Source organism: Myotis nattereri (genome assembly GCF_964212035.1).
Source record: "Myotis nattereri genome assembly, chromosome: 16".
NCBI lineage: Eukaryota > Metazoa > Chordata > Mammalia > Chiroptera > Vespertilionidae > Myotis > Myotis nattereri.
Genome location: NC_138091.1, coordinates 18,303,998 through 18,531,065, shown reverse-complemented (window position 1 = coordinate 18,531,065; position 227,068 = coordinate 18,303,998). Strand labels below are relative to the sequence as shown.

General features: G+C 49.4%; 4 protein-coding genes across 6 annotated transcripts; 3 read left to right on the top strand and 1 right to left on the bottom strand.

The window, feature by feature from the left end:
* Positions 1-2,797: 2,797 nt before the first annotated feature.
* CYB5D2 (cytochrome b5 domain containing 2) lies at positions 2,798-15,536 on the bottom strand. The gene is made up of 4 exons (XM_081110639.1): positions 15,227-15,536; positions 10,083-10,223; positions 6,108-6,294; positions 2,798-3,984 (listed from the first exon to the last, which is right to left on the bottom strand). Exons 1-4 carry the CDS (start codon positions 15,474-15,476, stop codon positions 3,768-3,770), a joined length of 795 nt encoding a protein of 264 aa, XP_080966765.1. The 5' UTR covers positions 15,477-15,536; the 3' UTR covers positions 2,798-3,767.
* Positions 15,537-15,928: 392 nt separating this feature from the next.
* ZZEF1 (zinc finger ZZ-type and EF-hand domain containing 1) lies at positions 15,929-135,827 on the top strand. Its single transcript, XM_081110635.1, has 55 exons — positions 15,929-16,353; positions 32,461-32,605; positions 36,591-36,785; positions 39,291-39,462; positions 40,396-40,595; positions 45,058-45,268; positions 46,046-46,162; positions 47,275-47,453; positions 49,299-49,397; positions 56,310-56,401; positions 58,990-59,138; positions 63,430-63,541; positions 64,926-65,141; positions 67,064-67,164; positions 67,757-67,926; positions 68,735-68,868; positions 70,296-70,366; positions 71,553-71,667; positions 72,493-72,652; positions 73,904-74,025; positions 74,105-74,227; positions 75,478-75,644; positions 75,723-75,804; positions 77,891-78,092; positions 79,009-79,157; positions 80,828-81,068; positions 83,939-84,018; positions 86,535-86,628; positions 87,829-88,300; positions 88,968-89,132; positions 92,925-93,044; positions 93,951-94,112; positions 95,650-95,779; positions 97,569-97,707; positions 99,253-99,418; positions 100,031-100,293; positions 101,387-101,556; positions 104,680-104,812; positions 106,431-106,570; positions 107,354-107,634; positions 109,784-109,958; positions 110,495-110,627; positions 115,136-115,332; positions 117,051-117,170; positions 118,775-118,966; positions 119,803-119,903; positions 121,180-121,315; positions 121,416-121,775; positions 123,789-123,932; positions 125,409-125,577; positions 125,733-125,831; positions 126,213-126,378; positions 130,719-130,872; positions 131,447-131,518; positions 133,365-135,827. Exons 1-55 carry the CDS (start codon positions 16,000-16,002, stop codon positions 133,443-133,445), a joined length of 8,892 nt encoding a protein of 2,963 aa, XP_080966761.1. The 5' UTR covers positions 15,929-15,999; the 3' UTR covers positions 133,446-135,827.
* Positions 135,828-170,196: 34,369 nt separating this feature from the next.
* ATP2A3 (ATPase sarcoplasmic/endoplasmic reticulum Ca2+ transporting 3) lies at positions 170,197-205,228 on the top strand. The gene is made up of 21 exons (XM_081110270.1): positions 170,197-170,448; positions 180,163-180,180; positions 180,480-180,562; positions 182,019-182,123; positions 182,291-182,429; positions 182,711-182,791; positions 182,880-182,965; positions 184,935-185,399; positions 187,033-187,121; positions 187,207-187,309; positions 188,499-188,630; positions 188,987-189,112; positions 190,141-190,359; positions 190,470-190,805; positions 193,030-193,250; positions 194,125-194,327; positions 194,901-194,986; positions 199,651-199,784; positions 200,124-200,241; positions 200,743-200,854; positions 203,445-205,228. The coding sequence occupies exons 1-21, from the start codon at positions 170,331-170,333 to the stop codon at positions 203,462-203,464; spliced, it is 2,994 nt and encodes a 997-aa protein (XP_080966396.1). The 5' UTR covers positions 170,197-170,330; the 3' UTR covers positions 203,465-205,228.
* A 4,118-nt stretch (positions 205,229-209,346) lies between these two features.
* P2RX1 (purinergic receptor P2X 1) lies at positions 209,347-226,555 on the top strand. Of its 3 annotated transcripts, XM_081110627.1 has the most exons (13): positions 209,347-209,641; positions 211,136-211,489; positions 220,978-221,125; positions 221,407-221,478; positions 221,908-221,977; positions 222,215-222,311; positions 222,597-222,677; positions 222,901-223,042; positions 223,674-223,801; positions 224,248-224,338; positions 224,764-224,829; positions 225,165-225,266; positions 225,379-226,555. In XM_081110627.1, the coding sequence occupies exons 2-13, from the start codon at positions 211,353-211,355 to the stop codon at positions 225,442-225,444; spliced, it is 1,200 nt and encodes a 399-aa protein (XP_080966753.1). In that variant the 5' UTR covers positions 209,347-209,641; positions 211,136-211,352; the 3' UTR covers positions 225,445-226,555. The 3 variants fall into 3 exon arrangements, with proteins under 3 accessions (XP_080966753.1, XP_080966752.1, XP_080966754.1); XM_081110626.1 differs by lacking the exon at positions 209,347-209,641 and having other exon boundaries at positions 211,047-211,489; positions 222,901-223,054; positions 225,379-226,554; XM_081110628.1 differs by lacking the exons at positions 209,347-209,641; positions 224,764-224,829 and having other exon boundaries at positions 211,047-211,489; positions 225,379-226,554.
* Positions 226,556-227,068: the final 513 nt, after the last annotated feature.

Genomic DNA, 227,068 nt, shown 5'->3' with positions numbered 1-227,068 from the left:
AAAGGCTGGGCTCTTCACTCTTAACTTTGTGTTTATAGAAAACTGGAATCTCAATTCAAAGGCAGATACTACATTTCCTTCAGCATGTTGGGGGCAGTTGCCCCACCTGTGCTTTAACACTGCCCAGTGGCAGAGGGAGCGACTTGGTAAAACACTCATGGGCTCTGCCACCCCATGACTGCTGTAACTGTTAGCAGGTGGGGGCAGATGGATGCCCCTTTTCTGGTCCATAATGAGGCCCTCTCTGGGCTGGCCTAGAGGTTAAATGAGAACAGGTAAAGTTTCCTGCCCAGCATAGTTGCCCAACGTGTATTAGTTTTCTTCTCCATCTCCCTCTGCCAGCAGGTCTTAATTGCCTGAGCTGAACTTTCTGTGGCTTTCATCTGAGGGACTCCTTCCTCCTCCCTAAGTTTGCCCGGGACCACCTCTCTGGAGAGAGAAGGGAGAGGCATTTCCAGTAACCACCCGCCTCCCATAGCTAAGCCCTTCGGACCATTAAAATGACAGCCTGCTCTTGCTGAATCCTTTGAAGGTCCATCCCCCCCACCCTCTCACCCCCCCACACACTATCCCTATATTTCTACCATACTGTAAGCTCCTTGAGGCCAGGAACCTGGCTTTCCTCCCATCCTCCACTCCCTGGCACAGGGGTGTTTGGCAAATATTTGTTGAATGACTTAAGGACAACCAGCGCAGTGGCAGTGACTAGTTCCCAGTTAGCTTGGAGTTCAGATTCCTCAGGGGCTGAATGGGATGCAGAGCAAGGAAGGTCCTAACCTCAGCTCTCTGCTCCTGCTCCAGGGAGGGCAGTGACATGCCAAACTGCGGGAGTGAAAACAGCAGTCAGGACGAGAACCCTGAGTCCGAGGCTCAGCTCGACTTTGTGCCCTTAGGAAGTTTTTGGTCCTTAGCTGCCTCCTCTCCAGAACGAGCTAATGGCACACATACCACGTGCTCCAGGAACTGTGGCTATAGGGGTACCGAACCCAGTAGCCTTGGTCCCTGTTCTCAGCCTGCAGTTCAGAGTGAGAGGCTGATAGGAAATCATGGTTACAGAACAGATTTGTTATCTGAGAAGTGAGCACATGGGACCTGTGTTGTGGGAACAGGTGCACCTAAATCCAACTGGTGGGCCAAGGGTTGATGAAGGCACCCAAGAGGTGCTGTTGAGCTGTATTTTTAAGAGATAAGGGACAAATTGAGCGGAGGAAGAGGTATTCCAGGTGGAAGGCATTGTGGGCACATGCAGCAAGTGGAGGACGTAGGGTGTGGGGAGAGGCTGGGGGAGAAGATGAAGACTGGATGCCAGAAAGGAGTTGTTGAGGTGCCTATAGAATTGCTCGGAAAGGCATCTGGACTAGATCCAAGGCGTGAGAAGAGCTCGTGGGAAGGGGTTCATGGAGAGGCAGCTTTTAAGGAATGGGGCCATGGGACGGAGCAACACTGGAGTTACCTGCTGTTGATCAGGGAAGGGCAGGAGCCAGGCGAATGGGGGCCGAGGAGCGAAGACAGTGAGTACCTGCAGCTTTTTCAGAGGCTTATCTATGGCAGGAATAGATAAGGGCCACAGAAGAGTGCGCTCTTCCGGCCTTAGGCAGGGAGAGGTTAAAGGTACAGGAAGGGCAGGTGAGGAAGATCCTGGGGTGGGAAAATGAGTCAAGAGCAGAGTCCGGTGTAAGGAGCAGGTGTGGCCACAAGGGCAGTGAACCATGAGACTGCCCTTGTAGGGGAGGCAGCCTCCATTTTCTAGGCAGTGAATCTGGAAAGCTATTTAGTGAGATTAATTATAAACGAAAGAAAGGAAGAATAGAGGATGTTTAAAATAAGAGTTGAATCCAGCTGATGTGGCTCAGTGGTTGACCCATGAACTAAGAGGTCACTAGTTCAATTCCTGGTCGGGGCACATGCCCAGGTTTCAGACTCAATCCCCCATAGGGGGCGTGCAGGAGGCAGCTATCAATGTTAATTTCTCATTGATGTTTCTATCTCTATCTCTCTCCCTCTCAAATCAATTTAAACATATTTAAAAAAAAAAAAAGAGTTGAGGGGGTTGGGAAAGGAGTGGAGGTGAAGGCTCGGATGAGGAGAAACCATGTCTAATAGCACCAGGCTTTATTGCCTTATCTAGGAGGTAGAAACACTCCTTGCCCCTGTCTACTCAACAAGAATCCAGGAGTAATGGGTATGAACTATGTCAAGTGTAGATTACAGTGACCTTGGACACAACCTGTGGAGAGGGCTACAGCGTTTGGATAGGTTCAAGCCTGGGACTAATGAGAGGGCACGATCCTCTCTTGGCTTTGCCACATGCAAGTCCCAGCACAATTATAGCCAAAGGCTATAGTTGTAAGCTTGAACCTATGGTCCGAACCTGTGGTCCCACGTGGCTAAGTGATATTGAGTAGATTCGAAACCCACAAGAATGTTGTAACCACGCCCTTACTTTGCCTCAAGGAAACTGTCTATAAAATAAAGACTCTGTTTGCAGGGCGTGGTGCTCTCTCTCCATCAGAGAGGGCAGCGCCCCACCCAGACCCAGCTTTCTTCTCTTGTCTGTCTTTTCCTAATCCTTCACCGCCCCCTTAGACTCACCAAATCTGGCCGTGCTGGCGTGGCACACAACCCACTGGAAGAGCTGCGAGCCCGGATAGCAGCAAATTGAGGCTGTTTGTATTGGCATTTGCAGCCTTGCCCAAACGCTGATGTGCTAGCCCGTTATCTTGTTAGAGCTCTGAAACTACCTTTCGCCAAAAACGCAGAATTCTCCCTTTGAAAACACATCACACCTTAAGTTTTTGAAATAGAAACAAATCCTTGCTTTAAATTTAAAGAGGCATCTGGATTTGCTGCATCTATATAAGCAAAAGCTTTTCCAATTTCCAGAATTAGTCTACTCTTTTTTATTGTCACCTCTGACTGTATTGGCCCAGCTCATATCAACTCAATGCAGCTTTTGGTTGTAAATTAGGGAAGACTCATATATAAGAAAGGTTACAACCCTAGCTGATTTGGCTCAGTAGATAGAGCATTGGCCTGTGGACCAAAGGGTCCTGGGTTCGATTCCGGTCAAGGCATGTATCTTCGTTGCAGGCTCCTTCACAGTCAGGGCTCATGCAGAAACCAGTCGATGTGTTTCTCTCACATCGATGTTTCTCTCTTTCCCTCTTGCTTCTACTCTCCCTAAAAATATCCTCGGTTGAGTATTAACAAAAAAGGAAAAAAAAAAGGTTATAAAAGTCGGCTAACAAGTTTAGCCATCGGGGATGGAAGAGAGTATGTTGATGCCGTTTTTTTTGTTGTTTATTTATTTATTCATTCATTTTTGGTCTTTTCTGGATGTATCCTCGTTTCTGAGTTGTAAGAGAGTGATGCAGTCCCTTTTTTGCCAGTGCCCCTGACGAGGCCAGCAGCCGATCTGGCAGCCTGGGAGTCCATGGGAAGGATTGGAGCTTACAGCCCGTTGCTTGTCTGTCCAGTTAGTTTTGAGTTGGTCATATTTGTGTTCATTAACATTCGAGGGCTCTGAAGGAGGATGGCAAGTAGATCTGAGGGAACGGTGGCAAAAACGGGCTGACCAGTACTAGGCGAGTTGCCGACCTCTGGCCTCGGTCACCAGAATGGTGAGCCGCTGGTGAGGGTCATGGGCCACGTTTGCAGAGGCCAGAGTCCTTCCAGGCCCCCTTGTTCGATGTCAGGAGCCATCCTAGTGCACATGAGTCAGGGCTCATTAGGCTTCTCTGTGGGTTATCAACAGGCAGGGCACCAGCTTAGAGTGGGAAAGAGCATGTAATGGCCAGAGGTGGGCAGCCTGTATATTCCTCCAAGTTGGGGTGGTCCAAGTCCCCACGATCTCTGTGTGTAGGGTTGTCCGGTGCTGGGTCACTAGGGGGACCGGTTGTTCTCACACACACACAGTGGGGCTCCTTGGCACCTGGCTTGTACAGCTTCCTGGGGACACCAGTCCAGTCTCTGCTCACGCCTCCACTGAAGATAGAAGGAGAGGGACTTAGAAGCGTGAACTAGTGAGTCTGTCGGGGTGGGGGTGGGGGTGAGGTTGGGGGTCGGGGAGGAGGAAGCAGTGAGTCATCTTGATGTTTTCCCAAGGCGGAGGTCTGCAGTGTTCAGCCCCTGAACCTTGTTCTCTCTCCTAACTTTCGCCAGCTTCCCCTGCCCAGGGCATCCTCCTGGCACTGCTCCCTGGCCCTGCCCCACCCTGTGCCTTCCTGGGAGGTAGCACTCCCTGCTTTGGCAGCAACACCAGTGAAAGGCTTTCTCCCACTGGCCTGTGAGCTTCTCAAAAGCAGTATCTGGCTCTGATTCTCTCTTCCCTTCCCACTCCTTCCTAGTGCCTTGATCTTAGGGTCTTAGGCACTTGGGTAGGGTGGACAACTGAGGCAACAACACAAGGCCTGGTGGTCAGCCTTCTCTGAGAGGCCATTTCCTGACCCTTGCCCAGGTGCAGTCCTTGATGTCACCTGGTCCAACATAGCTGAGCAACCTCCTGTCCTGGGCAAGAGGGAACCCACCTCATCTTAGGGTCCTGAGTACAGCCTCCCATGGACTCACAAGACTTGCAGAGAAAAATGAGATTTTTGGAATTGATGCCCATGTAGGTTCAAGTGCCTGGGACCAGAATCACTTGCTGTCAGAGAAACTGCTGCCCAGTTAACTTACCCAAGAGCAAGGCCGTCAGGGAAGGGCACTGAAACACCACCTCCTTCCTTCTAACCATCCATCCCATCGCAGTGACCCGTGCTCCACACCCAGTCCCTCCTCAGGACTCGCTACTCCCAGTCTCCAGGGAGGTATACACACGCGGAAAACAATGCATTGGGTTGGAGCTCAGGGATGGGGCCAAGCTCCTTGGAGTTGGTCTGGAAGAGCTTTGTGGGGCAGGCAGAGCCTACGCAACTCAGGGAAGTAAGAGGGCGTTACACAAAGACAAGGCTGTGAGGACGGAGAGGGAGGCAGGTTCTCCAAGGGAGCAAAGTCAAGCACCAATGCACTCAAGCCTCCACCTGCATTCAGGCTTGTGTGCCCGCAAGGCCCACCTTTGTTCCAGTTCCTCTCCCCAAAGCGAGGGCCCCCCTTTCTGGAGACATGATAACCCTGGACGGGCTGCCTCTGCAAAACTGGTGGCTGGGAGAGAAGAGGCGTTCCTTCCTGCTGCTCTGAATTACGGTGGTGGGAACGTGCTGTTCATGGTGGCTGGGCCTGGAGAAAGCTGCTGGCTTTGACACAAGGAATCAGCCTCAAGGAGAGCAAAGAGGTGTGCTTTTCCCCATAGAAGAGAGTGGATCTACACACGGAGCACTCAAGGCGAGTGGCCGTTCTTGCAGAAGCCACAGCAGGTCTCCCTGACCCTCAGTGACCTGGGCTCTTACTTTGAGGCCCTCGAGGCTGGGCGTTTGTCTAGTTCTGTCTCCTTGTCCCCTTATCAGAGCTAAAAGGAGATTTGAGGGACCTGAACTGTATTTAAATCCAGGCTGGCCTGATCATTAAAGCAGGAAAACAGTATTTTTTTCTCTAGTTTCCCCAAACCAACCTGGAATATCCCCTGTGGCATCTATTCTAATCTGGCTCACTTCAATTCTTACAGGCAAGGACTTCTCATCTAGCGTACCTCCTGGAATTCCTCAGAATTTGCAGTTCTTAAGACGGCACCTCAGGGCATCAACGCAAGTGGTTATGTCCACCTTATCCCTCCATAAGGCAGGAATGATTTGTGCTGACAAATAGGAAATAAAGGCCCCTGGATGGATGAACAGGCCAAAGCAAGAAAACAGTGCTTGTGGCTTCTCATTCCCTGCCAGGGGTTCTTCAGCAGGGTCTTTGGGTAATTAAAAAAAGAAAAAAAAAGATGGCCAGATCTCAATCCTAATATTCTCATCCAGTTGCCTGCAGTGAGGCCCCACCATTGGTAATTTTTTAAAGTTGCCCAGAAGATTCTAACATGTAGTCAAAGTTGAGAATCACTATCCCAGGGCACATGTATTTTGAAAAAGTTCCCCTGGGTTAACAATCAACTTACAGCCTCCCTGAACCACGGGATGAGCTAGGAGTTGGGTTTGGGAGCAGCAGAGGCAGCAGAAGGGAAGCCTGCTTACCTCGTTTGGGAACACCAGAACCTGCTGCCCCTGGCTGCGCTCCACTCGCTGTTGCATGGTGGAAACTTCTTCTTCTCTTTCAGTTCCTGTTTGTCTGCCTCCAAGCCTTTGGTGATCATGGCTTCTACCTGGGTTAGTGCCGAGGTGGGGAGCCCATCCTTTCCATAGAACCTTCCAATCACCCTTCCTGTAGTGATAGGAGAGCTGCTGTCAGAACCGGCGGGGTGGGGGGGGCGGGGGGAGGCAGGAGGAGATGCTTGGCTTCTCCTGCAGTTGTAATACTGCCCAGCTTCCCAGGGCATCTGGGGCCAGGGCTCTACTGGAGCCTGCTGGCTGCTTATTTCTTAAGAACTCATATTGAAGGACTTGGGCACCTTCTATCCCAACGTTTCAACATCGTACAAGACTCCAGGTAGAAGCATCCCTTTTGTACTTGTAGAGTCTTCTGAGGAAATAATAAAACGTCTCACTTCCAGACATTAGTCCCCTGAGAGTGGAACCATGTGATTCATTTTCAATGCTCCACAGTGCCTGAGGCAAACAGTAGGTGTTCAATAAATGTCTGACAAATAAATGGCCTTCTGTGTAACATTTTTGTGGCTTAATTCTTCCCAAAATTGAATTATTTTATATATAACTATAAATAAATTACTTATTAAGCAATTACTTAGTGGCAAGTGCTATGCTAAGCACATAACTACTATTTTCTTAATCCTCATAACCCTATGAGAAAGTAATCATTGTTCCCCTATTCACAGGAGAGATGGGGGAGGGGGGTGTCTATGAAACTAGTGAGTGGTTCTGAGCCCGCACATGCTCTCTCTTCCCTGCGCTGCCCCCCTCCCCCCCCCCCCCCCCGTTCTCTTATTGCTCAGTCCTATGGACATATTGGGTAGAAATTGGTTTTAGTTTAAAATCCATGCCAGAATTTGTAATGGTCTAAGCCAGGGGTGGGCAAACTACGGCCCGTTTGAAATGAATAAAACTTAAAAAAAAAAAAGACCGTACCCTTTTATGTAATGATGTCTACTTTGAATTTATATTAGTTCACACAAACACTCCATCCATGCTTTTGTCCCGGCCCTCCGGTCCAGTTTAAGAGCCCATTGTGGCCCTCGAGTCAAAAAGTTTGCCCACCCTGGTCTAAGCTATGGCAGCAGCCAGCAAGTGGTCGGAGAGCCTGCAGGCTAAAGCTACAAAGGACTCAGGTCTCCTCAGGGGGCAGGAACTTTCATCTTCAAGTCCTGAGTGTAAGTGGCCATCACAGGGCAAGAGAAGCAGCAGAAAGCACTTCTAGAAGGTTTGACCAGGGAGGATGAGGTAGCTGTGTATACTTGCCCAGCTGTGTCTGTCCAACCTCTCCAGGCCCTGAGTACTTAGATCCCAGAGCCACTTACATAGAGTGTTCCCAAGATTCAGTTCTTCCTCTCAGGTTCAGCTCCCCATCGGGACTTTTCCAGTTGTATTTATATCACTTTTGGCTTTTGTTATTTGGATTAGGAGCCTTGGGTCTCTCTGATACCCCCACCTTTATATCTAAATGCATGCTTCCATGTGCTTATGTCCAATCCATTAGCGACTCCCTAATTCTGTCCTTTTCCATTTCTACTGCTACCACCCTAATCCAAACTCTGGATTACAATAGCCTCCCAACTGGTGTGTCTCCCTTAGCTCATCCCTTCCCAAAATTCTTTCTCCACAAAGCAGCTAGGTGAGCATTTGAAAAAATGATTATCATGTCACCTCCATGCTAAGTTTAAACCCTGCAATGGTTTCCTAAAACACGTGGATAAAGTACAAACTTCTTACCAAAGCCTCCAACACTCTATAAGCATCTGGCTTCCCTTTGCCTTCTGAGCCTCTTCTCAAGCTGTGCCTCCCTCATTTCCTGCCGGCTCGTGCCACTGGCCTCCTGCCTAGTCCTTGACCATGTTTAGCTGCCTCGACCTCAGCCTGAAAGGCTCTGTCCAGATCTCAGCATGGCTGCTCCTTCCCGCCTTCCAGGTCTCAGCTTATCTGTCATCTCCTCTAAGAGGCCTCCCTGACCTTCTTCTCTAAAGGGGCCACACCCTCCCAAACCTGCACTGCATTAGCCTTTTAGTTTATTCACAGCCCTATCTGGACTTGCTTGATCTGCTTACTTATGATCTATCTCTTCCCACCATGAAGCCCCAGCACTCAAAACAGCTCAGCACAGAGCTTTCATTTTACATGCTTGTCGATTAAATGAAGGGTACGGGGCCCTAGTCCCAGGCCTGCAGTCTGTAGTTGGCCTGGCACAAGAATTTCTCCTATTGAAGGTCTCCATGCATGGTGACAGGCTATCTTGTGGCTTTTAGGCATGAGACCCAAAGAGAGGGCAGCAGTAGTGGGAGAGGCAATAGAGAGAGTTGGAGTAGCTGCCTCATGAGAATGGTGGTCACCACTGGCTGGGTCTCTAAGCCAGTGCTATATCCAGAAAACAACAAGACATCTCATTTTCCCTGGAGGCTTGGCCATGTGGCTGCCAACATGGCTTTCTGGTTGTCTCCCCCTCACTGTGCACCCATATGTACACATTCACCCTCGGATGTGTCCTGAGGGTTTCTGATGCCCTGTAAGAGCCTAACACAACCCGCTCCCATAGAGTGAGCTAACAGAGGCAGGCACTGCACTCAGCTCATCCCTGGTCCCCACGAGGACCAGCACCAGAGCTTATGCATAGTAGATATTCAAACATATCCCGACTTAACGAAAACCCTTCTGAAGCCTTTCCAACCATATGACCCCCACCCTCCTCACATACATCAACACTCTTCAAATAAGACTAGTTCACTCATCTCACCAAACACCAGTATGACACATTCGGTCTGGCATCCTTTGCCCACTCACAGGACTCCACCCTTACTCTTCTGTGTTGAATTTTCTTTTCCTTATTAACCCAGTAATGTTTCAGCCTTGGTTCAGCAACCTCGTGGGAAAAGGGAGAACCAAGCCTTTGGAAGGGCAGATGGATAGAGGCCAGCTCCTTCCATGGCCGACATGCTGTGGTCTAAGGGATGAACTGGGGCAGCCTGGGTGAAAACAGAAGGGGTGCTACAGGCTGGGATGACGAAGGCCAACAGTGGTGGGTGTGGAGGAGGGTGGGGATGAAAACAAAACCTTGGAAGTTACTAAAAAAGCCTTGGCAAGTTGGATGTGCAGGGAGCCGAGGAGTTAGTAAAAATGGCAAGGTCTTCAGAAAAGGTAACCCAAGTAGTAACGAAAGAAGCATCACTCAGAGGCCTGGGGGGTGGAGGAGGAACTTCCCATGTAGACCTGTTCCAAAGGTGAAAGGACATTGATGTTCCTCAGGAAGTCAGCTGGGTCCAAGTGGGGCTCCCGTGAGAGGCTGGGGTTGCAATCGATGGGAAAAAGGGGCTCCAACCACCCCAGTTTCTGTGACTAAGATTTCTCTAGGTGTCTTCCCATTTAAAAGGCGAATTCCCTCCTGCCTCACCAGTCAGCAGCAAGGGCTTTAACACATGTTTGATTGGCATAACTTCCCCCCGGGACACAATTCATTAAGGATGGACATAGGTTGTCGTCTCTCTCCTTAGAGGACAAAGCAAAAGGATATCTGTCAAAACTGCACACGAACTTGGGCTTCAAGCCTTCCTGCCTGCTGAAGCCAGATGCCCGGAACGCCGCGAGACAAGAAAGCTGCCCTCCTGGAGCTGGCTGGTTAAGCGTGGTGCAGGCCACTGGCTTAGAGGCAACAGAGGCCAAAGCAAATGGGCAGGCAATACTTCCCCAAGATTAAAAGTGAGGGACCAGGTGCCCCAGCCATTTCCTTCTGGGGCTCACGGCCACACTACCAACTATAGTTTAAGGTGAAAAATCCATAGGTATTTTTCAGATTTTAACCTTGAGTCCAAGCCCCAAAGAATTCTAGCCCGTTAAAAAATTGCAAGAAAAAGAAATGAAATCTTTGGAAATGGCCTGTGGAATACCTACCAACAAATTCGTAATTCTTCTCATAGAATGATAGCCAATTTTGAAGTGTCAGCATCTCAGAAAATGACAAGTCAGATACATCATCCACAAGGCCTGCTTCAGAGTAGTCCCCAGTCACAAACGCTCTGGATGCGTCTCGGCCTGCAGCAGAGATGTTTCCAGTCGGTTAACTTATAAGTCGCTGACGTCGTACCAACTCAAGAATCTATTTCCTGAGAAACATCTGAAAACCCCACTGTCCACCCCCAAATATAATCCCCCTCCTCTGTCACAGATGCTCGTGGACCTTGGACACACAGTTTGGCATTTATCACATTCTTTCATCTACTTTCAGCAACATTCAGTACAGCTGACATGTCCCTCGGCTCCCATGATACTATGCTCTGGTTTTCCTCCTACCTCTCTGGCGCATTTTCTACCAGCCTCTGAGATCAATCATTGTCCACCTCCTCTACTCCATCCACACCCTCCACTTGACAATCTCATCCACTCCCGCGTTTTCAAATACCACCTCTAAACCAAAAACTGCTAAATGTGTATCTTTAGCTCAGACTTCTCGAGCTCCAGACCTATATATTCTATTGTCGACTCAGCATCCCTTACATGTCATCACAAGTTCAAAATGTTCACACTCAACTAATGGTCATTAGCACCCCAGCCCTAGGAAAATGCATCTGTTCTAGTATTCCCATCTCAGTAAATATCAACCAGTTGCTCAATCCAGAAATGCAGTCCTTGACATCTCCTTCATCCCTCACATCCTATCAGTCCCCAAATTCCATAACCTAAATAGTTCTTATATCTACCTTTCTCCATCTCCCACTAAGCAAGCCCAGGCTGTCATCATTTTTCATCTGAACTACAATAAACCCCTAGCAGTTCTTTATACAGTCATTCTTTCCCTACTGATCGATTTTTCATACAATACTTAGATTATTTTAAACACAAATTGATCAAGTCATTCTCTTGCTTAAAAATTCTCAGTGACTTCCTTCTGCTCTATGATATCAAAATTCCCTAACATGCCATTCAGAACTCTGCACCAGCTGCCACCAACCTTGCCTTCCCTCTGTGCTCCCTGGCCTCTGGTCACAGCAGTGTGTGTTCCCTTTCACACTCATCACAAAAATAATTCATTAATTATGTGACAACTACTGAATTTTTGTCTTTTCTACCTGTCAGCAAATTTTATAAGAGAAACACGAAACTCCTTTAGTATTGATTACTCAGTGTCTGGTAGTGTCTGTTCTTTAGTACATTCTCAATAAGTATTGACTGAATGAAACCCAATTGATTTTCAGAAAGACTGTCAAGGCAATTCCAACAGGGAAAGAATAGTCTTTTCAATAAGCGGTGCTTGAACAACTGAATAGCCACATGCAAAAGAATGAAATTAGATCCTTATACCATATGTAAAATGAACTCAAAATAGATCAATGAGCTGAATATATGAACTAAAAACTATAAAATTCTTAGAAGAAAACATAGGTGAAAGTCTTTGTGACCTTGGATTTAGCAACAGCTTCTCAGGACACCAAAAGCACAAGCAACCAAAGAAAAAAATTAGTTGAACTTGATCAAAATTAAAAATTTTTGTGCTTTAAAGGACACTATCAAGAAAGTGAAAAGAGCCCTGACCAAGAGCCCTAATGAGTGTGGCTCAGTAGCTTGTGCGTTGTCCTGTGCACCGCAAGGTCACTGGTTCGATTCCTGACTGTGGGTTCTGTCTTAGTTAAGGTACCTGGGATGCTCAAGGGAGAAGGCAACCACTTGATGTTTCTCTCTTCCCTCTCCCTTCTCCTCTCTCTAAAATCAATTAAAAATATTTTAAAAAATATCAAGTTACGAAAAAAAAAAAAGGTAAAAAGACAACCTACAGAATGGGAGAAAATACATGGTGTCCCCCAAAAGTGTATAACACTTTTTTTTCTGATAGCTCAATTGATGTTTCTTTTCAGATTTAACCCATTGGAATGAATAACTATTCAAAGTGTGTATACATTTTTTTGTATATTTGCAAATCATTTATCAGCATCCAGTATATATAAAGAATTCTCACAACTCAAAAAGGCAACCCAGTTAAAAAATGGACAAAGAGGGGCGTGGGGGGAGGAAAAAAAAATGGACAAAGAACTTGAATAGATATTTCTCCAGGGAGGATATACAAATGATCAACAAGCAAATTAGTTATTAGGGAAATTCAAATAATCAAAACCACAATGAGACAGCACTTTCAACCCACTAAAATGACTATAATAAAAAGGACAACCATTCAGTGAGGAAGTGGAGAAACTGAAACTCTAATACACTGATGGGAATGCACAATAGTGCAGCCACTTTAGAAAACAAGTTGGAAGTTTCTCAAAAAGTTAAACACAGAGGAGCCTGCAGGAGGCAGCAGATTAATGATTCCCTCATCATTGATGTTCACTTTCTCCCTCTCCCTCCTTCTCTCTGAAATCAATAAAAACATATTTCTTTGAAAAAATATTATTTAAATAGAGTTACCTGGCAATTCTACACTCAAGAGAACTGAAAACATGCCTACAAAAAAGCTTGCACATGAATGTTTTAGCAGCATTATTCATAATAGGTAAAAGTGAAAACAACCCAATTTCCAACAAATGATGAATAAACAAAAGTGGTATATCTATACAATGGAATATTATCCTATATAATAATCCTATATAATAAAAGGCTATATGCAAATTGACCAAACAGTAGAACAACCAGTCGCTATGATGTGCACTGACCACCAGGGGTCAGACGCTCAATGCAGGAGCTGCCCCCTGGTGGTCAGTGTGCTCCCACAGGGGGAGTGCTGCTCAGCCAGAAGCCCTGAGCCAGGCTCACGGCTGGCGACTGCAGCAGTGGTGGTGGGGGGAGCTTCTCCCACATCTGTGGCAGCACTAAGGGATGTCTGACTGACGGCTTAGGAGTGGGCCTAAGCTGTCAGTCAGACATCCCCTGAAGGCTCCCGGACTGTGAAAGCGCACAGGGACCCCCCCTCCCCCCGCCCAGTGCACGAATTTCATGCAACAGGCCTCTAGTTTGACCATAAAGAGGAATGGAACTCTAGCAGGTTTGGCTCTGTAGATACAGTGTTGGCCTGCGGACGGAATGGTCAATTCCAGCCAAGGGCATGTACCTCGGTTTCAGGCTCCTCCCTGGCCCTGGCCCTGGTAGGAGGCAACCAATCAACGTGTTTCTTTCACATTGATATTTCTCACTGTCTTTCCCTCTAAAAATCATTGGAAAAATATCCTTGGTGAGAGGGGGAAAAAAAAGGAATGGAGTACTGGTACATACTAATATACCACGGACGAACCTTGGAAACATTGTGTTAAGTGAAAGAAGCCAGTCACAAAAGCCACATATATGATTCCATTTATATGAAATGCCCAGACAGAAAGTGGATAGTGGTTGTCGAGGGTTGGGGGATGGAAGGAAATGGGGAGTGACTGCTAATGGATGTGGGGTTTTTTTTGTAGGGGGTTCGATAAAAATGTTCTGGAATTAGCAATGTCTGCACAACTTTCTGACTATATTAGAAACCACTGAATTATTCATGTTAAAGGGGGTAGATTTCATAGTGTATGAATTATATCAATAAAAGGTAATAAAAAGATTGACTGAACAAATGAATAGACGAACCTAATCTGCTTCTCTTCTAGCCTGTGTGGGCAGTGGGGAGCATGTTGTAATCTTTGGCACAGGCAGGCTACACGTTAGTGGTCAATAAATGGACGCTGAATGAATAATGGCACCAAGGAACTCTGTAGACAGCAGAGCACACTGCAGAACAAACACCACCCCAGAAGCGGAGGGTTTTATGCTCACACTTGTGGATGTAGCCATGACAGCTGCTTCAGGGTGGGGCAGGATAGTGCACCCAAAAGTGCCCTCTCCTCGCAGGTAAACTAAAACCCCCGACTCCCGTCCCAGCTCCACTTCCCCTGTTCAACTGGTTGAGGAGCTTGGCAACACCAACTGAGCTTGATTCCCTTTATATGCTTCCTCTGCCTCCTAAGTTCTCCCTAGAAACAGGGAAGTGGCTTGTATTTAAGTACCAGAGGCAGCTTCCCAATTTCCCTAAGATAATGAAACAAGTGGAAAAATGCTCATTTAATATCAGCCTAGTCACCGGCCTTAAGCTTGCTCTGCATTTTTTTTCCCCCTCTTTAAACCTGAGAGGTGGTCATTCCTCGGGGCTGGTACGGCAACATCTAAAAGTAATAAGCTGGTGGTTTTCGTCTCAGTGGTTCTCAACCTTGGCTGCACGTTAGAATCACCTGGGAATCTTTTTTAAAAGCCTGATTTCTGGGCCTCATCCTCCGGAAATTCTGTGTCTTTGTTATGGGGTGGGGCCACAACATGAGTAACAAAGAAACAGAATTTCCAGAGGATGAGTGAGGCCCAGAAATCAGGATTTTAAAAAGATTCCCAGGTGATTCTAATGGGCAGCCCAGGTTGAGAACCACTGATCTAAGTCCTGTTAGCTGTGAGGGCTTTCGGCAAATCACATCCTTTAATGCCCTCAGCTGTGAAACGGGGTCAGGAGAGCAAACTTAAACCGACACGTGCTCTTGGAGGCGTAACCCAGCACCGCTGTGAGCACTGAAGGGCTGCAAAGGGCGGCCGGGCTCCTGCCCAGCGCTCTAACCTCAGAGCCTTCTTTAAGGCAGGCAGACGAGTGCATCTGTGCCGGAAGCAAGACCTGCTCACACCAAATGCACTACTTTTAGGGGAAAGGTGGATCCGGGGGAATTGAAGAGACGATTGGCATCAGCAGGGTCTCCTTCATCTCTGCGCCCCGAGAGCCACGCAGTGTGGCACAAAGCAGGTGCCCCTCGGGGCTTCTGCCGGTGGGTAATGGGTAACCAACAAAAGGCAGGAGGCGCGCTTCTCCCCGTAAGTCAGGAAGAAGGACATGGAGAAGAGAGGCCGCTAACTGCTGGCCAGAGTCACGCCGAGTCAGCGAGATTAGGAGGGCCGAGCGGCAGAGCCCGGCCCCCACGCTGGCCTGATGAATACGGGGAGGAAAACAGCAGATGAATGAATGAATGAATGAATGAATGAATGCCGCACCGGCGGCTACCCGCCTGCGTCCGAGCACGAGAGGGCACGAGCCGCCGCGCTGGTACCTGCGAAGCCGCTATAGGGAGCCCCAGGCTCGTAATGCCTGCGGCCGGAGGACACGTCGTAGACTCGGCCGAGCAGCGCCAGGTAGAGGCCGGGCTCCCCGGGGCGGCCGCGGTGGCGGGCCAGCTCCCCGGGTGTGAAGAGGCGACAGCCAGCGCGGGGACCCCACCAGCCCGCCAGCCGCGCTGCCACCGCCGCGGCCGCCGCCGCGGCCAGGCCCAGGAGGAGCCCGCGCCCGCCCGGCCGCGGCATCGACGGCCGCCTCTCCGCCCACAAGGAAGATGGCGGAGACGCTGGTCGTGACGTCACCGGCGTCACACTCTCTCCTGTCCTCCCGGCACGGAGAGGACGCGGAGGACTGAATGGGATCAAGTCCAGGTAAAGCTCACTTCCTGGCTCCTACTCTTTCTCGTGCCTTTTCAGGAACTGAGCAGCGAAAGGGCCTTCTGGGCCTGCCGGCTGTCCGCCCCTAACAAAGACAGTGACCACCGAGGCCAGGGGACGGCGCAGCGCGACAGCAGCGCCCGCTCGTCACTCGCAGTCCCGCCCTTTGCCGACACTGTCCTCCGCGGCTGTCGCACGACAGCGGGTCGAGACCACTTGACGGCGCCTTAGCGACAGCAGTCCTCGCTTGACGGCGAGGAAGCCGGAAGCCACCGCTGCCGCCGTCGTCCCCTCCCCGTCCCCGCCCGCCGGGTACTGTCTGAGGTTGACAGGTCGAGGCGGGGCGGCGGCGGCGGCGGCGACAGAGCCGGGTGCCCGGGACGGAGACCCCATGGGGAACGCTCCGAGTCACAGCAGTGAAGACGAAGCGGCAGCCGCCGGGGGCGAGGGCTGGGGCCCGCACCAGGACTGGGCCACGGACCCCGGCATGGCCCCCGGCCCAGGCCCTGCCGCCCCGGCGCTGCCGCCGGCCCCGGCGCTGCTGGAGCCGGCCCGGCTGCGAGAGGCGGCGGCTGCGCTGCGGCCCTCGCCGCCCTGCGAGTCCCTGGTGTCCAGGCACCACGGCGCGCTGCTGCGCTGGCTGGAGGAGCGGCTGGGCCGCGGCGAGGAGTCCGTCACCCTGGAGCAGTTCCGGGAGCTGCTGGAGGCTCGCGGCGCCGGCTGCTCGGGCGAGCAGTTCGAGGAGGTCAGGGCTGCCTGGGGCGGCGGGGCGGGGGCCAGGCGGTCGCCCGCCAGGGCGAGAAGGGGTGGGGCGGTGGCGGTGGAGGGGCCGGGTAGAGCCCGCAGCGTCCGGGAATGGCAGCAGGGGGGCGCCGGGACGTGCGTGGGGTGCTTCCAGTCTGTTCGCGACCAGAGGCGGCTACAAATTGCTTTAACTTTTCATAGAAATGTGGAAAGCCTAGACTAGACCTTGCTCTGAAAAACGGAATGAGACCAGATGTTCTAATGCCGACGTTTGTGCAGTTGCCGGACGCTGGATCCACCGCGCCCTGGAGCTTCCTTATCGGGCTCCAGAATAGCTTGCGGGAAGGGAGGCGTAGTGATCCAGGGAGTGCCGGCGACACCATTGTTTTTTTATTGGCCAGGGGGGCTGTACCGAGCACCTTTCGAATCCAGTGTGGGCGCCTAACGAATGTGGGAGGAGAAGAACAGAATTTGGAAGAACACATTCTAAAAGCCATTCTCATCAGGCAAAAAAACCAGCTTTTCCAAGTACACATTTGATTTCAGATCTCTGAAGAACCATATTTTTAGACTAATTTAAACCTTCATCGAGCCTAAAACAGGCAGATACCAGATTTCCCGTGAATACTTGTAATTATAGTTTTTGGCATAATTACCAATGTCACCTCTATTAAATTATTAACAGCCAGTCGATATGGCAACAAAATATTTTCCTTGGAAAGGACCTAAGGAATTATGTGTACTGAACACTTCATTTTAGAGTTAAGAAGAGAACTTGGATTGTTACTAAAAGAGATCTGACCCAGGGTCACCCAGTAAATCATTGGCAGAACTGAAGACTGCTACTCATAGCTCCTGATTTTTGTTGGTCTTTTCGCCATTACCTCCTTCTTGGGACTCTATTTTATTTAACTCCACAGTGTTATAACAAAAAGGTGCTTCATTTTTGAAATAAATAAGCCATGTAGGCTGTCAGTGAAGTAAGTGTGAGTACCTAAAGCAGTAAATTGACAGCTACTTGTAATGCCATAAAAAAGTGATCCAGAGGCTTGTAAACTATTTTAAGAATGTTTTCCTGTACCTGGCCAGACTCAGATAATATGGTTTGTATGTGTTTTTTTTTTTTAAATATTTTCCTTTAAAAAAGACTTGTAAGTCATCCCAACTCTTGAAAATGTTGGTCATATTAGTGAGTGAGGGTTTTCTTTTCTTTTTTTCAATTACAGGTAACATTCAGTGTTATATTGTATTAGTTTCAGGTGTACAGCTAGTGGTTAGATAGTCTTACAGTTTACAAAGCATTTTGATATTTCAAGTATCTTCTTGGCACCATACATAATTATTGCAATGTTACTGACTATATTCCCTATGCTATTCTGTAACTACCAATTTGTACTTAATCTCTTCGCCTTTTTCACTCAGTCCTCCAACCCACCTTCCCTCTGGCAACCATCAGTCTGTTCTCTATCTGTGAGTCTGTTTCAGTTTTGTTTGTTCATTTATTCTGTTCTTTAGGCTTCACATATAAGTAATATTACATGGTGTTTGTCTTTCTCTAACTTATTTCACTTAGTATAATGCCCTCCAGGTACATCCACGCTGTCACAAATGGTAAGATTTCATTCTTTTTTATGGTCAAGGAATATTTCATTGTATATAGTATCACAGCTCTTTTATCCACTAGTCTATTGATGGGCACTTGGGTTGCTCCCATATCTTGGCTATTATAAATAATGCTGCAGTTGAACATAGGGTTGCATATATTCTTTCGAATTAGTATTTTGGATTTCTTTGGATGTATACCCAAAAGTGCAATTGCTGGATCATAAGGCAGTTTCATTTTTTAATTTTTTTTCTTAAAATATATTTTTTTATTGATTTCAGAGAGGAAGGGAGGGGGAGAGAGAGAGACATCAATGATGAGAATCATTGATCGGCTGCCTCCTGCACACCCCCTACTGGGGATGGAGCCCGCAATCTCAGCATGTGCTCTTGACCAGAATCAAACCTGGGACCCTTCAGTTTGCAGCCGATGTTCCATCTACTGAGCCAAACTGGCTAGGGCTCATTTTTAATTTTTTGAGGAACTTCTGTACTGTTTTCCATAGTGGCTGCACCAATCTGCGTTCCCACCAACAGTGCACAAGGGTTCCCTTTTCTCCACATCCTTGCCAACACTTGTTATTTGTTGATTTATTGATGGTAGCCATTCTGACAGATGTGAAGAGATACCTCATTGTGGTTTTAATTTGCATTTCTCTGATGATTAGTGACATTGAGCATCTTTTCATATGTCTATTGGCCTTCTGTCTGTCCTCTTTGGAGAAGTGTCTATTCAGGTCCTCTGCCCATTTCTTAATGGGGTTGTTTGTTTTGGTGTTGAGTTGTAGGAGTTCTTTATAAATTTTGGATATATATATATTCCCTTATCAGATATATCATTGTTGAATATCTTTGTCTTTTTGTTTTGTTGCTGGTTTCCTGTATTGTGTGAAAACTTTTTAGTTTGATGTACTCCCATTTGCTTATTTTTTCCCTTGTCTGAGGGAATACATTAGAAAAAAATATTGGTAAGAGAAAGGCGTGGGTTTACTTTTGAACTCTCTGCTTTGTTCTGTTAATCTGTGTGTCTGTTTTTATGCTAGTACCAGGATGTTTTCATTACTATAACCTTGTAATATAGTTTGACATCAGATAGCATGATACTTTCAACTTTGTTCTTCTTAAAATTACTGTTCCATTTTTTTTTTAAATTCCAAGAATATCCATAATTCTTTCCACTCTAGTCCTAGGTACATTATAAGAAAGTGAAAGCGTGCAAGAAAGAGCTGTGTGGATCTGTTGAAGGAGTTGACACATTTCAGAATTATCCAAGAGAAAGAGTAGAGAAATAGTGTTTACATTGTGAGATTGTTAGACAGAAATAGAACTACAGGTGAAGTTTACAGGAGTCCTGTAATGTAAGGCCAGGAAGTACTCAGGGTGTGGTCCAGAAATTATACAAGGACTATGACATTATTCATTTGTTTATTGAACAAATTTTTTTTTAATATATTTTATTGATTTTTTACAGAGAGGAAGGGAGAGAGATAGAGAGCCAGAAACATCGATGAGAGAGAAACATCGATCAGCTACCTCCTGCACATCTCCCACTGGGGATGTGCCCGCAACCCAGGCACATGCCCTTGACCGGAATCGAACCCGGGACCCTTCAGTCCACAGGCCGACGCTCTATCCACTGAGCCAAACCGGTTTCGGCTATTGAACAAATTTTTGTTGGGCATGTACTGAGTGCCAAACACTTGGATGACAGTGGGCAAAGCAGATATTTGTCCTTAAAGAGTATGTAATACTGAAAGAGATTCACATTAACCCAGCAATTATAGGCATGGTGAGGATTACCCAAGAGAAGGTGTAAGGGAAAGATAGCAAGAATATTTAACCTCATCTAGAGAGTCAGGGAAGACTTACCTGAGAGAGTAACATTTCAGCTCAGATTTAAAGGATGAAAGCAGATGGCACAGAAGGTGTTAGCAGTGTTCCAGGCAGAGGGAATCACATGCATGACTCCAGAGTCCAGAGAATGGAGAATATGGCAGAATGGTATCATATATTAGGGTTATATTAGGGTTAGGTAAAACTGCCTCAAGGGACAGAAAACCCAGTGCAACAGTACTTTAAACAGTAAACAGCCGTGGGCAAACTACGGCCCGCAGGCCGGATCCTGCCGTTTGAAATGAATAAAACTAAAAAAAAAAAAAAAAGACCATGCCCTTTTATGTAATGATGTTTACTTTGAATTTATATTAGTTCACACAAACACTCCATTCATGCTTTTGTTCCGGCCCTCCGGTCCAGTTTAAGAACCCATTGTGGCCCTCCAGTCAAAAATTTTGCCCACCCCTGGTAAAGAAGCTTCTTATGTAAAAGTCCAGGTTTGGCAGTTTCACAGCTAGTGGAACTGGCTCTGTCCATCTTGTGCTGTCATCCTCCACCAGACACTTTCTACCTAGTGATCCAAATGACTCCTTCAGCTTTTAGTTTCCACATTCCAACCAGCAGGAAAGGGAAAGGGCCATACTTCTTCTCTTAAGGGCATGGCTCATATCCCATTGACCCAAATCCAGCCACCTAGTTGCAAGGGAGGCTGGGAAAGATCCTTATTCCTTTCCCACATATTCAGCTAAAACTCAGAATTGAATTACTGAGGAAGAAAATAGGTATTGGGTTATAATAGCAGTCTTTTATTCATGTGGCTAGATCCGTGGTCGGCAAACTGCGGCTCGCGAGCCACATGCGGCTCTTTGGCCCCTTGAGTGTGGCTCTTCCTAAGCCTTAGGAGTACCCTAATTAAGTTTAATAACAATGTATCTACCTATATAGTTTAAGTTTAAAAAATTTGGCTCTCAAAAGAAATTTCAGTCTTTGTACTGTTGATATTTTGCTCTGTTGACTAATGAGTTTGCCGACCACTGGGCTAGATCATAGAATGCAGCAGGAGGAGAACAAGGTTAGAGAAGTAGGCAGGGACCAGATTGTGGGAGTTTTTTGCATCCTTGTTAAATAGGAGTTTAGAAACAGGGGAGTTTTAAATAAAGTGCTATGCTAGTTGTGGGTGCCTTGTGGGAGAACCAGAGTGGGGTCAGAGTGGACCCAAGCAGAAGAGTTAGGAGGCGATTATGGCAGATTTGGGTGGGAGAGTTGCGGCCTAGGTTGTTACTACAGTTTCATGACTCTCTCTGGTTAGCACTGGTTATTTGAAGAGAGTGGTTCTGACTCAAAGTGAAGGCATAGCCAAAGTTTAAACACTTAATGATTGGGTCCTGGCCGGGTGGCTCAGCCTGTTGGAGCGTCGTCTCCATGCACTAAAAGGTTGTGGGTTCGATTCCCAATCAGAGCACACACTTAGGTTGCAGGTTCAATTCCTGGTCAGGGTGCATAGGGGAGGCAACCGATATTGATGTCTCTCTCTCTCCCTCTCCCTCCCTCCCTTCCTCTCTTTCTAGAAGCAATAAAACATAGCTTCCAGTGAGGATTAAAATTATTAATAATAATAATAATACCTAATGATTGGGATCATCTCATTGTGGTTGGTTGTCCTGTCTATAAATAAGGGAGTATTATATTAGTAATATAAAAATAAGTAAATATAAGCCATGCATTTGATTCTCTGCTTTAAAAATAAGTCTGTCTTTTGACTTGATTAAGTACACATTTCTGTGTCTTAGTTAATTCCGCAAGTAAGCTTATGAAAATGTATTGTGATATTTTAATAAAAGTTTAAAGATTTTTGTGAAATAATAAAATATCTTTATAGTAGCAAGTAAAATGATGAATTATTTCTCTTCATTCAATTTATAAGAGCTAGCACCATAGAGCAGGTTATCATTGGTTACATTATTTACTATTAAATAGCTAAAAGTTTCCAAGGTTTACATGTTGGTGTTTTTTCTTGGCTACCAATTTGCATTGCTCTCCATGTCCACACAGCTGTCTTGCCTTCATGTTTCTGACCATAATTGCTTAAGGTGGTGTCCTAAAGGAGTTGCTGTATGGCCCAGAGTCTGAGATGTTATCATTTTATAGTACAACACACCTTTCTTTTCTCATGGTGGGTGTGGTCCATGGAGAAATACTCTGGTTTGCTCACAGGAAGCAATATTTAATTGACTCATATGTAGAAGAGAAATAGAGTTAAAATTAAATTCTTATTTGACATCAGAGATTAGAGATTAGATATTTGTGCTCTTAATATTATATGCTTCCAGAAAATCATGTAGAGCGGAAAAAAGTGCTCAACACAGGCTGATAGCAGATGGCTTTAATTAAAGTAGGAATTTAATATGAATAGGTCTTATTTTATTAATTTGTCATATTAGTTTTGGTGCTTACTTTGTGAAATTCATTGGATTGTAAACCCTGATGGAAGGACCATTTTTATTCATTTATTGTCTTAGCACAGTCCTGGTGCATAGCCAGCACTCAGTAAGTGTTTCCACCCATAGTGCCCTCAGTTTCATTTAAGAGATTGAATATGGTTCAGTCTTCATCTTCAAACTTGTATTTTATATTCAATCTGCAAACTTTTTTTTTTTTATCTTTAAATTCTTTATTGGTTAAGGTATTATAAATGTGTCCTCATCCCCCCCATTAACTCCCATCTTCCCTCCCCCCCCCCCGCCCCCACTCATGCTCTCATCCCCCTGTTGTTCATGTCCATTGGTTTGGCTTATATGCACGCATACAAGTCCTTTGGTTGCTCTCTTCTCCTTACCCCCACTCTCCCCTACTTTCCCTCTGGGGATTAATAGTCTGATCGCTGTTTCTCTGTCTTGGGATCTGTCCCTGTTCATCAGTCTATGTTTTTCTCTATATTCCACAAATGAGTGAGATCATGTGGTATTTGTCTTTCTCTGACTGGCTTATTTCATTTAGCATAATGCTCTCTAGGTCCATCCATGCTGTTGCAAATGGCAAGAGTTCCTTCTTTTTTACAGCAGCATAGTATTCCATTGTGTAGATGTACCAGTTTTTTAATCCACTCATCTGCTGATGGGCACTTAGGCTGTTTCCAAATCTTAGCTATGGTGAATTGTGCTGCCATGAACATAGGGGTGCATATATCCTTTCTGATTGGTGTTTCTGGCTTCTTGGGATATACTCCTAGAAATGGGATCCCTGGGTCAAATGGGAGTTCCATTTTTAGTTTTTTGAGGAAGCTCCATACTGTTCTCCACAGTGGCTGCACCAGTCTGCATTCCCACCAGCAGTGCAGAAGGGTTCCTTTTTCTCCACATCCTCTCCAGCACTTGTTGTTTGTTGATTTGTTGATAATAGCCATTCTGACAGGTGTGAGATGATACCGCATTGTCGTTTTGATTTGCATCTCTCGTATAATTAGTGACTTTGAGCATGTTTCATATGTCTTTCCGACTTCTGTATGTCCTCTTTCAAAAAGTGTCTATCTAGGTCCGTTGCCCATTTTTTGATTGGATTGTTTATCTTCCTGTTGTTAAGTTTCATGAGTTACCTGTAAATGTTGGAGATTAAACCCTTATCGGTGATATCATTGGCAAATATGTTCTCCCATGTAGTGGGTTTTCTTGTTGTTTTGTTGTTGGTTTCCTTTGCTGTGCAAAAGCTTTTTATTTTGATGTAGTCCCATTTGTTTATTTTCTCTTTAGTTTCCATTGCTCTAGGACCATTATCAGAGAAGAAATTCCTTTGGCATATGTTCAATCTGCAACCTTTTAATTAGATATTTCTTGCCCTGGCTGGTGTTGCTCAGTGGTTGTAGTGTAGGCCCACAAATGGATGGGTTGCAGGTTCAGTCCCCCACCCCAGTCAGGGGGCGTGCAGGAGGCAACCAATCGATGTGTCTCTCTCCTCTCTCTCTCTCTCTCTCCACCCCACCCCCATTTCTCTCTCCCCCCTTTCCTCCTCCTCTCTCCCTCCCTCTCGCTTTCTCTTTCTCTCCCTCCCTTTCACTTTCTCTAAAAATCAATGGAAAAAATATTCTCGGGTGAGGATTAACAATAATAATAATAAAAAAAAGAGGCCGGTTGCATAGCCTAGTGGTTGAGTGTCAACTTATGAACCAGGAGGTCACAGTTTGATTCCAGGTTATGGCACGTGCCCGGTTGTAGGCTCGATCCCCAGTGTGGGGTGTGCAGGAGGCAGTAAGTTCAATGATCCTATCTCATCATTGGTGTTTCTCCCCCTTTTATTGAAATCAATAAAAATATATTTTTAAAAAAGATATTTCTTGATCTTGGAGGAAACAGATATTAGTGAAAAATTTAAAAGGCTCTTAGTCACTATTGGGTTTAGAGGAAATTTGGAGAACAATATTATTTTGGTGTTACCATGTTGGAAGTATTAATCAACTAATTTAAAATGGCTCTGAGCCCCAGAACTATGCAAATATAATACAGTTGTAATTCTCTACCCCTTCAAGATACAGAGTGTGAGAGACGTGTATATGTACCATAAAGATGAAGCAGGCTACAAGCATGGCTTATTCTCAGCTCGCAGCCCACGGGGGCTCCCCACTTCCTGAGGGATCCTCTGAATGAGAGGGAGCCCACAGGCTGGCCTATTCCTCTGTCTGACCTCATCTATCTCTGTCTCCTGCACAAGTCCTGTGCTCTAGCCAGTGGGATACCTTCCTTGTCCTGTGTGTGGACCTTGCTTTTCTTAGTTCTTCAAGATTCCCTGTCTTAGTACTGTCACCTGACCAGGACCAAGCCTTTCTTGTGGCAGGATTCAGATGGCTTCTGTATAATGGTGTTTCCAGCCCCACCCTTTAGGCTTTTTGTTTTCTCTTCTGTACAGGTCACTTGGCACTTAGAGCACACTGTCTGGTTGTCTGGTCCTGTTCTGCAGTGAGGCTGTGAGTCCCCCCTAGCCAGGAGCCTGTAATATCCAATACACAGGAAATCTTCAGTGAGTGATGGCCATTACGGGTGATGCGGCAGTTTAGAAGAGAAAGATCTTGGGTGATTTTGGCTCTGAGTGCTTTGCTGTGAGGAGGATGATGGTATTGGCTTCTTGTGGAGCAATTCATGATCCAAGAGAGCTGTGGAGGAAAGGTCATATCTCTTTTGCCTTTACATGATTTCCAAAATGCCACTTCATCATGTACTCTCTTGCTTTAGAAACTTCAGTGTCAAATGTTGGTCTTACATTTAAGTCTTTCCATGCTTATCTCCCAGTACTCTTTTTTTTTTTTTTTTTTTTTTTTACGCTTCACGAATTTGCGTGTCATTCTTTCCCAGTACTCTTTAAGCATCTAGGTCCATTCACTGCTTCCCATACACGTGGGCATTTTGTCCTTTGCTCTCTTTCTCTTCCCTTTTGTCCATCCTAAGCCCTTTCCACTTTCAAGCACTATAGAGAAGCCCTGGCCGAATAGCTCAGTTGGTTAGACGTCATCCCTATGTACTAAGGTTGTGGGTTTGATCGTGGTCAGCAAACATACAAGAATCAACCAGTGAATGCATAGATAAGTGGAACAACAAAATCGATGTCACTCTCTGTGTGTCTCTGTCTCTGTCTCTCTCTTTCTCTCTCTCAAATAAATTAGCTTTAGCTGGCGTGGCTCAGTGGATAGAACGTCGGCCTGCAGACTGAAGAGTCCTGGGTTCGATCCCAGTCAAGGGCACATGCATGGGTTGCAGGCTTGACCCCCAGTAGGAGGCATGCAGCAGGCAGCCAATCAGTGATTCTCTCTCATCATTGATGTTTCTATCTCTCTCTACCTCCCCCTTCCTCTCTGAAATAAATAAAAACATATTTTAAAATCCTATATAATAAAAGGGTAATATGCAAATTGACCCTAACAGCAGAATGACTGGTCACTATGACACACACTGACCACTAGCTCAATGCAAGAGCTACCCCCTGGTGGTCAGTACATTCCCACAGGGGGAGCTATGCTCAGCCACAAGCCAGGCTGATGGCTGCCAGTATAGCAGTGATGGTGGGAGCCTCTCCCGCCTCCTCAGCAGTGCTAAGGATGTCCGACTGCAGCTTAGGCCTGCTCCCCACTGGCAAGTGGACATCCCCCGAGGCTGCCAGGCTGCCAGAGGGATGTATGACTGCCAGCTTAGGCCCAATCCCCCAGGGAGCGGGCCTAGGCCAGGAGGTGGTCATCCCCCGAGGGGTCCCAGACTGAGAGAGGGCACAGGCCGGGCTGAGGGATCCCCCCCTCCCCCCGCCCCAGTGCACAAATTTTTGTGCACCGGGCCTCTAGTAAATAAATAAGCAAACAAACAAATAAGCTAAAACAATGTTTTAAAAAAAGGATCACAGAGAAGCATTTAATAGTAGACTGGAGTTTGGGAAAGACTTCACCAAACCAAAGCTTGAGAGGCTGGAAGAATTTTCCAGGCAAAGGAAGAAAGGTACAGCATGTGCTGTACCTTCTTAGGTGAGAGAGAACATGGTAGATCGAGGGGATGATACTTGTTTGGCACCTAATCTAGAGTCTGAGTTGGCTGGGACCTTAGTAACCATTGCATGCAACCTGTCTCCCTTCTCCCATAAAGGGATTCCCTTCTGTGATATCCTGGACACCTGTAGTTAGCCTATTAATGGTATCAGCGATTTTGCTGCTTTATAAATCTACCTATTTTACTGTTCTTTAGACTGAGCTTGAGAATCGGGCCCTGGAGTCAACCTGCTTGTGGACAAATCCTAGTTCCACCCTCAAGCCATGTGACCTGGATTGACTTACATGACCACTTTGTGTTTCAGTTGCCTCACCCATAAAACGAGCATAATAATACTATCTTCCTTACCTAGTTGATGTGAGGATTATGAATTAGTTCATGTGAAGCACCTAGAACAGTGCCTGGCACATGCTTAATGCTCAATAAATGTTGCTGTTAGTAGTGTTATTTTTCTCTATTTTTGTTTTACACCAGATTGTTTACTCCTTCTATGTGAGAGTCCTTTTAGTATTTCACTTAGACATGGGATGTGAGACAGATGAGTGAACTAGACCTTATATGGATAGTGGTCCTCTCAGTCAATAAGTAGCAGAACCAGATCCAGGTCTTTGGACTTCTGATGGAGCGTGTTTCTCCCAAGTTGAACTAGCGTGCAACCTATGCCCACTGCATTGCATTCTGCTGGTCTGGGCACACATTTCTGGTCTGTGATGATTTTGGCACATTCTCATGTATGTACCATGGTCTTGATCTCAGTAGTGGTCAAGGAGGTTCAATAGGAATGGCCTATGTCCTGTCTCATGCTGCCCTCAGACCAAGGCAAATGGATGCAAATCTGCAGTCAGCCAGCCCACTCTTCCATCTCTTCTCTACAGAGCAGTAACGGCCTTCACAACAGCTCCATGCGGTTTACTAGGCAGAGTCTTCTTTGCTAAGCCTTTGGATCCTCACGATAAGCCATGAAGAAAGGTTGGGTGGAAAGAGGAATTGAGATTTAGAGAGGCCCAGGGTCTTGTCCCAGGTCTCAGAGTAAGCAGTAAATCTGACATCATACTCTAATCCAGATTTCCTTTTAGTGTGACTGTGTTTATATTCTTTATGAGTTTTTAGGTTTAGGTTATATCCATTTTATTCCCACTGTAGACTATGAGACTTTAGTTGTCTTTCACCTTCCTGTCCTTGTCCATACCTGCACATCTCTTGTCCTCCCTTGTTTCAGTTTTTTTAGATCACTCTTGATATGTTCATTATTATAGAAATTTTATTCATAGCTTGGCTGTGTAGTATTCCATGGTTACGTTTCCTTTATTATACATTTTCTTTGGAGTTAACCATTAAATTGGTACTTTCCTTTTACTTAATATTTTTGTCTTTTACCATTAATTTAACCCCAGATTTTCTAAATCTCTTCTCACACAAACATTCAATATGTTCAGTTACATGGGTATTCTATCAGTTCATGTTCTCAAAGCCTGTTTCCTAGTGCCTTCTGATCTGCTTCTGTCTACTGGTAAACTTGGTATTCTCTACGTCTTCTGTGCAGGTAGCATCTTAGAATCTCCATTATCTGGGGATTCATTTTCTCTTGGTCGGATCCCATTCTTCCTCTTTCTTGGTGTATTCCTTCAAATGGCCATATCCTCGTCTAGTAGCTTTCTGAACAAGGGAGTGTTAAGTAGTTCGTTTTTGTGTAGGAATGCTTTTATTCTCTTGCACAGTTGATGGTATTGGGCTGAGTATGACTTCTGGGTTAGGAGAGTCCCTGAGAATGTTGAAGGTCCTGCTCCCCTTGCCTTCTGGCTTCCAGTGTAACTGCTGAATCAGTCCCATTCTGATTCTTAGCCTTTCACTTGGAACTGCATCTTCTCCTGAAGGTAGGGACTTCTCTTTCCTCTCAGTGTTGTGAAATTTCATTATGATGTGCTTTAATCTGTTGTGCAGGGTATTCAGCCTCTTTAGTCTCAGAACTCTTGTCCCTTGTATGGGGAAATTATCTTTTTAAAAAAATTTTATTTATTTATTTTTTTTCGCCGTAACCGGTTTGGCTCAGTGGATAGAGCATCGGCCTGCGGACTGAAGGGTCCCAGGTTCGATTCCGGTCAAGGGCATGTACCTTGGTTGCAGGCACATCCCCAGTAGGAGGTGTGCAGGAGGCAGCTGATCGATGTTTCTCTCTCGTCGATGTTTCTAACTCTCTATCTTTCTCCCTTCCTCTCTGTAAAAAATCAATAAAAATATATTTAAAAATAAATAAATAAATAAATAAAAATTAAAAAAAAATTTTTTTAATATATATTTTATTGAGTTTTTACAGAGAGGAAGGGAGAGAGATAGAGAGTTAGAAACATCGACGAGAGAGAAACATCGATCAGCTGCCTCCTGCACATCTCCTACTGGGGATGTGCCTGCAATCCAGGTACATGCCCTTGACCGGAATCGAACCTGGGACCCTTCAGTCCGCAGGCCGACGCTCTATCCACTGAGCCAAACCGGTTTCGGCGGGAAATTATCTTGAACCATAACAATTGTGATTTCCTCCTCTCTGTTTTCTGTGTACCCTTTTTCTGGAGCTCATTATTTGGATGTTGGATGTCCTGGATTGATTTTTCTTCTTTTCTTTTTCAGTTTCCATCATTTTGTCTTTTCTATCTACTTTTGGGGCACTTTAGATAACTCTGTCTTCCAGCCTAATAAGTATTGTCTTCCAAAATCTGTCAATATTTTTATTTTGCCTTGATATTTTAATTTTCAAGAGCTTTAAAATTTTTCTGGATAGCCTGTTTTTAATATTAGTATTTTGTTATTTCATGGTTGTAATATCCTTTTTTATTAGTGGTTGTGGTGGCTACACAGAATATACTAAAACTCACTGTAGTAAACCTTAATAAAGCTGGCATTAAAAATATCTTTTAAAATATTTCTCTGAAGATATTGATAATCCGTTTCTTCTCCTTGAATAGTCCTTTCTTTCTCCAAGTTGTTTTTTCTGTTTCATATTAATCATTTCCTCAAATGTCTAGTGGTCCTGGGCTGTCTACTCATTTAAAAGTGGGGGACTAAAGGTACCCCATGCTCCTCTCAGAATGGCACAAACAGAGCCACTCTGCTCCACTGCGGGATTGCCCCTCCACCATCCGAGGAGTTCACTGCAACCTACACACATGCAGAACACCTACGTGGCCTCACCCCTGGTTTCTGATGGAAAAATGGATGGATGGTGCCCCTAAGGAGCCTGACAGGTTCATAGGCCAGACGAGGGGTGGGTAATCTGCTGTTTGCAAGCTTGCTCTATGAGTATTTTAAGAGTTGATTTGAGCTAAAATGACAACATATGCCAGAGAGCAAGACCTCAAATGAACTCCCCCAAATAGCTATTTTAAAATGCAGAAACCTGGCAGACATTATCTTAACCAAGTCATTAAAAGTAACTTCAATGGTAATGGAACAAATCAACTCCTGATACTATGTACCAAGAAGATCACAGGGTCACTTCTGTGGTACTCCTGCTAAGAATGCATAACCTGAATCTAATCATGAGGAAGCATCATATAGCCCAAGTTGAGAAATGCTCTACAAAACAACTGGCCTGTAACTCTCTTCCTTTTGGTGTGTAGCTTCCAAACTAACTCAGGCTCTTTGATTTGGTCTAATCAGAAAAGAATAGGATATCTTCTGTCCTTTAGAACATTATACCTAGACTAGAGGCCCGGTGCATGACATTCGCGCACTGGGGGATGTGGGTCCCTCAGCCCGACCTGCACCCTCTCCAATCTGGGAGCCCTCAGGGGAGCCCTCTCCAATCTGGGAGTTTCTGTCTGTCTTTGCAATCATATGAGCGAATTGTCTGAGACCCCAACTCAGTTTGGTTTGTTGCTCACAGAATAATAGAGGCAATTTTTTTCTTTGCTTCATTGGTGGAGATTTCCTGGAACTTTTAGGATATCTTCCCTTCAATTTTTCCTAGACACTCTGATTTTACTTATGTCTCTCACCTTTGCTTTCCCTCCATCCCCCACCACAACAGTAACTTGCTCCAGGCTCACTTTGTTCTAGTGTCTAGGACAGTGATGGCGAACCTATGACACGCGTGTCAGAGGTGACACACGAACTCATTTTTTTGGTTGATTTCTCTTTGTTAAATGGCATTTAAATATATAAAATAAATATAAAAAATGTAAGTCTTTGTTTTACTATGGTTGCAAATATCAAAAAATTTCTATATGTGACACGGCACCAGAGTTAAGTTAGGGTTGTTCAAAATGCTGACACGCCGAGCTCAAAGGTTCGCCATCACTGGTCTAGGAGATCCATCTGCCACCAGAACTACTATTCCCAGAATTCCTGGTGCTCCCTGCGCTCTTGGTTTTCCCTTCCTGCTCTGTCTCTGTCCCACGGCCTCCCACTCTGCCAAGTCCTCCAAGCCGCCAGCTCTCCCGCTCTGCTCTCCGCCTGGCGCCTGTGCATGCAAATTAACCTGCCATCTTTGTCAAGTTAATTTGCATACCCACGCCTGATGGGCTGGTGAGGGTAGCAGAGGGATGGTCAATTTACATGTTTCTCTTTTATTATATAGGATTAGTAAAGTCTTTAACCCTACTAACTTTTTGAGTAGAGGCAAAAAGAATGCCGAGAACCTTCTCACATGTTGCTTCCAATCTCTGTCCCCCATCCTGCATTTATGTCCTTGGTTTTTGGACCCCAATTCAAGGGGTTGTACATGTCCCTATTACACATTGCATTGTTCAGAGGTCTGTGATGGAATAGGGGTATTTGTATTAGTTTGAAACCTCAGTAGGACATTTTCATATTTCATGAAGGAGAAAAATAAGGAAAAGGAGCAGGAGTTTTAAGGAAGAGAGGGGATTGTTTAGAAAAGAGGGTAGGACACTCCTGAAGTATTTCCTGGTGAGGGATGTCTGTGAGTGAGTGTATGAGCAGAAGGAAAGAAGCCACTGATGAGGGAGGATTTGAGATCTGGGAATAGGGGCAGTTACCAAATGAGGAAAGTCTTATAGGATATAAGAGGGAATGGGGTCAGAAGCAGTGGAGGGGGTAACATTGTAGACTAGACAGGAGAAGGGAAACACTTGCAATGCTGCTGTGCTTTCACTATTGGCTCTATTCACCTGTTACTTAATCCAGGCAGCAGCCTGTGAGTTTGGTGATATTTCAGATCAAGAAGCTGAGGCTTATGGAGGCAAAGAAATATGTATAAAGTCACATAGCCACGTAGTGACAGAGCAGGATTCAAACCAAATCCCATGCTGTACTCAGTTCCTCAGATAGCCCTAACGTGGGTAAAGAGCAAGTTAGATTATGGCTAAAGGTCCGTGAAAACAGGACTGTGAAGTAGATATATCAGAAGAGTGTTTAGAACGAAAGGTCCTTGCCCTAACTGGTTTGGCTCAGTGGATAGAGCGTCGGCCTGTGGACTGAAAGGTCCCAGGTACGATTCCAGTCAAGGGCAGGTACCTTGGTTGCGGGCACATCTCCAGTAGGAGGTGTGCAGGAGGCAGCTGATGAGTGTTTCTCTCCCATCAGTGTTTCTAACTCTATCCCTCTCCCTTCCTCTTGGTAGAAAATCAATAAAATATATTTTAAAAAATAAGTAAATAAAAAAAATAAAAGCAAAGGCCCAGCTTAGCTGAGGTGTTACTCTAAGCCAATTCTTTCTCATTCTAGCTTTGTATTTAGCACTTTGTAACCAGGTGAAAAATTTTGTATTGGTTGCTTTCTTCTGAAATTATTTGGGAGTACTCTCTTGAAATAGAGATGAGATGATAAAATTGTATATAAATGTAGTAATACTTATACACATGTATCTGCAAAGCACAGTGAATTACTGCCTGAATTTATTTGTTCTTTGAATGACATATATGGAATTGCCCCACAACAACAACAACAAAAATGATTGGCCTTAAGAATTGTAGGACCTAGCGGGTAGTTCAGTTAGTTAGAACATCGTCTCGAAATACCAAGATTATGGGTTCAATCTCTGGTCAGGGCACATATAAGAAGCAACCAACGAATGCATAAATAAGTGGAACAACAAATTGATGTTTCTCAAATCAATAAAAATTTTTAAAAAATTTGTTTAAAATTTTTTTTTCTTTTCAAAATTTGGAGCTTGATTTTCTTGCATCTCTTTTTTGTAGGCCTTTGCCCAATTTGATGCTGAAGGTGATGGGACAGTTGATGCTGAGAGCATGTTGGAGGCCCTCAAGAATTCCAGTGGAGCTAATCTTCAGGGAGAGCTGAGTCACATCATCAGACAACTTCAAGCTTGTTCTCTTGTTCCAGGTATAAGGCCTTCATCTGAGTGCTTAATGCTAAAGGCCACTCTCTCTGAGCCAAAATGAACTTTGCAGTATTATGGGTTGTAATTAGGCAAGCTTGTGGGCACTGTGAAATAAAGGTACTTCATAAGGCATATGATCTGAACTAATTCTGTTCAATGTAATCATTTCTTTGGTCCCCCAGTACAGTGATGGTTGAGCAGTTCTACCATTTTTATGAGCCTCTGTCATGAGACTACCGCTGTTAGTGGGTCTTTTTATTTCACTCTGTTGAAGCCTTTCCTGGTCCCTATTGTACTTTCTCCTGGCATCCTGCATTTCTTTTTTGCAACATCGTAGCATTGTGATTAGCTAAGTAATTACTTATTTGTTAAATGCCTATCTTCGCTCTTATACTGTGAGCTCTGTGAGGGTAGGGACCTTTTATTTCTGCTGTGTCCTCACATTTGGTACATAATTTGGCACATGGTAGGCACTCAGTGTTTTTTTTTAGAAAGCTTTCACCCTGAACTTTAAGTAAGAATAAAAATAGCTTGAAATTAAGCAATATTTTTTCTACATTGTACATATGGAAAACTTTGGTTTTGTATGGTTTCTTTTGAGGGCTCAGAAGACAGAATCATCATAATAAAATTACCTTTTTCCCCCCAGTGAGAAAACAAATTTGAAAGGGGGAAAAAAAAACTAGACACACCATCTTTTTAGGCTCTGATTATCTTACCTAAGTTTTCCTGCTTTGTGCCGTATAGAGCCAAGCTAGGGCATACGTAATTATAAATCTGATTGCCCTTGACCTCTGGCTTACTGCTGATGATGTATTAAGCAAAGGAAGGGTGGTTTCTGTATTCCACCAAAGAATGCATATTTCCATTCTTCCTTAAATTGTCTTTAATTATATAATTTTTATAAAATTTAATTGTATAATTTTTATAGGAAGCCTTACATATTAACTTTTTCCTACTCTCATGGCAATTAAAATTATGTTTTGAGTTATATTTAGCTACCTTATATCTTGGCATTTACATATTACTCACACTTTTGTGTTACTAGCTTGTGACAGCATCAGGAACTTCATTTGAACACCCCAAAGAGATATTTTGGGAGGAGAGGGAAGGAAGGAGAGACCAGGGAACCCACCAACAGATGACGCTTTGTGTACTTTGCTCTAAGGTGACTGTGGGTAGAGGGGAGATTAGGTTAGAAAAATTGGGGCTCCAGATCCAAGGCTTAGGACTTTCTACTCACAATGTTCTGTCAGTACCCAACTTAAAAGAATTGTTTTATCGCCGAAACCGGTTTGGCTTAGTGGATGGAGCGTCGGCCTGCGGACTGAAGAGTCCCGGGTTCGATTCCGGTCAAGGGCATGTACCTGGGTTGCGCGCACATCCCCAGTAGGAGATGTGCAGGAGGCAGCTGATCGATGTTTCTCTCTCATCGATGTTTCTAACTCTCTATCTCTCTCCCTTTCTCTCTGTAAAGAATCAATAAAATATATTAAAAAAAAAAAAAGAATTGTTTTATCACAATCTTGGACAAACCTTAGTAAGCTGAGTCACCTCTTTGGTAGGATTTCAGTTTCCTAGTCTCTTTTTCAAATCCAGACTGAAACTTGTTCCTTTTGTATCTCATTGTACTGGTGCTTAGATTTTTTTTTTTTAATATGTTTTGCCCTAACTGGTTTGGCTCAGTGGATAGAGCGTTGGCCTGCAGACTGAAGGGTCCCAGGTTCGATTCTGGTCAAGGGCATGTACCTTGGTTGCAGGCACATCCCCAGTAGGGGGTGTGCAGGAGGCAGCTGATCGATGTTTCTAGCTCTTTTTCCCTCTCCCTTCCTCTCTGTAAAAAAGTCAATAAAATATATTTAAAAATATGTTTTTATTGATTTTCAGTCAAAGAGGAAGGGAGAGGGAGAGAGAGAGAGAGAAACATCAATTGGCTTCTTCCCAATGCCCCCTACTAGGGATTGAGCCTGCAAGCAGGACATGTGCCCTGACCTGGAATCCAACAGGGCCTCTGGTGCACAGGACGATGCTCAACTAACTGAGCCACACCAGCCAGGGGAGTGCTTAGAATTTAAACGAGAAACAGCATCTTTACTGAATCGATTGCTTGTTCCAACATATGAAAAAATATTTCTCATTACAAGAATCAGTCTGTTTTTTCTCATGGGTTCTGGGAAATCAGTGCGGCATCAGCAGGATCATAATGTGAGGTTTGGGCATGACTGTGGGAATCTGCTAAGGAAAGGAAACTGTAAAAGGAGGGCAAGGGGTGGCATGGACTCTGAGTCTTGCTTGGGAGGTCAAACCGGTGTCTTCAGGGTTGTGCAGGGGCATAATCAAAAGGAGCTGCTTCAAGTGCAAAATTTCTCCTCAGCCTCATGTTTCATCCACTCTAACATACCTGTTTGTTTCACACTTAAAAACAATTTCTCCTACAGGCTTCTGGAGTTTTGCTCTGGATGTTGCTTACCTGGGTGTGTTTAGTTGGTGGAAGCTCATTAAGTGATACAATTATAGGTACTTTTTGCTATGTATGTTATGATTTACTAGAAAATAAAAAAAGAAAAGAAAACTCCTCCGATCTACAAGTGTATCTGAGCTCCAGGCAAAGCTGTCATGTTTATCGTCTCTTCACTTGGCCCTAACATTCTTTTGGTTTCTGGGCACCTCAGTTCAAGGCATCTTATTGTAGGTTATGGGGAATCAAGAAAGGCTTTTAAACAGGAGTAGACATGGTCTGTTTTGTGTTTTTATATGATTACTTGGATTAATGTCAGACAAAGGGTGGTGAAAGGAGCTGCTTAGAAAATCTGGGCAGGTGTATGAACGGGAGATGTTTAGGTCAGAGCCTGTACAGTGGCCAGAGGGAAGGACTGATGGCGGAGCGTCCAGAGGAGTCACATGGGAAAGAGAAAACTGTAATGGTGGAAGGAGCACTGGGGACAGTGTAAAGGGGTATTCCCAGTGCTACCCTTTTTTGTTGTCTTGGTGTCACCTGAACCTCGTTGTCCTCAGTTGCATAACAAGGATACCAGTGATTTTGGTGTCCTCCTATCCCTCCCCCAACCTCCTGTGAGGACCGAGTGAGATAATGTTTGTGGAAGTACCTGATAAATTATAAAATGCCATCAGAAATTGTGGTCAGAGTAGTGGTTGTATTATTACCATTGTCTTATTTAGCTTAGTATTAAAGCTGTTATACTTTTGCTCACTAATGCAGTAAGCTACTCCTGGCCCATATTCTATATGCAAAACTTTTAAAAATTTCTAGTTAGTATTTAACTACTTATAATTTTTTGAAGTTTGGGTTGAAACAAATAATCATTATTCTTCTAAAATTCTATTAAACTCAAATGAAATTAATTTTTAAATTGAGATTACCATTGGTTTATTTCTTAAAAACTTGTTCAGATTTTTAAATGATTAAAGCTAAAAATATCAGTGAATTTTGTTGTTGTTAATCCTTACCTGAGGATATTCTTTCCACTAATTATTAGAGAGACTGGAAGAGAGGGAGGGAGGAAGGGAGAGGGAAACATCAATGGGAGAGATACACAACAATTGGTTGCCTCCTGCATGTGCCCTAGTGCGGGGATGGAACCTGCAACTTGGCTAAGCCACACCTGCAAGGGCTCAATGAAGATTCTTTTTTTTAAAATATATTTTATTGATTTTTTTTTACAGAGAGGAAGGGAGAGAGATAGAGAGCTAGAAACATCGATGAGAGAGAAACATCGATCAGCTGCCTCCTGCACATCTCCCACTGGGGATGTGCCCGCAACCCAGGCACATGCCCCCGACTGGAATCGAACCTGGGACCCTTCAGTCCGCAGGCTGACGCTCTATCCACTGAGCCAAACCGGTTTTGGCAAAGATTCTTAATGGCTGCTTTTAATTCAGCCATTTTAGATAGGCCACCAGGCAGGGGATGTGGAAACTATTGTGGTGGGTTCCTGAAAATACTAAAGATGGATTTTGTTTGTTTAGGTTTCATAGACATTTTTTCGGAGTCCAAGGAAGGCCTGGGCGTTCACTCGTCAATGATCCTGCGCTTTTTGCATCGCAATCGGCTCTCTAGTATGGTCATCCCCTACCCCATGTTGGACCACTGCAATAACATGTGTACCATGAGGGCTTCTGTTCTGAAGGAGTCTCTGGATGAACTGGTACAAAAAGAAAAAGGTACATGTGGGTGTGAATGGGGTGTCCTGAAAATTCTATCATCCTTTCTTTCAAATGTAGTATTTAGTAACAGATGAGCCACCCCTTCTCCCTGCCGTTATTTGTTAAAATGTCATAGTGACCAGTTTGTCACATAAGAATGTCATCTGCTCACTCTTTCTTCCTTTTCCCTCCCCTTCTCCCTTCCTCCCCTCCCTCCCTTCCTTCCTCCCTCTTTTCCTCCCTCCCTTCTTTCCTTCCTTCCTTTTTAACACACTGGTTTCTTATCATTCAGGCATCTGCTCAGATGGGACTTCATGGAGCCCTTTCCTCATCTTCTGGTCACTGTTACTTTTGCAGGTCTAGTGGTCTGAAGGGCACTTAACATCATCTGAAGTTTTAGCATTATTATTTACTTGCAGTTTGTCTTGTTCACTTCATTACCCATGGCACCGGAACTGTGCTTGCCACTTAATTGCTACTCTAGGAGTAGCTGTTGAATAAATGAGGGAAGCCACTATAGACTCACTTAGTGATGGCAACAAAAGTTGATAATGTGAATAGACAGGTCTGTGGAACTTGATAGAGTTTAGTACATGTGGGAATGTAGTACCAGATATACTAGTAGTCAGTATTACAGATCAGGTGGCAAGATGAATGACTCAACATGTGGGGTTAGGACAGCCGTGGGCAAACTACGGCCTGCGGGCCGGATCCAGCCCGTTTGAAATGAATAAAACTAAAAAAAAAAAAAAAAAAAGACCGTACCCTTTTATGTAATGATGTTTACTTTGAATTTATATTAGTTCACACAAACACTCCATCCATGCTTTTGTCCCGGCCCTCCGGTCCAGTTTAAGAACCCATTGTGGCCCTCGAGTCAAAAAGTTTGCCCACCCCTGGGTTAGGACAACTGGTTAGCTACTGGAGAAAAAATAAAACTAGAATCTTAACATATTTTATTCACTAAATTTCAGATGGATAAAAAAATTCAACTAAAAAGAAAACTTTAAAAGTATTAGAAGGAAATAGTTCCAATTTATAAAAACCCTGACATGGAAAACCCTTTCTAAGCAGTGCAGGAAACTCAGAAACTACAAAATAAAAGATTAATAAATTAGACTAAATGCAAATTTAAATTTCTGTATGGCAAAAAATGTAAGCAGAGTGAAAAGACAAATGACATTCTAGGGCACAAGAATATTATGATGGGACGGGGGTGGGCTGGGAGAGGTCAATGGGGAGAAAAGGAGATATATGTAATACTTTCAACAATAAATAATAAAAAAAAGAAGAATATATGACAGTTTCAATTTTTTACTAACACTGATCTTGGGCAATTACTTAACTCTTTGGGCCTTAGTTTCCTCATCTCCAAAATGGATTAATACATAAAACATGTATGGAAGAGTACCCAGCTCACAGTATACATTCAGTGTATGTCATCTATATGTATGTGTATATATACATTATATAATCTATGTGAAATAATGTAAATTGATAAGAAGACTTATGACCCAGTAGAAAATAGATAAGGGTAGGACCAGCTCATACTCAGAAAAACAAATGTCCTACAAACAAGTAGCTTAAAAAGTTTCACTCATAATTAAAGAAATGTAAATTAAATTATAAAATACCATTTTCTTCTCTTGGCATGGTTTTGCAAATACATCACTGATTTAAGTATTGTGCTATAATGAGCTGATGGAGCGGTCCTTGGCCAATTTCTGATTTGTATGGGTTCTTTGGAAGGAGATTTTAAGGAACTTTTTTTTTTCTAGGGCCAAATGCCAAGCATATTTCTATTAGATTTCCCCTCCCAGTGTTCAGCTTTTTATTGCACGTGTCACAAAAGAGTTTTAGTCAGAAAGACCAAAGCCCATGTCATCATCACACTCCTCATATTCTTCTTTCTTTGCCTCCACTTTCTTCTCCTCAGCTGAGGCAGCAGTGGTGGAGGAGCAGGCCCCCACACTGCACATGAGGCTCCCGGAGTTGACATTGGTCAGAGCCTTTGCAAACAAGCCTGGTCAGAAAGGTTCAACATTTACATCGTCACCTCATCATGATGCAGGATGAGGGCAGAGTAGAAGCTGGCGAGCTCTGACGGGGAGGCCATGGTGTGGGCAAGTGTTGGGCGAGCGCTGGATGAAGTGAGGGCCTCACCCCAACTTGGCCTTAACTCCCTCGGAAGGACCAAGCACATACTGGCAGCTGGGGAAAGGGGCTGGGTATTTTAAATGATTCCTTCTGCCCTAGCCAGTTTGGCTCAGTGGATAGGGCATCGGCCTGCAGACTGAAGGATCCCAAGTTCGATTCTGGCCAAGGGCACATGCCCAGGCTGCGGGCTCAATCCCCAGGAGGCAGCCGGTCAATGATTCTCTCTCATCATTGATGTTTCTATTTCTCTTCCTCTTCCTTCCTCTCTGAAATCAATAAGGATATATATATTTTAAATGATTCCTCCTTTTTCCCCCTGCCTTTGTGAAAGAGATGTCATATGATAAAATCTGGTTTTTCTTGCAGAAAGCCCTGGAGATCTAACTGGAAGCCCAGAGATGGATAAGCTCAAGTCAATAGCAAAGTGCTATGCTTATATAGAAACATCCTCCAACCCTACAGACATTGATAAGATGACAAATGGAGAAACATCATCTTACTGGCAGTCAGATGGCAGTGCCCGCTCACACTGGATTCGGTGGGTGTTATGATACCAATTTTTGAGTGAAAGTTCAAGAAAATTACCTGCTTTCTTTCTCTTATCCCATCAGTGCATTAAAACATTTTTTTAATTTTAAAATATTTTCTACTTAATTGCCTTGTGTTTTTCTTATTGTGATTATTTATGAAGGTGCTTTAAGAATCAAGTAAAAGCATCAGGTAATATGTAACTTGGTTCACATGGTCATAAACATAATTTCTTTGCTTGATATTTTAAGGGAGAAAATAGCATTTGACTAATATTTTATGATACTGATTTTAGATTTTTTTCACTACTTTCTCAGGAAAATGGTATAATGGGCACGTACTTTTCTTATATCAGATGTGATTTTACTTTTTAAGATTTTTTTTCTGAACATTAAAAACAATTAGTATCAACTGAGTTGGCTAGTTTAGAAGAGGAAGAGGGTAGTCAGGAATCCCAGAGTGAAATTGATATTTCTAGAAGTTCTGAAGCTGCTATGTAAATTTTCATCTATCCCTTCAGAGAATGGGCTAATTTCAGTTGGTGGAAATATAAATAATTATCATGTCTTGTCATAGAGGGTACATATGATCTTTAGCCATCTAATGTGTAGATGAGGACATACGCTTAGTTCTTTGGATACAGTTTAGAATTTGCTTCTTGCCAGGTAAAAGGATTTTATCAGAATGTTTATATTGTATTTTCCTGCCTGTACTAATAGCTTAAAAGGAAATATAAGGTTAATCTTGAATATAAATAAATTCTAGAGATTTGGGAAAGCCATAAGAACTTCGAAACTAATAGCCAGCATTTCAAGTAAGTTGGTTTTAGGAAAATCAGTCTTTGGGAATTTCAAATATACGGTCTTGGAGATGAGACTTGTGAAACCTGCCAATTCTTGACTTACGTAAACATTTGTTATTTCTGTTCTCCATTTTTTTCCAGTTTAAAAATGAAGCCAGACGTGGTACTTAGGCACCTATCCATTGCAGTGGCTTCCACTGACCAGAGCTACATGCCGCAGCAGGTGACAGTAGCAGTGGGAAGGAATGCCAGCGATCTTCAGGAAGTCCGTGACGTGCACATTCCCAGCAATGTCACTGGCTACGTGACACTGCTGGAAAATGCTAACATCAGTCAGCTCTGTGAGTGAACCAAGAAGCATCTTGCCCTTCTAACTAAGGGGATTGGGAAGGAGGAAGTACAGTGGGGCCTTGACTTACGAGTTTAATTTGTACTGTGACGGAGCTCGTAACTCAAATTACTCGTATGTCAAATCAAAAAGTGAACGAGTGAGACACGTGATGCTGGGCTGATGTTGTGGCGTTCACTGTGACATTCGGTGTGCCAACTAGCAGTGGGGTATCTGAAGCTGGCTCGTAACCCGAATTTTAGCTCACAACTCAAGGCCGAGAGACGGCTCGTATCTCGAAAAACTCGTTAGTCGGGACACTTGTAAGTCAAGGCCCCACTGTAATCTTTTTTAGCACAAAGACCTCTGAGGTGGCAAAGCTTTTAGTTTTTCTTTGAAGATTTGATATGCTTCTCATGATGCACAAGAAATGATTTCACCTGTTTAGTGTTTTTAAAAGTATAGAAAAGAGGTAAAACCGTTTTAATTTTTATTTATTTGAGAGAGAGCAGAGAGAGGAGAGAGAGAAAAAGAGAAGGAGGAGAAGGGGGAGAGAGAGAGAGAGATTGGTTGCCTCCCATACTCTTCCCGATCGGGGAGTGAACCTGCAGCCTAGGAATGTGCCCTGACTGGGAATCAAATCCACATCCTTTCCATGTGTGGCATGATGCTCTAACCCAGTGGTTGGCAAACTGCAGCTCGCGAGCCACACGCGGCTCTTTGGCCTCTTGAGTGTGGCTCTTCCTAAGCCTTAGGAGTACCCTAATCCTATCTAATAAAAGAGAAACATGGTAATTAGCGTATGACCGCTACCCTTCCCATTGGCTAATCAGGGCAATATGCAACTTAACTGCCAGCCAAGATGGCGGCTGGCAACCAGGCAGCTTGAAAACTAACATGAGCCTTGCTTGCTTCAGTGACGGAGGACTCCAATGTTCCCCGCCTGCCTCTGCAGGCCTCTGAGCTGCAACTCTAAGCAACTGTGTTACAAATATAGAAGCTAAACAAAACCCCGGAAATCTGCTTTAGTCCACTGGGCTTCAGCCAGCAGGATTGCAACATTGTTTCAAATACAGAAGGTAAACAAAGGCCAGAAACCTGCTTTCAGCAGCGGAGGCCTAAGAGCTGGAGCAGAGCCTCAAAGCTAAAGCTGGCCCAGAATAAAAAAAAGAAAGAAAAAAAGGAGCGGTTGGAAGCTTCAGTCACCCGCCAGCCTGAAAACAGCCCTCAGCCCCTCACCCAGACTGGCCAGGCACCCCAGTGGGGACCCCCACCCTGAAGGGTATGTGACCAGCTGCAAACAGCCATCATCCCCTCACCCAGGCTGGCCAGGCAACCCAGTGGGGACCCCCACCCTGATCCAGGACACCCTTCAGGGCAAACCAGCCGGCACCCACCCGTGCACCAGGCCTCTATCCTATATAGTAAAAGGGTAATATGCCTCCCAGCACCGGGATCAGTGGAGCCGCGAGGCCTCCTGGCACTGGGATCAGTGTGACGGGACAGCGCCCAAACCCCCTGATCGCCCTGCAGCTCTGTGTGTGACAGGAGGCAGGGCCACAACCTCCCTATCCGCCCTGCTCTGTTCGTGAAAGGGGAAGGCGCCCCAACCCCCTGATCGCCCTGCGGCTCTGTGTGTGACAGGGTACGGCACCCCAACCCCCTGATCGGCCCTGCTCTGTGTGTGACAGGGGGCAGTGCCCCAACCCCCTGATTGGCCCTGCTCTGTGTGTGACGGGGTAGAGCCATAACCTCCCCATCGGCCCTGCCCTGAGTGTGAGAGTGGCGGCGCCCCAACCCCCTGATCGGCCCTGCTCTGTGGGTGATAGAGGGAGGCGCCCCAACCCCCACCCCATGGGCCCTGCTCTGTGTGTGATGGGGTAGAGCCATAACCTCTCCATCGGCCCTTCCCTGAGTGTGACAGTGGCGGCGCCCCAACCCCCTGATCCGCCCTGCTCTTTGTGTGACAGGGCGGTGCCCCAACTCCCCTATCGGCCCTACTCTGAGTGACAGGGGCGAGCTCCTCAACCATCTGATCGGCCCTGCTCTGTGCGTGACAGGGGGGAGCTCCCCAACCCCCTGATTGGCCCTGCTCTGTGCGTGACAGGGGGTGGCGCCGCAACCTCCCCATCGACCCTGCCTTGAGTGTGACAGGGGGCGGTGCCCCAACCCCCCAATCGGCGGCCCTACCCTGAGCATGACTGAGGGTGGCATTGCAACCTTCCAATCCACCCTGCTCTGTGTGTGACAGGGGGCGGCGCCCCAACTCCCCAATCGGCCCTGCTCTGAGCCCGACCAGGGACTGCACCTAGGGATTGGGCCTGCTCTCTGCCACCCAGGAGCAGGCCTAAGCCAACAGGTCGTTATCTCCCGAGGGGTCCCAGACTGCGAGAGGGCACAGGGACAGTCCCTCTCTCCCCCCCGAGTGCACAAATTTTTGTGCACTGGGCCTCTAGTTAATAACAATGTACCTACCTATATAGTTTAAGTTTACAAAATTTGGCTCTCAAAAGAAATTTCAATTGTTGTACTGTTGATATTTGGCTCTGTTGACTAATGAGTTTGCCAACCACTGCTCTAACCAACTGAGCCACCCAGCCAGGGCAGTAGAGCCTTATTTATTTATGTATTCACTATTTTAAAAATATATATTTTTATTGATTTCAGAGAAGAAGGGAGAGGGAGAGGGAGAGAGAAACATCAATGATGCTAGAGAATTATCAATCAGCTGCCTCCTGCATGCCCCCTACTGGGGATCGAGCCCACAACCCGGGCATGTGCCCTTGACCAGAATCGAACCTGGGACTCTTCAGCCCACCACCAATGCTCTATCCACTGAGCAAAACCAGCTAAGGCTAAATAAAGCCTTTCTAAATTAAAAATATTTTATTCTTGTTTTCTTACTGAAAATTAGAAAAATATAGATAAACAAAAATTACTCAAAATCACATTACCCACGCCCTAGCTGGTTTGTCTCAGTGGATAGAGAGTTGGCCTGCGGACTGAAGGGTCCCAGGTTCGATTCCCATCAAGGGCATATACCTTGGTTGCGGGCACATCCTCAGTAGGGAGTGTGCAGGAGGCAACTGAATTGATGTTTCTCTCTCATCAATGTTTCTAGCTCTCTACCCCTCTCCCTTTCTCTCTGTAAAAAATCAATAAAATATATTTTTTAAAAAATCCCATTACCCGGGGATATTATCACTGTGAATTCATTGATGTGGATCCTTTCAGACCTTTTCTTGTATTTGTGTATGATGTGTGTATATGTACACACACATTTAAAAAAAAAAAAGGTTGTGTACATATATTTACATCTGTCTCTACATGTCTTTTAACAAAAATAGTGACATTCTGTACTTGCTTTTTGTAATTTTTTAACATGTCATATCATATAGTCATGCATTCCTTTAGTGTTGTACAAATATGCCTTAATTTTAACCTCCTCTCTTATTCTTGGACATTTAGGTTGTTTCCATTTTTGTACTCTTAAAATCTTGCTTCACATATAGCATTTTGGAAATAATAACAATTCTGTGATTTCTTTCCAGGCAACTGGAATGCTTCATGTTTTGTCTCATTTCTTCTAAAGCTTTCCTGGGCCAAAAGAAGTGTTCTTACTTTGCCCAAAGGAACTGAGGCCTGGGGCGGTAGGGTCTTTGCATCTCACCGTGAGGCAAAGAAGTAGTTACCCTTGTGGAGTAGAAGCTTCCTGTCTTACACTGTGGTCGTCTTTTCTCTAAGTTGTGTCCTTTTTAACTCTGACCTTCTCCTCTCCAACCCAAATAAGCAATTTAATGACAGCTCTTAAAAGTGGGTCATGCCTATGTCATTTGTTTGGACCTGATTATTAAAAATAAATTCTTACAACTGCTATGACCTAGCTACTGCTTTATAACTAAATCCAAATTTCAGAACTCTAGAAAAAAATTCTATAAATTTTCTTACTATGTATTTAATCAGGATTTTTAAAACGCTGTTTGTGTTAATTTTTAGGACTCAAAAATTCCAATGAAGCTTTGTGATGAAAAGATTTAAGCCCCCTTTAATTTTTTTTAATCCTCACCTGAGGATGTTTTTATTGATTTTTAGAGAGAAGGGAAGGGAAAGAAACATCGATGTGAAAGATAAGTATCGATCAGTTGCCTCCTGTATGCATCCTGACTGGGGATCAGACCCCCAACCTTTTTGGTGTACAGGACGATGCGCCAACCAACTGAGCAACCCAGCCAGGGCAGGCCATTCTTAATCTTATACATTATTCCTATGATTCCTTAGATTGGTCAATGCTTTTTTGACAAGTTTATTATATACTAGCTCATTGTATACATTATTTATTTCTGGCATCAAGGTGTAGCTTCAGAATTTTATATTTGAAATATGAATACTGTTTTGCTGTTTTTTTAGTTGGGAACCTAGCTTTGCTGAACTTAAGAAGCTAATCCAATACTAAATTTGTTGTTTGTACTTGACAGATGTTCAGATTAACATAAAGCGTTGTCTTAGTGATGGCTGTGACACTAGAATTCATGGTCTGAGGGCTGTTGGCTTTCAGAGAGTTAAGAAGTCTGGGGTGTCAGTCTCAGATGCCTCTGCAATATGGTATTGGTCCCTGCTGACATCTCTGGTGACGGCTTCCATGGAGACAAATCCAGCCTTTGTCCAGACCGTTCTGCGCAATACTCAGTAAGTTACTCTCTCTGCTTTCTAGTTACTTCAGGGTATACTCGTTCTTCTCTAACCCATTAGGGACTGTCACTGAGCAACCGTTGATCATTGATCATGGAGACTTAGTCAGCAGCTCAGCCCCAGATGCCCTGTTGTTTCCTGTTTATGCCTGCAACTCCAGTCCTGTGAAGCAATCACACATGCCATTCCTGTTATCCTTTGGGTAACAGTTGCTCACATTTATATAGCACTTTATGTTGATAAAGCACTTTCAGATGCTGTATAGTATTACAGACATATTATGAAATGTATCTGTAAAAATTATCCCCATTTTATAGATAAGGATATTGTGATCTTCCTTGAGTACATGACCAGGCAGTGATGGATCAATTTGAATCTAGGTCTTTGGACTCCAGGTTCCAAGGGGGGCCCTTTTCACTAATGAATGAAATCTTTTCAAGACCACTATACTTATTTATATTTAAATGTAGAGCACCTTTGAAAATCTTCTTTTTAAAAACTGCTAGAGCAAAAAGACCCAGTAATAACATATAAGGCAAAACAACCAGCTTCAGGAGCAATGAAGTATTAGTATTGTATGTATGGAAAGAAACCTTTTTAACTACTTAGCACCATGATTGGGGAAAAAAGGGGATGTATATTGTGTACCATGTTCTGTTTGTTTATAAGGGACTTATCGAGACAAGCTTTCTGATGATTTCTTTTTTGTCTGATACACTGTTAAATTTATTTTTTTGCCTGGGTTTGTCCTGATTTTACATTTTACCCTTCTAGGAAGGCACTGCAGCACATGCCTCCACTGTCCCTTTCACCGGGATCTACGGATGGCTCAACTTTCCTGTCTCCCAACGTTCTGGAGGAAGTGGACAGCTTCCTCATAAGGATAACTAGGTAAAGTCAAGGTTGATGGGGTGGGATTTGTGGGAAATAGAAGGTATATATGCTTGTTAAATTTCTAAAAATGTATAAGATCTGCATTAAAAATGTTTCCTTTTTGGTATAAATTCCATTATCTGGCAGTATCACCTGACCTTAGGAATTGGGGGTAAAGAGGGAGTAGTCCTCTGATTCAGCTAGAACAGATGTCCCAAAGTACAAAGTACAAAACTTCTCAGTTCATGTACATCCCCAGCCTGTGGCCTTACTCAGAACTGCTTACTCTATGCACAGATCTAAGAAGCCTGACTGTCTATAAAACTGGGAAAGGGCACCTTGATAGTGGGGATCACTTAGGGTAGGAACATTTAGCTCTGGTATAGTGACATTACTATATTAGAAAAAAACCCAGGCCCTGGGCCATCTGGATAGTTTGTAAAGTTTCATGGTCATGTGTTTGAAAAAGGCAAAATAATGTGATGTGCAGTTGATCCAAAATATGTTTTTGGTGCTTGAAGAAATAAACCCTTACCTCTCTTGCCAAGCCAAATAATTACCTAAGCCTTTGTTTTTAAAAATATGGTTTTATTGATTTCAGAGCAAGGAAGGGAGAGGGAGAGAGAGATAGAAACATCAATGATGAAAGGGAATCATTGATCAACTGCCTCCTGCATGCCCCACACTGGGGACTGAGCCTGCAACCTGGGCTTGTGTCCTGACCGGGAATCGAACCATGACCTCCAGGTTCATAGGTCAATGCTCAATCACTAAGCCACACCGTCTGGGCTACCCAAGCCTTCTTAATAGCAGAGGCTTATTGCAGTTGCTTATTTATGTTTGATTTATTTATTTTTGATTTGTAAAGTTTGACTTGTTAAAATTGATATTAGTATTATTTAATGTTTACAGATTAAGGTTACAGAAGTGAGGATTTAATTATCTGATTCTCTGGATTGGTTTAGTTTTTCTTTCGTTTATCTTAAGGATTTTGAAAAAGTATTTCTGGTAAACGTATTGGAAGCACATGGCAGGTTGACTTTACTTCAGGTGAAATTCACATGGGGTTTGAGCTTACTTGGATTTTCTCATGTTGTTAAGAAGTGAAGTGTTTTGCTCTTTGTTTATAGCTGCTGTTCTACCCCAGAGGTGGAGCTGACTCTACTGGCTTTTGCACTAGCAAGAGGAAGTGTTGCTAAAGTGCTGAACTCTCTGTGTACTGTCACAGACCACCTGGACACACACTATGATGCCTCATCCCTCATCTCATCCATGGCATCAGTCAGGCAGAACCTACTCCTTAAATATGGTAAGGAGTGCCATAGGCATGATGGACAAGTCATAAAACCATTATCCATGTGGGAATTTCTGGCATATTCTTATCTTTTTGGGTAGTTTGTACACTGAGTTGTTGTAGATATACCACAATTCCTGGATGAATATACCCTCTTTCACTGGGGTTGGGAGGAAGAAGGGGGATGTTGGCTTATTGATGGCAGCATCAACAGAAGAGGATCTGAGTGTTCACTAGGCTGTACTTCCAGGATGTACTGGCCTAATCACTCAGGCTTGGTAGCCATTTGGTCATAGCCATCTTTGGTGAAGTACAGGGGTGTCTCATTGTGTAGGCCAAGAGGGTTGGGAAGTTTGAGTACCTCTCACCTGCAAGAGGGAGGGAACTAGCCCTGACACAATGCAAAGGATCCTTGTCTTAGAATGCATCCCTATGATAGCTGATTGGAGGGCATATATGGACATACGTGCATGCCTGCCACCGCTTTCCCCTCCTGGGCAATTCATCTTACACTTTCTATTTGCCCAGGATGGGGCCTCCTAATCCTTCTCAACAGGGAAGCCCATACAGCTACTCCCAAATGACTACAGTTGGCATGTGAGGAACAACTTACTTGCCGTTCAGCCTCTTGTGTTAAAGTTTCTGTCCACGAAGTACAGATTGGATCCCATCCTCTTTAGTAATAGAGGCATTATTATGATATATCCGCTATGGTATTTGTACCTTTGCCTTAATATCAGTTAATTTATTTTATGTTTAGTTTTTGAAGTCAGACAATTGATGTCTTATAAATTCAAGTCTTCTCCTAAATTTGGAAAGGTCATTTTTTGGAGGGGTGTAGCAGTATGGCTAGATGGGAGGGATACATAGTGTCTGGAATATACTGCTTATATTCAGATAAGCAGTCATTTGGGCAGGGAGCACTGGATAGGGAGGACTACTCGGGGGGAGGGCGGGGAATGTTCGTTATTGGTAATGTTCTAATTCTGGATTGGGTTAGAGGTTTATGGGTATTCATTATATTATTAAAACAAAGGAAAAAAGGAAAGTTTTCAGATCATCATAGCAAATGTTGATTTTTACAATTCTTAGAACTTTAAAAGTTTGTCTGGAGGTGTTTTAAAGTAATAAGACTCAAACCCCTAAGACATTATTTATATTTTTAAATGCAATCACAATAAAAATTAATTGTTGGCTCCAAAATAGTATTTTGGGAATGTTCCCACCTCCAAATATATTGAATCTATGGTATTAATCTCTATCTTACAGTTTGCTTTGTTTCTGATTAGTGGTTATTCTAGAGAGCTCTTCTTAAATTCACTGAGGGAGATAAGTTGTATTTTGTCTTCTAGGAAAGCACAGAAGATAGTGTCAACTGTTGTCTAATATTACTTCTCTGTTTTAGCTTTTATTTTTTAAAAAAATTTATTTTTATTGATTTCAGAGAAGAGGGAAGAGGGAGAAAGAGACAGAAACATCCACGATGAGAGAGAATCATGGATCGGCTGCCTCCCGCAAGTCTCCCACTGGGGATCGAGCCCACAACCCGGGCATGTGCCCTTGACTGGAATTGAACCTGGGACCTTTCCGTTCACAGGCTGATGCTCTATCCACTGAGCCAAACCGGCTAGGGCTGTTTTAACTTTTAAATGGGTAAATTTTTAGTCAGCAATCTGGGTGGCCACAGGGACTCCCTTTCTCCCCTGGTGGGGATTCAGGCGATTCAGCGGCCTGTGGTGTGCCAGTTAGTCTCCTGCATACGTCCCCTTTCTAGGGGACATATTTAAAAAATCTATTTTAAATAGCTTTCATTTCCTCATAGCGCTGGCTTAATGCACTCTCTCTCTTCCCTGTGATCAGGTAAGCCTCTCCAGTTGACTTTGCAGGCCTGTGATGTCAAAGGAAAAGAAGAGAAGTCGGGACCTGAAAACCTCCTTGTTGAACCATGGACGAGGGATGGTGAGTGTGGATCTGTTTCCAGTGAATGAAAAGAACCACAGTGAGCTCACTAGACAGCTTTGTGAAATCGCACGCTGGACTGAGATTTTCAGGACACGCAGTCATCACATCACGTTGCCCTTCAGATTGACAGTGGTCCCAGAACCATTGGTGTGGTTTCTTTTTTTTTTTTTTTTAATATTTTTTATTGATTAAGATATTACATATGTGTACCCTCTACCCCCCCTCTCCCCGCTCACCCCCTCACCCCCCCGTTGTCCGTGTCCATTGGTTAGGCCTATATGCTTGCATATAAGTCCTTTGGTTGATCTTTCCCCCTTGCCCCCACCCTCCCCTACCTTCCCTCCAAGGCCCGACAGTCCAATCAATGCCTCTCCGTCTCTGGATCAGTCCTTGTTCATCAGTTTATGTTGTTCATTATATTCCACAAATAAGTGAGATCTTGTGGTATTTATCCGCTCTCCAGTTCCATCCATGCTGTGGCAAATGGTAAGAGTTCCTTTTTCTTCTTCCTCTTCTTAAAGAATACCTTTCAGCATTTCATATAATGCTGGTTTGGTGGTGATGAACTCCTTTAGCTTATTCTTATCCGTGAGGCTCTTTATCTGACCTTCCATTCTGAATGATAGCTTTGCTGGATAAAGTAATCTTGGTTGCAGGTTCTTGCTATTCATCTCTTTGAATATTTCTTGCCACTCTCTTCTGGCCTGCATGGTTTCTGTTGAGAAATCAGCTGACAGTCGGATGGGTACTCCCTTGTAGGTAACTGACTGTCTTTCTCTTGCTGCTTTTAAGATTCTCTCTTTATCTTTTGCTCTTGGCATTTTAATTATGATGTGTCTTGGTGTGGTCCTCTTTGGATTCCTTTTGTTTGGGGTTCTCTGCGCTTCCTGGACTTGTAAGTCCATTTCTTTCACCAGGTGGGGGAAGTTTTCTGTCATTATTTCTTCAAAAAGGTTTTCAATATCTTGCCCTCTCTCTCCTTCTGGTACCCCTATAATTCTGATGTTGGTACACTTGAAGTTGTCCCAGAGGTTCCTTACACTATCTTCATATTTTTTGAATCTCTTTTCTTTTTTCTTTTTCGGTTGGGTATTTTTTGTTTCTTTGCATTTCAAATCTTTGACTTGATTCTTGGGATCCTCTTGTCTGCTGTTGGAGCTCTGTAAAGTATTCTTTATTTCAGTCAGTGTATGCATAATTTCTAATTGGTCCTTTTTCATGATCTCCATGGTCTCACCATACTCCTTGAGGGATTCATTAAATTTATCGGCGGTTTCCATAAAATTCTTGACAAACCTTATAAACGTGGCCTTGAACTCTATATCCAGTCGTCTGTCCTCCTCCGTTTCTGCCAATTGTGACCTGTTTCTCTGTCTCCGCATTTTGGCTGCTTCCCTGTGTTGATAGAGTGTCCCTGCGCGCCAGGTGTCCTGTAGGGCCCAGTGGCTCAGCCTCCCCAGTTACCTGGGGTGGACACTCTTGGTGCACTCTTGGTGCCTCGCTTTTTGTAGGATCACTGGGAGGAATTGACCTCCAGGCCAATTGGCTGTGGGAAGCAGCTGTGTCTGAAGTGGGAGAATGGACCCCCTCTGACCACTGGGTACAGTGGCTCCTGGATCTAAGGAGGTGCTAATTCAGCCCCTGCCTGAGGCCTCACAGCAGGAACTACGAAGAGGCTCAGCTGTGAAGCAATGCAAGCCGCTGCGGGGCCTTGGGCCTTCTCTTGGAAGTTCCGGGTCTGGCTGGCCCAGCTGCAGTTAGGTAATTATCAGGTTGCAAAGTTCTGGGGCATTCACATGCAAAAGCCTCTGCCGCAGCCCGGGTGGGGCGGGGTCTCAGGGAGTCAAAGGGCGTAGAAAGAAGCTATGGCTGATTCTCCGCGCCCGGAGTCGCGCGTCTCAGTGTCCCGGTAACGGCTGCAAGCACCTCTAAGGGAAAGCGGCCCCCAAGTTCGCCCGCTGCCGCCTGAGAGAGCAGCCTCTCCCCGTATGAGACCTGGGTCCCCAGAGACTTCCCGGAACCGGAGTTCAGAGCAGTCGGGAGCTTGTGATTCAAAAAGACAGCCGCGTCCTCAGGTGCCACCCCCTTTCCGCGCGCGCGAGCCGCCGCCGCCGCCACCGCCGCCGCCGCCGCCGCCGCCGCCGCCGCCGTCGCCGTCGTACCTCTGCACTCAGCCTCCGCAGCTCCTCTGGCTCTCAGCGTGCTTTTCTTTTCTTCTAGTTGTAGAAATTACACTCAGCCAGCCTTCCTGTTGTTTTGGACGATGTTTGCTCCGTCCTTTGGGCTAATTTTCAATTGTTGTGGGAGGCGACTATTTCCCGGTGTTTATGCCGCCATCTTAGTTTCTCCTTGGTGTGGTTTCTTTACTACAGCACTGTAATCTGCTGGGTGTCAGTCACCTGTAAACAAAGTATTTGAGAGCCTTTGGAAAGCAAGGACTCTCTCTCTAGGAATACAAAAAGTTACCTTTTCAAAGTTCAGATTGTTTATTATGTTATCTTAAAGTTTAAGAAACTCAGTGGACCAGTAGCACTGTAGAGCTGAAAACATAATTTAAGAAGAGGGTATTTTCAGTCTGGCCAGTCTGGCATTTGATGTGTGGGAAGCAAGCCTCACTCCTTCCCTAGTGTCGGCATGACAGTCACTGATGTTCTCTTCAGTGTCGCGGCAGCTCCTTTCCTCATCCCGCGGGGTGTTTGTGAGTCTCTTCCTCCTCCATCTTGCTAGCCAGCCAGTTAGTCTCCTGCATATGTCCCCTTTCTAGTCATTTTTCTGCTTTGATTATTGCTAATTCAGTAAAGGAAGTGGAATGTTCTAGCAATTGTGACAAATTGAAAGGAATTGGCCTTACTGCTTTGAATTTGGTTTGTCCTTTGCTTTCCTCACAGCAACACAGATCTCACACATTCTCTATGTCCCCTCTTCTCTGTTCTGTTTCCTGTATTCATTCTTTTTAAAAAAATATTTTTATTGATTCTAGATAGAAAGGGAGAGGGATAGAGAGATAGAAACATCAGTGATGAGAGAGAATCATTGATCAGCCGCCTCCTGCATGCCTCACACTGGGGATCAAGCCCACAACCCAGGCATGTTGCCCTGACCGGGAATTGAACCGTGACTTCCTGGTTTATAGGTCGATGCTCAGTCACTGAGCCATGCTGGCCGGGCCTGTATCCATTCTTAGTACCAATGAAGTAAAGACCTCTGGGGAAACGTGCTTTTCCCCATTGCACCTCCTCTACTTGGTAGTCTTCTTAAGCAATAGACTCTTGCAGTAGACAGTCTTCCTTCCGGAGCAGCTCAACCTCTGCAAAGACATTTCCTCACTGCATCCATTTCCTGCAATGCTGAAGGCCAGCACAGGCCGCTGAATGACCTGAATCCAAAGTAGGGTTGGGAGGAGGCCATGGCAGCTCTTTTCCTTTTCCCCTCTCCCCTCCCCCATCCAGGAAAGGCAAGACCAGACCACTCTGCCAAAGGCTCTTTGCATATTCTGTGGGTTTAAACAAATTTATAATGACATTTATTCATTATATTATACAGAGCACTCTCATTGTCTTAAAAATCAGTATGTGCGTTTTTAACGCTATTCTAAGTTTGCAAGAACCATGTTTTTTTCTGTAGCTATCAGAAGCGTTTGCCAGCACTATGCCTGGTCTGATTTGAATACCTTGTTATTCTCCCTGTGTCCTATCCATGTACCTCTTCTCCCTGGGATGGATGGGTTTTGTGAACTAGTAGTAGTTTGTGGATTTATTATTTTTGTTGTGTGTGTGGGATGTGAATGGTATGGGGAGGAGACTCAGTTTCTCCTGGCTGCTTGCTCAACAGCCATCACTATCTGGGCCTTGTAACTCCAGTAGGTTTTGGTCTTGCTGTACTACAAAAGCTGAGCCTGAGGACACAGGTGGGACAGGGGAAAGTCCTCTCGGCCAGAACTGCTAGGTTTTGAGGAGTGATTGGTTTCTTCCTCTTAGAGGGGGGAAAGCCCTTTTCATGGTACACTGTAAACTCCCCGGCTGCGAGAACTATCAGGTCTGGACTAGTGCCACTTGCTGCACAGAGTGCCTGAGGACCCCAACATTGGCACTTAGAGGGCTGACTTTCCTGGGAGCCAACGCCACAGTCTGGTATTTTAACGGAATGCAGGGTGCTGCCAATGTAACTGAAGGGGTAGATTTATTAAATTCTTTAAATCTGTGATTGGTTATTTTCCCCCTTGGCATTTTAAGATCATAAATTGAGTAAGGGTACATGGTTTCAAAACAAATGTTGCCTTAAAATATCACAATTACACACATGAGCTGTGTTTTGTTTTGTTTTTTACCAATAAAAGGAAGCAGAAAGGTTTCATTTTACCTCCCTCCCTCCTTCTCTCCCTTTCTTCCTTCCTTCCTTCTTGTGCTTACATGTGTATTTGGTGGCAGTGTTATTTAAAAAGAGCCTGATTGCCCAGCCGATGGGGCTCAGTGGTTAAGCGTCGACCTATGAACCAGGAGGTCACAGTTCAATTCCCATTCAGGGCACATGCCCAGGTTGTGGCTCAATCCCCAGTAGGGGGTGTGCAGGAGGCAGTCAGTCAGTGGTTCTCTCTCATCAATGATGTTTCTATCTCTCCCTCCTTCTCTGAAATTAATAAAAATATATATATATATTTTAAAAAATAGATAAAAAGAGTCTAATTCTTTTGACTTAAAGTATTGCTTTGGCTACTTTGAGACTAAAAGTGCTGACTAATCAGTTAATTTCTAGGCAGTATTTCAGCCTTTACAATAGATTTGATAAGACAGAGGCATCCAGACCCCTGGGAAAGTGAGAGTTCAATAATTGATGTAGTTTTTAGTATTAATTGCTTAGTGGAATTTGTGTGATTTTTCTAGCTATATGGTTTCTTAAAATTGTTTTTAGAATTACTGTTTGATAGAACTAGATTATATAATAGCTACTCTCTATGAATTAGTTAAGATTTCTTTGGATTTAAATTTCTTGGTGTTGGTGACAAATTTTGCATATTGTCTTACGGAAATTTGACTTCACAAATTTTTGTTTTATTGAACTCAATATAATGAAGTAAGAAGCATGAAACTGGTTTAGTGTTTTCCTCTTGCTAAGGCAGAATGGTCTAGAGCAGTGGTCGGCAAACTCATTAGTCAACAGAGCCAAATATCAACAGTACAACGATTGAAGTTGCTTTTGAGAGCCAAATTTTTTTTTTTTTAATATATTTTATTGATTTTTTACAGAGAGGAAGGGAGAGAGATAGAGAGTTAGAAACATCGATGAGAGAGAAACATCGATCAGCTGCCTCCTACACATCTCCTACTGGGGATGTGCCCGCAACCCAGGTACATGCCCTTGACCGGAATCGAACCTGGGACCCTTCAGTCCGCAAGCCGACGCTCTGTCCACTGAGCCAAACCGGTTTCGGCGAGAGCCAAATTTTTTAAACTTAAACTATATAGGTAGGTACATTGTTATTAACTTAATTAGGGTCCTCCTAAGGCTTAGGAAGAGCCACACTCAAGGGGCCAAAGAGCCGCATGTGGCTTGCGAACCGCAGTTTGCCGACCACGGTCTAGAGCAATTCATAGTCCCAGGAAGAATAGTTGGTTAGTGCTGACTTTAGCAGATGCATTTACAGAGGTTTGAAAGAGAAAGGCAGCCTTGGGTGTAGCAGCAGGCAGTTTTGTGAATTATTAAAGGACTAGAGGCCCATTGCACGAAGATTTGCACAATAGGCCTTCCTTCCCCTGGCTGCCAGCACCAGTTTTCCTCCCGCACCTGGGACCCAGGCCTTTGGTCCAGCTGCAGCAGAGAAGCCAAGCCTTAAGCAGGCTTGGCTTCTCTGCTGTGACCTGCAGCGAGGCTTGGCTTCTCTGGTTGGGCCACAGCAAGGTTTGGCTTCTCCGCTCTGGCTGCAGTGGAGAAGCCAAGCCTCTTCAGTCTTCAGTCATCTTCAGTCTTCGCTCTGTGCCTGCATATGCAAATTAACCACCATCTTTGTTGGGTTAATTTGCATACTCATCCTGATTGGCTGGTGGGTGTAATGGAGTGACAGCAATTTGCATGTTTCTCTTTTATTAGTGTAGATAATTAACAACAAAAAGGGTAAACTGTGATCTCATACAACTATAAATTGAACACATCAAACATTTTATGTGTGTCATTAATGAGGGAACCGGTAAGATGTTACAAAAAGTTCAAAGATTTCATAAAATACACATAGACCAGTAGGAATGCTGACAGGAATCTACAAATACATACAACAATGGTCACTACTCATAAGGAATACTTAGCTGCATTTCATAGAACCCAGGTTTTATTTTTGTAGACAGGAGTCATTTGCATGACTGTCATTAGTCTACAATTTACAGAATGTAAAATAGTCTGAGACCATGAAAGGTGGAGATAACACAATGTGCTACACAGAACATCTAGGAATCTTTTTTTTCCCATTTTAAAGTCTTTCACAACAGAGTCTTCTAAAAGCTATCTAATCCCTCTTTCAGCCTCTAAGCCTGCTTACCTTTGTCAGGCAAGTCAAACATCAGTCATTGTTTTAGGAATGGCTCTGAAAGATGATTGATTGTCCAGTCTTTTGTCTTTTTGAATGAAAGTCACAGTTTTTATAAACTTTTTTATTTCTGTATAATCTCAGAGCAGAGCTACCAATAAGATTGAGCCAATTGTACCCTGAGGAAGTTGTCCCTGGCCAGTGGTCTGATACCTAGGGGTTTGTCAGTGGGGTTGAATCTGTCCTGAGAGGAAATCTTTTCCTAATTTCAATGAAATTCAAGATGAACTAGTTATCCCCTGCCTCAAAAGACATGGTTTGTTTTTGTTGATCTTAGTTCTTAGGGTTATAAATAAGTGTCAGTCATCCTAATTTTAGTTTTTCTTTTTTTGCAGGTTTTCTCACAGAGACTGGAAAAACCAGAGCAAGTACTATTTTTTCTACAGCAACTGAATCTGCCCTCCAAGTTACACAGATCAGAATTATGGTAACTTCTGTTACCTTCTTTAAGCAATATTACTACCGTTTTTAAAAACAGGGTTACAGTTCAGAGGTCCATGTCATTGTTTTTCATTGAACATTGAATGATTTTTATGTCAAGCCTGTAGCAGAGGGCAGGGACATAAAAGTGAATAGATTCTTAAGCTTGTGAATGGTGTGAATATAGGATTGAGAAAGGTAAGGAATCATTTCTTAGGATACAGCTTTCCAACTTTTCCAGGGCTTAATGTATTTGATTTCTCCTGTTCTTTTATTTGGGGCATGTTTCTTTGTCTCCCCATTTTGGCTGCCTCTCTGTATTTGTTTCTATGTATTAGGTAGATCTGTTATGTCTCCTAGTCTTGGTAGGGTGGCCTTATGTAGTAGGTATCCTGTGGGGCCCAGTGAAAATGTCCTTGATCACCTGAGTTAGGTGCTCTAGGAATGTCCCTTGTGTGAATTATGTGAGCCCTCCTGTTGTAGTTGAGTCTTGATTGCTATTGGTCTGTCTGTGGGTGGGGTTGACCCTCAGGCTGGCTGACTCTGAGGATTGACCACAACCACAGTGTATGAACTGCTGTTCAGGGGCTGACACCACAAAGTGAAATTGGTCCCAGAAAGGTCTGGTGTCTGCTGAGATCTCCCATTGAGTGTGCCACTTGTGGAGCTAATTGGGTCATGCTCTGATGTGGTCTGAAGCTGCCACTGGGTTTGTTGGTTCTGGGTGTGCCTCTTGGGAGGGACTCTTGTGCAGGTCAATGTCAGACTCTGTAACTGGCCCTGGGCTACCCATTAGGAGCTACAAAAGGTTCTGTGGTTTGGTGGTTGCCTCTGCTGGGCCTGGGTGTGTGGGGGCGGGGCCAAGGCATGTACTGAGGCCAGCTTCTCTCGGTGTTGAGTCTGGGGCAGGTCAGCAAAAGGCCCAGTGCACCCTGAGACCTGGCTCCCACCTGCCAGGTGCCTGTTAGGCTCAGCCATTGAAAGAGCCTCTGGTGGTACACAAGTTCCATGAGGCAGCTTCAAGTCCCCAGGCAGCTTCAGACTTGGCACCAGCGCTGGGTCTTCAGCCACTCAACAAAAGTCTCAGAGCACCAAGGCCAGCCACTCTCTGCTGGGGGCTGTGGACCTCTGTAGTGAGGCAGGGTCTCTGGGAGCCATCAGGTGAGGCCAGTAGAGTGCCTCAGGGTAAAACAGATGGAAGATTTGGCCATGTGGAGGGAGGTCTCTGCAGGAACAGTGACGCTGGGTTAGGGTATTTGGGGGAATAAATGGCCTTTGCCCTAGAACCACGCTACTCAGTCTTTTCTTTTTTTAAATATATATTTCTTTATTGATTTCAGAGAGAAATGGAGAGGGAGAGAGAGAATCATTGATCGGCTGCCTCCTGCACACCCCCCATTGGGGATCGAACCTGCAACCCAGGCATGTGCCCTTGGCTAGAATCGAACCTGGGACCCTTCAGTCCACAAGCCGGTGCTCTATCCACTGAGCCAAGCCGACTAGGGCAGTCTTTTCCTGTGCATCTCTGACACCCCCTGAAAGACTGCAGCGGGTCCAGGCTACCTGCAGCTAGCTAATTCCTCAGCAGTGCAGGAGCTTGGCAGGGTGGGGCCACAGGGAGGTGGGAGATTGGGAATAGTAGATCTGCCATGGGGGGTGTGGCAGTGTTCAAGCTGGGGGAGGGGAGAAATGGCCCCAGAGTCACAGGTCTCAGTCTTTCTCTATGTGTCTCTGACCTGAGTCTTCCCAGACCTCCTCAGGAGCCTTCCAAGGAAGACTGCAGTGGGCCCAGGCTTCCCACAACTAGCTGATTCCTTGGCAGGGTGTGAGCTTGGCAGGGCAGGGCCACAGGGAGTTGGGAAGGTGGGGCTAGTAGATCTCCCTAGGAAAGATGGTGTCTGTGCGCAGTGTGGGAGAAGGACTCAGCACAGAGACAATGGTGGCTGTCCCTCTAGCCTTCTCCCCAAGGCCATACAACTCAATCTCTCCCTGAATAACTCCTGTTTGCTCTGAGCAGTCATCCTTTCACTGGATGAGTACCCGAGAATAAAATTTTGTACTCTGGCCCTGTAAGAGGGGCCCTGGGTTTCTAGCAGACTCCCTGCTGATTTTTATATCCAGTTGTTATGGAGCTCCTCTTCCTGGCTCTGTACTCTGGGCTGGGGAGCCCAGCTTGGGGTTGAGACCCCTTGCTCCTCAGGGGAGATCTTTGCAGCTGAGATATTCCTCCAGATTCTCAACTGCCATGTGTGGGTGCAGGGCCTGTCCTTTTTGAATCTCTGTCCTTCCTACCAGTTGCAGTGTAGCATTTTCTCTGTGTCCTTAGTTATGAGACTTCTGTTCAGTTAGTCCTCAGTTGGTTATTCAGGTTGATTGTTTTATATTTTACTTGTAATTCCAATTTGTTTCTGGGAGGAGGTAACTTTCACTTACTCTGCTGCCATCTTGGATCTCCTAGGACTTAATGTATTTGAAAGATAATTTTGTTGGTTTGATTTTGTTTGAAGCTATTTGAATTTAACCATGTTACTTGGAAAGAAAACAGCCACAGAACTTTGCCCTTCTGCTGTACTTTATCTAGATCTCTGTTTCCAGGTTCGACGTGGCGGCATTGGTGCCCAGTGTGGGTTGATATTTGCCTATAACTCATCTTCCGATAAATTTCATGCAGAAGAACACTTCAAAAGGTTTGAAAAATATGACAAATGGAAACTTAAGGAATTCAGGCAATTTGTAAAAAGCAGGTAAGGAACAGAATAAAAATCTAATAAGATTGTATACATTCTCTTATTGGTGAAATATGCTTTCTTGTCCTTATAGAAAATGTGCCACTAACCCACCCTAGTGATCATGAGCTTTCATTGCTTCCAATAGCATGTGAAGATGTGTGTTTTCATTTGTTCACAGACTCTTAGATTGGTGCCAGGCACACACATTTTCAAGATGTCTGGATAATAGTACACACCTGAATTGTGGGCCGCCTGAGCTCTTCAGTCTTATTTAGCTACTTGGAAATTTACCCATACCCCAACCTCCCTCCTTCTGTCATGCTTTTATTGAAAATATTTATTAAGCACCTACTATGTGCTAGGCCTGTTGCTAGGCACTGAAGATACTATAATCAGCAAATTGACAGTTGCTGCTCTGTGGAGCTTCCTGTTTAGCTCAGAAGCAGAGGATAAAACTGGTAGTATCACAATACTATGAATACTAGGTAGGAGAAGGTAGAGTATTCTGGGAGCACACAGCAGAGCACCTGACCTGGTTAGTGAAGGCTTCCTGGAGGAAATGTTTCTGTTAAGAACTAAAGGATGAGTTACAGTTAATTAGCCACTTGAAGAAGTGGAAGGAGAATGTCCTGAGCAAAGATAAGAGCAGATTTGAGAACTCAGAAGTGAGGTATGGCATATTCAAGGACCGACAGGCCCCATATTGCTGAAGTGCACTTTGAGGTGGAGAATGGTCAGCGATGAACCAGGTCATTAAAGGTCTTTTTGCCTCTGTTTCAGGGTTTGGACTTTATCCTTAAAGCAATGGGAGAGGTGGGTGGGGCAGGGAGTGGGTAGCGTGTGCTGTTGAGGGAATCTAAGAACTAGATCAGGTGTGTGTTTTAGAAGTACACACCTGCAGTGTGGATTGGAGGAGAGCAAGCATGGAAGCAGGATGAAATGGAAGAGGCTGTCACTATCACCAGAAGGCCAGAGGTGTGGGTGATCTCAACTAGAGCAGCAAGAGCAGCAATGGATAGATGCGGACTGGTTTAAGAGACAACTAGAAGTTAGTAGCAATAGGACATGTTGAGTTACTGAATGTAGAGCAGGAGGGGGAAGAAAGCTTAGGCGTCAATGAGTTCTAGGGTCTTGGCTTGGGAAGATGGGAGCATTGGTAGAATCTTTCTGTGGAAGAGAAAATACCTCGGGGAAAATAGGTTTGTGGGGGAAGATGGTGTGCTTAGTTTTGGTCCTTTTGAATTTGATATTTTAGGAAGCCTTTGATATATTTGATAGCTAGCTGGATAAATAGGTTAGGAGCCTGGAAGAGACATTTGTGCTGAAAGTACAAATACGATAGACATTTAAATGATAACTTTAAACGAATTAGAAGAGGTCATTCTGGAAGTGTATGGGGCCTAGGAAGAGAAGCAACCTTAGGTCAACATGCTGAGACCCACCAGCATTTAAGGGCAACAGAGGGAAGGAGACGAGAAAAACAGCCGGACAAGCAGGAAAGCTAAGCATGTGTTATCATGAAGCCAGGTTGAGAGAAGTAGGGAGTGGGCAATGGTGCGGAATGTTACCCAGGAAACAGTAAGATCAAGTCTAGGAGTGGACCTATTGAATTTAATTGCAGAGGTCATTGAGCAGTGTTGCCCCCTTGTTACTAGTTGCAAGTTCAAAATCATGAAGCTGAACCCCAGGCTTGCTGTTTTTGGTACTATATATCACAGATAATGGGGTGCTGGAGTTAACAGAAGCTTTTAACTATCATCCAGTACTGTATTACTAAGCTTTAATGTACAGGTGAATCACCAAGAATTATGTGAAAATGTGGATTTTGAATCAGTAGTTCTGGGTGGGGCCTGATACTTTTATTTCTGACAAGCTCCCAGGTAACTCTGATGCTCCCATCCTCAGACCACTTTCTGAATAGCAAGAATCTGGAAAAGCTCCCTCTCTTTGCTGTATTTCTTTTGGTAGCATCCCTAAAAATGGTCATTCAGCCTCTAGAATACTCCTTTAAAATATATATATATATATATTTTAAAATATTTTATTGATTTTTTACAGAGAGGAAGGGAGAGGGATAGAGAGTTAGAAACATCGATGAGAGAGAAACATCAATCAGCTGCCTCCTGCATACCCCCCACTGGGGATGTGCCTGCAACCAAGGTACATGCCCTTGACTGGAATCGAACCGGCGACCCTTGAGTCTGCAGGCCGACGCTCTATCCACTGAGCCAAACCAGTCAGGGCAATATTTTTATTGATTTCAGAGAGAAAGGGAGAGGGAGAGAGAGAGAGAAGCATCAATGATAAGAGAAAATGATTGATTGTCTGCCTCCTGCATGCCCCCTACTGGGGATCAAGCCTGTAACCCAGGCATGTACCCTTGACCGAAATCGAACCTGTGACCTTTCAGTCCACAGGTTGATGCTCTATCCACTGAGCCACACCAGCTAGAGCAGAATACTCTTAATAATAGAGAATTCACTACACTACAGTAATTGGAATATGTTCAGTTGAAATCTACCTTTATAATTTCAACTCAGTGGTCTTAATTCTGCCCTCTTGATAAAAATGATCAAATTTTCCTCACTCCTAAAATCTCCCTATATGTCTCTTTTTTTCAAAGATATTTTTCTTTTAGAATAGTAATTAGAGATTATAGTTGTTTTTAAGTAGCCATGTCTCACTCTTGGGACATATTAAACTAGGTCTTTTTTCCTTAACCTGCTTGTCAAACAAGATCTTTCACTTCTTATATAGGATGACTTATTTTAACCTCAATATAGGCCTGTTTGCTACTCCCTTGCTGATTTTACCTCTGGGTTCAGCCTGAACTACTTTGGAATCCTGATTTGGTTGGCCTACATATTATCAGTGCCTTTCCAGTTTGGAAGTCAAAACTTTAATGTACATGCATCTATCTTTTTGCTTTTTTTTTTCCTCTGTCCAGACAATGGTCAGTCAGCTCAAGGACCATCTGTTTGGTTGCTGTGTACACTTAACTACTAATACTCAGCTTGCTTCTCTCCACCTTGCCTGCTGTGTGGTGTAGTGAAAAAGGTTGCTTCTCTCTGCTCTTTGACACCCTGCCACCTCACTGTATCTCAAAGATTTCCTTGAGCCTACCAAAGAGTAAATTAAAAAATCCTCAAACACATAATATTGATGAAACAGGATTTTGGGCTAAGACAAAACACCAGCTATCCCATTGGTTTTAGGACTAACTATATTGTGAAAGGTTTATGCTAAGAAGGATTTATGTTAAAGAGAGGACATTTTTTTTTTCTCTGTGTTACAGAACCTACTCTGGATCCTTTGTGTTTTCCTTCTTGCTGTAAATCCTGTGCTTGCTTCTTCTGTCCATAAAGGATATTCATGCAATGCTAGCTTGTTAGCTATATCACAAGCTACGTAGTCTGAAGTTAGAACTATTACTTGAAAAGACTGCCTTTTCTTTGTCTTGGTTATTTAATTCCTGAAAGGAGTATGATTCAAGTGTCTGGTTTTTATTTTATTTTAAAAATATATTTTTATTGATTTTAGAGAGGAAGAAAGAGGGAGAGAGAGAGAAACATAGTGATGAGAGAGAATCATTGATTGGCTGCCTCCTGCATACCCCCAATTGGGTATCTAGCCCAAAACCCGAGCATTTGCCCTGACCAGGAATCGAACCATGACCTCCTGGTTCATAGGTCGGTGCTCTACCACTAAGCCAGCCGTCTGGTTTTTAAAAAGAAGTGGCACACAATTGTGCTTCTTCAGCCTCCAGAGTGCACTGCTTTCCTGGAAGGACTTCTTAAGGAACAAAAGAAAATGCTGAGGCTTCTGCAGGCTGAAGTTTTCCATTTTTGGAGCTCGAGGACCTGGAGGCTGCCTAGCTTTTACCCTTCAGTTGTTGCTAGTGGCCCAAGCCTCGGGCTGCTCAGACATACATTAGCCAGGGAAAGAAAACTGAACCTGCCTCCCATTTGGTTCGTTCCACAAACACATACCAGCTGTTGCATTGTACCCTACTCCTGAGAAGCTCATCTAAGATGCCTTGACTTCATGTCTCATTCTTCAGATAAACCAGTTATCTAGAGAAGCAAACTTTCTTTTTAGTTCTCAGATTACATTTGGGACTGATAATAATTCCCATTTCACAGATGAGAAGGTTTGAGAAATGGGGAGGAAATTACCACAAACTATCTTATATGTTAATTGACAGGCCATATGTACAAGTTAAATGACACTTACATGGTGTCTTATTCATTGAACCCTTGAGAGGTTTAGGAATATGAAAATGTTTGTGATTGCCTTGTGTTTATAGGATCGGTTGCTCACCTGATGATCTTGGAGAAGATGATCCTATTGGCTGGTTTGAGCTGGAAGAAGAGTGGGATGAAGCAGAGATTAAGCTGCAGCAGTGCAGAATTGCCAGAGTAAGCATTATTGAGTTGTGGCCTTCATGTATTGGCCCACTCCCCTCCTTTTATTCTGTAAGTATTTGTCGAGTGGTTATTGTGTATCAGCCATGTGCCAACACAGGAACCCATGAGGTGAATCAGACATGATTATGACCCTCAAGGAGTCTATAGTCTAGTGCAGTGGTTCTCAACCTGTGGGTCGCGACCCCTTTGGGGGTCAAATGACCCTTTCACAGGGGTTGCCTAAGACCATCGGAAAACACATATATAATTAATTACCTATTGTTTTTGTGATTAATCACTATGCTTTAATTATGTTCAATTTGTAACAATGAAAATACATCCTGCATATCAGATATTTACATGACGATTCATAACAGTAGCAAAATTACAGTTATGAAGTAGCAACAAAAATAAGTGTATGGTTGGGGGTCACTACAATATGAGGAACTGTATTAAAGGGTCGCGGCATTAGGAAGGTTGAGAACCACTGGTCTAGTGAGAGGCACAGATGTATGTGAGACTGTGATATGGGCTGATATACAGGGGGCTCTTGCAGCCCAGAAGGAAAATATCTTACCTAACCTGGAGTTCACTAAGGAAAGCTTTCCAGGAAAGGTGGTGTGATGCTAACTATGGAAAGTTGATTAAGCCACCATCTTTAGCCAGGATAAGTTGTGCGGAGAAGGGCATCTCAGGCTGAGAGAACGGCAAGTGCACAGGCATAAATGCAAGAGAGATGTGTTTCCATAGCTACGACATTATCTGGCTACTTAACTTTTTTAACCTCTAGTGTAAGTCTTAGTAAGAAGCTTAAATAGAGAAATAAGAACTATCTTTGGGGTTTACACTTAGTAAATGCTCAGTAAATATTTATGCAGTTGAGGAGTGGATTCTGAAAGGCCCCAGACCAAGGAGCTTTCACTGTAAGAAGCAGATAGTTTGCACAGAAGTTGAGTTTTGAAAATGGCTTTAGCTTTGAGCAGACAAGGCTGTGTCCTGGGCTCCCAGCACATGGGTTACATATATCCGCTAGGAGTTTGAGGTGCTTCCTCATGGCATTCATGGACTGTTTTTGCCATATATCTGATTTCTATTCAAAATGACTGTGCCACAGAGCAAACATACTTCTCTTATTCATCTTGTGTTAATCCTGTTTTTGAGGAGGGAGTAATGACATTTCTCTTATTATGATCTTTCCCAAACCAGATTTCATTCAGCATTTGTATTGTATGTGTTTTTCCCCTATTTGTTAGATGCGTCCCCAGTGCTAGGCATACTGGTACCTCATAAATTGTTAAAGTCATAGGAGCACCTTCCAAAGAAGGCTCTTATCGCCCTTTCATCAATATCCAGGGCTCTTGAGTCCTTCGCCTGAAATCTCTCTTGTCCTTTCTAGTACTTGATGGTGAAGTTCCTCTGCACCCGTCAGGAGTCGGCAGAGCGCTTGGGAGTACAAGGCTTGAGCATCAGTGGCTACCTCCGGCCTGCAAGAGCAGAAGCAGAACAGAGTGCCATCTGTGCTCACTGCAGAAAGGACGTGGAGGAGCGTGTCTGCGGGGCCTCACTGCTCCTTAGGACCCTTCAGTTCATCCAGCAGCTTGCCCATGACCTGGTAGTGTTTCCTCAGTTGTTAGACTTTACTCCTTTGGGAAAATAATGACAGTGTCCAGGGAAATGAACACCAGTCAGTGGAACCTGGCCGTGCTGAAGCCATGCAGTATCAGTGAGTGGGGAGGCATCATGCTGTGATGACATTGGGAGGCCAAGGGGAGTGAGGTACTGGTCATTGAGGGCATCAGTCAGTGAAACACTAAGAGGCTTATGGCCATCATTGTGAGGGTTCCTAGACTAGACATACAAACAGAGCTTAAAGATCCCCAGCTATGGTTGCCAATAGCAGACTGGGGAGTTGAAGCAAGTTTATAGGATTTATGTCTTCTTTAAGGACAATTATTCCTGAAGTGTAGGTAAATTCTATTTGTTTATTAAAAGTCCCAAAATAATGTCAGAATTTGAAATCATTGTGTTTTTCACGCTGACTTCTACAGTCACTAATAAAAACACAATAACTCACTCAAAGGTTAATTCTTACAGCCACCACTATAGAGAACATGGTTTGTCTCAGGAATTCAGTGATGCTCTCTCATGTGGTATGCAACAGTGTCTACTCTTTTTAATATGTTTTTGTTAATTTTAGAAAGAGAGGAAGGGAGAGGGATAAAGAGATAGAAACATCAATTTGGCTGCTTCCTGCATGTCCCCCACTGGGGATTGAGCCTACACCCGGGCATGTGCCTTGACTGGGAATTGATCTGGCAACTTCTTAGTTCATGGGTCCACACTCAACCACTGAGCCATACCAGCTGGGCAGCAGTGTCCACTCTTGACCTTTACTCTGCTTCAGGGCGCTGCTCAGAGGCTGGTAACTCAATTTATATGGTTTGTTTCGTCTTTGTTATTCAAGCTCTCTTATCACAGTAGGAAATAGCAAATGAGAGAGAGATGCTGAGAAATAGCAGGAGCATTTATAGCAGAATTGGTCTATTAGACTACATTCAGGGAAGGGTCAAAATATACTGTAATATGGTCCTGGACAGTAATCATCATCCAGTGAAGACTCATTTATGTTTCAGGTGTGGTGTTGATGAAGTCAGGGAGCCTCTATGGGTCTGTATGTGTGTGTGATCTATATTAATAAAAGGGTAGTATGCTAATTAGACCGGGTCAACTGGCCATCTTCTGGACGTCCGACTTCCTTCTGGACAAAGCCATGATGGTGGGGGCCAAGGCAGAGGCAGTTAGGGGTGATCAGGCCAGCAGGGGAGGGCATTTGGGGGTGAGATCAGGCCAGCAGGGGAGGGCAGTTGGGGGCGAGATCAGGCTGTCAGTGGAGGGCAGTTAGGGATGATCAGGCAGGCAGAGGCAGGAGCAAGATCAGGCCAGCAGTGGGGAGCAGTTGGGGGTGAGATCAGGCAGGCAGGCAGGCAGAGGCAGTTAGGAGCGATCAGGCAGGCAGGCAGAGGGGTTAGGGGCAATCAGGTAGGCAGGCCGAGGCAGGGGTGATCAAGCAGGCAGGCAGGTGAGCCGTTAGGAGCCAGCGGTCCCAGATTGCGAGAGGGATGTCCGACTGCCGGTTTAGGCCCGACCCAAGGGATCCCCAATTGGAGAGGGTGCAGGCTGGGCTGAGGGAACCCCCCCTCCGTGCACGAATTTCGTGCACCGGGCCACTAGAGAGAGAGAGAGAGAGAGAGAGAGTGTGTGTGTGTGTGTGTGTGTGTGTTTATTTATTTACACACATACATGTATATAATTATATATTTACATACATATGTACATATACATACCACATACACATGTACATATTTTAGAAAGTTTCACACCAAAAAAGTTGTGACTTTTTAGTAGTAAAGAGTGAGCATTCATTATATGGGAATTTTATCCTGTGGCTACCTCATCCCTTAACAGTGAGAAGTAAATGAGCCATTATGGTCTTTCTCCATACGCATTTTTAATTTTTATTTTTCTGGTCTTTAGGTGCAGCAGAAGGAAAGTGGCTTAAAATATAAGTCTTTTCTGGACTTTGCGGGTCTTGATTTGGAGATCTTCTGGAATTTTTACCGTAAATTAAAGCAAAAGTAGGTCAGAATTTGTGATAAGGTGATAAGCATATAAAAACACACTGCAGACACTGAGTTTTGTTATTTTAAATGGACAATTTTTTTTCTTCTAAGTTTTTTTTTTTTTTTTACTTCCCACTAGTTTATTGTTCTGATTTTAAAGATTTGGTTATTATGGAAAATAACACCAAGATATAGAAATAACAAAAAAGTAATATTATATAGAAATTACACATTTTTATAAATCATTTGTGATTTGGGCAGTATTTTCCAAACATTTTCTCATTTGATTATCATTACAACCTTGTGGGATGAGAAGCTTAAGTATTATAGCAGTACCCTCATTTTACAGATGAGGAAACAGGATGAAAAATGCATTTCCTGGCCCCACTGTGGGCAGTCAGGTGGGGTCTGTATTTGCAGACTCTACATAGTACAGTGTTCTTTCCATTCCACCTTTTACTCCTCTGGGTTGGCATTGTTTTCACCGGGCCTGATGTCTAGAGAAGAGTCCTTTGTGGACTGTTTGGCTTTTTTGGGGGGGTTAGGGGGGGTGGGGGATAAAAGCAACTTGCCTTTTTGCTCTCTGATGTATTTTATTTTTCTGTAGCCCGAGGGAAGAATGCATCTGTGCCCAAACCCTGCTTTTGCAGCTCCTTCAGAGCTGCTTCTTGGTGCTGCAGAGAGACTCCACGGCTGCCTCTGAGGATGCAAAGGCTCCTCGCCAGAGCCCCCGGGCAGTGGAGGCCGCCAAGGAGCTCTATACACACTTATGTGATGGTAGGATTGGGGTTTTCTTTAATGTGATCCTGTGCTAGTCTTGCTGTGGAGTACAGGGGGTCCTCTGATCATGCAAGCCCAGGAAAGGGATTGCTTTGTTGGAAAATGAGTTTCCTCTGACCCTCTTTTGAATCTTATTTTGGTTCAGTGTTTATTCCCTCATCAATAACTTCCTCCTGGTTTCTGATATACAGTTGTCCAATATTGAGAGAAATTATTGTCACACTGTTTAGTCTTTACTGGGATGAGTTTGATAGATTGAGGGAGATATTATAATGGTAAATTGAAAATAAAACACATGTGACTAACTAAAGTTATTTTTTTTAAATATATTTTTATTGATTTCAGAGAGGAAGGAAGAGGGAGAGAGAGATAGAAACATCCATGATGGGAGAGAATCATGGATTGTTCACCTCCTGCAAGTCCCCCAATGGGGATCAAGCCCACAACCCAGGCATGTGCCCTTGACCGGAATCGAACCTGGGACCTTTCAGTTCGCAGGCCGACGCTCTATCCAACTGAACCAAACCGGCCTGGGCTGAAGTTATTTTTAAGTCTTTGCCAAGTTGTGTCTCAAAAAGACAGGGAAATAATGAAATTAAAACTGATACGTATAGTCTTTAGTTAAATGTAAACAAACAAACAAAACATAATTTCCTTACATAGCGTGTACAGAAATATTTCTTTGCTCTGGTATTAACTGCAAAATGGAGAGTAATGAGTTTATAGGCTAGTTAATGCAGATATAGATATAGTAAGTGAATAGATGGAATAAATTAAAGCTGATTCCATTGTTCATTTTTGTCAGTGGTGGATAGGGTGGATGGAGACTCTGTGCCCATGGAAATACTAAAACAGGAAGTCAGGAATACCCTTCTCAGTGGAGCTGCCATCTTCTTTCCTGATCGACAGACCCAGCGGAACCATCTCTTCACCATGATGGTACATATTTAAGTTAAAAGTATGGTTTATATTCCTGATAAAAATGATATAGTAGAAGGCCTTGCCAGTGCTGTAGAACCAGGAAAAGAAATTTTCAAAATAACAATTGAAAAAAATAAAACCAATAATAATTATTTTTAAATGATATGGTTATAGATTATTTGTTATTGCCTGTGTAGACAAGCATCTAATAGGATTACTGGTAAGAGCTTGATATGGAAAATTAGAGACAGCATTCTGAAAAGGCATTTCTATATGCAGCAGCTAATTAACAAATTAATAAAAATGCTCTGTGGGATGCATAAAAGCCTATAGAAATAAAGGACAGAACAGAAGCGTAAAATGTGGTTTCTGATGCCAAGGTCTTCAGTCCAGTTGGGAACACCTGCCACAAGGAAAAACCAATCCCATAGCATTCGGAGTAGAAGAGAATTGTGTTGATGCTAAATGACTGAGAACGGTTTCAGAGAGGAGGAAGAATCTCTGGTTGTATTTCACTGTCTGCAAAGTTTGCATATCAGCTTGAGACACCGGTTTTCACATTTTGAGTTATAACCTTTAGATCTGACCCACTGGACTGTGGGCAAAGCTCAGTCCTACTTGTTTACTAGAAGTATTTACCAGGCAGCTAAGCAAAGGATTTGTTTTTGTTTTTGTTTTTTGCTGGCATGTGTCCCACGGAGAAAAATAGAAAGAGTACATATAACCTCTGGAATGATATTGCTATTAGCAGAGCAGCCCAGTCACTTTCCCTCTGCCCATCCCTCTGACAGCAGTGGTAAGGGTCACATTTTCCCTTCTTTTTCTGCTGAATTAAATAGCACTGCTGTCATCTGCGGCCATATCTTATTTCTCCCACCCTCCTGTGCCAGTCAGGGTCCTGGGTCTTAAACCCCTCTCAGTTTCTTGCATAGCAGTAGGTGTTCAATACATTCCTTGAATTAAGAAAAAATAAAGTGCTCCCACTGTAGCCTAGTAGCCCCATCAGGAGGTGTGATTTATATAACTGTCACCATAGGCTGTTCTGACTTATATAGAAAGAGCTTAGATCCTATTTAAAAACAAAGTTCATAAGAAATGCTCCCTGTCCCTGCTCTTTCCTCTTGGAATGGCATGCCCAGTGATGAAAAGTACTGGTGTACATCTTTTGGAAGTCATCTTCTTAAACATGTGCAACGAGCTTTCCTGCAGGAAGCCTTGATGATAACTTTAGCAGTGAACAAAAAGTAAATTGCCATCTTCTGTTTAGATGGGTGGTTCTGCTCCCTCTTAGCACTAGGCCAGGTCTTAGTTGGGCACCGTGAGGTGGTCTGCTGACCCCGGCTTTCCTCATGCTTGGGAACAGAGGGCAGGGGCATTCATGCTGCTCTAGGTCATTGGAATGTCAATGAATAGATTTTCTGAATGTGCAGTTTCTTGTTTTCTAGAAAAACGTCACTGAGCAGGAACATAAGCAATCCCTGCAGCTCACTTTCCGCTCACTGTGCACGTATTTTAGGTAAGTTTGTAATTCTTTGCAATTGTCCAATATTTCAAATCTTTGCAAAGTTGGTTTCCTTAGCTATCCCTTCCTTTCATGTGCTTTTGGAGTAACCAGCTACATCCCTCTGCTCAGCCAAGTTTCTGAGTGATAAACCACTTGTCGCAGGAGTGACTGAAGTAGTGGGAGAATGATAATCTTATCCAGACCTTAATCTAAGTCCCAGTCATTATAAGATAACTTAAAATTGAACCCATTGAGGATTTTTTTGAATACTTCAGTTTCTAAATAATTTTGAAAACAAAAACTGAAGCCCTGTACTGAAGTCTAAAAACCCAATTACATTAAAGCCAACTGCAGAAGGGTAGCTTAGGAAAAAAGTGTGCTTGGAGAGGATGGCTTGGAGAGTTTTGCTTGCTTTGACTTCTAATGGGCCTGTAGGCTATATTATTAAAGGTATAGACTTTTTTTTCTTAAGTCCTCACCGGAGGATATGTTTTTTATTGATTTGAGGGAGAGAAAGATAGACAAAGAGAGAGAGAGAAACACTGATGTGAGAGAAATATCAATCAGTTGCCTCCCGTAACCCTAAGAGGGGATCGAACTTGCAACCTGGGTATGTGCCTTGACCTGGAATCAAACCCATGACCTTTCGGTGTACAGGATGATGCTCTAGCCAACTGAGCCACACCAGCCAGAGCTGAAGGTATGGACTCTTGAAGGAGGGAGAGAACTAACAGCCTGAGCTACTGTCTGCAAGTCAAACTATACTTGGTGTGGATGCCAGACTTAGAGGACTCTATAAAATGTGTTCAGAGTGGAGTATCAAGGATGATGAAAGAGGCTGGGGCTGTCATGTGAACATTTGAGACACGGAATGATTAGTCCAGATTGTCAAGTTAGCAGTCATGAGGTTAGGTGTGTTTCTTATTGGTGGTCAAGGTGGTTTAGTCATCAGATTTATTCCTTAGAATCTCTTCTAAGGACTTGAGGATTTATGTGCCTGTGCTTACATAAGGACATGTGCTGGGACAGTGCTCCATACCCAGCGGGACCATGGCTTTTTTCCTGACCCAAATTCATCTCATCCCATTGAACTGACACTGAAGTCTTGCTAGGTTCCTTTTTAGAACCTTTTAAGATAAAAACACATGTAAATCCACTTCCTGAAATAAGGTGTCGTGACTAATTTGTGTTCTTTCAGTGATAGGGACCCAGGGGGCCTTCTGCTTTTACCTGAGAAAGGTGACCTGGCCGATACGAACATCAGTGAAGTCCTGGCCGTCATGAGGACTCTCCTCTCTGTTGCTGCTCGAGAGGTAACTGATGGTTGCTCCCTGTGGTCTTTGCCTTCTGCTTTTAGGAGCATGTGATAGAGCTGTCACTGTGCCTTCCCCTTCAACCCTCATTTACAGTATGAACGTAGCTCTATTCCTGTGACCATCAATGAGCACACAGATTTCCCAGCCTGCCTTGGCTCCTAATCTGCCAACTTTTGCAAATGAGTGAGGGGACATGTCTGTGACATGTTTTCTTCACTTGGGCATTTTTGAAACTCATCCGTGTTCATGCATGTGCACAGTGTTTCCTTTATGAGTGTGCCACAGTTAATTTATCCGTTGTATTATGGAGGGGCAGTTAGGTCCAGTTTGGGGCAGTTACATAGCAGATATGATATGAACATGTCTTGTGGTTCTTAATGTGCAATAGTTTATTCCTGGAGGTCAGGTGATTCTTCAGAGAAACTCCAAAGAATAAAGATGATGGTTAGAAAGTCATAGGGGACTAAGAATTGTTTTCTAAGGTGGGAGAGATTTGACGGAAGGCTCAGGGAGAGGAGCCACAGAGAAAAGGGACTGTGGATGATGTGAAAGGGAAACGAGATAATTGGTGGGGTAAGGTTCCTGAGGGGCAGAAGGAACCTTATGGAGTGAAAACCATTTGTAAAGGTTCTGAAAAGCTGAGGGCAAAAGAGGAGGTGTCATAATACCTCTTTCTTGGTCACTTCTGGGTTGAAAGCTCTTTTGTGACCATTCTCATTTCCCTAGAATTTTTTTGCCAGTGACAGCTGCTGTCTTAAATGCCCTTGGCTGTGTTCTGTGAATGGCCTTGTAAACACTTTCTCTTTGTCTCCTCCCTTGCAGTGTGAACTGTTGATGCTCAACAAGGCCCAAGCGGAGGTTGGCTCCGTGCTCTTCTCCCTGTTCTGGTCTGTCCAAGGCAGCCTGCTCTCCTGGTGCTACCTGCAGCTGAAGAGCACAGATCCTGGAGCCAAAGAGCTTGCCGTTGACCTTATTGAAAAATGTGAGTTTCAGGACAAAATCCATGAAAACAAGTGTTTGGGTTTTGACTCTGCATGTTCTCACTTTTTAGTACTCATTCATTGAATGTGCATATGGTTTTCTTTTCTTGATACAAATCAGAATTGTCTTTGGGTTGTTTTTTCTTCTTAAAATAGAATTTGGTAGCGTATCTTTTTGCCCAAAGTTTCCTGTCTGAATATGGTAGCATGCCTAAGTTTTTTTTATTGCAGGCTTGGGACATTGCACAACCTAAACATTGCCTCTGCAGTCATATAGCACTTCTAGATGATGTCACACTCTGCAGTCATAAAGCACTACTAGATGATGTCACACTCTGCAGTCATAAAGTACTACTAGATGATGTCACACTCTGCAGTCATAAAGCACTACTAGATGATGTCACACTCTGCAGTCATACAGCACTACTAGATGATGTCACACTCTGCAGTCATAAAGCACTACTAGATGATGTCACACTCTGCAGTCATACAGCACTACTAGATGATGTCACACTCTGCAGCCATACAGCACTACTAGATGATGTCACACTCTGCAGTCATAAAGCACTACTAGATGATGTCACACTCTGCAGTCATACAGCACTACTAGATGATGTCACACTCTGCAGTCATACAGCACTACTAGATGATGTCACACTCTTCAATAGTCTGCCTTCCTTGTTTTAGTTAAGTCACCCAAAAGGGAAAAGTCTTAAACCTTTAGAGTCTAAGGTGTGTGAGCACTGCTGTGATCTTTGCTGATTACAGAAAATATTCAGATTTATGTCCCATAAACCCACAGAAAATTATATGAAATGTAGCAGATTCTGAGAAATTATATGTGGAAAATTTAGTTCCATCAAACTTGGTCTCAGCAGCTGTGACAAAAATGCTTACACTGTTGAGCCCTGCCACCTAAAGCTTGTCCCATGATATGGCACACCTAGTGATGGCCCATTGTAAACAAAGGGAAAGTAGCAACGGGGTCGGTCAGCCATGCAATTTCACTTACAAAAGTAATATCTCCACCTCTTTGAAAAGAAGCAAAAATGAATTACTCACTCTAAAGGGAATCTTGTACTGGATTTGCATTGCTTTTCTCGCCTGGAGGAAAGCATTTGGATAGTAGTTCCTGGTCTCCTGGTCTTTCTGATGGGGAATTTCCTTCATAGCTTCTGTGACAGCTTACCCTTGATGATGACCAAGCAAGTGATATTTCTCCTGTATAACACATTTTCTTTCTGTTTTGGTAGATGTGGAACAGTTTCTGGGAAGCACAAGAGTGATTTTGGAGTCCCTTTTGTCACAGTATAGTGGAAAAATCATAGTAGAAAAACTATGTAATTCGGTGTTTTCAATGGCAGCTCGACAACTGGTAAGACAAAGTGGCAGCCATTTGTAAAGGGCAGGAGGGTCTGCAGTGGACACTAAGTGCTTTGTTCATCTTCCTTTAGGTAATCTTTCTCCTGGACTTTTGCACTTTAGACATTTCCCACTGCAAACTCTTGAGAGAATTCAGTACCCTAACAGAGTTGTTGAAGAGGCTCTGCAGTGACCCCGAGGGAGGACTGAATAAGGTAACTTGAGTTGGCACTTAAACTGCTGTGTATTTCCCTCACGAGTGGTGTGACCATGCTTAGTGAAGCATACCATGGTATGGTACAGGCTTACACAGGTAAATGTTGTTGAGAAGACCCCCTATATTTTATCAGTGGTTTTGCCAATAAGGATAAATGCCAGTGTGAGTTTATTTGGTAAGGTCAGTGTTAGAAAGGAGATACAGAGAAAGCTGTGCATATATTAACTTCAGAATTTTATAGCACATCTACACTAATAAAAGACAAATATGCTAATTGACCATACCTTCACTATGCCCCAAGCCACGCCCACCAGCCAGTCAGAGAGACTATATGAAATCAACCCAACCAAGATGGCGGCTGGCAGCCACAGAGCTGGAGCAAGCAGGAGGCTTGGTTGCCCAGGCGATGGAGGAAGCCAAGCTTCCCGCCTGCCTTGAGCTGGCTGTGGCCTCCGCTCATGGTAACAAAGTTTCAATTACAGGAGCTAAATAAATCCCATATACCTGCTTCCAGTCTGCCTCCACTGGGAGCTTGGGTGGCTCGGGGCTGTGGCCAGCCTGCAAACAGCCATCAGCCCCTCACCCAGGATGGCCAGGCACTCCAGGAGGGACCCCCACCCTGAAGGGGCTGTGGCCAGCCTGCAAACAGTCATCAGCTCCTCACCCAGGCTGGCCAGGCACTCCTATATAATAAAAGGGTAATATGCAAATTGACCCTAACAGCAGAACGACTGGGAATGACTGGTCACTATGACACACACTGACCACCAGGGGGCAGACACTCAATGCAGGAGCTGCCCCCTGGTGGTCAGTGCGCTCCCACAGGGGGAGCTCTGCTCAGCCACAAGCCAGGCTGACGGCTGCCAGCACAGCAGTGGTGGTGGGAGCCTCTCCTGCCTCCTCAGAAGTGCTAAGGATGTCCAACTGCAGCTTAGGCCTGCTCCCTGCTGGCAAATGGACATTCCCTGAGGGCTCCCAGGCTGCCAGAGGGATGTCTGACTGCCAGCTTAGGCCCAATCCCCCAGGGAGCGGGCCTAAGCCAGCAGGTGGTCATCCCCTGAGGGGTCCCAGACTGTGAGAGGACACAGGCCGGGCTGAGGGACCACCCCGAGTGCACAAATTTTTAGCCTGTGTGGTGATCTGTGTAGGACTGTCAGGGGCTGTCTAGATCATGGATACAGCACAATCTATTGTGTATGGCTGGATGTAAAGTGATGAAAACCTTTCTTATCTTGTTTGTTTGCATAGCTGGATGTTGAGACTTGGCAACAGGAACAGCCAGTAGTGTTACATACATGGACTAAGGAGTCTGCCCACAACTATGAAAATAATTGCCACGAGGTGTCTGTCTTTGTTAGCCCAGGGGCAACCTATTTTGAGGTGGAATTTGATGAGAGGTGTGAAACTGAAAAAAGGTGAGACTCACATATTCTTCTTTCCCAAGCAATAATGGATCAAAAGTGAGAGAAGTGACAGAGATTATGCTTTCACAGGTATGATTATCTGGAATTTACCGACGCTAGAGGTGGAAAAACACGTTATGACACAAAAGTTGGCACTGATAAATGGCCCAAGGTGAGTGGTATTCTCCAAAAGAGATAAAATGCCTACTTCTGTATCAAGTCTTCTCCTTTTGGCATCCCTCAAGAGTAATAGATGTATGTCTTTGAAAAGACGCATTTATCTAATCTAATAAAAGACAAATAGGGTAATTAACCGTACCTCCGACACGCTTCCCATTGGCTAATCAGGGCGATATGCAAATTAACTGCCAACCAGGATGGCAGCCGGCAACCAGGCAGCTGAAGCGAACATGAGGCTTGCTTGCTCCAGTGATGGAGGAAGCCAAGGTTCCCCGCCTGCCACAGCCGGGCTCTGAGCTGCACTCTAAGAAACAATGTTGCAATTATAGAAGCTAAACAAACCCCAGATACCTGCTTTCAGCAGCGGAAGGCCTCAGAGCTGGAGCTGCAACAGTGTTTCAATTATAGAAGCCAAACAAACCCAGATACCTGCTTTTAGCCAGCCGAGGTCTCAGAGCTGGAGCCGGGCCTCAGAGCTGGAGCCGGCTCTCAGCTCCAGTGACAGCCATAGAAGGTAAATAAATCCCAGAATTAAAAAAACAAAAAAGAAAAAAGAAAAAAAAGGAGAGGTTGGGAGCTTCAGTCGCCCACCAGCATGAAAACAGCCCTCAGCCCCTCACCCAGACTGGCCAGGCACCCCAGTGGGGACCCTCACCCTGAAGGAGGTGCGGACAGCCTGAAAACAGCCATCATCCCCTCATCCAGGCTGGCCAGGCACCCCAGAGGGGACCCCCACCCTGAAGGCGGTGCGACCAGCTGCAAACAGCCATCATCCCCTCATCCAGGCTGGCCAGGCACCCAAGCGGAACCCCCACCCTGACCCGGGACACCCTTCAGGGCAAACCAGCCAGCCCCCACCCGTGCACCAGGCCTCTATCCTATAAGTAAAAGGGTAATATGCAAACTGACCCTAACAGCAGAAAGACTGGGAATGACTGGTCACTATGACACATACTGACCACCAGGGTGCAGACACTCAATGCAGGAGCTGCCCTCTGATGGTCAGGGCGCTCTCACATGGGGAGCTCTGCTCAGCCACAAGCCAGACTGATGGCTGCCAGTACAGCGGTGGTGGTGGGAGCCGTTCCTGCCTCCTCAGCAGTGCTAAGGATGTCCGACTGCAGTTTAGGCCTTCTCCCCACTGGCAAGTGGACATTCCCCAAGAGCTGCCGGGCTGCCAGAGAGATGTCTGATTGCCATCTTAGGCCCAATCCCCCAGGGAGCAGGCCTAAGCCAGCAAGTGGTCATCCCCTGAGGGGTCCCAGACTGCGAGAGGGCACAGGCCGGGCTGAGGGACCCCCCCCCCCAAGTGCACAAATTTTTGTGCACCGGGCCTCTAGTATTATATATTTGTAAAAGGAAGTGTTTATATCAGAATTCAGCAAACTACTACTGTCACCTATTTTGTAAATAAAGTTCTTTTTTAACACAGCCATGCCCACTGTTTACATATCAACTATAGCTGCTTTGGAACTGCAATTTGCAGACTTGAGTAGTCATAACAGAGTTGTATGGTCCAGGAAGTCTAATAATTTACTATCAGGTTCTTCATAGGAAAAGTTTTCCAATCCCTGGTCTATATCACATTGCCTAGAGTAAATGGATAGTTGTAATCCTTAGCAAGAAGGGCCCCAGGAGGGCCCAGACCATGGCAGTGAAAGCCAGGAGTCCCCCTCACAGTGAGGGCTGCATGACCCCTGGGGCGGGAGGTTCAGTGCTTTGAACTGCTGACCGTTCCTCTGCTGTCTGGGCTGCTGGATGGGAGCACAGCACTGGGCGAGGTGAGCTCTGGCTGAGTAGGTAGTGGACAGAAAGAAGGGCATTGGGTTTAGAAACTGACCAGCAGTTTTCTGCCAACTTTGCTTCCTTACAAGGTACAGTTGTGAATTTTCTGTTTCAGCCACTCCTTTGTACATTTCTCCTCAGTAGCTTTGGTGGGACTGACAAGATATAATGGTGAGCCTGTAACCCAGTTTTAAATTGAGATTTTTTTGAGTCATGAAGAACATGCTTATTTTTTATTGAAATGCTGCCTCCTCTAACTTGTTTGACCACATGACTTTTTTTGTTTCTTCTAGAAAGTGACCTTTAAGGCTGGTCCTCGGCTACAGTTTCTCTTCCATTCTGATAGCAGTAACAATGAGTGGGGCTACAAATTCACTGTTACTGCTTATGGCCTGCCAGATGTTGCCGTGTCTTGGGGGTTGGATTTACAACTTCTTGTTTGCCGACTGATGGGGCGTCTTGCTTCCCAGTGCATGGCGCTCAAGTCTGTGCATCGTAAGTCCATGTCCCTGTCCCTTCCCTTCTTGCTACAGCCACATTGAAGAGCAAGGTAGTGCTCTCTCTCCTTAAGGTGCCTCCACACAATGGAGGAGTAAAAGGTATTAATAAAATTCTCTTTGTTTCCTTTAAACCAAACCAGAATAAAATGTCTACTTGACACCATAGGGGAGGCTTAGTGGGGGAGGGAGCTGAGTTTTAGTAGCATCTTATCCTTCTTTTATAAGTGAATTTTGGTATATTCCAGTAAGAAGGCAGAAATAGAGACTAAATTAATTTTAGTCTTTGGATTTTGTTTTAAAGTGATTTCTTCAATTTAGTTATGAAATTCATCCAGGAAACAAGAACTATATGGAATAAACTTACTAGAGTATTTTATGTCTGTATCATTTCTTGACTTTTCTGATGATAAAAGTAAAATATCATAGGAAAATTGCATAATGGAGAAAAGCCATCCTTAATCCTAACACCCAGAGATAATTATTATCAACATTTTAATTTATTTCCACCTAGTCTTTTTTTCTATGTCTTCATAAACACATGTGATGAATATTTAATTGTTCAGTTTACAAAGTGTGAACATTTCACCATAATTAAACATTCCTGAATGGTCTCCTGTTAGACCCTAGGGGTGGTTCACAGTCAGTTTTCTGCTTACTATGCAGATTAGTCATTTCAGAGGTACCTTAGCTAAATTTGCTCCACAGAACGGCAGCGTTTCAGGACTTCCTATGGCTTGGGCTCATTTGGGGTATGCGTTCCTGAAGTTCAGAGTTACATTTTGGTAAATGTGGGTGAATTCCCTCCAAGTCTTAATTATTCCCACATTTTAAAACCTTTTCTTCATCAGTTCAAATATTCTTAGTATAGTATGGAAAAAATAGAACTCTCATAAGCCTTCTTCTCTTTCCAGAGTTAGGAAGTAACATGGCAGTACCTCAGGCAAAAATGGCATTAGTCCTAAACTCCCCCTTGTGGAAACCTGTCTTCAGGCATCAGATATGTCCAGAGTTGGGACTAGAAGCAAGCTGGCCCACTCATCCACAACAAGATAGTAAGGAGGTATTTACTCTTCTGTTGTCTTTCTATTTGGAATGGAAAATGCTTACTAATACTTATTACTTTAAATTATAAATGTTTGTGTTTATATCTAATCACCCCTACTAAGTTGTTAGTTTCTTGAGGGCAGAAATTATCTCTTATTTATTTAGTGTTCCCACTGTGTGCCACAGGGGCCAGTGCATAATGGATGTTCAAAAATATTGAATAGGTAGCTTTTCAGTAAAATATACCAATTGCTCAGTAAATCTCTCTTGATGGAGTTATTAAATAAGTTAAGTCTGTTTCTAGTCCCCACTGAGTCAAGCTTTAGAGTAAAAGATTTCATGCTATGCTTTTTGGAATGGTAGCATGTTATTTAGGCTTACAATATTTAAAACACTAAACAGGTTTGCCTGCTGTCTCTTTTTCATCTCCTTTCCTCTCTCTCTTTTCTACTACTTTTCCTTCCTTCTTCCCTCCTGCCCACCCCCAAGTTATTCAGTTAATTTATGAATGCAGGGACTCTTCCTCTCCTTTACCTCTCTGTTACATTTAGTTCCTTTGGACCCTCTCTTCTTTTGATTCCATGTTAGTCAACTGTCTTCTCTTACATCTAACTGCTACATCAGCCTCTCTTATTGACTTCTCTTATTTCTCCTGTAAAGAGTAGGTTTAACTCAGGCTTTCTCTCCTTCCCTGCAACCTATCAGACTTTATCCTCTTCTCTCTTCTGCTGTCACATCTGTGTGAATAGTTCTAAATGTCAGTATCCAGAGCTCTGGTTCTTCTCCCAGACTTGCCAGTTACTCATCTTCCTTTTAGGTATTTTCATTTTAGTTCCGACTCCCTTTAACTCAGAAGTATAAAATTGGGATTACTCCCTCCCCCGCCTGTGACTGCTCACTCCTATTATTGTTTTCCTAGGCACTGAGCCACTGTTCCCTAGCATCACCTTTATTCACCTTGTTCTCCTTTCTATCCAGTCAGCTGCAAGCCCTATAGATTTTCCCTTGTGATGTTCATCTTTTTTCATCCCCTCTGTCTCCATCTTTATCCAGGCCCTCATCTTACACTTGCATTGTCACATTGATACCTACCAAGTTTTCTTTCTTTTTTTTTTTAATACTGCATTATCTTGTCATTCCACTGCCAAGCACCATTAATGGCTCCCCATTGCCCACAGGGTGAAGTCTAAACTCCTCAGAGTGACAGTCAAGGCTCTCTGCAGTCTCCTTTCACCTTACCTATCTGACTCTAGTTCCCACCACTCCCCAGCTGAGACTTCAGGCCAGGTCAGTCTCCCCACTGACTCTTAACTTCTGCTAATGTTTATGTTCCTCAGGGCCAAACCTGCCCAGTCTTCACGGTCCAGTCCAAAGCCCATCTCCAGGAGGCTTTTCTGAACTCTATCCTGTGAATTCTCAGCACTGGGTGTCCCTTATAGGCATTTGGCACTTCATAATCTTTTGCTTTATGGTAGTGCTAGCTTTAATGCTTGTAATGTTTTACTTATGTTTACCTTTTTTTTTTTTTTAACCCATATGCCTGTCTGGTCTCCCCAAAATAGATTTAAACTTCCTGAGAGAAGAATGCACTCTGGTTTATACTTCTGGCCTAGTAGGTGTTCTGTAAACTTTATTTTTTGAACGAATGTCTTAAACATGATTGGTTTTTGTTGTTGTTGTTCCCAGGTTAAGAACATCCCTGATGATCCCTGCCACCGTTTTCTTCTTGATTTTGCACAGTCAGATCCTGCCCAGAACTTCTGTGGGCCATATTCAGAGCTTTTCAAAGGATTCATACAGGCATGTAGAAAACAGGCCCCAAAGACAGATATAGTTGCTGGTTCCACTATTGATCAAGCTGTGAACGCCACCTTTGCTGCTCTGGTGTATCGCACTCCAGACTTATATGAGAAGCTGCAAAAATATGGTAACTTATATTACAGGGAATATTTTTCATCTGAAGGCCAATTGCTAAGTTTTAAGAAAGCCTAACTTAAGTAAATAAAATATTTTGAAATATAAATACCCTATATAATAAAAGCCTAATATGCTAAGTGTCCGGTCGTCCAGTTGGCCGTTCAATCAATCAAAGCGTAACATGCTAATAATATGCTAAGGCTGCTCAACTGCTCACTATGACGTACACTGACCACCAAGTGGCAGACAGACTACTGGTTAGCCAGTTGTTATGATGTGCACTGACCACCAGGGGGCAGACGCTCAATGCAGGAGCTGCCCCCTGGTGGTCAGTGCGCTCCCACAGGGGGAGTGCCACTCAGCCAGAAGCTGGGCTCGTGGCTGGTGAGCGCAGTGGCAGGAGCCTCTCCCACCTCCACGGCAGCACTAAGGATATCTGACTGGGAGCGGGCCTAAGCTGTCAGACATCCCCCGAGGTGTCCCGGACTGCGAGAGGTCTCAGGCCAGGCTGAGGGACCCCCCCCCCCCCAAGTGCATGAATTTCATGCACCGGGCCTCTAGTATTTCTATAATTATAGACATCATCTTGTTAGGTCTGCTTTGCCAGTCAAAAGATTCATAACTGGAGTATATGGCAAGTAGCTTTGAGTTTCCTAATTAGCAGTTAATTAGTTTCCTAATTAGCAGATAATTTGTCTTATCCAAAATTCTAATGGAAAACAACCAAGAAGTTTAATGGAAAATAAACCCTTAACTTGGGCTATAGTACCAGCTCAAAAACTAGAAGTTGTGCAACTTCAGGTTAATCTGACAACCTTTCTGCTCCTTAGTGTCCTTATTTATAAAAGTTTAGATTTGATTAGCTCTAACATTCTAAGAAATTCCAATTAAAACAATTGTTTAGGTAATTCAGTGTGCCATGACTAAGCAGGAAAATGTTGGTATTAATTCTTATCTTTAGACTTGCAGCTTCTTTGTAGCATCATCTCTGCTTGGCTTCCTTTGTTGATAGCCTGCTCCACCATTTCTTTCCATCAGGGATACCATCTCTGTGTATTTCCTGTGTATGTGGCCTGCAGCCTCACAGGACCCACAGGAGGGAGAGTCTCTCTCCATTCCTAATCCTTCAGGGGAAAAACCCATTTAAAGATGAGGTGTGTGTTTTCCCGAGCACTCTGGCAGGTTAAGTGCTCTTTCCATGGTGCAGATGAAATAAGCAGGAACAAATGCTTCCTTCCATTAGAGTAGGTAATTGACTGTTGCTCTTATTATTATTATTGATATTAATATTGAAATTATCACTACTGCCTTTATTGCTGAGTTATTTGGATCCCATATTGCAGAATTTATTTCCTAATTTCCAAAGTATCTTGATTAGTCCCTCAAATATTAATATCTCCTTTAAGAAGTTGCTAAAATAAAACTACATTGAAACATGAGTGACTTATGGAAACAACCATCATATGAAAAAGTGTATCTCTGCTAGGGAATGGGGAACAACGGGACCTTAATGGTTTTGAAAAATTCAGTGTGTTTCATAATCAAATTGTGGTTAGAGAGCTGCACAATCTTTGTTATCTGGGAACTTTGCGTAGAGGGAAAAAGCTTTGTGAGTTAAAAGCTGAGAAGCAGCAAGTTTTCGGCTGGGGAGAGTTCTGCAGCTCCTTTTCAAATCGTGTTCAGATAATACAGGTGGTTCTGAGAATGCCTACCACTGTTGCTTTGAAGCAAACATACTTGGTCTCAGTTCTTTCTAGCCCAGCCTTTGAGGACTGATCGTGGGCTCTTTAAAACTGAGCTACATAGAGAGTGGTTCTTGTCTAGCTAATTTACTCATATTTGTCTAAAAATTGGTTACCCTTTTGAGTTAGAAATGTACAGGAGGAGTTTTTCAACTCGACTAAAAGCTACTTGAGTGCAGGACCCATGTCTCTCTCAGTACTGTATTCCTAGTACCTGATATGGAGCCCAGAATATTCTACATGTTCAGAAAATATTCATTGCATTGTATATTGGTTCAACAAGAGCTTTACACTCTTTTAGTACATATGTTATCCCTTTGGTTTTTAGATGAAGAGAAGGGGCAGGTCTTTCTTTAAAAATCACAACTTTTTTGAATTATAAAAATAATATCCATTTGTGTAGAAACTTACAAAATACAGAAAAGCTTAAAATAATTATCAACTATAATCTCATCACTTTGGGAACACCTCTATTAACATTTTTCTATATATCTACCTAGCCTTTATCTAGGTATATTTATGTGTGTGTGTGTGTGTGTGTGTGTGTATACACACACACATACATGCAGGGTGGGGAAAAGTAGGTTTACAATGGTGAGTACACGAAATACAGTTTATTCTTGTATTATTTATTAATTATTGTATTAATTTCTATGCAAACAACTGTAAACCTACTTTGTCCTACCCTATATATATATGTTTTTAATGTATATTCTTTTTAAATAAGACAATTTTATTTATATTGTTTTATAACCAGATTTTTAAATTTAATATATACCATGACCTTTTTTCAATGTCAATAATTATTTTTTGCTCATTTTTAGTATCTGTTATTTTACTTTTAATACTTTTCATGTCTTTTACATTTTTTCTTTTAATATTTTACTCACTTTACTAGTATGTCCATTTCAGATGTTCATTTGAAAAATGTTAGTTTGAAGTAATACAGAGAACCCATCACAGCTATTTGTGGCTTAGTTGATAATTTTTTCCCCATGGCTCTTTTAACCACTCCCAATGTGTGCGTGTCAGGGGAGGAGCTTTTTCTGTGGGTAGATTGAGAAACTACTCTGTGCTGAGTGTCGCAGTAGTGAATTGTGTTAACTGAATGTAATATTTTCGTCTCTCCTTTCCCCAGTAAACAGTGGGGGCACGACAGCCCTGAGTGAGGAGTTTGCTCAGGTGTATTCCTTGGCAGATGGGATTCGAATATGGATGGTAAGATTTTCCTTTGCATGTAATTTTTATATTTTTAAAAATTTCCCACGACAGTATCACATAATTAAGATAAGTAACTCTCTTCCCAAGAATATAACTTCACGAATGTTTTTTAAACTAAAGTTTAGTGACATGAATGGATATAAACTAATTTAGAATCCTTGAAATCATAATTAGGTGAGTATTGAGAATGTTCAGAACAAACAGGGTTCAGTTGAGCCCACCTACATACTTAGAAACCCCAAAGGGTACCCTGTGGAACCTGTTAGACCAGGAAGGAAAGCATTACCTTAGGTCAGTGATGGTGAACCTTTTGAGCTCGGCGTGTCAGCATTTTGAAAAACCCTAACTTAACTCTGGTGCCGTGTCACATATAGAAATTTTTTGATATTTGCAACCATAGTAAAACAAAGATGTATATTTTTGATATTTATTTTATATATTTAAATGCCATTTAACAAAGAAGAATCAACCAAAAAAATGAGTGTCATAGGTTTGCCATCACTGCCTTATGTACTGGGCAACCACTGGTGGTTTTAGTCTGGGGAGAGGCCCTTCTGCATTTTTTTTTTAATATATTTTATTGATTTTTTATAGAGAGGAAGGGAGAGAGATAGACAGCTAGAAACATCGATGAGAGAGAAACATCGATCAGCTGCCTCCTGCACGCCCCCCATGGGGGATGTGCCCGCAACCCAGGTACATGCCCTTGACCGGAATCGAACCTGGGACCCTTCAGTCCGCAGGCTGACGCTCTATCCACTGAGCCAAACCGGTTTCGGCCCTTCTGCATTTTAGAGAAGTGGTCTGCAGCATTGTTTCTGACAGCAATAAACTGGAAGAACAATGTAGGAGAATGGAGAAACAGGTTGCATATTATACTACTATGTAATATTATATTACAATGTAAAGTGATAATAACAATACAGGATTATAATGAAAGTGAATGAAGTAGAGCTGCATGTATCAGTATGGGTGGTGCTCACCAACATGACGATAAGTAAAACAGCAAGTTGTAGAAGAATACATAAGTATGATATTCCTTATATAAAATTTAAACACAAACCAAATCTGTATGTTATGTACATCAATATGTAGTAAAATCATATAAATGCATGGATATTATAAACACAAAAATTAGGAGAATTGTTTTTATTTCTTGGGCATGGAGATGAATACCTATATATCCGTATTTTTTTATGTATACACAGTCATCTTAAATATTGTACAGTAATTGGGGAAAAAACCTTTTACTTAGTAGAGGCTGGATAATGAAATTGAAAGTAGACCAGTTGTGATATTAGATGAGGATGGCTTCTGCTACCTAGAAGATAAAATAATTAGACTTTGTAATTGATGTGAGTGGTGAACAGGAGGATGGAATTTAGGACCATTCCCATGTTGCTGGGTGACTTGGTGGATGATAGAAGCATTGACCAGAATAGGAAAGATGGTCTTGGGTCTGAGAGTGGGCAGGAAAGTTCACTTTGGGTCATGTTGAGTATGAGGACATCTAGGTTATCTGAGACATCTAGCTGGAGAATTTAGTAAACATGAAAGAGTTTAAATGGCTGATGCATCACAGACATGTCAAGGTTGAGATAGGGGATCTGCAAATCATTGGTAATAGTTTTTCTTTAAAGTCTGAGTTTATCCAGGAACATACAGGCTTGGACAGAATCCACAATGATCAGAACATACATGGTGCCCAAAAGTACTGGATAGATAGATGGAAGCCAAAATGAACAGAATCTCTCAAAAGAAACTAAAAGGTATCGTCATCAGAATGGTAGAAGGAGAATCAGAAGATTTGACAGAGAAACCATGGCATTAGTAACAGTTTAAGAAAAGGAGTGTATGATGCAGTCAGCTACCACATAACAGCTTAAGTGAAAACGATTTGGCAGGTGATGAGGCATATTGTAAATTGTGCTTCTGGTTTAGCCTTATACAAGCTGCTGACATTGGGCAAGATGCCAGCTTTCTCTCTAAGACTTTGGCCTCTCATAAATCACACATGGCCTTCTGCCTGGGATGTTAGTACTGTGGTCATATTGTGACCATTAACTGGCAGTCTAGACATCACTTAGAGGTATCCCCTCGTTCAGGGTAGAATAGAGATCAGTTTTGGTCTAACCTCTTGCATCAAACCAAGTGTATGTCCCTTGCAAGATTCTTCACTTCTCTGGACCTTCACTTCTTCATCTGTACTAGGTCAGCCTTAGATAGTCCCCTCTCCACCTCCAGTGTTCTAGAGTTTTAAATAATAGGGTCATGAGTACAAGCTCCTCTCAAATAGTTGAAGGTAGTTTTGTGGATTTACCTTACGATAGCTCCACAGCCTGGGTTACTTCTAGGATTAACAATAATGTCTTAGTCCTATGTCCTCATTAGCTGAACAATAACTATAAAGTACTCCATGATCTCAACCCTGTGTGCTTTTGAAGTAATTTGCTGTGGCTGCCCTGTTGTCGTGTCTGGACAGCCTAATTATGTGTCTCAAATTCTCCCCTCAGTTAGAGATAAAGCAGAAGTCCCTGGTGAGCCTGGGGAACGAGGCAGAAGAAAAACGCGGGTCAGAAGCTGCTGAGGCAAACCCTGAGAGCCTGGGTGAGTGTGCCGACTCCAGTCATTACTGGGCCTTCTGTTTCCATTTCATAGAAAACCAGTAATGTGTCTTCTAGGTTAGTTTCATTGAAGCTGTGTTGACCTAGGGAACATAACACAGGTACTAAATGTAGTTTCCAGGGATATAGAAACTTTCCTTTTTACTTCTTTCTAATTATTTTTCTTAGGAGGCATCAGGTGCTTTTGGAACTACATCTTATTATATTTTGAAAGTGTGCTGACATTGAGCCCTGGCCGGGTAGACATCGAGCCCTGGCCGATAGGTCAGTTAGTTGGAGCGTTGTCCTGTACACCAAAGATTGTGGGTTCAGTTCCAGGTCAGGGCACATACCTAGGTTGCAGATTTGAACTCTGGTGGGGTGGGTACAGGAGGCAACCTATTGATGTTTCTCTCTCACATCAATGTGTATATCTCTCTCTCCCCCTTTCTCTCTCTCTGAAAGTCAATAAAAACATATCTTCAAGTGGGGATTTAAAAAAAAAAAAAAAAGCCCTGGCTGGTGGATCAGTTGGTTGACTGTCATCACATGTACCAAAAGGTCCTTGGTTTGATTTCTGGTCAGGGCATATGCCCAGATTACAGGCTTGATCCCCAGCAAGGGGCATGCAGGAGGCAACTGACCAATGTTTCTCTCTCTCTCTCCCTTGCTCTCTCTAAAGTCAATAACTTCTTTTTTAAACAAAGAAAGTGTGCAGATATTGAATATTCAGTGAAATTAGGAATTACTGTTAATTTTTAAAATGATATCATGTTTGTTTGTTTTTTAACTCATTTTTTTTTAGAGAAATATACTGAAGTTTTTGCAGTTGAAATAATGTGATGCCTGGAATCTGCATGGCAGTGGGGAGTGGGTGAAACTAGACGGGCCTTGGGTTGTAAGCTATTGAAGCTAGGTGAGGGGTACAGGGGGGAACTTTATACTGTTCTCTCTCTGTATATATATGCTTGAAATTGTCTACAATAAAACTTTTTCAAGTGTGCTGATAGTGCTGGGAAGATTTTGGTTTATATAAATGAGATAAAATTTGATTCTATTCTCTTAGTTAATATGTTTTATCACTGTAATAATGGAGGTATTTCTTGTCCTAAATTGTTGAGTTTAAATAGGTCATTTTCTCTCTAAAACTAGGCAATAAGTTTAATTTTGACTTTTTCCCCATGGTCTTTCTTTTTGCATGTAGCAAAAGAATGTATTCAGAAGAGTCTTCTGTTATTAAAATTTTTGTCCATGGGTATAAGTTCAAAAGAAAGCTCTGACAAGTTGGTGACTACAGATGAACCTGATCACCATCTACAGCCACTTGACAAGCGCCAGAGGACAAGCTCTGTGGTGGAAGAGCATTTCCAAGCCTCGGCATCTCCCACTGATGCAGCACCCCCTGCTGCGGGAGACAGGAGTCCTGGCTTGGATGTCCAGCCGAAGCTGCCACCCAGCAGTGGCCCTCCTGCCACAGAAGTGTCCTCTGCCACAGCTGAAGAGCCCTCTTCACCTTCCACTCCCACTCGGCGGCCCCCCTTCACCCGAGGGCGACTCCGGCTGCTCTCCTTCCGGTCAATGGAGGAGGCCAGACCAGTTCCCACAGTGAAAGAGAAATACCCTGTGCTGAGGGATGTCATGGACTTCATTAAAGATCAGTCACTCTCCCATGAGAGGTGAGCCAGGCATGACCTTTCTAGCACTTTCTTTTCTCAAGCCATAGGTAACCAGTCTACCCAAAGGCTTGAAGCTCATGTTAAAAATGAGCAAATAATATTTGAAGGATAGATCAAGATTTGTTTTAGAATGTTAAAAAAAATTGGTAATGTTTTTCTTTTCAAGAAGTATTTTTTCACTTAAGATTTGTACTGTATGTAAATTATATCTCAATAATGTACTGTTAGGGTAAGAAAAGAAACTTTTCTTTTGGTAGCTGCTATTTATAAATTTGTCTTATTTTAACCCTGGGAGAAATTAGAATTTGATATTTTCTGTCAAAATTATTTGTCCGTGGGCCAACATCTCTGGAAGTATTTCATGTTTTAATTTCCTACCCTAAGAATGAAGGCTTTGTCTCTATGGGGAAGTAAAGATGTACCAAGGTTCCTTTTTAATTAATTTTTTCGTGTGGGTTGTTGGGCTTCTGGATGGTGTGAACTGATCTGTAATGCTGGACTAAAAGTAGCAACAGATATCGATATCCTGCCTGAGTGATATTTCTGATACCTCACAATAGTATTTCCCTTGTATTAATATGGCATCAGAACTTGGGCGGGGGTGTGTTTTCTTTCTGCCCCAGCTCAAGAGTTTTCTGGGTGTTCCTGACTTGAGTTCTGTCTCCAGTGTTGTAAAGGTTCTTTCCTTGAGAAAAGCCCAAGCCCAGAGCATCCTTGAAGTCCTGAAGATAATTCAGTATTGTGCAGAAGCCCTTGGGCAGCCGCATTGCTTCCATCCACCTTACATACTTTTCCTGTTGGAACTTCTGACCTGCCAGAAAGAGTTCACCAAGTAAGTACAAACTACAAGTCTTCAAGGACAATGAGCAGGGGTTGTTTAAAGAAATCCTCATCTTCTCTAATTAATAATTCTATCATTTCTATGTAAGAAACAAATTTATGTTTTTGGTCAGTTCTCTCATCCTAAGGAAATTTGGGTTCTATTCTATCCTTTTAGTAAGTAAATACCAGGAACGTGTTTATTTCTCCTGATGAGTTTATATTTTACCAGACAGGATTATATTGCCTTTCTTCATGCTCATCATTTGGCTCCTGGAGAAAATGTATCTCAAAAGATAGGAATGGTTGGTTGTGTCAAATGCTGATGTGAGAGGTTACATGAGAGAAGAACACACTGGATTTGATATAGTCTTACTGGAGCTGTGAAATCAATGTAATGCTTCTTTCCAGTAATGATACTGATCTAAGTACCTCACCAGGTGGTGCTAATATGCACGCAGTAAATACTTTCTGAGTGTCGACTGTGCCAGGTGCTGTTCTAGGTGTTGTATATACACATATGGCAGTGGACATGGCAGACAGGGCCCTTGTTCTACTGTGGAAGGAAACTCGGAGGATTTTGGCTTGAGCAGTTGAGTGGATGGTAATGTATTTACTGAAAGGAAGTGTAAGAATGAAACAGATTGGGGTGAAACTCAATGAGTTTTATGTTGTCCATGTTAAGTTTGAACTGCTTTTTTCACATCTAAGGAAAGATATCAAGAAAATATCTTTGGAAATAAGCCAGGAGTAGGGATAGAATTTGGATATTATCAGCGTATACATGGTATTTAAAACCATGAGACAGGTGAGACCTCATAGAAAGAATGCAGAGATGGACAAGAAGGGGGCTCAGGACTAAGCCTTCGGGACACTTCTTTATTTAGAAGTCAAGCAGAGGAAGAGTAGTCAGCTAAGGAGATCAAGAAGGAGTGGCCATTGAGAGTGAACCAGGGGATGGTGGTGTCATAGAAGCCAAGAGAAAATGTATCTCAAAAGATAAGAATGGTTGGTTGTGTCAAATGCTGATGTGAGAGGTTACATTAGAGAAGAACACACTGGATTTGATATAGTCTTACTGGAGCCATGGGGTCGAAAGCCCCCTTGGATTAGGTTAAGAAGAGAATTGGGGGATGGGGTTGATAAGATGTAGAGAAAGACTATAGACATTTTTTCCAGAAATTTGGCCTTAAAGTGGGGGGAGCAGAGGAATAGGGTAGTAATTGCAGGGGATGTGGGATCAACTGAGGGTTCTCGAGAGATAGTAATATATTTATATGCTGGTGGAAATGAGTCAGTAATGAGGAAAACTTGATGCAAGAAGAGAGGGATCAATGTAGTAGCAATTGCATAGGTAGAGAAGTCATCCTTTAATAGAGCCATGGAGACTCTATTTGTGGTACAGGAGGAAACACAGTATGGATAGAGCTGCAAGTTGGCTGGTAGCTTTGTTGGTACAAAGATGGGGGAATTTCTATGTAATCATTTTTATTAAAAATATGTTTTTTTGCTTTATTTTATTTTTTTGTTAATCTTCACCCAAGGATATTTTTCCATTGATTTTTATAGAGTGGAAGGGAGAGGGGGAGAGATAGAGAGAGAGAAACATCGATATGAGGGAGACACACCAATTGGTTGCCTCTCATATATACCCTGACGAGGGCCAGGGGTTAAGCCTACAACCTAGGTACATGCCCTTGACTGGAATCTAACCCAGCACCCTTCAGTCTGCAGGCCAACGCTCTATCCATTTAGCAATACTGGCTAGGGCAAAAGAATATATGTTTTTATTGATTTGAGAGAGAGGGAGAGAAACATCAGTGAGAAACACCAATTGGATGCCACTTGCATGCCCCCCTACTGGAGATCGAACCCACAACCTGAGCATGTGCCCTAACCAAGAATGGAACTGGTGACCTCTTGGTGCATGATACTCAACCAACTGAGCTACACCCACCAGGGCTTATCACTTCTATTTTATATTTATAAAAGCGTAATATGCAAATTGACTGGACAGTGGAACGACCAGTCACTATGATGCGCACTGACCACCAGGGGGCAGACGCTCAATGCAGGAGCTGCCCCCAGCCCGCAGGCCCTGATCGCCCAATTGGAGCCTGCCGGCCAACCTCTCTGTCCCTTCCCCCGGCCGGCAGGCTCCGATCACCCTATGAGGAACAGAGAACTGGGGGTGGGTGGCAGTGGACTCAGGCGGCACCAGGCCAAGGCCCCCATCCCGCTGGTCACCCCACACACAGAGGGCAACCGGCGGCAGGGGGCAGGGCCAGCGAGCAAGCGGAACAGCCAGCCTCTCGTTCCCTCCTCCATCCAGCAGGCTCCGATCACCTGATGGGGAACAGGGAACTGGGGATGGGTGGTGGTGGGTGGCGGGGCTGGCTGCCAGCAGCCGGGGAAGATAGCCCTGATCACAGGCCAGGACTAGGGACTGTACCCGTGCACGAATTTCGTGAGCCAGGCCTCTAGTGTGTGTGTGTGTGTATATATATATGTGTGTGTATATATATATATGTGTGTGTATGTATATGTGTAAAAGGAGGTAATCTCTGTGTGTGTGTGTGTGTGTTTGTGTGTATATATATATATGGATAGTCATCAGCTATCCATATGGTTTAAGAGGAGGTAGTGGCAATTTATGGAGAAGTAGGAAGGTTTGAAGTAATAATAACAATTGAGAAAGTCAGTCTGATTGCCTGACAATTTTGAGTGCTTATTTGAGAGTTATGGTTGTGAATTTAAAGAGTTATAGTAAGCTTGGTTGTGTGGTGTTTCTTTCAGCATCACTTAGCTGTTTTGATTTGGTATAAGATTTCTTATGCAAGTATATGGAGGGAGAAAAAAGTAAGGGAGTTGGTGATTGCTAAGGTGTGATTGGTCATGGGATCTTAACCCTTTGTGGTCCAGTTTTATTTTTGGAATTCAAATAGTCTGGTCCAAATTAATTGATGGGATTGAATGTTGAAATGGTTTGCGGTGTCGACCTCAGCCTTGACATTGGACCTGCTCCTAGCGCCTGATCTGTCGAGTCAGCCTCGACATTGAACCGAAAAGGGTTAAGTTTGCATATGGAACAAAAAGAAAGAAAGTGTGGTGGAATAGCAGATAGTGAGTATGAGACAGCATCATGGTGGGGCTTCCTGGGATTGAAAATGCTGTGTGGAAGTCCCAGAGCAGGTGAGCAAGATGAGAGGTTGTCGTCAGAGTAGGATGCTCTGAAGTGAGGATTTCAGAAATAATGCCATTATTGTGATGACAAGGTCAAGGAAGTGACAGTCAGACGGGGATGGCCAAGGGGATAGAGAAGATCACTGGAGGTGGCGATGGCAGAGAAACTAGGGACAGAGGGACGGGGGCATCATTCCCATGGATGTTGAAGTCTCCAAGGTGACTAGGATCAAGGAAGAAGAGACTGGGCTTGGTGCTAACGGCATCAATGAAGGGAAGCTAAAGGGTGGGCAGGACTCCATGGAGAGGATAGAAGGAGGTAATCTGTGAAAAATACCTAACACAGCATCTGGCACTCAGGTAGTGGTGGGAAGGTGCTTCTTTTATTAGCAAAGGAAGGTTAATTGTATTTCCATACTCCTGTGGCAGCCCTCTTGACCCAGGCAGACTCACTTGCTGTTTTGTCTGTTATTTTCTGAAGTTATTACCAGAATATTTGTATTTACTTACGTTTCTGTGCCACTTCATTGTTTGCTTCTTCCTAGCTCTTTTTCATGTAAAATTATTATTAAATAAATGATGTTTTGACAATTAAGTGATCAATGATTTCCTCTGTTTCTAGTTATTTTGGACATTTGGAAGGCTGTGGTGCAGCTCTACACAAAGAAATTCGAGACACTTACTATCGATTTGTCCTCTTTATGGTCAAAGCGATTAAAGGATTTAGTAGCATAAATGACAGGTACTGGATAACTTTGTCATTTCTAAGGAAAAATTTATACCTTTTCTGATTTTAAAATCAGTGTTGAAAATGTAGAAAAGTACAAAGAGTAAAATGAAAATAACCCCTAATCTTACCATCTAGAGCTAATTGCTAATGTTAACTTATTAGTATATTTTCTCCCAGCTTTTATTCTGTATGGGGTGTACAGTTTTTTAAAAGGGATGGGTCTTGGTTTATCTAAGAATTTGTAACTTGTTATTTTTAGTTTTTATTATATTGTGTACAGTTTTAAAACAAATAATAAAGCCACTCCCCAGTCTTCTCCATAGTACGTGGTTTGGACTAAACCTTAAATCAGTTGGTTCTTCTCTACATCTAAGTGGCATAATCTAAGTTGGGGCTGGCCCTGCTCTTGCTGTTTATTGAGAGGTGACTTTTACCAGTCAGCCCTGGACCATGAAATGTCCCCTATGGTAGTCCTGGCAAGGTGGGAGCCGTCCTCTGCTTTTTGAACTGTGTTTTGAAGAAGGCGTGTGTGGAGTGTGAGGAACTTGAGAGGTGACGATAAGGAACCAGACCAGCAGTCTGGAGTTCCCCGTGCTTTCCACTTCAGTCAGACCAGCTCCCGTCCTTTGTGTCTTGTCTCTGTTGGTGATGTGCAGCTTTGATAACTCTCACTTTTTTTTTAAATATATTTTATTGATTTTTTACAGAGAAGAAGGGAGAGGCACAGAGAGTTAGAAACATCGATGAGAGAGATCGATCAGCTGCCTCCTGCACACCCCCCACTGGGGATGTGCCCGCAATCAAGGTACATGCCCTTGACCGGAATCAAGCCTGGGGCCCTTGAGTCCGCAGGCCGAAGCTCTATCCACTGAGCCAAACCAGTTCGGCTGATAACTCTCACTTTTATGGTCTCTTTAGGTCCTTGCTGCCTGCCTTATCCTGTGTTCAGACAGCTCTACTTCATCTCTTGGATATGGGCTGGGAACCCAGTGATCTCACCTTCTTTGTTGACATTCAGTTACCAGATCTCCTCATGAAAATGTCACAAGAAAATATAAGTGTCCATGACAGTGTGATCAGGTAAGAGCACAGTCCCACACTCTGCAGCTCTTAAAGGCAAGCGTGCAGTACAGGGATTGCATGTAGCATAGGGGTTCAGAGCATGGACGCTGGAGCTGGGCTCTCTGTGCAATATCCTGGCCTTGCTACATACTAGCTGGTGACCTTGGGGAAGATTCACTCGCTCTGTGCCTCAGTTTCCTCATGTTTAGAGCTGGAGATAGTAATGGCACCTACCTCACAGGATTGTTGGGAGGAATAAATGAGTTGGACCAGGCCCTGGTACATGGTCGTGTATGTAAGCTAGTTGGTGGTGGTGGTGCTGTACACCCGGAGGATGAGGATTCTCTGCATGTTTGGAATTGTATAGCTTGTTAAATTGAAGAATCCTTTTCTTTATTTTTTGTTATGTGTACATGTGCTTTTAGCCACTGTAACATCTTGCACATTATAAGGACTTAAAGCATGAGGGGAAAAAAATAGTTTGCAAAGGGTTTTTTTCCTTTCCTCTTTTAATGAATGTCTTTCCACACTGCTCAAGCTACTCATTAAGCACTCATGTGGGTAGAAAAGAAATGAGAAGAGAATGGGAGAAGAAAAGCAAGAGGAGAGAATTAGGAGGAAATAAATGAATGAGTTAACACCAGAGCAGTTCTCTCAAGAGATATTCTGGGAAAAGGAGATAGAATTCAAGCTGTCTCTGTTTACCAAACCTCAGCCATGGCTCTGCTGTCAGAGGGCGCCCTTGGCTGACAGAGGGGACACAGCACAGGGGCCGTCACCTGGCAGTCTGCTCATTGTTTCAGGCTTTGTCTGCACCTATGTGATGAGTCCTTGGGTGGGACCACACCTGGCCTCCCAGTCCCTGATAGCACCTAGCTCAGAGCTCAGTTTGAGCAGGACTTAAGTCAGTTTGTTGGAACACATGAATGAACAAATGAGTATTTGTTGGCTGGTAATTTATTTTGCATTTTCTGTCGAGCAAATCATTTTGTATTTAAAATTCTAGTGACTAAAACAAACTGTAAACTGAAATAATGGATATTTACAATTTTGCAGCTAAAGGGCCCATGGATTATCTATATGAAATTTTATTTGAAATGAGGAAACTGGGGACCAAGCTGAGTGCTGTGTTAAGATCTTGCAGCAGCTAGTGGGAGAGTTAAAGCCCCTGGGTCTCCTGATTTTCTTCTCATGCTGATCCCACTAGGGTGTGCTGAGCATGACCAAATAAGACTTTAAAAAAAAAATCACTTCATTTGGCTCCAGTGCCTGGCACATAGTAGGTTGTCAAGTAGAATTATGCCATGTAGGTACAACTTTTTAAGTTCTAGTTCTTCAGCCATTGTAGTCTGCCCTGAAAAGGGCATCTCCCTTTTTATTGGTGTATATTTATCAAGCATCTGGAAAATCTTGGGATTTTGAAAAGCAAATTGACCTCTTCCCCTGAGTTTAAAAATACCCCATGTTTTAGACCCATGGGACACAGTCTGCTAACCAGCACTTTCTAGGATTGTTGGGAGAGGCATGCTTTCCTCTCTTTTTGTCCTTCTTTCAGCCAATGGAGTGAAGAAGATGAGCTTGCTGATGCCAAGCAGAATTCAGAATGGATGGATGAGTGTCAGGATGGCATGTTTGAGACCTGGTATGAAAAAATAGCCCAGGAAGATCCAGAGAAGCAGAGGAAAGTAAGACATTTCAACTAGAGTAATCTAAAGTGATTGGCTAGGAGTTTGGAGAGGCGAGTCTGCCTGGGGGAGTGCAGTAGGCTGTCTCCTGAGAGGGCTCAGGGGGCAGACAGTACATTAGTGCAGCGGTCGCCAATCGGTGGTCCCTAGACTATTGGTGGTTCGTGAGGTCTGAAAGGTTGGCGACCGCTGGTTTAAGGAAACCTTTGGAGCAGCAGTCACCAACCAGTGGTCTGTGAGGTCCGAAAGGTTGGCAACCGCTGCCTTAGTGAGTGCACTGTCACTGAGTGTGGTCTTTACCTGAGGGGCCCTGGATACTGACTTGACCACACTCAGGGAGTGGCTCTCTCCCATAGAACTAGACTCACAGAAAATGAGCTCATGAGGCCAGTTTATTAATTTACAGTGAGAGATGGAATTGTTGAAGGCCCTGCCCTCTCCTATAGGCAAGCAACATGGGAAGCCATGTTTCAATCAGGTTGCTTGGTGAGCATGGAAGCAGCCATGTGGACATGGAATCAGAGTTACATGATTCAGATGTGTAAAGGCACTAGGCTCAGATAACAGCATGTCCATCTCCCCCACTCGGTGTTAATCTGTCACCACCACATTGTGCCAGGCATCTGCTACCTCAGATTCATTGGGTTTTCTTAGTATTGTGTGCCTACTATGTGCCAGTTACTTTACTCATATAGCACTTCTGTGGTGCTTGGATGGAGCACACCAAATTGTCCTTTGCGATTTTTCTCTGTAAATTTCTGTAGTTCTAGAGTGACTTGGCATATTTGCTCTGAACGACTACTGTATGGTGACTTAGTGACTTATTTCCCTTATTTCTAAGCTATAAAGATAAACCGTACCGTGGTCCCCAGTTACTTTCCAGTAAAACAATTTGTTCATGAAACAGTGCCCTTACTATCTCCCCAGAAGGTTTTTCTTTTTACATGCTAGGAAACAATGCTTCTTTTGCAGTTTCCTGTAACTGTGAACACTAACCAAGTCCAACCAAGTACCCAAGCCGGAGGCTGGATGTCGTTCTTGACCCTTCCCTTTTACTGATCCCTATATCCTGTGGTTCCCCAAGAATCCTCCTTCTGCCTCCTTAATGCCTTTCAAATCTGCCCACCTTTTGTAGTCTCATTTACTGCTCAGCCCAGCCCTGTGCCCCGGGAGGTCATGGGGTTGCTTTAACAGTGTCTGTCATGGTCAGTTTCCCTATCCAGTCTTGCCCCCTTCAGTCCAGTCTTCACGTAATAACCATGCTCAAATCTGATCACGTTAGTCTTCTATTTTAAAATGGTCGGTGACTCCGTAGACTAGCACTGGAGGCACTTTGTGGTTACCCTTTCTAACTTTACCTGGTTATTCCCCATCCTTGATGTATTCTATATACTGAGTATTTGCCACTTTCTTGAGTCTAGCTCCCTTTTGCTTCCTATAGAGCTTATTATTACTTCTATCTGGCATGCTCTCACCCTTAACCCCACCTAGCTAATACCAATTTGTCCCTCGGGTCACAATTGAGGAATTATCTCCTTTGAAAAACCTGACACCCATTGATGTCCCTCTTCTGTGTTCTCTAAGCCTCCTGTATATGCCTATCAAAACCCTTATTATATTGTATGGTATCATCTCTTTGCTGGAGGGAGTTCCCAACTAGACACTAAGCTCCTTCATTTCCTAATCCTAGCACCTAGTACAATGCCTGGAATATTTTAAGGACCTATTAAAGAATGGATTGATTAATGAATAGTGGCTATTGGATAATTGTGTTTATTTCACCTTACAGATGCACATGTTTATTGCTCGCTACTGTGACCTGTTAAATGTGGACATCTCTTGTGATGGGTGTGATGAGATTGCCCCCTGGCATCGCTACCGGTGCCTGCAGTGCAGTGACATGGATCTCTGCAAAACTTGCTTCCTAGGTAAATTCGATGGTTGCATACGCTATGCCCAAAAGGAATAATTGTTTCTGTTTTCTGTGATCTTGTCCATTTTTAGATTCTCTTTGTACTAAATGAAGATACTGCCCAGTAGTATTCTCTGACTTGTTAGCGAATATGAGCCTTATCTCCCCAGTAGAATCTTAGGTTCCAGAGTTCTGTTACCTTCCATCATGCTGGATGTAGGCACTTGATAAGTACTCAGGACCAATGAATGTACTTTCAGTTGAGTTTCCGGGAAATTAGTTTTCCTCTGAATCATGCAGTGTTTAGAATTAGTAAAATACACATACACAAAAAGCAAACTTCAAAAATTCTTGAAACTCTTGACTTGTAGGTGCTGAGGTAAAACAGACCAACAGTAGTGAGCAGCTGAGTGCTCTTTGTGCACGTGGCCCAGTGGTAAAAGATACAGCCCTGCCCTGGAAGGAGACTGGGCATGTGTGTTCCAGTACACGAGTGTGCATAATGAGTTACAGAGGAGAAGTACAGATTATTCTGGAAACATTGAGAAGGAGCAGTGATCACTGCTGCAGGGAAGGCTTGTGGAGGAGGTTGAATGTGAATTGGTCTTTGAAAAAAGTTAGAACTGGGTGATGTGAAGGAAACATTGGAGAGTGAGTGCATCACCATCCAGAGCAGAAAGTCCAGTGCCAGAGGAGTGAGCATCTGTCCATGCTTAGGTAGACAAGCTCACGTGTCCAGCTGAGTGATGGATTGAGACAGGCGGGGCTCAGATTGTGGGGCCCTGAGATCCTAGGCTAAGGAATTTGAATGAGTCTACAGAGAGCAGGAAGGTTTTTCAAGCAGAATATTAACATGATCAGAGCTATGCTAGAGGAAGGTGGTTCTGTCCATATGAGTTCCCTTAGGAAGTCAATCACAGTGGTGACAAGGGAATTAGTGTCTGGGCTAGGGTTGTGGCAGTGGGAACAGAAGTGGGTCAGGTGTGAGGACCAGTAAGTAGAGTCTATGGCAGTGTTTGGAGACCCACTAGATTTAGAGTAGGAAGGAAACCAGAGCAGTCAGTCAGTCTCTTTTGTGTTTAACATTCTTTCTCACTATGGGGTTATGAAGTCTGTTTTAATCTCTGATTCTGAAATGAAAAGGTAAGAGCAAAAACCAGGTCCCTCCTCAATGATTATTACCAGGAATACACAGTAGATGCCTAATACTTGTCAGAGGAGGGGTCCTGGTAGGTAGCTCATGAATGGGCACGTGGATTTGTTTCTACCAAACAGTGGTCATAATGGAAATTGGTCATTGATTTGATCAGTCTCTGCTGCGCTGGAAAAGGGCGTCAGTCCACGGTACCATTGATAAGACGTTCTGTGCGGAGAATATTGTTCCTCTATATGCGCAGAGCCACTGGGCAGAATGCCTGGTCTCCAGAAGATGCTTGTGGCTCCTAATGTCCTGATCAGTGAATTGGGAACAGCTCTGCTTCTGGGGTTGGTTTAGGTTTGGAAGCAGCCATTCTACAAGCCCTTTGCCCAGTCCACCTCACACTGATATTTTTCTCCTCAGGTGGGGTGAAGCCTGAGGGCCACGGAGATGACCACGAAATGGTCAACATGGAGTTTACCTGTGACCACTGCCAGGGTTTGATCATAGGCCGGAGGATGAATTGCAATGTGTGCGATGACTTTGACCTTTGCTATGGATGCTATGCAGCAAAGAAATATTCCTATGGGTATGTCTCAGATGTCCTCTAACCCTGTAACTTTTTTTCTATGTATTCCTTGGCTATTTTTTATAATTTAAAAACCTCTTATCATAAAAAATTTCAAATATACCTACAAGTAAAGAAACTAGTACTAGTACAATGAATCCCCATAACACCCATTACCCAGATTGAGCAGTTGGGAAGATTTTGCTCTGTGTGCTTAGCTTATTCCTTCCTCTTTTTTTTCTTTGTTAAAGTATTTTCAAGCAAATTACATATCTTAAATCATTTCTTTTCTACATACTTCATATCCATCTCTGAAAATTATGGACATTTCCTTACATTACCAATATGCTGTAACTACCACCTACAAAATTTATCAGTAAGGAGCTCTTACATCTTCTGGTTTTCATATACAGTTTTCTGGGGGTTGTGAAATCCTGAAATGATATGTACAACGTTTGTGTTTATTCATTTTTCTGGGTGAGGACACCTATTTACCTTTAAATTTTTAATAGCCATAGCCTTCGAGGTAATGAATGCTCAGTTGTGACCATGCACGTGCTCCCCTGAGGCTCTGTTCTCCTTTTTGGAGCCTCACAAAAGGGTGTAGGCCTTAAAAATGTCTTTCCTTTGCAGCCATTTGCCTACCCACAGTATCACGGCCCACCCGATGGTGACCATCCGGAGCAGCGACCGGCAGAGGCTCATCCAGCCCTACATCCACAACTATGCCTGGCTGCTCTTTGCCGCCCTGGCTCTCTATAGTGCCCACCTGGCCAGCTCAGAGGAAGTGGATGGTGAGAAGCTGGATCCCCGGGCCCGCAGCTGTGCCATCACCCTGCGGAGCCAGTGCATGAAGCTTGTCGGGGACTGTCTCATGAAGGCTCACCAGGGAAAAGGTGATTGCTCCTCATGCACAGAAACCAAACCAAACCAGCCCTCAGCTGCTTGTGAAGGAAAAGCCCCGCAGCAGTGAGACACTCTGTCCTGTTCAGAGGCTACACAGTCCAGTTTCCCGCAAGCAGTGTCCCCCCTGTGGCAGGACTTTATTTTTAATTCTCAAATGCATTTGAGAGAAACGTTGGTATTAAAGTAGCAGTTTCTCAAACATATGTACATGAAGATGTAAAACAAATTAATAATTAAACGCTTGATGTCTGTGGACGAAGTATTTCGTATTTGGATCTATCAGACTTAACTTTGCCAAAGGAATTTAGCCTTTTTTTAAACCTGGAATGCAAATCTACTCCCACACAACTGTATTCTAAATGAGAGCTATTTATAACTAAAGCAGTTTGACTAATAAAATGTCTAGATGATTTTGACTTTACTGAGGGGAGCAAAGAAGAAAATAACGTGAATATATATATATTTTATTTTATTTTTTAAATATATTTTATTGATTTTTTTTTACAGAGAGGAAGGGAGAGAGATAGAGAGTTAGAAACATCGATGAGAGAGAAACATCGATCAGCTGCCTCCTGCACATCTCCTACTGGGGATGTGCCCGCAACCCAGGTACATGCCCTTGACCGGAATCGAACCTGGGACCTTTCAGTCCGCAGGCTGACGCTCTATCCACTGAGCCAAACCGGTTAGGGCAAATAAAGTCTTTTTTAAAAAGTGGATTTTGAGCCTTCAAATGTCTTCCTAAGTGCCCAGTGACCAACTATGTCTGTTTGCCAGTGGGAATTTAGAAATCTGGTTGTGTGGCGCTACTACATTACTGTTGATGATTTTCTAAATAGACAATCCTATTGTATCTATTGTTAATAAAGCACATGTGTCCCTCACTATCCAAACTTTTGGTGTGTGAAATCAGAGCTGAATAGATTTAGATAGCCAGGGAGGTTTGTATTGAGTACTCCTTGGTTTGGCTTATAGAGAATTCAGTCTTTTATTTCCATTAAGTAGCAAAGTGGTTTATGGCATTTGCAGGAAATCACCCTTTTTATAAAACTTTTAACCATTCTCTCATTTGCTTCCATGCAGGTCTTAAAGCTCTAGCTCTTCTTGGTGTATTGCCAGATGGTAACTCTACTGCAGGAAATCAAGCTCCACCAGCGAGCGTGCCCACCCGAACGGCAGAGGAGCAGCTGGAGAAGGAAGCTGTCCAGGTTGCTGAGGAGCCGTCAGATACAGGCCCTTTTGTGCACTGCAGTGTAAGCAATGATTCTTTACTGCGCAGGTTGAACAGAGAGCCATTCACACGAGGGGCAGAGCAGAGAGGTTAAGAGCACAGACTCGACTCAGATTACCTGGGTGCTGCTCTCTGCTCCATCAGACCTTGGGCACATTACCACAATCTCTTCGCTTCAGTTTTCTCATCTGTAAAACGTGGCGATAATAATACCTATCCTATAAGGCTGTTGTGAGGATTTACATACATTAGGTACATTGAGTTAATGTATGTAAAGTGCTTAAAACACTGTTCAAGTAGTTCCATGTCAGTGCCAACTACTCTTACCTGCCTCCTAGTGGTTTTTATAAGGATTGAATAAGATTATGCACCTAAAAAGATTAGTTCTGGCCCATGATGAACCCATGACCCTTCGGTGCTTGGGCCAGTGCTCTATCCACTGAACCACACTAGCCAGGACAAGCATGTCCTTAATTTTTTATGCAAAAAGATATTTCAGGCTTATCTTAGGCTTTCCCTGCCTAGAGACTGGAATAAGCCTTCTTCTAGGGCCATGGTCGGCAAACGGCGGCTCGTGAGCCACATGCAGTTCTTTGGCCCCTTGAGTGTGGCTCTTCCACAAAATACCATGTGCGGGCGCACGTACAGTGTGATTGAAACTTCGTGGCCCATGCGCAGAAGTCGGTTTTCGGCCTGGGCAAGTCTATTTTGAAGAAGTACTATTGATATTTGGCTCTGTTGACTAATGAGTTTGTCGACCACTGTCTAGGGCAGTGATGGCGAACCTATGACACGCGTGTCAGAGGTGACATGCGAACTCATTTTTTTGGTTGATTTTTCTTTGTTAAATGGCATTTAAATATCTTACCTAATAATAGACAAACATGGTAATTGACCATACCTTTGCTATGCCTCCCATTGGCTAATCAGCACGATATGCAAATTAACTGCCAACAAAGATGGCGGTTAATTTGCATACTAGGTTCCAAGCGGTGGAGCAAAGTCTGACGGCCCGGGGTGGAGCAATGAGGCCACACAGCCCCGGGACTGGCAGAGCAGCGAGGCATCACAGCCCCGGAGCCAGGTGGAGCAGCGAGGCCACAGGGCCCCGGCGCCAGGCGGAGCATAGAGGCCTCACGGCCCTGGGGCCTGCCAAGCAGCGAAGCCTTCATGCAACAGGCCTCTAGTATAAAATAAGTATCAAAAATATAAATCTTTGTTTTACTATGGTTGCAAATAGCAAAAAATTTCTATATGTGACATGGCACCAGAGTGAAGTTAGGGTTTTTCAAAATGCTCACACGCCAAGCTCTAAAGGTTCGCCATCACTGGTCTAGGGCATTATTTTTTTCTCCCTCAATTGTCTCCACCCTTTGGTGTCCAGCCTCTGACACAGTCTCTGAAAAGCTTCAGTTTCCAGCACTTTCCCCATAACAGAACCTACATGTCCCCACTGCGCTGGCCCTAAGGACACGTCCCATTTGGGCCTTGAGTACAAATCACTTGTTTAAACTCCCAGGTGTTTCTAGCCAAGTCCAGGCCAGATTAAGGGTATATTCCCACTCTTCTCCCTCCAGTGACTAGAAATGCTTTTTGTTTTAAACAATCAAGAAAACAACCTCAGCCAGAGGCATCACCCAGGGGATTTTATCTACAAGGGCCTCAGGCCGGTAATGAGACTCGTTTGGGTGCTACTTATGTGCACTGCAGTGGCACTTGGGAGTCCTGTGATAACAGGAAAGAAGACCAAGAGTAAAATGATTAGCCAGAACTTTGGAATTCTGTTGTTTTTATAAAGGTCCACATGGCACAGAAAGTGTGGTTTTACAGGCCTGATTTTCAGAGGGGTATTTTTAACAAGGCAGACGGCTCTCCCAGTCTCACTCCCTTCTTAGGATGATCTTATAATCACTTTTTCTAAGGAGGGGATTCAGGGTATATTGATGTTGTGGTTACTGTATCTAGAGAGAGGATGATAAGCAATGGCCACTGGGAGATGTCAGCATCTTCTCATGGTGTTTGGTGCTGTACAAAACTCCATTTTTGGATTCAAAGCATCCTGGCCTCCCCAGACTTCTTGGCCTTCCCACAGACTTCCTGTATGACCTGCTTTCCATGTTTAACCTGTGTGACAACAGGGAGAAGCACCCTGCAGGCCTAGGGAGTGCAGGTGGTTTTAGGGTGACACGGTGACTCCTGGAGAAATTCAGGCTGAAGGCTGCCTCCCTGCCAAGCTGGGCAGCTCGTCACCAAACTCCTGAGCCCAGAAAACTATCGCAGCTACTCTAAGGGCCCCTTACCAAATCTACTTGCCAAAATGGAATTCTCAAAGGTTGTAAGTCGCCCTGGCTGGTTTGGCTCAGTGGATGATGCGTCGGCCTGCAGACTCAAGGGTCCCAGGTTCAATTCCGGTCAAGGGCATGTGCCTTGGTTTCTGGAATATCCCCAGTAGGCGGCATGTTTCTCTCTCATCGATGTTTCTAATTCTCAATCCCTCTCCCTTTCTCTCTGTAAAAAAATCAATAAAATATATTTTAAAAAAAAAAGTTGTAAGTCAGTGCTCTGTGCTAGAAGGAAACTTACACCTTTGTTTTTTTCTTTTTCCCAAGAGAACTTTCCATACTTGGCTTCTGAAAGCCAAATAGGATGTATTAAAGGTTTTAATAGAGCCACTGCTTATGTGATTACAGTCTCTAACTGAAGGACATTGGGAAGATGTTTGTTGGGATGTGATGGCGTGATTACTATCTTAAAGTATAGACTTATCATTAGAAATGAAGGATATTTTCTAATGGAATTCAGAAGTATTTTAGTGTGTGAAGGCTGATTGGTTAATGACTTAAACATTTTTTTTAATCCTCACCCCAGGATATGTTTTGAGAGAGAGAACATAGATGTGAGAGAAATAGCAATTGGATGCCTCCCATTAGCACCCCGACCAGGCATCAAACCCGAATCCTAGATATGTGCCCTGACTGGGACTCACACCCACAATCTCTTGGTGCACAGGATGATGCTCCAACCAACTGAGCCGCCTAGCCAGGGTTGATTAGTTAATGATTTTAAAAGTTGTATTGTAATATTAATGAGTAAACTTTCATAGTAAGAAACCTTAATTCTTTTACACTCACCATTTTGATTTTAGGGAGACAATGGTGTTCATAAGGAAGGAATACCTTTGGATCGCAAGCAGAGAAATAAGGCAGATGAAAGTGGGTCATGCCAGACTCAAATTTCAGACTCTCCTGCTGATGCTACCACACCCACAGGACTTTCAGGTAAAGATTATTTGACCATTCTCTTGAGCTCTTTCATCTTAAAATACACACATACTCGTCCCTGAGCTATTGGTTGCACAAGTTAAAATTGGCCAGCAAATCAAGGTGCATGATTTCTTAGTTCTGTATCAGATGATACTGATAATACTTCATAAGTCACCTTGCCTCCCTAGCCGGTTTGGCTCAGAGTATCCGTCTGTGGACTGCAAGGTCCCAGGTCCGATTCCAGTCAAGGACATGTGCCTTGGTTGCAGGCTTAATCCCAGCCCTGATTGGGGCATGTGCAGGAGGCAACCAATCAATGTGTCTCTCTTACCTCGATGTTTCTCTCTCTTTCTTTCCCCCTCCCTCCACTCTCTAAAAATCAATGGAAAAATATCCTCGAGTGAGGATTAACAACAACAACAAATTAAAATAAAAGTCATTTTCCTTCACTTTGCCTGCTTTCCTACCTTGTTTATTCCTAATTTACTGAGTGCCTTCTATGTGCCATGTACTGTGCTAGACCCTGGGGATGAAACAAAGACCAAGCCAGACAGACAGACACAAAACTTCTGCCTTTGTGGAGCTTAGACTGGGAGGGTTTAAGGCAAAGGTGCAGGTAACTGTAATTTGAGATGGAATGGGATTCTGGTCAGCAAAGAGGGGTAACACCTCTGCTCACCAGGTGGTTGAACGTTGACCTACGAACCCGGAAGTCATGGTTCATTTCCCAGCCAGGACATATGTCTGGGTTGTGGGCTCGATCCCCAGTGTGGGGCATGCAGGGGGTAGCTTGTCAATGATTCTGTCTCTTCATTGATATTTCTATCTTTCTATTCCAATGGCATGGTATGTTAAAAGGCAGTTAAACACTGTGAGCACAAAAGAGCAGGGCCAGGGGAATATGGGTTACAGAAAGGATGGGAAAGAGAAGGGTGGGTGGGCTCTACATGTAATATGGCGATTAGGGTAGGCCTCCTTGACCAAGACATACATGTTCAAAAATAAGTTTTTAAAGTCCCAGCTTTGGCCCTGGCTAGTGTGCTCAATGGTTAGAACATTGGCCTATGCACTAAAGGGTTGTGGGTTTGATTCCTGGTCAAGGGCATGTACTTGGGTTGCTGGTTTTCTCTCTGCCCCCAGTCCGGGCGTGTGCGGGTTCACTCTCCACCCCCAGTCAGGGCATCTCTCTCACCACATTGATGTTTTTCTCTCACTCTCCTCATCCCTCCCTCCCTCCCACTCTCTCTGAAAAGCAATGGAGCCCTAGCTGGTTTGGCTCAGTGGATAGAGCATTGGCCTGTGGACTGAAGAGTCCTCGGTTCAATTCCAGTCAAGGGCACATGCCCAGGTTGCAGGCTTGGACCCCAGTAGGGGGTGTGCAGGAGGCAGCCGGTCAGTGGTTCTCCCTCTCCCTTCCTCTCAGGGGGAAAAAAAGGCAATGGAAAACAATATCCTTGGAGGATTATAAATAGATAGATAGATGATAGATAGATAGATAGATAGATAGATAGATAGATAAATCAAGTCCCAGCTTTGTTCTGTAGCAGCACAGGCACAATGCAATGGTTTACTTGCCTCTTTGTACATGCATAGAAGCTGACAAAATCTGAAAGTTTGGTATTTTACAACTCAGATGCTGACAATTTAGAAGCATCATCCCAGAAGCCAGTTGAGGAAAAGGCGGTTACTCCAAGCCCCGAGCAGGTGTTTGCTGAGTGTTCCCAGAAGAGGATTTTGGGGTTATTAGCAGCCATGCTACCTCCCATAAAGTTGGTAAGAGACAAATGGCATTTTCTTTTTAAAAGAGCAGTGGAATTATGCATAGAATAAGTGTTTTGTAAGCCATATACTAAAACCAACTCTTATTAGCAGTCATCTATGTGTTCCTGAGGGTAGAGTTATAAATTAAAGTAGGATTATAAGAATGATACCTGAGAATGTATTTTATAATTGATTGAACGTAAGCCATTTATGAAAGATACTAGAGGCCCAGTGCATAAAAATTCATGCCCTGGAGGGGTGTCCCTCAGTCCGGCCTGCCCCCTCACAGTCCAGGAGCCCTCAGGGGCGGGAGGCGACCCGGCGTTCAGGGGAAGGCGATGCCCCATCACACCTCTGCTGCTGCCACTGCCGGCAGCACAAGCCTCGGCCTGCCCTGATTACCTGAGCCTTGGGCAGCCCTGGGCGGCTGGGCAGCCACCATCCAAGGCTTGCCTGCACCCTGGGCTGGCCCTGGCAGGCTGGGGGTCTGAGGGGACTGAGGGACTCCGGAGGCAGACACGCAGAGTGCCTGCTGCCCCAGTGGGGCTGAGCGGACTGGGCGCTGCCATCTTGTGGCTGTGGCAGTCAATTAGCATATTCCCTCCTTATTGGCTGTGGGCGCCGCCATCTTTGCGATGGCGTGGGGGTCAATTAGCATATCTCGTCTTTATTAGATAGGATTGTGTAATTCCTTTGACACTAGGATAGTTGTAAATAAAACATGAAGGGAATGGAGTCTTTAGTTGGTGATTTTATGTGGATTTTATATTGAACAGATTTTTCTCCCTCTCTTAGCAGGATCCCACAGTCCCCCTGATAGACCTGGAGCACGTCCTCCCACTCATGTTTCAGGTTGTCATCTCAAATGCAGGCCACCTGAATGAGACCTACCACCTCACGTTGGGTCTTCTTGGCCAGTTAATAATCCGCCTTTTGCCATCAGAGGTAGATGCCGCAGTGATCAAGGTCCTCTCAGCCAAACACAACCTGTTTGCTGCAGGGGACAATTCCATTATGCCAGATGGCTGGAAGACCACCCACCTACTCTTTAGCCTGGGAGCTGTGTGTCTGGACAGGTAGCCACCCTCACTCTAATCCACCTTGGTGTTCATTTCTTTAAGTCAGTGGTCTGGCTGTTGATTAATATCAGTGTGCTTCAGTGCTATTGTCCAGGAATCTTTTGTGGGAGTAGAATTACTTTTATTAGCAACTAGAAGCCCGGTGCACAAAATTTGTGCACTGGAGGGGGCGGGTTGTCCCTCAGCCCAGCCTGCACCCTCTCTAATCTGGGACCCCTCAAGGGGTGTCCGACTGCTGGTTTAGGCCCGATCCCTCTCACAATCTGGGATTGCTGGCTCCCAACTGCTCACCTGCTTGATTGTCCCTAACTGCTTCTGCCTGCCAGCCTGATCAACGCCTAACTGCTCCGCTGCCGGCCCGATCGCCCCCAACTGCTCTCTCCTGCCAGCCTGGTTGCCCCCAACTGCCATCCCCTGCCGGCCCAATCGCCCCCAACTGCCCTCCCCTGCCGGCCCGGTTGCCCCCAACTGCCCTCCCCTGCTGGCCCAGTCACCCCTAACTGCCCTCCCCTGCCAGCCTGGTCACCCCGAATTGTCCTCCCCTGAAGCCTGCCCCCCCCAACCTGCCCTCCCCTATAAGGCTGGCCCCCCCCAACTGTCCTCCCCTGCCGGCCCAATTGCCCCCAACTGCCCTCCCCGGCCAGCCCATTCCCCCCCACTGCCCTCCCCTGCAGACCTGGCCTCTCCCAACTGCCCTCCCCTGCTGGCCTGATCACCCACAACTGCCCCCCCTTCCGGCCATCTTGTGGCTGCAGCCGCCGCCGTCTTTGAGGGCAGAGCAATTAGCATATTCCCTCCTTATTGGCTGTGGGTGCCGCCATCTTTGCATGGCGTGAGGGTCAATTAGCATATTCCCTCTTTATTAGATAGGATGTTGTCAACAGACATTAAATTATGCTAAAAACCCACATTAAAACAGCTGTTCAGTCTGGGCACGCTGATTCAACTCCCTGGTTGGTTTGTTTCTCCTAAGAGCAGTAAGTATAGGCTTTGAGGCTGATGAAAATAGATCTGTTTTCATTATAAATGTAACAATCACAATACCAAATTTGTAAGACAGAAATGAAGACTAAAAATCATCCTCGCTCACACCATATTAAGGGTGCTGGGGTTTTTTGTTTTGTTTTGTTTTAATATATTTTTATTGATTTCAGAAAGAGGAAGGGAGAGGGAGAGAGAGATAGAAACATCAATGATGAGAAAGAATCATTGATCTGCTGTCCCTGCATGCCCCAATCTGGGGATCAAGCCTGCAACCCAGACATGTGCCCTGATTGGGAATCAAACCTAGTTCATAGGTCGGTGCTCAACTATTGAGCCATGCCAGCCAGTGTGGCTTGGTGCTTGAGTATCGACCCATGAACCTAGAGGTCGCCAGTTCCATTCCGTCAGGACACATGCCCGAGTTGCTGACTCGATCCCTGGTAGGGGGCATGCAGGAGGCATCAATCAATCTTTCTCTTTCATTGATATTTCTCTCTACTCCTCTCCCTTCCTCTCTCTAAAATCAATGAAGATATACAAAAAAAACCCTAGATTTAAAATATAGATATATGTGTGTGTATATATATATATATGCACACTTCTTTCCAACAACAACAAAAAGAAATAAAAATAAACAACAAAATATATATATAAATTTCCTTTCAAGCTTTTTTTCTATCATGAATATGCACAAGCACACAGATGTGTATAAGTTTTTATAGAGACTGAAAAAAACATAGCTGTAGACAATATGTAAGTAGCAGATCTTGATCCCCCCTCCCCCCTCCACTTACCATTATATGAAAAGCAGCATTCTGGTAGTTTTTAAATTAACTAATGAGCCCTAGCCAGTTTGGCTCAGTGGATAGAGCATCGACCTATGGACTAAAAGGTCCCAGGTTCGATTCTGGTCAAGAGCACATGCCCAGGTTGCGGGCTCAATCCCCAGTGGGGAGTGTGCAGGAGGCAGCTAACCAATGATTCTCTCTCATCATTGATGTTTCTGTCTCTCCCTCTTCCTTCCTCTCTGAAATAATTAAAAATATATTAAAAAACACTAATGAGTGGTTCTTTGGTATGCTTCTGGGTCTGCTTTGGAGTGTAGCAAACTTTGCTGAGTTTAATTTGGAGCTTGTGCACTCATGGAGCTCTTGCCTTCCAGCCGGGTGGGTTTGGACTGGGCGTGCTCCATGGCAGAGATCCTGCGGTCACTCAACAGTGCCCCATTGTGGCGCGACGTCATTGCCACCTTCACAGACCACTGCATCAAGCAGCTGCCTTTCCAGCTGAAGCACACCAACATCTTCAGCCTGCTGGTGCTGGTCGGCTTTCCCCAGGTATATCCCTCTGAAGGCCTGTCCACCTTTTTCTGTCTTCAGCACACACATCAAAGTCTCTATAGCCTATATCTTTGGAATTTTTCCCCCTGTTGTATAATCGCCTTTATGTAATATTGATATATTTTTAAGATTATGGGATGATTTGTTTAACTTGCATTTTCAACGATTTAGTCATTTGATTCATTTTGCTAGCCTGTAGTTGGCTTTGAATAATAGTAAATATAATACAGTAAATTACAAAGCACTTCAAAGTACTATTGTTTTTCACTTTGGCATTCATTTTGATCTCATTTCTAATCTTCATATCTCTCAACTGGTTGGGACAAAGAGGACTGTGAAATCATGGCTTCTTCATCCAGCAAGCACTTAAACCAGTTCTGTGCCAGGCCTGTGTCAGGCTCTGGACTTGGAGATGGGAAGAACCCCATCCTTGAATGCTTCTTGAAGTCAGGACACAGCAAAAGGGACTGGACTTTTTCCTGTTTCTTTGTGCTATTGATTTGCTTTTTCTGTCTCTCTCTTTCATGTTCTAGGTTCTCTGTGTGGGGACTCGCTGTGTTTATATGGATAATGCCAATGAGCCACATAATGTGATCATCTTGAAGCACTTTACTGAGAAAAATAGGGCTGTGATTGTTGACGTCAAAACCCGGAAAAGGAAAACAGGTCCTAATCATAATTATTTCTTCTAAAAATGGAAGAAAGTTGTATAATCTCTGCATATATGTTTTATGGTCAAATTGAAACAAGGTTCCATGTGCACTTGAAGAAAATATATATACTTGTGTTGTTGGTAGAGTGTCCTTCTGATAGTATTTAGGTCAAGTCAGTTGATAGTGTTGTTTAAGTCTTCTATGTTCTTACTGATTTTCTATCCTTACAGTTACTAAGATAGAAATGCACTGAAGTTTCCAACTGTAATTATGTGTATGTCTATTTCTCATTTCATTCTGGAATGTCCCTTTTTATCTCTGATAATATCCTTGTTCTGGCTATCTACTTTAATATTTATGTGGCCTCTCTAGTTTTTTTTTTTTATTACTAACATTTGCATGGCATATCTTTTTCCATCCTTTCACTTTAATCTACCTGTACCTACATTTAAAGTGGATTTCTTATAGATAGCACATAGTATAGTCTTCATTTTTAATCCAATCTGACAATCCTTGCCTTTTAATTGAGATGTTTAGACCCTTTACATTTGAAAACAGTTATCAAGATAGTTGCATTTAACTCTATTCTCTTCCTGATTTTTAAAATTATTTGTCTTGTCTATTCTTTGTGCCTTTTTTTTTTTTCTCATCCTCTGCCTTTTGGATTGAGTTTTTTAATTTCATTTTATCCCTACTATTGGCTTGTAAACTATAATTATTTATTTATTTATTTTAGTGATTGCTCTTGGGCCATGGTCGGCAAACTGCGGCTCACGAGCCACATGCAGTTCTTTGGCCCCTTGAGTGTGGCTCTTCCTAAGCCTTAGGCGTACCCTAATTAAGTTAATAACAATGTACCTACCTATATAGTTTAAGTTTAAAGAATTTGGCTCTCAAAAGAAATTTCAATCATTGTACTGTTGATATTTGGCTCTGTTGACTAATGAGTTTGCCAACCACTGCTCTAGGGTTTACAATAATTTACCTTCAAATAATTTTTTCGTGGTTGAGATACGGTTTATAATATTCACCCTTAACTCATCATAGTCTGCCTTCAGATAATAAATATTATATGACTTCACGTATAGTGAAGACACACAGATTTTATATTTTTATCCCCCATCCTTTGTGCTACTATTATCACAAATTTTACTTCTATGTGACATAAACATACCAATACATTATTTTTGTTTTAAAAAGTCAGACACTTTAAAAGACATTTAAAAATGAGAAAACAATGTTTTTCATGTTTAGCCATATGTTTACCATTCCTGGTGCCCTTCATTCCTTTGTGTAGGTTCCGATTTCCACCTGGTATTTTTTCTTTAGCCTGGTAAACTTCCCTTAACGTTTCTTGTAGTGAAAGTCTGCTGCTACAGAGTCTTTGTTTTGGTTTGTCTACCAAGTCAAAGGAATATTTATTTTGACTTTATATTTGAGAGATAATTTTATTGAGCAAAATATGCTCGCTGAGAGGTTTTTTGTGAATATTTTAAAGATATTGATCCATTTTCTTTGGGCTTGCATAGTTTCTGCCACAAAGTTTTCTGTCATTCTCTGTTATTCTTCATAGTGTGCCGTGTGTGTGTGTGTGTGTGTGTGTGTGTGTGTGTGTGTGTGTCTGCCTCCGTTCTGACTTTATTAGTAGTTTTGGTTTTATAATACGTGGTAGGGTAAGTGTTCCCCGGCCAGACAGAATATTCATTCTCATAAAACATTCAGGTAAAGAAGACACAAATTATTTGTATACTCTGGTTAAACAGTCCAATGTTCATAATCCCATCAGCCCTTTCTTTGGTAGAACCTTTATGTTCTCTCAATCTAATTGTAGCCCATGGCCAGGGCTTCACCAGTGGATTTTGGTACGACAGTTTGTGGGGTTCCCATGCCAAGGAGTCCAGAAACTTCTCTTCTTCACATTCTGGCCATTTTATCCACTCTAGTGCAAAGACTTTGGGTCCCCAGTTATGGGTTCAGTCGAGGGACCCTGGTCCTTTTGTCAGCTTTCATCTTGATTCCTCTCCCAAACCATTACTTGAAGCAATTGCAGGTCAGATTTCTCATTATAATCTTTGAATCTTCATTTTCAAAATGTCTCCAAACCAGGATAAGTAAAGCAGACTTGTTTGGGGTTCTTGTGTGGGGTCCTTTTGGCCTGCACCACCTTGTGTAGTACTGTGTTAAAATCTTTGCTTGAACCCCATCAGTGCCCATTTTATTCATATCTAACCATCAAGGGTGTAGGTGTTATGCACTGGGCCAGGGCTGCTGTGGTTGGGGTCGAAGCATTGGGTTCAGTGGCATGGATTCTGGGCAGCTCCATCAGCTGAAATTAACATAGGCAAAGACCGAGGGAGTTCTTAGTGACAAAAGCTTTGGGTGTCCCTGATAGCCACGAGGGCTGCTTGAGTTCTTGGTGGTGAAAGCTGCTGGGGTCTTCTGCTCTCCTTTTCCTCCAAAGGAAGAGATCACAGCTGAGGGGATCCCTTTTGGTGGCAAGTTATTGCTATAATGTGTCTTTTTTCTCTGATTGCTTTTAACATTTTTCTCTTAATCACTGGTTTTTAGCATTTAAAAAAGTATTTTTATTGATTTCAGGGAGAGGGAGAGAGTGATAGAAACATCAATGATGAGAGAGAATAATTGATCAGCTGCCTCCTGCACACCCCCTACTGGGGGTTGAGTTCGAAACCCGGGCATGTGCCCTGACTGGATCAAACCATGACCTCTTGGTTCATAGATCGATGCTCAACCACCAGCCCATACCAGCTGGTGGTTTTTAGCACTTTGATTACATTGTACCCTGGCATGATTTTCTTTGTTTCTTCAGCTTGGGGATTTATTGAACTTCTAGCTTTGTGAATTTATAGTTTTCATCAAATTTGGAAACATTTTAATCATTATATCTTCAAATAGTTTTTTGCCCCCCACTAGGACACTTCCACTCTCACTTGTGGGAAGACAGAATATTCCCAGCTCTCCCTGAGTTCCAAGAACTGTTTTGCCTATTGTTTTTTGGTAGACTTTTTTAAAAACTAAGTTGTTTCCTATATGGATAATTTCCTTTCACATTTGTGAGGTCAGTACTCAGCCAAAGACTCCTGAGGGACTCACTCTCTCTTTCTCCCTCTCTCTCCCTCCCACCTCCCTCCCTCTCTCTCCCTCCCGCCTCCCTCCCTCTCTCCCCCTTTCTTCCTCCCTTTTCCTCTTTCTCTCCATCTCTCTTCTCTGTGATATACTGCCCCATAAATTCTAGCTGCCTTGATTTCCTTGAATACTGACCTCTATCTCCTCAATTCATTGACTGCTGGACTCTGCTTGGATTTTCACTCCTTGCTCCGCAGCCTGGAAATTTATCTTTAGAGGCCTGGTGCATGAAATTCATGCACAGGTATGGTCCCTAGGCCTGGCTGGCAATCGAAGTGCGAGTGTCTGGCATGGAAGGGCAGGTCCCAGCTGACCTCTGGGCTCTGGGCAGCACCTGGGTCCCCAGGCCCCTGTGCACCTCCTTCCACGTGAGTCATGGTGCCCAAGTCCCCATGCGGAGTTGCGGTGATCGTGGTCAGACGCTGTGGGCCTGGGTGCAGCCTGGGCCTCTGGGCCGCCCAGCAGTGCCGCACAGAAGCTGGGTGGGCAACATACTCTCTCCCGGCCCGCCTTGCAGACCAGCTCCTATACGAATCCACAGGGAGCCTGACCAGCCCCTGTGGTCCCAGTGGCTCACCCAGAAGAGGCCACGTGGGTACGGGGCAGGCGCCTGAGCAGGAGGGCTTCCCAGGTGCACAAGCCCTGGCGTCCCAGGGGAGTGTAGCAGGGGGAGTGAGAGTGAGCTTGGTGAACACCCCACATTCTCACTGCACCTCCATCCCGTCACCCTCGCCCCCAGGTAGCCAGCGAGAGGTCGCAGCACTTCACCCATGCCTGCTGTGTTCCACACCGCGCCCTGGTACTAAACGCATGTCACAGCTGACTCCCGGTCTCCCAGTCAAAAGACCACCCGAGGGGGCCAATTTGCATATTAGGCTTTTATTATATAGGATAGCCAGACCTTTTGGAGGGCTCACCTGGTTTTTGTCCCTTCTCTCAGGGATCATAGTCTTGTACTGCCTGTTGTCTGATGTCTGCAAACCATTGTTTCATATATTTTCAGTGTTCTGGTTGTTGAAGGTAGAAGAATAAATCCGATCCCTTAGTCTTGCTTGGCAGTGGAAGTCTCTTGTGTACTATATTTAAGAACAACGTTTAACAACCTTTGTCTTCTTCTGGAGGGAACTTGTTTGTGCACAGTAGTAGGAATATTAATTTCCTCTTTCAGTTGCTTGGTGAATAGGTAGCCCAGTACCATTTTTGTGCTACCCTGCAAGCTGGCCTTAAATATAACAGCTAAGTTTGAAACCAGGAGATTTTGGGGGCTTGCATTTATTGCTTCCATAAGGCACATTACTGGGGAAGAAACTTAGCTGCAGGAGGCATTAACTGTACTTTCGATGCCTTCTTTTCCTGCCTGACATCACCCTTCAGTGAAGGACTACCAGCTGGTCCAGAAAGGAGGACAGGAATGCAGTGACTCTCAGGTCCAATTGAGCCAATATTCCCAGCACTTTGCCTTTATCGCCAGTCACCTTCTGCAAACCAGCATGGACAGCCATTGTCCTGAGGCAGTGGAAGCAACTTGGGTCCTGTCCCTGGCCCTCAAAGGATTATATAAAACACTAAAGGTAATGGTGAGCTTCTTCCATTTGCTACTGATTCTGGCTGTGATTTAACATCTGCAGGGCATTAACTAGGAAGAAATGCCATCTGGTTTCAATGGAGGCTTAACTATAGGATTTTGATTACTTTTAAAAATGGTTGGGGTCTTGCACAAGGCTAGCTTTAAAGCAGAAACAGAGTTTTCCTGATAGTTGGTTTTCTGTAGTTGTTCAGTACTGTTTTATGGGACCACTGTCTAATGGGCACAGAACCTTGGAAGATGAGAAGAAAAATGGACTGAATGTCTTCCCTCTGAACCATAGCTTCTTCTGGTTCATCATAGGATAAGAAGAAGGGAAGAATAAAGGGGCAAGCATCCCATGGCATCTTTGAGCAATAGGTTTGTCAGTTGGGGTGGGAGGAGGCAGACAAGTTAAAGAGCTGGGCTGTAGTTGGTGTGGAGATGAGAAGCCTTGACTTATGGGGAACATGGTTCTTCTGCTCTCTGATGGGCATGGATGAGAAGGAAGGGGTCAGTTTAGGATGAACTTCCCAACAGAACTAGCCATGAAACAAGGATTTCATTTAAAAAGTTTGTTCCTTGACTTTGACAGCACTGGCGAGGAAGCCATGGAAAGACTCCAGCACCACAGGGAGACTGGATTAGAGAGCATTTCAGCTCTGTCCCAGCCCTGAGAATTTGTAGTTTTAGGATTGACACTATGCAAATACTACTTATTGATATCATGGCATTTATCACAATCTGCTATGGTTTTAGTTGTTTGCATTATAGTAGGTGAGAGAATATAATAAACTCCCTGAGGGCAGAGACCATTTCTGTTTTTGAATCCTTCATTCAGTGCCAGATAGAACTGAGTTGTAGTTTTGAACTAGAAAGAAGGTCCTTGATCTCATGGAGCTTATAGTCTAAACTGCAAGAGAGACAACACAGAGCCTGCAAGGAAAACTGTCATGAGTCAGAAAAAGCCTTTTTGAGAAGATGAAATTTAAGGTGACAGATAAGAATATGGGTAGGGTGTTGCATGATGGGAGAGTAGCAAACTCCAGGAACAGGCATGTTTGTCAGGAAGCAGAAAGAACACCTCCAGGGATTCAGGATAGTATAGAAGAGGCAGATGAGACCACAGAAGCAGGTAGGGATCCTATAGGTCAGTGATGGCGAACCTTTTGAGCTCGGCGTGTCAGCATTTTGAAAAACCCTCACTTAACTCTGGTGCCGTGTCACATATAGAAATTTTTTGATATTTGCAACCATAGTAAAACAAAGATTTATATTTTTGATATTTATTTTATATATTTAAATGCCATTTAACAAAAAAAAATCAACCAAAAAAATGAGTTTGCATGTCACCCCTGACACACGTGTCATAGGTTCGCCATCACTGCTATAGGTCCTTGTCAACTCTTTAGTTTAAAGAGCAGTGGGAAGCTTTTGGAAGGTAGCAAGCAGGAGAGGGACAAAAAAACTTCTGTTGTTAGCACAGGACTTAGCACACAGGATGTATTAAGCTTCAGAATATTTGTTGAATGAATGAATTGGAGAGTGAATGAACAGACATAGGTTATGGCTAAGGTTCAGAGTTCATTCTTCCTTCTGATTCCTCACTTAAGAGTAACCTTGGGCCACTAGCTGAGACTGGGTTCTGAAGGCTTGCTTCTGCCTAGTGATCCTTAGCGTCTTCTTTCTGAGGCAGTTGCAAATCATTCTTTTTCTGTTTGGCAGGCTCATGATTTTGAAGAGACCCATGCTACCTTCCTTCAGACTGATTTGCTGAAGCTACTGGTGAAAAAGTGCAGCAAAGGGACTGGTTTCAGTAAAACGTGGCTCCTCCGGGACCTGGAAGTAAGGGATGAGGGTGGCTCCTCCTGCTGCCAACTGTGCAGATTTCCTGGCCTGAGAGTTAGAGTCATCAGTTACAGCTGGTTCTTCCCAGTGCACACTCACTGTGCATTTGTTAACTGTGTCTTGTATTGTCTTCCCTTTTTAAATAGGGATATGACACCTGTCCTCCCCTGTCAGGGAAAATGAATTTGATGTTTGTTTAAAGAACATTGGAAGAGAAGTATTTTATATGGAAATATTATCTCATGATAATAAAGTGTTCCCTTGATTATTATTTCCCTTTAAAGTTCCTTTGAGCTAAGATGAGTTTCTAAATTTGTCCTCACTTTTGTTTATTTTTTGTAGGATGTTAGTTGATATTCTCATTTTATTACTATTCCCCATAGGCATTAGGTTGTTCTTAATAGAATTTTTATAGTTCCCTGTGGAGTTTCTGTACCAAGTGTCAGCTTCAGGTCCAGGAAAGGCCGCTGCTATGTGAGAGGTGGTCAGTACCCTTGCTTGGCCCACAGAGGCCTGAACTTGAAGAAACAGCTCGTAGTTGCCACTGTGCTGGAACATATTAATGGATAACTTGGAGAGCATGTGAGCTCTTGTTCTTAGGAAATATTTTAAATTAAATTATTTTTTATTATTCAAACAATAGAACCATATTGCAGAAAATTTGAAAAATAGAAAAAGAAAAACTCTAAATTTTATCCCCAAACACAGCTACCTGTTTTTTTCCTCTGTATCTATGATAGATAGATAGATAGATAGATAGATAGATAGAGATTGCAAAATGAGCATGGTGTACAATAAATTGAGATCATATCATGGCCATTTTTCTAAGTTGCTAGTTTTCATAATCATGATTTTTAATGGCTGCGTATGATATGTGAAGGTAGATTTCAGTTTTTGCCATTAATGCTTCCTTGACCATATCATGAATATAACTTCTAACATATTTTACATTATTCCTCAAAGATGAGTTACTGGGTCAGAGACCAAACATTCCTATAGCTCTTTATGTAAATAACCATCTACCTTCACATACCATATGCAACCATTAGAAATGGTATTATGGCCGAAACCGGTTTGGCTCGGTGGATAGAGCATCATCGTCTTGCGGACTGAAAGGTCCCAGGTTCGATTCCGGTCAAGGGCATGTACCTGGGTTGCAGGCACATCCCCAGTAGGAGATGTGCAGGAGGCAGCTGATCGATGTTTCTAACTCTCTATATCTCTCCCTTCCTCTCTGTAAAAAATCAATAAAATATATTTTTTTAAAAAAGAGGTATTATGAAAACTAGCAACTTAGAAAAATGGCCATCAGATTCTCTCAGTTCACCAACATGCATTCTAAAAGCATGATATCAATTTACACGGTCAGTGACAAAGTTAATAAAGTTCCCTCATAGTTTTAGTTAGCATTTCTTTTATTATAAGTATAATTGAACATGTTTTGGTGTTTCTTTTCTAATTATACATTTTTTTGTGAATCCTGACATCTTTTAAAAAGTTAGGTCAAATATTTTCTACCCTTTAAGCATTAAGGATCTGGGTAATCTTCTCACCCACCACTCACTCACTTTCCTGCCCTGCCTGATTTTCTTTCGGTGTAGATCTTGTCCATCATGCTGTACTCCTCAAAAAAGGAGATCCACACTTTGGCTGAGCATGGAGACTTGGAGTCAGATGAGCGAGGGGACCAAGAGGAGGAGGTGGAACGGTCCGTCAGCAGCCCGAGTGAGCCAGAGCAGAAAAAGCTAGACCCCCTGGAAAGCCTGGATGAGCCCACCAGAATATGTTTCCTGGTATGTTCTTAGGTCATGGCGTGGCCCGAGGCAGGGACTTTAAGGGATGGATTCTCTTTGGCTTGGACTATGTGTTAGCCTCCACATCCTGAGAATCACTTTCTGCAGACTCAGTCTGTATTGTGCAGAACCATTGCAGAAGAATGGAAAGGCCCTTACAACAGTACTTCTTAACGTTTTTGGTTCATGGGCCCAAAACCTGTAGATCAGCTCTCCTGTAAAATACACATTGAAATATATATATGTACAATTTTGCATGTAATTTCCAACCCCATCCATAAACTCTCAGATGATAGTTCTTCCTCATAGTTTCTCAGACATACTGTCTTACTTTCCCTGGATAACCCACTCTTCCTCAGAATGATGTGAAAATGGGGGAGGGCATGAACTCAAAGGGTCTAATTATATGAAGAGTAAACAGTATGGGATGAATATCTGAAAAACAAGTACAGTTTTTTAAAAATCAAAAGTATAGGATACTTAGACTTATGCGCCAGTTATCAAACTTGAGTGCGAGGCAGTGACAGAGAAGCTAGCAATAAATACAGTGTGGTGGGTAGTTATTGATGTTAGCATTGCATTCTGTTGACGTATTTCTTTTGGTGTTTCTGTGTTTTATATTTTCCTTTGAATTTATAATAGTAATGCAAATTTTACAAATCCATGATTTAGGGTTTATAACTTTATATGCTCTAAGTACCCATATGGTGTTCTTAAATTATTACCTGTGGTAACTTTAGAACATAATAGTTTTATCACTTTTGAGTTTAGATGGTCAATAACGTGTTAAAGCACATTAAATTGTCTCTCTCCTACTGCCTCCCCGTGGCCTTCAGATGGCTCACGATGCCCTCAATGCCCCTCTGCACATTCTCCGGGCCATATACGAACTGCAGATGAAAAGGACCGATTCGTTCTTCCTGGAGGTCCAGAAGAGGTAAGGCTGTCTGGGTGCAGCTGAAGTGCGGTGAGTGTGAGAACATGCGAGGCAGGGCTGCGCTGACCTCCTGCCGGCAGGGTCTGGAGAAAAGCTCCCGACAGGCCCAGCGCTGGTGTGGCGCTGGTCGTCAGCGCTTCATGGAGGGATCTGAAAGCTGGCTGTGCTGCACTGCAGATCATCCTGAATTGTGTTGTATGTTCCTCTGGAAAAACTTCACATTTCTTAGAGGAAACTCATTATGGATGCAGGAATGGAGACAGACACCGAGGTTTCTCTCTTATGTCATCCCAGGGAACACACAGTGCAGAGTGGGACCTTCTTATCAAAAGTGTTGTTTTGTTTGTTTTTCACCACTGCATATTATACTCATTTTCGTTTTTTTCAAGAATTATTATACAGTTAACAATATATGCCTTTCTCTTGGGTAGGAAGTTCAGAGCTAGTTCTTGGGCCCAGCTCTTAAATTTGTGTAGAACTTTGCCTATTTGCAACTAATCCCCTCCTCTGTCCCCATATTCTAGTTTTGACTTCCTATTCTAATTTATATCCAATTCCAGTTTAATATTTCTTTTAATTTTTCATATTTCTGTTTTTCTATCTGTATTTATTCCAAATGGCCCCAAATCTTTTGTGAGATGCAGCAGGGTTGCATCGTGTAGGGCATAGCTGAAGCTGTTGTAGCTGAGACACCCAGAAATATCATAGGTCCACAAAGATAGGATTTGTTTTTGCTGTCATGGAACAGTCCGAGGTGGGCAGCAGTCGGGGTGAGTGGGCAGCCCTGCTCCACAAACGACCCTCTTTTGTTCTCACCCGTGTAGTCCAAGCTGGCTCACCCACACCACCTCTCTGTTCCAGCCCAGAGGAAAGGGGGAAGGTAGGGAAAGGAGCACGTTCTCAGTGCTGTTGTCTGAGGGTGGGCGCACATCACCTCACTGCCCTCCTGTTGGTAAGAACCTAGTCGCGTCACTCCATCTGACTGCAAAGGGTCCTGGGGACCACGTCTCCAGCTAGATGATTCTGTAGCTTGCTGAAACTCCCGGGAACTTTGTTCTAAAAGAAAGGAAAGATGGATCCTGAGGGACAGTTTGGATTCCCTGCCACAGGAATGCATGCACATCTGCGTGCACGAATAAATGAACACTGTGAATCTAGTTTGCAAAATATGGAAAGTCATGTAATTGTGAAGTAACATTTCTGATAAGTTTCACTGCAAGGTAAACTCTGGCCTGGCTATACCTTATGTACCCAGCTTTGTGCTCCTTCTCTTCAGGTTTGATGGCGATGAGCTCACCACGGATGAAAGGATACGGGCCCTGGCTCAGAAGTGGCAGCCCAGCAGGAGCCTGAGACTGGAGGAGCAGAGTGCCAAAGCTGTGGATACAGACATGATTATCTTACCGTGCTTGGTATGTTGCCTCCACTTGGAAAAAATGGTCTCTCCCTGACCCCACCCCACCCCTACTTGTGAAAAGGCAGGCCTCTGTAATGTGGTCTTTGGGTTTGCAGTCCCGGCCCACTCGCTGTGACAAGGCCACGGCTGAATCCAACCCCGTGACCCAGAAGCTGATCTCTAGCACGGAGAGTGAGCTGCAGCAGAGCTACGCCAAGCAGCGGCGTACTAAGAGCGCCGCCCTCCTGCACAAGGAACTGAACTGCAAGAGCAAGAGGGCAGTCCGGGACTACCTTTTCCGGGTGAATGAGGCCACAGCAATCCTGTACGCCCGCCATGTGCTCGCGTCCTTGCTTGCTGAGTGGCCTGGGCACGTGCCAGTGAGCGAGGACATCCTGGAGCTAAGTGGCCCCGCCCATATGACCTACATTTTTGACATGTTCATGCAGCTGGAAGAAAAGCACCGGTGGGAGAAGGTAATTAAGCAGGCCAAGCTGGGCACTCACCCCTCTCACTCCTCCTCTGTCTGGCCCTTATCTCCCCACCGCAGACCCCAAGTGTTTGAACAGCCTTCCTCCAGCAAGTGCCTTCCTGGAGTGAGCTCACGTGTGTGGCTGTAGGACTCCCCAGCAGGTGTGAATGCAACACAGGCAGGGTAGGGTCACTGTTGAACTCTCCCAACTACTGGCCTAGAGCTGAGCTCATAGCCGAGGACAGACTTGGTGCTCAGAGCGTTTGGAGAAATGATCCCATAAAACTTGTCTTTGCAGTTTTCCCTTTTTGTTCTCACACTTTCAAGTCTCTCTTTGATAGCCTGTCTTTTCTTGTGTTCCTAGCGTCTCACTTAGTGAGCCCAGGCACAGGTTAATTACAAGTCTGGTGGCCTGTTCCCATCCCACAGGAAACCTCCCAGGGCGGTTCGTGTCTTGTCTTTTCAACCATTGTTTCTAGAATGTCTGCCCCAGGTCAGACCGCTGCCAGCATTTGTACCTGTATTACATTGTGATCAGAGGTGAGGAAGTCAAGCGGGGAGGCTTCTCCAAGGCTTCCAGCTTCTGGGTGGCAGACATGGGGCTCACCAGGGCCTGTCTGTGCATCCTCTTAAGTCCAGTGCTCTAATTTAAAGTTCAGTTGTGACAGGTGGAGGCCATTTTTTATTTTCTTTTTAAATCAAATCTTCAACTTGGTCATTTTTTTAAAATTTTATTTTAGAGAAAGGGAAGGGGAGAGAGAGAGAGAAAACATCGATGTAAGAAAGAAACATTGATTGGCTGCCTCCCGCACACAGCTCAACCAGGGATTGAACCTGCAACCTGGGTATGTGCCCTGACTGGGAATGGAGCCCACCACCTTTTGGTGTACAGGACAATGCTCCAGCCAACTGAGCCACACCAGCCGGCTCAACTTGGTTTTTTAAAGGAGTGCTGGGTTAGCAATCCTTCACGGGTCTAAAACCATTTCTTCCACCTCCTGTTGGATCGAAATGAAGAGTTCACATAGCAGAAAATGGTCTATAACTCAGGAGGCCCAGGTACTGCCTACCGCTGAACTAGAGAGTTTTATCACCACCTTCCCAGTTTCCAGGTGCAAAAATCTTTAGTCACACTTGCTGCTGTCTTCTTCATCCCTGTCCTGTCCCCTTGCCATCCTCACCCCCTCATACACACACATACACTGTATGTGCAGATTCCTTAGGAAGTGAATTTATCCTCTAACCCAGGGGTGGGCAAACTTTTTGACTTGAGGGCCACAATGGGTTCTTAAACTGGACCGGAGGGCCGGAACAAAAGCATGGATGGAGTGTTTGTGTGAACTAATATAAATTCAAAGTAAACATCATTACATAAAAGGGTACGGTCTTTTTTTTTTTTTTAGTTTTATTCATTTCAAACAGGCCGGATCCGGCCCGCGGGCCGTAGTTTGCCCACGGCTGCTCTAACCCCTAATTTGCCACCCATTTCTAAGGCCTCTAGGTCCTTTCCCAACCTCAGAGCCTGGGCGTCACTGGCATGTTTGCTGTAGCCACATTTCTCATTTGGAAGTGAGAAAAGGGGGCATTTTGCCTCAGATAGTCCCTGTCTTGAACATGCCCTCCCCCCGTTCCTACCCCACAGAGCTGCTAATTCTGCACCTCACACTGGTCATTCATCCCGTTGTGCTGTCATTGTTTGTCTGCATGTCCATCCCCCTGCTGGGCTCGGGACTCTTCAGGGGCCAGGGCCATCTCTGACGGGTTCTGTTGGTTCTTTCAGACTCCCTTCAAGTAGTGTTGCTCTGAAGGCACTGCAGTGTCCTGGTTTTCAGCAAGAGCTCCTTCAGGGAGGCCTGGCCGCTGGGGTGGCTTGAGGGGCTGCGGTCAGGGTCCAGGATGATGCCAGCCCCTTCGGATGGGTGTTGGGTTGACATAGACCCTCCCTTCTTCCTGATGGAGCCGCGCCATGGCCCAGCCGCTGATAGGCCTTGATGTCCCCTGCCTTGTGTCCCGCCAGATCCTGCAGAAGGTGCTCCAAGGCTGCCGAGAGAACATGCTGGGGACCATGGCCCTGGCTGCCTGCCAGTTCATGGAGGAGCCAGGAATGGAAGTGCAAGTGAGAGAGTCCAAACACCCATATAACAACAACACCAACTTTGAGGTACGATCCAGGGTTGGCCAGGCTCGCCCAGCCTCAGGGCATGCAGCTGGCAGGACCCGCAGGGTTGCTGAGTAGCAAGAATCTCGTCAACTCCCACAGCAGGTCTTTCCTCTCCCGACAGCCCTGGCCAAGAAAGTGCTTCCTTAGTCTCAGCTGCAGTCAGAGATTCTGCACAACCAAGTCTTCCCTTCTCCTGACCTTGTTTGTATAGATGGGTCATCTGGCCCTGGGGGAGAGTGTTTTCCCTGCAGCAAGCTCCTTGGAGTGAATTCTTGGTATCTTCCAGCAGTGAGTCTGAGTTCAACCCTCACTCTACCTGTCTCCTGATGACCTGGCCACACCTTGGAGACTCCCACCGCTTTGTGTGATGACACAGAGCTGAAAAGCCTCATCGGATCCAGCCTTAACTTTGTACCCTGACAGGGGGAGATAGGAGTTTGGATGAGGCACATGTGGGAAGTCCTGTTAGTCTCACTGACTTAAAAATGTTCCTACATTTTTAAGGGACATTTGAAAAGGGCTTTGGCCCTTTTCAAAACGTTGGCGCTGTAAGTCATAAGCTTCTGAGGGGCCAGCACACCATAGCACCAGTGGTGGATGACAGAGAAACTCATGCTTGCTGAGATTTCCTTTTGCAGAGTGTAAACCTCCTCACTCTCTTCCTTCTAAGCCTCTTCTCTTCCTGTGTTCTTGGGTCCAGCCCCACTCCCCCAGCTCCGTGTAGGCACATCTGGTGAGCTACCCAGTCCTACCTCAAAGGGGATTGCCTATCTTCATCACCCCAACTCTCCTCTGGCTTCCTTCTTCTCATGCTGGCCTTGCCTCAGCCTGGCCTTGGTCACACCAGCTCTCAGAGCGATCCTTGCACAGCACAAACCTAAGGCTTTCTCCTGCTTACAATCTTTCCAGGGCTCCCCCTGCCGTCCAAAGCCTAAACGCCTTATTTTAGCACACCAGGCTTTCACTTCTGCTCCTGCCAGCCTCTCCAGGGTCACATGTCACCCCGTCCTCCATCCTTACCTCGCAAGAGTGTCCTCACGGAGTTCACCCTTTACCCAAGACACAGCAAGCTCCTTGCTGTTCCCTGAACATGCCAGACTTTCCAGAGCTGTTTGCCTGAAATGTAGCCCCGTATGGTCACATCCGCCTCTCACCTTGTCTCCTGCCATTCATTTCTTCTTGGCAGGCCCCTCCTCTCCTCTTCATTCTTGGCAACAACCTGAACATCCCTTCACTGGGACTCTCTTCTGCCCTCCCCGCCTTCTCCAGGTGAAGTCTGCCTGCCGTGCCCAGTCTGCACAAGTGTCGTGCCTGCTGTGCTTGCAGCCTTGTGGGTGCTTCCGTCCCAGCTAGACTGAGAGCTCCTAGAAGCAGGGCTCTGACTTACTCATTCCTACATTCGCAGTTTCAGGACTTGGCATGAGGTAAGCCCTCAGTAACTGACCAGTAACAAGTGTTCTCATTTCCCTTCCTTAGGATAAAGTTCACATTCCTGGTGCAATCTACCTCTCAATCAAATTTGATTCTCAGTGCAATACAGAGGAAGGCTGTGATGAATTAGCCATGTCCAGCAGCAGTGACTTTCAACAGGATCGACATAACTTCAGTGGGTCTCAACAGAAATGGAAAGATTTTGAGCTTCCAGGTATATAAATACTTGGTTTTATTAAACTTAATACTAAGAAGGGAAATTATTGGAGGATTTAAAATGGGGTTTATTATATTTCATCAGAAACCCCTCACTTGCCATTCCCTCTTACTGCAGTGTTCTGACCTGTCTCTGGTTCTTGTATGACACAGGAGATACTCTGTATTACCGTTTCACCTCTGACATGAGCAACACCGAGTGGGGCTACAAGTTCACTGTGACGGCTGGACACCTGGGGCGATTCCAGACAGGTGTGTGCTCTTCTCTTCCCCTGCACCATCCCCTGCCAGGGCCACTCTGAGGGTGTAAGTGCCATTGTGTCATTGATCTTCATTAAAATCACAGCAGGTACTTTTCTCTAAGACTTCCACAGATTTGTCTCGCAAACCCTACATGTGTTACTCTTGAATATGCTATATAGTTGGTTTGTTGTAAACCTGAATGGCCAGAGAGAAGAGCCATCTAAAAAAGATGTTTGTTCTCTTAGAATTTCCAGGGCATTTTTGCAAAAAAGGGGAAATAAAAATGTCCCTATGTTGCTTTTACAAAAGGCATAATTTCAGGGAACATTTAAATGATCAATTGTTTCATCATATTTATTAAAATATCTGTGTTTTGTGGGGCTTGCCTAGGATTTGAGATTTTGAAGCAAATGTTGTCAGAAGAAAGAGTTGTGCCGCACCTTCCCTTGGCCAAAATTTGGGAATGGCTGGTAGGTGTGGCCTGTCGCCAGACTGGTCATCAGCGACTAAAAGCCATTCACCTGCTTCTGAGGATTGTGCTGTGCTGCAACCACAGGTAAGCTGCCTTCTGGAGATGAGTCTCTTGCTAGGTGTTTGTATTGTGAATATCTCCTCCCACTTTGTGGCTTGCCCTTCCACTCATTTAGTGGTGTCTTTGGTGAAAAGAAGTTTCTAATTTTATTTTATTTTATTTTTTTTACTATATTTTTTATTGATTTTTTACAGAGAGGAAGGGAGAGAGATAGTTAGAAACATCGATGAGAGAGAAACATCGATCAGCTGCCTCCTGCACACTTCCTACTGGAGATGTGCCCGAAACCAAGGTACATGGCCTTGACCGGAATCGAACCCGGGGCCTTTCAGTCCGCAGGCTGACGCTCTATCCACTGAGCCAAACCGGTTACAGCTAATTTTATATATTTTTAAAATATATTTTTATTGATTTCAGAGAGGAAGGGAGAGGGAGAGAGAGATAGAAACATCAGTGATGAGAGAGGATCAGTGATCAGCTGCCTCCTACACACCCCCTACTGGAGATTGAGCCTACAACCTGGGCATGAGCTGTACTGTGACCTCCTGGTTCATAGGTTGATGCTCAACCACTGAACCACGATGGTCAGGCAGAAGTTTCTAATTTTAATGTCTTCCATTTTATTGATCATTGTAATGGTAGTGCTTTTGTTGTGCTGTTTAGGACATTTTTGCCTTACTTGGCAATGGGGTCATGAAGGTATTTCCTGTATGTTATCTTCTCAAAGCTTAATTGTTTTTTCTTTCACATTTAGATCTACAGTCAACATGGAATGAATTTGAGTGAATGATATGAAGTGTAGGGGCAGATTAGTTTTTTCTCACATGGATCTCTACTTGACTATAAGGACCACCTTTTCCCTCACCACACTCCAGGGCCATCTTTGTCACAGAGTAGGCATCCAATGTGCTTGGGTCTGCATCTGGTTTCTTTTGTTCCATTCGTCTTTTTTATTATGCCGGCACCACACTATCTTAAATCTGTAGCTTTATAACAAACTTACATATCTAGTAGTATACATCATCATCTTTAAAATTATCTTGGCTATTTTTAATCCTGCATGTCCATATAAATTTTAGAATTAATTTTTTCCAGATTTATTGAGGCAAAACTGGAAAATAAGATTGTAATATGTTTAAAGTATAGAACAGGATGATTTGATAGCTATATATATTGTGAAAGGATTCTGACCATTAAGTTAGCACCTCTCACTTCACAGTGTACAGGGTTCACTCTTCTCCACATCTTTGCCAGCATTTTGGACACTTAGCATATTAGCCTTTTATATATATAGATGGGGTGATATCTCATTGTGATTTGATTTGCATTTCCCTTATGATTAGTGATGTTGAGCACCTTTTCATATACCTGTTTGCCATTTGTGTTTCAAAAGAGGACATTCTGGCAACAAAGAACCGCTGCCACCAGGATACTTTGCCCATTTTTAAATTGGGTTATTTGGTTTTTTGTTACTGAGATGTATGAGTTCCTTATATATTTTTAATATTAGCCCCTTATCAGATACATGGTTTGGAGATATTTCTCTCTTTTAGTAGGTTGCCTTTTCAGTTTGTTGATTATTTCTTTTGCTATGCATAAGCTTTTTTTTTTTTAAGTTTTAAATTGATTTTAAGGTGAGAGCAAGCGATACATCAATGTGTGAGAGAGAGATCATTCGGTTGCACCCCGACTGATCTAGGATTGAACCCAAAACCTAGGTATGTGCCCTGACCAGGAATGGAACCTTCTGGTGCACAGGATGATGCTCCAACCAACTGAGCCACACAGGCCAGGGCTGTGCATAAGCTTTTTAATTTGATGTAGTCCCACTTGTTTATTTTTGCTTTTGGTGTCAAATCCACAAATCATTGACAAGACCAGTGTCAAGGAACCTAGCCCTATGCTTTCTTCCAGGAGTTTTATAGTTTCAGGTCTTACATTCAAGCCTTCAATCCATTTTGAGTTGATTTTTATGTATGGTGTAAGATAGGGGTCCAACTTCATTCTTTTGTATGTGGATGTCTAGTTTTCTCCATACCATTTATTTAAGAGACTATCCTTTTCTCATTGCATATTCTTGACACCTTTGTCAAAAATTAATTGACCAATGTGCATGGGTTTATTTCTGGGCTCTCTTTTCTGTTCCATTTATCCATATGTCTATTTTTATGCTAATACCATTCTGTTTTAATTACTATAGCTTTGAAATATAGTTTAAAATCAGGAAGTATTATACTTCTAGCTTCTTCTTTCTTAAGATTGCTGTGGTTATTCAGGGTCTTTTGCAGTTCTACTGACTTTTAGAATTATTTTTTCTATTTCTGTGAAAAATTCCATTAAATGTTTGATAGGGATTACATTGAGTCTGTAAATTCTTTGAATAGTATGAACATTTAAACTATATTAATTCTTTCAATTCATGAACACATTATCTTTCCATTTCTTTGTGTCTGCAGTTTCTTTTGCCAATGTTTTATAGTTTTCAGTGTACAGATCTTTCACCTTCTTTCTTAAATTTATTCCTAAGTATTTTATTCTTTTTTATCCTGTTGTAAATGGAATTGTTTTAATTTCTCTTTCTGATAGTTCATTGTTAGTTTATAAAAACACACTTGATTTTTCTCTATTGATTTTGTATACTGTAACTGTACTGAATATATTAGATCTAACAGTTTTTTTGGCAGAATCTTTAGGGTTTTCTATATATCATATCATGTCATTTGCAGATAGAGACAGTTTTACTTCCTTTTTAATTCTGATACCTTTATATCTTGTTCTTACCTAATTGCTTTGGCTTTTTCTTGCCTAATTGCTTAGGCTATGACTTCCAGTATTGTGTTGAATAGAACTGCTAGAGTGGGCATCCTTGTCTTGATCCTGATTATTTTATTTTATTTGTTTATTTTTTCATTGATTTCAAAGAGGAAGGGAGAGGGAAAAATAGAAACATCACTGATGAGAGAGAATCATTGATAGGCTGCCTCCTACACACTCCCTACCAGGGATCAAGCCTGCAACCTGGGCACGTACCCTTGACCAGAATCGAACCCAGGACCCTTCAGTCCACAGGCCAATGCTCTGTCCACTGAGCCAAACCAGCTAGGGCCTGATTTTTTATTTTTATAGATAACACACATGCATGCACACATACCCTTCTCATCTGATGGAATTTTGATTGATACTTTAAATCAGTTTGAGAGAATTAAGATTTTTATACCATTGCATTCTCTAATCCTCTATTATTTAGATCTTAGTAATGTTTTATAGTTTCCTATGTAGAGGACTTATACAACATTTTCTTAGATTTATTCCTAGGTATTTAATGTTTTTGATGGTATTGTAATTGTTATTTTAAATTTTTATTTTTAATTGTTTTTACTGCTATATAATTAATTTTCATGTATTGCCTTTGTCTAGTGATCTTGCTCTATTTGTTAATTCTATGAGTGTATAGGTACGTTATTCAGCACACGGCCATGTTATTTATAAATAATAAGTTTTATTTCTTCCTCTCAATCTATAGAAACTCTTTTTGCCTTTTTGCACTAGCCAGGACTTTCTTTCTTTCTTTTTTTTTTTAATATATTTTATTGATTTTTTACAGAGAGGAAGGGAGAGGGATAGTTAGAAACATTGATGAGAGAGAAATATCGATCAGCTGCCTTCTGCACGCCCCCTACTGGCGATGTGCCTGCAACCAAGGTACATGCCCTTGACCAGAATCGAACCTGGGACCCTTGAGTCCGCAGGCCGACACTCTATCCACTGAGCCAAACCGGTTAGGGCAGGACTTTCAATAGAATGTTGAATAGAAGTGAGGATTGAAGACTTAATTGTTTTATTCCTCATCTCAGAGGGAAGGTTTTATTTATTTTTATTTTTAATTTTAATTTTAGAGAGAAAGAGAGGGAGAGAAACAGCAATTTATTGTTCCACTAATTTATGCATTTATTGATTGGTTCTTATATGTGCCCTGACCAGGGATTGAACCCACAACTGTGGTGTATTGGGATGACACTCCAACCTAGAGCCATACCAGCCAGGGGCTCCACCTAACATTTCACTTGAGATTTTTTTCAGTCATTGGAAGTTCTCTGTAACAGCCATTTTTAAAGATGTGCAGTTGATTTACATGAATGTGCTTCAGGATCTCCTGTTTCCGTGCTGTCTTGTTTTGAAGTTTAGGTTCTGCCCCTTTCCTTATTTGCTGGTGAATATTTTTGACTCTTTTAGGAAGAGGGGGAGTGGGACTATCCTGTAATGATTTTACTAGATGTGGGGAAAGAGGGTCAGAGTTGCAGTTCCTGTTACCTACCATCTGTCTGATGTGGTGCTCAGTAAACCTACCCCATCTCCTCCCACAGCGACCTCTGTGACCTTTCGCTGTTAAAGCCCCTGTGGCAGCTCTTCACCCACATGGAGTACAGCCTGTTTGAGGACGTGACACAGCCGGGCATCCTCCTCCCCCTGCACCGCGCCCTCACTGAGCTCTTCTTCGTCACCGAGAACCGCGCCCAGGTGAGGGTCCGGCCCTGCCTCTACCTTGGCACAGCGCTGCCAGGTGCTTTTTCTCCCTCTGCTGCCCAGGGCAGGAGAGTAGGACTCAGATCACAGCCCCATCCCCAGCCCTGGTCTCAGCTAACCTGCACAGGGAGGTACAAGTGGCCCAAGTGTGAGGCCCTCACCACCTCAGTCCAGGCAGCACTGAGATTGCTTATTTTTCTAGGCCTAAGGCCAAGGGAAACTGGCTTGGATCAGCCCTTGACAACATTGAGTTTTGGAAAATAAAACGGATGGGTTCTTTCTTCTTCCTTTTCCCCCTCTACTCAGCACAATAGACTTATTAATGTGAGAGATGAAAGGGCCTTTCAGAGTTCTTGAGCTTACCCCCCTCCTTTTATACATGAGGAGGGAGGTCGCTGCCCCTCCGTCACCCTGGGCAGAGCCCCCTGGAACTAGGCACCCGGCTTCTCCCGGTCCAGCTCCTTCCGGGCTCTTGGGTGAGGGGCCAGCAGAGCGAGCACCGATTTCTCACCCGAGGCTTCTGTGGTTGGGTGGGTGTCTGTTAACGCTGCACGTGCTCTCCCCACAGGAGCTCGGCCTGCTGCAGGATTACCTGCTGGCCTTAACCACCGACGACCACCTTCTCCGCTGTGCAGCACAGGTACTCTCCCACCTCGCGCTGGCCCTCGTGCTGCCTGCCCGTGGCGGCTGTCCCCATCACCGTGGCCAGGACAGAGAGCCTGTGCTTGTGGCCTGAGTACAGAATCCACCCAGGATTTACACGGAGCTCTGTTCCCACTCAGTCACTTCCTTCAGCGTCTGAGAGGGCGGTCCAGCCCCATCTATCAGTGTCGTCCGTATTAAACTGTGGGGTCAGAAGACACTAGCAAGAATTTGTGTCTTTTAAACCAAAACAACCAATGCCTTAAATTTACAGTTTGGCTGGTCCCTGAAGTTTCCATAGAGTTAGATTGCAGATATTTTGGGATGTAACTTTCTTTCCTAGGAGAACTCTCTTCTGACAGCTGTTTGGTCTCAGGATCCCTTTTCACTTTTAAATTATGGAGGATCTCAAACAGCTTTTGTTTATGTGCTTTATATATATACATATATATTGAAATATACCATTGGAAATTAAATTAGATTTGAAATTTAGAAATTAAGACAAAAATTTTAAACATTTATTATCAATTCATTTAAAAAATAATAAACCCATTCCATGTTCACATGAGTAGCCTGTTTGGTGAAAATGAGAGGGGTGGCGTTGTGTTCCATGTCTGAAAATCTCTTTAACATCTGCCTTAATAGAAGACAGCTGGAGTCCCATGTCTGCTTCCACCTGTTATATTACCACACATTAGCCTCTGGAAAACTCCACAGTGTACTTGTGAGAGTATGAAAGTGAAAAGGGCAAAACCACGTCTTAGTATCACCGTGGAAATTGTTTTTGCTATGTGGAGCCCCGGAAAGCGTCTCAGGAACCCGCAGGCCCCACATCCCATTCTGAGAAGCTCAGGCTCAAACTCCTTGAACCTCATAGAGCATGTGGCCCAACCCCTGCAGGGGACAGATGGGACACTGAAGCTCAGAGGAAGGGGAGATGCCCAGGGTCACACCTGAGTGGGCTCTAGCTGGGACTCCCAGCCAGAGCTTCCCCCTGCCCTGCCAATGTTTTTCAGCGAACCCTTCCTCCTGCAAGAAGGGTCAGATGCCTGCTTAGAAGCAGGGGTCCCCCGTCAACTGTGGAAGTGCTTGTGTGAATTCTCCTGAGACCTGTAGGCAGAGTGAAACCTCTTAACGGGCGCCCACTGCACTGCCACCACCCCCCCTGGTTGCATGATACAAAATGAAATTTAGACATTTAACCGTTTGGGCACTGAAAGCTGAACATTGCATCTCTGTGGGCTCCTCCCTCTTGCCTGTGCCCGTGTCCCGTCTCCTCACCCTGTTTCTGACCTTCCCATGGCCCATCCACTTGGCTGGGCCAGTGCCGCCTCCTCCCCCTGCCTGCCGCCTCTTCCTCTCCTGGCCAGTCCTCCACTCCTGCTCCCTGAGCTGGAAGACCAGCCTTGACCTGGCTCTACAGCATCCACCTCCCCGGCCCCTGCCCAGCCCCCCCCCCCCCCCCAGCACTGCTTCCTGGGTCCCCAGCACTGGCTTCTGTTTCTTCCCTTTTGCACCTTTGTGCTGCTTCCTTCCCTAAAGACCTTTCCCAGGGCCCCGCAGACAGTGTCCTCTGTCCCCTGAGCGCCCCCCAACCTCCGCACTGCGTTCCCCTTGCCCCTCAGGACAGTGACGATTTCTACCTTATGTTTGGAGTTCTCATGTGGTCTCAGTAGCTTTTGTCTCTTGCTCTAGTCTGTGTTCCTTCAGCTGAGGGGAACCATACCTGGCTCATGTCTTCCTCACCCCGGCCCCGCAAGAGCTCAGCTGAGGGTCTTGCTCAGCCAGCACTTAGTGAACCGAGCAGGGATGGGTCTTGACACTGGCACTGACTCTCTCCACAGGCTCTGCAGAACATCGCTGCTATCAGCCTCGCCATCAACTACCCAAACAAGGCAACCTGCCTCTGGAATGCCGACTGCTAGCTCCTGGGAGGCCTGCATGGAACCAGCGAATCTGACCCCGGGGTTTTAGAGCAGAAATCTAAACTCATTCAGGAAAATCCCTGCAGCGCCAGCGCCTGGCTTTCCTTGAGCTCCACTTCTACTCCGATCAGATTGCCCAACAGGCTGGACACCGGCACGGACTGTAGCACGTGAGGATAAGCACAGCAGTGCAGCACCACCCAGAGCGGGTGTCAGAGTCGCTCTCTCCAGGTCTGTCTCGGCTGAGCTGGAGCTGCCTGCACGTGCCCTCCGGGTGAAGACCCGTCTGCAGAGCCGCCTTTCTCGGCAGGGCCCGCAGCGGCGGCCTAGGAGCGCTTCTCTTGCTTTAGCTTTCTGAGACTGGGCCATCCCACCTGAAATCAGTGAGAGCCCGCCTGCCACCACCCGGTTCCCAGCAGTTAGTACGGGGCCAGGTGCTGCGCCAGCTCCCTAGCCAAGGCCGTCCCAGAGAAGTCCTCGGTGGGAACATAGGAGAACATGTGCCCTGGGAACAGCACAGGCCGCCCGAGGGCGTCTGCTCATGCTCCCAGCGCATCCAGGTTTTTTCAGTTGTTTTAACATATTTTTGTTTTTAGAACAGAACTGCACTGCCTCCCTGAGAGGGCATCAGGAGAGTGGCCAGTGGCCCAGGCACTCAGGCAAACTGGTTTGTGTGAAAGCAGCAGAACTAAGGAATCTCTTTAGTTTCTGTGCCTGAAAAGACCTGAAATGTCACCAGAGGATCTTATTTTGGAAGTCACACAAACAAGCAGACCCAATGATTTTCTTTCTGCTCCACGGCCACAGGAACTCATCACACCCCTCGGAGCTCTGCGCAGTCACTTGGCTGTCACTTGTCCAGCAATAACTACATTCGTTCCAATGAATGCTGTTTCCATTTTTCTTTTTATGGTTGTAGTCTTGCCCTGAAGTGCTGATTATTACTCTTTCCAAAGCCACGCTCTGGAGTGTGAAGCTGGATTGGCATGCGGAACGTATGTAAGCCTCAGTGGGACTTGTGGGCATAAGGAATGCCTGAGGCTGCTGCCATTTAAGGGCTGGTGTCTGGGCCTGAGCACGTCCCACATGCGGGACCAAACCCCAGGCAGGCTGGTCGTAGCCAGGGCCTAGGTGAGCAGATCAGCACAGCTGTGGCCTCCGAAGCCCCTCTGCAGGCTCCACAGGTGTCCGCATAGGAGAGGCCAAGGCTGCGGGTCCCGGGAGGGCCTTCCTGCACGGGCACTGCTGCCTTCTGGCTCTGGAGGCCCAAGCGTAGCAACCTTCTGCAGCCCAGCTCTCCATCTTCAGCCAGGCCCAGCTGCGTGTGGAGCCGTGTGGAAGGGAGAATTAAAACGGATGGGGCAGGTCCCGAACTTGGTGACTTGAGGCTCATCACCCTGACCTGGTCTCCCGTGGTGTTGGGATGTGGTGAGACAGGCGCTGCCAGCTTGGTAGAAACCCTTTCTCCTCTTTTGCTCTGCCTGCATTCCCAGAGGAGGCCCCACGCTCCGTACACCCAGACCCAAGTAGGAGTCACAGTGAGGAGGGAAGTCACAGGACAAAGAGGTCCCCACCGCGGGCTCAGACTCACTGACGGACTCCCTGCCTGGAAGACAGACAAGCAGATGGTGCCACTCACTGCTTAACCTCGCTACGCCACCCACAGCCCTCCCGCCTCAGACTGACGCGTGGTGGAGTGGGCAGGTGTCACACCCTCATGGCAGTTGCCACCAGCTTTACCCCCTTGCTCCCATCAGGAAGATACGTTGTAAATAAACACTGGACTCCTCATAGCTTCTCTCTATACACCACCCTTGCTATTCTGGTCTCTTTAATTTGCATAGAACAAGCCTAAGTTTTCCCTTCAGACACAACTGCTTCTCTCTCCTGGCAGGGCCCTCCTGGCCCAGCATCCCTGCATCCCGCTCTGCCTCTGCTTCCAGCCAGTAGGTGGCGCTGCCGAGCCAGGCCCTGCTCTCCTGGCCCTCATGACGCTGGTGACTCCCTCGGCTCCTGGTCCCCAGTCGGTGCCAGCAGTATCTGAGAGAACAGATTTCCATGAAGACCAACACCCCTTTGACTGCCTGGAATGAGATAACACTGGCAGGAATAAAGGTGTTGTGGAAACATGTGCCTAATCTATAAAGAAATTTCTGCTCCAAATCATGTATAATGAACAAACAGACACTGTTCCTAATGAGGAGTGACTTATTTTCATCATCGTTTTTAATTTGTTTTCTTACGGGTTTACGATTTTGAATTTTTCCTATTTGGTTGAAAGAATGAATTTTGATTATATGAGCTGCGTTCAGCCTGTAAAAAGGATGTTAAGTTGTGGTTAAATATGCAAATGAAAAGAAATATATTGTACAAATTCTATATAAAAAAGTAACGTGTGTGGGCCTTTTTTCTCCATCCCCTTCTTCTGCCCCTCTTGTAAACATTATCCAGTTTCTACAAAGCCCCAACTGATGGAATTTCTGGAATCTCAAGGCCTGGGGTTGAAAGAAATCAGAAAGTTCTAGGCCAGCAGTTCTCAACCTGTGGGTCGCGACCCCTTTGGGGGTCGAACGACTCTTTCACAGGGGTCACCTAACACCATCGGAAAACACATATATAATTACATGTTGTTTTTGTGATTAATCACTATGCTTTAATTATGTTCAATTTGTAACAATGAAAATACATCCTGCATATCAGATACTTACGATTCATAACAGTAGCAAAATTACAGTTATGAAGTAGCAACGAAAATAATTTTATGGTTGGGGTCACAACATGAGGGACTGTATTCAAGGGTCGCGGCATCAGGAAGGTTGAGAACCACTGTTCTAGGCTCCGGGCTGCACTTCCCACCACACCTCACTAAGCCTTGACCCCAGCCCTGCAGGGGACGCCCCTGCTTCCTGGGTGGTCCTTTCTGCACTTGCGACTCTCCCCAGCCCATCCCCACCACCCGCCTGCCCATCCTTCATCTCTTGGAGACACAGGACACAGCCTGTAGCCGTGAAGATGGCCGGGGGCCAGTCCCTGGGCCTGCTGCCCCTCCAAGGACGGGCTCGCCTGCCTGCCCTTGCTTCTCACTGACCCCAGGGCTGGCATCTGCCTCCCCTTGAGCCTCATGCTTGTTCCCCGTTCACTTGCCTGGTTGGCCACCCACCGCTCTGCTCCCTGCGCAGCCGCGTTCCCGATGCTGAGGGCCGTCTCTTGGAAACTAGAGAAGATAGACTTTTTGGTGGGGCCTGGACTTAACCAACCTCATGGCCTGTCATCATCTGCCTGCCACGTCCTCCTAAAGCTCCCAAACTGCCTTCCGAGGAATCCTGGGCAGGGGCCGGGGCCCAGCCTCAGCCCTCACCACCCCCGAGGCCAGAGAGAGTTGGCTGAGCGTGAGACTCAGCAAACCGGTGCTCCCAAGGTTGCCGGTGGAATGAGACCCTCAGAGTCACAGGAAGGCATTCCAGGGGCCCACGGGGAGGGTAAGATTGGACGGTTAGGTTCATTATAGAAGCAAAATTAAAGGACAGTCCTGGGCTCAGCCTTGTCCCGCTGTGAGTGAAGTCCAGCCTTGTTTCCACCAGCCCAGGAACAGCCGGCTTCCAGGAATCCTGTGCCGTCACTTCAGTCAGGTCAGTCCCTGTCACCTCCTGCTGCTGAGTCTGTGTCCCTGGCGGCGGCACCTCATCGGGCGCTCTGGGCCCGCACTTGGAGTCGGTGCGGCTGCCGTCCCGGTCCCAGTCCCCGTCCCGGGGGCTGCTAGGACCCCAGGCTGCTATGGAGTGAGAACGTGAGAAAGAGCCGGGTGTGAATGTTACTGAGGGAGAAAAAAGGGGCCTTACCTGTGTTAGGCTGATTTTACTCTCTCGAGCTTGGGAAGAACTAGGCGCTTTTTCAAACTAACCAATCGACTTCCCAGCCTTTCCCAGACTCTTGTTGGGTCCTTCCCCTAACCAGGCCATTTCTAGGTCTTCCGGGGTTCTGTGTCCCTATCCAATCCAACCCTTTTCCCAGGCTCGCCTGACAGGCCTTTATCGTTTCACCATCTCTTCTCTTACTGCTCCGTGCCTCAGAGTGGAGGGACCTGCCCCTGTGCTTCCACTGCGCATGAGCTCAGCAGAGGAATTCCTCCTGCTGGTTTATCTTTCCCTCCACAATGACCCTTGGTGACCCTTCCTGGGCCTGAGGCAGTGGTCCCCGGGGGGCCTGAGGCAGTGGCCCCGGGGGGCCTGAGGCAGTGGTCCCCGGGGGGCCTGAGGCAGTGGTCCCCGGGGGGCCTGAGGCAGTGGTCCCCCGGGGACCTGTGAAGGCTGCAGTTCCCTCGTGACCAGGCTCGGTGTCTGCTGCGGGTCCTCAGTTGGTTACGATTAATAATGTTGATTCCCTTTGCTCCCTTCCTTTATGAATATCTAGCTACACCAAGGCCTGTGCAACCCCCAAGTCTCCCTCTAGGACAGGGGCCATTTGAATATTTATAACATCATTCGTGGGTCATACAAGATTATCAACTTAAAAATTATCCTGCATATTTGCACATTTAATTAACTCCTGATGTCTTGGCAGAGCCTGACCAAATGGTTTTGCGTGCGTTACACGGGCCCTCGGGCCTGACGCCCCCCACCCCTGCTGTAGGACTTGGTGGTAACATTTTCACCCGCCCCTCCCCCCCCATGGGCCTGCGCACACTGGGCCTTGCGTCTGAAAAGTTGGTCTGGAGAAGCAGGCCGTTTGCTTTGTGTGAGCCCAGTGCTTCTGGCATGACTGGCTCTCTGCTTGGCTAGAAAGCAGGACCAGAGCTGCTGAAGGTGTCCCGCGGAGACTGACCCACACACAGACAATAGAAGGTGGCAGAGGTCAAAGTCAATGGAAGGGAAACAGTTCAACCAGCCCCTCACTTGAGAGGGACGAGCTGTGAGAGGTCAGCTTGGGAAATGCACAAGAAGTGGCAGAGCCAGACCAGCTCAGGTCTCCTGATGCCCAGCCACAGGCTGTCCCCACCGCGTGCACGTGCCCGTTCACTCAACAGATCAGCAGTGTGCGAGGTGCTGGGCCTCCTGGAAACCACCTGGTTAAACACCCAGGCTCTCCGAGTGAGGGTGGACCCTCACAATCTAAACACGGCCCAGGGTGCGGGTGGTGCCCCTGTCTCACCACCTGCCCTTTCCCACCCACGCCCTTTCTTCCCTGCTAGCGGATCCAGAGTTTGCAGGTGGTGACTGGAAGTACTTTAATCCCAGGAAAGTCAGGACCAACTAGCTCCTGAGGAAAGTCATGCTTGCCTCAGGTCCCCCTCGGTAATACTGAACACTTGCCGGATGCTCGCTTTCCCCGCCCTGCCTGCCGTCAGCGTGCCTCTGGGGCCCAGATCTGGAAAGAGTTAAGCTGAGGCCCAAGCAAGCGAGCAGAGGGAGGCTCTGCGGAAGGGGTGTTGCCTGGCCCCTACTGCTCCCTTTGCCTGCTGTCAGAGCGGGATGCTTGGCACTCCCACTGCAATCTTGCCACCAGCACGGGAAACCATGAGGTTGTGGGAGCAGGAGGAAGAGGGTCTGACTCCTTAATTGTGACATTTGAGCACTGATTGACCCCTAGAACTGTCCGCCTCCAGGTGTAGTGGGGGGGGGGGGGGGGGAGAGAGAGAGAGAGAGAGAGAGAGAGAGTCATTCTATGTTGTTGGTTATTTCTTACCGCTGAAAGTATTTCTAACCCAAATTTATGCAACCATTTGGCTCCAAAAGGCTGAAAAAATGTCATAGTTCCCTGTCTCATCACATCACAATGAACAGTACATGGAAAAGCAAATATGTAAAAGTTTCTGAAATGAACAAAAAAACCCTCTTAACAATGTCCATTCAAGCCACTGATAGCATTAAGCTGCAGGCATTACCAAGTTGTCCGTTTTTTAAAACCAATAACCTCTGGATTTATAATAACCTATGGGTATGAGTTCAGAGTCCACACAGCAGCTCCACTTCACAAAATTACCACGCGTTACGTTTTGTTGTAACGTCTTTCTTGTCTGACTGTGTGCCTTCAGCAGACTGGCGTTTCTTCATAGACTTTACTCTCCTCCTTTCTAGGGTTCTTGCACACCAGCTGTGCTCGCGTTCAGTGAGTTCTGCCCCAATTCCCTGGGTCTTCTTCCGCTGCAAGTGAAACCCACTCCAAACTAACTTAATTTGAAAAGGGAATTGATTGACTTCCAAAGCTGAAAATCCCTAGAGTTGCATCTGGTTCCAGATCCGGGGGCTCGTGATGCCAGGTCAGTCTATCTGTCTCTTCCTCTCCATCTCCCTCCTCCCCTTCCCCCCTCCCCGCCCCCACTCTGCTTCCCGGTTGGGCTTTAGCGAAGGTGAAGGTGAAAAGCCAGGTGACTAGCCTCAGCTCCCTTTCCGCCTGACTGCTGACCCCACAGTCCCCGTGAGGCTTCGCTAAGGTGGTAACTGATGTTTCCTCGCTATGATTTAACTTCACGTTTTAAAAACGACTTGGGAGACCCATGAATTTTCAGGCTGTCATCCCAAAACTGCTGAGCAGCACAACATCCATGACAACGGGGCAGAAGATGTGCCTGGGAGATCCCCACACACCCCTGTGAGTCACGGCAACATCTGCTCAACCCCTCACTACCCTGCCGGGCGAGATGCCCCCAAATGTGGGGGAGCTCACCCATGCGTGAGCGCAGAGATTTCCTCCACAGGGTCGGAGCGAAACATCCCCAAATGACCAACTCAGAACCAGAAAGGTTACATGGAAAAGAATGTGCACAAGTGTCTTGAGCAGATACACACAGACAAGCAGGGCCATTAGTGTTAGGCAAGGCAATTCAAGAACAAAAAATTAAACTAGACCAAAAGTCATTTTATGTTTGAATATTTTCTATAAACAGTATACTTTGCAATAAAAAAACACTTTTCACCCTGGCCAGCGACCACAACAGTTAGAGCGCCGGCCTGCACACCAGAGGGTTGCGGGTTCTATTCCCAATCAAGGGCATGCACCTGGGCTGCAGGTTCCATCCCGGTCCTGGTCGGGGCACATCTCGGTGGCAACCAATTGCTGTGTCTCTCTCAGATTGATGTTTCTCCCTCTCCCCTCCCTCCCTTCCACTCTCTCTAAAAATCAATGGACAAAATAACCTCAGGGGAGGATTAAAAAAATAAACAAACAAACAAAAAACACTTTTCTGCAGCAAATCCCACAAGAAGTTACATAAAGCAAAAATTGCTAGAAATGTGTGGAGAATTGGGCAAACTTAATAGCAATGGGAAGTAGCATCTTTCTCAATTGCTAGCAGGTTATTTGAAAGGATGAACGGCAGAGTTGTAAGGAAGCCTGTATGACAAAGCTCCCCTGCTCCCCAGCTGGAGGGGTGAGCAAGTAACCAGTCCTTACGGCCACACAGGTGATCGGCCCAGGCGTGAACACCTGACCCAAGTTAGGGCAACCAGGTCCTTTTGGAGATTCGGGTTTGAGGAGCCCAAGGCTGTGGTGCCCCCTGGGTCTGAGGAATTATGGAAAGTCGGGGCTGGTGGTCATGCTGAGCCATGCTGAGTAAAGGGAGCCCACCTCCGCGCGGATGTTGGCGATGAGGAGAGAGGTACAATAAACCTCCCAGCGTAGAGTAGCTTCCTGTTACCTTCTTCCGTCCAAGCCCAGCTCCGGTTCCTGCATGTCATTTCTGTGAGAGCCCCCTCCTTACTTGTTGATGTGAGTGGGCTTTCAATACATATTTTTAAAGCAGAACTTTGATCATGAAAATATTCTCAAATAGTTAGTGGGGATGGAGGGACAGCATGGTGAATATACTAAAAATTACTGAATTGCGTTCCTTTTAAAATGGTAAATTTTATGTTACGTGAATTATATCTCAATAACGAATTTAAAGCAGAAATTACATGCCATATGTTTGCTAACGGCTGTTATTAACAGATGTTATTAACAAAAGGTTTAGAAATCCAACCACCAGAAAAAGGGAAGTCCAGGTCTTTCTTTGGTGACAAAAGGAAGTCCAAACTGCAATTACACAGTATTTTGAAGTGAATGACAGTGAGAAAACATAAAAGTTGCGTGTGTGTGTGTGTGTGTGTGTGCATGTGTGTAGTGGGGGTGGGCAGAGTTTTATTCAAGGAAATCATAACTATAAGTGCATTTTTTTCTTTTTTTAATTAAATCTTTATTGTTCAGATTATTACATTTGTTCCTCTTTTTCCCCCCACAACTCCCCTCCACCCAGTTCCCACCCCACCCTCCGCCCTTACCCTCCCCACCCACTGTCCTCATTCATAGGTGTACGATTTTTGTCCAGTCTCTTCCCGCATCCCCCTCACCCCTTTCCCCCCCAAGAATAGTCAGTCCATTCCCTTTCTATGCCCCTGATTCTATTATAATCACCGGTTCATTCTGTTCATCAGATTATTTATTCACTTGATTCTTAGATTCACTTGTTGATAGATGCGTATTTGTTGTTCATAATTTGTATCTTTACCTTTTTCTTCTTCTCCCTCTTATTAAAGGATACCTTTCAGCATTTCATATAATACTGGTTTGGTGGTGATGAACTCCTTTAGCTTTTTCTTATCTGTGAAGCTCTTTATCTGACCTTCAATTCTGAATGATAGCTTTGCTGGATAAAGTAATCTTGGTTGTAGGTTCTTGCTATTCATCACTTTGAATATTTCTTGCCACTCTCTTCTGGCCTGCAAAGTTTCTGTTGAGAAATCAGCTGACAGTCGTATGGGTACTCCCTTGTAGGTAACTGACTTTCTTTCTCTTGCTGCTTGTAAGAGTCTCTCTCTGTCTTTTGCTCTTGGCATTTTAATTATGATGTGTCTTGGTGTGGTCCTCTTTGGATTCCTTTTGTTTGGGGTTCTCTGCGCTTCCTGGACCTGTAAATCTATTTCTTTCACCAGGTGGGGGAAGTTTTCTGTCATTATTTCTTCAAATAGGTTTTCAATATCTTGCTCTCTCTCATCTTCTGGCATCCCTATAATTTGGATGTTGGTATGCTTGAAGCTGTCCCAGAGGCTCCTTACACTATCTTCGTATTTTTGGATTCTTTTTTCATTTTGCTTTTTCTGGTTGGGTGTTTTTTGCTTCTTTGTATTTCAAATCTTTGACTTGATTCTTGCGATCCTCTGGTCTGCTGTTGGGAGTCTGTATAATATTCTTTATTGCAGTCAGTGTATGCTTAATTTCTAGTTGGTCCTTTATCACAACATCAAGGGTCTCACTAGATTTCTTGAGGATCTCACTACATTTATCGGCGGTCTCACCAGTCTTTTTGAGGGCCTTACTAAATTTATCGGCGGCTTCTAGACAGTTCTTGAAACACCTTAAAAGTGTGGTTTTGAACTCTATATCCAGCAGTTTTCTTTCCTCCATTTCTGTCATATATGTCCTGTTTCTTTGTCTCCGCATTTTTTATGCTTTCTTGGTGCACCCCCTTGTGGTCTTTATGCACCGTCTTGTTTTAGTTAAGCCTTGATTGTTGTAGGTAATACTGGGGGGGATTTGACCTCCTGGCCAACTGGCTGTGAGAATCAGCTGTGTCTGCAGTGGGAGAACTTCTGTCCTGATCTCTAGGGAGGTGCTAATCTAGCCTCTGCCTGAAGTTATCCAGCAAATGCCTGCGTGCAAGGCTTGGGCGGGGCGGGTCCCAGGGGATCAACAGGGCTGGCGGAGCGAGCAGTTATGGCTGCTCTCAGTCCTGCCTTCAGAGACTCTGCCTCTCAGAGTCCCAGCAATTGCTGCAAGTACCTCGGAGAGAAAGCTGCCCTCGAGTTCCGACCAATGCCAGACAGTCCCGCTTCTCCCATATGAGTCTGGGTCCCCAGAGACTCACCCGGAACTGGAGCTCAGAGCCTGAGACTCCCTCCCGATTGAAAAAGACAACCGCACCCTCAGCCGCCAGCCCGCTCCGCATGCACCTCCGCACCTTAGTATTTTACTTCTGCACTGCACCTCCTCTGAGTCTCAGTATGCTTTTCTCTTTCCTTCTTGTTGTAGAATTTCCACTCAGCCAGCCTTCCTGTGGTTCTAGGTGATGTCTGTTCTGTCTTTTAGTTGTATTTTTGAAGTGGTTGTGTGAGGCAGCAATCTCTGGTGTTTACCTATGCCGCCATCTTGGTTTCTCCAAAGTGCATTTTTAAAAAAAATATATATTTTATTGATTTTTTACAGAGAGGAAGGGAGAGGGATAGAGAGTCAGAAACATCGATGAGAGAGAAACATCAATCAGCCGCCTCCTGCACACCTCCTACTGGGGATGTGTCCACAACCAAGGTACATGCCCTTGACCGGAATCGAACCTGAGACCTTTCAGTCCGCAGGCCGACGTTCTACCCACTGAGCCAAACTGGTTAATGCACCGTCTTGTTGTAGTGGCAAAGTGCATTTTTTAACATAAAGAAAACAAAATGAAAAGAACTAACATTTTATGTCAAGAAGTTAGAAACAACAACAACAACAAAAACCCCACAAAATTAATGTAGCCAAGATAACAAAAAAAAAAGAAAGAATATTTTAAAAATAAAATAATGGCCCCAACTGGTTTGGCTTAGGGGATAGAGCATCGGCCTGCAGACTGAAGGGTCCCAGGTTCAGTTCCCGTCAAGGACATGTACCTTGGTTGTGGGCACATCCCCAGTAGGGAGTGTGCAGGAGGCAACTGATCGATGTTTCTAACTCTCTATCCCTCTCCCTTCCTCTCTGTAAAAATCAATAAAATATATTTTGTAAAAAAAAATAAAGTAATGAATTAGAAAAAATAAAAAGCAAAGTGGATGAATGTGGGCTCTAGACATTCACACAGCTAACAGGTCCACCATCATTCCTGTAAATAGCCAGCTCATTCCTGTCCTGTGGAGGCCGCTGGCCTGAGCTGCTCCTTAGACAAGGGGAGCCTCTGAGAAGAACTTGAGTGGAGCCCTGACCAAGGGAAGCCCGTGGGTAGCGAGGCATAAAGACCTCTGTCCAACAGGGACCATGGCCGTTAGCGTGATAGCAAAGATAGAAGCCGTAGAAGAGGAACGGACACCTTTGACTGCAGAAGTTAGGACTGTTACAAAGGGGAGGGAAGCTTGTTGGATTGTATTTAAGAAACAAAATAAAATTTAGTTCCTACCTCACACTTTACATCAGTTGATGGCGAACCTAAGACACGCGTGTCAGGTGACACGCGAACTCATTTTTTTGGTTGATTTTTCTTTGTTAAATGGCATTTAAATATATAAAATAAATATCAAAAACATAAGTCTTTGTTTTACTATGGTTGCAAATATCAAAAAATTTCTATATGTGACACGACACCAGAGTTAAGTTAGGGTTTTTCAAAATGCTGACACGCCGAGCTCAAAAGGTCCGCCATCACTGCTTTACATCAATATAAACCCACAGGAAAAAATACAACTGGCTAATGAACACCTGAAAAGATGCGCAATCTCACTTGCAACTGAAATGGAAATCAAAGCAATTGTTCTATCCATGAGATAGGCAGGAACTAGAAAATTCTACCCTGCGCAGATCTCTCACGCATTGTTGTGGGCGTGCACACCGGTCCAGCCTTTCTGGAGGACAATTTGGCAGGATCTATCCGAATGCTGAACACATCCACCCTTAACCCAGCAATTCCACACCCAAGAACGGATCCTGAAGAAACTTTAGGACATGCGCACCAATGTGTATCACAACACCGACTGCAGCTTGTGTGTAAGAGCAAAAAACAGAAAGACCACAAGCCCCACGCATGGAGGGTGCCATAAATAAGCTGCGGGACTTCCCCTGGCATGACGACGTGAAGAGCTCCACAGACCCACTCCCTGGTGAGACTGGTGCAACTCTGTTTAATAAACCCAACCGCTCAGACCCTCTGGACAGAGTCTTGAGAATGTGCAGCAATTGATGAAACATTTACTTGAGAAACTCTATTGAAATTTGGTAAGAGCAGCGAGCTATAGAGAGTATCAGTAAATAGACCTTCTTTTAAAAGAAGCAAGGGGAAATTCTGGAGTTGGTAGTACAGTAGCTGAAATGAAAAATTCACTCAAGGGGCTCAGTAGTAGATTTGACATAGCTGAAGAAATAAATAGTGTATTTGAAGATAGATTGATAGAGACTGTGCAGTTTGAAGAACAGAGAGAAAAAGAATAAAGGAAAATGAAGAGAGAACCTCAGAGAATGTGGGACATCTACCTGCATATATGAAGTGGGAAGAAGGAGAGAAGAGAGAGAAAGGGGGGGAAATATTCAAAGGAAGAATGGCTGAAAACTTCCCAAGTTTTAAAAACTCTACGTATTCAGGAAGCTCAGTGAAGTCCAAGTAGTATGCATACAAAGAGACTGACAAAAGACACATCACAGAAAAAAGCTGAAAGTCAAGGAGAGAATCTTAAAAGCAGCAAGAGAAAAATTATGCATCATTTACAAGGGAACCCCAGTAAGATTAACAGCTGAAAGCAAGTGACCCTGGACAATAATTTGAATCCATATGAAAAGACAAAGAGAACTAGTATAGGTAATAATGTAATCATAAGACAATATAGATGAATTTTTTTCTCCTTTCTTAACTACTTAAAAATCAATTATATGAAACAATATGTCATAATGTATTGTAGGACCTATTTCATATAGAAATGTTATATATTGACCAATAACAGGAAAAGGAGATGGGTGGGAATACAGCTGTATTGGTCTAAGGAAATAACTCCAGATGGTAACTCAAATCCACAGGAACAAATGACTAGAACCAGAAATTATAAATAAAAGATTAAGATAACAAAGGCTATAAATATATACTTGCTCTCCTCTTCTCTCAGCTTCCTTAAAAGTCATAAAATTATGTAAATCAATAATTATGACAATCTGTTGTTGGGTTTGTAACATTTATAGATGCAATATGTATAACAATAATGCCACAAAAAGGGTAGGGACAGTTATATAGGAGTAATGTTTCTATACTTTTCACTGGCATTAAAGTTATTATAAATCTGAAACTGATTCTCAGTTAAGATAGATGTAGTAAGCCCTAGAACAACAACGAAGGAAATAATGCAGAATATATATAGTGAAAAAAATCATTAAAGAAATGTAAATGCTACATTAAAAATATTTACTTAATGCAAAAGAAAGCAATGAAAGAGAATAGAGGATCACAGAAGACATGAAACATGAAAACAAAAAGTAAATTATCAGACATAAATTCAACTAGATAAAAATAATGTTAAATGCAAATAGATCAAATAATGCAATCAAAGGAGAGATTATCAGACTATATAAAAACAAGATCCAACTTTATGCTGTTTTAGAAACACTTTAGATTTTAAAATCCTATATAATAAAAGCCTAATATGCTAAGTGTCCTGTCATCCAATTGGCCATTCAACCAATCAAAGCATAATATGCTAATGATATGCTAAGGCCGCTCAACCGCTCACTATGACATGCACTGACCACCAGGGGGCAGATGCTCTGACTGGTATGTTAGCTTGCTGCTGGGGTACAGCCAATCAGGACTGAGCAAGACAGGCTGGACACACCCTGGAGCCCTCCCTCACCCCGCCTTGGCCCCTATCATGCACCGATGGGGTCCCTCAGCCTGGCCTGCACCTTCTTGCAATCTGGACTCAGGGACCCCCCCACCCACAGTGCACAAATTTGTGCAGCAGGCCTCTAGTACAAATAGGTTGAAAGTAAAGGAATTGATAAAGATATGTCACACAAACAGCAAACATAAGAAAACTAGAATGGGCTATACTAATAGACAAAATGCTACTGGAGATAAAGAGGGACATTTTATAATGATAAAAGGGTCAAGCCATCAGAAAGATATTATGATTATAAACATATATGCACCTAATAACAGAAAACCAAAATACATAAAGCAAAAACTGAGAGAAATGACGGAATAAATAGATAATGCAACAATAGTTGGAGACTTTAAGACTCCATTTTCAATCATGGATAGAAAAATGGCACAGATCAGCAAGAATGTGAAGACTTGAACAATACTATAAGTCAACTTAACCTACCAGACATTTATAGAACACTCACTCAACAACAGCAGCACGTACATTTTTTGACATGCATATGGGACATTCTTCAGTACAGACTTATGCTAGACCATAAAACAAATGCCAATAAATTTAAAAGGATAGCCCTAACCAGTTTGGCTCAGTGGACAGAGCGTCAGCCTGCAGACTGAAAGGTCCCAGGTTCGATTCCGGTCAAGGGTATGTACCTTAATTGCGGCACATCCCCAGCAGGAGGTGTGCAGGAGGCAGCTGATCAATGTTTCTCTCTCATCGATGTTTCTTACTCTCTATCCCTCTCCCTTCCTCTCTAAAAAATCAATAAAAATATATTAAAAATAAATAAATAAATAAAAGGATAGAGATAACACTACGTATGTTCTCCAACTACAGTGAAATTAAATTAGAAATAAATTGTTATTTTGTTGAAAGAAATTTAGAAAATTCACAAATATATGGAAAATAAGCAACATATTCCTAAATAACCAATGGGTCAAATTAAAAAAAAAAAGAAAATTAGAAAAGTAAATGAATTAAATGAAGATAAAACAACAACAACAATGAGTAGCTAAAGCAGTGCTGAGAGGAAATTTTATAGCTGTAAATGCTGACAATAACAGAGGAATGATCTCAAATCAATATGACAATGATAAGAGAAAATTAAGCCTAAAGAAAGCAAAATAAATATTAGAGGAAACAAATGAAATAGGGAATAGAAAAACAGAGAGAGCTACCACATTAATTCAGAAAGGTTGCAGGATGCAAGGCCAATGTACAAAAATCAATTGGATTTCTCTACATTTGCACAGAACAATCTGAAAATGAAAATAAGAAAACAATTCCAATAACAACAGCACCAAAAAAATACAATGCTCAGAACTAAATTTAACAAAAGGAGTGCAAAATTTAGTGTGGGAGCCACTAAACATTGTTGAAATAAATTAAAGATCTAAATAAATGGAAACTGTAGATCAGAAGACTTAAGATGCAATACTCCCCAAACTGATCTAGTACAATCCCTATCAGATTCCCACACCACTTCTTTGAAGAATTGGTGCACCGATTCTAAAATTCTCATGGGATCACACGGACCCTGAATAGCAAAACAATCTGAAAAAGAACAACGCTGGAGAACTCCCACTCTCAATTTCAGAACTTACTATAAAGCAACAGAATTTCAGGACAGTGTGATACTGGCCTAAAGATAGACATACAGAACAATGATAAGCTGGAAAAAATAGCCACAACATGTACAACAAAGGGTTGTTTTCATAATCTATAAGAAGCCCTTACAAATCAATAAGATAAAGATCAACCCACCAATAGAAAAATGGCCAAGAATCTGAAACTGACAAAAATACAAAATGACCAATAAGCAAATGATAAATATTCATCTGCATGAGTAATCAAAGAAATGCAAAAAAGAAAAAAAAGATGCAAATGTTCACTTACCAGATTGGCAAAATGGGTAAAGCTGCATGCAGGTGAGTGCAAACACCAGGCCCCGCGGTGCTGGGAGAGAGCCAGCCAGAGTCTCCCCTGTCCCAAGTGGCTTTGGCAATAGGTCAGAGCTTTAAAGGAGCAAACCTTTAGCACCCAATGTTCCCCTTCTAGAGACTCATCCTATATAATAAAAGGCTAATATGCAAATTGTCCCCTCAACCAGGAGTTCAACCAGGGGGCGGGGCCAGCCAGTCAACCACCCACAGCCCCTCTCCCCCACCAGCCCTGCCCTATCAGCCCCAATCGGGGTGGGCCGGCCGGACCCCACCCATGCACAAATTCGTGCACCCGGCCTCTAGTCTATATAAAAAAAGCCTAAGTAACCACTACGATGGAATGACCAGAACAACCAGTCGCCATCATGTGCACTGACCACCAAGGGGCAGACACTCAACACAAGTGCTGTCCCCTGGTGTCAGTGTGCTCCCACTGGGAGAGCCCTGCTCAGCCAAAAGCTGGGCTCATGGCTGGTGAGCGCAGCGGTGGTGGCAGGAGCAACAAGCACTAAGGAACAACGAGCAGGTGGGCAGTAAGGAATGAGGGGTCCCAGACTGCAAGAGGGATGTCCTACTGCTGGCTTAGGCCCGTGGGGAGCAGGCCTAAGCCAGCAGGCGGACATCCCCCTAGGGGTCCTGGACTGCGAGAGGCCGGGCTGAGGGACACCCCCCTCAAGTGCACGATTTCATGCACCAGGCCTCTAGTCCAGAAATAATTGGCTAACATGCTCAGATGTGTCTTTTATGACACTGAAGACCCTGAAAACATCCACATTAGAAAATGTATTAAATAAAATGAAATACTACGTAGGTGCTTTAAATAAAACTGTGCATGTATCTTCATTAACATGTAAAAATGTTCACAATATATTACTAAGTGGAAAAAGGTATAAATAATGTCAATAGTCCCGTTTATATAAGGAAAATATATTTTTAGCCATTTTTAAACCGGTTTGTTGTTCTACTTATTGATGCATTTATTGGTTGATTCTTGCATTGGCCCTGACCTAGGATTGAACTCGAAACCTTGACTTATCAGGACAACGTTCTAACCAACTGAGTTCCCCGGCCAGGGTGAAAAATAATATTAGTTACCTATAGAGAAAAGTCTGACAAAATTTGCAGTAAAATGTTAACATTGGTCACCACTGGTGGTGAGATTATGGGAAATTTTATGTCTTTTTGCTTATCTAAATTTTGAAAATTTTCTACAATAAAAGTGTAGTACTATATAATAAAAAAAGGGGGGAAAGGGTGGTGGTTTTTTTTTTAAAGTTCTATTGTGAGAGTTTGCTTTTTCAAGTTTTGTTTTTAAATGTGTCCCAGGGCTTGGCTTTCTGGGCTCCGGGCTGGAATATGCGCCGGTTTCCTGCTTGGGGAATTGTGTTTTTCCAGGTTGCCTGAGAGGCACTGGGAATTTGGAACAAAGAGGAGCTGCCCTTTTCTCACAGAGCCTGACCCTGAGCAGCGCCCTGGGCCTGTGCCGCCGCACGCCCTGGACACTGAGCCCCACACCGCCCCCTGCTGCCCCGGTCAGGCCTCAAGCCCCTCTACCCAGAGCCGAGCACCCGGGCCTGTGTGTTGCATTCACCTGCAGTCGGTGAGCACTGCAGCCCGAGACTGCTGGGGCATTTCCCCTCCTCTCTTGGAGGGTTTTCTCTCCCTGTGGCTCACCCAGCAGGACGAGGCCTGTGACCTTGGCCTGGCCAATCAGAGCCTTCTGTTTCCTTGCCACATGATTGGTCCAGGGTTGGGCATGGGACCCGAGTCATCTCAGTGAAACTGTCCCAGGACTTTTGCAGTGACGAACAGCTTGTCTCCTGGTACAGCCAACCTGAGGCCAGCTCACCTGGACTGGTCAGTCCCATAAGCCCGGAGTTTCCGATTTGTGCACAACCACTCTGAGATGGGTTTTTGTCATTTGCAACCAAAAGAGGCCTAACGAGGAGCCGGGTGCTGTGCGAGGCCCAGAGACACGGTGGTGGGGGCAGAGCCAGTCTCTGCCTCCTCATCCACAGCCCAGCAAGGTCCAGGCTTCCTCCCGGAGGCTGGTCTGGCCCGTGGTCTCCCCACCAGCCGGCCCTCTGGGTCCCTCCGGCAAAGCCCGCAGGTTTGGGAAACTCTGCCACACCGATCCCCTCATAGGAGGGCGAGAAGCTGGACTCACATCCCCAAAGGCTTGACTTCGGGTTCCAAATCCTATTGTCTCCACGGCAGCTTACACTGCGTGTGGATTTTTCATTCTCGAGCGGTACGTGTGAACACCAAAGGCACGTTCTCCTCCTGTGTGTCCCGCGAGTTGGACGTGGGGCCCTTATCAGATACGTGATTTGGAAATCATTTCCCCCATTCTGTCAGGTGTCCTCTCACTCCCTTAATCGTTTCTTTGATGCACAAAAGTTTGTCATTTTGGTGAAATCCAATGTTGGTTTTCTTTGGTGGTTTCTGCTTGTACTGTCATATCTAAGAAACTGGTCAAGTTCAAGGTTATGAAGATGTCCCCATTGTCTCCTCAGAACAGTTCATTTTGTAAGTGGTATGAGGCCAGGGTTCAACTCCACTCGCCTGCCTGTGGGGAGCGAGTTGTCAGACACACAGACCCTCGGAGCGTGCCTCCCGGTTCCCCCGGGAACCTTCAAGAGGGCACACACAGCCGTTTAGAAAAGACGCGTCTGCTCAATGCCAGGCCCAGTGCAGCCAGGATGGTTGGGGTCTGAGAGGACAGGAGACAGACTAAGAGAAAGGAACAGTATGACAGGACCAGAGGACAAAGCAAGAGGGGGAGGAGCTGGGAGGGGGGAGGGCACTGAATGAGGGGGCCAGGGTAGGCCAGCTGCTGCGGGAGGGGGAGCCCACCCTGACCAAGGGGCAGGTCAGCTGAGCCCAGGGCCCAGAGCCTGGGGTTGGGGTGAGGCGGAGACAGGAGACAGGAGGCGCGCTGGAGCCGAGGGCTCCTCACTCACCCCTCCTGGCTGGCCCTGGAGAAGGATCCTCAGAGGGCGACAAGGGCGTAGAGCACCTTGCTGACTGTTCTCAGCTCCTGGAAAAGCCATCGGCCCTGACCCCTCCCCCCCATCAGGTTTACGCCCCTCCACACTGCCGTCAGCATTTCCCGCAGCAGGTGCAGTGGCCAAGCTGGTGAGTTCGGGGACCCACCTGTCAGGGTTCATTCAGCTCCTGGATCTACCCCAGACCCGTGCGTGACCTTGGGTAAGTGACTTAGGCCGTCTGAGCCTCTGGGCCCCCGATAGACTGTCAGAGGACGAAACCCTCAGGAAGAATGTGAGTCAAGTCATGCAAAGGGCTAGATTCTAGCCATGATAATATACCCGGCCCCGGTCGCATGCCAAGTATCAGTTCATGTCTCATCTTAGGAAAATCGGGGAGCAGGTACCCAGGCTGTGAGGTGACACTTATTTCCTAGTTATGTCCGTACTTGGATTTTTTACAAGGCTGGTGTGGACGCTCACGGGGAGTAGGGTCTGTGTCCGGGTGTTTTAACCGGGCCTGCTCCTGGCTGGGACGGGAGGCCAGGGCGAAGGCCACGCTATCCGTTTGACCCGAGCGAGCCAGGCTGTGTGCCTGGCGCGGGCCGGCTGCAGCAGGAAGCAGTCGCTACCGGGACTCCCTGACCCTTGACCCTGGGGCTGCCTCTCTGGGAGGAGCCCAGGCAAACCCTTGTCAGGTGTGGGTGCTGGGAGCCTACGGCTGCCACCAGGCTGGCGTGTGCCCCATCTCACCGCCAGGAGTCCTCTCCGAGGGGAGGGGCCTGGCCCAGGGTTTCCTGCATGTCCCTGGGGATGGAAGGAAAGCCATTCTGCCCTGGCTCTCTGCACCCGCACAGGAGGCCGGGCCTGGGTCCCGGGGCCCCGGGAGTCTGAGATGCCTGGTGCCGGCGTCTGCCCCACCCCTGCCCCCGCTGCAGTCACATCCGCTGTTTGGCCTCCGGTGTGGGATCCGCAGCACCTCCTTGAGGGGAAGCTGGCATTGTGTTCTCAGTGGCCGGTTGTGGAAAAATCACACACACAGAGCCGAGTAAACAGAGACCCGGGGCCGCCGCCATGGGAACTGCCGGGTGAGGTAGCGGTGCAGGCCGGGGAGGAGGCTGCGGCTTGGCCGAGACTCACCTTGGAGCCCGGAATCTGCCGACACAGATCCAGAGGCCTAAGGGGTGGCCTGGGGAGGTCAAGGGTTCCCCAAGGTCACCCAGCGAGCCAGGGCCAGGGCCAGGGCCAAGGGCAGCACCCAGGCTTCGGCTCTCGCACTCCGCTCCCTGCTCCCAGCCAGAGAAGCCGGTAGAGAAACAGCAGGAATTGCATTTTGAACTGGCATTCGGAGGAGCCTTGGGGGCGCCAGGGACACCAGGGGTTCCAAGCACGGCCTGTGCTGTTCAGTTAAAGCCCCTCACAACCCCCAGCAAGATGCTAGCGCCTGGAGAACACTGGCACCAGGACGCCTCAGCCTGTGGGCAGAGTTGGCACCTGGGAGGGATTGCACCTGGAAGGTGTGAATCAGAAAGACTCGGTGGGCGGCGAACACGGATGACACGCTGCCCGTCCTCCCTTGTTAGGGGCCTATGAAGGGTCACCCCCCTTTAAGTGGGTGCTGATTCGCTTCGCGATGACAAGCGGGAAGAGAGGCAAGCTGTGGCTTTCCTAGCTGGGCTTCCCCAACTGAGTTGTAGCCACAGCCCTTTGGAAGTGGCTGGACCCCTGAGCCCTCTCAGGGTTTGGGCATGAGGTCGGTTTGGCCTCAGGAAGCTACTACCACTTCCTGTTTCTAAGAATAAGGATCAAAAACACTTCCCACCCTGGTCGGTTTGGTTCAGTGGCTAGAGAGCGTCGGCCTGCCTGGGGCGGGCTCTTCCTGGGCAGCAGATAGACAGGTGATCGCTGGCAGGAGGTGTGGTGGGGGGCGGGAAAGAGGTGGAAAGAGGTCATATTTGATCAGTTTAGAGCCATCAGATCCAAGAGCACAGACCATGCTGCCTGGGGCTAGCTAGACTCTTTCCAGAAAGACAGGGCCAGGTCTAATGAGCACATCCAATAGCCCAGCAATGCACCTGCTTCCGCCGGCCCTGATCCCACCTGATTTTTGTTAGTTTAATAGGCCTGTATGGAAACCCTCACACCATATGCATTTGTGTTTCTCTTGCCGGGGAGATGCTCTACTTTCCTGCCACATGTGCACCTGGGGGCACCGGGCCAGCTGGTGCCCGGTCCCCACACAGCCAGACGTGAGCCAGCGTGTGGCTGCTGCTGACAGCATGCCCCTCCCACGTGTTCCCCCTCTGTAGCCGTCCTCTTGGCATTTATGGCAGAAAATGTCATCACACAAGCAGGCATCGTTTTCATTTGCCCTCGCCGATCTTCTCTGGGACAACACTCCGTTTCGTCAGTACTCGCGTTTCACTCCTCTCAGGTGCGTTTCATCTCGGGGATGCCCCCCTCCTCTGGGCTTTGTGTCTATCTGTGCAGGGGGAGGCAGGAGGCGGTAGCTCAGGGGCTGTTTCCAGGTCAGATGCTGGGGTTCTGCTGTACTGTCACTTATAGGGTGAGGGGCACAGCCCCAGCCTCCTTCCCCACAGCTCCCCAAGGCAGCAGTTCATCAGCCTGCACTTTTAACCTCCACACCACACCACTTCCTGTTTAACAAGACAACAAACACCCTACCCGGTCTGGCTCAGTGCACAGAGTGTCGGCCTGCGGACTGAAGGGTCCGGGTTTGATTTCGGTCAAGGGCACGCACCTCGGTTGCAGGCTCAATCCCTGGCCCTGGCCATGGCCCTGGTCAGGGTGTGTGCTGGAGGCAACCAATTGATGTGTCTCTCTCAGATTGATGTTTCTCTCTCTCTGTCTGTCCTTCTCCCTTCCATTCTCTCTAAAAAAAAAAAAATCAATGGAAAAATATCTTAGGTGAGGATTAACAAAAAATTAAAACAACAACAAAACAACCAGCCCTGGCCAGTGTGGCTCAGTTGGTTGGGCGTCCTCCCGTGCTGGTTTGATCCCCGGTCAGGGCACATGACCAGGTTTAGGGCCCAGTCCCAGGTAGGGGGCGTGCAGGAGGCAGCTGATGGATGTTTTGTTCTCACTTTGATGTTTCTCTCTCTCCCTCTCCCTTCCTCTCTCTCTCAACAATAAAAATATTAAAAACAAGCAAACAAAAAACCAACTGGGAGTATGTATGACCCAGCGCTCATCAGAAAGCCTCTGGGGGCAGGACCCCAGATGGGATTCATCCTGATTGGACGTGCCCTTGATCACAGTCCCAGACCCTCCCCGCCTTCCCCGACTTTTAATGGCGGGTTCGGCAGCTCCTGAGAGGTTTCGCCTCAGAGCCGGCGGTAACTCCAGGCTGGGACGCAGCACGAAGGCACGGGAGGACCTGCTGTAGGGAACAGTCAGCCGTTCATAAATTAAGACTGTAATTAATCACTGAGGTTCGAAGTGAGCTGTGTTTCTCCCTTTTCCTTTCTTTGTTCTCTCTGGGAAAGCTGGGGGGCAGGGCAGCCCCTCGGTCTGCTGGCTTCCGCCCAGCTCCCAAGCAGCTGGGGTGACTCCGGCCGGTCTGACTCAAACACACGCCAGGTGTGTTCCTCCCACCGTTCCAAAGCCAGAGCATGAAGAGGAGGAAGTTACCTTCGAGAGCCTCCAGGAAGGCGTGGGGAGCCAGATGCCCTCGCTGTCGCTGGTCCCAGGCCACTGGCTTTCCTGCCGGGCCTGGGGCAGCCTGGCTTCCTCCAGCGGAGCCCACACCAAGGCCATCTTCACACCCCGAGGTCCTGAGAGAGGCTCGGGGACCACAGCAGGTTGACCCACTGAGTGGCAAGGCGAGCGGAGGACCCACAGCATGGATGCTCTCCTTCTCCTTGCCCTCTGTCTGCACGGCGTACGTGGATGAATGTGGAATGTGCCGTGACTTCTCCGTAAGGTCGCAGCCAGCAGTCATGGAGCACTTACCGTGGGCTAAGGAAGCGTGGTGCTAAGGTTGCGGTCAGCTGAAGCGAGCAGACAACCCATCTCCCAGTTGCTTTGAATGAAAGCTTTTCAAGTCCTGTCTCAGAACAAGTCTGGATAGAGGTCGTCTCAGCTGCCCTGCAGCTCAGCAATGCCTCCTCTGCCACCCTCCCTCCCCTGGGCCATCCTCAGGACACAGGCTTCACATCCCTGAGCTGGATGCCTCATGGCCACAGAACGGCCGCTGCAGCTCCAGGCAGCACAGCTCTTCACGGGCAGGTGGCAGGGAATCGACGGCCTCATCCTCTGTATTTTATTCGGGAAGCCCCCTCAGACTTTCCTTACACGTCATTGGCCATAAGCGGGTCATTGCTGTACTGGGGAGAGGACAGGCACTGCTGGGATTGGCTTAAACTAGTCGTGGCTCATGCACTGGGCCAGGGCATGTGATTGGCTTAAACTAGTCGTGGCTCATGCACTGGGCCAGGGCAAGCTGCTCTCTAGAGCAGAGTCGGGACTCCGTTAGCAAAAAGGGGGCACTGCTGTGGCGTAGCCAGCTGACAACACCATGCGTTTTCTCAGTTACACTCACAACAGCCCACTGAGGTGGGGCTTGTCATTATTCCCACTTTATGAAGGAGGAAGCGAGACTCATTCAGTAACTTGCCCGAGACCACAGAACTGGTAACTAGTAGGGATTTAATCCCCAGCCTGTCTTTGAGAGTGTGCTCTTAGCCCGCCCCAGGGCCTGCGCCTCACGGGGGACGACTGGGTCTTCCCGCGGACAGAGCCTCAGCTGAGATCTGAGCACAAATGTATTCCGTTTTGATACTTGCTGCTTTGTAACATATTTTAAAACCAAGAGTGCAGACTTGCCAACTCTACGTCTTCAAAGTACACCTATCTCTTCTTTTGTGTTGTTTTCCAATGCTGGGTTCTTAAAGTCCTGGGAAGAGTTCCAATGTAAATATCACCAGTGATGGAAATGTGGGGGGAAGGAGAGGAGGGGGAAAGACTCATTGAGGCCCTAAGAGTGTCAGTTCCTCATTAACTGTGAGCCTCGGAAAATTCTGTGTTCCCGCCTGCTGGCTTCTTGCCTCCAGGATCTGGGAGGGTATTGCCCTTGGCCAGCTTCCTGGTCAGGTCACAGACAGCCTGAGCAGAGGGTGTGTGTCTGGGGAACGGAGGCAGCACCAGCCGGGGACCCTGGGAGTGGATGCAGGAGGATCGTGGGCGCCTGTGGCCCAGCTGGCCGCACGGACCACGCTGCACACGCTAGCTCTCTGGCCGGCAGCTCCCACAGTGAGCTGTGGGGTTGGGCTGCTGTGTTCCCCCTTTTGTGGCTGAGAGAACGGGGGGTTCAGAGAGGTGAAGGCACTTGTCCAAGTTCACACAGCACACTGGAGCTTAGACACGAAAGCCCGTGGACTTCTCCGGTGGGGTGCTTTCCTTGGTCAAGAGTGACTACTATGTCAGGGACCTTGGAAAGGGTACTGAGGGCAAGTGGGGGGCTGGGGGGCGTCCCTGGCCCATCCTCAAAGCGTTCACCAGGCCATTTAACTCAGTGACCACAGGCAGGAGCCTCGAGTCAGAGCCAGTTAGGCTCTTCGCCTTGAACTGTTTAGGGACCTGGGACAAGTACTATCCTACTCTTCTTTCTGCCCATAGCACAGTGGTTAAAGGCCTGGGCTCTGGGGCCATCCGGGTTCAAAGCCCTGCTCTCCCAGGTACCAGCTGTGCAGCCCTTAGCTCACTGGGCAACTCTATCAAGTCGGAGCAGCGTAGGGAATCCGCTCTCAGGCCGCTCATAAAGATTAAACAGTGCACCTGGCCCTTAGCAGGCACTGAGACCTCTTAGCTCAGTGGTTCTCAACCTTCTGGCCCTTTAAATACAGTTCCTCATGCTGTGACCCAACCATAAAATTATTTTCGTTGCTACTTCATAACTGTCATGTTGCTACTGTTATGAATCGTAACGTAAACATCTGATATGCAGGATGGTCTTAGGCGACCCCTGTGAAAGGGTCGTTCGACCGCCAAAGGGGTCGCGACCCACAGGTTGAGAACCGCTGTCTTAGCTACTCTTTGATCCTCAGAGCAGACAGCGCTGTGAGGGGCCCAGGGCAAACCCCCTTCCTGGTATCATCCTCCCTCAGACCCAGCAGCTGGGGTTGTGAATGGGGGCCCCAGCAGGGCCCGGGCTGATTTGGGTACACAAATGACGTGGGGCGATTCCAGGGAATCAACGGCAAATGGAACCCAACTTGCAAATCTGGACATTTTCATGGAGTTGCTGGTGGCAGGAGATGGAGCCCAAACTGGAGCTCCCGCCAACCCCACTCCCCGCACCGTGGGGCAGAGGCCCCAGCACAGCCCGCCTCTGGGAGGGACCGCCCTCACTGGTCACCCAGATTCCTCAGTCCGCTGGGCCTCGGCTGGGTCTGCCATAGTCATGGCCTTGGGGAGGGAGCCCAGAGGACATGCCAAGGTCACCCACAGGGCTGGCACCAGGCAGAGAGCCCCGCCTGTGCGTCTGCCCAGGGGCTGACCATGGCCCAGGTGTCAGGTGTCTTAGGCACAGTGCCCAGCTCTGCCACCCTGGGATCTGGGTGCCTTTGCCAACTTCCCTAACCCCTCTTGGCCCCACCTGGGGACGTGGATAGACGCGGAGTCCGGGGGCTGACCTGGAGAGAGGCAGCGCCCGGGCCCTGGGCCACAATGACAGGATATCCCCAGGGAGCTGGGCTGGCCGCCACGCAGGGAACACGGGGCGGAGACCTGGCACTGCTGACCAGGGGCCCGAAAGGGCACGAGGAGGGAAAGCCAGGACAGCGGGCCGAGTGTCAGGAGCAGGCCAGGGTTGTCATGGATACCGTGACTGTGGGCAGTGAGGGGCCCACAGCTCGACCTGAGTTTTTCCTCCGCCTCCAGCCTGGGAGCCAAGGGCAGGCCCGGGTCTCCTGCCACTTCCTCCTGGTTTTGCTCCTGTGTGGGCAGTGTGCGCAAGTTCCGACCAGGGCTCTGGCGAGTTCAAGATACCAACTGCCCCACGCCCGCTACACAGAGACCTGGGTGCGGAGCCCAGACGTCTCCCTCAGACTCCTGTAGCCAGCGCGGGACCCAGACGGACCCAGCCATGCGGAGGACTTGGCCAGCCCCCAGAGCCCAGCCCCAGGCCTGCAGGCACCCTTGGGTGAGGCTGAACCAGCTGCCTCTGTTGTCCCACACAAGGACCAGGGACAGCCCTTCAGGCTGAGGACTGACCATGACCAGCCTTGCCCTCAGCTGCCCCCAGGCTAAAGGCCTTTCCCTGTTCCAGGAAGCAAGTCCCAGATCTCAAATTCCTTTTCAAGTCATGCCCAAGGTTTACGAGCCTGGTCTGGTGTAACAATTTACAAGGCAAATAGGGTTTTGTGTTTTATCTCCTTACCACCCACTACCAGCTGAGGCCCTATGGGCGGACGGGTCAGGCATGGCCTGGAACAAAGCGCCCCCCCCCTGGCAGGCAGGGCCCCTCGCCTCATTGACCAAGGTGCTGATGGGCACAGCCCCAGACTCACAGAGAGACTATGCTTTTGTGCCAGACATTGTAGCAGAGAAAGAAGCATAGAGCTGGGAGGAAACCCCACCCCCCGTGTGACCCCCGGCAAATTCCAGCCCCTTGCCAGGCCTTAGACCCCTGCCCATACAACAGGAGGGCGAAGGCTGATGTATCCCAGAGTGAGCATGTCGCCGATCATGGATGCGATTGTACTCTCTCATTCTTTCACTTTCCAGTATTCGTACCTCGTTCCCTTTTCTTCTCTTATTGCATTGTCTAGAGCAGTGGTTCTCAACCTTCCTAACGCCGCGACCCTTTAATACAGTTCCTCATGTTGTGGTGACCCCCAACCATAAAATTATTTTCGTTGCTACCTCATAACTGTAATTTTGCTACTGTTATGAATCATAACATAAATATCTGATATGCAGGATGTATTTTCAGAGGTCAGGACCCACAAGTTGAGAACCGCTGGTAGGGCAAGAGGTGTGTGACCCCTAGGCACCAACAGGGGTCCAAGGAAGAGGGGTGGGAGCAGGGGAAATCTCTAGATCTCTTTGTTTCCTGCCCCTCCCCCTTCCCCTGCCCGTTGACTTCTGCTGATCTGAGTGGAGGCTCCTGTAAATCTTTGCCAAAAGCTCAAGCCTCAAGCAGAATTCCTCTACAGCAGGAGCTATGCCCCCAAAGGCGGTGGGAGAAATGCAAGCTAGAATTAAGATAGAGTCAGAGAAAGCAAGCATCTCACTCTGTGAAGGGGCCCAAGAGGACTGTTTGGAGAAGGCAGCATTTGCAGCTGGCTTTAAAGAGTGAGCAGGGTTTAGGCAGGAAAAGATGAGAAGAGCAAGCACAAGTAATAACAGGAGCGAAGGCGGGCAGGGAGGGGATCTTGGAGCGGGGATGAAGAAAGCAGGCAAAGTGACTGAAGGCTAAGGCGCTGAGGGGAGGGGCTCCAGGTCCCGCTGGCAAGCTGAGAACTTGATCTCAATTGGGAAGACCCTAGGGAGCCATGGAAGGCACTGGAGCAGGAGAGTAGCAACATGGCTGCTTTGGGAAGAGGAATCTGGTAGCAGTAGCAAGAGGAGGCAGGCCGGGAAGAAGCAGGCACACCCTCACACGATACGCTCCCCCCTTCCTGAGGTCCAGGGGGTGTCTCTGTCCACCACTGGGAGGGAGAGGACAACTTCCTCTCTTCAGCCTGGCCAGGGAGATAAGGGGGTGAGGACAGGAAGTTGCCTCAAGGAGCTGAGGAGTGAGCAGCCTGGCCCAAGGCCCCGCCCAGCCCTGTGCAGGGCGTTCCTGTAGAGGTGGATGCCACGGGGAGGAGGCCATCAGGCCAAACGCAGCGGCCCAGCTGTCCTGGCCAGCAGAGGGGCGCTGCTGCCTCTGTGCAGCTGCCCACAGGTCCCTCCTTCCCGACCCTGAGGCTCTGGGTGTTCCTGCCTTAACTCAGTCACTCAAACGCCCTCCCCGACACCTGCTGGGGACCAGGTGAGCTGGGCCAGGTGCCTGCCCTGGAGGGCGTCTGCAGACAGTGAGCTCCAGGGTCCTCTGGGCTCGATGGGGCCCTGAGGGCTACGGGAGCCCTGTTGGCCTGAGGCAGGGGTCCTCCAACTTTTTAAACAGGGGGCCAGTTCACTGTCCCTCAGACTGTTGGAGGGCCGGAATATAGTTTTTAAAAAAACTATGAACCAATTCCTATGCACACAGCGGTGGCAAAAACACCCGGCAGGCCGGATAAATGTTTTCTGGCGGGCCGCATGTGGCCCGCGGGCCGTAGTTTGAGGACCCCTGGATGAGGGTGACTTCCGGGCCTTCAGGACCAGTAGGAATGAGCACTAAAGGGCAGAGGGTGTTCCAAGTAGAGGTGGAGACAACGTTGCCAAGACCTTCCCATTGTGTGCAGGGAGCTAGACATGGCCACCTGGAGGCAGGAAGTGGTGAGGATGCATGGTGGGCTGAGGAAGCTGGATGCCTGAGGGGCAGGGCTGAGCGGAGGGGGCGGGGGTCCCCATCTTAGAGGACAGGGAGAGGCTGGAGGTGCAGGGTTGGAGGGAGGCTCCAGGCCAGGTGAGGCCCCAGCCCCAGGAGGACTAATGGGGGTGGATCAGGGACTGGCACAGGGGTCCCAAGCCCGAAATGCCAAAATGAAAGTACTTGGGGTTGCGGTCTCCCACTCTGAACAGCTGGTGGCCAGTCTTCCCTGCCCCCTCCCGAGGAAGGCTGCCGACGTGGGTGGGTGTGGGGGCAGACAGTGGACGGCAGGGCCTTAGGGAGCCTGGGACCCTGCTCCTGGGGAAGAGGAAGGGAGATTCCCAGGTCTCTAGGGCCATTTGCATTTCGTGTCAAACCCATTTACAAACCAAAGTGGCCTGGTGGGACGGCAGCTCAGCCTCTGTGTCTTGTCTAAGGATGGCCACTGCCTGGGCCACTCCCAATGCTCGCAATGACCCAATAGGGAACCGAGGCCCGGAGAAGGGCAGGGAACTCCTTGGCCTCCAGGCTAAGTTGACTTTGCACTGGCTGGTCCCTAGGCATGGAACACCTTTCTGTGCCCCATTCCTTCCACTTTCAGCAAAAGCATCAGTTCCCCCAGGAGCTCTCCCCTGACCTCCCTAAGGGGGAAACCCCTCACTGCCATGTTCTCCACACACCACCAGCCACCCTGCAGCCTGTCTCTCCTTGTGGGTGTGAGCTCAGGGAGAACAAGGACCATCTCTCCAGGGCCTGATCCTATGCCTGGTGCAGGCTGGGTCCTTGATAAATATCTGGGAAGGAAGGAGAGAGGGAAGGAAGGAAGAGAGGGAGGGAGGGAGGGAGGGAGGGAGGGAGGGAGGGAGGGAGGAAGGGAGGGAAGGAGTGAGGGAAGGAAGAAAGAAACAATCTGTGATAACAGGTTAGAACCCAGTCCTCCTGCCTCCTGCCTCCAGCCCTCTAAACTCTGGCCCAGCACCTGTCCCCTGAACTATTGCTCAAGAGCGTTCCCCGGAGTGGAGGGTGGAGCCCCCGTGAGGCGAGGCTATACTGGGGTCGCTCCCTGGTCTTGGAGGAGACTGCCCTGGCCCCGGCCATCATGGACATGGCCAAGGACTTCCGGTTGGAGCACTGCCGTGGCCTCCCTGGCTCCTTGTCCCGGTTTGAGTCCCATCCTCTCCCTGGGCCTCAGTTCCCCTTGTGTGCAATGGGGAGGTAGGCTTTGATCTGCGGGGCTTCGTCCAGAGCCAGTCAAAGGTGTGCAGGGAAGAGTGTGAACACAAGGATTGGGAGCCAAGGAAACCAGGTCCCCAAGTGGGGAGAAACCCCGGGAGAAGAGCTGGAAGAGTAGCCTGGGCCGGGACCAACATGAGCGAAGGGGTGAAGCTAGAATGTGCAAGGCGAGTTGGGGGACTTTTGAGACCAGTTGGCCTGCATATGAGCAGGAGCAACTGGGAGACGGCTGTGGTGGCTGGATGGAAGAGTTTGGGCTTTATCCTGCTGATAATCCAGAGCTAAGGAGGAGATATACTGTATATACAATTGATTTCAGAGAGGAAGGGAGAGGGAGGGAAAGATGGAAACTGCAATGATGACAGAGAATCATCGATCAGCTGCCTCCTGCATGCCCCCTGCTGGGATCAGGCCTGCAACCTGGGCATGCGCCCTGACCAGGAATCCAGCCAGCAACCTCTTGGTTCCTGGGCGGACACTCAACCGCTGAGCCACACCGGGCTGAGGAGGGCTCTTGAGCCGAGGGGGAAAGCGATGCAGCTCAGTCGGGCAGCCTTGGTACAGAGGGAAGTCTGGAGCAGCGGGCCAGGGAGGAGAAGGTCTGGCTTGAGAGGGAAGCTGGGGCCTGAGCTTGGGCAGTGACATTAGGCCGGAGGCAGGGCGATGAAGCATGCAGACCAGCCCTCTCTGCTCAGTCAATGTTCCAGCGACCTGTACTTAGGGAGGGGAACAGGCCAGCTGGGAGGGGAGGGGGGTACTTAGGAGCCTGGCTCTGGGGTCAGACCAGCTGGGTTTGACTCCCAGCTGAGTGCCCTTGGACAAGTCAGCTGGCCCTTGAAGCCTCTCAGAACCTTCCTTCTTCTATGAAATGAGAACAGGGCTGGCTACGTAATTTGCAGGGCCCAGAGCAGAACGGAAAGGTGGGGCTGCTGTCTACAAATGGAGCGGGAAAAGTGCTACCAAAGGGACTGAAACCAAGCTTTTCCTTTCTCTGCAGTCTCTCCTGTACTGCTCCTGCTGCTTTTTAAATTTCCTATTTCATTTTCCAAGTAAAGAAAAATTCAAAATTTAAATTACTAACATGCATTTCCCCATTCATCTTTATTTTGTGGAATGTCAGTTTTATAAATGTCAGCTTTTATTTTTAAAAATATACATATTTTTTATTGATTTCAGAGTGGAAGGGAGAGGAGAGAAATAGAAACATCAATGATGGGAGATAATCATTGATTGGCTGTCTCCTGCACACCCCCTGCTGGGGATCGAGCCCACAACCCGGGCATGTGCTCTTGACTGGAATCAAACCCAGGGCCCTTCAGTTCACAGGCTGATGCTCTATCCACTGAGCCAGACCAGCTGAGGCTGGAATGCCAGTTTTAAATGCAAAATGAAGAGCATGTCACTCATATGTGCAGTCGCTAAAAGTACCCAGGTTGCATTTCATAGCTCATTACACAGGTGTATTGAGTTCTGTCTGAACTGTGGGACTACTGCACAATTGCACTTCTTGATACACACACGTCCCACACCATTCTCCATCGCGGCTCACGGATGAGGCAGGACGGACTGAAAGGAAAGGAGCTCTGGGTTGCCCTTTCTGTTGGGGCATCATCCCATATAATAAAAGGCTAATATGCAAATCGAACAACGGACCAACCAGTTGCTTTGATGTGCACTGACCACCAAGGGGCAGATGATCAATGCAGGAGCTGCCCCCTGGTAGTCAGTGTGCTCCCACAGGGGGAGCACCGCTCAGCCAGAAGCCAGGCTCACAGCTGTGCAGGCCTCTCCCGCCTCCACAGCAGTGCTAAGGATGTCCGACTGACTGCTTAGGCCCAGGGAGCAGGCCTAAGCCATCAGTTGGACAAATCCCGAGGGCTGCCCTGACCAGTTTGGCTCAGTGGATAGAGCGTTGGCCTGCGGACTGAAGGGTCCCAGGTTCGATTCCAGTCAAGGGCATGTACCTTGGTTGCAGGCACGTCCCCAGTAGGGGGTGTGCAGGAGGCAGCTGATTGATGTTTCTCTCTCATCAGTGTTTCTGGCTCTCTATCCCTCTCCCTTCCTCTCTGTGAAAAATCAATAAAATATATTAAACAAACAAACAAACAGAAAACCTGAGGGCTCCCAGACTACGAAAGGGTGCAGGCCGGTCTGAGGGACACCCCCCTCCCGTCCCCCCCCCCCCACACACACACCAAGTGCACAAATTTTGTGCACCAGGCCTCTAGTTTTTAATATAAGTGTTTGGTGAAGGCAGGGAAATAACATGAGTAAGAAAGACATGGGAGGGTTCCACGATCCTTTGTGCTTCTTAGAACACAACTGCCTTCCTTGTACATTTGAAGCAAGTCCTGGTCCAAAGGGAAAGCATGTTCTCCCCCACTTACTCAGCTGCAGGCTGCCCTGCTTCCCTTATGCTAATTTGAGTCTCACTAAGTCCCACGCATCGTGAGTCTGCGAGAATCCTGTGCTCACAGAGCATCGGAGCAGAGTAGACACTCTGAATGGGACAGCATATTACCCACGTCCTCCTTGCAACACACGCACAGCCAACTTTGCTTACAAAGCCCAAGTTCAGAGAGAAAATGATTACGAATTTCAAGGCAGCGGCCGCATTGCACCAAGTGCAGGGTCCTCTCCTGGGCCCTGGGTGAGGGCACAGTTTGCATGCCCATGGAGCCAGCCCTGCACAGGGTCAGTCGTACTTATCCCAGCGTCTTTGTGAGGAGTCAGTGCCACGATGCCTGGAAGGAACTGAGCACAGGGCCGGGCACCTGGTGAGACCGGTCAGGGTGCTGGGCAGGGCCCCAGGGCCAGCCAATGGGGCTCCAGGACAAGGCCCAGAGCAGGGGTTTCTGGGAACCTTCCTTTCTTCCTCCTAAATTCTCCAACTGCCTAGCTGGCTGCTGCTTCTCAATCTCCACTGCAGGTCCCTCCCCCAGACCCCAAACAGCAATAGTACCAGAAACCATTGATGGGAGCCTGGGGATGGACCGATTTCAGGTAGATGTCCTCACAAACCTGCTGTTCTCCATCGCTGCTTCTCTTTGTGGTGGCTTCATTGGCAGCCAAAAGCCGCTCTCCTGGTGGCAAGGTGGCCGCCTGTAGTGCCAAGCTTACATCACCCCAGCTTCACCTCCACTTTCAGAATGGGGTATTTCCCCCTGATCTTCCAACAAAAAAAAATCCAACTCTATGGTGCTGAGCAGCTCACTTCTGGTCGCATGCTCATCTGGAACCAATCAATCTCTATGGCTAGGGGGTTGTAGGCCCCTCATTGGCTAGGAAGGAGTCCTAGGCCCGCCCCTGGATCTAGGAGGTGAGGCCAGTTCTGTGGGAACAATAAGGATTGAGGGAGGGCCAGGGAAGATTCTCGTAAAGAAAACCAAGCGAGGAGGATGGATGCTGACTGTGCAACCGCCTTCATCCACCCTGGGAGCGGTCCTCTCTCATCTCCTAAGACTCCCTGCGCACCAGGCCTGTGTCCGCTTCTTCTCCAGCACAGCTGGACTCTATCTCCCAGCTTCCTTGGCAGCTAGGTGTGGCCATGAGACATTGGGGGGTGACTGTTACAGCAGTTGGCTTACCCTGACTAATGAACAGGTGAGGCTCAGAGGGGTGACATGCCTCGCCCAAGGCCACACATCCTGTAAGGGGCTGAGCCCAGATTCAAAGCTAGATCTGACCCTAGTCACAACCCACTGGCAGCAAAAAACAGAAACGTGTTTGAACGGTGACAAATAAAGGCAGGTCTATGGGGAAGACACAGACAGGACTGTGCCCTGTGGAATCTGGGGGAGGCGAGGGCAGAAGGACAGCAGAGGCTCTTGAGGAACGTGAGTGCCATTAGGGAGTCTCTGTGTCTCTCTCTGTCTCTCTTTCTCGCTCTGACACCATATGGCATCTTGTCTCCATTTCTTCTTTCACGTGGACGTGGTTTTCCTCTCTGCCCTCCCACGGCTGTATTTCAGATGATGTTAACTCTAGCGTCTAACGCTGCTCTTGGCATCCATGGCCTCCGATATACTCTCTGGCTCACTGCTGGAACTCTCAAGAGGGAGCTAGGTTGGCTCTGCTCGCCTGCCTGTGGCTGAGGACGCTTGGGTCAGGGCCCTCCCTGTCCGCTCAGCTCAGGCTCCTCCCAGCTTTTTCTCTTCAGCCCCAAACACACAGCTGCCCTAAGACGCCTGCAGCTGGAGTCCCGCACGCCCCTCACACTCCGCTTGCCCCCCCCCCCCCGTGCTCTCCTTGACTCTTCTCCTGACCTCAACCTGCTGCTTGCCCCCCCTCAGGGCTAAACCCCTCATCGTCCCACTCTTGGAGCCAGAAATTCGAGAGCTGGCTGTGACTCCTTATGTTCTCTCATCTCTGAATCTAATCCATTTCCAAGTCTTATCCATGGCATCCCCACTCGCCTTGGTCTAACCTCATTTTTCTTTGGAACGATTTTGGGGTTCTTTCAGCCTGTTGTCCCCTCCAATTTCTTCCCCACACCAACTTCCAGCAGGAAGCCTTTCTTTAAAAAAATATATATGTATATGTGTGTGTACACACACACACACACACACACACACACATAATATATTAATTGATTTCAGAGAGGAAGGGAGAGGGAGAGAGAGATAGAAACATCAATGATGAGAATCATTGATCGGCTGCCTCCTGTACGCGCCACACTGGGGATCAAGTCCAAACCTGGGTGTGCCCTGACCGGGAATTGAACCGTGACCTCCTGGTTCATAGGTCGATGCTCCACCACTGAGCCACGCCGGCCAGGCCAGGAAGCTTTTCTTTAAGGCAAATCTGACCCCATCTCTTCATTGCTTACAAAGCCTTCAGTACAAAACCCAGGCTACTATAGAGCACTCAGGGCTCTCAGTGCCCTAGCCCGGCCTCTCTGGTCTGCTCCTGATCCTGGTGCTCATGCTCCTTATGATCCGGCCGAGCTGAGACTGAATCACTGTCCCTGGCACATAGCCGAGGTTTCCCACTTTCAACTCAGGCTGCTTTTTCTGCCTGCAACCCCTTCACCTCCATGTGTCCAAACCTTTCCAGGAAGGGCTAGCTATCCGTGCCCCCATGCTCCACCCTGGCCCCCTCAGGTGAGGTGCCCTATACCAGAGAGATGGTAAGTTTCACCACCACCTGTTCTGTGAGGAAGTTGGAAAGAGCTGGGACGGGGTTTCAAGCCTGCAGCCCTCTGTATATGGCAGCGGGGAGGGGGAAGGATAGAACTGTCCTTCGGACAGCATGTCTGTGGCCGCGTCACCCTGGCCACCAACTATGTGTCCAAGTACAGGCAGAGGGCACCAGCAACCAGACAGGTAGCCTGAGTGTGACATGACCGTGTGCGGTTCTGTGGGAGCTTGGAGGCACGCCCAGAGGTTGTCAGGAGGGCAGCCAAGCAGGTGGGCATGCTGACAGGTGTGTGAGCCTGCCAGGTGGGGGCTACAGTTGCTGGCAGCCCTTTGCCCTGCCTGTGGTGGTTTGGAGGCAGTGTGGGGTGGGGTGGGGTGGGCCGGAGAAAGGGAAGGTAGGCTAGCCTGCCAGAGCAAACAGGCAGCCGTCAGGCCCTACCTTCTACAAACACCCTCACACCTGAGGGTCGGGTAGAATGGAAAAGGCTTAGGGTTAAGGTCCCTGGGCTGGCAAAGGGGCTTCAGCCCCAGGATGTGTCTGGGGGGAGGGGCATAGGGCTCCCTGCTGCTTGGATGCCTAAGGCTTCATGTTCCTGGGACAGAGACTCTGGTGGGGAGCGATAGGGCTCTGTCCTCACCTAGCCCTGGCTAACAGTTTTTCCTGGCAACTTAGGAACACAGGTGGGGCTGTCGTTAGGGACTGGAGTGGTGAGAGAGGAAAGGAGCAGGGTGGAAATGCCAGGGATATTGGACTTGAGATCTAAAATGTCAGGCTGGAAGGAGCCTCAGCCAAAACACCAGCATTCCCCTGCCTCCCAGGCACAGACGGACCCAGCGGGGCCCTGGGAGTCAGTCTGGGTGACCCGCCAAGGCGAGCGAAAGGCTGGGCCATTCGGTCCACCAGCCACCGAGTGTCACCGCTCAAGGAGGCACGGCCACGGGGCACAGAGGAGCCCTGCAGTCCTGTCCTGCAAGGAAGAGGTCAGAATCGGGTCCACGTGGCTGGGCAGAGTCAGCAACAGGGCCAGGCTGGCAGGCGTGTGTGTGTGTGTGTGTGTGTGTGTGTGTGTGTGGTGTGTGTGCGTGGTGTGTGTGTCGTGTGTGTTTGTGAGGTGTAGGGAGTGTGGTGTGTGTGGTGTATGTGTATATGTTGTGTGTGTGTTGTATGTGTGTGGTGTGTATGCTGTGTGTGTTATGTGTGTTGTATGTTATGTATTGTGTGTGGTGTATGTTGCATGTGTGTTGTGTGTGTGGGTGTGCGTGAGATATGTGGTATGTGTGGTGTGAGTGTGTGGTGTGTTTGTGTCATGTATGTGTTTGTGAGGTGTGGGGGGTGTGGTGTGTGTGAGGTGTGTGTGGTGCATGTGTGTATGTTGTGTGTGTGGTGCATGTGTGTTGTGTGTGTTGTATGTGTGTCATATGTGTGTGTGTGTGTGTGTGTAGTTGCAGTGTCTGGGAAGGCTTTCTGACTGCAGAGGCACTAAAGGGTTTGGGATTTGAACAGCCGGCCGGGCGGGCTCCATCCTGGAGCCTCTGACCTTGTGCCCCAGTGGTCAGCCGAGGCCAGCTGGTGGGGCACGATTGCCCGGGGCGATGGCTGCGTCTCACCCTGGAGGGGGTGCCAAGCAGACTCTTCTCTGCTGCCCTGGCCTGCAGCCCCTTCTGGCCCCCTCCCGGGCGGAGCTCAGGGGCACCGGAGGGTTCTGCTGGCCCTCCTCTCCCTGGCCTCTCTAGGGAGCCCCACCCCACCCGCCCCCGCAGCCACATTTCCTGCTGGGGTCAGGGTGCGCTCTAGGGTGACAGGACTCGTTTGCATTCTCATGTACTGGGTCATTGTTAGAGGTCGGCTTGGAGGGGGGTAGCCTCTAGTCACTGGACATTCGGAAAAGAAGGACGAAAGACAAACATCAGCGATCGCCTCCCGAGGAGACAGGCCTGTTCACGGCCTCTGGGCTAGACCCACCTGCAGAATTCGAACGGGGGGGGGGGGGGGGGAGGGTGTAGGGAGCCCCTGTAAGGACAACTCCATTTGGCAACTTCCCAGGACCCAGAGGACTCAAAAGGAGGCAGCGCAGAGGCCCCGTGCTCCGAAGCCCACGGAGGGCCTTGGAGGCGCCCTGAGCTCTGCGACCCCGGCCAGGGTCACCCGGGCCACGGACCCTTGGCTTCCGCTCGGGGCGCTCCCCTCCGGCGGCCTCAGTTCCCTCTTCTGCAAAATGGGCGGGTGGCCAGCCTCTGCGCCCCGGGGCGCTGCGGGGGCGGGGCGGCGGGCTCCGAGGGCGGCCGGAAGGGGTGTCAGTGCGGGGGCGGGCCCCGCGCCGCCCCGCCCCGGGGAGGGAGCCCGGGGCGCAGCATCCTGGCGCGGGCCTGGGCGGCCGCTGTCACTGCCGTCGGGGAAGGTCCCAGCGCGGACATGGCCTTTGGCGGCGCCCGCCTGCGCCCCGGCGCCCTGTGCTCCGCGCAGTAGCCGCGCACACGGGCGGCCTCGACGGTGCGGACGGCGCAGACGGCCGGGCGGGCGGCATGGAGGCGGCGCACCTGCTCCCGGCCGCCGACGTGCTGCGCCACTTCGCGGTGACGGCCGAGGGCGGCCTGAGCCCGGCGCAGGTGACCAGCGCGCGCGAGCGCTACGGCCCCAACGGTGAGCGCGGGGCGGCGGGGCCGGGGGGCCGGGGAGCCGCGCCGCAGCCCCAGGTTTCCCCAGCTCCGCGCGGCCGCGGGGGGCCCCCACCCTAACCCCCCCGCCCCCCCCCCAGCTCGCGGCCCCCGCGGGCGGGCAGGAAGCGAGGGCTCCGGAAGCCTCTGCAGATGTTCTTGGGGCGCCCGGCGAGACTGCGCGGCCACCTTCGCCGCGGGCGATGGGGTGGGCGGGTTCGGGTCTGGAGACGGGACGCCAGGCTCCCCCTCCGCGTCCCTTCCCTGCAGCCCCAGGGACCTGCGCAGCCCTTCAGACTCCCCCTCCCTCCCCCCAGCCCCATGCACCCCTGCAGCCGGAGCCCACCCCGCCGCGGTCAGCGACGGGTCCGCGCGGCGGGCATCCCCCCCGCACGGTGCAGGTGCGCACCCCGACCGCTGGCGGGGGGCCCGCGGCACTGAGGCCCCAGGTCTCCTCCGGGGGCTCAATAGCGTGCCCGGAGGTGCAGCATGTCAGCTGGCAGCCGGGCGCCCCCACCCCCACCCCCACCCCCACCCCCAGGCCTTCCTCTTTCCGCAGCCCCAGGCGGATGTGGCTGGCGGGAGTCGGTGGGGGCTTTGAACTGCCGGGGCGAGACCCACCCCCTGAGGGTGGCAGATTCAAATCCTCACTCAGGGAGCTGCCTGGGGAGCCCTTTACCGCTGGGTGACCCAGAGCGGTGCTGCCCACTTCTGGGCAGGGAGGGGGCCTTCTCGCTGTTGCTGCCTGGGGGGGAGAGGTATCATTTCTTCAAAGGAATGTGGGGTTCTCCATTCACCCACAGGCACAGCGAGTGCCAGGGGCTGCGCGGACGCGCCCCGCCAGCGCTCGGAGGCTTTGGGGAGAGGCGGCAGGTGCGAGGCCCCTCCCCAAGTGCCGGCCAAGGCAGGGCTGTGCACACCTTCGCCGCAGACTTAGAGGCGCACACGGACATGCCCCCCCTCCCACCCCGTCCCCAAAGCACAGCTTGAGCTTGAGTCCCTCAGGGCTTGGGGCCTCGCCCTCCCGGGGTTCCCCTCGCCCTCCCGGGGTCCCCAGGCAGCCAGAGGGGAAGGCGCCCTGGCCCGAGTGCCTCACTGCTCCCAACTGGCTCAAGATTAAGAAGAGCTGTCAGAAAGGGAGCTTGGGGTTTTGTATTGGTTTAGAAAAACCACCTCTTATATAAATATTATCTTTCTGGAGCAGAAATCCTTTTTCAAAAAAATTAGTTGCTATATTTAGTTGTGCTGTGGGAGGAACTGGGGAGATAAATATTATTTAATGCCCCCATTAGTGACTTGGCAGGGAGGGTGTCGCTGCTGCAGGAGGGGGGGGGGGGGGGGCGGCAGGGCCTGTTCCCTGATCCTGGGGTGGAGATGGGGTCGCCGTGGAGGTGGAGGTGGGGCCGGGGCGGGGCAGCAGGTCCGGGGTCCACAGCCTCTTCTGTGCTGCTGTGGCCTCCCGCGTGCGAGTCCCGGCTCCCAGGGGAAACTGGAGGCCCAGCCCCTGGTTCTGCCTCCAGTCACACAGATGCTGCCCTGTAGGACCCTGGCCCCTACCCCTCTCCTCTCTGACCCCATGTCTTTGTTGGTCCAGCAAAAGGGGCTGATGGAGAAGGAGGGAGACCCTAGTTCTCGCCATGCTCCTTTGCCTGGGCGAGGTGCCCTGGCCACTGAGCGGGTGTGTGAGGTGATGGACATGGACGGTGGTGTTCTGTGTGGGTCCGCAGAGGGGGGTGTGCACTAGGAGCGGGGGGTGTGCATTAGGAAAATTTGGGGGGGGCCATTGATGGCTCCCCTGAGTCCTCTGTGCTTTGACTGTAGTGATAATGAAAGCTAAGTGAGCACTTACTATGTGCCAGGCACTGTTCTCAGGACTTTCATCTCTCATTTCTTCTGAGAACCGCTGTTGTCACCCGCATGTTAGAGGAGACAGCTGAGGCACCAGGAGCTTAGTCCACTTGCCCAAGGTCACAGAGCAAGTGGCAGAGCTGGGACGGGGTGCCTATCCCCGTCCGTGCCTCACTTTCCCTGTCTGTACAAGGGGCTCATAGTTTCTACAGGCTCTGGGACCTGGTGTGGGTGCCTGTGCTAGGCGTTGGGGTCAGCTAGGCAGGAGCTATTCCAGCTCGGCCCCCAGCCCCTCTGAGTCCCAGAGGGCTCTTCTGATGGCTTTTCCTCAGGAGGCCTCAGGGCTCTGGACGTGGTCAGGTGAGGAGAGGAGAGCCAGCTGCCCCTTCCCGCCTCCTGCTTTCCCTGCCCAGCTCCTGCCTGAGGGGGGGGGGGGGCCGGGGTGTCCTGTGGTTGCTCCCGGCACAGCCTCTGAAGGGGACTGACAGGGGCGTGGACCCTAGCTCTGCCCCTTCATAGCTGTGTGACCCTGGATAAGACCCTGCCTCTCTGTGCCTCAGTTTCTTCATGCTAAGTGAGGCTACAAGAGGCTCCGTGTCACAGCATTGTTTGTGAGTGTTCGTTACACCAAACCATCCCTCCTTGTAGCAGAAAAGGCGGGCCTGGCTTTGGGCCAGAAACTGGATGGTGGGGTGGGCTGGCCCCCGCTGGTGGAGGGGAACACCCCAGGGACTAGCGTCCCCTCAACCCCAGGAATCTATGCACCTGCAAGGTCGTTAGCGCTGGTAACCACAAGGAAGTCATTTGCTTAAGTCCTGAAGTTTGCAAATTCTGCCAGCGGGGAGGCAGGGACGGGGAGGCAGGGACGGGATCCCGCCCTTTCACCTCAGAGCGGGGGGAGGGGCCTCAGCTGTGCCCTCAGCGAGGAAACCAGCCAAGGAGTCCCCCATACACACAAAACACCGCCTGTCCCAACCGCAGCCCAGCGGGGTGTCCTCTGAGGCCAGGCCAGGCAGTGAGCAGCAGGCTCCTTGCCCACTGCCTTTCTCGGCAGGTCCCAGAGGTGCCCAGGACTCAGCTCCCTCAGGGGAAGGGTTTTCTACATCCTTTAAGTTTATTTTCTGAACAAAAATTAAAATGTGCACGAGGGACAACGTTCAGAGGGCAAAAAGGATACACAGTCATGCCTCCCAGCCCTGTCCCCAAACATGAACTCCCAACGTCCCGGGCCTTGGGTCTCCTCCCCCAGACATTGTGCGCATGTGCAGGCCTAGACCTGTGATCCATCATCGTTTTACACCGAGGAGCGGATTGCTCAGGCTGCTTGGCCCCTGCTTCCCCCGGGACAGGCCTCGGCCGTGGTGCCCTGTGGAGCTTCCTTGGGCTCCCCGTGGCTTTATCCTGCGGCCGACCCGGCGTTTCTTCTCTGGCCTTTGCTGGGCACTAGGCTTGTTCGCAGCCTCTGCCATCACGCCAGTTACAAGGCATGTCCGCGACCCCATGTCACTTCACTCTTGCGAATATCACCGAAGGATGAATTCCTAGAAGTGGAATTGCTGGGTCAAAAGGCGCGTGTAGTGAACGCCTGACGGTCGTTGCTAAATCGTTCTCCATAAAGTCGCACCGGCTGACCTGCCGGTTGCCGCCTCACCACAGCAGTGTGCTATTGGCCGCTTTCGTCTGCGCCAACCTGCTGAGAAAAGTGTCCTCTGGTGGTTCCAGTTTGCATCTCTCTGCTTCCGAGTTCGCCTGGGCATTTTTTCAGAGGCTTAGGAGCCATCCGATTTCCTTATGTCATGAACCGGCTGGCCGTCACCTTTCTGGACGTGAGCCAAGGCAGGAGGCAGCAGCCAAGGTCGGGCATCCTGTTAAGTGGGCCAACACCCAAGGTCCCTGGAAAGCCTGGTGACGTGGGAGTGGGGAGGAATCCTGGGAGCCCCAGGGTTGGTATCTTTTTAGGGGAGCTAGCTTCCTGGCTCTCAGGCAGCCATCTGTGTGGTGGGTGTGCCGGCCGCAGGGCTGGCAGGTGGAAGGGCTGGCTCGCAGTTAGATTCCTGCCAGCAGTGTCAGCTGTGGCCTTATCTCCTGCCCTTAGCTCGGGCCCCAGGTGGCCGCTGGAATTTTTCGGAAACCCACAGAAACCAGGTCAGGAGGACTGGGGCAGGCAGGAAGGAGGAGGGAGAGAGATCCGAGGTGCCAGCCTCAGGCAGACCTGCCCTCCTTGGCCTCCGTGTCTGAGGCAGAGCAGAGATGGGCCCTGAGACCCCTTCAGGATCTGAGGGGCGTGGCTCTGCAGGGAGTTAGAAGCTCCAAGCCTTTCAGGCTTCACTCTGGTTTCCACACCCTTATTGGGCAAACTTAGTGCCCCCTCCCAGGACGGCCTCAGGCCGGTCCCCTCAGAACTCCCCATCCCCCTGCACCAGGAGCTTCCTGAGGCGGGGCCAGGTCTGCCCGCAGCACAGCTGGCGCACGGACGCTGAGCAAAGCCTTCTCCGGGTACTTTAGCGCCAGATCAGCCAGGCAGGCGGGCGTGGGCCCTGGAGAGCAGGACTCACTTCCAAGGCCCCCTGCAGCGCAGGGCCAGGCCGCCCACTCTAGGTGGGCCCTGGAGACCAGGCAGGGCCAGGTGGGCTGGGCGGGGCTGCCCAGGTAAGGCCTCTCCTTTATTCTGCAAGTGACAATTTAATTGCTCTGTAAATTTACCTTTGAGGAAGACCTTGGTGAGCACTTGCCTCTCCCGGCTGGAACTGACATTTAGAAGCTGAAATACCAGTTTCCAATGTTGTGAGAAGGAAGGAGTCCAGAGGGGGGAGTGAGGGGAGCAGGTGGTGCTTGGGCCCTGGGGGCAGCCCTGGCCCTGTACCACCTTCTCCCGGGCTCTGGGCTGTGGGCAACTGAGTAAACAGCCCTGCAAAGCTGTGTGGGCCCAGGGGTGACTCAGCGCCCGCTGCCCTGAAGGTGCTCGGCCAGGTGGGGCGGCCCCACACCGATGACTGGCCAGAGCACGGTGATCCGGAGGGGACTTCTCCCCTGGGAGAAGCCTTCCTGGGAGGCTGGGGTTCAGATGAGGAGATGGGGAAGGGCGTCCTGCACAGAAGGAATGGCCCCAGCAAAACCTTGGAGGGGCGACACCAGGGGAGGTGGTGGCAACCCCGAGTCACCTCGCTTGCTGGCAGATGTCTAAGATTCTGGAAGGGCAGCCGGGCAGATCTGGGAAGGCCTTGAAGACATGCTAAGGGTGGTCTTTATTCTGCAGGCCAGCGAGAGCCACTGGAGATCACAGTGGAGACAGGGTCGTTCATTCATTATAGATGTTTATGGAGCACCGACGCGTTTTCCCAGGTGCTAGGGACATGGCACTTGACAAAGTTCTGTCACGGAGCCTACATTCTAATAACTATCATGGCTAATGTTTCTTGAGCATGTACTGTGTGCAGTGCGTATTCTAAGTGTTTATGCATAGCATGCCATTTAATCTTCACACCACCCCTATGACACAGTGACTGTGATCACCCCCATTTTGCAGATGGTGAAACTGAGGCCCAGAAGGGGTCACAGCGCTACCAAGAGATAGAATAGGATTTGAAGTCAAGTCCTCTGGTCCAGACTCCTTGCTCTAACCCTGAAGTTTCTCTGATCACATTCTCTTTTGCCCCCCAGGACCCACAGGCTAACTCCCAACACCCCCTTCACACCCAGCCCGCCTCGGGCAGCCCAGCCCCACATCAGGCATCTGTGGGCAATGGGCCGAGCAGAGGTGGGCTGGGAGAGGCCCTTAGTGGGAGATCCAAAGGTCCTCCAGAAGAGCAGTGGGGCTGCCTGCTCCCGGGCACGCCCAGCGGGCCCTGGAGGGAGCACTCCTCCTGTGCAGCCTGGCGGATGGCGCCTCGGGGTGGGCAGGGTGGGGCATTCTCATTTAACAAGTGGGCATCTGGCACTGCTGAGAGCCCAATGCCACCGTTTCAGGGGGAACTGGTTTAGCCCTCCCCCACTATGTGCAGCCGGGTCTGATAGCAAAGGGGAGCCAGCATCGTGCAGGGATGCCCGGGGAGCGGCTGGAGGGCGCTCCATAGCCCCTGGGCTCGGTCACGTGACAGGAGAATTGGTCGTCTAGACCAGGGGTGGGCAAACTTTTTTACTTGAGGGCCACAATGGGTTCTTAAACTGGACCGGAGGGCCGGAACAAAAGCATGGATGGAGTGTTTGTGTGAACTAATATAAATTCAAAGTAAACATCATTACATAAAAGGGTACGGTCTTTTTTTTGAATAGTTTTATTCATTTCAAACGGGCCGGATCCGGCCCGCGGGCCGTAGTTTGCCCATGCCTGGTCTAGACCAATGGTTCTCAACCTTCTGGCCCTTTAAATACAGTTCCTCATGTGACCCAACCATAAAATTATTTTCGTTGCTACTTCATAACTGTAATGTTGCTACTGTTATGAATCATAATGTAAATATCTGATATGCAGGATGGTCTTAGGCGACCCCTGTGAAAGGGTCGTTCGACTGCCATAGGGGTCGCGACCCACAGGTTGAGAACCACTGGTCTAGGGTTTTGGCATGATTGGAGTTTGAAGCAGACCAGGCCTGAGCTGGCAGAACCTAGTAACCCCCAACAACCCCTGTGAGGAGAGCAGAGCCTGTGGGCACGGATGGTTTTGGCTGGTGGCTCTGGAGCCACAGTAGAGGGATGAGCCAGTTGATAGAAGGAGAGCCATCCAGCTCAACAGGCAGGACATGAGACACCAAGATTTTTCAGGTGACCTTGGCTCGGAGGGGCAGAGGGACCGGGAAGGCAGGACAGCCTAGGAGTTAGTGCAGGAGGTCGAGAGGGTTGAGCAGAGGGTTGAGAACTAGACTACCTGAGCTCAAAACCATTCTTGCCACGCCCACTTCCCGCTGTGTGACCATAAACTAGTTGCCCAGCCGCTCTGGGCTCCAGTTGTCTACTCTGTAAAATGGGAATAATAATGGAACGCTCCTTCTCAGGTTGGTTGAGAGTCACCGGAGAGTAATGCACGTGAGGCGCCAGCAGGGCGTCTGGCGCACTCAGCACTAATAATTCCGCGGGAATTTATCGCGAGTGTCCCCACAGTGCCCTCCCATTTACCTTTGGAGATGAAGGAGGTAAAGCACCTGGCGCGCTGCTTGGTACATAGTAGGTGCCCAGTAGATGGGGTTCTTATTAGCATTAACGATTATCTTCACAGCAGCCCTTCAGGGTGGGGTGGACCCCTGTCTTCCAAATGAGGCTCAGAGCCCCCCAGGAGCCAGCTGCTCAGGCAGGACAGAAGCACATGTGTGCGCATGTGCAGGTTGGGCAGGTTGTCTGCTGTGATCGCGTGGCTGGCTGAGCCTCCCCCAGAGACAGTGAGTGGGGGGCCGGGGGGAGCCTTGTGGTAGAAGCCAGGTTTGGGGAGAAGCGGGTATCAGTCAGGACCAACTAGACCAGTGATGGCGAACCTATGACACGCGTGTCAGAGGTGACACGCGAACTCATGTTTTTGGTTGATTTTTCTTTGTTAAATGGCATTTAAATATATAAAGTAAATATCAAAAATATACGTCTTTGTTTTACTATGGTTGCAAATATCAAAAAATTTCTCTGTGTGACACGGCACCAGAGTTAAGTTAGGGTTTTTCAAAATGCTGACACGCCGAGCTCAAAAGGTTCGCCATCACTGAGCTAGACTATACTGCTGTAACGACCCCCAAATCTCAATGGCTTCAAACAACAGGGGTCCCGTCTCGCCCACTCTGAATATGTGTATGTCAATGGCAGGTCATCTGGGGCTCTGTCTCCTGCACCCATGACTCAGGTGCACAGACCAGACACCTCTTGCAGATTGCTGGTCTCTGCAGCGGAGGGACAAAGAGCTCCTGACCTGTGCCGTCCAATAGGCAACCACTGGCCGAGTGTGGCTATTGAAATGCAAATGAATGATAATTAAGTAAGATTTACAAGTTAGCTCCGCAGTCACGCTCGCGGCTCGCCACCTTCCCGGTGCTCAGAGCTGCCTGTGGCTGGCGGCTGCGGTGCCGGACAGTGCAGCTGCAGGACACTCCGTCTCAGACAAGTTCTTGGACCGCAGTCCAGTGCGACGGCCTGGAACTAACCCAGGTCCTTCTTTTCACAAGTCCCATGGAGGTTGGGAAGTGCCTCCAAGGTGGGAGAATCAAAAGTACTCTAAGTTCTCACCTAACGATATAGGTTCTTGAAAGTGTTGCAAAACGATGTATAACAAACCCCATTTTATGATAGGCTCATTGATAGAAACTGGTTAAGTTCCTGCAGCATCTCATCAACATTGTAACGAAGCGACACTGAACGAAATGTTAGTTGGGGACCTGCTGTACTTGGGGGACAGCATAATGACCACCAAAGAGTGGGTCCTGGGTCAGCTTGGGGGTCAGAGAACAGAAGGGGGGGCCGCGTGGAAGGGTAGAGAAAGAACTCGCGAGGCAGGGAGAGGGTGGCTTGAGGGGAACTAGCTTCCCAGCCCCAGGCCTTGCTCCTGCCCAGAAAAAAGAATGCGCTGAGAAGAATGGTGGCCTAGGTGCTGTGTGCCTAACGGAGGGTAAGGGAGGCAGCGGGAGGGGTTCAGGCGGGACTTCCAGGTAAGCTCCCTTCGGCCAGGGACCCTGAAGATGCCCGCGGAGGTGGGGGTGAGGGGTCTCCCGGGCAGAGCACAGCAGAGGCAGGCTGACGTGTGCCCCGAGGCTAGCGCTGCTCCGGCCGAGGTGGGCATGGCTGAGGCGACCGCTCAAGGACCCTCCTCCATTAGGGAATTGGCCCAGAAACCAGGCCTGGCCCTCCCCCCCGCCTTTCCTGTTCACTTCAGCTAAATAGATCAGGAGGAACACGTCTGTTTGATTTTAATCTCAACGCAGGACACTGGAGATTACATTTTCCACGGAAAATGTCAGCCGCTGCCTAAAATAGGACTTTGGCGAAAATGCTAGAAAGTGTATTTTTAGGTTATATGTTTCCCTCCTGGATTCCTGCAGCCAAACCATAACGGGCTGCCTGATACTCTTTACGGTTTGGCTGCCAGGTGCAGGCCCCAGATCTTCCAAACAGGTGGTCTGCGAGAGGGTTCCCACGGGGAAAATGATTGGCAGCCCAAAACAGGTGGACAATGTGAAGACTGGTTCGAGGAAGAGGAGGAGGAGGAGGAGGAGGAGGGGAGGAGGGGGGGGAGCCAGCATGGGGTGGGGCCTCAGAATCTGACCCAGCTCCCGAGTGATGCCAGTGCTGCTGGCCGAGCCTGTCCCCGGAGGAGCTGCGGGGGGGGGGGGGGTACGGGGGGGGGAGGTGGGGCTTAGGTCAGCTGGGCCTCCGGGAGCTGAGCGTGCAGGGGTCCCCCCTGCCTGGCTGCTGGCTGCTGTGGCTGTGTCCAGGGGGAGCCCTGGGGGGTGTGGGCCTGAGACTTCGTCCTGGTGCAGCAGGTGCGTCAGAGGCAACCCAAGCCCATGTTCAAAATTCAAGGGGTCGGAGTGGGGGACATTGATCAGGACTGGGCAGCCATGGAGAAGGAGCTGCACAGGGCAGCTGCTGACTTGCTGTGACCTGGGGGTCCCTGGGGGAAGGGCTAGCCTGGAGGCTCTGGAGGGACTCCCCTGGCCTGGTCTTGTCCTGGGGGAGCCAGGCCACACCAGACCATCCTCAGCCAGAGTGGGGGGGGAGTGTGTAGCGGGGGTGGGGGAGGGGGAGGGCGTGGAGTCCATTCTGTGACTCCAGAGAGCAGTGGGCATGTCTAAACTATCGTGGGGGCACAGAGGGAGGGGCCTACTGCATAACCCAATCGTCTCTTGTCTCCGCATGGCTCCCACGGCTGCCGATCCCACAGAGCTCCCGACCGAGGAAGGTGAGGCTTGTGCCAGGGCGGACTGCAAGGCCACTGGGTGACATCCTTGGGCCATTCATGGTCACGTGTGTCCTCCCCTCCTGGACAGAGTGAGGCCCTGCCGAGCCCCCGAGCATCGCCCACCTGTGCCTCTCCAGGCCTTGGGCTCTCCCTCTGAATGGTGGTGGTGGTGGTGGTGGTGCGGGGGTTGGGGGGTTGGGGGGGTGGTAGCCAGGTGGTCTCCGAGGCTGTCCCAGCTCTGAATGGGGGCAGGCCAGCTGGTCAGGGGCCCGGGCCTCACACCGTGCTCCTGTTCCCAGGGAAGTCCCTGTGGGAGCTGGTGCTGGAGCAGTTCGAGGACCTTCTGGTGCGCATCCTGCTGCTGGCCGCCCTGGTCTCCTTTGTAAGTGGGGCCCCGTCCCACAGCATCAGGCAGCCGGTGGGAGGCGGGGAGCCAGGCCGGGCCAGTGCTCAAAGCCCCAGGCTCTGAACACAGGGCTGTCCTCCCCGCTATTGGCATCCTTGGGCCCCTGCCCACCCTGCCCTGCTCAGAGGTCAGCTTCCCCTGTGAACCCTTGCAGCCCCCGCTGGACCCCACTCCCATCTGTCCCGCCCTGGCTGCCAGCGTCTGCCCCGGCCCCTTCCCATTTTAGCTCAGGGTTTCTCAGCCTCAGCACTACTGACATTTGGATCAGCTGATCTTTGTTGGGGGGCTGTCTTACGCACCGTAGAGTATTTAGCAGCGCCCCTGGCCTCCACCCACCAGATCCAGTGGCACCCCCTATTGTGACAAGCAAGTCTCCAGAGGTTGCCTAATGTCCCCAGGAAACGAAGTCACCTTGGTTGAGGGCCCCTTCTGTGGCTCCCTGTGCCCCTCAGAAGACTTGAGGCCGTAACCTCTTGCCACCTCCCGGGGCTGCTGCATCCCTTTGCTCTCGCCCCTTCCCGCTGCCCGGACCCCTCCTGGACCCGCAGGGCCATGGGGTCAGGATGGAGTGGGGAGGGGGGCAGTGGTTGTCACTGGGGACTGAGCAGCAGAGACCCATGGGTGATGCAAGCACATGGCTGCCCTGAGGGTAGACGGGATTCCTGCTCCCATCCAGCGCCCAGCAGGGCCTGGGCGGAGACCTGGTCTTGGGGACTTGGAGCGGAGGGGCAGCAGGGCCCTGGGGGGACTGACCCTTCCCCTCTAGCCAGCTGTGTCTAGCCCTCCTGGCCGCTCCCTGTCCCTGTGGAAACGGAGGACTCTTACAGAGAAAAAAGTCTACCCGAAAATGGCTGAGCCGAAAGGGTGCTGGTACGGACGGACACACTGAGGCAGTGGAGGGGAGTGGCAAGCTTCCAGTTAGGCCGAGCGGTGGGAATGAGACTGGAACCGGGTCTCCTGCTTCAGGCCCGGGCTCTGGCTGCAATCCTGTGGGTCTGGCCACCGGCCTCTGGGCGGGAGCCTGAAGCAGGACCAGCTGGGCTTGTTAAAACAGACTGCGGAGCTGCTGACTCCGTAGGGTTGGGATGGACCCCGAGAATCGCATTTTAACAGGTTCCCAGGTGGTGCTGCTGCTTGTGGGGGTGTGGCCCCCACACTTGGAAAACCTCAGCTAGGCAGACAGCGAGACCTGCAGCTGCCAGCTGTGCGACTGGCCCACGCCCCTGAGAGCTGGCGGGTGGGACTGGGATGTGGTGGTCGCTACCCACAGAGGCTGCGTGTCCGCCACGGCCTCAGAGCAGCCCTCTCCACGCCCCCAGGGGCATCTTTCCCCAAAGCAGGGGAGCACACAGGAGACCCGGGACACAAAGGAAGTGGCCAGCAGACCCTGGCCCACAGCTGAGCCCCAGTTCACCAGCTTTGACCCCGGCAGGTCCTGGCCTGGTTCGAGGAGGGCGAGGAGACCATGACGGCCTTCGTGGAGCCCCTGGTCATCGTGCTGATCCTTGTGGCCAATGCAGTCGTGGGCGTGTGGCAGGTGGGAGACATGAGGGTGGGGCTGGGCTGCTGGGTGCGACCTCTCCCTGGTGCTGGAGTCCTGCAGGCCCTTCTGCTTCCAGCTCCAGCCCAAGCCCCAAGGGTGTCCCTCCAAGAGGGGGGCCTGCTGGGGCCAGGAGTGCAGACCGCGCCCGCCCTGTGCTGCAGGAACGCAACGCCGAGAGTGCCATCGAGGCCCTGAAGGAGTACGAGCCCGAGATGGGCAAGGTGCTGCGCTCGGACCGGACCGGTGTGCAGAGGATCCGCGCGCGGGACATCGTCCCCGGAGACATCGTGGAAGTGGCGGGTACATTGGGGGCCTCTTCTCTTCCGTGGTGATGCTGGCGAGCCCATCCCTCTGGGTGCCCCCGTCTTTCTGGCTGTCTATGTAGATCTCTCCAAAGCTCTTGGCCCAAACCCTGTTGGACAGGTGAGACCGTAGGCCAGAGGACAGGGCCCACCTGAGGGATCACAGCTGGGATCCTGCCTCCCAGCCCCAGCCTTGGGTCCTGGCAGCCCTCCTGGCTCTTCCCGAGGCCGGGGGCGGTGCCCACAGCCACCCTCAGCCACGCCTCTCTCCCTCCGCAGTGGGAGACAAAGTGCCTGCTGACCTGCGCCTCGTGGAGATCAAGTCCACCACGCTGCGAGTGGACCAGTCCATCCTGACAGGCGAGGCTGGGGGCGGTGCCGAGCGGGGCTGGGTCAGGGCCCGGGGGTGTCTTCACACGGGGCTTCTAATTTCCGATTCCATGACCAGGTGAGTCCGTGTCCGTGACCAAGCACACAGATGCCATCCCAGATCCCAGAGCCGTGAACCAGGACAAGAAGAACATGCTGTTTTCTGTAAGTCCGTGGGCCTTTGCCTGGACAATGATAATAGAATAACATTTAGATGGATCAGTTAAAGCCCTACAGGGAAGAACCTCATCGATTATTGACAACACATATAAGTTCATAGTAAAACATATAGCTGTGCCTGTATCGTTTATTTAATCTTCACAAGACAACACCTTGGTTATCTGCATTTTCCAGCGAGGAAATAGGCACAGAGACGTTAAGTAAGTGGCCCAAGATCACACAGCCAGTGACTGGCAGAGCTGGGATGTGAATTTAGACATTCTGACTCCAGAGCTTTTCCTCTTACCTGCTAGGTTTATCCTGCCTTAAACTGGAGAGGGGTCGAGTTTGCCTATAGTCATTCAACGGAGAATGTTCTAGAGCAGCGGTTCTCAACCTGTGGGTCGCGACCCCTGTGGTGGTCGAACGACCCTTTCACAGGGGTTGCCTAAGACCATCGGAAAACACATATATAATTACACACTGTTTTTGTGATGAACCACTATGCTTTCATTATGTTCAATTTGTCACAATGAAATTGGGGGTCACCTCAACATGAGGAACCGTATGAAAGGGTCGCGGCATCAGGAAGGCTGAGAACCACTGGTCTAGAGGAAGAGGGTTGCTAAAGTGGTGGAGGATGGCAGGAGTAGTCATTTCTCCTCGGAGCAAACCCACCCCCCACATCACGATGCCAGGCCCCCCTGGCTCTTTTCAGGGAGATTGATGGGTTCAACCCTGTTGGGAGTGACCTGCCCCTGGGGCTCAGAGGGACTTAACTAGTGATGCTCTCAGGCTGCCCGGAAACAGCCTGCAGCCGAGCACGGAAGCCACAAGGATGGCTCAGGTCGGTGGGCAGGGCCAGGGCACCACGTTATAAGGGGCTAGAGAGCCTCCCTGGAAGGGAGCAGCAGTGGGAGGTGATCTTCACCCAGAGCTCTTCCTGAGGACGGACGGCGCCCCGCCTCGAGGCAGGGAGGCCTTGGGGTGGGAGGGGACGCCGAGGGCGCGCTCAGGGATCAGCAGCCGTCACTAGGAGCCTTGAAGGAGGTTGCTCTGGCTAGCCGCAGGTCATTTCCTCCGCTGAGGGCCTGCGAGTGGGGGGCGGGGGCTGCATGGCTCAGGGCAGAAGCGAGGCTGAGGCTGCCACCAGCACCCCCCTCCCTCCATCCTCAGCTCAGTCACCCGTCTGAGGGGTACTGAGCTCTGAGCCTCCGGGAGCAGCTGCCTTGGGCCTCTGTTGGACCATTTTTCAGAAGAGGACATGGAAGCTCAAGGCTGGCCGGCCCTTACACTGGTCCTTAAAGTCCTGGCTGCCCAGGATTTGACTCGGGCCTTGGAAAGGGATGGACTTAAGGTCAAGTTTTCCGGATTCGTCCGTAAATATTTACGGGTGGTTTACCTGTGATCACAGGCAGTCACATTCCTCCTGGCCGCTTTGTTGTCTATGAATCTTACTTTGATGGGTTGGTTCTATGTTGTGCTTGTTGATTATACTGTCAATATTGGCCTGGCACCCAGGAGGTGTGGCTCAGTAGCTGAGCGTCAACCCATAACCCAGGAGGCCATGGTTCGATTCCCGGTCAGAGTGATCCCCAGTAGTGGGTGTGCAGGAGGCAGGGGATCGATGATTTTCTCTCATCATTGATGTTTCTATCTCTCTCTCCCTCTCCCTTCCTCTCTCTGAAATAAATAAAAACATAGTTTTTAAAATGTTAGCCTGGAGCTTCCTCTGTGCCAGGCCCCAGGGTAGGCACTGGGGAGATGGTGCTGAACCAAGCCCCTGCCTTCGTAGAGCTGGCACTGTCACGGAGATGACAGCAATAACTCAACACTGTACAGCTGCGTGAGTCCAGGGGTGCTAAGCAACATGGAGAAAGAGAGCCACGCGGGGGATACGAGCCCGGCCCTGAAGGAGCAGGGGTCCTGGGCCCTTTCCCTGGTGCTAAACAGCTCTTCCCTCACCCCTGGCCAGGGCACCAACATCGCCTCGGGCAAGGCAGTGGGTGTGGCCGTGGCCACGGGCCTGTGCACGGAGCTGGGTAAGATCCGGAGCCAGATGGCGGCCGTGGAGCCAGAGCGGACGCCGCTGCAGCAGAAACTGGATGAGTTTGGGCGACAGCTGTCCCACGCCATCTCCGTCATCTGCGTGGCCGTGTGGGTCATCAACATCGGCCACTTCGCCGACCCGGCGCATGGCGGCTCCTGGCTCCGAGGTGCTGTGTACTACTTCAAGATTGCCGTGGCCCTGGCTGTGGCCGCCATCCCCGAGGGCCTCCCGGCTGTCATCACTACATGCCTGGCGCTGGGCACACGGCGCATGGCACGCAAGAACGCCATCGTGCGGAGTCTGCCCTCCGTGGAGACCCTGGGCTGCACCTCCGTCATCTGCTCCGACAAGACGGGCACGCTCACCACCAATCAGATGTCTGTCTGTCGGGTGAGTGCCCCGGGCCAGCTTGGGGTCCCAAGGGTGTTGCTCTGTGATGCTCAGCAGGCTCCCCTCCTCCCTGGCTCCTTTGTGGCCGGGGGTGGAGGAGAGAACCGGTAGGATGCCCCCTGGTGGGGAACAGAGTCAGGTTTTCGTGGGGCGGAGCAGCAGAATCGGGCTGGACATGTACCACTAGGCAGGTCATTGCCCACCTGCGAACCTCACTTTCCTCATCTGAAGTGTGGGTATGTCAGCCCTGCCCGGTCGCCATAGAAGACACAGGAGAGGGTCAAGCACAGCCTTGAGGCATCTGAGCCACGCTGGGCCTGGACCCAGGTTCTATCCTGCTCCGCCATGACTCCCTATGGTCAGCGCCTGTCATCAGATCCGCCAGCTCCAGTGTCCTGGGAAGAGCCAGGGCAGGAATTATTCATTCCCTGGAATTCGATCCCAGATCCTGGCCCTGCTGCCCACATGCTCCAGGGATGCTGGCTGAGACTGTGGCAGGTGCAGAGGGCAGACGGGTGGGTGCGGTGATGGTGAAGGTTGTGGATTTCTCACCTGTCTCAGGTTTCCCGCTCCCCCCCCCCACCCCCCCAGCACTCCTGTCCCACCTCTGCTCCCACCACCTGCCCACTGGGCCTTGGAAATCCAGGCTGTGTGTCTGAGACTTCAAACCCCTATGGAAGCCCATCAGAGGCCGCCGCAGGGGAGGGGGCACCTGCGGCCTGACTGCTGGGCAGCCCCTGACCTGCTAAAATCCCTAGTGGGACTTCATTGAACAGTGTCCTTGGCTGAGAAGCACAGGACAGGGCAGCCGTAGAGGCCTTACGTGCTGGGCGATGGCTGAGAAACCTGACTTCTTAGGGCTGTGCTGGCTGGAGGGCTGCCCCAGGAGCAGGGAGGGGAGAGGGAGGGAAGGGGCATTTGTTGAGCACCTGCTGGGTGCTGGGCTGGCCATGGGTGTGGGAATGTGCGGCGAGGCAGTTTCCAGGAAGCAAGATCTGTCTCCCTGGCAGAGCTGGCTGGCAGGCAGGGAGTGGGCTGCCCAGGGCAGGGAGAGCCCCCATCTCTGAGAGGCACAGGCAGGGGCTGGGGGACCCAGCAGGGTTTTGGGGCGGGAGCTCACTGAGTGTGGACCCCTTTGGGCAGGAGGGGTCTGTGCCCTGGAACAGGCTGTGGGTTTTCTCCCTTAGAGGCCAGGAACCCCTCCCCTTGAAGGGAGAGAAGAGGCAGCTGGACGCTGATCCCACTTTCTCTCCAAGTCACTGGTGGAGAAACAGGCCCAGCGCTCAGCCGGGGCTCACACTGCAGGACGGCAGGGCCCAGCTTCCTGCCCCAGCTCAGGGCTCTGTCAAGCTCCCAGCGGGCCCCAGAACGTGAAGACTCTGCCATAAACGCTCAGGGGTCCAGAGCAAAGGGACAAGCCAGAACTACACACCTGGGCAGAGCAGAGGTTCCGCCTCAGCCTGGACTCTGTACTATGCACAGCACCTCTGTGAGCCTGTGGGAGGGAAGGCCGGTGGCTCCAATGGGGACCCACAGGACCCCAACCTGGGGCCAGGCTTTGTTCAGACTGGCTGCCAGGGCGGAGGGAGGTGAAGGCCCACCTCAGCAGGCCCCCCGTGCTCCCCATCCTCAGATGTTCGTGGTAGCCGAGGCGGAAGCTGGCGCATGCCGTCTGCACGAGTTCACCATCTCTGGCACCACCTACACCCCAGAGGGCCAAGTGTGAGTGCTGGCGAGGGGCCGTGGGTGGGCGGGGCTTCCTGGTGGGCAGGGCCAGGGCCCTGGTGCTGACCGCCTGGCTCCTCAGGCTGCAGGGAGAGCAGCCGGTGCGCTGCGGGCAGTTCGATGGGCTGGTGGAGCTGGCGACCATCTGTGCCCTGTGCAACGACTCCGCCCTGGACTACAACGAGGTGGGCTGCGACTCCGTTTTATGGTCTCCCTAGTGTCCAGGCTCCCAGGACAGACCCTTCTCCCAGGGTCTCAAAGCTCCCAGGATTGGTGGCACCGGCCATTTTGGAGTGCCACACCCCAGGAGCACTGCCACCCCTACACACACACCCCCACAACTGCCACCCCTTCCTCTTTCTCGACTGGATTTGGAACCCTGCCCTGGGGCTCTAGGACTGTGGGGGACTGTAATGTAAGGGGCTGCAGGGCCAGGGAGGGTGTTTAAAGCAGAAGGCACAGCCCAGAAAAGGCAAACAGACCACAACAGCTTGAAGTGGTTTAGGCGTGAGCGCCCCTCCCGGTGGCTGGCAGGAGGCCACACCGGGCCAGGCCCAATGCCAGGCTGAGGCCAGTCGGTAGCCACCGAAGGGCTTTCACCAAGGGAGTGGCATGGTCAGCTTTACATTTACAAATGCCACCCAGGCTTCTGTGTGGAGGATGGCACAGGCAGGGCAAGCCTGGAGCCAGGGAGGCCGATGTGGTCACCCAGGCCAGGGAGCTGCTGGCTGTGGCCTCAGGAAGATGGAGGGTCGGAGAGAGACTAAGGAGCCAGCCCCTGGGACTTGGTAACTGGCTGGGTGAGGAGGAGGTGGATGTCAGGGTAGCTTCCTGGCTGTGGCTGTAGCTATAGTTACTAAGGTGGCAACTATAGGGAGAGGCGGGGTGGCCTGATGGTCCCCAGCGAAAAAAGTCCAGTGGGCAGCAGCTGGACAGGAGGCCTGAGAGCTCAGGGGGCGGTCTTGGCTGGCCGGGCTCTGGCATTCGTGAGCACGTGAAGGGTGGGGGAAGCAGGGGCCACACGAGACCTCAGGGAGAGGAGGGAGGGAAGGAGCAGCATCGGAGAACAGGATTTACGAAGAGGAAGGGATTGGGAAGGAGGCTGAGGAGGGCCAGGAGAGAGAGGCAGAGGGAGGGAGGGTGCAAGGCCACTGGTGCCGGAGAAGGGAGGGTGGGAAGGGAAGGTGAGCATCAGTGCGACTCCACTCAGACCCCAGGTGAGCTGGTCTGGGCAGAGCACACAGGTCTGATGCAAAGGAGGCTACAGGTACCTGGCAGAGGGAGCTCCAAGGGGCAGGAAGTGGTGGGGAGGTGAGGCTGGGAGCCCTCTGGGGGCCACCCTTCCCCTTACTCCTGTACCCTGGGCCCCTCCAGGCCAAGGGCGTGTATGAGAAGGTGGGAGAGGCCACAGAGACAGCCCTGACTTGCCTGGTGGAGAAGATGAACGTGTTCGACACCAACCTGCAGGACCTGTCCCGAGTGGAGCGAGCTGGCGCCTGCAACGCGGTGAGCGGGTGGGGGCTGGGCCTTCTGGGGCCTCTGGGGAAGGGAGAGAGGAGGACAAAGTCTGGGGGGGAAGGACCTCAGACCCTCCGACTCCTTGGCTAGGAAGAAAATCGAGGAAAATACTGAGTGAGGCCAGAAACTTGGAGCTGGGAAGTGCACAGCATGGCGAGGAATTGGCGACCTTACGGCACTTCTGGGGCTGGAGGGGGAGATGGAGGCCTCACACGCCTCCTGGGGGCAGAGGAGGGACGCTGTCCCTCTATAGCAGGAGGCCCTTTAGGGGGCGGAGCGGCTGGCGAGAAGCAGCGGGGTCGCTGACTCTGCCCCTCACGCCCTGACCCACCTGGGCCCCACAGGTCATCCGTCAGCTGATGCGGAAGGAGTTCACCCTGGAATTCTCCCGAGACCGGAAGTCTATGTCAGTGTACTGCACGCCTACCCGCCCCGGCCAGGCGGCCCAGGGCAGCAAGATGTTTGTGAAGGTGGGAGCTGCCTGAGTGGCTGGGGCTTCCACATGCGCGGGGTCCCTGGGGTCCCTGGGGTCCCTGGTCTCCAGTCCTCTGAAGAGCACAGGCTGCAGCTGTGAGAGACGAAGGGAGGTGTGAGGCCCACCGTCAAACAATGGACCCGGAACCAGGGTGGTTGCCTGCCTGGGGGGGCTGGGAGCAGGACCCGGACGTGGTGGAGGGACAGCCAGGGACAGGAGCTGAGGCCTGCCCCTCACCATGGTCCCCGCTCTGGGCTGAGAGGCACTGCCTGGCCACACGACCTTGGGGTCACCCATGCTCTGCTGGGGGGCTCGGGCTCCCCATCTCAATAGCAGGGCTAGGCTGGCAGCCCTGTGCCTCTGGCTGGGGGCGTGGAGGTGGTTGGTGCCCCTCTTCGGTGCTCCTTCCCAGAGAGGGACGGAACCCGCCCCATCCCATCCAGACCTCTGCCCATCGCAGCCCTGACTTCACCTGCAGTGGCGGCGTCAGCCCCTGTGGGAATGAAAGGCTTCTGTGGGCGGCTTGGGCGGCTTCGAGAACGCAGCCCTGCCTTCGGGGAAAGGGAGAAGGCCCTGATGGAATGCTCAGGGCGGTTCCCAGGCGAGGGGGGGGGGAGGTCTGAGGAGCCTGCCCCCCCAGACCCACTTCTCAGAGCCACACCCACCGCGCCCTCTGTGTGACTCTATGCTGGTGCCCCAGCAGCGCCCAGCCTGCCTCCTGCTGCTGAGCCCTCTATGGAATTAGGGTCCCCCTTCCCCCCACAATGCTGCAGTCATCTCAGCACAGGCTGGTGGGGGGCGGGCGCCATCCGCGGGGGGCCATGGCCCGCCGTTCCCTTGGGGTCTTCTCACAGCGGGGCCACTCGGTTCCCACTCTGAGCTTTCAGAGAGCGGATTCTGGTCCTTGCTTGGCCGCGTGTCCCCCTGGGTGGCCTGTCCCCATACCTGGGCCGCAGTTTCCAGGTGGGTCAGGAGGGAGGAGACGGGTCCTGACTGACAGAGTTGCCCCTCCCCGTGCTGCAGGGGGCTCCGGAGAGTGTGATCGAACGCTGTTCCTCAGTCCGAGTGGGGAGCCGCACCGCCCCCCTGAGCACCACCTCCAGGGAGCAGATTCTAGCCAAGATCCGGGACTGGGGCTCGGGCTCGGACACGCTGCGCTGCCTGGCCCTGGCCACCCGGGACGTGCCCCCGAGGAAGGAAGACATGCAGCTGGATGACTGCAGCAAGTTTGTGCAGTACGAGGTGGGTGCGGGCGGCCCGGGGGGGAGGGGGGGGCGTCTGCCTGAGGCGGCTGGGCGGGCAGCAAGGGGAGGAGGGGCCCGGGCCCCACTGGCATCTGCCCCTCCCTACAGACGGACCTGACTTTCGTGGGCTGCGTGGGCATGCTGGACCCTCCGCGGCCCGAGGTGGCTGCCTGCATCGAACGCTGCCACCGGGCAGGCATCCGTGTGGTCATGATCACGGGGGACAACAAAGGCACGGCTGTGGCGATCTGCCGCCGGCTCGGCATCTTCAAGGACACGGAGGACGTGGTGGGCAAGGCCTACACGGGCCGCGAGTTCGATGACCTCAGCCCGGAGCAGCAGCGCCACGCCTGCCGCACGGCCCGCTGCTTTGCCCGTGTGGAGCCCGCACACAAGTCCCGCATCGTGGAGTTCCTGCAGTCCTTCAACGAGATCACCGCCATGGTGAGGCCGCAGGCGGGGCCGGGGGAGGTGGTGCGCGTGGGGGGGGGGGGGCACAGGCCACAGGCTTGGAAAGAGCAGCCGTGAACCCCCGCCTCTGCTTCAGTCTTATTGTTTCCAGCATTGTGCTACCAAAACTTCTCCAACACACAGACAGACTGAAATAATTGTATAGCGAGAGCTTCTGTAGCCACCATCTAGACCAGTGATGGCGAACCTTTTGAGCTCGGTGTGTCAGCATTTTGAAAAACCTCAACTTAACTCTGGTGCCGTGTCACATAGAGAAATTTTTTGATATTTGCAACCATAGTAAAACAAAGATTTACACTTTTGATATTTATTGTACATATTTAAATGCCATTTAACAAAGAAAAATCAACCCAAAAAATGAGTTCGCGTGTCACCTCTGACACGCGTGTCATAGGTTCGCCATCACGGATCTAGATTCTGCAAATCACCTCTTGTTATAATGGCTTTAGCACATACCTAGCCATCTGTCCACCCTTCATCCATCTTCTGTTCGATGCCTTTCGAAGTTGTAGGCGTCCGGTCCCTTCGCCCTCACGCGCTTCAGCATGCCTCCTCTAGAGAGCAGTGTTTGGGTTCCGTTTCTTCCCTTTTTAAGGGTAAAACGTGCATGCGGTGAAATGCACTCATTTTAAGCATGGCGTTCATCTGGTGAGTTCTGGCAAATGGCACCTGTGTCATCCAAACCCTTAGAGGGAGCGTTCCCATCAACCTGTGAGTTCCCCACACGCTCCTCCCCGCAGCCCCCTCTCCCGCAGCAGGCAACAGGCAACCTCTGCGCTGATTTTTCCCAGGTAGTGTTGCCGGTCCTAGATTTTCATGCGAACGGAATCACACAGTGTGTACTCTTTTGTGTCCAGCTTCTTCCTGTTGAGACTTGTCCGTGTTGCTGTGGGCTTCCGTAGATGATTGCCTTTTTAATTGTTGAGTAGCAGTCCATTGTGTGAGCACACCAATGGACGTGGGGTTTGGGCCCAGCTTTCTCTCTCGTTCTTTTTTTTTTTTTAAATATGTATTTTTATTGACTTCAGAGAGGAAGGGAGAGGGAGACGGGGAGAGAGATAGAAACAGCAACGATGAGAGAGAATCATTGACCGGCTGCCTCCTGCATGTACCCTACTGGGGATCGAGCCTGCAACCTGGGCACGTGCCCTTGACTGGAATCGAACCTGGGACCCTTAAGTCCACAGGTTGTCGCTCTATCCACTGAGCCAAACCAGCGGGGGCCTCTCTCATTCTTGATTGCTGACCTGTTCATCAACACTATCTCACTTTTGACTTAGACCTCGTCTCTGACCTGGCCTCCGCTATTCATTTTGACCTCCAGGCTAACCCAGTCCTTTACCTTCACCTTAATCCTGACCTGTGGCTCCGCCTGGACTTGGATAATGAACTGGGCACCAACCTTGACTTGATTACTTGAAACCTTGTTCTTGACTATATTGTTGACCTTCACAAAGAAGGTCATCTTGACCTTGACCTTGACCACCTGAATCTGATTCTTTACTTTTAGCTCAACCCTGATATGGGTTTCAGTTTTTACTTGGACCCTGACCTGATCCCTGACACTGGTCTTGATTCCTCCAACCCAATACTTTATGTTGACTTCAACTTTGATCTGGCTTCCAACCTTGACTTTGACTGAATGCCAACTTTGACCATGACATCACTCCTGATATGGGCCAGAGCCTTGATTTGGCCTCTGACTTTGACTTGACCTCCACCTTAATCTAATTTTTAATCTTGAACCCGAGTCCAGTCTTGAACTTGACCTTCCCCCTAGACTCCAGCCTTCACCTTGACTATAATACTTAACTGGTCTTTGACCTGAGCCACAACCTTGACCTCATTCCTGACTTGCCCTTAACTTTGTCCTTAACAGAAACTTTATCTTCTGCCCTACATCCAAACTAAATTTCATCCCCACCCTCATTGTTGACCCACCCTCCTGCCCACCTCACCATCTCCTCTGGCCTTAGACCTGGTCTGCTCCCCAACTTTGTCCTTGTCTTCACTCCTTGCCTTCCCTTTAGCCTCATCCTCAGCCCAGTTTCTAAGCTCATGACCTCACCATTTGATCTGTCCAGCTGTGTGCTTCCGTGGGGACATCCTCTGAGCTTGGGGATAGGCTGAGTTGAAGGGAGTTAGGGAGATAGAAAGGCACTGTCTCAGGTGTGAACCCACCTAACCTGGTCTCCAGACTGGAGATGGGGTGAATGACGCCCCAGCCCTGAAGAAAGCAGAGATCGGCATCGCCATGGGCTCCGGCACAGCCGTGGCCAAGTCAGCAGCAGAGATGGTGCTGTCGGATGACAACTTTGCCTCCATTGTGGCTGCAGTGGAGGAAGGCCGGGCCATCTACAGCAACATGAAGCAATTCATCCGCTACCTCATCTCCTCCAATGTGGGCGAGGTCGTCTGGTGAGGCTCCAGCCCCTCTTCCCAGCCCTCTAGACCATACGCATCCCTGAGACCGGGGAAGCGCCTGTTCCTGGGATGGGGCTGCTGGGATGGAGGAGCACGTGACTTGCCCTGGCTCGGGGCCTTACAGGGTCTCACCTCAGGTGGGCCAGGACAGGGACACCTTGTCATTCTCGAGGCCCTGGTGTACCCAGCCCCCGAGGAGGTGCCTGAAAAGTCCTCTATCATCCCTCCAGCCCTAACCTTCCCACTTTCAGAGTCATGCAAGATGGGAGAACTAGCCCCACCTCTGGGCAGTGATGTGTTTGTGTGTGTCCATGGAGGGTGCACATGGTGTGTGTGCCTGAGTGAGAAGTGTGTGTATGTATGTGCACCTGTGTTCTGTTGCATGTTTGGGGTGAGTACAAGCACAGGGATTTGTTTAGGTGTATGGTTGTGTACACACTTAGGTTAGCATGTGAGAGATGGCTGTGGGCAATGGGGAGCTCGTGTTTGCCTGGACACTTGAATTCTGCATCTCTGTATGTGGGGCAAGCGTATAGGTGCTTGTTTGTGTTTGTGGGATTGTGTAGCCTGTGCTGGGTTTTTGCTCATGTCTGTGAGCAAATGTGTATATGCTTGGCCATCACTGTCCACATGCGTATGCCCCAAAGAGGACTATGTCCTAGCAGGAGAGGCCTGAAGAGCAGATATGACCAGGCTCCAGAGCTGGGACTGGGGGATCCAGGGGCCCAGTGTGAGGCAGAGCTATGTACACACACCTCTCACTCATGCACACACACGTCAGAACTAGTAGGGCGAGGCTGGGCTGCTGAGGAGGGCGGGAGCTGGGCCCTCCATTGGCAGGGGCTGGAGCCTATGACTCTGGTTCCAGCATCTTCCTCACGGCAATCCTGGGCCTGCCCGAAGCCCTGATCCCTGTGCAGCTGCTCTGGGTGAACCTGGTGACGGATGGCCTGCCTGCCACCGCCCTGGGCTTCAACCCTCCAGACCTGGACATCATGGAGAAGCTGCCCCGCAACCCCCGTGAGGCCCTCATCAGCGGCTGGCTCTTCTTTCGATATCTGGCTATTGGAGGTAAATGGGGGACCCCAGCTTTCAGGGGAGTTTCAAGAGTTTCCTAGGACCCTATATCAGTGAGGCTTGCAAACTGCAGACAGTATGGCTCAGCCTGGCTTGTGCCAAAAGAAACTGCGAGCTGATCTAACTGAACAGACTAGAGCCGGCTTCAGGCATGGCTGGACCCAGGCCTCAGACAGTAGTAGCACTGGCATATTTTGGCTCTGCCTCAGCTCCATTCTCAGGCAGGTACCTCTGTGGTGGCAGAATGGCTGCGGCAGCTCCAGCCCTCGTGCTTACTCCATTGCAACCCCAAATTCAATAGCAGAAAGAGCTTGTTACCATACTACTCCCTCAGTAGTAGGATAAAAGCCTCAGGCCTGTTCTCATTGGCCCAGATTGGTTTACCTGCTTGTCTCTCAGCCAATCACTGTGGCCAGGGGTGTGACACGCCGAGTGCCAGTCCAGGCCCACCACTGGCTCATGTGGCCTAGAGAGGGAGCGGGTGGTGTCGGAATTATTGGGGAGGGGAAGGGATGCGGAAAACCACAGTTGTCCACTGTAGCTGGTTTCCTCCTGCCCTCCCTGCAGTGTATGTGGGCCTGGCCACCGTGGCTGCTGCCACCTGGTGGTTCCTGTATGATGCCGATGGACCTCACATCACCTTCTACCAGCTGGTGAGTGGCAGCCAGGGAGCCTGTTGGGGTGATTTCCGAGTTGGAGTTTCAGGGGAAAGGGGCTCAGAGAGCAGCCCGGCCCCCCGAGCTGGACACGAGGCTACTCCCTCTCCCAGGCTTTTAGTTAGGGGGGACCAGAGGCATGACTGCCCATGAGCGTCTTACCTTTATTGAGGAGCCCCCAAAACATTGAAGGCTCAGAAAGATGAGCCCCTAAAGCAGTGGTTCTCAACCTTCGGCCCCTTTAAATACAGTTCCTCATGTTGGGACCCAACCATAAAATTATTTTCGTTGCTACTTCATCACTGTAATGTTGCTACTGTTATGAATCATAATGTAAATATCTGATATACAGGATGATCTTAGGCGGCCCCTGTGAAAGGGTCGTTCGACCGCCAAAGGGGTCGCGACCCATAGGTTGAGAACCGCTGCCCTAAAGGATGCAGCTTCAGGCAGAGGGTCAAACTGGGGAGATCAGGAACCTGCCAGGCCCCCCCCCAAAAAAAAAACCAACATATTTTTCGGAGCAGGGACCCCCTGACCTCTCGAAGTCACCTGGCTGGCAGGTGCCCTCCACAGGGTTCTCTTAGCACAGCACAGTTCTGGAAACAAGCATGGAGACCCCCCCCCCCCAGCCTCTGTCTGTCAGTCTGTCCCTCTGTCTGAGCAGCCAGGGTATCTCCTTTGCTTGCAAGAGCCTTCCGGCGGGTGTGTGGGTTTGTCGTTGAAAGCCGAGAGCGGCAGGGACGCAGGGTTTCCTTCTGAGTGCCGCCTTTGCTATGTTCCTGCAGACAGAGTAACCTGCGGGAGGGGCCCTGACTCCTGCCCCATCCCTGGAGTGTCAGGGGACCGCCCTGAGGGCAGTGCCGGGGCCGGGCTACCGTCGCTGGCCCTCCCTGGGGAGCCTGTGATTTCAGGGGTTCCCCGGTGTTCCCATCTAGGTTGAGGCAGTCCAGGGACACTTTCCTGGCACCTGCCAGCCCTCAAGCACGTGGGCAGCAGTGTAGGGCGTGGGCCCAGCTCTCACCCCAGAGGCTGGTGCCCCCAGCCCTCAGGAGATGGCAGGTGCTCGGCACCTCAGCTAGTTTACCGCCAGCGGGAGCCCCAGGTGGAGAGGGGGCCGTGATGACCATCCCGCGGCTGCCTTCCTCCAGCCCCGTCTTTATTACCATCCTTTATACTGCGGATCCCAAATCTCCAAGGACCTACCCACCCCCCACCTTCTGACCGCAGACCCATGTGTCCAGCTGGCTCTCTCCTCTGGGATATCCCACGGACCCATGGCACGCACCACTTCCAAAATCAAACCTGTCACCCGCCCCCAAATCCCCTTCTCTCCTCCCTCCCCATCTCAGGTTCACTATCGGCCCGTCACCCAAGCCAGACACCTGGGGGTCATGCCAGGCACATATTCCCCATCAGCCTCCAGTCTTCCCGGGGCCACCTTCCCAACAGTCCTCCGGTCATCCCCTTTCTCACTTACCCACTTGGCCAACCAATGGCTGCTAGGCACCGACTGTGCCAGGCACAGAGCACTAGGGCTGTGGCAGTGCCCGAGCAGGCGGAGTCTGCAGAGAGCTGGGGTCTGGAGCGGGAGAGCCTTGGAAATGGGCAGTGACACGTCTAGGTGGGAAGCCTTTCAGCAGAGACAAGGCAGGAGGTCCAGGGTTAGACCTCAGGTAGAACTCTCAGCTCTAGTTGTTGGAGTTTCGGGAGAGGAACCCAGAGCCCCGAGTTCCTGGAATAAGCTGCCCGAAGGCAGCAGAGTGGTTCCGAGCACGGGGCACGGAGCCGGACCCAGCCCCGGTGCACACCCTCGTGCTCCCACACGCTAGCGGTGACCGGACAGCTACTGGACCTCGCGGTTGCTTTCCTCATCTGTAAAACGGACAACGGTCCCTGTCTCATAGCGTATCGAGAGGATTAATCGAGTCAGTACTCGTCAAGTGTTTACCTGTGGTCGGCAGACTGCGGCTCGCGAGCCACATGCGGCTCTTTGGCCCCTGGAGTGTGGCTCTTCCTAAGCCTTAGGAGGACCCTAATTAAGTTAATAACAATGTGCCTACCTATATAGTTTAAGTTTTAAAAATTTGGCTCTCAAAAGCAATTCCAATCGTTGTACTGTTGATATTTGGCTCTGTTGACTAATGAGTTTGCCGACCACTGGCTTAAACCAACAGGGCACGTATATACGTGTTGATGAAGTTCGTGAAGCCCAGAGGAGCCTCGCAGGAGAAGGCAAAAGGGAAAGAGCCAGGGAGGCAAAGGCAAGGGGTACGCAGAGCAGTGGCTTCACCCAAAGAAACGGGCCCCACTTCCACAGGGGCTTCCCGTGGACCCGGGAGACAGGCCTGAGCACCTTCTAGGAAGCAGTTTGGAGGCCTCACTGTGACCCATGGCCCGGGTGTCATCGTGTGTGGCAGGTGCTCACTGGTGAAATCCAGAAGGTCTGAACAGGGCAGGGTGCTTAGGCCAGAGCAACATCTGCTGTGACCCTGTTCAGATTTCCTCCCTGTGCACATGCAGAAGGATCTGGGTGAGCACGCAGGTGCCCAAGAGGGAGGCGTGCACTGCACGCGTGTACGTGTACCCAGGGGCCACTGCCATGGCCGGAGCCTTCGGCCCTCTTGGCCACTGGGTGGGTTCAAGGTATATGTTCAAGGCAGCGAAAACAGGCACTTGTCCCAACCAAATCCCGGAGCTTGCTTTTTGGGAAAATCACACTTTTGACTTAAGACTCTCTATCTTTTTATTTATTTATTTATTATTTAAAAAAAAAATTGTTAATCCTCTCCCAAGGATATTTTTCCCATTGATTTTTTTTTGATTTTTTTTTTTTTAGAGAGAGTAGAGGGGGGTATGGGGGAGAGAGAGAAACATCGATGTAAGAGAGGCACATCAATTAGTTGCCTCCTGCATGAGTCCTGAATGGGCTGGGGATCGAACCTGCAACCGAGGTACGTGCTCTTGACCGGATATCGAACCCCTGACCGTTTGGTGTGCAAGCCTACGCTCTAACCCAGTGGTTCTCAACCTTCTGGCCCTTTAAATACAGTTCCTCGTGTTGTGACCCAACCATAAAATTATTTTCGTTGCTACTTCATCACTGTAATGTTGCTACTGTTATGAATCGTCATGTAAATATCTGATATGCAGGATGGTCTTAGGCGACCCCTGTGAAAGGGTCGTTTGACCGCCAAAGGGGTCGCGACCCACAGGTTGAGATCCGTTGCTCTAACCTCTTAGCCACACCAGCCAGGCTACCTCTTTTTACTAAGCTAAGACATCTAGCCAGGCCACCGACGTTTGTAATTTCTCACCCGGTGTGAACGTGCCAGCAGCCCGTTCCGGCTGAGTCAGCTCCCCCGTGTTGTGCGGTGTGGGAAAGTGGAGGTCAGACGGACAGTCATTTCACAGGTTTCTCTTTGAGGGTTATTTTCACAGCCCATGGCCCCAGTTTCTACACCCTTCGCTGCAAAGATCTGAGTTCAGATGAAACTCCAGAGCACAAACTTACGTGGCAGGACAAGGGCGCTGTTTAACGTCAGGCTTGTTCACACTCCTCCCGCGACGCGGAAGGGAGTGCGCCCGGCTCTCCCGCGGGGCTCGGTTCTGCACTTGCCACAGCAGCTCCGCGAGCCGAGCGAGGTTCAGGGTGGAGGAAACTCCCCGGGGGCTGCTCGGGCGGGCGGGCCGCTTCCTGAGCGACCCTGAGCGCTTCTTGCTGATCACGGAGGAGGCGGACGTGAGACGGTGTCTGGCGATTCCTTAGTTCAGAAGCAAAGGGCAGATCAGGCGGAGCCCCGTTTCAGCGGCATAAATGGAGGAGGGATGAAAGGAATCGAATGCATCAGTACTGAACAGGGCACATGTACTCACTCTCTACCCTCCAGAGGTGAACTCCATTCAAGCACAATTTTACTGGTTTTCCCAATGTTTACGTATTCAGTGTTCTCAGTTCACCACCAGCCCCGCTCCTGGGCCCTCCCCTGAGCCCAGCTCCCCCGCCCCCCACCGTCCTCCCCAGCCTAACGCCAGCCGCGCTCTCTGTCTGCCCTTCTCCCTGGCCCAGTGCTGGCCACCTGCCCCATCTGGGCCAGCACCCCTCCCTCGAGCCACCGCGTGGCAGCCCTTTCTCCCTGGTCCTGTGGAGTCCTCAGATGTGGGCGAGAGGTGGAGTGAGGCTTCCTTCCCACAGCCAGCGCCGTCCGTCCCTGACCGCTGTTCTCCCCGACCCCGCCTGACCCTGCCTGACCCCGCCTGACCCCGCCTGACCACACATGACCCCGCCTGACCCCGCCTGACCACACCTGACCCTGCCTGACCCCGCCTGAACCTGCCTGACCACACCTGACCCCGCCTGACCCCGCCTGACCCTGCCTGACCATACCTGACCCCGCCTGACCACGCCTGACCACGCCTGACCCCGCCTGACCACACCTGACCCCGCCTGACCACACCTAACCCCGCCTGACCCCGCCTGACCACACCTGACCCTGCCTGACCCCGCCTGACCCCGCCTGACCCCGCCTGACCCTGCCTGACCCCGCCTGACCACACCTGACCCCGCCTGACCCTGCCTGACCCCGCCTGACCCCGCCTGACCACACCTGACCCCGCCTGACCCCGCCTGACCACACCTGACCCCACCACCGTTCCCTCAGAGGAACTTCCTGAAGTGCTCTGAGGACAACCCGCTCTTTGCCGGCATTGACTGCGAGGTTTTCGAGTCGCGCTTCCCCACGACCATGGCCTTGTCTGTGCTGGTGACCATTGAAATGTGCAACGCCCTCAACAGGTGAGCTGGGCAGAGGGGCCCGGAGCTGGGGGTGAGGGCGTGGCGGCTGAGGCTTCAGACTAGGGGGCTGAGGGTCAGGTGGGGCCCAGGGTTCTGAAGAAATAGAGGGGCCAGGATTGGGTTTGAGGGACAGAAAGGGGGTCCCGGCCCTCGTGGGCTGAGCGGGCAGCAGTGACACACCCTTCCAGGCGCACTGACCTCCCAGAAGTGCTCCGTCCTCAGACCCAGATTAGGGACATGTGAGGCTCAGGCCACCCCTCACCTCCACACGGGGTGGATGGGCCCACGGCAGGGCTGCCTGCATCCTGGCCCAAAGTGAGTGCCCTGTGCCCTTGGCAGCGTCTCAGAGAACCAGTCGCTGCTGCGGATGCCACCCTGGCTGAACCCCTGGCTGCTGGCAGCTGTGATCATGTCCATGGCCCTGCACTTCCTCATCCTGCTCGTGCCGCCCCTGCCTGTGAGTGGGGCGCCCCCCACCCCGCCATGCCCTCCTGCAGCTCCCAAGCGACCAGGTCCAGGTCCTCTGACCTACAGCCCAGGCCTGGTGGCTTTGCCCTGGCAGCCCTGGAGGACTGGGAAGGGGAGGTCTGAGAGGTTCACCGCACGGGGCCTGTGCTCAGCCCATGACAAGCCACCACCCTCCAGATAGGTCCCCACATCGGCAGCCCCAGACTTGGGGAACAGAAGGGGTGGGGGTCCCCCAAGGAAGGGGCAGGAGGACAGACTACGCTCTTCCCTGGTGCGGAATCCCTCCCACTGCCCAACGGGACCAGGGGGATTGGTCCTGGGGTGAGGCTGGGAGGGCACTTGCAGCAGAGAAAGCGGGTGCACAGGGATCTGGGGTGGGGCCTCGGGGGGGAGTCCCGGACGTCCTCAGGGAGAGTCCCTTCCGCCTGGGGGATGAGCGGTGGCCTGCGGGGCACGGGACAGCCCTTCCTTTAACCAGCCTCCCCCACAGCTCATTTTCCAGGTGACCCCACTGACTGGGCGCCAGTGGGGGGTGGTGCTGCAGATCTCTCTGCCCGTCATCCTGCTTGATGAGGCCCTCAAGTACCTGTCCCGGCACCACGGTGAGTGGGAGCCCTAGCCCCCCGCTCCCCCATCCTGCCCGCCTCTGCCGTCCGGCTGCTGCGAGCGGTGCCGGCATCAGCCTCTGTGGCTGTGGGGACATGAGGGGCTCTGGTGGCTGGGTCCCGCGGTGTCTGCAGGGGTAGGGACCCTGGGAGCCCGTGGGGGCGCTGCCTCTCGCTCACCTTCCTGCCACCAGCCCCTCACGGCCAGGCTCGCTGACCCACCAGCCCCCAGACCACACCGGGTTGGCCTCTTCAGTGTCACCTTGTGGGCGGGGAGAGGAGTGGTTCTCTGTTTCTGAATTCACAGCTCTAGGTCTGCCTTAACCTAGGAATCGAGGGCAGGAGGGCAGGGGTTGGGGTGGGGGCAGCGTGTAGAGGAGTGGCCTGGGGCATGGCGCCCAGCGGCGGTTCTGCCTGAGGGCCTCAGGGTGGGTGGTTCTGCCCTGCGGCATCCGCATCATCTCACGGTCAGGCAGCCCGGAGAGGGAGGAAGCAGAGGCGAGAAATTCCTGGTTCCAGGGACCTGGGGCCAAGGAGGTAGCGCCATGGCCAGGCTGCTGGGAGCCAGGGTTCCACCCGCAGTGGCAGTGGCGAGGCCGGCTGGGAGCTGGGTCCCTGAGGCCATCTCAGCAGGAATGTGTCCCGGTCCCAGGGGAGGGAGCCTGGAGGGCTAGAAATAGAGCCTGTGCTGTCACTTCACTGGGGGAAGGCATGCGATCCCCCATCTCCCCCCCATCTCCCACGCCAGCCAGCCCCCCTGGGTGCTGCAAATACTTTATTTTATTAGAAAGGCTGAAACAAGCTGTCCTTCTCTCTCTGGCGAAGCTGGCCCACCACAGATCTGTCCAGAGGGGGGCCTGGCAGGTGGAGGGTGGGGGAGCCCCCCTCCAGGAGGGTGGAGGTGGGTGCTCAGACAAAGCAAGGCCTATTGGAGCCCACGGGTGGGGTGGGGGCAGCCCATGTCTGGGGGAGGGGGAGCCGTACAAGGCATTCTGCGTGGATACTCCTGGGGAGGTGCAGGTAGGGAAATGGGTCTGTGGCCTAAACCCCCATCCACGGGAGCACAGGGTGGGTTAACCAGGAGATCCTCTGCCAGCCTTGACCACACTGACTCACCTGCGCAGCCACGCCTCCTGGGCACGTGGCTGGCTCGGGCAGCTTCTGCGTCTCCCTCAAGAGCCTTCCCCAAGTGGCCACAACTGCCAAGGGGTTCGGCTCATTTTCTTGACAAAACTTAAAGGTGAGAAAATGTCTCAGCCAATGGGGAAAGCCGGAGTCGTGGGCACTGCCCAGCTTGGGCCTCTGGCGTGAGGGACTCTGGGCCCAGGCGCAGGGAGCGGGGCCCTGGCCGATGGGACAGGTGGGTGGGGCAGAACGGGGCCTGGAGGAGGGCGGGATGAGCAGGGCTGGCGTCCCTCGTGGGGCTGGAGCTTGGAGTGCAGGGCAGAGAGGTGAGGCCAGAGGTGAGACAAGGCCTCAAATGCCAAGGGGAGGACCCCGGACATTATCCTCAGGGCCATGGGAGCCACAGAGGGTGGACGCATGGGAGGGATGGGTGAGCATGGAGGATGGACGGACAGATGGGTGACACTAAAGGCAGGAGGCTGGTCAGGGGCAAAGGCCCAGGCAGCCGCTCCACATCCACCATTAACCTGGGATGCTGACCATGGTCCCAGAGAGGTTTGGCTTTAAAAGGTGGTGCCCTGCTGTCGCTGGAGCCCAGACAGCTCGCTCTCCTTGTGCGGCTGCAGTCCCTGGGGCCTCCTCAAGCCGACGGGGCGGGGGTGAGAGAGGGGACCCTGTTACGTTCCCAAGCCAGTCTGGTGGCCTTTTAGGGAAGTTTTGCTGAGGCCCGATGCTCATGGCCTCAGTGTGGTTTATGGGGTGTGTCCTGGGGAGAACTGTGGATCCCGGGTCAACACCAGGGGTTGGGGGGTGGGGGGCTCTTGCCCCACCCACTGGCTCTCCCAGGTGTGGCTGAGCAGAGGCCCGCGGGCTGAGCTGAGGGGAGGGGAAGCCTGGAGAGGCCGAGAGGGTCCGACCTGGGGGGGCCCAGTAGCCTGGCCTTTACTCTGAGGGCGGTGGGGAACCCCAAGGGGCTGATGGGCTGGATCTGAGGTGTGATGCCAGGGGTGGGAGGGTGATGGTGAGGTAAGATGGCAGCTGAAGGTAGGCTGAGAGGCCTTGCACCGGGGCAGCCGAGAGAGAGAGAGAGAGAGAGAGAGAGAGAGAGAGAGAGAGAGAAAGAGAGAGAGGAGCTGGTGGGATGGGGGTGGGGAAATCAGCAGGCTAGGGAGGGGTCAAGGCCGCATGGTGTCTAGCTGTCATGCTGGACTGTGGTTCTTAATATTAAAAACAAGAAGCGATGCAGTTGTGGGGGGGAGTGGGGGTGGGCTCGGGGCTGACGGAACACGTGGTGTGCGGGAGCTGGGCATCCGGGGAGCCTGGGCTGCAGCTCAGGAGATGCAGGGTCCGGGGGCCGCTGAGTGGGGTTGTGTGGGGGAAACGCGGGGTGGAAAGGCGGAAGGAACCAGCCTGGATGTGTGCTCTCATCACAGCCTAACACACTCTCCGGTTTGTCTTCCAGAAGAAAAGGACCGGAAGTGAGCGCAGGGGCAGAGCGGAGTCTCCAGCGTGTACCTCATCCTGATGGTGCCCAGCATTCGCCCGCTCCCGCCTGCCACCACGCCGGCCAGCCGCTCGCTCACCGGGCCCTCCCGACGGAGGCTGGACTGGCCCCCGGTCCTGCCCCATGGCCGTCGTCCCCTCTGTCTGCCTGGGGGCCCTACTGCGTGTCTCCGGGACGCTCCTGGGGAGTTTGCCCCCGAAGCTCTGGCCCGGGAGGGGCCTGCCCAGAAGCCAGAGCTGGTGGCCATCCTGAGACGCAGAGCCCTGCACCCCCAAATCCAAGAGCACCTTCCGGAGCCCGTGCCCCCTTGCTTGGAGGCTGGGCTTTCCTCGGTGCCAGGCGTCTCTACCGAAACAGGACTCCTTCGGGCCCCGCCCTCTAGCTGTGACCTCTCACTTAGTGCCTGGTCTGCGAGCTGGTCAGCTGGGGGCGGGAGGGGACATCTGGGCCCAGCTGTGCACAGCCAGGGCAGGCCACCCCCACCCACTCTGCGCTGCTTCCACAGAGGCGGCTCCTGAGGGCTCTGGCCTCTTTCTGTTTATGTGCACAGGGAGCTGAAGGGTCAGAGAGACAGGAGTGGGGAGGAGGCTGGGCCAGGACCCTCTCCTGGGAGACAGCCAGCCTGCCTGCCTCTGCTCGCCTCACTCCTGGACTCGGGGTCTCGGTCCTAAGCAGACGACGCGTGTCCTCTCGGTGCCGCCTTGTCTACCCAGCAGCGGCCGGGCCTGCCTTCTGTGTGCCTGGCAGCTGAGACCTCAGCTCTCCTGCGTCCCTGACAGCCATGCCCTCCCACCCAGTCCCACGCCTGCCCGTCTCGTGGTCCGCACGGCTCGGTGACCCTGAGTCGCTGGGCTCTTGGCCTCACTCTTGGCCCCAACCCCTCACACCGGAGAGCTGAAAGGATGCCGCTCAGAATGGCTAGCTGGCCAGGCACTTCTCTCCCTCCGGCAAGATCCGCGTGGATCGTGTGTCGGGCGGGAGGGAGAGCCTTTGATGGACAGAATGTTCCTGTAACCCAGCTTTTGCCCCTTTGGCAAGAATTAGTTGTAGAAGAAAGCCCTGAGTAAATGACGTGTCCTCTCCCTACCGAGTGTACAAAGTGATTATTTATATGCAAATCAAGACTCACATTCCTGTCCTGCCCGCCCCCACCTTCCCCTCGGCCTGCCTTGCCTGCCTTGCGACTAGTGGGCTCCAGGCTCTATGGCACCTCCCCCACCCCTCCCCTCGCTCACAGGTTCTGGAGGGGCTGAGAAATGCAGAGCTGGGCTGGCGGGGGGGGGGGGGGGGGGGGTAGGAGGGGATGTGGGGGTGTGGGGAGGGGATCTTGGTGGAGGCAGGACCTTGCCCACCTGCTGACGTGCAGTTTGGTGAAATAAAGGTTGAGTGCCTGGGACATGGGAGGACGTCGGTGTCTGTGTTCCCGGAAAGTGGTCCCACCATCTGCCCTCATCTACCTGGGGTCCCCCACCCCAGAAAGCCTCTGCGAAGGTCCGAGGCGCCCCCGTCGCCAGCTAGGGATCCTTGTCTTTTGAAATCAGGCCCAGGGGAGGCTCAGACTTCCCGAGCCTGCTCCTCCCAGAAATCGCACTTGACCGTTTGTGCTCGTGTTCAAAGCCCTTTAAAGCAGTGGTTCTCAGCCTTCCTAACGCCGCGACCCTTTCATACAGTTCCTCATGTTGTGGTGACCCCCAATTTCATTGTGACAAATTGAACATAATTAAAGCATAGTGATTAATCACAAAAACGATATGTAATCATATGTGTGTTTTCCAATGGTCTTAGGCGACCCCTGTGAAAGGGTCGTTCGACCCCCAAAGGGGTCGCGACCCACAGGTTGAGAACCGCTGCTTTACACACATGGCAATTCACACGTCACCAGGAGGAGCCTGAGGCTGGGAGGGGTTCAAAGCGTGCCTGGGGCAGGGCTGGGCCTAGAGCCTTGGCTGCTCTGTAGGTCTATGACGCCCTGAGTTTTCTCTCTCGGTTTCCTTCCCCTCCTGGAGCCCGGATGCCATCCGCTTCTGGCCCTTCTGAGCCCAGCTCCCATGTGCCTCCCGAGGCCGCCTCAGCTCAGAGTCTGGAGCCTCAGCTCGTGCTGCTGGAGGCCCCCTCCTGACCCCCCGGGGGCCTGCCCCGGAGCAGGGTCTCTGGGAAGCAAATCGCCTGTTTCCCCATCCCCGGTGACCCCCTGGAGGGAAGACTCACTAGGAAGGTTCCAGATCTTTTCAGCAGCCCTGGGAAGGGGAAGCAGTGCTGCCCACAGGGCCCGAGGCGGGACTGACCACATAATGTGCTGGGCTCAGTGCCAATGAAAATGTGGAGCCCCTTGCTCAAAGATTAAGATTTTCATAACTGACAGCAGCACAGTGGACCCAGCGCAGGCCCTTCTGAACACGGGTTCCCAGAGGCCACATGTCCATGCAGCCCGCTGTGACCGCAGGAGCCAGGCCCGCCCTGGGGAGCGCCCAGGGTTCAGTTGCGGGGAGGGCAGAAGGGCCATCCAGCCCTCTCAGACCACAAAAACCTTTCCATCCTCCTCGTCTGCAGGGTCCTCAACCAGCTCCATGCGACGGGCCAGGCGGGGTCAGGGCGCACCTTACAGACAAGGAGGCGAGGCCCCCTGAGAGCCTGACACCGGGCTGGCCACATGGAGGCAGACAGGCAGGGCTTGGAGATAAGATGAGCCGGGGCTCCCGGCCGCCGCCGGGGCTCAGGGCCAGGCCGGCCTGAGCCTGGCCTTGTCCAGCCGCAGCATGGAGCCCGACCGGCCAAGATGGAGCAGCCAAGGTAAACAGAGGTTCCCCACCTCACCGCCGCCCGCCAGGGGCAGGAGGGAATTCCAGGGCAAGCCCGGCACGCTTCCCGCGGGCTCAGAGGTGCAGCTGCCAAAACGCTCACGGCCTCCCCGTACCCCCTTCAGCCACCAGGACTTGGTGCTCCCCATGTCCCCACGCTGCGCCCCTCACAGGGTAGGAGGGACCCCAGCTGGGGCTGCACTGGGAGAAATGAAGGGACAAAAACAGAAAACGAAGACCGGTGCCCATACAAGACCCAAATGCAGGTGACCTAGCAGCTGTGTTCACCGTAGCCCCAAACCGGAAACAGCCCAGATGTCCGTCAGCAGGGGAAGGACAGACAGGCAGCGGTGTGTCCGCACCATGGGCTATGCGGCAATAAAAAGGAACATGCCCATATATGCAGCGGCACGGATGGCGCCGAAAACCCTGGTGCTGAGTAAGAGAAGCCAGACACCAAGAGAGCGGATCCTGTGCCCACCTCCATGAGGTCCCAGAACAGGCAGCGCACGTCTGTAGCGAGCGAGCAGGTCACAGGGCCTGGGGCTGGAAAGGGGCTGGCGGGGCAGAGGCAACATCTAGGGAGACGGGTGGGGGGTCACATGCATTTGTCAAAACTCATGGGCCTGTGCCTGAAATGCGCACTTTTAAATCCCATGTGAAGTAGCCCTCGATGCAGTTTGATTTGGAAGAAAAAACAGGAGGAGCCAGAGGAGGTGGGGGAGGCACGCAGCTGCCATGCGGGTGCAGGGGAGTTGGCATCCTCGGTAAACGGGGAGGCCACCACCTCCCAAGGGAGCTCAGTGTCTGAGGGGCCATGAGGAACCCCACATCCAGGGGCAGGAAGAGGCTGGGGACCAAGAGGAAATAGCCCAAGAGGAGGAGCATTACGGGGGAAGTGCGGGGCGGGCGATGCCTCAGATACTTAGGGGGAGAGGCTCCATCCGGCCCTGATCACAGTGGGGCATAAAGGAAGCCAGAGAAGCAGTACGAGGTCTGAGCAATGGGGAGAAGTCACCCTTGGGGGCCCCCGCTGCAGCCACGCCACAGCTGCCCACTCCCCCACCGCCCCTTGGCAGTCTCTGTTAGGCCGGCTCAGGGCCCTGCTCCGGCCGGTGCCTGAGGGGCTGTGGCACTGGGTGGGGTCGGGGGTTGGACTGAACTCTGCGGGCAGAGGTGTGGCCCCTGCAGCCGTGGGACTCTCAATGGCTAAGGAGACCCGTTGGAGCCTGTGCTGACCCCCTGAGGGCCCGGGCCGGCCTCCAGGATGGGCACACGGCCCCGTCCACGCTCCGCAGGGCCGCTAAATTTAGCCAGGCAGGGGAGGCTGTCCTGGGGCCGAGCGCTTGGCAGCACAGCCTTGTCTCCCTACAAGGCCTGGCCGGTGCCCAAGCTGGACACCCGGCCTTTGGGCTTATAAGGCCGGTCTGGAGACACCCAAGTGCTGGAATCTGGGGGGGGGGGGCTCAGGGCCAAGCTCTCAGACTTTGGGGAGCCTCCTTCCTGGCGACCGGCAGACATGGGAGCCGCTTGCTGCGTGATCTTGGGCAAGGCACTCAACTTGCCAGCCTCAGTTTCCTTGTCTGTAAAATGAGGATTCGAGTGCCTGCCTCCCAGGGCTGATTTTAAAACGCCTACTGATGGCAAAGGAACCGGGTCCCTATAAACTCCAACCCCTGCCCTGCCACCTCCGTTCCCCACGCCTAGAATAGCACAGGTGTCTGTCCTTGGGAGGCTGGGGCTGGGGCCGGGGGCAGGAAAGCACAGGCCTCAGGTGGAAAGGTCTATCTGAGAACCAGTGAGAAGAGACATTGACCTCACCAGTGACCTTGGGACTTTAGTAGCAAAAACTTTAATGTGTCCCCAGCTGGGTTGCTCAGTGGTTACAGCGTTAGCCCGCGGACTGAAGGGTCTCGGGTTCCATTCCGGTCAAGGGCAGACCCCTAAGTTGCGGCTCAATCAGGGTGGGTGTGGGAGGCAACCAATCGATGTGTCTGTCTCACATCGATGTTTCTCTCTCTGTGTCTCTACCTCTCCCTTCTACTCTCTAAAAATCAAGGAGAGTATATGCTTGGGTGAGGATTAGCAACAATAACAAAAATTTAAAAATATATTTTTAAAAAATTTTAAACAGAAAATTAATTTGGGGAGAGAGAAGTTATTGCTTGTATTTCTTTTTCTTTTGGGCGTTCTTTGTTTGTGGTAACATCCAGATGAGACAGTCCCCCTTACCAGTCTGCTGTGGTGTTTTGTTAATCCTCACCTGAGGATATTTTCCTTTGATTTTAAGAGAGAGTGGAGGGGAGGGGGAGAGACAGAGAGAGACACACACATCGATTGTTTGCCTCCCACGCACACCTCAACCAGGACTGAGATTGAGCCTGCAACCGGGATACGTTCCCTTGAACAGAATCGAACCCAGGACCCTCCAGTCCGCAGGCCGGTGCTCTATCCACTGACCAAGCCGGCTAGGGCCTTGCCCATCTGTCTTCTGAGTGTCAGGGTCAGAACTGAGGCCATAACAGCAGCACGCGTGCGTACCCCAAGCAAGTGTGTCTGAGTGCTGAGCGGACGCACTGGAGCCTGTGCCCACCCCCCTGAAGGCCTGGGCTGGCCTCCAGGAAGGACGCAGGCCCCGCCACACTCCACGGAGTGAAATTTTAGACAGGCAGGGGGGCCACCAGTCCATCTGTCCATCTGCCCCTCAGCAAGCCTGGATCCTTGGAGGAGAAGGAGGAGAGGGAGGAAGAGGAGGAGGAGGAGGAGGAGGAAGGGGAGGAGGAGGAGGAGGGGGAGGGGCAGGGGGAGGAGGAGGAGGAGGAAGGGGAGGAGGAGGAGGAGGGGGAGGAGGAGGAAGGGGAGGAGGAGGAGAAGGGGAGGGGCAGGGGGAGGAGGAGGAGGAGGAGGAGGAGGAGGAGGAGGCCATGGTAATGGTATGAAAGGGACAGGCACCGATCAGAGAATGACTGCCTGTCTTCCCTCCCTCTCCCCCTCTCCTTTGCCCCTTCCCCCCTTATCTAGCACCTGCTGCCCTCCTGAGTGTGGTGCGCCAGCGGGGATGTGAGTGGAGTGGACACAGATGGCTTAGACACAGTGTCAGCATCCTCCCCACTCCCCATCGCAAGCAGTTCTCGTCCTGAGCCTGCTCTTCCCAGTGCCACAGGGTCAGCTGGGAAGGCGACAGTCCCTTTTGTCTGGGGTCAAGACGGGGCCAAGGGGATGCTACTGCCACAGCTCTGGCTCCCAGCATCTCTGGATTTTTTCTTAGAAAAGCCCAGGATGTGGTTCTCGCTGGCCCCCTTGGAGATGGCGTCCGACAGACTGTTGAGCTTGAGACTGGCAGGAACTCTGTGTGGGGTGAGGCTGATCTGTTTGACAGGGGGACTGGCCTGGGGTGCGGGATGGGGCCCCTTGCCGTCCAGAAAGTGGCTCTGCTCAGACAAGCAGCTAGGGTTCCCAGCCGGGGCCTGGCTCCTTGCCCAGAGCAATTTCCCAGCTCAAGGCCTGCCAGGAAGACGACTCCTATCAGCCTTCAGGCTGAGGCAGCTCGGGCTTGGGGGACGCAGTGGCTCTGAGGACACCCAGCCTCACCTCCCAGCTTCCATGGAGGGAGCCCTGGGGACATTCAAGGACAGGAGGCCGGACTGCAGGCCAGGAGGCTTTCTTGCTTCCAGCTGGGTCCTTCCGTATGGCCCAGGTGAGCCTGGGCAAGTCATTTGTCCTCTGAGCTCCTCTCTGCTTCTATTTCTTAAAATTTATATTTATTAACGTCAGAGAGAGAGGAAGATCCATCTGTTGCTTCACTTATTTATGCATCCATGGCCCTGGCAGGGAACTGGACAGCAACACTTCGGTGCCCCGGAAGATGCCCAACCAACCGAGCCACAGCGGCCAGGGCAGCGCCACACTCTTTATCTGCAACAGGAGGTGGGGGTTGAGGAAGGCCTCCAGTTCTAAGGGCTCCGAGAGCTAACGGGCACCCCCCACCCTATCCCCATCCTGGGGGTCCCTGCCTTCGGGGCCTGCATGGGGGTTAAAGGCAGGAGCCCAAGAGGGGCTGCACCCCAAGCTCAATAGTGGCCTCGAGCTCTCTGAGCTCAGTGTTATCAGGATGCATCCCTGGGGAAATCCCATTGTGGTCCCCATTTCTCAGATAAGGAAGCAGGCTCAGAGAGGACGGGAAAGCCCCCCTCAGCCCCCCCTTCCCTCCCGGGCAGCAAATGGCAGGGCCAGGGTTGGCCACCGAGCCCGTTTGGTGCCAGGCTTTCTCGCTGGGTCTCGGGGTGCCATGGCGATGTGCACCAGATGTGGCCCTGGCCTGGCCCCTGCTCCCTCTGCTCATCCGGGAGGTGGAGGTGAGGCTGGAACCGGACAGACGGTGGGTGGGCGAGGTCAGGGGTGGAGGTGCCAGGCCTCACGCTGAGGGTGCCTGGGCCAGGCCGGGCTGGGACGCAGGGGCAGTGGATGGGCGGTGGATGGGCAGCCGAGGACGGGGTTGGAGGTCTCGCTGTGGGCGCCGGAAGTGTCAGGGCTGGACCTTAAGCGGCCCTCCTTCCTCCCTGCAGTCCTGGCTGTCGCCCCCGGGCTGAAGGTGGGGGATGTTTGGCTGTGGGGTGGGTCCCTGGCAGGGGGGGGGGTGGGGGGCCCTCCAGCCTGCAGCCACGCTGCCCACCGTGTGGGGGGCTGACAGCTTATCTGGCCGTGTGATGGCTGCGTGGTTTCCTGCCAACAGCTTCTGTTTCCGGAGGCCCAGCAGGGCGCTGGCGGCGGGGGCGGGGCCACGGGGGCCTCGGGGCTGGTGACCCTGCCAGCTCCGCCCCCGTCCATCTTTGGGAATTTATTTGTCCACAGGCTCGGCTGTCCCTCAGTCCATTGCCTGCCAGGGACCCAAAGCTGCTCTGGGCACCCCAGGTCCTCCCTCCCCACCCGGGCGCCTGCAGCTGACCTCTGACTCCTGACCTCTGGCCCCACCTGCCCGCCCTGAGCTGCCCTGGGCCAGGGGACCTGGTGGTCGCGCACCCAGAGGGCGAAGGCTGCGCGGGCTCGGCCCTCGCCCCGCGGGCCCAGCATGGCGCGGCGGCTGCAGGATGAGCTGGCCGCCTTCTTCTTCGAGTACGACACGCCCCGCATGGTGCTCGTGCGCAACAAGAAGGTGGGCATCATCTTCCGGCTGATCCAGCTCGTGGTTCTGGTCTACGTGATCGGGTGAGTCGGGGCCCCTCCCTGCGGCCCTCTCATGCCAGGCCTGCCCTCTCGGCTCCGGGATGCCCCCCCCCTCCGTGACCCCAAGGAGCCCCCCTTCCTTGCCACTGGTTGTCCTTCTGGACAAACCCTGGGGCTGGTGAGAAAGAGTGGGAGCCAGTAGCCCCCTGGCGAGATGGAGGCTCTGAGGCACAGAGGGGAGCCCCGTCCTGGGTCACCTGGGCAACGAGGGCAAACCCGCTGGGTTCTGTGGGACAGACTCGCCAGGACCGGCTCCCTGAAGCAGTGAGTGGCTTCGGGGGCTCAGCCAGGGTCCCTCTACCTCTGACCCCAAAGCCCAGCCAGCCGGTCCTGAGGCAGAGCCCCTCCCCACCCGACAGGCCCAGCTCCCAGGGCCCTGCCTAAATGAGAGGCACCCTGGGGTATTTGAGAACACCTGGGCCTTAATGAGGGCATATCAGGCAAAGGTTGGAGGTCATCCTGGCCCCAGGGATGACAGCTCCTCTCTGGGCCTCCTGGGCCTGTCCCATCGTCCCAGGAGTTCCGGGACGGAAGCAAGGGCAGCCTCCCCCAGCCTGGCTGTTCCAGGGACCCTGCATGGCTGTCTTCCCGAAATCAGTCTGGCTGCCCTGGGAGCCAAGGCTGGCCTGGCAGGGGCTTGCACATATGTGCTTGTATGAACACACGTGTGTGTGGTGTGTGGATGCATGTGTCGTACCCAGAGCTCTGTGTGGGTACGTGTGCCCTCATGTGTCTGTGTGCGCAATGGGTGTGGCTGCTGGGTGTGCCTCTGGGGCTGGATGCCCACCTGTGCATGCCCTGTGGCTGAGGTGGGTGGGTGCCTGGTGCATGTGCCCCTGATTGGGGGGGGGTGCATCATGTCCACTCACAGCAGAGGGCTCCTAGGGGAGCTCAGCCCCTGCTGGGAGTCTGGGGCACCTGGCAGCCTCGGCCTGACTGCCATGTGATCCCAAGGTCCCTGCCCCTCTGGTCTCCGTGTCCCCATTTTTGCTGTGGGACCAAACCAGGACTGCTGCCTGGAGCCCAGGAAGCTTAAGAGTCCTGTTCCCCCAGGGCCTCTGGCATCCAACAGCCTTCCCTCTGCCCCACCTGGACCCCAAGGCCTGAGAGCTGTCAAGGGCAGCCAGGGCTGGTGAAGGACCCCTTCCGGCTCCTCTCTCCTGTTCACAAACCAGGTTGACATCTGCAGTGTCGTCTGAGCTTGTGAGGGAAATCAAGGCTCAGAGAGGAGCAGTGGGGTTTCTGGTGACAGGAAAGTCCCTGTTAGAGCTGAGGCCTCCTGACCCCGGGGCCCGGCTCTGCCTCTCCGTTCCCAGCTCACAAGGGCCCCTTTCTAACGGGGCACTGCTGGTGTGCTGCCGGCACGAGACGGGCCTGAACCTCCGCCCTCCGGGGAGGAAAGAGGTGGCTTGCCCACCCCTCACCCCCTAGGGAGGCGGGAGAGCGCTGTCCTGCGTGGCCCTGTGGCTCCCTCTCTGCTCCAGGGCAGCACGGGGAGCAGCGCCAGGGCCCTCTGGTCGCGACTGTCCGGGGAAAGGGACAGTCCTCCCACGCCCCCCACACCCCATCCCCGGTGCAGCATATGCCTCAAGCCACCATTCCGTCCTGAGCACAGGCCTCCAGTGACGGGGACCTCACTACCTCGCTCCCCCGCTTCCACCCTCCGAAGACATCCGCTCAGTTTCCAGATAGATGCGGCCTCCTCCGCCTCAGTGAGGCTCAGAGGCACTGAGTGGTTTAGCCTGGACCTCACAGCGAGAAAGTGGCCGAACCAGGACATGAATCCGACTGTGTGGCTCCAAAGGCGGCCTTGATATCCTGGAAGGGAAACCCACTGAGGGACGGGGACTGACCACCCAAGTCCCAGCGCAGAGCCGAAGGCAGGGCCCCTCCAACACCCCTCAGCCCCACCCTCAAGTCTAGAAGTCAACCTTCCACCCCTGCTTGGGCTGGGACTCCTGCTGTCTCTGGCGCCCTCGTCTGGCCATGCCCACAGCTGCAGACGGAAACCCGCCTGGATTTGGTTTTACTCTCAGTCTTCCATTTCCCAACGGTCCCGGGGAGTTGGGGTGGGGAAACCCCTTCTAAAGGCATGCACAGAAGTTCAACCGTTTCCCTCTCCTGAGAAAGGATGGCCTTTCTTCAGTTACACACACATGCACACACACACACACACGCACACACACACACACCTCTTTCCAAGGCCCCTGTCCGTCAGTGTCTGGTCCTGAGGGTGTTGCAGGAGAAATGCCAGGCTCCGGACACCAGCGACAGGGGCACAGCCCAGGTGGGGGATGGGCAGCCACAGAGACAGAACTGGACAGAGGGACATTGGGGGACAACCACTCAGATGAAGAGAGAGGCTCTGAGACTTAGAAACGGAGAGAGTTACTGAGACAGGCAGGGAGGCTGAGGTGCCGAGAAGCTGACCGGGTTCCGAGGAGGGGGACTGAGGCTGTGTTCTCATCCGGCGCCCTGTTCCAGGCAGCCCAGGGCAGGAGGAGGGAGCAGGTGGGCCTGAGGCCCTGATAGGCTGTGCAAAGACTTTTTTTTTGGCTCACATTATGGTGGTTAATTCGTAGTGGCATTTCTCCTGGGCAGCAATGAGCTCTCCATAACTGGTGGTGTGCAGGCAGTGGGGCTGCCGTCCACGATCTAGCAGGCCCATAAAAGGGTGTGCTGAGACATGTCCCTGCCTGGGGTGTTTAGGTCAAGGGGGGAGAAAGATCTTTCTGGGGCACTCAGGAGAGTCCAAGGGGACTTGTGAATGCCGCTTGGGGAGGGGAGCCTGGAAGGCTTCCTGGAGGAGGTGACACAGTGGTGGAACCAACCTTGAACTTTTCCTTAGGCCCCCCTGGGCCTCTTCTCACCTCAATCCTCACCCTGTCCCTGTGCACCCTCATACAGCTCTTGAATCATGCACTCCTGAGACCTCCAAATGGATCCTGGAGCACACCAACCAGGGATGAGAGCAGGTACAAGTTAATGCTGGGAGAAATGTATCTGAAGACATTTCTTTTTTGTTGTTAATCCTCACCCAAGGATATTTTTTTCTATTGATTTTTAGAGAGCATGGAAGGGAAGGAGGGGGGAGAAAGAGAGAAAGGTGTGAGAGAGACACATCGATTGGTTGCCTCCTGCACATGGCCTGATCCAGGCTGGAATTGGGCCTGCAACCCAGGTACATGCCCTTGACCAGGAATCAAACCTGGACCCTTCGGTCCGAGGGCCGACGCTCTAACCACTTAGCAACCAGCCAGGGCTGAAGACATTTCTGCAGCATCTTTTCCATGCCTGGTGCTATGTCGGGCTTCATGGGACAGAGGTGGGGACAGGGTAGGCAGAGGGGAGAACAAGGAGATGAGGATGAATTAGCCGGAACTCCTTTGGTTCCTAGACACAGAAACTGATCAAACTGTATTTATGTAACTGAAACACCGACGCAGGCTTCAGGCCTGCGTGGATCCTCCATGGAGGCCACAGGAGGAGCAAGCTCTACGTCTCATCCAGGAGACGAGGCGTTCAGGCTGGTCCCGTCTGGGCTCTCCAGGGAAGCCAGCCAGGATCTAGCTCCCTCTGCCCCGGCTCTGCTCTCCCTGGCCTCAGGCAGGCTCTCTGTCCTCGAGTGGCAAATGGCCCCCAGCAACTCTGAGCTGACATCCCACCAGCTGAGCCTCCCCTGGGGCACAAGAACATCTCCTTCCCGGGAGTTCCAGCGGAAGTCCTGGGTCCATCGCTTCCTGGCCTAGGTTGGGTCATGAACCCAGCTCAGAACCAATCACTGTGGCCAAGGAGTGGATGCCCTGATTGGTGGACCCGGCTGTCTGGCCGCCTTGTCCAAGCAGGGCTGTGGGGACGCAGCGTGTGACCAAAGGCCCTGGGCCAGCAGGAAAGGAGCAAGGCAGCCCTGGCCAGTGTTGCTCAGTAGCTAGAGTGTCAGCCGGAGGACCGAAGGGTCTGGGGTTTGATTCCCAGTCAAGGGCACCTACCTCAGGGGCAGGTTCGATCCCTGGCCCCAGTTCGGGTGTGAGCAGGAGGCAGGAGGCAACCAATTGATGTTTCTCTTCTCTCTCTCTCTCTCTCTCTCTCTCTCTCCTCCTACCTCCCTTTCATTCTCTCTAAAAAATTAATGGCAAAAATGTCCTCAGGTGAGGATTAAAAAATAATAATAATAATAAAGAAAGGAGCCAAGGAGAGGAACTGGAGGAATGAGCGGGGCCACCGGCTCAGGCCTCTGAACCCGCCAGGGCTGAGAGCGTGGGCTTCCTCCTGCAGGCAGCTGTCTCTTGGAGGGTGTCTAGCAGGGGAAGGCCTGGGGCAGGCAGGTGCTGGGGTGGGGGTGAGGCCAGAGGCAGGACAGCCATGAAGAGGCGACAGTGATGAGAGGCAGAAGCAGTGAGTATGGACGACAGACATCATCACTCTGGCGGGCCCCACACCAGGGTGGCCACATTCAGCTCCTGCCCCTCACTGCCCAGCTCCTGCCCCTCACTGCCCAGCTCCTGCCCCTCACTGCTCAGCTCCTGCCCCTCACTGCCCAGCTCCTGCTCCTCACTGCTCAGCTCCTGCCCCTCACTGCCCAGCTCCTGCCCCTCACTGCCCAGCTCCTGCCCCTCACTGCCCAGCTCCTGCCCCTCACTGCCCAGCTTCTGCCCCTCACTGCTGCAGGGAGACATGTGCTCGGCACGGCCAGAGTTTCCGACTTCTTAGGAGCAGTGGGAAACTGGACCTTATGGGTGAAAGGAACCTCTTTATTTGCCGAGGTTAGAAACTCATTCAAACATTTAAAAATAAACCATCAGCGTGACTTGTCTGTAGACGGCATGCTGACCAGCCTCTGAGCCCCAGCGTGGGCCCCAGCTCTGACCTCAGCCCCTTCCTGGCTCCGAGTCTGGCTGGCCCCTCCCCGAGTCTGCTCTGCCCCATAGCTCGTATGAGGCCTGGTCAGCTCCTGCCTGTGCCTGGGTGACCCCCTGCCCTCCCTGCCCCAAGCCAGAGCTGCCCCAGCATCCGCCCAGCTCCTCCCGGCTCCCACAACAAACCCCTCTGGCCCTTAGAGGAAAGCCGAGGGCGGCCAGGAGAGACCAGAGAGTGGGCATGGAGGACAGGAAGGGCGGGCGGATGACGCCCGGGTTTTGGGCCTACAGACGGGGCACCAGAGGAGCAAGTTCTGGGGACACACGAGGCATTCTCATGGGTCCCGTTGGGTTTTTACTTTGAGATATAATTCACATGCGATCACATTCACCATTTTAAAATATACCATTTGGTGGGTTTTAGCATAATCACAAATTTGGGCAACCATCACCACGATCCAATTCCAGACATTTTCACTATTCAAAAGTAACAAACAAACAAGCCCCACCTTGTGCCCCTGAGCAATCACTCTCCCCTCCCCTCCCATGCCCCTTGCCCATCCCGGACATTTCACAGAAGTCAAGTCATACAACGTGCGGCCTTGTGTGCTGGCTTTTGCCACCTCGCACACCGTGTGTGGGGCTCGTCCAGGTGGTAGGTGTATCGGCACTTCCTCCCCTTCTGTGGCTGAATAATAGTCCACGGTGTGGATCCCCCACGTGTTGTTTATCCACTCGTTGGTTCAAGGACATCGGGTTGTTTCCACTTTTGTTCCTCACAAAGAATGTTGCTGTGAACATTTGTGGGCATGTTTTTGCATGGACGTACGTGGTCAGGATACCTATAAATGGAATCGCTGGGTCAAATGGAAATTCCATGTCTGACTTTTTGAGGAAACGCTGACTTTTCCAAAGGGTCGGCTTAGGTTGGAGGAGCCTGTGGGGTGTCGGGGTGGGGCCGGGGCAGAGGCGAGGAATGTGTGTCACCAATCGGTGAGTGCAGACTTTTGGGTTGTTTTGTTCACTTCTGTATTTTTAGCGTCTAGGAAAGTACTTGGCACATAGTAGGGCAGGGGTGGGGCATCTTTTTCCTGCTGAGGGCCATTTGGATATTTATATCATTTGTGGGCCATACAAAATTATCAACTTAAAAGTTAGCCTGCTACAGTCGGTCAAACATTTAATTAGCTCACCCCTGGTGCCTTGGCAGGGCCAGACCAAATGGTTTTGCTGGCCTGACGTTCCCCCGGTAATAGGGGTTGATAAATAAATATTTGTTGAATGACAAATGAATGCGTGGGATTGAATTTTGGGAGAGAGTAAAGAAGTGGAGGTAGGAACCCTGGCGCACAGTGGGTCTGTGATAGCTCGCACGGGATTCTGCCTGCACTGGGGATGGAGGCCAGGCCGATGGGGGCAGATGGACATTGAAAGAATTAGTGAAGGAAGAGTAGGGACAGTGAAAACAGGAGACTGACTTACTGTGTGCCTATGCATCCTCATTCATTTAATGGGAACTCATGGGAATCCCCAACCACCTCCACTCTTTTCCTTCCAGGGGACCAGCCCCACTGCTCATGCGAGGCCGGGCCCTGCTTGTGTTTGTGCAATGAACAGTCTTTGTGGGAGGTGTCACCACCTCCGTCTTACTGAGAAAGCCAGGGCTCAGAGAGGTTTAGTTTCCGGCCAGAAGCCACACAGCGTGAGTGGCAGTGCCGGTGCCTGAACCTCGGCCTCTAGGCCGTTCCAATATGCGGCCTCTTCCATGAGAGGCCGCTGGAGAAGAGAGAGAGGGTTTTGCTGAGAATGAGGTGGGTAGGAAGGGAAAGAGCATTTCTGGAAGGGGAGGGACTTCAATAACGGCCGGTGTTTGGGGCATTAGGTGCCCCTGGTGGCTTCCCAGAGTGGTGACAGCAAGGCTGGGTCAGGCTTTGGAGGAGTGGGCCTGGCACCATGGTCTGTTGAGTGTTTCCTTCCCACGCCCCGCGTGGGTCAGGGTTCAGGAACTGGAAGCAGAGCCGCACGCAAATGAAAATGAAAAGACAAGAGATAATTTGGAAATATTGGGGGACCAGGCGGGCAAGTCCAACTCAAGGGGAAGGACCTCCTCCCGTGCTCAGGCCTCACCAAGCTTTTATTGATCTGGGATGCACCCATAGCATAGCCCTTAGGCAGGCGACCCCTTGCAACAGGCAGACTAGCCCATCAGCAAGGATTTACATAATAATAAATGGGGGAGCAGTTTCAGCTACCACTGTCTGGACAAACAGAGGTAGCGCCTAGCTCCGACCTTTGCTAGGGCTTCAAAGGCACCCAGCCTTGGGGGGGGGGGGGGGCCTCTGTCTACGCTTATCAGATAGTGAAGTCAATAAACAGTTTCCCACAATGGTCATTCTTTTACTAACCAGAACTGAGGTCCCAGATGCCAGATTATATCTTTCCCATTGACCCCCAGGACTGACAGCCCCCAGGGCACAAAGTCAAGAGTGGCTGCACCGGCCCCAGCATGCAGCCTCCTGGGCCTCTGCTTCCTCCCCCAACCCCCCCCCCCCCCCCCCCGCACCTCTGGCCCTGGCCACACCTGATGCCCAGTGGAGGGGCAGAGTCCCGGGCTGCGGCCCTGAGCCTGGGTCTCCCTCTGACCCGGGAGAGGTGCTCCCCAGGCCTCCATTTTCTCATCTATATTGTGAGGAGTTGGTGTGGGGCAACGAGAGAAATGCTGCTGGACACTGGGGTCCGGGGTGCCCAGAGGCCAGTGATCTCCTCTGCAGCTTGGGCATGAAGCCCGAGGCCGTCCTGGAGGAAGCAACCTAAGGAGGGCGGGGCATAGGTGAGACAGCAGGAGGCAGTGAGACAGGTTCAGGACCCAGAGTTGGGGGCCTTTGTCATGTCTTACCTGTTGCCTCCTGGGACCTGCAGGGGGCAGCAGTGACCCGGCTTAGGCATGGGGTGAGGGTGGGGTAGCTTGGCTCCAGTGCCGGCTGGGCGAGGGGCTTGCAGAAAGAGGAATGGACTATGGGAGGTGAGAGGAGGACATTGGTGGGCTGCCTTCCTGGGCCTGGATCAGGGAGCCAGCTCCTGGAGAGCTAGCAGTGACTCTGGGGCTAAGAGGCCTGGAGAATTCCGTTACCGGGCACGGGAGGGGGCAGAATTCCGTTACCGGGCACGGGAGGGGGCAGAATTCCGTTACCAGGCACGGGAGAGGGGCTCTGAGCTCTGCTTGGACAGGTAGACTGAGGGTAGAGTGAGGGGTGAAGGGGGCACAAATACACCTGCCCCATCAGACCTGCCCATAGGTGCGCTCATGGATTTGCCCTGGGGATACGAAGCCACAAACTCTGGACACACACCCACAGAGACAGGGGTCTGAGGAAGAGAACCACACTCTGGATAGAAGTGTTTCCAGGGCTGTCGGTCGTAAGCGACAGAGACCAAAGCCAAACTGGCTTACATAAAGGAAGGGGATTTATTAGCTCAGGAAAAGTCCAGAAGTAGATTTCTCATGCCTTAGGCCTGGCTGAGTCCAGGTGCTAAAACAACATGGCAGGAGTCTGCCACCCTCCACTTCCTGGCCTGGCTTTCTCTAAATTGGCTTCCTTCTCACGCTTGCCCTGTGAGGTAGCAAAGATAACTCGCCATCGTTTTGATCTTGGAGCCACCTTGCTTAGCCACCCAGCAGAGAGGATGTCTTTTTCCCAATAATTCCAAGAAGAATCCTGGCCTCCCTGCTGGAACGCCCGGGTCATGTGCTCATCCTTAGACCCATCACTGTTGCTAGGGTGATGGAACATTGATTGGCAAGCCTTGCTCATGTGCCTACCCCTGGGGCTAAGAGGGAGGGGGGCCCCGCGGAACCTTCCAGATTGAAAGTGGAGAATGCACAGGAATAGGGGTTCTCGATGCCGGGAAGAGAAGGCCAGGATTCCCCAGGAGAGCTGGGGGGCCTCCCGCCCGAGCCACTCCCACAAGGGCCGTGACAGGGGCCAGAGGCTGCCAGGCGTGCGGGGTCGTGCTCTGCTGTTTTTCTGTGGGAGGCCCTCGGGGAGGAAGGAGTCCTCTCATGAGGACTCGGGTTCAAGATGCTTGGCCTTCAGGCACCAGCAAGTTCTGCTCTTGGAAAAGGACCTGACAGAGCCCTTCAGTGGGTCTCCTCCCCGGGAATTAGTTATTTTCAGAACGAAAAGGATGGTGGAACTTCAGGCACTGGCCAGCGGGGGGAGGTAGTGGTTCTCCTGCCTGCAGCCCAAGGTGTAGCTTTAGGAGCAGAGAGTGGCTCAGAAATGCATCTTTTTCCTCTTTTTAAAAAAAATATATTTTTATTGATTTCAGAGAGGAAGGGAGAGGAGAGAGAGATAGAAACATCAATGATGAGAGAACCATTGATCAGCTGCCTCCCCCACGCCCCACACTGGGGGTTGAGGAGCCCGCAACCCAAGCATGTGCCCTGACCGGGAATCGAACGGTGACCTCCTGGTTCATAGGTTGATGCTCAACCACTGAGCAGCGCTGGCCAGGCAGAAGTGCATCTTGGGAGGCAAAGGGAAAGGACTTGGCCTGTCCAGCTGTTGCCAGCACAGCCGTCCTGAGCGACCCCTGTGCTCCCACTCTCTGCAGGTGGGTCTTTTTCTATGAGAAGGGCTACCAGACCTCGAGCGGCCTCATCAGCAGCGTGTCTGTGAAACTCAAGGGTCTGGCTGTGACGCAGCTGCCGGGCCTGGGCCCCCAGGTCTGGGACGTGGCTGACTACGTCTTCCCAGCCCAGGTGAGCTGACTCAGGGATGCACCTGCCACCCAGAGTCCTGGCTCAGAGCTGGGGCGGGCTCTCTCCCACCTCCCGGTGGGACCAGTCAGCTCCTACCTCTCTTGGGCTTCCGTTTCCCTGACTGGGATGAAGGGCACACGCAGCCTGCTAACACCCCCGCACGCTGACCCCGGGGCGTGTGGAGGACTGTGCTGCCTGCCGGGTGGGTTCTGGGAGCCGCTGGGCAGTGCTGGGCTCCTGGGGCTGTCCTCCCAGCCCAGAGCCCTGCCTCTCGCTTCCAGGGGGACAGCTCCTTCGTGGTCATGACCAATTTCATCGTGACCCCCCATCAGGCCCAAGGCTACTGTGCAGAGGTGAGGCTGCCGACCATCCCTCCTCCTTCACCCCAAGGGGAAAGTCACATGGAAGGAGAGGTCCCCTGGGCACTGGAGGTGAAGCTGGGGAGGCTTCCTGCGGGGGCCGCCGTGGAGGGATCCCAGGCATAGATTGACACGGAGTCACAGGCCCCCTTCGGCCCTGCTGGGGCTGCCCTGCCAGCTGCGTGCCAGGCAGGGTGCTGAGCCTCTATGCGGCCCAACCACAAGCCCCCACCTTCCCACCCTGCCAGCTGACACCAGCAGCTGGGCCTGAGCCCAGAGGGGGGAAGGAGGCCTTCAGCAAGGGTCACCCCAAAGGTATCCGAGACTCTGCCCCACACCCTCCCTAGGGCCCTGGGGGCGGGAGGGGCTCCTCTCAGGATCCCAGCCAAGGGGCCTGGAGCCAGCAGCTCTCCCCTCCCCCAGCATCCGGAAGGGGGCATCTGCGAGGACGACAGTGGCTGCACTCCAGGGAAGGCGGAAAGGAAGGCCCAAGGTAAGGTCGCCTCCTCCTGTCCCCTCCTCAGGCTTCCCCCACCAGGATGTCCTTTCTGCCCTCTCCCCTCCTGCCATCCTGACCTTGGCCTGCCCTGTCCCAGACCCAGCCACACTTCCGTCCTCGGGCTTCTGCTTTTGGGGGCCTCATCCAGGGGGAGTCCTAGGGATGGAGCCTGGAGGGTCCCCCCTGCCCTCCGCCCCCCAGCTGCACCCAGGACTTTCTCCCTTTCTCCAGGCATCCGCACAGGCAAGTGTGTGGCCTTCAATAACACCGTGAAGACGTGTGAGATCTTTGGCTGGTGCCCCGTGGAAGTAGATGATAGCGTCCCACGGTAACACCTGCTCCTTCCAGGGAGCTGGGAGCAGGATCCCCGAGCCCAGACAGAGGGTCCCTTAGTAGGACCAGGCCCCCCTTCTTCCAACCCTACCCTCTCTCCATCTGTGCAGCCCAGGCCAAAGAGCCCCTCGGGCCCTGGTCAAAGGCCCGAGAGTCTACCATTACAGCACACCACCCCAAAGCCACAGGAGGGTGCACCCCCCACACACACCTTGCCAGGCCCTGGTGGGTGCCCAGGGACTGCTGGGGAGGGGTGGTGAGGACGTGTGGTCTCCTTTAGCCCTGCCCTTCTCCGAGAGGCCGAGAACTTCACGCTCTTCATCAAGAACAGCATCAGCTTTCCACGCTTCGGGACCAACAGGTTGGTGGGGGAAGCGGGAAGATAGGCAGGCGGCTCCAGGAGGCTGCGGCTGCTGGCCTCAGCTGCCTGTGTCACCCCTGTTCCTGCTGCTTTCATGCTGGGCCCCTGGAGTGGGCTGTGGAAGGGGCATTTCTGGGGCCCACGAGGGATCTGCAAAGCTTCGGGGCATGGTGGGCGCCTCCCAGCTGGCACACTGCTGCTGCCAATGCCCTCTGCCCCATAGGAGCAACCTGGTGGAAGCAGTGGATGCCAAATACCTGAAGACGTGCCTCTTCCACAAGATCTCTCACCCGCTGTGCCCTATCTTCCATCTCGGCTATGTGGCGCGGGAGTCGGAGCAGAATTTCAGCAGCCTGGCCGAGAAGGTATTATGCCAGGCAAGTGGTGGGGGGGCGGGGTGCTGGGCCCGGGATCGTCAAGCCAATCAAGGCTTTTCAGGCCCAGGTAATCCACCTCTAGCCTCCCTGTGTGGGTTGAGTATAATGGGTTTATCCTCTAACGTTGGGGAGCAGGGTCAGGCCTGTCTCCTCAGCAGGGCCTGGAATGGAATGGCGCAGAGGAGGTGCCCAGAATGAATGGGCATGGGCAGATGTGGTCATCCGGATGTCTGCTGAGGTCCCACTGTTCTTAAAAATAGCAGATAAAAGCAGCTCGAATCCCAGGGCCCTGAGAAACCCTGGGAATTCCAGGGGCCAGATCCACATGGCCACCTGGGTTCGGAGAGAAGCATGAGAAAGAGCCAGCCTTGTGGGAAACGGGGGTGGGGGACTGCTGTGCAAAGGCCCCGAGGGGAAACTCGGTGTATCATAGAAACGCAGAAAGCTGGAGTGTGGGAGGCGGAGGTGGGCCAGAGAGGGTGACAGGCTTGACACTGAAGCAGTTTCTCAGCATCTCTTGTCAAGCCCAAGCAGGTTCCCTCTTCAAGAGGCTGCCGGCCCAGCTGCAAGGCCGTCTCCTGCCCTGAAACCCCAGAGCTTAACGCCCGTGTCCCGGCAGGGTGGGGCGATAGGCATCACCATCGACTGGAACTGCGACCTGGACTGGCGTGTGTGGCACTGCAAGCCCGTCTACCAGTTCCACAAGCTCAATGAAGAGAAAGACCTGGCTCAAGGCTTCAACTTCAGGTGCCTGCCAGGCCCCACCGGGGCACCTTCCCTCGGGGTCCTGTGGGCTCTTCTATTCCCAGAACCCTCAGGGCCAAGCAGGTGTCCCCGGGAGGGTAGCACAGGAACCGGGGCAGCTCCTGTCATCCTGGGGTTGACCACACAGGGAGCCAGCAGGGAGCAAGACCCTAGAGGCCTGAGCCCCTGCCCTGGTCTTGGTCCCCGGGAGGCCTCCCTGGCCAGGACTGGCTGGGAAATGGCTGGCCTCGGGAGCCAGGCTGAGGGTGGAGTACAGCATTCCTGGCACGAGGCCTGGGATCCTGCCTGCGGCTCCCCGTCTCTATAATGTTGGGGGGGGGGACTATCCTCAGGGACCTCCAAGGGCCCCTGCATCCCTGATGCTCTGGGAACTCCCCACCGAGAATGCTTCTCCATCATCCCCCCTGCAACCTCACTCCTTCCCCAAGGTTTGCCAAGTACTTCGTGGAGAATGGGACCAACTACCGGCATCTCTTCAAAGTGTTTGGGATTCGCTTCGACATCCTCGTGGACGGCAAGGTGAGTGACAGCGTGAGGGGCGGCCAGAGACACGCTCTCGGGCCCTGTGAGTGCCCGCTGGGCACCTGTGGTTACAGACGACTGCAGGCGGGTGGGCTTCCTTCGGCAGTTCTCCTCATTGCACAGGGGTGTGGGCACTGTTGAGGGCGGCCTTCCAGCTGTGACCACCCTCCTGCACTATCTCCCTGGGTGCAGGAAGGCAGAGCCAAGGTCAAAACCCAGGCTCCTGACGAGCCCCTGAGTCGCATGTAGAGGCAGACCCTGGGCAGCAGGCAGCGGGCCAGCCGACAGTGGAAGGGACACTGCCTGACCCCAGGCCTGGCCTTAGGGCTTCTGAGGAAGACCTTTCCAACGTGCCCCTGCTGACTGCTAACCCTCCCCTCCCCTGCCCTCACCCCCCCTACCCGCCCCCGCCCCTCCACCAGGCTGGGAAGTTTGACATCATTCCCACAATGACTACCATCGGCTCCGGGATTGGCATCTTCGGGGTGGTGAGTGCTGGGGACATGGGGTCACTGTGCTGGGGTCAGTCCCCCTCTTCCACATCTCAGTAGCAGCAACAAGTCTCTCACCCATAACTTGACGGTAATGGTCCATCCTTACTGAGCCCACCCCCCAACCCCACCCTAGACACACAGTATGTCTGCAGAAACTGAGGCCCACAGCTGGGGCAGGACCCAGGGGGGATGGGCAGTCTCGATTCCCCGAGGGGCCTCAGGGCCTCATCCCCCCTCCAGGACCCCGGGTCTGGATAGGGCAGGCTTCGGTCAGGGCCTCACAGACAGTAGGGATTCCCATGCTCTAGCCACCACCTCCCTGCCCGCAGGCCACGGTTCTCTGTGACCTGCTGCTGCTCCACATCCTGCCCAAGAGGCACTACTACAAGCAGAAGAAGTTCAAGTACGCGGAGGACATGGGGCCCGAGGCGGTAAGAGACGTCTGTCCGAGTCAGGCCCTTCAGAGGCCTCGGCCCCTAAGTCTGCGGTGGGGAGTCAACCGCTCCCCTGGGGCTGACTTGTGTCCCCCCAATGCTCACACAGCGGGAGCGGGACCCCGCGGCCACCAGCTCCACCCTGGGCCTGCAGGAGAACATGAAGACGTCCTGACCTCAGCCCCCGCTCCTGACTGGACGCAGCCTGAGGCTTCGGGCGGGGCCCTGGTGGAGGGGTCCCAGCCAGGGTAGAGGGGTCTCCTCTGGGGCTTGCCTGCCCACCCAGCCAGAAAGACACCAGTGTGCCAGCAGCTCAGGGGGGACGCCGGGAGAGACCTGCGCAACTCTGAGCTTTGGCTCCAACTCTGCACCCCGCCAAGCGCACCTCACCCAGCCTCAGCCTCTCCGGGCGCGGAGGAGGTACTGGTGCTGGGTGGCCCTCACACACTCCTCAGCTGGAGCTTCGTGCTTCTCGCTCTGGGTCCACCCATCCCACTCTCTAGGCCCGTGCTCTCCCATACGACACCCACTAGCCACCATGACTATTTAAATTTAAATGAATTAAAATGGAATAAAATAAAAAGCAGTTCCTCAGACCAGCCACATTATAACCACCAAGGAGACACGGGGCGGTGGCTGCCGTATGACACAGTACGGACATTTCAGCACCACAGAGAGTTCTCTGGGACAGCCCAGTTTCTCAGGGGCTCGGGTTTCCGTGGGGGAGCTTATCAACCATGCAGGCCCCTGGCCCACCCCAGACCCCCTGCACTGGGATCTGCAAGGCGAGCAAACTCCCCAGGCCATTTTAAGGACCTTCGTTAAAAGGTTCCCGATCAGGTATCAGACTTAGCCTGGGCCTGCAGCGCCTGGCAGGTGCCGGTAGTGAGCAGGTGTGTGGTGTGCTCACAAGCCCCGCAGTGTGTCGTGCACGCGCCTTCATGTGCACACTCACCTGAATGCACACCCCCTTCTACCCACACTGTGTATTTGAACAGCTTGGGCCTTGCAAACACAACCATCTGATCACACCCACACCCCCAAGCACAGACACCTGGTCCATACCATGCCACCTCCGTGGGACATGCTTCTCCCACGTGTGTCAGGCCAGGGCAGCCCTTCAGCCATGAATCCTAACTCAGCTACCTCTGGCCAGGTGGGAGCCTTGGCCAAACTCGGGGCTCCCTGCCTGTGGCCCAGCCCCAGCCCCCAAGGCCTGCCCTGCTCTGTCCGAACACAAGGTCTGGGGAAAGCGAGGGGTGAGTACAATAAAAGGAATGAGGACAAACCTCTGCCTCTGTACCTTCTTCTCAGCCTCTCTGGAACCCATCCATGCACTGTGGGTTGAGCTGAGTGACCTCTGAGGTCCTTCTGGATCTGCCGGTGGGTGGCGGTGAGCTGACGCTTTGCCCTGAGATCAGCAGGGTCAGTGCTGGGGGATAGCTCACCTCTATCCACGGGCCACTGTCCTGGCACAGCCCTGAACGTTGGAGCTCTTCCCAACCTCCACACACCCCTCCCATGCAGAGGAGGCCTGGCACTGGGACAAGCAGAGAACCAGTCTCATGAGGAGCCTCCGGAAAGCGGAGGTGAGGCAGGGGCTGGCTGCCCCAGGAGGGAGGCCCGGGGAACCCCAAAGAGGGAGGAAGGTCCTGAGTGAAGACAATATGGAAGGATTCTCCAGGGCCCTGCTGTGGGCATGACCACTCGTCTGAACTTAGAACCACGCAGGGTCTCTGGGCACCCCATCACCATGCTTTGTCTAGACCACAGCCCGATACAGTAGTCACCAACCACAT

Coding starts and splice junctions, on each gene's coding strand:
- ATP2A3 (XM_081110270.1), top strand. CDS start 170,331: ATGGAGGCGGCGCACCTGCTCCCGGCCGCCGACGTGCTGCGCCACTTC. Junction 185,400..187,032: donor ATCAGATGTCTGTCTGTCGG/GTGAGTGCCCCG, acceptor CCCCATCCTCAG/ATGTTCGTGGTAGCCGAGGC. Junction 189,113..190,140: donor GCAGCAAGATGTTTGTGAAG/GTGGGAGCTGCC, acceptor CCCGTGCTGCAG/GGGGCTCCGGAGAGTGTGAT.
- ZZEF1 (XM_081110635.1), top strand. CDS start 16,000: ATGGGGAACGCTCCGAGTCACAGCAGTGAAGACGAAGCGGCAGCCGCC. Junction 86,629..87,828: donor GGCAAACCCTGAGAGCCTGG/GTGAGTGTGCCG, acceptor TTTTGCATGTAG/CAAAAGAATGTATTCAGAAG. Junction 125,832..126,212: donor CCTGGGGCGATTCCAGACAG/GTGTGTGCTCTT, acceptor GGGCTTGCCTAG/GATTTGAGATTTTGAAGCAA.
- CYB5D2 (XM_081110639.1), bottom strand. CDS start 15,476: ATGCCGCGGCCGGGCGGGCGCGGGCTCCTCCTGGGCCTGGCCGCGGCG. Junction 10,224..15,226: donor TCCCTATAGCGGCTTCGCAG/GTACCAGCGCGG, acceptor TCTCTGCTGCAG/GCCGAGACGCATCCAGAGCG. Junction 3,985..6,107: donor TTCTGGTGTTCCCAAACGAG/GTAAGCAGGCTT, acceptor TTCTATCTTCAG/TGGAGGCGTGAGCAGAGACT.
- P2RX1 (XM_081110626.1), top strand. CDS start 211,353: ATGGCGCGGCGGCTGCAGGATGAGCTGGCCGCCTTCTTCTTCGAGTAC. Junction 211,490..220,977: donor GTTCTGGTCTACGTGATCGG/GTGAGTCGGGGC, acceptor CACTCTCTGCAG/GTGGGTCTTTTTCTATGAGA. Junction 224,830..225,164: donor GGATTGGCATCTTCGGGGTG/GTGAGTGCTGGG, acceptor CCCTGCCCGCAG/GCCACGGTTCTCTGTGACCT.